This window comes from Pongo abelii, chromosome 19, assembly GCF_028885655.2.
Source record: "Pongo abelii isolate AG06213 chromosome 19, NHGRI_mPonAbe1-v2.0_pri, whole genome shotgun sequence".
Lineage (NCBI taxonomy): Eukaryota > Metazoa > Chordata > Mammalia > Primates > Hominidae > Pongo > Pongo abelii.
The window spans coordinates 62,463,795-62,752,152 of record NC_072004.2 but is presented as its reverse complement, the minus strand read 5'-3'; the positions used below and the strand labels follow the sequence as shown (position 1 = coordinate 62,752,152).

The 288,358-nt window shown below is 35.5% G+C and overlaps 1 pseudogene; it reads left to right on the top strand.

Moving 5' to 3' along the window:
- Positions 1-248,728: 248,728 nt before the first annotated feature.
- Positions 248,729-250,567, top strand: LOC100448736 (phosphatidylinositol 4-kinase type 2-alpha-like; annotated as a pseudogene).
- The last annotated feature ends 37,791 nt before the right edge of the window (positions 250,568-288,358 follow it).

Genomic DNA, 288,358 nt, shown 5'->3' with positions numbered 1-288,358 from the left:
ATTCATAGTTTTAATATAACGTCTGTGCACTAGTACACTGTCTTAATTTTATGCCATTTTTCTTTAATTTATCATAATATCACTAAAGACCACAGGATTATAAAATAATACATTGTCCAATTACCTATGTTACTGCAATTCTGGTTTTCTTTTTGGCTGTATCCATTCTAAAAGCTCTTCTCTTTGTAAATAATTTCTGATACCTTGGCTATCAGTAGAATAATCTTAGAGAACAGCCCTCTGGTACACTATTATATCACCACTTCTACCTCCCTAAGTGGTTTGTCCATGCTCTCTTATTTTCTGCCACAAATGGAAAGCCACTATAGTATAAGTAGGTGGTTAATTAGTTAAGAAGGTGGGTTCTAGAGTAGTACAACATGAATGAAAATTGCAATGCCTGAAATCTAGCATTTGTGTGGCCTTAGGCAAGTTACTCAACCTCATAATACCTTAGTCTCTTTGTCTGAAGAATGAAGAGAGTCATTGCAATCACCTTACAGAACTGTTGTAAGCATGGAATATGTTAATGTGTGCAACACATCTGGCACGTTTTAAGCATTCCAATCTCTAGCTATGATTACATTTCACCTGCTAAATTAGCACATCATTACACTGGAATCATTCTTGTTTATTTTGGTGACTTAGATTAAACAGAGAAGCTTTGAGGATCATATTTCAATACTTAATTTTATATGGTTAGTAATGGTGACCATAATGATTGACACCACATGACTCATTTACCATTCCAGAAATGGCTCATCTGAACCATTTATCTTCTGCTCTGGGGAGGCATTTTATTCTGTAGTGTTGTACTTCAAGTAAGCCTAGATTCCTAGATCCCATTTGAGAATCATCATATTGGGCACATTTGACTAGGGTCAAGGCTCATTGTAGTAGTATTAGACGTCTCCAAATATCTGTCTTTTTTCTAGCATAGGGCACAGTTAATGAACAAGATATAAGCAAGTGCCATCTTGGGGAAGCAAAATTGTGGAAAAGGCAACTGACCATAAACCATTTCACATCAGATTTATTACCAAGTAGTCCACCCCTACCAAACAATATCAAATAACTGGTTTGCATGATTTACCAGAAACTGCTTAATTTGAATAATTATTTAGAGAATGTTACCATGTTAGAACTGTATTATTATGTTTTTTCAAGCGATATATAACAGTATAACACAGACCATATTTTCTGGATCTGAACACTAAGATTTCAAGTATCACAATAGCCCATATTGAATTACCTTAAGTTGAAATGTAATACCCATATCAAAAAATATGCCAGCATAAACTTCAGGTTTCTCATTGGCTAAGTCAACTTTATTCCAGTCTGTCGAATCACATTTATTATTTTTCCTGGAATCACAATTAATTAAGGTAATGTTTACTCAGACATATTAAATAAATGAATCTTTTTTCCAAAGCAATCTCCTTCGCTATAGATGTTTTACCATGTAATGATAAATGAAGGTGGTAGAACAGATGCCCAGGAAAAAGACTAAGTTTATCCTTACTGTAGAAACCATTTAAAGCATCTATCTATGGCTTTTTGAAAATAAACTCTAATGAAATAAAGATAAGAACTTTGAGCAGTTGTATATAAAATTAATTTTTAATATGGAATGGTTAATTTGAGTAATTCATACATGCAAATAACAGCCAACCAGAAAGCTCTGGAGTTGGCTTTCATTAATTAACCTAGATAGAAATCAACCATTTAGTCATATCCTCAAATTCTGATTGATGCTTCATTACCTACAAACACAAAATTAGTTTTATACTTATGCCAGGACAAATGATAACAGAGAAAAATAACTAGTTTCATATGTATTAACTTTTATGAATTAATCCATTCCACAAATATAAAAGAAGGGCTAGAAGAAACCAGTTTACAGGGTGGTAATTAACAACTTTTAGACCTGTGCGCTTTACAGAGAGTTCTAAGCCACATGATTTTATTTAATTCCCACAAAAACACTGGGAAGTAAGGGTTATTTTAAAATACTACTTTATTGATACATAATTTTGCCCCCATCTTAAGTATATAGTTTAGAGAATTGTGACAAATGTATACAACTATGAAACCTCCAAACAGCAAATCTAAGAATAAATACTTAATTCTGTGTTATGACTCCACATTCATTGACATTTCCATTATCTCATGCTGCTTCTCATTTTATTCCATTTCGCCTTGACTATTGGGTGAGAAAGTATATATCAAAATGTATACTTTGATAGATTTTTCTCTTTCAAAGTAAAATTTAATAGCTTTTAGCATTATTTCAGCTGAGCTGTTTGTAGAAATGAAGTTTATAATATTAAGCCTGAAAAAAACACTACAATTTTCTATTTGCATAATTGTGATCTGATGTATTTCCAAAAGTCTGTTTGTTGCTGTCATTGGTGCTGGTGGTGAGATCCCAGTAATAAACAGTACTGGATATATCATCTACAAATTAATTATGTGTGTTGCATTTGAAAGATAAACTTTAAAATTCTTCTTGTACACATTTTGCAGACATTTTTAAGTACGAAGAGAAGAATCTGCTACTCTGTCCCAGCCCCTTATCTTCAGAAGCAGGTTTTTATTCAAGAGCTCTGTGATGTCTACTGTAAGTGAAAAGGGATGAAATCAGCAAACAAAACACTTGCCTTCCTGGCTCAGTTCTGCTTGGGGCTCTGTTATTTAGCTTTCTTTTTTCTTTCCTGGCAAGTGCTATGCCAAACACAATACATGTTGTCCTAGATTGGGTTCCCTAGAAGCAAAATCTCCAGAATTCCTTTGTATGTTTTAATTGTGTGCTCTCAGGATAAACAGATAAACAAGTAAAGGAATTGGGGTAGGGAAATTGGAAGGAATCATGCACGTATCTAGACATAAATTGAACCTGAGTCTGTCCCTCCTTGAGGCAAGAGAGCAGGGCCTTTATAGTTTACTCACTGCCCAAGACATTTTTGACCACAGACACCTTGGAGTAAGATAGGTGGCCAACCTCCCAGGTACCTTTCAGAGAGGTGACTTCAACGACCCAAGAGCAGTTCCTGCAGATAAAGACATTTTCCAAAGCATCAGCAGTGGCTGGGTAATGGGCATAAGAAAAGAACTAGAAAAGGGGACTATAGAGGAGTGGTTGGGTGGGGTAGAGGCGGGGGGTCGGGCATTCAACACTGCTATCACACCTGTACTACATTTTTCTGTTGTCAACATATTTTTAATACCTCATCCACTTTACAGGAAACAAAGTAAGGCCTTAAGAGGCTCAACAAGTTGCCTGGTGGTCACATGGTCAGCCATAGTAGTGCCAGAGTTTGTATCTTCTATTTATGTAGCTCCAAATGATCAACAGAAAAGAAAAATAATCTTCTAAAAATCTAAAACAGGCAATAGATTATACAGATGGTAGATGTGCCCACCATTCATATTGCTGCTATTATTTGAAAAATGCATTATTCTGACTCTACTTAACTTGCTATTGCAGGGACCCTGTTTCCATCCACTGAAGCCTCCTGAATACTTTCTTTAAGCCTCACTTTGATGTATCAAGGGAGCTCTGGCAAGAGAGGCAGGATGGTGGACTAGACCCAGTCAAGAGGAATATCTGACACCAAGTGACTGAGGGACAGGGACATTAGGAAGACTAGCACACTCCAAATAAATCTTTGGAGGGAAGGTATTGAGTGGACAGAGGGAGGAAACAGACACTAGGCTGAAGGGAGAGGAAGCTGGGAACTCTGCATGGGGCTACTGTGCAGCAAGATTCCTTCCTGTCCCCCAGCGATTCCTGGGGAAGGAGTAAGTTGAACAAGCGAGGAATGATCTGCTCTTGCAGGGACCTCTGGAATCCTGGCAGCAGGAGACCCCATGGCCCCTGTGAACACTTAAGCTGGCAGAGAGAACTGCTTAGAAGTGTTAGGGGTGGGAACAGCAGTGGAGCATGGCCAGATATGCCCATCCTTTAAGGCCCACTTTGCTTCCCTAGGAGACTTGAGCGTTAGGGCTAGCATATAGGAATGCAATTGAGTTACATAAACATTGCATTCTTATTCTCTTCTATACTCACTTATTAGTTCCAGGATTTTTCTTGGTCATTTATTTGAATTTTATGCATAGAAAATAAAGTCATCTGCAAATTTTTTCTTCCCGTCTTGGCCTGTCTTCTCATGCTCCTGACAGTAACTTTCACAGAGTAATTTTTAATTTTAATGAAGTTCAGTTGATCAATTATTTGTTTCATGGACTGTATCTTTGTGTTGTGTCTAAAAGTCATTGCCAGACCCAGGGTCACTGAAATTTTCATGTTATCTTCTAGGAGGTTTTCACTTTATATTTAGAATATATAACATGTATATTCCGTTTTGAGTGAATCAGATTTTACTATTTATTTTATTCTGTTTTTCATAGACTTAAATTTCTCTTCATTTGCTTTTTTCCTGAGGTAGAAGTGTAAGCTTTTTATTTTAGTTATATATTTTCTAATATGTAAATTTAATGCTATGAATTTATCTCTGAGCACTTTTGCTGTATCCCATGCTATTTTTAAGTTGTCTTTCTGTTTTCATTCAGCTCAAAATTTAATTAGTTTTTAAAATTAACTTGAAAATTCTTTGACTTATGTGCTATTTAGCAGTATTTGTTTAATTTCCATGTACTTGGATTTTTTTTTTTCAACTGTTTTTATGGGTTAAAGATACACATGCAGGTTTGTTAGATGGGTAACAGGATTAAAGATACACGTGCAGGTTTGTTAGATGCTTAGGGTCCCAAAGACCCCATCACCCAGGCTGTAAGTGTAGTACCCAACAGGTGGTTTTTTAGTCGACGTCCCCCTGCCCCCACATTTGGTGGTCCCCACTGTCTGTTGTTCCCATCTTTATGTTCATGTGTATTAAATGTTTAGCTGCTACTCATAAGTGAGGACATGCAGTATTTTGTTTTTTGTTCTGTGTTAGGTTGCTTAGGATAATGGCCTCCAGCTCCATCCATGTTTCTGCAAAGGACATAATTACATTATTTTTTATGGCTGCATAGTATTAAATGGTGTATATGTAACACATTTTCTTTATCTAATCCATGTTCATGGGCACCTAGGTTGATTCCATGTATATGCTATTGTGAAGAGTACTGCAATGAACATATGGGTGCATGTGTCTTTTTGATAGAGTGAATTATTTTCCTTTGGGTATATAACCAGTCAGTGGCATTGCTGAGTTGAATAATAGTTCAATTTAAGTATTTGAGAAATCTCCAAACTGCTGAAACCAACAAGAACAAAACAAAATAATCTAATTTAAAAATGGACAAAGGACATGAACAGACACTTCTCTAAATAAGACATACAATGGCCAAAAACATAAAAAAATGCTCAACATCACCAATCATCAGAGATGAGAAACTAACTCCCATTAATGAGATACTATCTCACACCAATCAGAATAACAATTAGAAAAGGTCAAAAAACAACAAATGTTGGAGATGCTGTGGAGTAAAGGCAATGCTTATACACTATCGCTGGGATATATTTCTTCTCTATTTCTTTTATTGATTTCTAGTTTAATTGCAATGTGATCTGAGAACATATGTGCATGACTTTCTTTTTTAAAACATTTGTTAAGTTGCATTTTATTGCTCATTTAATCCATGTTGGTGAATGTTTCATGTGAGTTTTGGAAGCACGTGCATTCTGTTGTTGGATGCAGGTATCAGTGTCAATTAGATGAAGCCAGTTAGTAGTGCTTTTGAAGTCCACTGTATCCTTACTGATTTTCTGCCTGCTTGATGTATCAATAACTAAAAAGAAGGTGTTGAAGTCATGGACTATGGTAGCAGATTTGTCAATTCCTCTTTGCAATTCTATCAGTTTTTCCTCACGTACTTTGAAACTCTCCAGTTTGGCACATTCATGTTTAAGCTTGGATGTCTTCACAGAAAATGACTCAGAGATCATTATATAATGCCCCTCTTCTCTTTGTTCTTAGGTATGCTTTGTCTGAAATTAATTTAGTGACTCCAGCATTGTTCATATTAATGTAAGCGTGGTATTTCTTTCCTCACTGCTTTACTTTTAAACTTTCTAAGGTGTGTATTCAAAACAGTTTAAATATTCACTCTAAATATCTTTTTATTTTAACTGGTGTATTTAGACTATTTAAAGTGAGTATTGTGAGTATTGATATAGTTGGTTAATACCTTCGATTTTTGTAACTCCTCTTTATTCATTGCGTGTATTCTTTGGTTCATTTTTCTCCTTCCTTTTTATGCCTTTTTGATTTAAATTTAGCATTTTATATTATTATATTTTATCTATTCTCTTAACATATCACTTATGCTTCTTTTTAATTTTTGATTTTTCATTTTTAGATAGCATCTCTCTCTGTTGCCCCAGGCTGGAGTGCAGTGGCATGATCATGGTTCACTGCAGCCTCAACTCGCTTCTCTGCCCTGGGATCAATGGATCCTCCCACCTCAGCCTCCTGAGTAGCTGGGAGTACAGGCACATGCCACCAGGCCCAGCTAATTTTTATATATTTTTTTTTTGTAGAGATAGGAGTGGTGTTTTGCCATGTTCCCCAGGTTGGTCTTAAACTCCTGAGCTCAAGTAATCTGGCCACCTCTGCCTCCCAAAGTACTGGGATTACAGGCGTGAGTCACTGTGCCTGTCCTCTTTTTAGTTTTTTTATTGTTTGACTTAAAGTTTCCAATACGAATTTTTAGGTAGCTTAAGTCCACCTACATATAACGTTATGCCACTTCACATATAAGGCAGGTACATGATGAAAGAGTATTCGTAATTCTTCTTAGCTATCCCTGAGACTTTGATCCCTATGACATTGCTTACAATTCATTCCACTTATCCATATTTTGTAATCACCAAGTACATTGTTACTATTACTACTTCATACAAATAATTAACTTATAAATAAATTAAGAATAAGAAAAAAAAACCTTAATCTATCATCATTTATTCTTTCCCCTGAATCCTTCCTTTCTTCATGTATAATAGGTCAGAGTTTCTGATGGATAGCATTTTCCTTTTGTCTAATGAAATTCTTTTAATGTTTATTGAAAGGAAGGTCTCGTAACTATAAAGTCCCTGTTTTGTTTGTCAGATAAAGTTATGATATCTCCTTTACTTTTAAAGTATAATTTTGTTGGACATAGATTTCTAAATTGCTGGGGATTCTTTCTTTCAATACTTTATTTCACTCTACTTCTTGCTTGCTTGCATATTTCCTGATGATAAGTCTGCTGTAATTTTTATCCTTGTTCCTTTATAGGCAAGATGTTCCCCTCCTCACCAGCTGCTTTCAATATTTTCTCTGGCTTCAATTTTTTGCTAACTATGTTATGTGTAAGAGTAATTCTGCGGGATTTATACTATTTGCTTTTCTCAGAGCTTCCTAGATCTATGGTTTGATATCTGTCATTATTTTTGGAAAGGTTTTGTCTATTATTATATCAAATATTTCTCCTGCTCCATTCTAATTTTTTCTTTTGCTGCTATTCCAGTGTTATTTATATTAGGTTGGTGTAAAAGCAATAGTGTTTTTTGCCAAGACTTTAAAAAATGGCAAAACAGCAATTACTTTTGCACCAACCTAATATATTAGTTACGTATTTGGAAATGATGCTGTAGATCTTGGATCTGTTTTTAACTTTTTAATTTTTATTTTCGACTTTGAAGTTCAGTTTAAAAACTTTATTTTTTGTTTTTACTTTTTCTCCCTTTATTTTATTTTTAACTGATGTATGATAATTGTATATATTTATGAAGTACATAGCGATGTTTTGATACATATAATGTATGGATATCAGATCAGGTAATCAGTATATCCATCAACTCAAACAGTTATAATTTTTTGTGTTGGGGACATTAATATCCCCCTTCTAGCTATTTAAAACTCTATAATAATTATCCTATTGTTATCCTACAATGCTATAGAAGGCTGGAATTCCTCCTACTGAGCTGTAACTTTATATCCTTTAGGAAATCTTTCCCTATGCTTTTTTCCCCTCACCCTCTGCAGTCTCTAGTGTCCTGTGTTCCACCTTTTCCTTCTATGAGATCAACTGTCTTTTAGCTTCCACATATGAGTGAGTACGTGCAGTGTTTAACTTTCTATTCCTGGCTTGTTTCATTTAATGTGTTGTCCTTCGGTTTCATTCATGTTGCCACAAATGACAGGATTTTATTCTTCTGTATGGTAGAATAGTATTCCATTGTGTATGTGTGTGTATATATATACGTGTATATATATATATACACGTATATACGTATATATATAATATATACATATATAGAATATATATGTGTGTATATATATACACATATATTATATATATACATATATGTGTATATATATACACATATATTATATATATACACATATATTATATATATACAATATATGTGTGTATATATACACATATATATTATATATATACATATATGTGTGTATATATACACACATATATATATATCACGTTTTCTTTATCCATTTACCTATCGTTGAGCACTTAAGTTGATTCCATATCTTGGCTATTGTGACTAGTGCTACAATAAACGTGGGCATGCAGATGTCTCTTTGATATACTGATTTCCTTTCTTTGGATTAAATACACAGTAGTGGGATTGCTGGATCATATGGCAGTTATATTTGTGGTTTTTTGAGAAATCTTCACACTGTTATTCATTGTGTCTGTGCTAGTTTGCATTCCCACCAACAGTGTATAAACATTTCCTTTTCTCTGCGTCCTTGCCAGTAGTTGTTATTTTTTGTCTTTTTAATAACAGCCATGCTAAATAGAGTGAGGTAATAACTCATTGTAGTTGCCTCCAGAAATTCATCAAATACACCGCTTAAGTGTTCTCCTCATTTAATGTTCTAGTGGCATCTGTTCCAGGTAAGTAGTTCTTGGCTATGACTCTCTGGATTTGCCTGCCTTTCCAGATTTCAGGGTAGCAGATTTCCCTGACACCTCAGTTCTCTGAAGGTTCCAAGAAAAGCTGTTGATTTTCATTGATTTAGTCTTTTTTCTTGTTGTGAGGATAGCAATCTTCTAAGCTCTTTACATATTGGAGCTGACACTAAAAGTCCTGTTATATTATATCATAAATCAGTCTATGAATTTATATTATTTGCAACTAAAAATTCTAGGTGATATTGAGTATAGATTTGGAAAGATATATTGAGGGAAATATGAGATATTTGGAATTGACTGGCTGGAATGCACAGTAAGTGATTTATCTGCCAACATTGGAGATGGAATCTGTAAATCCATAATATGTAGAGGGAAAATGGTGAATTCTTATCAGCTATGTTTGCCTGGACCCTATTGACCATTTACATCAACACTCTGGAAATCTGTGTAATGGCTACCACTAAACTATATAAAATAGATAAAAATTCCGAGAGGAAAGATGTTTATACCTGGAGGAATGAAAGAACAGGTTCAAATGTCTAAGGTTTTACTTCAAGGAACTAATGGTAACTCAGGAATATTATATGATTTTTGTTAAAAATGCTTCCTTTTACTTAGGATTCCTGTACTGACATCAGTAAAAAATAAACTAAATGGGTCAGTTCTCCTGTTTTTAATTACAGAAATTTTCTAGTATTACATACTGATACAATTTCCAGAATTTCATCTCTACTTAAGCATCTCTCTCTCTCTCTCTCAATAATTAATGGAAAATGCAGATAAGGAGTGCTATTGTACTCACAGGGAAAGTCTTCTTGCATAAAACATAGCAAGCTCTAGTCAAAAATTAAAAGATTGACAAATATGACTAAGTTAAATCCAGCAACAAGAAGAATGAATCTCCATTTTTTTATGTGAAACCTTACAGCTAATGAAGGAGTAACTACTCTAAATACTCCAGATAATAGACAAGTAGTGAAAAATAATATTCTTATATTCCAACTAGATGTGGAGTTAAAAGGCATATGTAAAAGAAAGGATGCAGAAATTTTGAATTAAAAGAAAGCTAGAAAAAAGAAAATGAAGCAAACATTGCCCAAAAGAAATATGTGTAACTATATTAAGTTGCAAAGAACAATACTAATTTTTGGAGACAGAAATTAGATCAGTAATTGCCCAAAGTGATGAAGGTGGGATGGTGGTAGGGAAGAGTTTGACCACAAAGGGAAATGGATGAACATTCTGGGATGAAGGAAGTGATTAATGTCTTGATTTTGGTGGTATTGCACAGGTGCATAATATCTTAAAATTTCTTTGAGAATTACACACTAGATGTGTTCGTATCATTGGGTTTAAATTGTATCTTAATAAAGTTGATTTAAAGAGAGGAGAGAGAGATGACTTCTATTGTTTTAAGTAATTAAGAAAGAAAAGGCAAGTCAGTGAGTGGGTGAAAAATGTTACATTACATATAATCAACAAGGAACTCATGTACAGGGCATATAAAGACATTATATTATCATTAAGAAAGGAACAACGAGCCCAAAAAAATAAGCAAGAGATTTCAAAATGTGCCTCACAAAAGGAGTGACCCAAATTGCAAGTAAGCTATAAAAAGTTGTTTAACCTCTGAGAATATTGCAATTTCAAACCACAGTGAGAAGCCATTACTCATTCTTCAGAATTGCTAAAATTAAAACCAGACTGTAAAGTGATAGAAATTTTATATGCTGCTGGTGGGAATGTAAATTTGTTTAAATATGTAAATTGATAATTTGGAAAACTGGCATTATCTGACGAAGTTGAGGCACTGCGTACCTTGTTGCTAAGTAATTTCATAACAGCAGAGATGCGTGCATGTATAGAACATTGAATATAAATAGGAATGTTTACCAGCAATATTTTTAAAACTAGAATTGAAAAAGTGACTAACAAAGTATGGAATTGTTATAGCCTCGATATCTGTGTTTCTTTAAAATTCATACATTGAAATCTTAACTCCCCGTGGGTTGGTATTTGGAGTTGGAGTCTCTGTGATGTAATTAGATTAGATGAGGTAGTGAGAATGGAGCCCTTATGATGAGATTAATGGCCATGTAAGAAGAGGAAAAAAGAGCATTGAGAAAAGGTCACCTGAGAACATAAGGAGAAGGCCACTCCACTGTGAAACAAAGGAAGAGAGCCCTCATTAGGAACCACATCAGCCAGCACCTTGATCTTGGACTTCCCAACCTTCAAAACTGTGAGAAATAAATTTCTGTTGTTTAAACAGCCTGGACTATGATATTTTATTATAGCCCCATATCAGTCCATTCTTGTGTTGCTATTACAAAAATACATGAGACTGAGAAATTTAGCAGTTCTGCAGGCTGTACAAACGTGGGACCAGCATCTGCTTGGCTTCTGGTGAGGCCTCCAGAAGCTTTTACTCATTATGGAAGGTGAAGTGGGAGAAGACACATCACATGGTGGAAAGCAGGAGCAAGACAGAGGTAGGTGAGGAGGGACTATACCTTTTTAAATAACTGGATCTCAGGAGATCTCATTCACAATTGCGAGGACAGCACTAAGGGAATAGTACTAACACATTTATGAGAAATTCTCCCCCATGATCCAATCACCTCTTACCAGGCCCCACTTCCACTACTGGGGATTACAATTCAGCATGAGATTTTGGTGGGGACAAATATACAAACTAGATCAGTCCCTCAAGCTGACAAAGATGGGAATATTGCTACAAGTGTACTATACAACTCTGAAAATAAAAGAACAACATGGCTATATCTCACAAACAAAATGTTGTGTAAAAGAAGCCAAACAAAGAATATATAATATTATTTCATTTTAATTTATAGCAAAAGAGTAGTAAAAGTAAATTATAATATTTAGGGAAGAAAATCTAGATATTAAAATAGTGAAAAAGTGAAGAATGGTTTCATGTAAAAGTTAGATAAAGGTTACTTTTGTGTGGGAAGGAGGAGATAATGATTGGAAAAGAGCATCAAAAGGTTTCCAGGGTATTGTCAATATTCTTTTTCTTGAGTTAGGGTTGTGGTTGCATGGTCTCAACTTTGTGATGAGTCCCCAAGTTTTATATGTCAGGCATATTTTCTGTGTATGCCATAAGAAAAAGGTGAAAAGAATAAAACAAAATGTGATAGTTAATATTGAGTGTCAACTTGATTGGCTTGAAGGATGCAAAGTGATGCTTCTGGGTGTGCCTGTGAGGATGTTGCCAAAGGAGATTAACATTTGAGTCAGTGGACTGGGAAAGGCAGACCCACCCTCAATCTTGGTGGGCGCAATCCAATCAGCTGCCAGCGCAGCCAGAATAAAAGCAGGCAGAGGCTGGGTGCCGTGGCTCACACCTGTAATCCCAGCACTTTGGGAGGCCGAGGCGGGAAGATCACGAGGTAAAGAGATCCAGACCATCCTGGCCAACGTGGTGGAACCCCGTCTCTGCTAAAAACACAAAAATTAGCTGTGCATGGTGGTGCGTGCCTGTAGTCCCAGCTACTCAGGAGGCTGAGGCAGGAGAATTGCCTGAACCTGAGAGGCAGAGGTTGCAGTGAGTGGAGATTGTGCCACTGCACTACAGCCTAGCAACAGAGTGAGACTCCATCTCACGTCTTTCTCACCTGCTGGATGCTTCGTGTCCTCAAACATCGGACCCCAAGTTCTTCAGCTTTGGGACTGGAACTGGCTTCCTTGCTCCTCAATTTGCAGATGGCCTAATGTGGGACCTCGTCTTGTGATTCTGTGAGTCAGTACTCCTTAATAATGAGGGAATGACAAGCACAAAATTCAGAATATTTTCTGTATGTGTCATAAGAAGAAGGTAAAAATAATAAAACAAGAGAATGATAAAGACAAGATTCAGAATAGTAGTTCATTAGGAAGGCAGACAGGGAAGATGCATATATGCAGACTTTTCAAAATCTACACAAATGCTGCATAAATTATTTTGTAGATATTAAATATTATGCAAATATAAAATCTATTTCAAAAAATTAAATTTTGTTCTATTAGAAGATTTGACCAAATAATTCCTAGGTTCTATAACATAAGATCATCTGTTTCAACTCCCACATTTAGTTTAGTAACATTATTTTAAATTTTCATTTTATCAACAAGGCAATGACATCTGAGAGAAGATGTATAACTTTTAAACAGCAAGGCACATGAGGATGATGATAATCACAATGATGATAGTGATAGTAGCTATTATTATTGAGAATTACTTTATTTTGTTCAGATGCATCAATGACTTATTGTAATAACTTGGTTAGGTTTATATTATTATTACCCCTAGCTTATAGAAGTGAACCCTAAGGCATACAAATAACAGTTCCTTGAGACACAGCTAATAAGTGATAAAGCCAGTATTTGAAGCCAATGAGTGCAACTCCACTGCCCATGCTGTGTTTTTTGTTTGTTTGTTTGTTTTTGTTTTTCAATGTCAGTTTTTACTTTAGATACAGGGGGTACATGTGCAAGTTTGTTACATGAGAATATTGCTTGATGCTGAGGTTTGGGTTATGGAAGGTCCTGTCACCCAGGCAGAGAGCATACTACCAAGTGGGTAGTTTTTCAACCATTCCCTACCGCCCTCTATTTCTCTGCAGCATCTATTGTTCCCATATTTATGTCCATGCATGCCCAATGTTCCGGTCCCACTTACCTGTGAGAACATGTGTTATTTGGTTTTCTGTTCCTGCATTAATTTGCTGGAGATTATGGCCTCCAGCTCCATCCATGTTGCTTCAAAGGACATGATTTTATTCTTTTTTATCTCTGCGAAGTATTCCATGGTGTATGTGTACCACATTTTCTTTATCCAACGTACCATGGATGCACTGCCTATGCTCTTAACCACTATGTTACATTACATTTTCATGCAAAAGAGTGTATGTGTGTGTGTGTGTGTGTGTGTGTGTGTGTCACATGACTATTACTTCTTTCTAAATGAACACCTGCTGAAATGTAGAAAAATTGATTTGCTACCTTAGCTTTTCCCTTTGTAGCTGAGTATTCCTTTTAAAGTCACTTACATTTTCTGGGATTCCATTTCCCCCCACCAAAGAAAAAAAGTGGAAATTATTTCACATTACAATGACCACTTCACAGGATTATTTTAAAGAGCAAAGTAGATTATGTATGTATCAGCATTTCTAAACTGTAAAAGTGTAAAAATATAAACTAACACCATAATAATAATCCTCTGATACAAAATTATATTTGATTTATGCACATACAGTACACATATGCATCTGAAAGAAACACACTCTTGAACTTTATCAACTGTACTGGACAGTCTTCTGATGGCTTCAGATATGATCATTATACAAATGTGGTATATAAACAACATAGTTATTGAGAAAGAAAAATATAAATAATTATACCTCTTGATTTTCTTCACTATGTATTTCACTTTCAAGACAGTTTATCACTTTATAAATTCCACTGCAATGATTTTTAGTCCAGTAGCTTGTGCCTTCTAAATTAATGTCAGAAGAAGATTTTTCTTTCTGATAATATTCAGGTTGAATTCTAAGAGAAATTACATTAGTCTATGGCAAATTATTCTCAGGCTATATGAAGTGTGTCATTCTTTTTCCCAAGCAGAGTTGATTTTATTCAATATAGCATATCTCAATGCTTTCAAAATCCAAGGGGAAATTATATTTTAAATTACTTAAGGGAAAAAAGCAGCATTGCTTGACATCAAGGATTAACTGCTCCTACATAAGTTAATTTATTTTAAAAATGTGAAATATCTCTATGCTGATGTTGGTGTTTGACTTACAACTCAAATGTTACAGGTATATTTTGTGAACATTATGCAAATGCTGACCCAGAATTAATCAGCTAATAACATTTATGAACCATTGTAAAAACATTAATTGACTAATTAATTCGACAATAGAGAAAGTTTTACATGTCAAATACGACATTCTCGGACTGTCAAACTGTTTCCTGGAGTAGTGCTAAAAAATAAAAGGCATTAATTTAAACAGCAATTGAAAAAGTGCATATGAATCTCTTTCTCTGTGTAAGAATCTGTGGTGAACTCAGTAAGCAAAAAAAGATATATAAAACAGACTTCTCCCCCAGTGGTTCACAGTGCAGTCTTGAGAATAAACATAATTGATAATGTCCAGAATTGCACCACTATATACTTATGTAGTACTTTAAGTGTTTTACAATTTCTAATGTTATATAAAATAACCCCACAGAGTCCAGGGATTAGGGAAGGTACATCTTTGGGAGAATCATTTTTCTGCCGACCAAAGTGGGGTTGCAAGTAGATGACATAACTTTCTTAAATTATCACTCTCCCTTGTTAAGGAGATATATTGCCTAAGTGCCTCAGGCAGTCTTTCTATTATAAGCCATTTGCCAGATCTCTAGGTCTGGTACCCCCAAAATGCAAGGGAGATGGAGAGAGCCATTTTCTAGCTTTTCCATCTTCTATAGCAGGAGGCATACAACACAGGTGTAAGTCTACCCCCAGGATCTATTATCCAGTGGTTTTTCACGGTTTTTCTTCCCAGAAGAAAATAACAGAAACATGTTGTAAATATTTAAGTAGCCAAACTCTTTTTTATGTCTGGCCTTTCAACAGATTCCGTCACATATGTAATGTCTCAGGAAATAAAATATTTACAAATTTTCCCTGAAACAGCATCCTGAAGGTGCACTCCAGCCTACTGAAAAATAAAGAGGGATGGCTAACAGTAAATTAGGTTGAGAATTTACTATGTGTGGAAACTGTTCCAAGTGATTAATCTGTTTAATTATCACCATACTTTTATAAGGCAGATATTATACTTACTTTCATTTGCAGGTAAAAAGAAGAACAGAAAGATTAAATCATTTATTAGCTCCTATTTAGAACTGATATAAGAATTCACCAAAGATTCCGTATACAAAATAAATGTATACAAAGCAGCAGTTCTTCTATACACCAACATAGACCAAGCTGAGAATCAAATCAAGAACTTGACCCCTTTTACAATAGCTGCAAAAAAAAAAAAAGCAAACAAACAAAAAGTAACTTAGGAATACACCTAACCAAGGAGATGAAAGACTTCTACAAGGAAAACTACAAAACACTACTGAAAGAAATAGATGACACAAACAAATGGAAACACATCCCATGCTCATGGATAGATAGAATCAATATTATGAAAATGACCATACTGCCAAAAGCAATCTACAAATGCTATGCAATTCCCATCAAAGTACCACCATCATTCTTCTTAGAATTAGCAAAAGCAATTCTAAAATTCATATGGAACCAAAAAAGAGCCCTCATAGCCAAAGCAAGACTAAGCAAAAAGAACAAATCTGGAGAAATCACATTACCTGATTTCAGACTATACTATGAGGCCATAGTAACCAAAGCACTGGGACTTAATTACACTAAAGAGCTTTTACATGGCAAAAGGAACAGTCAGCAGAGTAAACAGACAACCCACAGAGTGGGAGAAAATCTTCACAATCTATACATCTGGCAAAGGACTTATATCCAGGATCTACGAGAAACTCAAACAAACCAGCAAGAAAAAAACAAACAATCCTGTCAAAAGTGGGCTAAATACACGAATAGACAATACTCAAAAGAAGATATACAAATGGCCAACAAACATATAAAACATGCTCAACTTCTGTAATAATCAGGGACATGGAAATCAAAACCACAATGCAATACTGCCTTACTCCTGGAAAAATGGCTATAATCAAAAAATCAAAAAATTGCAGATGTTGGCATGGATGCAGTGAACAGGGAACACTTCCACACTGCTGGTGGGAATATAAACTAGTACAACCACTATGGAAAACAGTGTGGAGATTCCTTAAAGATCTAAAAGTAGAACTACCATTTGACCCAGCAGTTGCACTACTGGGTATCCACCCAGAGGAAAAGAAGTCATTATATGAAAAAAAAAATACTTGCACACACATGTGTATAGCAGCACAGTTCGCAATTGCAAAAACATGGAACCAACCCAAATGCCCATCAACCAATGAGAGGATAAAGAAACTGTGGTATAGGCCAGGTGCAGGTGCAGTGTCTCACACCTGTAATCCCGGCACTTTGGGAGGCTGAAGCTGGCAGATCACCTGAGGAGTTCAAGACCAGCCTGACCAACATGGAAAAACCCTGTCTCTACTAAAAATACAAAAAAATTAGCCAGGCATGGTAGCACATGCCTGTAATCCCAGTTAATTGGGGTGCTGAGGCAGGAGAATCACTTGAACCTAGGACGCGGAGGATGGGGTGAGCCGAGATTGCGCCATTGCACTGAACCTGGTCAACAACAGCAAAACTCCAACTCAAAAAACCAAAAACAACAACAAAAAACTGGTGTGTATATATATTTGTGTATATATATATATATATTTGTATATATATATTTGTGTATATATATATTTGTGTATATATATATTTGTGTATATATATATATAATCGTGTATATATATAATTATATATATATATTCCATCATATATATATGATGGAATGCTACTCAGCCATAAAAAGGAATGAATTAATGGCATTCACAATGACCTGGATGAGATGAAGACAATTATTCTAAGTGAAGTAACTCAGGAATGGAAAACCAAACATTGTATGTTCTCACTCAGAAGTGGGAGCTAAGCTGTAAGAATGCAAAGGTGTGAGAAAGACACAGTGGACTTTAGGGACTCAGGGGGAAAGGGCGGGAAGAGGGTGAGGCATGAAATACTACAAATAGGATTCCGTGTATATCACTCAGGTGATGTGTACATGAAAATCTCACAAATCACCACTAAAGAACTTTCTCATGCAACCAAACACCTCTGGTTCCTCAATAACCTATGGAAATTTTAAAAAAAAGATTAAAAAAGGAAAGGTTAAATCATTTCTTTTTTTTTTTTATACTTTAAGTTCTGGGGTACATGTGGAGAATGTGCAGGTTTGTTACATAGGTATACATGTGCCATGGTGGTTTGCTGCACCCATCAACCCATCATCTACATTAGGTATTTCTCCTAATGTTATCCCTCCCCTAAGTCCCCACCCTCTGATGTGTGATGTTCCCTGCCCTGTGTCCGTGTGTTCTCATTGTTCAACTCCCTCTTATGAGTGAGAACATGTGGTGTTTGGTTTTCTGTTCTTGTGTTAGTTTGCTGAGAATGATGGTTTCCAGCTTCATCCATATCCCTGCAAAGGACATGAACTCATCCTTTTTTTATGGCTGCATAGTATTCCATGGTGTATATGTGCCACATTTTCTTAATCCAGTCTATCATTGATGGGCATTTGGGTTAGTCCCACGTCTTTGCTATTGTGAATAGTGCTACAATAAACATTCATATGCATTTGTCTTTATAGCAGAGTGATTTATGATCCTTTGGGTATATACCCAGTAATGGAATTGCTGGGTCAAATAGTATTTCTGGTTCTAGATCCTTGAGGAATTGCCACACTGTCTTCCACAATGGTTGAACTAATTTACACTCCCACAAACAGTGTAAACGCGTTCCTATTTCTCCACATCCTCTCCAGCATCTGTTTCCTGACTTTTTAATGATCGCCCATTCTAACTGGGGTGATATGGTATCTCATTGTGGTTTTGATTTGCATTTCTCTAATAACCAGTGATGATGAGCTTTTATTCGTATGTTCGTTGGCTGCGTAAATGTCTTCTTTTGAGAAGTGTCTGTTCCTATCCTTTGCCCCCTTTTTGATGGGGTTGTTAGTTTTTTTTTCTTGTAAATTTGTTTAAGTTTCTTGTAGATTCTGGATATTAGCTTGTTGTCAGATGGATAGATTGCAAAAATTTTCTCCCATTCTCTAGGTTTCCTCTTCACTCTGATGATAGTTTCTTTTGCTGTGCAAAAACTCTTTGGTTTAATTAGATCCCATTTGTCAATTTTGGCTTTTGTTGCCATTGTTTTTGGTGTTTTAATCATGAAGTCTTTGCCCATGCCTATGTCCTGAATGGTATTGCCTAGGGTTTCTTCTAGGGTTTTTATGGTTTTAAGTCTTATGTTTAAGTCTTTAATCCATCTTGAGTTAATTTTTGTATAAGGTGTAAGGAAGGGGTCCAGTTTCAGTTTTCTGCATATGGCTATCTTGTTTTCCCAACAACATTTATTAAATGAGGAATCCTTTCCCCATTGCTTGTTTTTGTCAGGTGCTGATACCAAAACAGATATATAGAACAATGGAACAGAACAGAGGCCTCAGAAATAACACCACCACACATCTACAATCATTTGATCTTAGAGGTTAAATCATTTCTTTAAGGTCACACAGTTATAAGTAATAAAGATTCAAATCTAGCAATTCTAGGTTCAAAACTCGTAGGCTTAATCATAAAAGTATAATGCTTGGTAAAATTTTTTGGTGCCTGTAAAATTATCAGATAAAAACTAGAAGGTATTTGGTGCTATGGTCTGAATGTTTTTGTTCCTCCAAAATTAATGTTGAAATCTAATCCTCATTGTGGCAGTATTAAGAGGTGGGCCTTCAGCAGGTGATTAGGTCACATGGGGACCACCCCTATAAATGGGATTGGTGTCCATACATAAGAGGCTTGAGAAAGCTCACTGTTCCTTCCATCATGTGAGGACATAGCCTTTTGCCCTCTTGTCATGTGAGGACACCGTGAGAAGGTACCATCTTTGAAGGATAGAGTGAGGCCTCACCAGGCACTGAATCTGCTGCCACCTTGAACGGTAAATTAAAGTTACTGCTGTAAATTTATAAATTACTTCGACTAAGATATTTTGTTATAATAGCCTGAGAAGACTGGCAATTGGATATATTCAGTATGTATTTAAGAGGTGAGGTCTGGGCTGGAGATAGAGAGTTTAAAATATGGAAGCCTTTGCAGATAAGTGTATAAGGGAGGCTGATGGCAAGAGTATGGAAGGAACATAACAAGCTAGAAATTGGGAAGCAGAGTGCAGTACTGGAGATCATTTAAAAAAATGAGAAAATGGCATAGCAAGTATCAACTCAGGACTTGGGTAGGCTCAGAAGTAACAAGAGTACAAAAAATTATATCCAATGGCTTTGGAAGGCCAGAGGCCAAAAATAAACCTTTGGTAACCCCGAAAACACATCAGAAAAATGATAAAAGAAGGAGATATAGGAACAAGAATTAATGCCAGCAATCAGCAATTGCACCACCTACACTCGCGTAGTACTTTAAGTATTTTACAATTTCTAATTATCTTCCATTTTTTTCCTCAACTAAGTGAGTATAAAATGTGAAAGGAAAACAAGTATCTTCCTTGTTCATTCCAGGAGCTTGTATCTGCTTCTTATTAAGGTAGTAGCCTGGTGTTCACAGGGGGAGAGAATTGAAAACGCCTATCTCTACAGCCAAAATAGTCACTAAACATGAACAGTTTTGGAAATATGCCTTTCACCATAGGAGAAATATAACATTTGAAAGCACAGTGATCTATATAACTTGCCATTGAGGAAAACCCTGGAGGTTCTTCAAGTTGTTATTGCTGCTTCTGTTTTAACTGAAATCTTGCTTTGTATTAATACAACGGTCAGAAATGACCTTCTAGTTCACTTAACACTATAACATGGTCATCTTTCCATGTCGATCCATATAATTCAGTATCTTCTTAATAAAATCAGCACTTTTAATTCCTCCTAAAAGTCCTGTAGGAAAGCCTGCTTCATATTCTGGTTCATGCATTAAGAACAGTTAGAAGCATTCATTTCTCAATGGACTTGCATTTGGAACATTTCAGATACTCTTTGGACTTTTCTGCCATGTTTTATTAACGTTGACTCCCAGTATTATGTTAGAATAGATTTCATTTTCTCTTTATGTCAATTACGTTGACTGACAGCTGCAGTGAGTTTCTTAGTAACACCTAGGGGATGCTTAGGTTTCCTGCTTTACTATTCTTCCAAATATTGAGAACCTGTCACTAAAAAGTCACTTATCTTTCTTTTCTGCTGATGAAGACCATTTTACTGTTTACCTCATATTTAATTTGCCAAATACAATAAGACTTCAGATTTTGCAACCACTGATACCATGGATTTTTAAAGTTTTTTTTTTAGTAATAATCCTGAGTTCGCAATGAGAGATAGTTAAGATAGTTAAGATTTATTCATAAGTTCTATGATGGCTATTTTCTCTGTCTATATGAAGTCAAACAACTTTTGTAAGTATTGTTAATAAATGACTAATTATGGAAATGTACCAAAAATTGCAGGCCATAGGCTTAGATTTGGGATTTCCGGAAACAGAATTAATCATAAATAACTGACCTATACACATCTATAAAGATTTACCTTTATACTTGGATTGTATGCCAAGTATTTATGTTGAAAATAATTTGAGAAGTTAAACTACAAATTTGTTTCCTTGAGGCCTAAGTGTTCCAAGAAGGTATTATTCAACCTTATTCTCAAGCTCTCAGAATCTACTTATCCACCCCGATATCCCTTTGAAGAGCTTATATTTATTTTTCTTTGCTGCTGAATGAGAATATCTCTAATGTTACATTCTTCTGTCCCACATGCTGGACCTTGCTGTTTAATTAGTATGCCTATCATTGTGGATGAGGAATCTCATGGCTGAGCATCAAAGGAGGAAGGGATTTTCAGGAAAGGAAAAAAGAAGTTATGGAAAGAGAAAATGCAGCAGGGGGTATTATAAAAGTAATGTTCTATCAGACATATATAGTGGTCCAGATATTGCTAAGACAAGTTATTGTTCAATTAATGTTATATTTCTTTCCTCTTTTCTGTTTTCCTAGTGGTACATAGCACAACTCTGAGAATTTTGAACTAACCAGTTACGTGAACTTTGACAATTTACTGTAACTGATCTGCGACTCACTTACTTTATCTGAAAGAAAGAATGGGAAAATAAGTGTAACTACCCTGTTCTTTTTTGAGGAATAATATATAACTAGATTATTATATGCAAAGTACTTAGGACAGTGCTTACATATAGCAAGCACATAATCCTCATTGCATGCAACTGACATAAAAAATTAATCAACACAGGCTATTCCAGGATAGTTTTCTTTTTTAAAAAACAAATTTTAAGTTCAGGGATACATGGCGTGGGTTTGTTACATAGGTGAACTTGTGTCATGAATGTTTGTTGTACAGATTATTTCATAACCCAGGTATTAAGCTTAATACCCATTAGTTATTATTCCTGATCCTCTCCCTCCTCCGCTCTCCTGTGGTGTGTTGTTCCATTTATGTGTCCATGTGTTTCATTTAGTTCTCACTTATAAGTGAAAACATGCAGTACTTGGTTTTCACTTCTTTCATTAGTTTGCTAAGGATAATGGCCTCCAACTCCAACCACGTTCTTGCAAAGGACATGATCTTGTTAATTTTTATGGCTGCATGTTTTTCTATTATAAAGACACATGCACACGTATGTTCATCGCAGCACTATTCACAATAGCAAAGGCACGGGATCAACCTAAATCCTCATCAATGATAGACTGGAAAATGAAAATGTAGTGCTTATACACCAGAATAAGTTTCATTTTTCAATTCAAATTATTTTAAACTCAATTTGGCGTTTTTTGACATAGGATATATAGTCCTCCAATTATAATCTGATAAGTATAAAATATACAGGAGCAAACATAGTAATTATGCTAGTTCTTCATTTCTCATCTCTGCTCCTCAGATTCATTCCCCACCCTTGTAGGCTCTGCTTTGTGCAAAGAGGTATAGAACACTGTGGCATACATCACCTGAATTCCCTGGAAACCTGGCTCCCATTGTGCCTGGAAAATGAAAGTCACCAGCAGCAGATCACAAAAGGGAGGAGAGAGAGGTTGGGACAATCCCCTCCTTGACCCTACCGCTTCTTCTCTTCCTTAGCATTGTCTCTGGCAAGCAGAGGCAATCAAGACTACAGTCTAGCTGAGAATCACCTCTTCCATAATTCCAGTTTGTCTCCTCTGACACTGTTTTCTTTCTGGTATCTTCTGCTGTTTAGGTGAAACCAGCTTCATAGAGCTTCCATACTTACCCGTATGAAGTATTCACTTTAAATTCTCTTCCTTTAAGTCACCTGGAACACATTACATCTTTACTCTTCTATTTTAATATGGTATGACTATGTAACTGCTTTCATATTGTAGTGCCAAGACTTATAGACAAGTGATTTTTAAATCTGTGATCAAACATGTTTTCCAGTTGCCAATTACTGTTTGAAAACACACACTTGGCCTTCTTCTGTTCCAATCACTGTAACTGAATAAAATGTGTTTGCAAACAAACATCCTTCAAGTAAAAGTGCTGAATTAATTATACTTATTATGATTTATAATTATGCATACAGGTCAGCCTGGCAAGGGTATAAGCCCAAGAGTGACAACTAGTCAATGTAGAGAGGGGTGTAATAAGAACAAAAATCTGGTTATAGAAATAGAAAAAAAGGATAGTCAGTAGATAGTATCTAGCAGGCATGGTATACCATGGGTATAAATCCTGAGAGAAAGGGGTATCGAGGAAACTATACATAATAATAGATGACAGGTGGGCAGAGCCTTAAAAAGGTAATAATACTGAAGATGAACAGTATTTTGCTATGTAAGGTGGTAGAAAATAGCCGAAGAGAAATTTGTCAGTAGGTCTTCAAGTTCACCCATTAGAAAGTCGAGAACTGAGATCTGGCCTCTGGACCTTGGAAGGAGGTTGTCAAATGGAAGGCAAACACCTTGGCATTTATGAAGTGTCCATATTCCAAAGAATGGGAGAAAGAAAGTGTGAGAACAATCCAGGGGCTCACTTTCCAGAACAGGAATTTAAGATTACAGTGTGGCAAAAACTATGTAAAAATTGATATTTGTGTAACATACATTTAAAAAAAAATTATTTCATATTGATGTGTAAGACAAAAAAAAGAGACATACATCATAATTATACAGTGAAACAAATGATCAAAAAGTGAATGTTTCCAATTAACCTCCACCAAAGTAAAAAATCAGAGCATTTCCAGCACCATAAAAAACTCCAGCTCCTCCCTAATCACTATTCTCCCCTCCAATACTCCCACATCTAACAATATAAATTAAGATGGCCTGTTTTGAACTTTATACAAATGCATTCCTGAAATATATGTTATTTTGCATGTAGCTTATTTTATCAAATATTACATTGTGATAAGAATCCATGGCATAGCATGCAGGTGCAATCCACTCCTATATAGTGCTATGTAATATTCCATTATATGACTATATAATATTCCATTATATTCCATTATATCCCATTATATCATTATATGATACAATTTGTTTATGCATTTTTAACTGTTCCACTACCAATGAACAGTTTCTACACGTTGGAGCAATTAAGAATATAATGTTTTTAACAGCATGGTACTGGTACCAAAACAGAGATATAGATCAATGGAACAGAACAGAGCCCTCAGAAATAATGCCGCATATCTACAACCATCTGATCTTTGACAAACCTGACAAAAACAAGCAATGGGGAAAGGATTCCCTATTTAATAAATGGTGCTGGGGAAACTGGCTAGCCATATGTAGAAAGCTGAAACTGGATCCCTTCCTTACACCTTATACAAAAATTAATTCAAGATGGATTAAAGACTTAAATGTTAGACCTAAAACCATAAAAACCCTAGAAGAAAACCTAGGTAATACCATTGAGGACATAGGCATGGGCAAGGACTTCATGTCTAAAACACCAAAAGCAATGGCAACAAAGGCCAAAATTGACAAATGAGATCTAATTAAACTCAAGAGCTTCTGCACTGCAAAAGAAACTACCATCAGAGTGAACAGGCAACTTACAAAATGGGAGAAAATTTTCACAACCTACTCATCTGACAAAGGACTAATATCCAGAATCTACAATGAACTCAAACAAATTTACAAGAAAAAAACAAACCACCCCATCAAAAAGTGGGCAAAGGATATGAACAGACACTTCTCAAAAGAAGACATTTATGCAGCCAAAAAACACATGAAAAAATGCTCATCATCACGGCCATCAGAGAAATGCAAATCAAAATCACAATGAGATACCATCTCACACCAGTTAGAATGGCAATCATTAAAAAGTCAGGAAACAACAGGTGCTGGAGAGGATGTGGAGAAATAGGAACACTTTTACACTGTTGGTGGGACTGTAAGCTAGTTCAACCATTGTGGAAGTCAGTGTGGCAATTCCTCAGGGATCTAGAACTAGAAATACCATTTGACCCAGCCATCCCATTACTGGGTATATACCCAAGGGATTATAAATCATGCTGTTATAAAGACACATGCACACGTATGTTTATTGCGGCACTATTCACAATAGCAAAGACTTGGAACCAACCCAAATGTCCAACAATGATAGACTGGATTAAGAAAATGTGGCACATATACACCATGGAATACTATGCAGCCATAAAAAAGGATGAGTTCATGTCCTTTGTACGGACATGGATGAAGCTGGAAACCATCATTCTCAGCAAACTATTGCAAGGACATAAAACCAAACACCACATGTTCTCACACATAGGTGGGAATTGAACAATGAGAACACATGGACACAGGAAGGGGAACATCACACTCTGGGGACTGTTGTGGGGTGGGGGGATGGGGGAGGTATAGCATTAGGAGATATACCTAATGTTAAATGACGAGTAATGGGTGCTGCACACCAACATGGCACATGTATACATATGTAACTAACCTGCACATTGTGCACATGTACCCTAAAACTTAAAGTGTAATAATAATAAAATTAAAAAAAATAAAAAATAAAAAAAGAATATAATGTTTTTATAAAATCATTTTATATAAATTTTGGTTTACTTATATCTATTGCATGCACATGAATAGAATGATTGGGTCATAACATATGCACATGTTGAACCACAATAGATAAACAAACAGTTCTCTCGATGGACATACTAATATCTCCTCCCAGTGACAGTACATGAATGCTGTCAGTTTGCTTCCTTGCTGGGATTTTTGTTGCTCTTTTTTTTTTTGTTGTTGAAATATTCTGATAAGTTTGTAGTCATATCTCATAATTTGTCATTATAATTTGTAATTTTAACTAGTCTGTGTCAAATAATAAATGAAATTGAACAACTTTCACAGTGTGATTGGACACTCGAGCCTCCTGTTTTTTGAAGTGCCTGCTCAAGTCACTTACCCATTTTTCTATTGTATTGCCTTTCTTTTCTTTACTAATTAGTGTAAGTCCTATATATGTGTTGCATATGTAAGCCTTGTCATTTATTTATGTTAAAATATACATTTTACCATTCTATAGCTTGCCTTTGAGCCCTCTTAATAGTGTAGTCTAATAAACAGGTATTTTTAATTTAAATTTAATTCAATATTTCAACTGTTTCATTTTGTGATGAGAATATGAAATTCTCTTCTCTAAGTTCAAGAAAGAAGGCAGAAAACAGACTGCTGTTTGACCCTAGATTCAAGCACTAAACAATCCAACGCAGAGCTTGGTTAGCCCCAATCAGTCACTAAAAACTTCAAAGTGACTTCTCAGTCATTTAACCCTCTAAGTATGTATCTAGGTATAGTAAGAGTTCCTTCAAAGAAGAAAAAGAATCTGACCACTTTGACCAGGCTTGTGAAGTAATATAAATCTCTTACAGGCCAGTAAGAGAAATACTGATCATATTAAGAGACACAAAGAGCTTTTTGCCTGAATGAAAAAAGAGTGTTTTAACTTCTTTAAATGATTCAATTCAAAGTACTATGTTTACTCCATGTTTGCTCTTAGGCCTTGACTCATCTGAGCACACTTTCATATCCTTTTCTCAGGATTTGTGGGGCTTACTTGAGTTTTCATAGAGGAGTTTGATACTAGCTTTTATTATACTTATTTTTGTATATTATACAATTTCCATGTTTAATGTCTTCATTGGCCCAAAGTGATGTAACAGACATTGAATTTTAATCAAATTCCAGGGCTTATTTGTAGTGGAGCTCAGATTCATAAATGGGAATAAATCATACCCTTTAATTTATGGAACTCTGCAATCATTGGTTCTTGTACAAACTAAATTACTTCTTAGATATTTTTACTTTATTATTCTTTCTCTTTGCTCCCACAAGCACAGGTATCTATGTATGGAAAGTCTCTGATTTAGGATGGTTTGACTTAAAGATTTTTTTCTTAATGTTATTTTTTGATTTGCTAATAGGTTTATCAGGATGTGACCCCATGGTAAGTCCAGCAGCACCTGTGTTTAAATAGTGTTCTTCATAATATGAGTATTTTGTTTTCACATTATTGAGTTTTGAGAATGCTTTATGTATTCTGAATATGAGTTCTTTATCAGATTTGCAATTATTTTCATTTTTGTCTTTATCACTATCAGCTTATTTAAAAGTTTATCTTCTCCCTCTTTTCATCTCTTTGAATCATTTTTATAATTTCTTCCTAAAATATTATTTACTTTAATGTTGTTATTTTGTTGGAAACATAGAGTGTGCTTATTCCATTTTCTTTATTTTTATTTTTAAATTTATTATTTATTTATTTATTTATGTATTTATTTATTGTACTTTAAATTCTGGGATACAAGTGCAGAACGTGCAGGTTTGTTACATAGGTATACATGTGCCATGGTGGTTTGCTGCACCTATCGACCCGTCATCTAGGTTTTAAGCCCTGCGTGAATTAGGTATTTGTCCTAATGCTTTCCCTCCCCTTGTCCCCCGGTCCCTGACAGGCCCCAGTGTGTGATGTTCCCCTCCCTATGTCCATGTCTTCTCATTTTCAACTCCCACGTATGAGGGAGAACATGCAGTGTTTGGTTTTCGTAAAACTACATCTAGAGTATATCCTCTAGGTCAATTTTTACTATTTGTTTTGTTTTTCAGATTTTTAATGGTATCTGTACATAAATTCAATTTATCTTATTTAGTTTATATGGATTTTTTTTAATTGGAGCTTACCTGTCTAGTTCTGCCATTTGCTTAAAAATAAAGTGGGGATGGACATCTGTGAGAGTTGAGTTAGCTAAGGGATTCATTTTTGTATACAGTCTCAGGGAATGTGAAAATTATGCTGTGACATGTGGTGTAGATATACACATCAATGGAACCGAATGGAGAGTTCATAAAGAGACCCACAGTTACATGACTGATCAATTCAAAGATGCCAAGGTGATTCATTGGAAAATTTTTTTTTTCATCATGAATTGCTGGAGAAATTATACAACCAATTTTTGTTTTGTTTTGTTTTGTTAAAGTAAAATTAGGAAAACAAATAAAAAGAACCTCAGCTTATACTGCTTAGCTCATCATATAAAAACATTACCTAGTATTGAATTATAGACCAAGTAACTAAAAACATCTGAAAGTAAATATAAAACAAAATATTGGTAACTATATTTATATTGGTAATATTGGTAAATATATTTCTTTTAATTTTACAAAAAAAGCATAAAACTTAAAAAAGTGGTAAGTTGGGTTTCATCGCAATTTTAAATGTTGCTTTTTGAAAGACATCATTAAGAAAATGAAAAGATAAGTCACTAATAAGAGAAAATATTTCCAAAACTTATACTGGAAAAAAAAGACTTATGTCCAGAATATATAAAGAATTCTTAAAAATCAATGTTAAATAGAGAAACAACCAATAATAATTGCCAAAAAATGTTGAGCAAACACTTCACCAAGGAGAGACAGATTCAGGAAGAGATGGTGGAAAAAATGTTCAGCACGGTAGTTCTTTGAAAAATGCAAATTAAAATACCAAAATAATATTTCACTACACATTTACTAAAGAAGCTGATTTTTTTTAAAGAAAGAAACAGGCAATACGAAGTGTATGCAAGGCTGTGACACCATTGGAACTCTAATGCTCTGTTGGAAGAATGCAAAATGTATTCAGCAACAACAAGGAACCAACTACTGGTATATGCCACAACAGGAATGAAGTTTAAAAACATTATGCTAAGGAATGAAACCAAACTAAAAATGTACATGCTAAATGTTTTCATTTATATAATATTCTAGAATATGCAAAGTATAGGGACAAAGATCAGATCATCACTTGCCAAGGACTGAGAGTAGAATTTGAGAGACTGACTACAAAAAGGAATAAGGTAATTTTGCAAAGTGCTTGAAATATTTCATATCTTGATTATGTTTTTTGTTATACATCCTATATTACATTTCTGAAGCCTAGTGGAAGTGTACATCTGTGTTATTGCTATAAAGAACTACCTGAGACTGGGTAATTTATAAAGAAAATAAGTTTAATTGGCTCCATAGTTCTGCAGGCTGTACTGAAGGTACAGTACAGCCCTTATAATGGCTTCAGCTTTTGTGGTGTCATCAGGAAGCTTCCAATAATGGCAGAAGGCAAAGGAGGAGCAAGCATCTTACATGATGGGAGCAGGAGCAAGAGAGAGAGCAACCAGATCTTGTGATAACTCACTCACTATTGTAAGAACAGCACCAAGAGGATGTTGTCAAACCATTCATGAAAAATTCACCCCCATGATCCAATCACTTCCCATAAGGCTCCAACTCCAACATTGAGGATTACAATTCCACATGATATTTTGGTGAGGGTCACAGGTCTAAACCATATGAAAATCTAAAAACAGATGAGTATTGATTCTTCTGCAAGTGGATATTCAGTTTTCCCAAAAACTATTTTGTGAAGAGGCTTTCCTTTTAAAATTATTTCTTGCACCTTGGAAGAAAATCAATAGACCATTAATGCATGGGTTTATTTCTTGGGTTTCTATTTTGTTCCAATGGTTGATGTGCCTGTTTTAATGCCAATACTGTGCTGTTTTGATTATTGTAGCTTTCTGATATATTTTATTTACCTATTGATAGATAAACTTATAAATATTTACCATGTACAGCATAATGATTTGAAGTACCTATACATTGTGGAATGACTAAATCTAGCTATATTAGCATATATATTACTTCACATAGTTATCATTTTTATGGTAAGAACACTTAATATGCACTCTCAGCACTTTTCTAGAATACAACGTATTTTTAATGATAGTAACTATATTGTACAGTAGACCTCTTGCACTTGTTCTTCCTATCTAATTGAAATCTTATATCCTTTGACTGAAAATTCTCCAATGCTCCTCCCAAATACGCCAGCCCCGGTAGCTGCCATTCTATTCCCTACTTCTATGAGATTATATTTTTTAGATTCCACACATAAGTGGGATAAGTGAGTGATATGTGTACTTGGCACTTTGTTTATTTCACTGAACATAATGTTCTCCATTATGTTCTATCCTTGTTGTCATAAATGACAGAATTTTCTTTTTTAAAAAGGGCTTAATAGAATTTAATTTTTTATATATTTCACATTTTCTTTATCCATTCATCCATTGATGAACATTTAGTTTGATTCATATATTGGTCATTGCCAACAATACTGCAATAAACATGAAAGTACAGGCATTTCTTTGACATACTACTTTTATTTCCTTTGGATTTACACCCATTAGAGGGATTACTAGATAATATTATAGTTCTATTTTAATTTTTTTGAGGAAACTTTATACTGTTTTTCATAATTGTAATATATTTTAAAATTAGGCGGTGCGATGCTTCCAGCTTTGTCTCTGTTTGAATTTTCTTTTTGTATGGCTCAAAAGTGCTTTGATTAGTCAAGGTCTTTTGTGTTCCCATAAAAAATTTTAGAATTTTTTTAATTCTTTGAAAATTTACATTGGAATTTTGATATAGATTGCTTTGAATCTGTAGATCAGCTTCGTAAGTATGAACATTGAACGATATTAATTCTTCTAATTTATGAACATGACATATCTTTCCACTTATTTGCATCTTCTTCAGTTTCTTTTACCAGTGTACAGATCTTTCAACTCTTCGGTTAAATTTATTCTAAATATTTTAATTTTTGTAGCTATCGAGAGTGGGATTTTAAAACTTTTTTTTCAGAGAGTTCACTGTTAGTGTATACAAATGCCATTAATTTTTGTATGTTGATTTTCTACCCTGCAACTATACTAAATTTGTTTACTAGTTCTAACAGTTTTTTGGTAGAGTATTTGGGGTTTCAATGTATAAAATCATGTAATCAGCAAAAAAAGACATTTTTACTTTTTTCTTATTTGGAGGCATTTTATTTCTTCTTCTTGCCTAGTTTATCTGACTAGGATGTTGTGCATCATGTTAAATAGAAGTTGTGAGAGTAGGCATCCTTGTTTTATCCATGATCTTACAGGAAAAGTTTTCAATTTTTCACTATTGAACGTGAAAAATAAAACTGGACCCTTATCTCCCACCATATACATAAAAGAGCTAAAATAAATTTTAAAAACTTAAACATAAGGTCTGAAACTGTTAAACTGCTAGAAGTAAACATAGCAAGAAAGCTTCACAATATTTGTCTAGACAATAATTTTTTTGCATTTGACCCTAAAAGCACCGTAAGCAAAAGACACACACACACCCACCCACCCACACACACACACACAAAGTAAAGTAGAATTTCATCTAACTAAAAACTTTCTACAGAGCAGAAACAATTAACAGCCAGGTGTGGAGGTCTGAAACTGTGGTCCCAGCTACCCAGGAGGCTGAGGTGGGAGGGTGGTGTGTTAGTCTGTTTTTATGCTGCTTTAAAGAACTGACCAAGCTTGGGTAATTTATAAAAGAAAGAGCTTTAATTGACTCACAGTTCAGCATGGCTAGGGAGGCCTCAGGAGACTTACAATCATGGTGGAAGGTGAAGGGGCAGCAAAGCACTATCCTGGCAAGGTGGCAGGAAGGAGAAGTGCCCAGTGAAAGGGGAAGAGCCCCTGATAAAACCATCAGATCTTGTGAGAACTCACTCACTATCACAAGAACAGCATGGAGGAAATCACTCCAAAGATTCAATTACCTCCACTGGGTCTTTCCATTGACATATGGGGATTATGGGGATTATGGAGATTATGAAGATTACAATTCAAGATGAGATTTGGGTGGGGACACAAAGCCTAACCATATCAGAAGGCTTGAGCCTAGGAGGCAGAGGTGGCAGTGAGCTGAGATCTTGCCACAGCACTCCAACCTGGGTGTCAGCATGAGAGGCTGTCTCACAAAAAAAAAAAAGAAAAGGAAAAAAAAGGAAACAATTACAAAGTGAAGAGAACCTAGGGATGTGGGAAAAAAGTATTTGTAATATATACATCTGAAAAAGGTTAATCTTCACTATATATGTGTGTGTGTATATATATATGTGTGTGTGTGTGTGTATATATATATACATATATATATACACAAAAAAAATAGCCAAAAAGAAAGAACCCAGTTTACCTGATACAAAAACCAGTTAAGGATACAATAACAACAAAAAGAATATTACAGGCCAATATCCCTGATAAACTTAGGAGCAGAAATTCTCAAAAAGATATTAGCAAATCAATTTCTCAACAACACATCAAAAAGAAAGTGTGCCATGACCAAGTGGGGTTTATTCCAGGGACACAAGAATTGTTCAACATATGCAAATCAACAAATGCAATACATCACTTCAACAAAATGAAGGACAAACACCATATGATCATCTCAATAGACCCAGAAAAAAAAGCATTTGATAAAATCCAACATCTCTTCATGATAAAGCCTCTCAACAAATTAGGCATAGAAGGAACATACATCAACATAATAAAGCCCATATGTGACAAACCTACAGCTAATATCAAACTGAATGAGGAAAATGTGAAAGTCTTCCCTCTAAGAACTGGAATAAGACAAAGATGAACACTTTTACCGCTCTTATTCAACAGTGTACTTGAAGTCCTAGCCAGAGCAATCAGACAAGATAAAAAAAACAAAGCATCAAAATTGAAAAAGAGGAATTCAAATTGCTCCTTTTTTCAAGTGACATGATCTCATATATAGACAAATCTAAAGATTAAGCCAAAAAACACTTAGAGCTGATAAATGTATTTAGTAAAGTTGCAGAATACAAAATCAACCTACAAACAAATATCAGTAGTGTTTCTATACACCAATAACCACCTAGCTAAAAAAGAGATCAAAAATGCAATCTCATTTTAAATAGCTACAAAAATACTTTGGAATAAATTTAACCAAGGAGATAAAAAACCTCCTCAACAAATACTACAAAACACTAATAAAAGCAATGCAAGATAACACACACAAAATGGAAAGATATCTATGTTCATGGATCAGAATTAGTATTGTTAGAATAGCTATACTACCCAAAATAATCTACAGATTGAACACAGTTCCTATCAAAATACCAGTGACATTCACAGAAATAAAAAAAATCATAAAACTCATATGGAATGACAAAAGACCCCAAATAGCCAAAGTAATATTGAGCAAAAAGAACAAAACTGGAGGCATCACACTCCCCCACTTCAAAATATACTACAAAGCTGTAGTATTCGAAAGCATGGTATTGATATAAAAACAGACACATAGACAAGCGGAACAGAATAGAGAATCAAGAAATAAATGCATGTATTTATAGCCAAATGATTTTCGACAAAAGCATCGAGAATATACACTGGGGAAAGGATACTCTCTTCAAAAAACGGTACTGGGAAAATTGGATATCAACTTGCAGAGAAACCTAGTTAAATCCCTATCTCTCACCATTTACAAAAATAAAATCAAAATGGATTAAAAACTTTACTGAAAGACCTGAGGCTGTGAAACTACTAGAAGAAAACATAGGTGTAATGCTTCAGGGCAATGACCTAAACAATAATTTCATGAATAAGACTTCAAAAGCATAGGCAACAAAAGCAAAAATAGACAAATAAGATTACATCAATCTGAAAAGCTTCTGCACAGCAAAGGAAGCAGTAAACAGAATGAAGAGACAACCTGTAGAATAAGAGAAAATATTTGCAAACCATTCATCTGACAAGAGACTAATGTGAAGAAAATACAGGAAACTCAAACAACTCTATAGCAAAATTATAATAGTAAGAATAATAATATTTGTCATTAAAAAAGTGGGCAAAAGATCTGAATAGACACTTCTCGAGTGAAACATATGAGGGGCGAGTATCTGAAAAAGTGTTCAGCATTCCTTATCATCAGGGATATGCAAACTAAACTACAGTGAGATAGCACCTCATACCTCTTAGAATGACTATAAGAGAATCCTTGTACACTGTTGATGAGTGTAAATTAATACCTCTTAGAATGACTATTGTCAAAAATTTTGATGATAAATAGTTGGATAAGTTGTGGGAAAAAAAGAATCCTTGTACACTGTTGATGAGCACAAATTAATGAGGCCTGTATAGAAAACCATACAGCAATTCCTCAAAAAGCTGAAAATAGAATTAACATATGATCCAGGCCGGGAGCGGTGGCTCATGCCTATAATCCCAGCACTTTGGAAGGCTGAGGCGGGCAGATCGCAAGGTCAGGAGATCGAGATCACCCTGGCCAACATGGTGAAACCCACTCTCTGCAAAAAATACAAAAATTAGCCAGGCGTGGTAGTGGGCGCCTGTAGTCCTAGCTACTTGGGAGGCTGAGGCACGAGAATCGCTTGAACCCAGTAGGTGGAGGTTGCAGTGAGCTGAGATTGCGCCACTGCACTCCAGCCTCCAGCCTGGCAACAGAGTGAGACTCCGTCTCAAAAAAACAAACAAAAAACAAAAAACAAAAACAAAAAAAGACAAAACAAAACAAAAACATATGATCCAGCAATCCCATTTCTGGGTATATATTCAAGATAATTTAAATCATTTTGTCAAAGAGATACATGCCCTCTCATGTTCATGGCAGCAGTACTCACAATAACCAGATACAGAATCAACCTAAGTGCCTATCAATACATTAATAGATAAAGAAAATTTGGTATGTATACACAATGGAATACTATTTAGCATTTTTGAAAAAGGAAATCCTAGCATTAATAACAACATTAATAAACCCAGAAGACATTATGTTAAGTAGAATAAGCCAGTCACAGAAAGACAAACATTGCATGATCTCACTTATATGTGGAAGCTAAAATAGATGATCTCATAGAGGGAGAGAGTAGCACGATGGTTATTAGAGGCTGGTAAGAGGAAGGGTCATGGTGGAGAGGAATGGGGAGATGTTGGTCAAAGGGTGCAAAGTTTCAGTTAGATAAGGAAAAATAAGTTTTTGAGATCTATTGCACAGCAGGATGAGTATAGTTAATAATTTTATGTTGTATATTTTGTAATTTCTTAGAATGTAAATTTCAAATGTTTTCATTGAAAACAGGTAATATTCTAACCAAAAAATACGATGTGATGTGATGAGTAAGTTAATTAGCTTGACTTCATCATTCTGCAACATATACATGTATCAAAAATTACAGCATAGCTCATAAATATATTCAATTATTATTTCCCTATTTAAAAAGAAGATGAGTTTTACTGATATAAATTACACCTCAATAAGCCTGAATTAATAAAAAATATGTTGGGATAACTGTTGTAGGGACACTTCCCTCCTCACTTATTGATGTATCTTACTTTATATGTTCAAATTATATTTTTGTTAACCTCTTTATTGATCAATATTCCTACTAAAAGTCAAGTTCCTCACACACATTCCTTGTCCATTATGAAGTTTCTGGTGTGTAGATGAATGGTTGATACTTAGAAAGTGCTCTTGTGTCAAGTTTTATCCTGAGGAATAGTTTAGAGTTAAATTTTCTATATTTAATTGATTATTATCAACAACTACAAAAATGGTAGCATTTTTTTGCTTTCAATTTTGCTTTCACTTCAGGACTAAAAGAAAAAAATAAATGAAAAAATAATTAATAAAATGAATGAGTTTTCCAGGTGGTGCCTCTTTCAGCTTCCTCTCTTCTGTCATACTGTGTTGTAAAACTGAGCCTCTAATAGAACATACCTTTCTCCTTCCATGACCAAATATATTCTAAATATATATTGTTGCAATAAAAGATGACTTCAGGGCCCTTATGTGGACTCTCTCTTTTAAATAAATCTGCAGTCTTTTAGAGATTTGTGTCATCAAGAATCATTTCTATCCATTGAACAATATGGTTAATATATCTACTCTTCAGGCTTGCAGTAAGATTAAATGAGATGGATATATAATATACCAGGTCCAGTGATTAGCAGGAAGTATTATTCAATAAGTGTATTACTTCAATAAATATTCAATATATATTCTCTTCTTCCAAACTCTCTCTTTGGACATAACAAAATAATACCCTTAAATATTAGAAAAGAAAATTTAGTCCTTTCTGTCTCAATTTCTTAAAAATTAGAAAAAGATTTTTATTTTCTTTCTGATGACTTCACTGAACACAAAGATCAATGTTATCTCTACAGCCAATGAAATCCAGGAATAATTTTCTGCAATGATTAATTGGTATTTTCAATTCTTTCATTCTTATTAATGTTTTGTGTACATATATTCTACCTCAAGACAGCACCCACCATTCATCCTCTAAACTCCTCAAGGACAAAAGCCCTGTGTTATGTGTGTTTGGATGTCAGCCTTGATGCTGTATATGTTTTAGGTTTTCCACAAACATGTTGAATTGTTGACTCAACTGTTGGAAAGCATTCAGTTATACACTCAGAAATTGATTATCAAAGTAGAAGAAGTATTTTAAAAGAAATTTGCTTCAAATTTTGGCAGTATTAATTCATATTTAAGACCATTGAGTAAGGATATTCAAGAAGTTTTTCCTTTAATCGTCATAAGGTGTAAGTCTCCTTGACATTATAAACAATTATTCATGCAATGAAGACAGGTCGACCTGTTTTGGAAAGGGCTCGTTTTTCTTTCTTGCGTAGTCTAGTTCTATTTTGGACTCAGGAAATGAGGAATTACTTTACAAAGAATGGGACATTCTCTAAATTCCTCTGAGCTCTATATTGAACATCCAAACCAAAGATAAAAGAAAAAAATATATAATTAAATAAATAGAAATAAATTTATTATCTTTCTTTAACTCTTCTCAAATCTACCTCCAAAATAAAAAAAGAAGTTATCCCATCGCTAATTATTTTAGAAGGCAGTGCCTGAACACTATAATTAAACTTTATTTTCCAAATTTTATATATATATTTAAAATTTTAACTGTACATTTCTGATCATAAATTTGTTTCCTGTACATCACTTTAATAAGTTTCCTTGTGCTGTGAATAGTCTGTTTTGCCCATGTATATAGTGCTTGCAGACTTTAGTTAAGGATTAAAAGAGATAGGCAGATAATGTAACTTAGCCAAGGGCTTGACGAGAGCATTATTCAGTAAATATCTGTCCTTACTCTTCAAATCTGTTCTCCTGCTCTGCTCTCCTGGATGTCCTACCACAAATTCATATACAATCAGTGCTCATATGATTTTATATTCTATGTTTATATATACCCACTTGAAGGACCGGATACAGTAAAGGGAGTAGATGAAACACACATGACAATAAAACCCTGACCCACAATCTCTGCACTGACCAATCCAGAAAGCCAAACTACATCCGCAGCAGTCAAGAATAGTAAGGACTTGTCAGCTTCCCTGTTTGCAATTAAGACTAAATAGAGACAGCCAAATATACTCTTCAAACCAATCACACAGAATGTCCCACTTTTCGTTAGCCTGACTTCAGCTTCCCCATGCTAACAACTTCTAATCGGAGCATACCTGAAGCCTTCTTTCTCTTTTCCACTATAAAGCTTTCGCACTTTGCTGTCTTTGAGTATCTGCCTAACAGTGCTGATAGTCGACTTCTTTACCATAGCAAGCTGTGAATAAATAATCTGTTTATTTTAATTTTGATGATCTTCATTTATTTTCATACCCTCTTTGGCTAAACTTATCATATTTTAACTTTGAATATTTTGGTAATCATCTTAATATTTTCATCTCCCCTTTTTTATTGTTAATAACATTCTTTACTTGAGGCAAACTTCCACATTATCAAATTGATATTTCTAGTATTTAATCAAATTATGTCAGTTTCTACTAAAATGTTTTCAAATACTTCTTATTTCCTGAAAGGAAAATCCAAAATGTTTCATGTGACCATAGGGATCTATGATTTGGTGTTTTAGCCCCCCTTTTTTTTCCGTTTCTTTTTAGTCCTTGAAATTCAACAACACAGAAATACTCATAATTCCATGTTTATGCCAAGACAAGCCAGGGCCTGCATTTACTTTTCACTTGCTCAACCATTTGCTTTAAATGATTTATCTTGATTTCACACTAACTACACTAATCCATTCTTTCACTCTTAGTTCAATTGTTATTACTTGTGATAAACTTGCTTATTTTCCCCCATGGAAATCTAGACCCTATGTAGAGTTTAGAGATCTTCACAATAACAAATGACATATAGTATTGGAGAGGTGGATTAAATACTTGCATCTTCCCTAAATTTCAAAATAATTAAAGTTCACTTTAAAACATATTTGTATATTCCCAGGGTGTGCCTCTTGAGAAGTGCTTTACAAATATCAGTGGAAATAATGCAAGCATAAAGGAATGCTCAAAAACTTGTCTAATAGTCCCAACTGCTCTTTCTTTTGATTCATTCCAAATAAGTTTAGGTTTCTTTCTTACGTGGTGAATGGTACTAGAAATTGTTCCTTTTTAAGCATACAAAAATTAAAAACAAAAACCCACATAATCTAAGTTGCTATACAATTTGATCATAATCACATTTTCTAAATCCTCATAGGTTGTCTTTAAATATAATAAAATGAGCCAGAGAAGGCGAATCACATTTCCATACATTTTAACATATAACTTCCCAAAAGAACATAAGGAATATTTTTCTACAATTAACCTGACCAATCTTTTGGGAAATTTCTAAAATGGTTATACATATTTCAAAATAATTTTCAAAGGAAATGCCTTGTACTTCATTACAATGTGTTTAAAAGTGGTTAGCATGTTATAACAAAATACTCCAAAACTGTTTGAACACAAGTGTCATTAAAATTTGTAAACGGATTGTTGAGCCTTTGGAGATGTAGATGAACCATCTCTTCAAATTTTGAGAAGGTTTTGATCCATTAATAAAAAGGCGAAATGTGCAAATAATCAAAAAAACTATGTACATATGTTTGCATTTCAAAACACATATTGGCTTTTCACTCAAACAAAATAACATAGAAAAGAAGTTGGGCCAGATATAAGGCTGACATGTTGAATTATAAATACCTGTAAAATATCCAGGACAATCCGTCTGGAAGGCAGAGGAAAACTTCAGTTTGAAACTTGAGAAAAATGTTTTAAATAAAAATATGGAGGCTTTGTTCAGTTATAGAGGGGTCGTTGAAACTTTGGATGTAGTCACCTAAGGTAGCGTATAGAGGAGAAGAGTCAAGGGCCAGCTTCTGCAGCACCAGCATTTGAGGTTAGACATAGCCAGATAAAGTCTGTAAAAGAAAAAACAAAGGTAGAAAATAAGGGCTCATATTGCATCTACTAAGGGTCACTGCACAAAGCCTACATAAGATATCCTTAATACATCACCATAATGTACACTAAATATATAGTGTATACAATTTAGTGTTACTCAAAATAACTTTGAATATCAAATGTTTGAATATCAAAACTTTGAATAAGAATGAATATCAAAGAATACCTTCATTCAACAATGGATTTTTGTTTCTTCATTTTCCTATTTGTTCACTCAAAGAAACATTTACTGAGTGGTGAACAAGTCAGAAAATATCTTTGCCTTGTGAAACTTAAAGTGGATTATGGACATTACACATGGATAAAAGGGCATGAGTGAATTTTATATAATTATAGATGCTATGGGGGCAAAATAACTTTAAAACTAAATAGAGAGTAGAATGCTAGTGGTTGTGGGAGAGGGAGTAGCGAGAGTTTGATTCCTTGCTTTAGGTAAAGAGGTCAGAGCATCCTTTCTGGGAAACTGACATTATGACAAAGATCTGTGTGACACAGAATCAACTTTGTGCATATTTAGAGTAAACATTCCAAGCAAAAGGATTAATTAGTGTAAAAGTCTGTTGAAGGATGAACTTGACAATCTCAAGACTAGAAAGAGATGATGTGGCTGAAGCCTAAGAAAGGAGAAGAGTAATAATTTAATCTGAGGTCAGAGAGGTAGCAAAAGTCAAATTGTACAGGACATTATGAACCATGGAACATACTTGAATTTTATTTTAATTTAAGTAGGACACTTCTGGGAAGAGTTTAAGCACAGAAGGAGAAATGTTTGAAAGACTTTTCTTTTTAATTATTTTTTAATAATAAAACTGGCTGCAGCTATACTGAGAGTGGACAACAGAGGAAGATAAGCACCTCTCTGAAACTCTTCTTTCAGGAGATGTGTTGTCCAGGGTGGGGATGATAACAGTAGAAATTGTAGTGGACAGTTATATTTCTAATATATGTTACATATTTGACTAAGTGTTGGAGAAACAAAAATGAGATGGATAGCCGTATACTTGAAATGTGTGTAGGCCATCTAAAAAGAAAAATAAATAATGTGATGACTGCTATAATTAAAAAAAGATAATGAAATATTCTAAAAAACTCACGTTTGGAAGCTAGATGGATAAGAGTTCAAATACGAGTTCTGCAACTTATTAGATGTGATGAAATATGTTTTGTTTATTTGAGATTGTCTTTTATTTATAAAAACATACAAGATTAAATATGTCTTAAGATTTCACCTCTTCTCAACTCAGCATACAGATAACATAATCCCAATTAAAATCACAACAATCTATTTCATAGATATTAACAAACTGATTCTAAAGTGTATATAGAAAAGAAGACCTTGAACACACAATACAATGCTGCAGAAGAAGAACAAAGTTAGAATGTTTATACTACCTAATTTGTATAACTCTGTAGTAAAATCTATGGAAATTCAGACAGTGTGGTACTGGTAAAGAATAGATACGTAGATTAATGGAGCAAAATAGCGAACCCAGAAATAGACACACAAATTTGTCAAGTTACAAAGGAACAAAGGGAAGTCAATAGAGAATGTATAGTCATTTTAACAAATGGTTCTGAAATGATTGAACTTTCATATACAAAATAGAACAGAAAGATATGCACACATGCACGCGCACACACACACACACCCCTACACAGACCTTATACCTTTCACCTAAATTAACTCAAAAGAGCATAAACCTAAATGTAGACCATGCAACTATAAAACTTCTAGAAGAAAACATGGAAGAAATGATGTGACTTTGGAAATGATGATGAGTTTTAATATGTAAAACTAAAACCATTAACCAAAAAAAAAAAGATAAGTTGCAATTTTTTAAATTTAAAACTTCTCATCTGTAAAATATACTATTACAAAAATGAATAGTCAAGAAACATAATGGAGGAATATATTTTAAAGGCAAATATTTAATAAATGTATCTGTCCAAAATATGCAAAGAACAATGAAATTGAACAAGAAGAAAAGCAATAGGCAAAATAATATGAACAGACATTTTATCAATAAAGATGAGCTAATGACAATAATCATATGAAAAGAGGATCAAAATTATCTGTGACCAGGGAATCTCAAATTGAAACAATAAGATAACAGTACACACTTATAAGAAATGCTAACAAGGACTTTTATGCATTGCTAAAGGAAATGCAAAATGCTACTTCCACTTTGGAAGAGAGACCATCAGTTTCTAATAAAATTAAATGTAGTCTTGCCATGTGATCCTGCAATTACCCTACTAGATTTTTATCCAGCTTATTAAAATACATATGTCCAGACAAAAAATTTATATGAATGGTATTTATTCATAATTGATGAAAACAGGAAGTAACCAAGATGAGACATTCTTCAATATGTGAATAGATGAACAAACTGGGGAGCATCCATACAATAGTTGTTTAGCAATAAGAAATAAAAAAAATTAAGCCATGAAAATATGTGGAAGAATTTTAAATGCATACTGCTAAGTGAAATAAGCCAGTCTGTGAATGCTATATACTGTACGAGTCCAACTACATGCCATTCTGAAAAAGCAAAACAATAGTGACAGTATATTAGTTTTCTGTTGCTGCTCTAACAAATTACCACAAATTTGGCAGCTTAAAACAACAGAAATAATTTTTTTCATAGTTACAAAGGCCAGTAGTCTGAAATCAAGGTGTCAGGAGGGCTACACTCCCTCCAGAGGCACTGGGAGTCAATCCATTCTTTACATCTCCCAATATCTGGTAGATCCAAACATTCTTTGGCTGGTGACCACACCACTTCCATGTCTGCCTCAAGAATAATATTGCTTCCTTTTCTTCTCTGAGTGTCTTCTATCTGTTTCTCATAAGAACATTTGTCATTGGATTTAGTGCTCACCTGTGTCATTTAGGGTAGTCTCCTAATGTTGAGACCGTTTAATTATATCTGCAAAGATCCATTTTACAAATATGGTAGTATTCACAGGTGTTATAGGGTTAGGACAAGGACATAAATTTTAGGGACCATGATTGAGCCACCACAAATGATAAATAGTGATTGTCAGCAGATCGGGGAGAAATGAAAGGTTGAAAAGCTAAAGCACCAGTGGTTTTTCTTTAGGGTTGTAAAACTTTAATACTGGAATGGTGTACATAAAACACAATGTATATATCAAAAATTTATAAAACTTTATGGCACAGATATTGAACTTTAATATACAAAAATTTTAAAAACCATGTTGGAGGATAGAGAAACCTAAGATGGAGTGAAGAGTGTGACAAATCAATTAAATTGCATACAAAATCAGTGAACAACCTCATTGAAAGAGGTGAGAAAACGAATTCTGACCTAAGGAACTTTTGAAATCGGGAAAGTCTGCAAAACTAAAGTGACTTGAAGCTTTACATAAGTGCTGTACTTTAGTTGATAAAGTTGTTTCACACAGATTACAGGTTAACAGTTCTGACCACTATACAATGTATACTGGAGTTAAACAATTTTGTAAGTGGATTGCTAATTGTGAGAGCCAGGCTTCTCACTGTTGGAGTAGGATGTTACAAATGAGCAAGGGGAGGAAGCTAAATTGATCCATATATAATATATTAGAGTTGGAGATTTTAATTTGAACTTATGTCTGCTTCATATAGGTACAGATGGTTACACATGGAAATATGTATAGATACCTTTCTGTACACTAGTTAGTAGACACACATATATTTCCTTGCTGCATCAGCTGAGAGGACACAGAAATCATGACACTCTGGTAGGAATGAGAACACTACGACTCAGATTTAGGTTTCTAAATCTATTCTATAAAAAATAAACCAGAGCTCATTGGAGAAATGGCCTATTCAATGACTGGGGCAGGAAATACATAAGATAAACCTGGAAAATCTTGTACTGCCAGAAAGCAAGAACGTCCTAAAAACAGACAAACAACAACAAAACCAACCACAAAACCCTGTAAGTATGGGAAGGCATCAAGGTAGCTAGCACAGAAGTCAACTAAAATAGCTCCTAATAACCAAATCTGAGAAAATGTAAACAATACAATTTTGTATTGTATTATAACACAAAATATAAAATAAGCATCCTAGCATTAATATTGACATAAATAAATATTTAACATATAAGTATATATGGGAGAATAGACAAGTATCCCATAAAAAACAAATTTCAAGTTTATGTAGATACACCACCAGCGAGAAGGTGGAACGTAAGTATCCACCGTTAGCGTGGGTAACAGATAGTGACTTCCTTACAAACAGTACAGTATGAGGAAAAGAGTGACTTTATGGTGGCGAAATCTGACAAATTGTCACCTAGGTGATCAAGGTTAACATTGACAGGAATAAGTCATGTTGATAGCATGTATTCTTGATATGATGTGACTCAAATGGCACTTTCTGTGCTCTTACTCCCAGCAACACATACTCCCAGTCTAGTCATGACAGAAACTTCAGATAAATGTTAACTGAGAAACATTTTGCAAAATACCTGCAAAGTACTCTTCTAAAAGTGTCAAGGTTATCAAAGTCAAAGAAATGCTGAGAAATTGTCACAACCAAAAGAAGCCTAGGGAGACATGATACTTATGTTCAATGTGATGTCCTGGATGGATTATGGCTGAAAAAGTACATTAAGAAAATGTGTAGAAAATCTAAATTTAATGTGGATCTTATTTAATGATAATGTATCAATATATCCTCATGCTGAATAAGTGAATCATCCTCAAGAATTAAATAGTATTTAATATTTCACAGAGTCAAGTTTCCCACTATTGCCAATATTGTCCTTTTTGATTGTAACCATTGTCTTTTGAAATCCAACATATTTCTAACAAAAGCTTTTGTGAAGGCTTTCACATTCTCCTCCTCCAAAAATTTCGTCTTTTCTTTCTCTGCATTTTTAGGACACTCTGCTTTTAAGAACACATCATACTTGAGATGTGCAATTTTTCCGTCTGTGAGAGTGTGAACTTTTGAACACTGAGCTTCTTAGAGTTAGAACAACACAGAAGTTAGAATATGAACATTCAATCAAATGGACGTAGGATGCCATCATAGTTATTCCATTTTCCATGGATATTATTTAAACCCTTTGTGCTTCAGATTCCTCACTCTAAAAATAGTACCTAATTATAAGAATATTTTGATAAACAAATGCACTAATATGTAAAATGTAGGAAAAGTCCTGTTATATGGAGTAAACTATATAGGGATTTGTCATTATTATTGTTGCTATTATTTAGAGTATATTATTATTGTCATTGTTCCATTATTTACAGTAATACATATTATATATTATAGTAAGCAAGAGTTTATTGGGCATCTATTATTTTTCTTCTCAAGTTTAATAAACACTGTGGAATTAAATGCAGCCAGTTTATTGATATTCATGAATCTGTGATGTGAATTTACAAAATAAGTTTAAAGAATTGTAAACTCCAAATCTCATCCGTATAGTAGGTTTTTCCACCCACCCCACTAAAGCTGAAGGAATCCAATAAATATTTTCTCTCAGAGCGTGAGTAATAGGAGAATGAAAAAGACTGTTAAATAAACTGGAAAGGTTTCTATTATTTTAAGAAACAATATTGTTGGGAGTTTGACAAGATGCCTTTCACACAAAGAAAAAACAGTTGCCCCTTTAGTAAGACAAAATGTTAATTAGCCCAGAGATCCCCTTGACTTGAGTGTGTGAGATATGGGTATGGTATTTTATACTTCAGATGCATGATAAGTTATTTCAGAATATATAAAACAAGAGGCTAGGGCAGTGGCTCATGCCTGTGATCCCAACACTTTGGGAGGCCAAGTGAGGCAGATTGCTTGAGCCCAGGAATTCAACACCAGCCTGGGAAACATAACAATAACTCATTTCCACCAAAACAAACAAACAAAAATTAGCCAAGTGTGATGGTGTGTGCCTGTGGTCCCAGATACTCTGGGACACTGAGTGGGAGGATTCTTTGAGCCTGGGAGATTGAAGCTACGTTGAGCAAGGATCATGGCGCTGCACTCCAGCCTTGGGGACAGAGTGAGATCCTGTCTGAGAAATGAATAAATAAAAGAAGGAATGAATAAATAAAGAAATATGTTCATACATGCACACATAAAGTTTTAAAAAATAAAACATTTAATATCTGTTCTCTGGGTGTAAGAAATTCATAAACACAAGAATTATTAGAAGTATGTAGAGGTTTCTGTTTTTATACAAATATAGCAGGGAAATTATCACAACTTAAACATAATAAAATCTGTTTGCATTTCCTAAAATTCCTACATCAGCCTTGACTTCAAACACTCTTATTTCCAGGGCAATATTAAAATGCCATCTTACTGAAGGTTCACAATTTATTTAAGAATTTCTTAACCTTCAAATTCACTAGCATTTTTGATATATATATGAATAGATAGATATAGGTATATCCCAAAATATATTTTCCAACATATCACTTTTACCTCTTATCAAGGTATGAAAGAATGTTGCAGACCAACAAGCAATCATATATCCCCAAACATGTTTTGCTCTTTTTGACTGCTATCATTTCCTAGGCACTGAAAAAAATCACACATAGCAGTTAACTTTAAGATCTTCAGAAACACAAGCATCAGGTTCCTCCCAAGCCGCCTGTCTATTTGAAAACACAGTGTATTCAACCAAGAGCAATTTTTTTTGTGTGCGGCTGACTTTAACTGCTGTTCCTTTTTTCCATCAGAATTTTCTACTCTTGAAGATATATGTTGTAGTCTGAAAACTATCACCACGTTGGTTTCTGTCATGTGTAGCATGGAACTCAGGAGAAACCACTTAAAGATTTACAAAGCATTTTAGAACATTTTACTCTCTTATTAGATTTGCATGTATTCACATTGTGATTATCCCAAATGTAATTAGCCTTTTCTGTTTGCCAATTATCTGGGAAGATTTGCCAAATGCATCCTGACAGTATTCTGACAGAAACTTGCAGCAGTTACAAATTATCAACAATAAGTTCATTTACACCATAGTGTAATTCTATGCTACATGAAGAATGAATGCTATTTATTCATGTGATGGCAGAAACCCTCTAAGGAATTTCTGTCAAAGAGAATTGGGTCATTATTTGTTGGAATGAAAAAGCCATTAGGCAGCACAATATATAAATCTCAACTAAGAAAAAATGCTTTTTTAGTCTCATCTCCATAACTTTCTACAGCTTAATGCAAAGCGAAGGAGATAATCAGCTCTTGAGAATCCATATCAATAGTAAAAAACCAGTCATCCTGATATTTTGCAAAAAGGTATATATTTTTCTTTAAAAAGTGATGTGCATGCAGATATACAATTTTTAAATGAAGTAATTAAGTCACATAGTAAACTCATGGCAATTTTCTTTCCTTCCTATTAGAAACTGAAAAGGCTCGCCAGGCATGGTGGCTCACACCTGTAATCCCAGCACTTTAAGAAGCCAAGGAGGGAGGATCACTTGAGCCGGGAGGATCACTTGAGCCAGGAGTTCGAGACCAGCCTGGGCAACAGGACGAAACCTTGTCTCTACTAAAAATATAAAAATTAGCCAGGCGTGGTGGTGCATGCCTGTGGTCCCAGTTACACAGGAGGCTGAGGCAGGAGAATGACTTGAGTCCAAAAGGCAAAGGTTGCCCTGAGATGAAATCATAGCACTGCACTCCAGTCAGGGAAGTAAAACCCTGTATCAAAAAAAGAAAAAAGAAAAAAAGAAAAGCTGATAAAAACTCAGCTTACAGATGAGCAAATCTTTCTAAGTCTGCTGGTTATCTTTTAAAAATTTATTTGAGTGGAAAAAGAATTGTCTATTTTTAAACTGTATTGTGTTTGTGTGGTTTTCTTAAGATAATTGAAAGTAAGACACTGTATTTTATGTTAAAAAGCCATAGGTTTAAACAGATTGGATGACAGGAAAATTTGGCACCAATAAAAATAGACATGGTAAAAGAATGAACTGTGAATGACCAGTAAACTTATAAAAATGTTCATACTCACCAGTAATCAAGAAAATGCAAATTAATTTAACAATAAAATGACCTTTTTACCTCTGAGAAAAAAACAAGATGAAAATAAATGACTGTACAGTAGATTAATATTACCTACCTATAGATTTATCTGTCTAACTATCTGTCTTAGCACAGGATTTGAGTCAACTTAGAGGAAATAAAACTACCTAACAATAACACACATATGCGCGCACACACACACACACACACAAACCAGCTAAAATATAAAAATGGAATAAATATCATCACCCAAATGGAAAGCTAGTTTTTAAATAAAATTTTTCCATATGTATGCAAATACAATTTGCCTTTAGCGTCACTTTTTATTCTAAAAAGAATTGCTGCTTGAGTGATAATTTACATGATTTTTTTAAAGGAGGCATTAGCTGAGTGAAAGAGATACTGAAATTCTAAGAAAATGAGAAGTATTAAAAGTTTCCAAGAGCATAATTATATAGGCAGTCTATTAATTTGAGTGCACCAAGTCAAAGGATTGATCCTTTGGTAAGGCCTCTATGCTTTATGTGGAATTGTCAAAATCAATAACCCAGGAGCATAACCAAACTTGAAAGAGAACAGCCTTCATGAATACTATAGTACGTATTCAAATCAATTATTTGATTAAGGTAATCAGGATTGCTAGCGCCTCTACTCATCTACGAGAAGTTAACAGAAATATTTAATGGGGTAATTCCAAAACTTTTATAATTTTAACATTTTTTCCTATTAACACATAACAGTAAAAAATTTAAGCATATAATGAGACATTATTTGTAATGAAAATCCAAAAATAGTGAGATTAAAAGGAACGCACATTGAACCCACATGCAAAATTATCAGTTAGAGACTTCAAATAATTCAGATTAATACTCTCAATTTTTTTAAAAAAAGTATTTTATTAGAGAATAGAAAGCTCTATAAGCAAATAGAAATTCTAGAACTGAAAAATATAATACTTAAAATTAAGTTGTTAAAGGATAGACTTACCAACAAACGAGCTACAGTTTAAAAGAATTAGGAAAGCAGAAAACGTATGAAATAAAATTATGTAAAAACATATGAAATAAAAAATGTAATTAAGCATTACATATTAGTTGGCTACGACTGTTATAATAATAAAGTATCACAGATTGGGTGGCTTAAACAACAGATATTTTCTTTTCATTTTTTTTTTTGAGACGGAGTTTTGCTCTTGTTGCCCAGGCTAGAGTGCAATAGTGTGATCTTGGCTCAATGCAACCTCCGCCTGCAGGGTTTGAGCGATTCTCCTGCCTCAGCCTCCCAAGTAGCTGGGATTACAGGCGCCCACCACCATGCCCAGCTAATTTTTTGTGTTTTTAGTAGAGATGGGGTTTCACCATGTTGGCCAGGCTGGTCTTGAACTCTTGACCTCAGGTGATCCACCTGCCTTAGCCTCCACAAGTGCTGGAATTACTGGCGTGAGCCACCACGCCTGGCCCTACAACAGATATTTTCTTATGGTCCTGGAGGCTAGAAGTCCAGTCCAAGGTATTAACAGCATTAATTTCTTCTGAGACTTTTTTCCTTGCCTTTTTTGCATGAACGTCTTCAAATGGCTTTTCCTCTATGCTCACCTGTGTCCAAATTTCCTCTTCTTTTAAGGATATGGTTCATATTCGGTTAGGGCCTACCCTAATGAACACCAATTTAAACACAAACACCTTTGTAACGACCAGATTTCCAAATATAGTCACATTCTGAAGTATTGGAGGTTGGGGCTTAAACATATAAATCTGTGGGAGACACAATTCATCCCGTAACATTTGTAAAAATAAGAGAATGGAAGATAAAAACAGAATATAGACATGAAAAAGATATAGTCCTTATAATACCAGAAGGAGAGGTGAGATATAAGAGACTACGAAATATTTGAAGATGAAAATAAGAGAATTTTCTCAAAGTGGTTTAAAAGAAATCAAGCCACAAAATCAAGAACACTGTAATATTCATGTGAAAAATATTTTTAAAAGACATAAGTAAAATTGTCATGATAAAAATCTTAAAATCAGACTTACAATGTCACATTATCTTTAAAGGAGTAAGTATGAGACTAAAAGGTGTGAGACACCAAAATCAATTGGATTATATCTTCAAGTTGTTCTTGGGATGGGGGGTGGCAGAAGAAAGGTCAGGTTGAAATTCCATACCAAGTAAAAAATGTTATTAAATGGTTGAGGTTAAACATTATCAGGCAAATAAAACTTACTCAGACACAAAAGACCTGCATTAAAAGATACACTAATAAGTTTTCCTAACAGAGAAATAAATCATCCCATGTGGAAGTTTGGAGGTAGAAGATAAAGACCAACAAAAGTACATATAAACGTGATAAATTTAAAAGAATATTGATTGCAAAAAACAATGTAACAATTATACTGGAATTTGTGTAACAGAAGGTAATAGCATGAGTTGGTAGAGAGTGAAAAATATTATTATAATGTTCTAGAGTCATTCTTTTGTTGGGAAGAGGTAAACATTTGGACTTGCATACACTCTGATGGATCAAAGATTAATGGCGCAATCCCCAGGAAAGATGCTAAAATAAAAAGTAAAATAATGTATAATTATCAAGATAATAAAGAGACATTATGAGATAAACAGAGAGCAAGTAGTTGAATAGTATATTTAAATTTAAATGTATAACTATCCACATTACATGTAAATAGCCAATTTTTTCCAATTGAAAGACAAAATTTTAGATTTTTTAAAAAAAATACTGCGTTCTGCTTAAAAGAGTCAACTCTACATTAAATAAATACAAAGAAGATTAATGCATAAAGAAAAAATATATTCTAAGCAAAATTAAACAACAAAATCATGGTGCTACTGCAATACAGAAAAATTAGAACTAAAAAAAACTGCATGAGAAAAGGCCATTATATGCTAAAAAGTAAATACCAGAGAGATATAAAATGTAAGATTTTTGTACATTAAAAAACCTACCCTAAAATATGTAAAACATATAGTGTGAGAAATGGCCGGGCACAGTGGCTCACGCCTGTAATTCTAGCACTCAGGTGGCTCTGACCTGAGGTCAGGAGTTGGAGACCAACCTGGCCAACATGGTGAAATCCAACATGGTAAAAATACAAAACTTAGCCGGGCGTGGTGGCATGTGCCTGTAATCCCAACTACTCTGGAGGCTAAGGCAGGAGAATTGCTTGAACCTGGGAGGCAAAGGTTGTAGTGAGCTGAGATGGCACCACTACACTTCAGCCTGGACTATAGAGAGAAACTCTGTCTCAAAAAAAAAAAAAAAAAAAGGAAAGAAAGAAAGGAGAAATACATATATCTACAATTATTTTGGATGTATGTTTATGCATCTATCTCAGGCTGTGGTACACAATATAGACAATATTGTATTACATATTACTAACAAAATATTTTATCAACCAAATTAACAATTTCCTGGTTGATTTTTATGAAAGATTGAAGTATGTGTGTAGTTTATAAGTTCTCAGGAACATTTCCATATTGATAGTGTCTGCATTATACACTTTTGAGAATGTGGTTTTTGACCACTGTGGAATTGGCAAGGAATGAATGACAGAAAGCTAGAAAGTATCCATGTGTTCGAAAATTAACACACATATTTATAGCTCAAGTCAAGAAAGACAACATACTAAAATTACAAATCATTTAAAGTATATATTAATTAAAATGTGAAATTAACAAAAATACAGGGTAAAGTCAAAGGATTTGAAAAATATGCTTTTTTAAAGGCCAATATGAAGAAAATATATTCGAAATGTATGTGACAAGCATTCACCTTAAGAAAATATTATCAAAATAGAAGAAAATTAAAAATATAAGGAAATAAATAATATTTATGTATAAGAAACTAATGAAATAGAAAACAAATAAAAAACTTACACAGCATAAATTGAACCAAGAGTTGTTTCTTTCAATTCAGGATAGTAATTAACTTTGGGGAAGAAAGAAGAAGTTGTAAGGGGCAGAGGTAAAAAAAAGCATATTCTGATGTGCTAATAACATTCTATTTCTTTTTTTTTTTTTTGGTTTTTGAGACGGAGTCTCACTCTGTCGCCCAGGCTGGAGTGCAGTGGGTGATCCCGGCTCACCGCAAGCTCCGCCTCCCAGATTCACGCCATTCTCCTGCCTCAGCCTCCCGAGTAGCTGGGACTACAGGCGCCCACCACCACGCCCGGCTAATTTTTTGTATTTTGTTTAGTAGAGACGGGGTTTCACCGTGTTAGCCGGGATGGTCTCGATCTCCTGACCTCGTGATCCACCCGCCTCGGCCTCCCAAGGTGCTGGGATTACAGGCATGAGCCACCGGGCCCGGCCAACATTCTATTTCTTGACTAGCAGGCCTGTTATGAATATTTCCTTGGTAAAAATTAACTTGCTATAAAATTACAATCTGGGTACCTTTGGGTATGTGTGTTGTACTTCAATACAGCTTTGAAAATTACAAAGAAATAAATGTAGTAAGTATGAGTATGAAGTTTTCATTTCTATATTGTTGCCATGGCAAATTATTTGAAGTGAGTTATGCTGGTCTTCTTCGACCAAGCCATTCTTGACTATAAGTTAATGAGCAAATGGTAGTTGGCTACGTATGATATTTGAAGAATCATTGCAAGAGAAAAAAACAGAGTGATAGTGAAAAAGTAGTCTTTGTCCTTAAATATCTCAATAGACAATACTATTACTACAAGGCATATTGAAATAATTATTTTAAAATAATCAAAATGCTCTGATAATAAAAAATAAGGAACAATAAATTACAAATTAAAGTTTTTATGAATGTGTGTTGGAATTTAAACTACATACTGATGTATGATCAATATCTGCCAAAGTAAAGAAGAAATGGTAGAAAAGCACTTCAGGTTAAGGCATAAGGGTAACACTGTAGTGGAAAAGTCAGAGAATGGTAAATAAACTGATACAGCTAAAAACATGTATATATACATATGTATATATCCAAGTTCCCTGATGACATGAGCAATGAGATTATGGAAGATGGTAGTAAATGATAGTTTGCTTCATGTCATCAGGTAACTTGGACAAGAGAGGAGATAGAATATTATTGGCAATTCGAAGCAAATAATACTTATCAGGAGGAGGGAGTAACGTGTGTGTGCATGTGTGGATGTGTTTTTCAAAATTAACTATGAATGAATTATATTGGATATCCAGCAGAAGTCTATAAACAGAGCTTGGCCAGTACTCTTCTCCCTAGATTCTATATAATGGTTACACTTCCAGTCAAGATTAAAAAAGAAATAGAAATACCCTCTCATTAACTTGGAGGCAAAGAAATTCAATGAAAGTGTGTCAAGGAGCCATGCTTTCCAGGAACCAAGCACAAGATCCACAGCAGTGGCCATCTACTGAGAACACTGCCATTTGGCTTCTTCCACTACATTCCCTGCAGTATTTCTGAATGTCATAGCCCTGGACACATGCTACTATTTTGAGGGGTTCTTCAATTTGTAGGATTCTTGCATTATTTAAGTTTCTGAGAGGAAGCATCAAGTCGGTTATGCTCTGGTTATTTGCGAAAGCTATAGATTCCAGAGGTGTGTAAAAGAAATAAATATGGGAAACAGAATATTAACTTTAGCTTGAGTTGCCTCCTGGCATAAGAATAAACAAATATCCTTTCTGTTGTTTGACATCTATACAAATTATTTTTATACATTGCATCCCCACCTCCCTCCCCCTGCACACAAATATTCCCATTTTATATAATGCAGCTACTCCTGTTACAACTAAAAATGAATTTACGCTCTTCCCAAGTAGACAACATTTTTACAAGTAACTGTACACAGTCCAGGTTCAGAATTTCTATATAATGTAAATTCCTCTTCAAATTCTATCACTGTTATTTTCTGAAAATTATAGAACAACTGTGTGGTGAATTATAAAACTAACTGCTAAAACATATAAAATACTGAAGGTGAGGGAGTGAATACAAGGAATTTATTAAAATATACAAACAGATACATGACACTTTATATCAACTTCATTATTTAGAGGCTTTTCTGAATTGGGTATCCTCAGAGACACACACACAGGCAAGTCATTAGTGGGACCTAAAGTCATGGCAGAATCTTACTCAGCCCTTCTTTCCATCCTGTCAAGGAGTAACACTGAAATATACAGTTAAGAGCTCCCCAGTGTTCTTCAGGACTACCTGTAGAGGGGTTGCAATACTACCCCTGCATAAATCAGCTGTTGCCATCATAGCATATGGAGTCATATAAACCAAACTAGAATTAAATTTTTATTCCTCAGTTAAAATGCCCTAAAGAAATCCACATGAGGCTATCAGTATGGGTTAAGGGAGGGCAAGAGTACAGCAGAAATTGGCACACTAGGAATGTGAATAACCTGGTAATGTGACTTTTTTGTACTTTAAAGAAATACCTGGGTTCAGTCTTTTATATAGCCCATATCCCTCTGATGATGAAGTGCTACTCTGAGATCTGGATCTAATAGCTGAGTGGATTCGTTTACATCCAGTACAGGGTGAACTACTAGAAGCAACAACAACAACAACAACAACAACAACAAACCAAGCAGTCACTTGATGCCCCATAGACATATGCCGAACCTCCAGAATGGTCCCTAGTGAGCCAAGAACTGTTGTCAAAGGATAATCACAGTTACTTCTGGAAGAGTGCACTAAATAGCTTCAGATCCTTGGGGACCTCACTTGGGCTCTCTCTGATATTAGCTTATCAGTGAGATAATAGATCAGTGATCTATTATCTCAGTGATATAGTGATATATCAGTGAGCATCAGTGAGCATAGATACATTGAGCCACATTGACTCTAAGATTGTAAGTGCAAAGTAGAAGAGGCTCAGCCTGGAAAATCTGCCTTTCTGGCATGGAACACCATGGAAAGCTGGTTACTTTGGGGATGTCTCAGGTAATATGTTGGAGCACTCTGCTGAAAGGTGATATATGTTCCCTCCAAACCTATCAGCAAGCTCTTTTCTTAGCAGTTTGGAATACAATGTTACAGCGTCTTGCCTTGTCCTCTCAGATGGAAAAGACTGGCAAGTTCCAGATTCTTGGCCCATCAGAAAAGTTCATTGATGTAGCAGACTCCTATATATTTGTGTGATTTATTCTCAGTCTCTGAATACAGTTATACACTCCATGATGATATTTCAGTCAACACAGACTCTATGTACCATGGTGGTCCCAAGAGATTTTAAAGGAACTGAAAAATTCTTATCATCTACTGAAGTCATAGCCTTCATAACATTGTAGTGGAATGCATTACTCGTGTGTCCGTGGTAATGCTGGTGTAAACAAGCCTACTGTGCTTCCAGTCCTATAAAAGTATAGCACATACAATTATGAACCGTGAATAATACTTGATAATTGTAATAAATAACTTAATTATTCATGCATTTACTGTATTATACATTTTTATTTTGTAATTTTAGAGTGCACTTCTATGTATCTATGCATGTGTCTATCTATAAAATTAACTGTAAAACAGCCTCAGGCAGGTCTTTCAGGAGATATTTTAGAAGAAGGCATTTTTATAATGGAACATGACAGCTCCACAGATGTTACTGCCCCTGAAGAGCTTTCAATGCGATGTGGAGGTGGTAGATAGTGATACAGATTATCCTAACCCTGTGTAGGCCTAGGTTAATGTATGTGTTTGTACATTAGTTTTTCCAAAAAAAAAACATGAAAAGTTTAAAAAAACAGAAAAAATCTTACAGAATAAGTATTAAAAATTATTTATGTACAGCATACAATGTGTTTGTGTTTTAAGCTGTGCTATTACAAAAGAGTTAAAAAGTCAAAAGAGTTAAAATATTTAAATTTATAAGGAAAAAATATAGTAGGTTAAGGTTAATTTATTATTGAAGATGTTTTTGTAAATTTAGTGTACCCTAAGTGTACAGTGTTTATAAACTCTATAGTAGTGTACACCAATGTTCTAGACCTTCTCATTCACCGTCACTTACTCACTCACCCAGAACAACTCCCAGTCTTGCAAGCTCCATTCATGTAAGCACTCAGTATAGGTATAACATTTTTAACATTTTATACCATGACTTTACTGTACCTTTTCTATGTTTAGATACATTCATATTTACCATTGTGTTCCAATTAATATTCAGTAGATGATTTACAGTTTGTAGCCTAGAAGCAATAGGGTATATCATATAACCCAGAAGTGTAGTAAGATATGCCATCAGGTTTGTGTAAGTACACTCTATGATGTTTGTACAACAGCAAAATCACCTAATACATTTCACAAAATGTATCCATTAGACTTCACATCCAGTGTTGGGAATCAAATTTAAACATGAGGTTTGGAGGACAAACATCTAAACTATAGCAATTGCTTAAAGGCTAGTGGTAGCCCTGTGAAGAGGGTGAATAACCCTGAAACAAATGATAACATTTTATTTCTAGGCTTGTAGGGTAAAAGCAATCCTCTTGTGCTATTTTATCTTACTGAAATGGAGAAAAAGTATTTGTCAGGTCAATAGCTGCTTGCCAACTGAATTGATTTGTTCCTACAATAGACCATATCTGGAAGAACAGCTGCAATGGAATGATGATATGATTAAACTTACAATATTCCATTGTGTTTCCCCAAGACACATATAACTTTTGTATCAGGCAATATAGAGTCTGATATAAAAATGGAATAAGGATCACCCTTCCTAATTCTTTAATGTTTTTATGTTGACGCTAATAGCTGTGATTTACCCAGGACGTTACTTTAAAAATTATTGCCCTTTTCTCCTATAGTAGACTTACTTGGTGCATCAGTGAGTTATTATATCAATTCTGCCAGGTATTTTTAAATTTTAATTTCACTTATTTTTTATTATTTTTTAAAGAGATGAGGTCTTGCTCTGTGGCCCAGGCTGCAGTGCAGTCATATGATCATAGCTCATTGCAGCCTCAAACTCCTGAGCTCAAGTGGTCCTCCCACCTCAGCTTCCCAAGTAGCTGGGACTACAGTAGTGCTCCACCATACCCAGGTACATTTTTTTTTTTAATTTTTAGTAGAGAAGAGGTCTCACTTTTTTGCTCAGGCTGATCTCCAGCTCATGGCCTCAAGCCATCCTCCTGCTTTGGTCTCCCAAAGTGTTGGGATTATAGGCATGAGCGATCTTACGTGGCCCACTGCCAGGTGTTTAGGATACATGTTCAAATGACACATTCAGTCTTACTTATCCTATCATGAGGAAAATTATGTTAGACATCTTTAAACATTTGTCCCCTTGACCTTGACTGTTGGACCTGTGATGTTCTGGCTTCCTTAGAATTGGTATTTGCTAAGGGGTGCCATTCACTACTATTTACCTTCTATTGGCAAAGTTACCCAGTTGAGTTGTTCTAGGTCCCTTAGGGAAGGTTAGGAGGAATTCACAGTATATAATCATGTTATTGCAGTATAATTTTTCAAAGAGTTACAGATTTTTCTTCATTTGAAAGGTGTTGTTTGTTATCTGAATCCTGTCCTGAAATAAGGAAAGTTACCATCAGTCTATTTTTTTGCCTCTTGCTTTTCTCTATAACAAGTATGGACCCTTTCATTAATAAATCGACCTTAGTAGGACACCTATTTATTTCAGTCCTGGGAATTTCATGATTTAATAATCATAACTAAATATACCTGTGGGGCAGGCCACTTTGATTACCATATTGGCATTGCCATATGTGACAACAACATTTAATTTTATGTAGCCTCTGATATTCTGGACTCCTTTTCTTCCTTTCAAAAAGATTGTCAGATATTTATTTAATATTAATTCCTTTGTGAAATGTGGCTTACATAAACACAAAGCATTTCGGAGGGGCAATATGCCAATGGAAAGAGATTTGTTTATTTAAACCAATTATGACAATCGTATTCTCCTCTTACCCAATCTCCTTTGCAGATAGAAGTGGTTATGTTACTTTGATCTAGCAAATTCGTTATTTAAGGAAGTCTTTGTGTGTGGGGGGTATTTAAGGAGATATTTTTGCTGCCTAGATAAAAAGGCTAAAATAACTGATCTAATCACTTTGTTTATTTCTGCCTTGAAAGCAGATGTAAAGGTAAACTAGAAAAGCCATGTTATAACCACGATAAAATAAATCAGAAGAGTCACAGAAATGCTGGCCCTGTCACTCTTCATCCTTAGAAGCATTACCCACAAATTTTTATCTTTGAACTTCTTTCTAACTGAATAACAAGACTCTATCCCTATAGCCAGGTTGTCTCTTGCAGATAAAAACATTACTTATATGAATACCTTCTAAAATTTCTAGCAGTATTCCAGTCAACAGACAGCAGTAACAACTAAAGTACTTTCCACATTTAACATATAGTAAATACCTGTCAACGTCCCTAGCTACTGAATTATTTAGATTTCTACCTCTTCATTATAGCAAGAAATTTCTGTCATATCAAGTGCATTTAGTCTGGGCTAAGGATAAGTACAGGTTTTAATCAAGTAACTGAGCACATACATTTTCAAGCTAGTATGTTAAATCTAGAATCTATGGCATGTTTACCCAATGCCATAAATTCAGACTACTCACTAATATACTTTTCTTCTTGGGCTAGCACCAACAGAATCCATAAAGACAAATATTTCTCAGGGTTTTTCAGTATACACTAGCAAAGTTTTGTTTTTAGCCTGAGAAAAGGCCAATGGATGATGATAATCAAATGAAAGAAGGAATAAATAAATACAGATAGAATGAAAACCACAGCCTTTCTGATAGAGCTATTTTCTTGAAAATAAAGGCAGAGTTCAAGAAAGGAGAGGGTCGGAGAGGATGAGCCACATATTTTATGAATAAACTCTGCTCAAATTTCTGACTAACCTCTGAACCACACTTGCATGGGATAAAATTAACCATACAAATTTAAAAATTACACTGAGACCAGAGATGTTATTAAAAAACCAGCTTTTATAATTTAGGTTGAAACAAGTTTAATTACCTGCTAAAACAAAATAATTCAGAATTATTCATAGAAATATATGTAATCCAAAATATAATATTTACAATGTTAAGGATAAAATGCAAGTTTTTCAACATACAAAGACTCATTCTCAAAAAAAGAAACTCAACAAATACAGATATATAACCTGATATGACAAATGTGTTGCCGTAAGTAGACAAAGATTATAATACATATTTTTCTGCTCAAAAAGAGAAAAGGAAATATAGATCCAGTGAATAAATGAATAGAAAATCCCAATGGAAATATAGAAATGATGAATAATAATAGTAGAAATTATGGAACTGAAAAATTAATGAAACAAAAAATATTGAAAAGAATATATATGACTTTAACAACAAAATGAAGGTCACAAAGGAAAGAAATTAAAGACATGTCAAGAAAATTTTGTATTTTGATGAAGAGGCTAAAATGATTTGGAAAGAGAGTCTTAGAGATCTATGGAATAATATCAAAAGATATAACCTACTGTTAATCAGAATCAGAAAAGAAGGGAGAGAGAATAAAGCAAAACAATAAGATACAAAAACAATGGACACTGTAACCTTTAGTTGTTAAAACATATACTTTTTTTATTGTTAGGTAACAATTATACAGAGTACATATAATATTTTGATAGATGAGTACAACATATAATGATCAAATTTAGGTCAGTGGGATATCCATCACCTCAAATATTTATTATTCCTTTGTATTAGGAATATTCCAGAACTTCTCTTCTAGTTATTTTGAAATATAAATATTTTTAGCTATTATCACCCTACTGTGTTGTTGAACATTAGAACTTATTCCTTCTATCTAGCTGTATTTTTGCACCAATTAACCAACCTCTCTTCATCCCCCTCATCATCATTCTCAACCTATGGTAGCCACCATTCTATTCTCTACCTCCATGAGATCAACTTTTCTAGCTCCCACATGTAAGTGAGAACATGCAATTTTCATCTTTCTGTACTTAGCTTATTTTACTTAACAAAATGTTTCGCAGCCTCATCTATGTTGTTACAAATGACAGCATGTTATCATTTTATAGTTGAATAATATTCTAGTTTGTATATATATACCACAGTCTCTTTAAGATAAACATAAATTTCAAAATTAGTTAAAGAAACTTCAAGAAGGATAAACATGAAGGTAACCATTTGTAGGTATACCATTGTTGAGAGGTCAGGATAGGCTTGCTTATGATGTAACTTATAAAATATCTTAGACTCCTAACACAGAAAAGTGTTTGTTGTTATTGTTGTTGTTGTTGTTGTTGTTGTTGTTGCCTTGTGATAGACTGTTATGAGCATTCTCTTCTTAGCATCTCATCTCTACCGTGACCCAGAAATCCTGGGGGCATTCATCCTGCCATGCTGACATTTTGGAGTCCTTTCCCTCTGTCAACACAAACAAGAGGGAGTGCATAGAGAATTCATACACTCATTTTTAACTTTGTCAGGCAGTCAAGAAAGAACACACCTCACTTCCACTCAAATTTATTGGCCATAATAAGTCATGTGCTCCAATATAACTGCAAGGGTGAGCTGGAAAAGCAGAAGAGTCCACAGGACGTTTGGTAAGCCCAAAGTGTCTATCCAGAAAGGAAATTTAACAATAAGGAAACAGTGTCAAATGCTGTAGTGAACTAATGATGAATGATAATTTCAAATTAGGTCTTAGATTATATCAGAAGCCTGCAAATTATAGATCATAGATCAAATCCAGTCTGCTTCCTTTATCTATCTATCTATCTATCTATCTATATATATATATAACCTTATTTGAATACAGCTATGGTTATTTATAAATATTTTGTCTATTGAAGCTTTCTTGCTACAACAGCAGAGTTTGGTTGTGGCAGAACCTGTATGATCAGCAAAGACTAACATCTTTTTTTTTATTATTATACTTTAAGTTTTAGGGTACATGTGCACAACGTGCAGGTTTGTTACATATGTATACATGTATTGTCTGGACATTTCCGAATTAGTTTCCCAACCCTTAGGTTACATGATTACAAAATTACTCACGATCTTTAAGCTTTCAGTGGATAGTATAGAACCAATGAGGGAAGAAATGATAGGAAGATTGAGAAAGCAGATTAATAAAGTAGATACAACTTATTTTAGAATTTTGCTGGAGAAGAAAATATAAAAACATGTTTTCAAAATTTGTTATTTATGTACTTATTTACTTGTTGCTTATTTTATTTCATTTGGACATTTACTTATTTTATGAAACCTAAGAATATTGTAAGCCACAGTGCAACTCTGAAGATGCAGGTATATGATAAAATAATTGAGGAAGTGTGGCTCTGGAATAGTGAGAAGAGTATGAGATTCCAAACTCTAGTGAAAGACAAAGAACAGACTTGTTAATGATGACAGCATTAAAGTTACCCTGAGACAAGTTTGAAAAAGAGAAAAAAAGCCACTATACAATATTTTTATAAATACTTTTTTTTTTGCTAACTACAAGTTTAAGTTGATATATATTAAAAATGTAACACCATAGAAATTTAGAAAAGGAGAAAATGAATTTATCCCATAATGGGATCATTCTCTCATGGGTAACTGTTGATCAAAAATTGCCAACAGTTCCTCTGTATTTTTCTAGGCATGAATTAGCATACATAATTTATTATTATTTAATACAAATAGGATGAAATATGTACTTTTTTATCTACTATCTTTACCATCACTTGTCAATTACATATAGATCTCTCCTTTTTCAGAGTGCCAGACAGAATACCCTTTATGTAGCTATTCCAAGTTTCATCATCTCAATTCATGTGATGTGCATTAAGTTATTTGTAAGTTTTGTTATTATCATTGTTGAAAATAGTATACATGTCTATAAGTGCATGTTTTATTAATATTTCTATAGAAATGCTAGAAGTAGAATTTGAAGTAATTTAAAACAGAAAAGGAAAAAGTTGAAGGACTGCATATCAAATAGCACTCATATTATCCAGTAAGAGGCAAACAATTCATCAGCTACATATAAGAGAGAACGGCTATATTCAGGGCTTGAAGAGAATGAATGGAGAAGGCCTGGAACATCTAATGCCATGTGACACTAATCTTGCAACATTTTTTTAAACATTATAATATTACCTTATCTTTTACCTCTAAATACTTACACAGCTTCTGGATGTCCAATAGCTAACCATAAAGTACATTGTGATGAAAATGTGATGACTGACAGTGGAGCTAATCTTTCTCCAGTTCCACAGGCCATCCTTTGTTATTTTATCTGGATGCCATGTTAAGTTACTAAAAAGAGCTCTTTTAAAAAAAGAATAGCATTCTATGGATATGAAAGTGTCTGATTGCTTCACATTGACTTGAATGAAAAAAATATGCACTGTTCAAAAAGTGTGTAGTTGGAACACCGGTAAGATGGACCAAAGTTGAAAATGAAAGTCTGGGTATTTTTTGCAGTGTTCTCAAGTCAGCCTGTGTTAATTTATTTAGCCATTATCATATAATTTACTGATTGACCTTGCCAATCTTTATAAAATAGTCTTCCAACACAGAAATTGTTCTCATAGTAAAAGAAATTACAGAATCTCACAAGGCAAGATGGCTGACTAGACACAGCTAGCAGGAGCATTTGCCACTGAGAGACAGGACACCAGGAAGATTGGCATACTCTGAGCAGATCTTTGGAATGAAGACATTGAGAGTGAATAGAGGGAGGACAAAGACACTAGGCTGAAGGGTGAAGAAGTAGGGAATGCTCTCAGCAATACCATGCACCAGGACTCATTCCTGGATCCCAACAACTCCTGGGGAAGGGGTGAGTTGGGCACATGCTGAGCAACTCCCTCTTGCCATAGAACCCTGGAATCCTGGCAACAGGAGACCCCACAGCCCCCACAGGCACTTGAGCTGGCAGGGACTGCTACTTAGAGAGGTGGTAGGAGCAGGCCTATAGCCTGTGCAGAGCCCAGAGTGTTTGGTGCAGAAACAGCTGCAGGGGATCATGGCAAGGGGCAGCCATCCCCAAAGGCTTGCCATACTCCTCTAGAAGACTCTAGCCTTAGGGGGACTGTTAGACCTGAACAGTGTAGGGCAGTCTACCTGTGAGATGGGACTAGTCTGACCTGAGCGCTCTTATGTTTGCTGGCCTGTCCCAGGGCCCCAGCCTGGCTGTGCCTATTTGCAGTGCAGACTTGGATGTCCAACCTGGATGCCTCCCAAGGGCCCAAATCATAGTTCCTATACTGCCAGACTCTACATGACCATCAGACAGCTTCAACAGAGTGGCCTCTGACAACATGCACCAACCCACCCAAATCCTCCCCACAGCACAGCCTCCCCTGTGCCACCTTGCCAGCATGGACTTGCCCACAGCCACCCCCATTGCTTTGCCAGCATGCATTTACATGGGCAACATTTCCTCCCCTTCCCTGCTGGCACATGAGTGTCCATACACCACACTGTACCACTGCTGTCCACTAGAGCATACCTGCTCTCCCATACCATTGCAGTACCATGATGCCATGCTGCCATTACCAGCCCAAACATGAAGGTGGTCACCAGTGGCCCCAATCCTCACTCTTTGTTGCCACTGCCACAGGAATGGACACACAGAGGAAAACTGGTAGCCCTGTGCCCTGCCTTATGCCACTGCCACCACCAATGGCATGAATGTGCACATGGAGGTCACCAGACCTGTGCCACTTGTGCCCCACCCCTGCATCAATACTGTCATGGGTGCGAATGTGTGCACAGACTCCAGCAGCTTCACGCCTCCCAAAATGCTGGTGCCAACACCTGAGAGGAGGCTGGCAGCCCAGGGACTGCTAGCACCCTGTCCCAGCTGATGGGCATGCACCCAACCATGAGGCTGTTTCTACTGTCACATAAACTGAATACAAATCCCTCTGCCACTGCCTGAAAAATTGTCTCACTGGCTGGCATCGCTCTTTGGAAGGTTGTGGTCAGTGGTCTGGGAAAACCTCAAACCCTCTAGTGAAGCAGGTTACCAACATTGAAGGGGGAGAGAACAAAGCCAGAGGCCCAGTACCAGCCCCCCAGAATTAGTGCACACAACCCAGGAATGCTGAGCTGGGCCTTGCCCTCACAAAAAAAAATTCACCGGAAACAAATCCAATTGACTAAACTCACCTTATACCATAATCAAACCCCCAAGGACATCAAATAACATAAAAGCAAAACAAAAACAAACCCATCAAAAGGACATCAGTGTCAAAAATTGAAGGAATGTCAGGCCACACAGATGAGAAAGAACCAGCACAAGACAAGAACTCTGGAAACTCAAAAAGCCAAAATGTCTTCTTACCTCTAAACGAGTGCACTAGTTCCCCAGAAATGGTTATTAACCAAGATGAAATGCCTGAAATTACAGAAGTGGAATTCAGACTATAGATAGGAAAGGAGATCAGTAGCATTAAGGAGATAGAAGAATTTCAGAGCTCAAATAACTGCTCTCTGACATAACCTGGTCAGACAAAATAAAGAAAAAAAAAAAGTAAAGAATAATGAACAAAACCTCTGAAAATACAGATTTATGTAAAGAGACCAAATCTTTGACTCACTGGCATTTCTGAGAGGCAGGAAAAGAAAGCAAGCTAGTTGGGAAAATATATTTTAGTATATCGTTCACGAAAATTTTTCCAACCTCACTAGAGAGGCCAACGTTCAAATTCAGAAAGTGGAAAGAACCGCTGTGAAATACTACACAAGTAGAAGATCCCCAAGACACATAGTCATTAGATTCTCCAAAGTCAAAATGAAAAAAAAAATATTAAAAGCAACTGGAGTTAACGGGAAAATTACCTGTAATGTCTTCAGGCTAACAGAAGACCTTTAATCATAAAATTTAAGAGCCAGAAAAGAATGAGGGCCTGTATTGAGCATTTTTAAAGAAAAGAATTTCCAAATGTGAATTTTATATCCAGCCAAACTCAGCTTCAAAAGTTAAGAAATAAGATCCTTTTTGGACAAGCAAAAGCTAAGATAATTTATCAGCAGACTTATCTTACAAGGGGGTGCTAAACTTGGAAAAGAAAGATCAATATTTGCCACTAGAAAGATACACTTAAATACATAGACCACTGGCACTATAAAGCAACCACACAAATAAGTCTGAACAATAACCAGTTAACAATATGATAACATGAATTAATCCACACATGTCAACACTAATCTTGAATGTAAATGATATAATTGCCCAATTAAAAGGCACAGAGTAGTAAGTTGGGTAAAGAAGTAAGACACAACGTTATGCTGTCTTTGAGAGATCCATCTCACATTCAATGACACCCACAGGCTCAAAGTAAAGAGATATGGGAAAAAAAATCTATCAAGCAAAAGGAAAACAGAAAAATCTGGGGTGACTATTCTAATTTCAGACAAAACAGACTTTAATTCAGTGAAGATCAAAAAAAGACAAAGGGCACTACATAATAGTAAAGGGTTCAATTCAACAAGAAAAAATAACTATCCTACATATATGTGCACCGAATACAGAAGCACCCAGATTCATAAAGCAAGCTCATGGAAACCTATAAAGAGACTTAGATTACCACACCATAATATTGAGAGGGTTCAAATCCCACTGACAGATAGACAGATCATTGAGGTAAAACATTAACAAATATATTCAGGACCTGAACATGGCACTTTACCAAATGGACCTAATAAACATCTACAGAACAGTATTCCCCATTAAAAAAAAAGAGAATATACATTCTTCTAATCTGCACCTGGCACATAGTCTAAAATCAACCACACAATGGGCCATAAAACAATCCTTAGCAAATTAAAAAAAAAAAAATCATATCAACCATGCTGTCACACTACAGCCCAATAAAAATAGAAATCAATACTAAGAAAATCACTGAAAACCATATAACTACATGGGAATTAACCTGCTCCTGAACGACATTGGGGTAAATAATGAAATTAAGGCAGAAATCAAGAAATTATTTGAAATTAATGAGAACAAAGATACAATACACCAGAATCTCTGGGAGCCAGCCAAGGCCGTGTTGAATGGGAAATTTATAGTACTGAACACTCACATCAAAAAGTTAGAAAGATTTCAAATTAAGAACACAACATCACAACTGGATGACATAGAGAAACAAGAGTAAACCAACCACAAAGCTCGCAGAAGAAAATAAATAACCAAATCAAAGCTGAACTGAAGGAAATTGAGATGCATAAAACAATGCAAAAGAGCAAAGAATCAAGAGTTGATTTTTTGAAAAAAGTAATAAAGAAAAAAAAGAGCAGATCTAAATAAAGACAGTCAAAAATGACAAAGGAGACATTACCATTTACCCCCACAGAAACACAAAAACCCCTCAGAGACTAGTAGGAGAAATTCTATCCACACACACTAGAAAATCTAAAAGTAACATACAAATTCCTGAACTTATATAACATCACAAGACTAAACCAAGTAGAAATTAAATCCCTGAGAAGACCTATAATGAGTTCCAAAATTGAATCAGTAATAGAAAGCCTGCCCCCCACCCCGCCATCACCCACCCCCAAAAAACCCAGGGCCAACAGATTCACAGCCGAATTCTATCAGACATATAAAGAAGAGCTAGTACCATTCCTACAGAAACTATTCAAAAAAATTGAGGAGGAGGGGCTCCTTCCTAACTCATTCTATCAGGTCAGCATCACCCTAACACCAAAACCTGGCAGAGACACAGCAACAACAACAAAAACTGAGGCCAACATCCTTGAAAAAAGTAGATGCAAACATGCTCAACACACTACTAACAAACTGAATCCAGCAGTGCATCAAAAAGCTAATCCACCATACAAATAGGCTTTATTCCTAGGATGCAAGTTTTGTTCAATAGACACAAATCAATAAATGTGACTCACCATGTAACCAGAATTAAAATTTTAAAAACATGATTATCTTAATAGATGCAGAAATGGCTTTTGATTAAATTCAACATCTCTTCACTTCAAAAACCGTCAACAAACAAGGCATTGAATAAACATACTTCAAAATAATAAGAGCCATCTATGTCAAACCCATAGCCAACGTCATACCGAATGAGCAAAATTTGGAAGGACTTCCCTTGAAAACTGGAACAAGACAAGCATGCCCTCTCTCACTACTCATATTCAGCATGGTAAAGGAAGTTGTGGCTAGAAGGCAGGAGAAAGAAATAAAAGGCATTCAAATAGGAAGAGACGAAGTCAAACTATTCCTGTTTGGAGATGATACAATTGTATACCTAGAAAACCCAGTAGTATCTTCCCAAAACTTCTTTCATCTGATAGACATCAGCAAAGTTTTGGCATACAAAATTAATGTACAGAAATCAGTAGCATTCCTAGACACCAACAACATCCAAGCTGAGAGCCAAATCAAGAACATAGTCCCTTTCACAAAAGCCATAAAAAGAACAAAGTACCTGGGGATACAGCTAACCAGGGAAGTGGAAGGTCTCTACAAGGAGCAAAACACTGCTGAAAGAAATCAAAGATGACACAAGCAAATGCAAAAACATTTTACACTCATGGATAGGAAGAATCAATATCATTAAAATGGCCATACTGCCCAAAGAAATCTACATATTCAATGCTATTTCTATCAAACTGCCAATAACATTCTCTACAGAATTAGACAACTATTTTAAAATCCTTTTTTTTTTTTTTCAGAAACAGGGATGTTCTCTGTTGTCCAGGCTAGAGTGCAGTGACATGATGACGGCTCATGACAGTGTTGACCTCCCAGGCTCAAGTGACACTCCTATCTTAGCATCCCAGTTAGCTGGGACTACAGGCATGGGCCACAACCCTCGACTAATTTTTGTAATTTTTAGAAGAGACAGGGTTTCATCATGTTTCCCAGGTTAGTCTCAAACTCCTGGGCTCAAGCCATCTGCTCGTCTCAGACTACCAAAGTTTTGGAATTACAGGCATGAGCCACTGTGCATGGCTTAAAATTCTTACAAAATGAAAAACAAGAACAGATAGCCAAAATAATTGTAAGCAAAAAGACCAGAACTGGAAGCATCACATTATCCCACTTCAAACTATACAAGGCTACAGTAACCAGAATAACAACAGACACGTAGACTAATGGAACAGAAGAGAGAGCCCAGAAGTAAGTCAGCACACCTATAACCATCTGATCTTTGACAAAGTCTACAAAAACAAGCAATGGGGAAAGAACTCCCTATTCAATAAATGCAGATGGGGTAACTGGATAGTCATATGCAGAAAATTGAATCTGGACCCCCTCCTTACACAATATACAAAAATTAGCTCAAGAAGGATTAAAGACTTAAATGTAAAACCTAAAACTTTATAAACTCTTGAAGATCAGCTAAGAAATACCATTCTGGACATAGGACTAGGCAAAGATTTTATAATGAAGATACCAAAAGCAATTGCAACAAAAACAAAAATTGACAAATGTGACTTAATTAAACTAAACAGCTTTTGCATAGCAAAAGAAACTAGCAATAGAGTAAGCAGACAACCTACAGAATGTGAGAAAATATTTGCAAACTGTGTTTCCACAAAGGTCTAATATCCAGAATCTGTAAGGAACTTAAAGAAATTTACAAGCAGAAAACAAAAAACCCCATTAAAAATTCGGCAAAGTACATGAATAGACATTTTTCAAAAGAAGACATACAAGTGGCCAGCAAGCATATGAAAAAAAGTTTGACATCACTAATCATTAGAAAAATGCAGATTAACACCACAATGAGATACCATCTACACCAGTCAGAACAGCTATTATTAAAAAGTCAAAAAATAACAAATGACAAAGAGGTTGCACAAAAAACAGGTGCTTATTCACTGCTGGTGAGAATGTAAATTAGTTCAGCCATTATGGAAAGCATTTTGGTGATTTCTGAAAGAACTTAAAACAATTTCCATTCAACCCAACAATCCCATTATCAGGTATATACTCAAATGAGTATAAATAATTATATTCACATACTCATACAAAAAGACACATACACACCTGTATTCATGCAGCACTATTCAAAATACCAAAGACATGGAATCAACCTAAATGGCCATTGATATATTTTAGCTGTGTCCCCACCCAAATCTCATCTTGAATCATAGCTCCCATAATTCCCACATGTTGTGGGAAAGACCCAGTGGGAGATAATTGATTCATGGGGGCAGTTCCCCCATACTGTTCTCATGGTAGTGAATAAGTCTCATGAGATCCGATGGTTTTATAAGGGGTTTCCCCTTTTTCTTGGCTCTCATTCTGTCAATTGCCTGTCACCATGTAAGATGTACCTTTCACCTTCTGCAGTGATTGTGAGGCCTCCCCAGCCATAGGGAACTGTGAGTCCATTAAACCTCTTTTTCTCTATAAATTTCCCAGTCTCAGGTATGTCTTTATCAGCAGTGTGAAAACAGACTGATACAGCCATGAACGGTGGATAAAGAAAATGTGGTACATGTACAACATGCAATACTATGCAGCCATTAAATAGAACAAGATGATGTCCTTTGCAGCAACACAGATGGAGCTGGAGGCCATTATCCTAAACAAATGAATGCATGAACAGAATACCAAATACCATAGGTCCTCACTTAAAAGTGGGAGCTAAATATCGAGGACATATGGACACAAAGAAGGGAGCAATAGACACCAGGGCCTACTTGAGGGTAAAGGGTGGGAAAAGCATGAAGATCAAAAAACTACTTAGTGGGTACTATGCTTATTACCTAGGTGATGAAATAATCTGTACAACAAAACCCCATGAAATTCAATTTACCTATTCAAGAAACCTGTACATGTATGCTTGGACCTAAAATAAAAATTTTAAAAATGAATATATAAAAAATAAAATAAAATAGTTTAATGTTTTAATTTAGCCTAAGAGCGAGATGGGTTTAACAGTCTTTGTTTTGCACACTTATTCAATAAGGTTACTACTCTACAATTTGTAGAGCCTACTATAATGTATTCCAGGACTAAGCTAATGTGCTTAGAATATGAAGTTAAGCAAGACATAGCCCCTGTTTTAATTAAACTTTCAGCCTAGTGAGAAAAAAAAAGACAAGCAGTTAAAATATGTTATTATCATAGGGGAAGTCAGGGTACCACTGGGGTTTGCAGAAAGTTAAAATAAGTCATATAAAATCAGAAATTTGAACAGTTTTTTTTTTAAGGAAAGCGGAGACCACTGGTAGAATTGAAAGTAGTTCAGAAGAACTGAATAGCAGGATTTGGAGGGAATATTGAAAAAGGGAGATGAGCAATATATAACAAAGTAAGACCACAAGAGATGACTTAATTCCGCTTTATCATCTCTTAAAGATAATGCACATTTATCTAATTTTATATTTGCAGAAATTAAAGGATTTAAACAAATTTTAAACAAAATATTTGAATTTTAAATTTTAAATATATCAGTATATTTCAGAGACGATAAAAGCCATCTTGTTAAATTACATTTGGCATCGATTTGCAAAGGCATCAATATAATTAAGTTTTCTTTCAAAGTTCTATGCTGTTAAAACAGAGATAATTGCAAAATGAATTAAAAATCACTTGTTTGTTTTTTTAAATGTTGTACAGAGAAAAACTTCCTGGCTATTTTCAAAGAGCACTTAACACAAAATCCAAAACTAATTAGGCTCAATTCACTGCCATTACCAAACCAATAGTAAAGTTACCTATAAAGTTAATTAGCCTAAAGACTGTTGATTCATCTTGCTAACCCTGAGAAGCATGTGTCCTGTTTTGTATGTATTTGATCAAGTAGAAAATGAAATCTGATGCAACAAAAGACTTTGCAGCTGTATATTTTAAGTATGCAGACTGCTAAGGCTTGACTGTTGTATAAAGAGAAGCAATGTATATAAAGATTGCTAGCACATTATGTAATAATGATAATCTGCTTTACTACCACATTTCCACGACAGTGCAATTACATTTAGACCTCTATTTAATCACATTTATCTATCTACTGTTAAACTGGGCATGACATTGTCATCCCTGCAGAATCTTATAGCTGAATCGCAGCTTGCTTGTGGAGTTGGGGAATTGCAAAATAGGTTGAAAGCGCTATTTTCTATGAATTAATGAGATACTCACATCATCTGCACTCCTCATCTCCATTGAACAGGTGCAAAAATGGCAAAGGGATAATTGTTCTAAATTTTGTTGTGCATTGTGCTAAAATTATTTTCTACAAGCAGCAACATGAAAGGCTGAAAGAGATTTTAAGAAGACTAATATACAGCAACATTAAAAATTTAACTCTTGTACTTGTGCGTATGAGCTACTAAGATTGTTTCCACTAGATTTTCATGCAAAACAATCTGGTTTTGATTGTTAGAAGAAATCAAATGTATTCAACGGATGCATGTGGTTCACCAAAAATTTACTGAGTGCCTACTGTAAGGGTATCACTTTATTAGGCACTGGGAATACAAAATAAATTCTTGCGGAGATTAAGTTTTGGTCTCTGCAGACTGTACTCATTGTTTTTCACATTTTTAAAACAAGCTTATGTATGTATTTATTTGTTTGCTAGTTCGTATTATTCTCTCATTTAGGCTCTATTTTGTTGACCATGGTGTACCTAACACTTGAAGGAAGGAAGAAAGAAAAGAGGGATGGAGGGATGAGAGGAAGAAAAAAAGGAAGGAAAGGAGTTTGGGAGAAATGGAAGAAGGAAGGAAGGAGAAAGGAAAGAATGATCCCTTCAATAAAATGTTGTTAGTACTGGAATATCAATATTTCCCCAAATCCAGCAGATGCATAGGAACAACATATAGATGTCTTGGAAAGGTGAAGAATATTTTCTTGGGGAGAAAAACTGCTGAGACTTTACACATGTGAAATATATTTATTTAGCCCCTCATATACTGCACAGTTAGGCTAGGTATAACATTCTGAATTGGAAATAGATTTTCCTTATATTTAAAAAAGTTTCATTTTTCCTACTTTTCCATATTGTTGTTAAGAGGTTTAAAGTCATTATTGATTACTTTATATTTGTATATGAAATACATTTTCTTCTTGAAACCTTTAGATTTTGTCTGCCGGGAAATTGTAGAATTAAAAACTTCAGGGATGGTCTACTTTCTGCTATTGTTCCTGACTCTTAATTAATATTTTCAAGCCACAATCATAGCTTCAATTCTAGAAAATATTCTTAAATTATTTATTTGATAATATCCTCCATTACGTTATAGTGTAGCAGATAATAGCACAGCATCTGGAGTCACAATGCCTATTTGCAGATACAAATTCTGCCCTTAGTAGCAGTGTGTTTAGGACAACTTGTCTTAACTTCTCTGTACTTAGAATTTTTCATCTGCCAAATGTAGATCATAATAATATTGTCTGCTAGCAAAACTGGCTTTGCTTTGAATGAATTGTTTTGGTAAACCACTTAAAATAGTGTCTGCCTTAAAAGGCATGCTTCATTATAGTCTTTCAGAATAATTCCTGCCGTTTCACTTACTTTTGCTTGTTTTCCATGTCTGTTTTTATTTTATTTTTGCTGTACTTTCCAAGAGATTTCCTCAACTATATCTTCTAGCCATTTTATTGAGCTTTTCATTTATGCTATCTATTTTCAACCTTGACTGCTTTCTGTTTTCTACACCATTCTCCTAGTAGCATTCTCTACTTATTACACAAATGCAGCATCTCATCTCTCTGGAGAATTTAATGGAAGTTAATTTTTTTATACTTGCACAAAGTTTAAAATATTACAAGCTTATCAGGAAAAAGAACTGGACTTCTAATTACTACTAACTTCATATTGCTTGGCTGTACGCTACTCATCTGGCAAAACCTCACTACTTCTTTTTATATTGATCTTTAGTTGAAGCAGACTGACAATTCCTATGTCCTTTGAAAATTGTGACTTACATCCTTGTCTCTACCTCCATGTTCATACAGTGTAATTGCGTCAGCTTCTTTTTGTGCCTGATTCCATCAGCACCATGTTTTCCGCTAACTCCTTTTTTTTTTTTTTTTTTTTTGAGATGGAGTCTCGCTCTGTCGCCCAGGCTGGAGTGCAGTGGTGCGATCTTGGCTCACTGCAAGATCTGCCTCCTGGGTTCACTCCATTCTCCTGCCTCAGCCTCCCGAGTAGCTGGGACTACAGGGGCTCGCCACCTCACCCGGCTAATTTTTTTTTTTTTTTGTATGGTTAGTAGAGACAGAGTTTCACCGTGTTACCCAGGATGGTCTTGATCACCTGACCTCGTGATCCGCCTGCCTTGGCCTCCCAAAGTGCTGGGATTACAGGTGTGAGCCACCGCACCCGGCTTTTTTGGGCTAACTCCTTTTTAATATCCAGATATCAAAGTTGCTATGAGGAGTACCTCTTGCCTGAATTAGGAGATGATCTTGAATACACAAGCAGTAAATGCAAAAGAACAGGAGGAAAATCTACCGTTTATTTTGATATTATACTTGCATGTCACCTTTAGTACTTCATGGTGGTCGTTGAACAAAGGAGCAACTTATATTTGTCTTAGTAATGAATATTAGAAACTCACATTTTATTCTAAGTACTGCTAGTTTGTTTGCACCCTGTGCTGCTCTTTGGATTTATCTCATCCAATATAGGATAACCATCATAGAATTTTGGAACTCAGAGAGATCTTACAATTATGGAGTTCTGTACATGTGTGTTCCATATGAAGAGATGGAAATCTCAATGGTTAATGGAAGTTTTCACATTTAATTTAGTTAGTTGATAGCAATAAAAGGGCTGAAATCTAGATCTCTTTATTCATTGTTTTATACCTTTGCTCTATATTTTGTCTATGAGGTAAATGTTGAAGTTTGAAAAAGAATACAGGCATGGAAATAGAAGACTAAGGGTTACCTTCCAGAGATCTTCACAGTATAATTCTATGATGTTAAATTTATCAAGGACAAAGTCTGATTCTCCAAATTGTAGATTCAAAGACTTAACTTTCTCAACACTTTGCCAAAGTTTATATTCTATGATGGCGGACACATGACAAAAATTGTTAGGAGACAGAATGGCATGCTAATTTTTAATATATAATGATAACATTATATTTTCAGTGATGACAATAAGGTGCTACTTATCCAGGGTTTCAAAGCATTTCTGAATAAAAAAATTACAAGTTATTTAAAAAATAATAAACCTAGCAAGTGTTGACCAGAAAAGCAGTTGCTGTTTGCGTTTTTTATAAAGGGTTTTACCATTTAAGATATATCGAATGTCTTCCATCTGAAAATATCCTTTATCAGTCATTTAACCCTATAAGCAGAAATAATAATTTCTGGATTATTGATTATTGTTTCCTGTTGCCTTAATACAGTATACAGAAAGATATATATGTGTATGTATACATATGAGTATGTATATATATACATATGAGTATGTATATATATACATATGTATATATATATATGCAGGCTTTGAGAATACTGTTATAGAAAATGTTTTTTGTTGGACTGAAAAAAAGAAGTCATTAATCTATTAGTAGGTTGTCTTTAATTTTCAAAACCCCTCTTGGAAGGATAGCATAATAATAATATAGTATATAGTGATAATAATTATTACTCATTATTTCAAGCAAAAGGCAGTTTGAATGTATAAATGTTGTCTTACCATGTATCAGTTCTAGTGATGATAAATATTACAGTCAGTGCAAACTATTGATGTAGGGATGCTAACTTATTACATGTATATTTACATTTACTTAACCAATTATAATGAAGAATAAAGGTCTTAGCAGTACATATACAGGCAAAATTTTGTTAAAACCAAGTTCAGATTTAGAGATAGGGCACAGTTGTATTATGTCATTGCCTCAATATTTATCTTAACCTCTGTGATTAGAAGTAAATACGAACAAGACTGCTTTCTTTTCTTGTTAATGAAGAATTCTGCAGAGCTTTACAAAATGGATAGTTTGCTTGGCTAATCGATATTTAGTTGACTCTCCCTCCTATGCCCATAATGGGTGATAGTACCAAATGCTGAAGGTTGTTTTCTGTCTAGGTACAGCATTCCAACAGAAGTGCCAAGCCATTATTAAGAATGGAAATATACCAATCAGTGTGACATAATTTCCAGTTTTCCCCCAGAGCCAATAAGAGTACCAGTGCTGTTTGAGGAACAACACTGTCTTTCTGATAGTCAAACCCCACCTAAGATCCTGGATATAACTAAACATTGCATGTGTAGAACAAACTCTATATAAGACAAATATTTCGTGGATAGAAACCAAGGCAATTATTTAACAAATGGCCTAAATATTATTGTTAAAGGCAGCTCCTCTTATATTTGTGGTTTCCTAGTAGAGACCCTGACATTTTCACATATTCTAGTTCACGTAAGAGTGTGTGTTCCTTCTTATGTGTTTTGTCTAAAACTATGATACCCTGACAATAAATGAACGATAATTTAATGATGATGGCCCTGGCTCACCTTCCACCCACACTTTCGCATTCTTTGACTAAATCCAATTTGTTATCCACAGGGCTGCCACCATGTTGTTTCTTTGTTAAATGCATATTTGACCAAATCAGTTAACTGTTTGAAATTCTTTAGTGACCCTCCCCCTTTCATCTTTCCATTATGAATAGAAGATTTCTGATAGTTTAGCATTGTGTACAGATATGATAAGCTGTTTCTTACTTATCAATCATAAAATTGAATATGCATCTGAAGAGTGGTAATACCAATTATTTGCAGTTTGTCTGGAAATACTGAGCTAACACCTGAATGTCTTTGCAAAACCTTTCCCTCTCACCTCAGGTAGTTTCCATACTTGATTATATAAATGCTAGATGCCATGCTGTTTTACTAATGGGTCCTTCATGTCTGTTTGTCTATATATTGATCTATCCATCTGTCCATCCATTCATCCATCCATCCATCCAGCTATCTAACTATTGCTTCGAAAAAGATAAGGTTCTTAAATTAAACTATAAAAAGGTTATATTATAGTTCTTGATTCAAAGAAAAATATAACATGGTTTAAGGAAAAACATTTTTTAAAAATTATGTGCTTTTGATCAAACTGCTAGATACAGTATACATAAGAGATGAGAATTAAGACTTTGTACACAATATTTGAAAATATTTGTTACACACGAAATACAAAAGTCAACATTCTATCATATTTTCTTGACTAGTTTACATAATAATTCCTTAAAGAGATTAATTAAAAAATAATTCAACATTTTTGATCCAATGGTTTTATTTCTGGTAATCTTTAATAAAGACATAATTGCAAGTGTAGATGAAGGTTTTATGCACAATACTATTTAATGTACCAAAACTAGAAATAATCTAAATTTCAACAGATGATTAAGTTATTGTGTAATAATATAATGAAATATTATTTTCTCACTGAAAAACTTAGAAGAAGTTACAACATTAAAATATAAATAGGATAATATTAAGTTAAGGAGTTAAAATTACGTATAAAGTGTAGTCTCAACTTTGCTAACAATTATATAAAAATCAATTCTAAGAAATTTTATGAAACTACTAATAATGATTACATTGGATGGTGACATACATTTTTTTCCTTTTTTCTTTGTTTTTACCATTACCTATTTTGCAAATTCTCCTTTGAGTGTGCATAATGTTTACAGTTTAAAAATAAACTTTACTTAAAACAGAGAATTAAGCAGAACCAAGAGAATGTGGCAATTCTATAGCAGTGCTTATAGGGTCCGAACATAATCTGTTGTAGTCTTCTAAAGATTATTCTTCCTTAAATCTTATTTAAACAGTTTTGTTAACAAACATATCACGTAAGCTATATGGTCTAGTTATAGACTTTACATAGTTTCATTAGGTTAGAAAAAAATTAGCTGGTAAATACCATTTGACCCAGCAATCCCATTACTGGGTATATACCTATATACCCAACAGAATATAAATCATTCTTTTACAAAGATACATGCACACATATGTTTATTGTAGCACTATTCACAATAGCAAAGATATAGAACCAACCCAAATGCCCATCAATGATAGACTGGATAAAGAAAATGTGGTACATATACATCATGGGATACTATGCAACCATAAATAGGAATGAGATCATGTCCTTTGCAGGGACATGGATGAAGCTGGAGGCCATCATCCTCAGCAAACTAGCATAGAAACAGGAAACCAAACACTGCATGTTCTCACTCATAAGTGGGAGCTGAACAAGGAGAACACATGGAAATGGGGAGGGGAGCAACACACACCAGGGCATGTTGGTAGGGGACGAGGGGAGGGAAAGCATCAGGACAAATAGCTAATGCATGTGGGGCTTAATACCTAGGTGACAGGTTGATAGGTGCAGCAAACCACCATGGCACGTGTTTACCTATGTAACAAACCTGCACGTTCTGCACATGTATCCTGGAACTTAAAGTAAAAATAAACAGATGGCATCATCTGCAAATAGTGATAGTTTTACTTTACACAGTGGGAAACTTTTATTTCTTTTTCTTGCCTATTGTCCCAGGTAGACCTTCTAACACAATGTTAAATAACAGTAATGAGAGCAGACGTCTGCGTCATGTTCCTGATATTAGCGTAAAAGCTTTCAGGTTTTCACAATTGAGTATGATGTTGACTGTGGGCTTTTCATGGCTTCCCTTTATCAGGTTGAGAAAGTTCCCTAGTTTGTTGAGTATTTTTTTATTATTATTATGAAAGCACGATGGATTTTGCCAAACGCTTTTTTCTGTTTCTATTGAGTTGAGATGATCATAGGGGGCTTTTTCTTAATTCTATTAAAATGATGTATTATATTGACAAAAAAAATTAGTCATTGATTTGGTTTGGAGATATGCAACAGCTTTCTCATTGGCAGCTCATTAAAGTGAGTTAGTAAAATACCTCTCAACAAATTAAAGCATACTTTCTTCTCCTCATCTATTAGAATTTCAAACATGTGAAAAGACTTTAGCTTATCCAGCTATACGTATCAAAGGAATACTTAAATTAACTTTTATTTTTTACTTGAGGCTACTTTTCATTTGAACTTTTCAAATTTTCAAAGTAATTGAGAATTTATTGAGCATTTTCTTGTTAAATATTGAAGAGATTATGTAATTTTGATATTTCTCTGCAGAAAGTATCGCTTCAACATAAGCCAACTGTTATAAAATGTTTCATTGAAAACTTAAAGGAACTTTGGCAATTTAATGTGTCATAAGAAACTCTGAGTGCTTTTATTTCATCAGCTACTCATCTCTGATTATGTAACTCAGCTGAAGTTACAGTTAACAAAGGAAACAAACAATAAACAATTGACCCTAAATGATCCCTCCAAAAAAGCAAATTTGCACAAGAGAAAAAATATGTATTGGGATCAAATAGTGAAGCCCAAAGCCTTTGCTTTACTATAAAAAAAATAGAAACATCTCCATTGAAATTATGGAATTATATAAGCCTATGTCTTTATTTAAAAGTACCTTTGACCTGTGCTTCACCTTATATTAAATCAAAAGACATGTAATAATAATAGTAACAATGACCACTTATTGAGCAATCAGTATGTGTACATAGTAAGATTTTTAAAATATTAAATAAATTATTTTATTTAATTTAAATAAACATTACTGAAACACAACATGCATATAGAAAAATGCATCTTTTTTTTTTTTTTTTTTTTTTGAGACAGTCTTGCTTTGTCACCCAGACTGGAGTGAAGTGGTGCAATCTCGGCTCACTGCAACCTCTGCCTCCCGGGTTCAAGTGATTCTCCAGCCTCAGCCTCCTGAGTAGGTGGGACTATAGACACGCACCACCATGCCTGGCTAAATTTTTTTTTGTATTTTTGGTAGAGATGTGGTTTCATCATGCTTCCCAGGCTGGTCTTGAACTCCTGAGCTCAGGTGATCCCCTAGCTTCAGCCTCCCAAAGTGCTAGGATTACAGGTGCGAGCCACAGCGCCTGGCCTAGAAAAATACATAAATCATAAATGAAGAACTTTTGTGATTTTTCAAAAGACAAGTCCATCCTGTGGCAATCACCAACATTAAGAAGTAGAACATATAGGAAGGTAACATAACCATGGTCACAAAGCCAATGAACAGCAGATCTGGATCTGAAATCCAGTTCTGCCTGATTCTAAAAGCATTGCTTTTCATAATGTATCTTTGGTCGTCATAATTTAGTGTCTCCAGTTACTCTATATTTATATGAGAATTTTTATTGGTTCATTCTAAATACTTCACAATTTGAAAGGAAGAATCAAAATTACAATTAAAAACCTGCATCTTCAAAGTGACTCAGAAAAACAGGTGACAGACTTTCTCGCCTAAAATGGGCTTCTAGTACATCAGGGTTTCTCATCTTGGCCCGACTGACCCTGGGGTGGATAATTTTTGTCAACAGGAGACTGTTCCACTGGAAGATATTTAACACCATCCCAAGACTCTACCCACTGCATGCCAGCAGTACACACCAGCTGTGACAACCAAAAATGGTTCCAGATAATGCCAAACATCCTCCAGGAGGGAAAATTACCTTTGGTTGAGAACTGTTGACCAACAGTGAAAGGTGATTGTGTCTAGGATGTGCCATTTGTCTCAGTTTTGTAATATGTTTCCTCTTTATTGGCTGGAACTGAAATTTATAACTAAATTTGTTTTTCAAACTTCCTCTAAATCTGGAGGACAAAAAAACTTAAATTCAATAGGAAATATGCAGTGGAATCTGCACCTTCAGAAATAAGACAAAATAGATGGGAAATGGTGGCAAGTGCTTTACTGGTTTTATTCTTCTCTGAATAAAAAAATCTATAAAACAATAAATAAGCTGCCAAGTTCAGCATAGCTTAGCCTTGTCTTTCATAATTCCCCATGGTGTACTTGGAGGAAAAGACTTTAATTCCTATTGAACTTTTATCCAAATTTGGTAAAAAGCAATATAAATCTCTGGTCCTCTGCCATTCTCCTGCTTGTCACATCATCACTCCTTCTTTCCAGTGTGAGGAATTTAGCTATTTTCAAGAGGGTTGGAAACTGTAAGCCATGCTGCAATTCTGGAAAATGTGCTATGAATGGATTTCAACAAAGTAGTAATACCTGATATTCTGACATGGGTTTAAAACATTTTAACTTGGAATCAGATCAACTGCTAAATAAATCCATGTAGTTACTTGAGGGTAGAAACTTGTACTTGCCCACTGTTTTAATTCAAACCCTTGAAACAGTGTTTAGCACATAGTGAAACTAATAATAGCTAATATTCACTAAGTACTTTTATAACTAAAATGAATAAATATTCAAAGAATATATTTTCCATATTGATTTCCAGAAAAAATATGAATTCTCTCTCACACACACACACTCTCTCTCTCTTTCTCTCTCTTAAAGAATTATGCTGTGCCTCCAACATCCGTATTTAAATGAAGAACTTGCTACCCCAAACATATCTCATTGCATTACAGAAGCAATCAGTCAACTATGTGTTTTTTATCATATAATATCAACATTGTGCTAGAACGTTTGTAATTTTTGAAATGTATTGCAAATTAAGGGCAGAAAACTGCCCATGAAATCTAAACATGTTGGGGTATATTATAGGAAAAAATAAAGCTTAAAATAACTATAATGTACTTTATTTGAAAGATAAAGGGAAAAATTTGTAACATTTAAAGTCACAATCACTGCACAATGAACATAAAAGTTAAACAATTATCACAATAAAAATAGCTAACAAATGTATCACTTACGGTGTACATCTGCATTACTGATCACTAATAAATATTTGCTTTCAAACCATGAGGAAAGCAGAAGGGTACGGACAAATGCGTTCACCTTGGCTATAAAATTTGTGTTTTTTTCATTTTTTTGATGTGCTTTTTGCTGCCAATGTAATCAGTAAGTAGATTGTGTCATACCACAAGGTGAAGAAAAGTAATATATAAATTTTACTATATACAACATACTATTCCTAAATATCACAAACTCATGGATGTTATTTGGGTTTGTGTACAGCTTTATTCTACCATTTGCATTTCATTATATTTGATTTTTTGTGCCTTTACCTGTACTGTTTCCTTTGCTGGAAACATGTTATACCTTCTTAAAAGGTATTATTTTCATTTAATCCATTATTGAATGTAGGCTTGGTTGGTAAATTTCCTGAGGCTATCACCTTGAATCAGATTTCTTTTCTATAAACTTCCACTGCATCCTCTATAAAAACTTAACATGGCACCCACTACACTGAATTATAATTGGTAGTTTACTTATCTGCCCTTCTATATTTCCTGTGAATACCAGTAGGGAAGGATTCATCTTGACTCTACTACATGTTAAGGGTTTAATAAATGAATAGATAAAGAAGGAAAGAAAAGATGAATTAAATGTTAAATGCTCAGTATAAGCACACAGGCAGAGAGCAATGTGCTCCACCAAAAACCAGTGCAACATAGCTTATGTAAACAAAGACAGATTTCCTAAATAAAAGTTTGACCTTAAAAGAAAAAAATTAATTTCAAGGAAAAAAGTAAAAGCCTTATTGCAGGAAGTTTTTTCTCTTCTAACCTTTTCATACATTTTTTCTTTATATTTAATACGCATCTTTAGAGGGAGAAAATAATTGTAATTTATAAATATATGCAATGCTGTATAAACAAAAATATGCCAGCATGCAATGTCATCTAAAGTCTCAACCTGGCATAATCTCAGATGGACTTCCAAACAGAAATTTAGGCCTCTAGCTTTAAAACTGAAGATTATACTTAAAATACATCATTTATACATCATTACCAATATCAGAACTCACCCATTAAATCCTACAGTGAAGGGGTGTCTGCACTCAGATATATACAAAGGTAATTTGACAGTTGTGCAGTAAATATTTAGCTGCAGGGACCTAAATTTGCCAGAGTTTATAGGCTTGGGCATTTAATGTCACTTCTGGCTTGCTTTTCAGGGCTAACATTTTGCAGTGTAAGCTGAATTGTTAACTCCTATTTTTTTTCCCTAAGTTGAAGATAGTTTTTGGGCTACACTAAATCTAACAATCTTAGCCAGACAAACTGAGAATGTTGCTGTGTTGAGCTTCTAATATTAACCCAATATATTTCCCAGTGTTTAATAAGATTAATGCCCCTGTAACCTAATTCACAACTGATGACAGCTTTAAGACCCCTTTTCTCCTGCTAGGGGCAGGCTTCCAAATGCTATGGAGGCAACCCTCAGCAAAGTAAATGGTACTAGGCAACAATTTCCAAATAATTACTGTCTCCTAGGGTAAGATATTCACATTCGTTTTTCTGCCCTAATTGTAGAATTTATCTCCTTATCTTTAATCAATTTAGGTGAAGTTTAAAAGCAATTCAAACTTTTTTTTCAGATGTATTTCAAAATCAAAGAAAATTTTCTCTGTCACTTCAGAGATGGTAGAAGAAAAGAGGAAAGAGGACTAATTCTTATCTATCTGAAATTGGCCTTTCTGAGAATCAAGCATCTCTATAACTGGCTGTAATAATTTACTTTCGTGTGGATGTGCACATAAATGACAGTCATTTTTATTGTAGGCCTTGAGAAAGCAGAATTCGTGTTTATTAGACATATTTAATTTAGTGTCTCACACGGTGCTCATTCACAAGCATCCATAATACATTACCACATAGAAGGAAAACCACAGGGCACCTGAATTCAGAAAATACATGCAACAGAGCATTCTGCATGAATCGCTATGCATTATCTGGTGAAACCCTTCAGGAGGTGCTCTTTCTATTAGAGATATGAATTTAACTAGCTTAGTTCCCTCAACTCACCAAGAGGTTTGTGATGTTTTATTTTTTATTATCTCCTTTATAATTAAATAACCATTGGGTAAGATGTATTCAAACTAAACTAAAATCACTCATTTGGCAAGAGCCCAAGTCTTAATATTAACACATGTTTAAAGACTTTTAGTACCATGATGCACTAAATGCTCATAGAAAAATTGGCATTTTCCTGGACAGATGAACATTGAATCTATTATTTATTATTGCATTAAATAGATGCCATATGCACACTCAGGAAAATAACATTACGCATCAATTCCAAGATACAGTGGTGCCCATATTACACGGTGCCTTGTTTCCAGAACATAAACTTGACTTCAAGTTTCATGTTTCAGAAACTACAAAACTTCTATTAACTATTCATCTTAAGAAATGCCTGTTGCTTTATGTGGCTCGAAGTAACATAATAACAAAGGAAAGAAGTAACAAAGGAAAAGGCAGACATCTCTGATAGTCACTGCTAGTTCTTCTCACCAAGCAGGTGGTGATAACCTTCTTTTTAATAGCCAAAGGAAATATAATCTAAAATAATGTTTTCCAACCAAGGTGTGAAGCAGGAAAAATCAACTAAACCAATATTGAATTGGGGTAGCAATTCAATAATAGGCCCGTGATTTTTTAAAATAAATTTTTCCTATTTTGTTTTCTGATTCCTACTGTTCAAATCTGTAAAACAGGGCCAATAATGTACTAACATCATAGAGTTGTCATAAGGATTAAAAGAAATAACATTTGCAAAGTACTTAGCGCTATGCAAAGTAATTAGCATTTGGAAGAGAATAAATAATAAATGTTTAATATAATTGTTATTACAAGTATCATTTAATTAAAAGTATTAAAATATAGACCTCACCCTTTGAGAAAAATTTTACTATTCACTTGAAATTTTACCTTCAAATATGTATTTTTATTTCATTCATTAGAAGACTTATGGAGCCCTTGTTTCTTCTGGCATTTTGCCAGACAAAGGATATGATCGTGATCAAAACAGACATAATTCTTTCCCTGTGGATCTTGCAAAATAGCTGTGAGAAAGACACAATAATTATATGACTATAAATTGTAATACTTTTTAGAAAGGAAAGAAGGTGGTAAAATAACTTTCAAGAAGATGTAATGTAAGATACTATTACCAGTTAAAATACAGACAAGTCGTGCAATATTTAAGAAATTCTTGTGCTAAAAATATGTGTTGTTTGTTTGAAATTCTTAGTTGATCAGTCAGCCTGTTTTGTTTATGAAATCTGGTGACCCTAATCTGAGTAAAGACTTCCTCTAGAGGAATTAGCTAGAGTTGAGAATTTAAAAATGAATAGACGTTGGCAAGATGAGGAGGATGCAGAATTATGGAGCTTTACTAAGTCAAGAGAGGACAGCATTTACAAATGTCCTAAGTTGGGAAGCAACATTAGTGCCTTTTAAAAACTAAAAGTACAGTATAGCTGGAGCTCAAAGTGTGAGAGAAAGCATGTTTCATATAACTGGAAGGGTAGGTAGGTCTAGATAAGCAAGGATCTTGATCCATATTTTGATTGACTAGAAGTCACTGACAGGCTTTAGGCAGAAGAGTAGCATCAGATTTGCATTTTAACCACAGGTGCCTTTCCAACCTCAGTTTAAGTGCATGACTCTCTTGGCAAAGCCGCTCCAGTATGTACTCATTGATGAGTCAAATCCCCAAGGAAAGTCAAAGAAAAAATACTAAATATATGAACACAAACAGTCACATGGAAAAGGCAAGCGTGTTGATGTGCTGTAATGGGTGTGTAAATGCTGAGTTCCACAGGTGAAAGAAGTGTCAGAGATGAGTACTATGGACAAGCCCGAGATGGCAGTGGCTAAATATTTATGGTTATATTCAACTGTTATTGTTACCAGGATAATTACCATGTCAAAAGAAATGTGTGTTGGAAAGATGCTTGATACATATCATCAAATCTCTAGAAGGTGATCCTTGATATCAAATATTGTGAACATTATGTAGGTATATTTTGCCCTATTATAATTTATGAATGACATTTTGTTTTACTATTGAGTACCCAGTAACAATTAACATGAAGTATTAGAAAGAGGTTAGGTTTTTCAAAAGACACTGTCCTGAGTTTAAATTTTGGCTTTGCCAGTTTTTACTCCTATGATCTAAGGAATTACTTAGCCTAGCTGAGCTGAATCTCCTCAGTTATGACATAAGAATTATTCCTGCCTTTTCTCCTTTCCTCCCCTTGCCCAGCTAACTGGATTTTGGAAAGCAGTCAGTGAATCATACTGTTCTTGGGATTCTACTGTATAATAAAGACGCTGTGATAGCTACTCATATCATTCAATGGATACTCATTTCTGTTTTAAAAAGTGTAGTTAGAATAAGAAGGTGGAAAGTTGTTGAGATAAAACTCTCAAATAATATAAACATCTGGGAGTTAGAGAAAAGAACAATGTTGAGCATAGCTTTAGATAGTTCACTTTATTTGAAAGACAAATAAAAAAATTATAGTCATTCCATGATGATTACATGAAGCTGTTAAACTTAAACACCAAGGAAAATAATGAACGTATATATCACAATGCTATACTACATTTTTATGCATCGCTAATAAAGATTTGCTTCCGAATCTATGTAGAAGACTGTGTAGCAGCATTAATAAACACTCTCCATCTCCCCATTTGATATTTAAAATGAATTTTCAGTTTTACAATATGATGTGTCATTAAACATGTGTCTTTATTTTTCTCTTCTCAGTATATAGGCAATAACATGCTCTGTAAATATTTAAGTTAATGAATGAGTGGATGAATTTTAGACATTTGTGATTAAAAGCATAACAACCACATAATACAATGTTTAAATACCTAAAGCCCACAAAACATGTAACAGTTTTAATGTTTCCTAACTGAATCCTTTGTTCAAGCCAGTAAGATTCATTCACAGTATCTGACAATCCTACACTTGTTCACATTACTACTTAGCTCATGCTAGAACTTAAAGTATAATAATAAAAAAAATACTGTCTTCCTTTTCTAAGCCTTATCCAACCTTCAACTCTGTTAAAGTAACTTTCTTTTTATTAATCATTCACTATTAATTCAAGCCCAGTAAGTGTCCTACCCTTAGGAACCATACAACCAAATGCCTCTCCCATCCATTTGGCAGGAACATTGTGGCAACATGTTGAGCCTCATCTTGAATTGGTCTTCACACCTTTGTGACAGGAAGGATGCAGCACATGCATGTTAGCTTGTGTGCCCACTTAGGTAATTTGGGCAAATTTCAAGTGTTGGTATTTGCAGAAAAGACCAATGTCCTGTGAAAAATAATGAAATGAAAAAATAAAATGAAATGCACACGTTAGAACCAAAATCCTTGATTATAAGGTTTTTAAATCGAACGTGAGATGACGGAGAATAAATACCCTTTTGCAGACAATGCTTTCATTTTGATGAGAATGAGATACTTTGACTCAGTTCAAATACACTAGCCACTGCACAAATTACCACACGATTCAGTTGTCACACAGCATAAGTGACAGCAGCAGGAATAGACATCTGAGAAAATTAAAGAGAAAGTCACACAAAGGAAACAAATATGCAAATATGACATCGCTGGTAATTAAGAAAAAAAATTCCTTTCTTAGATACGTATCGGGGAGTTAAAAAATCTGTGATATTGACTTCCTTCTGAGTCAGCAACAGAGACGCTGGGACTAATCAGAATAGAGTACCATTATAATTGCCGTATCAAGGGTGATGATTATTTTGAGGCTATTATTAAACCATCAGCATGATGACACAGATGGCTCATGGTCAGTCCACAGTTTTGGGGGTAACATCACAAAAACCATACAGAGGTCCAAAGATGGTGGACTAGACCATTAACAGCTGCAGATAATGTTAACGGCCATCAAGACCACATGTGCACCACTAAGGGATGCTCCAGAAAAGGATGGCATTTGAGGGATAAGAGTTTCTTCAGTATTACACTTACTCTGACTCAGAGGTAGATTCTAATATAATTCTAATCCTCTTTATTTAACCTCCTCTTGATTTAACCATTGAGTAGAAATTAGATATGGTTTTATATTTTATTCTCTGAGATTATAATATTTTTGTTGGAGGATGGGGGAATATAAGAATTATATTTTATCTTAATGCAAACCTTTAAACTTTTTATGGAAATTTGTATTCAAAATAACCTATCCATTTTCTCTGCTTTTTCCTTTTAATAAGATAATATACTTAATTTGTCTTACACAAAGGAAATACCAAATAAATATTTGTTAATTTCCCTGGAAATATTTCACATTTTATATATTCTTAATATTAATTTTGATGAAAAATCTTAATTGCATTTACTTTTATATATGACACAGTAAATATATGTGTGTTGAAGATATCTTAGATAGAACTAATAATGGCTAATCAAACTTATGGAAGCAAGAATTAGTCTGTTATTAATAGCACACAGAGCAGAGATATCCTACTGGGATTAAATGAAGCCAACAAGGCTTTCTTGTGAAGTTATTCAACCTATCATGTATAGCTGTACTTATTATTTTCAGTTTTGTACAGCAGAGAAATAGATGTAATCAGTGATTTCAATTTAATGTGGTAAGTCACACATCATATTCTGAAAAGTGTCTATTTGTGATTGTGCAATGCCATAATATAGAATCTCACCTCTGGACATATTTTGGGTGAAAAGGGATAACTAAATTAGTATGTTCCAAGATATATACATAGTTAAAATATAAATTTTTTCTTACATGCTACTAACAGAAGTGAGTTATAAAACACAAACTTTATCATAAAATTTTCTTGGAGAAACATTGATTGCCCCTAACTTCATACAAGATAAAGTCTAAACTTTGTCATTGGAGTTATAAGCCAGTAGCTGTCTGGCCTTGATCTATCCAATTAGCCTTAACACTTTCAGTCCTTCTCTTTATCAAAATATCAGCACTTCTTAAAATTTCTTTGATTTCTGAACCCTTATACAAATCTGAGGAAACATATGGATCTGTTCCACAGGGGGTACTTACTTATTCAGACTTAGTTATAATACCATATTTACAATGAAACTTTATGAGTCCCACAGGCGTAATTCACTCTCATGGCTTAATACGTACATGTATTGCATTACACAAGAAAATCGCCAGAATTACAGTGGTTCACATGACTTTAAGTACTCAGAGTCAGGAATATTGTCTTATTTATGTTTAAATTCTTAATTTGCACAGAATTCAGGACGTAGTAGTCCCTAAACACTGTTAGCTAAAGCAAAGAATAATCCCTGTTGGCTTTACTTGAGTTATTTAAAAAACCGTAGGTTCTAAAAAGAAATGCAAGTGAATGAAGATAATAGGTAATCCCTCGTGGTGCATAGATCCATGTCATTAATAAAAAAACAGTTATTTTAAACAATAATAATACAAATACATTATACACACAAATATATATACATATATATTCATATCTGTATTTATCATCTATCAATCTATAGTGAATTTTCCAAACGTAACATGTAAACAGAGAAGATTAATATTTTCATTTCAGCCTCCTTTGTGGGGATATTTAGCTGCATGACAAAAGCATGACCGCTGGTGTCAACAGGCACACATTTTAAGGCTCAATCTCTGTGTGATCCCAAGTCAGTTTTTGAGTTGATTAGCATTTTAGTCCATTTAGATGTAAGTTGGGAATGATGATGATGATGATAATGACAATAATAATCTTTCCTATATATAAGAGTGAATTAATTTTGATGATAAAATATGCCATGCAAGATAACTTTAAGTTATTTTCAAATGCTAGCTATCATTAAGTTGCAGTGGTTATGAAACAATGTACCCACTCTTCTAAAGAAAGGTTACTAAGCAGAAAAAAAATAACTTGTAGGACCCAACTATGTTAGAGAAAAAATGTTTACATGTGGCTAAGAGAAAAAGAGATAGGTTATGTCAAACTTTAAGTTGCTTAAGTTTTGAAAAAAAAAATGAAGGAAAGAAAAATCCAAATCTTCAATGTTCTATATGGAAATAGATGTATCTAATATTTTAAAGTCTTATTCTGTAGCTAAAATTTGGTGAGAGTCTGGTTTTTCTAGTACATTAATTTCAGTTCAGCATATTTGTGTTTTTTAAGAATGAGGGTGGAGGCACAAAGGAGAGATTAAATAATTATTGCTTTTATAAAAGTAAACTTGCTAGTTTATTCTATAGTGTTGCTTTAGTCATTCACTGCCAAGGGGCTAATTTTAAATATAATAAAACACAGTTTAGTGGTTTTTATTATTTTTAAAATTACTTATGTAAGAGAACCTGCCACAAATATGTTAAGCTAAAAAGTGAGTAATAGGTAAGATCATTTTGAAAATATTCAGGGGTGAGTTTCTATGTGTTCAGTATAGGTTAACATAGTTTGCATTAGCTACTACTGCGTACGAGTTAGTTTTCATGAGGTCAACAGAATTATACAACTCTAGGATATATATTACTCCTATTTTGTAGATAAGAATATGGAGGCTCAGCTAATTTGAGTAACTTATCAATAGAAACACAACTCTTGAGCAGAAGCATTGGGATTTCAGCTTAGATCCGACTGACACTGGCAAGAGTACTCATTCTGTTCTGTCCATTCCATCTCAAAAATCTCAGCCTGCTGTAATATAAACCGCTGTTCCTTAACCCACTTACTTTCTTCCCTGTAGAGAAATTAGCTCACTCCTATGAACAGAGACTAGCAAGAGGAGTGGACAGAAAAGGCAAAGCAGCACTTTTCAGAGTGTTCAGATAGCGAGAAACTCAAAAGGGTTTGAGGTTTCAAAACCCAGCCACTGCCTGCAGCAGGGATTAGGTAAGGTTTGCTGCTGATTAACAAGAAGGTCGAAAGTCCATCTGGAAACCCTGGAGGTATGAACACCAAGGGAAATGCTTCAATGACCTGCAGGGGATGTGTTATATTTGTCTTGTTGACTCAGGAACTCACCAATTATGTGAAAATGTCAACTGGTCTTCTTACCTGATTTGAATAATATCTCTCAAGAAGACAAAAATGTCCAGAGACGGTATGCATAAACCATGCAAGACAAAAAGATAGAAATAATTTATTTTCCTGAGGAGGCAGAGGCAAATTCAAATACTTCATGAGCAGGCAATTTTTAAAAAGTGAAAAGAACCAAAATAAAAGAAGAAATAATCTATTCCTATAGAATAATATAGAAATTTGAGATTGAAGATATTTTCTCAGTTGATACATTCTTAATTTACAGAGTCAAGATGAAAGCAGCATATAGTATGCTCATATAAACCATGAATACACAGATGCTTTTGTATTATGAATATAGAGGCACACATGGACATAAATATCTAGAAGGAGAGTTATTAACCTGTACTCATGGTTGTTTGAGTGCAGTGGGATCACGTGTACTTTTTTCTCTCTCTTTGCAATATTGCATCTTCACTGTTTTCTACAATTAAAATGGAATACTTGTAAGACAAGTATGTACCTTTTCCCGGAAAAGATTCCACAGCTTTCTGCAACATACAGAAAATCCACAAGAATTATGAGGTTTAAGGAAATGTGTTACATATAGGAAATGTATTACACATGCAAAGATGTGTAGGAACCCCCTTAGAAGAAAGACATATTTAGTATTGGTTACAGTGATACAGAGCCTAATGAGGGCATGTGCTTTTGTTCTGGAATGCTCTGTTCTTAGTTGTCCCAATTTTTAATCTTTCTCTTCTCTATCATGTACTTTACTTGGAACATGTGTGTAATGAACGTTTTCTTTTTGTCCCCCACCCCCACTGTCTTGAGTTACCCAGTGCTGAATTGCTCTCCAGGTTTTAATAATCCTTTCACAATAAGCCTTTCTGAGTAGAAGAGTATGCATTTAACAGAGCATCCTGCCACTAGGACATAGACATAAAACCCAGGTTTGAACAATCAGATGTGTTCATCCTAGTAGTCCTAGCATGGGTTTTGCTGGCAGGTGGCCAAAGCAACACACTGAGCTTCCATGGGTAGCAGTGCCAGAGCATGACAACAGAATCAAGTCCATGGAAGTGGTACAAACACTGTGGTCCACTGCTCTGTGGGGATGACTGTGGTACCTTGCCTCAAACTGCTTTGTGGTGGTGAAGCTTTCTTCTTAATTTTGTAACATACCAACTATCATTTTAATAAATCCATTTGATTCTTTGAGAATCAGCCAAAGTCGGTTTCTGTTGTGTCCGTTTAAAAAGTCTTGACTGATACAAAGTGTAAAGAAATTATGACAGGAGAAAATAAAATAAAATAACTTCCTGGAATGTGTACTTTATTATTTTGAAGTTTGGGATAGAAATTTAAAGATCTTGGGACACAGGTGGTGTTTTATGACTTTTTCCAGTGAAATGTTGTGACTTTGGAAAAGAAAGGAGGAAATTGAATGTAAATTGAATGTAAACACCTAGAGCACACAGATGGTGTTGAAAAACTGAATTTGGTTTACTGGACCATAGTTTATGATATTATTACAGCAGTTTTTGGCAAAAGGATGGTATACACCTCACCAGAGCTGGTAGAAATGTTTTCATGGCATTGCTAAAATATATGGAGGCTTTAAGTTTTATAATGAAAAAGAAAATGCCCTAATCAAATGATATATTATTTATTATGGATAACATTTATTATGAATAGATGTTCATTCATAAAATATGCATTTAGTACTTTCTTTGTGTCAGGTATTATGTTGCTGAAAAGAGAAAACAGAACAATCTCTTCTTTCAAGAAATGTCTCTTTTATACTCTCCAAGCTGCTCTTTATCCCTCTATAATAATATTTTGTTCATTTGTTTGCATCCTATCATTTGTGAATTCCTTGGAGAAATGAAACTTATCTTCTATTTCTTTATGTTTCTACCACATAACACAATCTCTCATACATAATTGGCTTTCAAGAACTGAATACTGAATGAATCAATGAATGTATGAATAAATGAATAGAAGAAATGACATTACCAATGAGCAGACTAAGCAATTACCCTCAGTGAGTGTTTGATTTGCATTCCAGTAAACTTGCTTATCACTGACATGAGGGAACACGGGAGGCATGTGTATCAAATTCACAGATGCTGCGTAGGTATAGGGAATACTTAAAACATATGGTGCCAGTCAGAGATCTCAGCATTTATCATCTAGTGCTAATTTAAGCAACTATTTCAAAGAACTTAGAATAAAGTGCTTCATTGTGTTTTTCTTTTCATTTTTTTTTTGAAATTTCAAGTTTTATTTTAGATACAGGGGTACATGTGCAGGTTTGTTACATGGGACTATTATGTGATACTGAGGTTTGGAGTATGAATCCTATCACCTAGGTAGTGAGCATAGTGCCTAATAGGTAGGTTTTCCATCCATGGCCTCCCTGCCTTTCTCCCTCTCTAGTAATCCACAGTGTCTATTGTTCCCATGTTTATGTTCATGTGTGCTCAATATTTAGCTCCCACTTACAAGTGAGAACATGTAGCATTTGATTTTCTGTTTCTGCATTAATTTACTTAGGTTGATGGCTTCCAGCTGCATCCAGATGGAGCATGAATTTTCTATTCTTTATGGCTACATAGTATTCCATAGTGTATATGTACCCCATTTTTTAAAATACATTGATAAGCACCTCCTAGGTTGTTCATCAATGCACTATTCACATTGTGGTTCTTAAAAAAGATTCAACTGGGGTCGGGCACGGTGGCTCACGCCTGTAAAACCCAGCACTTTGGGAGGCCGAGGCAGGTGGATCACCTGAGGTCAAGGGTTTGAGACCAGCATGGCCAACATGGTGAAACCCTATCTCTACTAAAAATACAGAAAATTAGCCAGGCATGGTAATGGGTACCTGTAATCTCAGCTACTTGGGTGGCTGAGGCGGGAGAATCGCTTGAGCCTGGGAGGCAGAGGAGGTTGTAGTAAGCCAAGATTGCACCACTGCACTCTAGCCCGGGTGACAGAGTGAGACTCTGCCAAAAAAAAAAAAAAAAAAAGATTCAGTTGATTGGGAAGGGCATGAAATAGATCTGGCTTAAAAGTGGGCAATAGGACAAAATAAACCAATACAATGTAAGGATAAAACTGACAGCACACTCAATGTGTGACAACAGTGTAACAGGACCTCTAATAATATCAATTTTGTTGGTGAGGGAGGAAGAAGCCATCCACACTTACTGAGGTGGCCAGGGTGTGAAGAAAGAACTCTTCTCAGCAGGTCTGAATTTGAAGGTCCCTGAAAAAGTAGGGCACATTCAGGAAAGAGTGATCTTCGTGACTTAGTGCCTGATAAGCATAATATTTATTTTAACAACCTGAGGAAAGGTAGTTTAGAAACACTTAGCATGAGCATCTTGTAATTAGCTCAAGATTGCCATGTAGACATTAGTTATCAGTTGAAATTCTAAAGTGTCCAGCACATTTCCAGATTAGGCTCCAGGCAGATATCAGGAGTTGAGGCACCAAATCAGGAGTTCAAAGAGTAAAGGAAAAGAGATGAAGGACTAAAGGGTAAGAAAAATAAACAACCTGAGACTGGGGCTATTGCCAGAAGCTGGCTTTTACCTGTTTGTTTGTTTGGTGCTTGAAAGACTAGTCAGTACCACGTTTACAACGTAAGGGCAGATGCATACACAGAGCTAAGACAGATAGGCTAAAGTACTCTTTATAAATATGTCTTAAAATCACTTCTTTTTCCAGTAAACTTTTTTTTTTAATAAAAGTATTCATTTCCAGAAATGATTGGAATACAAATATGACACTGAACACAGGTAGACAGTTCCTCTTACACTGAAACTCTTTGAGTCATAGCTGGATTATATCACAGAGATCATAGAAGCAAACATTAGTTTGAGTGAAAGTTTATTGTAAGAGGAATTTGCAAAATATTTCCAACTCAAGAACTCTCGGTGTTTACTCAATTTATAAAAGTGAAAAATGTTTTCATTAGCATAAATCACAAATGCACTGTGAAATATTTTGGAAGATTGCATACACAAATGTTAAAGTAAAACAATGTTGTATTTAATGTTTATCATTTATACATAGAGGAAAGTGAGTTTCTTTTTAAAATTTTAAATAGTATTTCTCCTATTTAGAAGTAATATAACACAGACTCTGAGACTGCCTGAATTAAATCTGAGTTTCAATATTTTCCAGCTCTGTGATCTTTAACAAGTTTTTTGCCTCAATTTCCTTATCTACTCAAGCAAGATAATAACCTTATCAGTGCTACTATAAGAGTTCAAAATATGTACACATGTTCCTAAATATTTTCTTTACATTTATGACAGCACAATGGGGTTCTATTGGCAATAATAACTTAATTATACATTTTAAAATAGAATTTAAACTACTGCAATGTTGTTTCCTCATTCAAGAATGTGATCTGCTTTAACATTTACTTCCATCTTACTGTAGACCTTGCAATAAAGGTTTTTAATTTTCTCCATGACAGTGTCTTTTTTGTTTTAGTTATAGGCCTGATAACCTTACAATTTGTGATGATATTGTGAATGTTATCTTTTTTTAACATTAGATTATCATTTATTACAGTACTGCTTTTTTAAGAATACTATTAATTTCTGTATATTGTGCTGTCTCTAAAAACTACTGAATGTTCTTCTGTTAGTGTCAACAGATTACCTGTAGTTTCTTTAATTTTCCCTGTAGACATTCATGTCATCTCCAAAGAAAAAAAGTGTGTTTTTCTCATTTCCAGCCCTTATTATTATGGTCCAGTGTCTTGTCTTATTGCTCTGATAAGGGCCCTAAGTACAATATTCAGTAAAAACAGTGATAGTAGACATCCACATCTTGTCAACAACGAGTTCTAACATGTCATTCTAAGGAAATTTCCTTATTTTCTACTTTATTAAAGGTTTTTTCTTTTATGTTGTATGACTGTTGAATTGTAATACATGTTTTTCTACATATTTTGAAATAATTATGTAATATTTTTCGTTAATCTGTTCATGTGGTACATAACATTAATAGATGTATTACATCAAATCATTAATGTTAGATCATTTTTTCATTCCTTGATTTGGAGTGCTATTATTTTATTCATGATTTTCTCCTATGTTGATAAATGAAAATTACATACAATTTTCTTTGTTAGTAATGCCCTTGACCAATCTTTATAACAAGATTATACCAGCCTCATACCAGGAATTAGATACTTGGCCTTCTATTTTATTTTTGTAATACATTATACAAGCCAAGAATTATTAGTTCCTTTATTTTGATGGAATAACTAATTAAATAGTTTGACCTAGTGATTTTTAGAAAAAGTTTTTACCATGCATTTAATTTTTCAAAATCATAGTATTATTTATATTTTCTATGTCTCCTTGAGTAGGTTTTGGGGGTTATAATTTTCTAGGAAATTGTCTATTTTCCCTAAACTATCAAACTTATTGGCTTAGATTACCTTATGGTTTTTATAGTGTATATAGTTACCATAGATAAAAGTTTCTTTATTATTTCTAATGTCATTTTTGGTGCCTTAAAGCTTTGTCTACTTTATTAAGATTTTTTCTTTTCCTTTAAAGAAATAGAGTTGTTATACTCTATGGTTTATTTTCTATTTCTTTAATTTCTGCTCTTATTGTTATGATTTTTTAAAATTTATTCATTATTATTATACTTTAGGTTTTAGGGTACATGTGCGCAATGTGCAGGTTAGTTACATATGTATACATGTGCCATGCTGGTGCGCTGCACCCACTAACTCGTCATCTAGCATTAGGTATATCTCCCAATGCTATCCCTCCCCCCTCCGCCCACCCCACAACGGTCCCCAGAGTGTGATGTTCTCCTTCCTGTGTTCATGTGTTCTCATTGTTCAGTTCCCACCTATGAGTGAGAATATGCAGTGTTTGGTTTTTTGTTCTTGCGATAGTTTACTGAGAATGATGATTTCCAATTTCATCCATGTCCGTACAAAGGACATGACCTCATCGTTTTTTATGGCTGCATAGTATTCCATGGTGTATATGTGCCACATTTTCTTAATCCAGTCTATCATTGTTGGACATTTGAGTTGGTTCCAAGTCTTTGCTATTGTGAATAATGCCACAATAAACATACGTGTGCATGTGTCTTTCTAGCAGCATGATTTATAGTCCTTTGGGTATATACCCAGTAATGGGATGGCAGGGTCAAATGGAATTTCTAGTTCTAGATCCCTGAGGAATCGCCACACTGACTTCCACAATGGTTGAACTAGTTTACAGCCCCACCAACAGTGTAAAAGTGTTCCTATTTCTCCACATCCTCTCCAGCACCTGTTGTTTCCTGACTTTTTAATGATTGCCATTCTAACTGGTGTGAGATCGTATCTCATTGTGGTTTTGACTTGCATTTCTCTGATGGCCAGTGATGGTGAGCATTTTTTCATGTGTTTTTTGGCTGCATAAATGTCTTCTTTTGAGAAGTGTCTGTTCATGTCCTTCGCCCACTTTTTTGATTTTTTTATTTGGATTTACTGTAAGCTGAAATTTAGAGAGTATAAAAAGATATTTAGTTAATTGTGTATTAACCTTACCATTTTAATTACACAAGTTACCTTTTTTTTTTTTTTGAGACAGAGTCTCACTCTGTCGCACAGGCTGGAGTGCAGTGGCGTGATCTCACTTCACTGCAACCACTGCCTCCCGGGTTCAAGTGATTCTTCTGCTTCAGCCTCCTGAGTAGCTGGGACTACAGGTGTGCGCCACCACACCCAGCTAATTTTTGTATTTTTAGTAGAGATGGGGTTTCACCATGTTGGCCAGGATGGTCTCGACCTCTTGACCTTGTTATCTGCCTGCCTTGGCCTCCCAACATGCTGGGATTACAGGCGTGAGCCACCGCACCTGATCAAGTTTCCTTTTTTAATTTTCTCCCATGAAGTATTTTTTTTTTCAAATTGCGACAGAAATCAGAGTAATGCTTGTTATACAAAGGAGATAATACAATGGAAACATGTAAAAAGGCAAAAAAACAACAAAATTTCACCTGCCAGATCACTAAACCTCGGTCCGCCTCATTCTGAAACTTCATTCAATGTTTAAAGCCTTGATAGACACAACCCTTCTGTCTTCATGCATTGCACGTTAACTAGAAACCTACAATACATGTAATTTCTGACTATATATATGTGTGTGTGTGTTTTAATAAGTTTTAAGTTTATTTTTGTTTGTATCTATATAAAAATTTGTCTGTTATACACATCATCATTTAGTTGGCTATTTTTATATTGCATGTAAAAACGTGTGCTAATATTATGTTGTATTTTACATATATAAGTCAATAAATAGCATTTATATATAAAATATAAAAATTAATACTCTCATAACATTGGTAATACCTTTGGAGACCTTAGGTGCTTTTCTTTGATTGTACTCCCCACCTCTTAATCCTACTCAAAATTATACCTCTCGAGAGAGAGTTAATATCTTGAATTTTGAGCAACTTGTTTTAATTATCTCCATAATATATCATATACCCCCTAAGTCATTACATATTGGTTAATATGTTTTTATAATATTTATAAACATATATACACTGGTATGTGCATTATCACCTATATAGTATTGACATTATAGTACACATTCTTTTTATTTTATGGCTATAGTTTTTTTCTTTACTTACCTCTCACTTTCCTCTTTTCCTCTCCACTACCCACTTCCACTTTCCACTAGAAGTCACTGGTACCCCTTTTAAAAACCTGGTGCTCATCTTTGTTTTCTTCCATACATTGTTCCCAGTTTAATCGTATATAAGTATGGTTTAAAATGATAACATTTTGCAAATATTTAAAATGATTAACATTTTGCAAATATTCATGGTTATGTACAAAGTCAAAATGTCTGTAAATATGCATATTTATTGTAGAAATTATTTTTATAAACGGTTGTGTTTTATATTGCTTATTCGATGACCATGAAAAGTGTTGTTTCAACTGATATAATTCTGTTTTTAAATGGTTACATAATATTTCATTTTGTGGGTGCACATAGTTTGCTTAGCCATTCTCCTATTGATAATCGTCTGCTTTACCTAAGGATACACTATAAACATTGCCTTAATAAATGTGCCTATGTTTAAAATATTTGACTAAGACTTCTATCTCTTTGGCATAGATTCCCAAGAGTGACATTACTGAAGTTAAAGGTATTTTTTATTTTAGTTAATGTTGCTAAAACTGAGATTAACATTTATATATCCAGAAGAAATTAATGAAAGTGTACTTTATTTTCATATCTGTGTCAGCAACCGTTCTTATCACTCTTCTTTAAAATTTTGCCATTCTGTTGGGTAAAAGTACTATCTCATTATGACCTTAATTTGTAAGCCCCTGATCAATACTGAATTCAACCATATTATTTTTTGTGCTGACCATTTAGTTTTTATTTTCTGTCAATTGCCTATTTCCATTCTTTGCTCATTTTTCTTTTACATCTTTCATCTATTAACAGTTTGTAAGAACCTTTTTGTAGTATAGATATTATCTCTTTATCTGTCATTTATTTTATAATTTTCCACTCAATAATATTACTTTTCTATTAATGTTGTTTTTTATAAAGAATGTACAACAATACCAAATGAATAATAAGAGTATTTACTAAACTATTATAGGCATGGTTTCATCAACAACCTCAACCAGCTATCTCACACGTGAGAAAATAAAATAATTTCCAGGAGCATTCAGAATATTTTGTGATTTTGAATTTCTCTACTGGGGAATTGTCTTTTGTGATTGAGGTAAAATATTTAAAGACTAAACTTTCTAGACAAGTAACAAAGGAGATTTATCTGTGTGCCTCTGCTGCACAGTTTCAAAAGAGAAACTTTCTCTCCTGTAAGCAAGAAAATGTGCCCTTGAGCAACAGAATACATAATCATCGCAGCTGGAATTAGAACAAATAGTTTAGCATGCTGATGAAACCATAATTATTGCATAAATTGACCACTTGGATATTTTAGCTTTTAGAAAGTCAAACTTTATGATTGCTTAACTCCTATGAATAGCATCAAAATGAATTCCCAAAAATAACTAAATATAGATATTTACTACTTCCAATTAATCTTATTTGTTTTTCACCCAAATATTGTCTTTGGTTATGTTGGGGAACTGAGTAGCATCTAGCTAAAGGAAAAACAATTAACATCTAACACTAGGTGAGTAGTATTTAATTATGCTTCATTAGAAGTCATCAAAACAATATTATAATAACAAATTTAGTCTTTAACAGAACTAGAAGAGTGAAGACAAAGTTTGAATTTTTTTTAAAAAAATACAACATACTACAATATGTATAGATGGGGAAACATCACTAAAGCAAAAAGGCAGGGTAGGAAAATAAGCCTGATTTAACATGACAAACCTTATTTAGCAATACTTTTTAGAAACTAAGCCCCAACTCTCTCTGGACGAAGTGTTTACTTTGTGATAAACATACGACACTTAATTTTACAAGATGCTTGAAGTGTAGCCAACACCACTTGTTTAAAAAAAAAATACTTTATTTTGTCAAAACATAATCAACAACCAGGAGAGAAAAAGTTAGAAATAAACTGAGCATTTATCAGAACGAGGCACTTTACATTGTATGTATGTGACATAGGCCACAAAATAAACTTGAAAAGGAATTTATTTTACAGAAGAAATAATGCAGCAATGTGAAGTTGTGTAATTTGCCCAGAGTCCCATAGCTAGTAAATGTTAATAGCCATGATTCTAGACCAAGGCTCCAAGACTCAGGATGGTATGATCAATTAAATAACCACTCATCTAAACATACACACAAAAACCGGCATGTGTCCAGTTTCTAGTTAAGCTGTACCTACAAAACCATTAGAAATTTTAAATGATCAAGACTTGTGTGAATTTAGAGAAGTAAGAAAAAAAAAGAAAACTCAAGGCAACAGAAAGATTTGGACAGAGCATTGAAAAGAGAGTTGAAATTGGATAAACAGAGTAAGAAAAGGGCACTTCTACATGGTAAAAAACTATTCCATAGAAGTTAAATAATTATGAAAATGTTTGTCATCTCCATCCTAAGAGATGTGGGATTCTGTTTTTCTAAATTAAAAATCAACAAAAATTTAATTTAAAGTAAATATAGTGTAATTAGAGATCTTAAGCCCTAGCAAAGTGAGCAAAGCTGGCTTGCCCCCTGCCCCATAAAGTATTCCTAGATAATGCATAATGGTTGTTAAACTAGGAAATGGGTAGTCAATTCAATAGCTAAGAAATAACAATTGTAAAGAATAGCATGTTTAGTTGTACAAATTCAGGAAAGACATCTAAAGTAACCCCAATCCTTCATGTTAACTAGAAACCTGAAATATATGTAGCTTCTCTCACTCTAAACTTCAAGGGAAAACAGATTCAAAAAGATGTTTATAGGAAATCTCATATATCAAGTCTTCCAATGGGATGGTCCACTGCTGGCCTTTGGCATAATCTACACGCTTGTGTGTATGTGCTGGTTCTCACTGCTTTGTTTTCAAACCATGGTGACGCCTGAATCTACAGCACCCAGTCAGTTGTGGCAGGCAGGCGTTGGAGCAGATGCCTTAACCCCACATGCCTCTCATGGCTAAATCCGGGTCTGACACTCCACGCACATTGTTAGCTCTGCATCCACCGTCTAGCAGTCCTCCTTATCTCCTTCAAGGGATTTTTAAACCATCGCACTGCAACAAAAGGGGCTGTTCTGTTACCTTCACTGGTGTTTCATCAATGTGGTGATATTGTTCTCTCCTGAGCTGGCCTTATTTTCTGCTGAGTAGAGAGACAGACATCCCTTGCATGAATGGGATCACTTTTCTCGCTCTGTCCTCAAGTCACTTTTCTATCTCCACGCAAGTGCAGGAGGTAGAGGTGCTGTCAACATTAACAGAAATCACTCTAGGAATCCAATAGTCATGGTCTAAAGAGTTCAAGAAAAGTTATGTTTTACATTTGTGCTATATAATTCCCAGTGATAAATTTAACATGACCAGAAAATTGATTATTGTTCACATTTTCCTACATACTTTGGGTAAACTTGCATTGGTGGTCACATCAAAGCACAAGAACAACCTTGAGAAATCCACCGGCAGCCAGTGGTCACTGGTAGGAAAATGAATAATACAGCATCATGACAGTGTAACCAACATTAAATAAATGATACTAGGAACTGCAGAGGCAAGGAGATCTATACTGTTTCAATAGGAATTCCAAAGAGCCATGCCATTGTAAGCAATAATATTGCATAAGAAATAATGTTGCTACCTTTCTGGTGATAGGAGATTAGAAATAAGGCAGAAACTGTGCAGCTAAACATAAAGAAAATAAAGAGATGGTTCCTGGACCAAAACATGAAAAAGGGTTGCTTGGAAAATACCAAGATTCTTCACAGGTACTGACTAATAAGATAGTAAACAAATGAATACATGCCAATATATTCTTTATCTATTTTGCTGCCTCTTTGCCAATAAATCCCTATACTTTACATGATCCATGAATGTTATAATACATTGTTTAATAAAAGTGTTCACATAGTCAAGGGGTCCTACAAATTATACTTAGTGGGGCCCAACAAATTCTAGGGGCCACCCTTTCTTTTCCTTTTTCTCCCCACTTCTGCATACAAATTCCAAAACCATCTATGTTTAAGGCAGTATTTTACTACATTTAGTATATTATGGCTTTGTCTATAGCTCAATGGTTGCTACTAATCTCCAGAATAACAGAAAGAAGACAAAGAAAGAAAGACTGTTTGCTGTGTTTAGGTCTCACCATTTGATCCCCAACAGAGCTGATGGGAGAGTGACTGTATTTTCCAATAAAGAATACCCCAGGGTTTGTGGAGATTTAACACCTTGTATTCACTGAAGGAGAAAAAAAACCACTACTCTTATTAGAGAGATCTCTCCTAATTTGTGATGCAGGGGAATTATGGGAATATAAGAATATGATCTCATGTGGAGTTTTATCGACTTGTCCTTTGACCAAATCCTAGTGCAACGGTATTTATTATATAATACTGTTGTCCAGGTAAAATACTGAACCCTTAAATATGTAACTAGCTCAAGCAACTCAGTTATAATAACAGGAATACTGTGGCAGATAAAGTAGGCAGAAGTATATGTAGTAATGAAAGAAGGTAAAATATATTTTAACACCATTACCAGCCAACACAATAGAACAAATGTATTTTGCCTATTGCTTCGGCAAAGCTTAGTCTTTTTAGTATTCAGCATTGAGAAGCATGTGGAGAAATGGCTTCTGATTCACTTTAGACAGGAATATAAATAACTGCAAGTTTCTCGAAGGGTAATTTGGGTATAGCTATCAAAATTTTTAAAATGTACATATATTTTATTCCAGCAATTGTACTTCTAGGTAGATGTGCTCAATATTTTAAAGAAAAAGTTTCTTGCAGCATGACTATAATTAAATCAAATCAGAAAAGAAACAATCTAAATGCCAGAATAAGATATTATTTGTAAGTTATATGCTCCTACTATGAACTTTGCAGACATTAAAAATAATATAAACTTATCTAAAATGCAGAGAATATAATACATTGTTAAATAAAAATAGTTACACAAGTATGACATATATTATTAAAATATATGGGAGATATATATGAATATATGTGCATAGGTGCAAAAAGTTTATTTAACAAAATATTAACTATTTTTAGACGATAACATTATGAGTTATTATTATGAGTTATTTTTGTTGTGGGCTTTAAAATTTTCATTTTGCAAATTTTATACAATTAAAATAGAAAACTTTATAATCAAAGCACACTACATGTTATAATTTTTAAAACTGCTACTTCTCACTCACAAACATAGGCAAATACATTATATTCTAACTGCACTGGTTTATTTTTCTACAATCCACTAATATATCAGTTTCATTAAGATAATCATATCAATGTTTAGGAAGACCCTGAAGTCAGAGCAATGAAGAAATAATACACTGCTTTCAAAAAGCACACATTTTACATACTTACTTTACATATTTAATTTTACATATTTACCTTACTCTTAACCATATTTATCCCACTTGTGCAATAGAACACTAGAGCTTATTCCTCTCATTACGTTGTAATTTGTACCCATTGACCAACTTCTCTCTATCCTCCGCCCTCCACTTATGTAATATCAACCTTTTATTTTTAGATTCCACATGTGAGTGCTATCATATGGTATTTCTCTTTTTGTGTATAGCTTACTTTTACTTAATATGATGTCCTCCAGGTTCATTTATGTTACAACAAATGACATGGAATGTATAACTGATGAAACAGCTGAGATAACAGGCCACTAAAACCCACAGGGAAACACGTAGTAAGATGCATAAATCATAAGTACACTATATAATTAGCTTTCACATATACAAATGACTTAAGTCAAGGTGTAAAGTATTTCCAAAATGCTTAGATCAAGGCATAGAACAGAACTATCATCTCAGTAAGTTTCTTACAACAAATTTTCAGTCAAGAGCCACCCCCCAACCACCCTTCAATTCATGGTCTTAATATTTTCTGTAGCAATAGTAATATCTCTCATTATTCACTTCTTGTCCTATGATTATGTCTGTGCTAGGTATTCTAAATAAATATTTTATTTAATAATACTAATATTCAAATAAAAGAATGACTATCAATATTAATCAGCTTACTCCAAGTTACAAAAATTGTTAATAGCAAATAGAAAAAATCCAACTACATTCTCTAAGTTATTTTAAATATATAAGGAAGTTATTATTGACTACGGTCACCCTGTTGTGCTACCAAATAGTAGGTCTTATTCATTCTTTCTATTTTTTTTTGTACCCGTTAACCATCCCCACCACCCTCTCCAACCCCCCACAACCCTTCTCAGCCTCTGGAAACCATCCTCCTACTCTCTATGTTCATGAGTTAAATTGTTTTGATTTTTAGATTCTACAAATAAGTGAGAAAGTGATGTTTGTCTTTCTGTGCCTGGCTTATTTCACTTAATGTAACGATCTCCATAAGAGTGTTTCATTTACCTTCAAACTTAAAGACATTGTGTTATGTGGACTTTTGTCAAGTTAAACAATGGAGTTTGGTAATAACTGCATTTCTAAAATTTGCTTGATAAGTGACATCAGCAAGATGGAAGGCTAAAAAGTCCTTGCTCATTTCCTGTCTAAAACCAAACAATTTTAACAATTAGTCAGAAATTACAATAGCCTGGAGGAGCTCCATAGTACAAATAAAATGCTGCAGCAACTCAGTGGAGCAACAAAACAAGAATGGTGGCATAGAAAATGGCAGGAAGCATTTTACTTGCATTGCCTTATACCCTCATGCATCCTTTAGATGCAATTTCTCTACATGGAGAAAAAGAAGGGTAGAAAAATTTCAATAGCCTTCAATGCTGAGTACTAAAAAGCCCTTGTTATCTCATGGACACCCACACATGCCACAACAGAGGACCCCTGCAGTCTTTGTGAATGCTGAACCCAGCTGACAGCTGTCCAGAGCCCATGATGATATGTCCCCCAACCAGCCAGACCTTTCATTGTACCACCTACCAGAGCCAGAGCCACCACTATAATCTGTATCCTCAGATGGAGCCCTGGCACTTCTTGCCAACATGTATATCTAAACCCTGGAACAGATGTTGCTATACACCTCTCTTAGCCAGCACCCTTGCATCTACCTATAGGCAAGATGTTTTCTCACCAAAGCCAGTCCATGAAGTCAGGAAGAAGTGACTCCTCTTTCAAGTGCACAGACAAGTGCACAAGGGTATAAGAAATATAAAAGCATAACAACACCAAAAGAAAAAAAAAGTCTCTAGGAAAGAAGTTCCAAAGGAATAGAGATCTTTGAAATGCCTGACAAAGAATTCAAAATATTTTTTGATTGGCACATTATAATTGTACATATTTATGGTGTACAATATAATATTTCAATAAATATGTATGTTGCATAATGATAAAATGAAGGTAACTATCATATCCATCTCCTCATGCTTTTAAATTTTTTTGTGGTGAGAATATTCAAACACCTCTCCTTTGGCTATTTTATAATATGTAATACCTTACTCTTAACCATATTTATCCCACCGTGCAATAGAACACCAGAACTTATTCCTCCCATTATGACGTACTCTGTCCGCATTGGCCAACCTTTCTCTATCCTCTACACGCTACTTATAATATCAACCTATTTTGTTTTTAGATTCGAAACTGTGAGTGTTATCATGTGGTATTTCTCTTTATGTTTCTGGCTTATTTTACTTAATATGATATCCTCCAAGTTCATTTATGTTACAACAAATGACATGGAACCTAGGATTGATGAAAGAACTGAGACACCACTGCATCAAAATCCAAAGAGAAACACCACAGAAAATCGGTGTAACTGGACAGTGGGGAAGCTGCTGAACTCGCAGACAAACCACCACACCCATGTGCACACACATCAAGCATGACAACCAACACAGTGGCAGTCCCACCTACTGAAAAATCCACCACACAGCTAACCAGTCTACTGTGCCTATGTATTCTTGCACTTGGCCTGACAGCCAGTCTGGCATTGTCCCTTCCCACCAGAGAGACTGCCCTGTCACATGGGTCGTGGGCCTGACAACCAGTACTGTGATGGCTGCACCTCCCTGAGGGCATTGCCATTCAGCCTGCCTGTCTGGCCCATAAACCAGATAAATGCCCCTCCCCTAACCAAAACCATGCCACTTTCATCACAGACTCCTTCAGCCCAGACCACTGAAGTAGTTGCAAACATAACAGGCAAACATTACAACTGAAGAAACTTCACAGAATCCATGCTCCTAAGTCCAACGAGAACCAAAGCCAATGCACTGTTCCCAACTGACTCTGTCAGAACTATCTGCAGGAAAAATGTCTCTTGCTACAAAAGCTACTCCATAAAATTAGAAAAAGCAACTGTTTCACCAGAGGCACAGACATCAATGTAGGGATGCAAGAAACAAACAAAAAACCAAAAAGGAAACATGATCCTCTCAAAGAACACGATAAGCTTCCAGTAACAGATTCCCAAAAAGAGTATTTATGAAATGCCTAAAAAGAAATTTTAAAAAGATACCCAAAAAGCAATGAGATAGAACAGAATATGAAAAAGTAATTCAATGATATCAGAAAAATAATTCATAATCTGAATGAAAAAATCTACAAAGAGATATCATTAAAAAAAGAAATATTGGACTAAAGAGTGCAATGAATGAAATGAGAACTTAAACACCAAGCAGAAGAAAAAATTTCTGAACTTAAAGACAAGTTTTATGAAATATTACAGTTAGAGGGAAAAAAATAATAATAAGAAACAATGAAGAAAGCCTGTGGGACTTACAGGTTACCATAAAGCAAACAAATATTCACAATTTAGGGATGTCAGAGGAAAAAAGATTTCAAACAATGTCCTGAAAACCTAGTTAATAAAATAATAACTGAAACATTTCCAGATCTTGGGAAAGATATAAACATCTAGATTTAGGAAGCTCATAGATGCCAGTTAGATTCAACCCAATAGGATTCTCCTGAGATACAACATAATCAAACAGGAAAAATTTTGAAGACAGGTAATTCTAGAAGCTGTAATAAAAAAGCATTAAGTCACACATGAGGAAACCTCCATTAGAATATCCACAGATTTCTCAGCAGCAGAAACATTGCAGGCCAGAAGAGAATGGGAACATAATTATTTAAAATGAAGAAAAGAAAAAGTGTCAGCCAAGAACACTATAGTTAACAAAGCTACCCTTTCAAATTAAAAAAAAATAATAAAGACTTTTCCAGATGAGCAAAAGCTGAGGGAATTCATCACTGCTGGACTGGCCTTGCAAGAAATGCTTAAGGAAATGTTTTAACCAGAAATGAAAGGAAAATAAAACAAATGAAACTATAAAACAAAGTGGTAGAGGCAAATTCATAGTCAAATTCATATATCATTACTGTAATATTGGTGTGGAAATCATTCAAATCCTTGCTATGAAGGGTAAAAGCTAAAATGATCAAAAATAGCTATAGATACAATAAGTTTGTAAGAAATATACAAGATCAGAATGTATAAATTGTGGGGGAGGGTAAAAGTCTAGAGCATTTGTATATGAGCAAAATTTAAGTTATTATCAGTTAAAAGTTGTCTATCCTAATTCTAAGATATTTTATGTAAGCCCTGTGATAACCAGAAAGTAAAAACTACAGCAGATACACAAAACAGAAAGAGAAGCAAATTAATGCTTGACACTGCAGAAAAACACCAAATTACAAAGATAGACAACAAGAATAGAAGAAAGGAAAAAATGATCTATAAATCAGCCAGAAAACAATTAGCAAAATGTCAAGTGGAATTTCTTACCTATCAATGATAATCTTGAATATAAGTGAATTAAATGCTCCAATCAAAAGACAAAGGGTGACTGAGTAGATTTTTAAAATAATCAACTATTTTCTGCCAGCAAGAGACCCATTTAAGCTTTAAGGACATATATAGGCTGTATCTGAAAGAATGAAGAAAATATTTCATGTAATAAGTAACCAAAAGAGAGCAGGGGTGGCTATATTTAGATAAGATAAAATAGACTTCAAGACAAAAACTGTTACAAGCAACAAAAAGGTCATTATTTAATGATTAAGGGCTCAGTTCATCAGAAGAACATAACGATTTTATGCACCCAACATTGGAGCAACTAAACATGTAAAGCAAATATTAATGGACATGAAGGAAGAATCAGGGAGAAATACGCTAATAGTAGTAGAATTGTATATTCCACTTTCAACAACAAATAGATCAACCACACAAAAAATTAATATGTTAATACTGGTCTTCAACTGCGCTTTAGACCAAATGGATCTAACAGACATATATAGAACTTTCTATCCCAAAACAACAGGCAAACTAAAAGAAACCTAAAAGACTCAAGACTCAAATAATTAAAATCAGAAATGAAAATGGAAACATTATAGCAGATGCCTCAGAAATAAAAAGAATGTAAAAGAAATATTATAAATAATTATATGCTAACAAATTATATGCTAACAAACAGAGGAAATGAATACATTCCTAAAACAATATAATCTACTAAAATTAAATCAAGAATAAATAGGAGGCTTGAACAGCACAATAACAAATAAAGACATTAAAGAAGTTATTAAAAAACTTCCAACAAAAAAAGTTTTAAAAAAAGTATTGGTAATAATTCTTTGAACGTTTGGTAGAATTTAGAAATTCTATCAATTCTTCCAAATTTCTATCAAAGAAAGAAATTCTACCAAACATTCACAAAATTATTTCCAATACTTCTAAATCTCCTACAAAAAAAAAAAAGCTATGGAAAATACTTCCAAACACATTTTATGAGGTCAGTATCACTCTCATATCTAAGCCAAAGATATCACAAGAAAATAAAACTACAAGCCAAATACCTCTAATGAACATTGATGCAAAAAGCCTTAGTAAAATATTAGCAAATAAAATCCAACAATACAACAAAAAGATTATACATCATGATCAAGTGGGATTTATTCCTGGCATGCAAGTTTGGTTTAACATATGCAAGTTGATCAATGTGATACATCACATTAACAGACTGAAAGATAAAAACGCATTATTGTCTCAGTTAACACAGAAAAACCATTTGACAATGTTCAGCATCCTTAATTGATAAAAACTTTAAGCAGCTTCGGTATAGAAGAAAAGTTCCTTAGCGTAATATAATAAGGGCCATTTATGAAATATTCACCGCTAACATCATTATTGATGGGGAACAATTGAAAATGTTTCAAGATCTGGTACAAGACAAAGATGCTTACTCTCACTATTTCTACTCAACATAGTAATGGGAGTATGAGCAAGAACAAACAGGTAAGAAAAAGATGTAAGAAGCTTCCAAATTAAAAAAAAAGAGGTAAAATTATCTCTATTTGCAACTGAGATAATCTTATACATAGAAAACCACAAATATTCCACAAAAATCTATTAGAAGTAATAAACTTTAAGTAAAATTGCAGGAGTACAAAATCAACATACAAAAATCAATATCATTTCTATATACAAATAGCAACCTAGCTGAAAAAGAAATCAACAAAACTATCCTGTTTACAATATCATTAAAAAGTGTGTAATTGACCCTTGAACAACTTGGGTTTAAACTGCATGGGTAAGTTTCTCTGTGAATTTTAAAAAATATAGTCAGCCCTTTGTACTCACAGGTTATGTGTCTGCACCAAACGTGGATTGAAAATGTAGTATTCACAGGATGCAAAACTTGTGTATATATGAAAGACTGAATTTTGTCTACACAACTTCTGCAGGGCCAACTGGAGATTTGAATATATGTGAATTTTTGTAACTGCAGGGGTCCTGAAATTAATCCGCCCTTGATACAAACTGTACTTAGGAATAAATATAACCAATGAGGTGAAAGATTTGTACAGTACAATTATAAAGCATTGACGAAAAAATAATGAAGACAAAAATAAATAAAAAGATATTCCATGTACATGGGTAGGAAGAATTAATGTTATTAACACATCCATACTACCTGAAGCAATAAAGAGATTTAATATAATCCCTATCAAAATTTCAATATTATTCTTTGCAGAAATACAAAAAATAATCCTAAAGTAATTATGGAATTACAAAAGAATCCTGAATATCCAAAGCAATACTGAAAAAGAAAAATGAATTTGAAAGCATGATGCTTTCTGATGTAAAATTATATTACAAAGCTATATTAATCAAATTAATGTTGGCTGTCCTAAAACCAGAAACAAAGACCAACGAAACAGAAGCAAGAGCACAGAATAAATTCAAACGTATATGGGTCAACAAATTTTTGACATGGGTACCAAGAGGATATGGTGGGGAAAAGACAGTCTTCAATAAGTGGTTCTGGGAAAACTGTATTTCTACATGCAAAAGAATTAAATTTGACTCTTATCTTACACCATACACAAAAAGAAACTCAAAATGAATAAAAGACCCAAATGTGAGAACTGAAATCATAAAACTCCTAAAAGAGAATATAAGGAAAATGTTCCTTGATATTGGCCTTGGCAATGGTTTTTTTGGATATCACACCCAAAGTCCTGCTACAAAATCAAAAGTAAATAAATGGAACTACGTCAAGCTAAAAAGATTCTGCACATCAAAGGAAACAATCAACAAAATAAAACGGCAGCCTACAGAATGGGAAAAATATTTGCAAACCTAATATCTGATAACTGGGTAATAACAAAAATTTATTTTAAAAACTTACAACTCAATTGCAAGAAAATAATAACCTGAATAAAAAATGGACAAAGTACCTGAAAATTATTTTTCCAAAGAAGACATTAAAATGGCCAACAGGTATAGGAAAATGTGCTCAACATCAGTAATCATTAGAGAAATGCAAATTAAATATAAATTATCTCATTATGACATATCACCTCATACCCTTTAGGATGGCTATTATCAAAATGACAAGAGAGCACAAAGGTTGGCCAGGGTGTTGAGAAACAAGAAACCTAGTAAACTGTTAGTGGGAATGTACATTGGTACGGTCATTATAGAAAAAATTATGGATGTTTCTAAAGAAATTAAAAATAGAAATACTATATGACCCAGCAATACTTCTACTGGGTGAAAACTTCCCAAGAAGATGAAATCACTACCTGATAAAGACATCTGCACTTCCATATTCATTACAGCATTATTCACAATAATCAACATATGAAAACGATCTAAGTGTACATCAATGGATAAAGGGCCAAAGAAAATGTGGCATACGTATAAAAGGAATATTATTAAACTTAAAAAGAAATCTTGCTATTTATTACAACATGGATAGACCTGGGAGTCATTATGCTAAGCGAAATAGGTGAGACATTGAAAGAAAAATATGTCATGATCTTACAAGTATGTAAAATCTTTAAAAAAAATTTTAAATATGCAAAGCTAGAAAACAAAACAGTGATTAACCAAGGGTAGCAGTGAAGGATGGCAGTGGGGAGAAAAAGGTCAAAAGATACAAAGTAGTACGTATGTAGGATAAAGAAGTCTAGGAATGTAATATACAACATGAGGACTATAGATAATAAAATGTATGGTATTTTAATTAAATAAGTAGAGTTTAGCTGTTCTTGTCATCTGTAATAATGTAACTACGTGACATGACAGATATGTTCAATTGCTTCACTATAGTAATCACTTTACTCTCTGTATGTATCCTATAATATCATGGTGTAAACCTAAAATATATACAATACAATTTACCATAAACATTGTTAATGGATATGAAACAAAAAAGAAGTAAGCTCTGACTATAAGAACAAAACCTGAATCAAGAAGAAACAGAAAGATTGAGCAGATCAATAACAATTAAGGGAGAAGGGCTGACTAAACATAGCCAGGAAGACCTTCTCGCACCAAAAGACCAGACCATTAAGAAGACTGGTACACACTAAGCAGATCTTCAGAAGGAAGGCATTGAGAGCAAATGGAGGAAGGATGCAGACCCTAAGCTGAAAGGGTAGAAAGCTGCAAACCCTGCATGAGATTGCCCAGCACCAGGACTTGTCCCTGGCCCAGGGCACTCCTACGGAAGGGGTGAGTTAAACAGGCATGGAGTAGACCACTCTTACCACAGACCTCCAGAAGTCTATCTGCAGAAAATCCCACAACACATGCAGACATTTGAACTGGCTTGGAGAGCTGCTTGGAGAGTTGGCTGGGACAGAATTACAGCCTGTGCAGAGCCCAGATGGTTTAGCATAGGAATGGCTGCAGTGGAGCATGGCTAAGGACAGCAAATCCTCCCAGGTTTGCCCTACTCCAAAAGGTTGGTTTGGCCTGTGTAGACTGTCAGACCTAGACAGAAAAGAGCTATCTAGCCCATGGATTGGGGCTAGCCTGATTTGAGCACCCCATCTGCTGGCCTTTCCCAGAGTCCCTATCTGGCTGCACCTGCTTGCAGCACAGCCTCAGATGCAAAACAAGTGTTCTTCCTAGTGGCCAGCACCAGAATTCCTTCCACAGTAAACCCTGTCTAACCAACAGAGAGCTTCTGTAAACCGACCCCACCAACACAGACCATCCACAGCCTACCCAATACTATGCCAGCATGTGCTCACACACAGACTTCCCTATCCACCTTGCCTGTGCACATGCCCATAGGGACATTGCCATCAGGCCACCACCAGCACACATAGGTGCAGACCTCACTGCCACCAACACACCATCAGTGCTGGTATTTTAAACAAACAACAATCAAAAAGACAAAAAAAAAAAAAAAGAACAAAGTGGAAAAATTGACTAAGAAGGGCATTATATAATGATAAAGGGATTAATTCAACAAGATAATTAAACTATCCTACATATGTGTGCACCAAACACTGGAGTACCCACATTTACAAAGCAATTTCTTAGAAACCTATGAAGAATTGTACTGGTCCAAAAACCAAAACCCAGATAAATGCAACAGGTTAGAGAGCCCAGAAATGAAGCCACACACTTATAACCATCAGATCTTTGACAAAATCAACAAAAACCAGCACTAAAGAAAGGATTCCAGATTCAATAAATGGTGCTGGGATAACTGGTTAGTCATATGCAGAAGATGACCTGGTCCCCTTCCTTACACCACATACAATAATCAACTCAAGATGGATTACATATTTAAATGTAAAACCTAAAACTGAAAAAACTCTAGGAAAAAAAAAACAAGGAAATATCATTTCGAACATAAGTCCCGGCAAATATTTTATGAGGAAGATGCCAGATGCAATTGCAACAAAAACAAAAATTCACAAGTGGGACTTAATTAAATTGAAGAGCTTCTGCACAGCAAAAGAAATATCAACAGAATAAACAGACATCCTACAGACTGGAGGAAAATATTTGCAAACTATGCATCTGACAAAGGCCTAATATCTGGAGTCTATATGGAACTTAAGGAAATTAACAAGCAAAAAACAAGCAACCCTATTTAAAAATGGGCACTCTGTACATGAACAGACACTTCCTAAAAGAAGACATATACATGGCCAAGAAGCATATGAAGAAATGTTCAACATCACTAACATATTACTCTGTTCTCAAGCTGCTAATAAAGACATACCTGAGACTGGGTAATTTATTAAGGACAAAGGTTTAATGGATTCACAGTTACATGTGGCTGGGAGGCTTCACAATCATAATGAAAGGCAAAAGGCATGTCTTACATGGTGGTAGACAAGAGCAAATGAGAGACAAGGGAAGGCGGAAACCCTTTGTCAAGTCTTCAGATCTCGTGAGATTTATTCACTACCACAAGAACAGTATGCGGGAAATTGACCCCATGATTCAATTATATTTCACTGGGTCCCTCCCACAACACAAAAGAATTATGGGAGCTACAATTCAAGGTGAGATTTGGTGTGGACACAGCCAAACCATATCATTCTGCCCCTGGACCCTCCCACAACTCATGTTCTCATATTTCAAAACCAATCATGCCTTTACCACAGACCCCCAAAGTCTTAACTCATTTCAGCATTAACTCAAAAGTCCAAAGTCTCATCTGAGACAAGGCAATTCCCTTCCACCTATGAGGCTATAAAATTAAAATTAAAAGCGTTAAATGAGGGTAAAATGAGGGTACAGGAATTGAGTAAAAACAGTCATACCAAATGAGAGAAACTGGCCAAATCAAAGGGGCTGCAGGACCTAGGCAAGTTCGAAGTCCAGCAGGACAGTCAAATCTGAAAACTCCAGAATGATCTCCTTTGACTCCATGTCTCACATCCAGGTCATGCTGATGCAAGAGGTGGGTTCCCATGGTCTTGGGCAGCTCTGCCTCTGTGGCTATGCAGAGTACAGCCTCCGTCCTGGCTGCTTTCAGGGGCTGGTGCTGAGTGTCTGCGGTTTTTCCAGGTGCATGGTAGAAGCTTTCATTAGACCTATCATTCTGAGGTCTTGAGGATGCTGGCCCTCTTCTCATAGATCCACTAGGCAATGCCCCAGTGGGGACTCTGTGTGGGAGATTCAACCCCACATTTATCTTCCACACTGCCCTAGCAGAGGTTTTCCATGAGGGCCCTGCCCCTGCAGCAAAATTCTGCCTGGACATCCAGGCATTTCCATACATCGTCCAAAATCTAGGTGTAGGTTCCTAAACCTCAGTTACTGACTTCTGTACACTGACAGGCTCAACACCACGTGGAAGTTGCCAAGGTTTGGGACTTGCGCTCTCTGAAGCAATGGCCTGAGCTATACCTTGGCCCCTTTTAGCCATGGGTAGAGTGGCTGGGATGCAGGACACCAAGTTCCTAGGCTGCACAGAGCAGGGAGGCCCTGGGTCCTGCCCACAAAACCACTTATTTTATTCTAGACCTCTAGGCCTGTGATAGGAGGGCTTGCCACAAAGGTCTCTGACATGCCCTGGAGACATTTTCCCCATTGTCTTGGCAATTAACATTTGGTTCCTCATTATTCATGCAAATTTCTGCAGCCAGCTTGAATTTCTCCTCAGAAAATTGTTTTCTTTTCTATTGCATCATCAAGCTGCAAATTTTCCAAACTTTTAATGTCTGCTTCCCTTTTAAATGTAAGTTCCAGTTGCAAACCATATCTTTGTGAATACATAAAACTGAATATTTTAGCAGCACCCAAAGCACCTCTTGAATGCCTTGCTGCTTAGAAATTTCTTGCACCAGATACCCTACATCATCTCCCTCAAGTTCAAAGTTCCACAAATCTCTAGGGCAGGGGCAAAATGTTGCTAATCTCTTTGCGAAAAGATAGCAAGAATCACCTTTACTCCAGTTCCCAAAAAGTTCCTAATCTCCATCTGAGACCACCTCAGCCTACATTTCTTTGTCCATATCATTATTAGCATAGACATTCAAGTAGTCTCTAGGAAGTTCCAAACTTTTCCCAATTTTCGGTCTTTTTCTTAGCCCTCCAAACTCTTCCAACCTCTGCTTGTTACCCACTTCCAACGTCACGTCAATATTTTGGGTTATCTTTACAGCAGCACCCCACTGCTGGTACCAATTTACTGTATTAGTCTGTTCTCATGCTGCTGATAAAGACATATCTGAGACTGGTTAATTTATAAGGAAAAAGAAGTTTAATGGACTCACTTTTCCACATGGCTCGAGAGGCCTCACAATCATGGTGAAAGGCGAAAGGCACAACTTACATGGCAACAGACAAGAGTGAATGAGAGCCAAGGGAAAGGGTAAATCCCCTATCAAATCATCAGATCTTGTGAGACTTATTCACCACCATGAGAACAGTATGGAGGAAACTGACACCATGATTCAGTTATCTCCCACCAGGTCCCTCCGTCAACACATGGGAATTATGGGAGCTGTAATTCAAGATGAGATTTAGGTAGGGACACATCCAAAACATATCAACTAATCATTAGAGAATGCAAATTGAAACCACACTTGTCACAGTGGCTATTATTAAAAATTCAAATGATAATAGATGCAGGTGAGATTGTGGCAAAAAATGAACACTTACACACTGCTGGTGATAATGTAAATTAGTTCAGGCATTGTGGAAAGTGGTTTGGAAATTTCTCAAATATCTTGAAACAGAACCATCATTTCACCCAACAATCCCATTACTGGGTATATACCCAAAGGAATATAAATCATTCTATCATAGAGACACATCAACATGTATGTGCTTTGCAACACTATTCACAATAGCAAAGAATTGGAATCAACCTATATGTCCATGAGTTGTGGCATGGAAAAAGAAAACGTGGTACATATACACCATGGAATGCTATACAGTCATAAAAATAAAGTGAACATGCCCTTTGCAGCAACATGGATTGAGCTCAAGGCCATTATCCAGAGTGAATTAATGCAAGAACAGAAAACCAAATACCACATGTTCCCTCTTAAAAGTGAGGAGTTACACGTTGAACACATGAACACAAAGAAGGGAACAATAGACCCCAGGCCTTCTCTGAATGTGGAGGCTGGGAGGCATGTGAAGATCAAAAAGTACTTCCTCATTCCTGGGATGATAAAATAATTTGTACACCAAACAGCTGCGACACACAATTTAACTATGTAACAAACCTGAACATGTACTTCCTGACCTAAAATAAAATGTAGAAAATAAAAAAGAAACCCAAGAAATCAGGAAATTGAATCAGTCATCAAAAGCCTCCATAAATGAAAAGCCTAGGACTCAGATGGTTTAATAGGTGAATTATAGAATAATTAATATCAATTATACTCTTTAAAATAATAGAAGAGGTAATACTTTAAACTCATCTTATGAGGCTGTCATTACCCTGATAACAAAGCCAGACAAATAAGCCACAAAAACCTACAGGCCAATATTCCTGAGAAATATAAATACAAAGATTCTCAATACCATAAAGTCAAACTGAATTTAATAGCATATTGAAAGGGTAACAACCCATGACCAACATGATTTATCCCCAGGGTGCAGGGGTGTTTTGACATACAAAAATTAATCAATGTGGTACACACATGAATAGAATAAAAAAAGGAAAACACATCGAAATATAAAATGCATTTGATAACATTCAATGTTAATTCATGACAAAAAATCTTTCTCTATATATAATAATATATATATTATATATATATGTGTGTGTTCCTATATGTGTTGAGGAAAGCCCACAGCTCATATCATAGTCAATGAATAAAAACTGAAAACTTTACTGCTAAGATCAGTAACAAGGCAAAGATGCTCAGTATCATCATTTCTATTAAACATAGTACTATAAGTCCTAGCGAGAGTAATTAGGCCAGAAGACTAAACAAAATGCATCTAAATCAGAAAAAAAGAGTAAAATTACAGCTCTTTGCAGATAACATGTTCAGGTATGTAGACAATCATTATGCTACAACAAAACGACTTTTAGAACTAAGAAAAAACTTCAGGAAATTTGCAAGTTTCAAAGTCAAGATACAAAAATCAATCGTGAGTCTACATACAAACAAAATATCAGAAAATGAAATTAAGCAAACAATTTTATTCACAATGGTAACAACAATGAATGAATATGCTTAAAATACTTTAACCACACTAGGGCAATATTTGTACCCTAGAAATTATAACAAATTGAGGAAAGGCATTAAAAATAATAAAGATAAATGGAAAAATATTTCATACTCATAGATTAGAATATTTAATAGGTAAAATATTTCTATCCAAAGCCATCTACAGATTCAATACAATCCCTATTATAATTCCAAAGGCAATGATAACAAAAAGAGAAAACAAATTTGAAAATTCATATGGAACCACAAAAGACAACAAATTGCAAAAGAAATGTTGAAAAAAATAAAAGCCAGAAGTATCATGATCAGACTTTTTGCTTTTAAAATATATGACAAAGCTACAGTAATCAAAACAGTATAATACTGGCATACAAACAGACATAAATAAACAGAACAGAGCACATAGAAATAAATCCATGCTTTCACAGTCAACTGATCTTTGACAAGGATGACAAAAACAAAGTGAGGAAAGCATAGGATTTTCGATAAAAGATGTTGGGAAAACCAGCTATCCATAAGCAGAAGAATTAAATTAGACCATTTTCTCACTCCAGATACAAAAATCAACTCAAAATGAATTACAGACTTAAACATAAGACCCATAACCGTAAAACTACTGGAAGAAAACATAGGGATATAGAAGAAACACTATTGATATTGATCTAGGCTACAATTTTATTTTGTTTTGACCCTAAAAGCAAAAGCAAGAAAAGAATAAAAAAAGGTGAGTAGAAATGCATCAAACTAAAAAGTCTTCTGCACAACAAAGGAAGCAATCAACAGAGTGAAAAAGCAATATATAGAATGAGAGAAAACATTTGCAAAGCCTATATCTGATAGGTGGTTTATATTCAAACTTTGTCAGGAATTCAAACCCAAAATGATAAAAACCCTAGAAGAAAATCTAGCCAGTATCATTCAGGACATAAGCATGCTCAAAGACTTCATGACTAAAACACCAAAAGCAATTGCAACAAAAGCCAAAATTGACAAATGGGATCTAATTAAACTAAAGAGCTTCTGCACAACAAAAGAAACTACTATCAGAGTGAACAGGCAACCTACAGAATGGCAGACAATTTTTGCAATCTACCCATCTGACAAAGGGCTAACATCCAAAATCTACAAGGAAATTAAACAAATTTACAAGAAAAAAACAAACAACCCCATCAAAATTGGCCAAAGGATATGAACAGACACTTCTCAAAAGAAGACATTTATGCAGTCAACAGACACAGGAAAAATGCTCATCATTACTGGTCATCAGAAAAATGGAAATAAAAAACACAATGAGATACCATCTCATGCCAGTTAGAATGGTGATCATTAAAAAGTCAGGAAACAACAGATGCTGGAGAGGATGTGGAGAAATAGGAACACTTTTACACTGTTGGTGGGAGTGCAAATTAGTTCAACCATTGTGGAAGACAGTGTGGTGATTCTCAAGAATCTAGAACTAGAAATACCATTTGACCCAGCGATCCTATTATTGGGTATATACACAAAGGGGAAGATTATAAATCATTCTACTATAAAGACACATTCACATGTATGTTTATTGTGGCACTGTTCACAATAGCAAAGACTTGGAACCAACCCAAATGTCCATCAATGATAGACTGGATTAAGAAAATGTGGCACATATATACCATGGAATACTATGCAGCTATAAAAAAGGATGAGTTCATGTCCTTTGCTGGGACATAGGTGAAGCTGGAAACCATCATTCTCAGCAAACTATCACAAGGACAGAAAACCAAACACTGCATGTTCTCACTCATAGGTGGAAATTGAACAATGAGAACACTTGGACATAGGGCGGGTAACACCACACACCAGGGGGGCCTGTTGTGGGGTCGGGGGCTGGGGCAGGGATAACATTAGGAGAAATACCTAATGTAAATGATGAGTTGATGGGTGCAGCAAACCAACATGGCACATGTATACCTATGTAACAAACCTGCACATTGTGCACATGTACCCTAGAACTTAAAATATAATAATTAAAAACAAACCTGGCAGAGACAAAACAAAAACAGAAAACTTCTGACTGATACACTCAGTGAACATAGATGCAAAAATTCTTACAAAACAGTAGCTAACAGAATCCAGCAGCACATTCAAAAGCTAATCTACCACAATCAAGTAAACTTTATCCCTGGGATGCAAGGTTTGTTCAACATACACATATTTCACGTTCATAAATTAGAAGAATTAATATTGTTAAATGTTCATACTTACCAAGCTGATCTACAGATTCTAAGCAATCTATTTCAAAATTCCAATGTAATTTTTCACAGAATTAAAAAAATTCTAAAATTTTTATGGGAATAAAAAGACCTTGACTAATTGAAGCACTATGAGCCAAACAAACAAACAAAAAAACAAATACAGAGACAAAGCTGGAAGCATCACACTGCCTAACTTTAAAATATATTACCGTTAGAAAAAACAGTATGGAGTTCCTCAAAAAATTAAAATAGAACTATAATATTATCTAGCAATTCCTGTATATGGGTGAAATCCAAAGGAAATAAAATCAGTATGTCAAAGAAATTTGTGGAAGACAGTGTGGCAATTCCTCAAGGATCTAGAACCAGAAATACCATTAGACCCAGCAATCCCATTACTGGATATATACCCAAAGGATTATAAATCATTCCACTATAAAGACACATGCACACATATGTTTATTGCAGTACTATTTATTTACAATAGCAAACGCTTGGAACCAACCCAAATACCCATCAATGATAGACTGGATAAAGAAAATGTGGCACATATACACCACGGAATACTATGCAGCCATGAAAAAGCATGAGTTCATGTCCTTTGCAAGGACATGGATGAAGCTGGAAACCATCATTCTCAGCAAACTAACACAGGAACAGACAACTAAACACCGCATGTTCTCACTCATAAGTGGGAGTTGAACAAGAAGAACACATAGACACAGGGCAGGGAACATCACACACCAGGGCCTGTCGGAGGGTTGGGGGGCAAGGGGAGGGAGAGCATTAGGACAAGTACCTGATGCATGCAGTGCTTAAAACCTAGATGACAGGTTGATAGGTGCAGCAAACCACTATGACATATGTATAGCTATGTAATAAACCTGCACATTCTGCACATGTATCTCAGAACTTAAAGTAAAATTTAAAAATAAATAAATAAAAGATGGAAAAAAGCAAAAACCAAAAAAAAAAAAAATACCTATACGACCTTGAAAATAAAGCCTTGTCTAAAAACTTGTGAACTTAAAAAGGAAAACAGTTTGAATAGACATTTCTCAAAAGATATGCAAATGATCAACAGGTACATTTTAAAATGTTCATTAATCATCAGTGAAATTCAAATTAAAACCACAATGAGACACTAGCTCATACCTGTTAGAATTGCTATTATCAAAAATACAAAAGACAAATGTTGTCAAGGATGTGGAGAGAACCCTTTTACACTGCTGGTGAGAATGTAAATTAGCACAATCATTAGGGAAGCTAGTATGGAAGTTTCTAAAGAAATTAAAAATGTAACTACCATATGACCCAGCATTCTTATTTCTGAGTATATATCCAAAGGATATGAAATCAGTATGTTCAAGATATATTTGCACCCAAATGTTCATTGCAGCATTATTCACAATAGCCAAGACATAGAAACATTCTTAATGCCAATCAACAGATGAATTGATAAAGAAAACACAGTCAAGTGATCTTTGACAAGGATGACAAAAACACAATGAGGAAAGCATAGGATCTTTGATAAAAGATGCTCGGAAAACCAGCTATCCATAAGCAGAAGAATTAAATTAGACCCTTTTCTCACTCCATATACAAAAATCAACTCAAAATGAATTACAGACTTAACACACTTAAACATAAGACCCATAACCATAAGACCCATAAAAATAGTATATATGTAATATAAGATGAAATATTTTCAGACACAAAAACAGAAAAATCCTACTGTTTGCAACAGAGCAACATAGATGAACCTGGAGAAGATCGTGCTAAGTGAAATAAGCCAGGCACAGAAAGACAAATACTTCATTATCTCATTTATATGGGGAACTTGAGAAAGTCAAACTCCAAAAGGAAGAAAATAGAATGGTGTTTGCGAGGACCTTGGGGAAGAGGGAAATGAGAAGTTGGTCAAAACAAACCAAGTTTTAGTGATGCAAAATGAGTAGGTTCTGGAAATCTAATATACATCAGTTTGATTATAATTAAAAATGTTTTTTAGGTACATCTGAAGTGCCCTTACTACAAAAAAATGGCAATCATGTGATATAATCAATATCTTAATTAACTTCATTATAATGATTATGTTACAATGTATACACATATGAAAACAATTTTAATTCGTCAATTATATACATGATTTTAATTTGTCAATTATATCTCAAAACTGAAAACAATGTCAAAAATAAACTTGAACCTAAGATACTATGGGAAAAAAAGCCTGTAAAGTAATTGAAGTGTCAAATAATGCAAAGCTGACATTGACAAAGACTGGAGACCTCTAAATACCTGGGGATATATAATCCTGAAGTGCCCTGCACGCTCAGGGACTAGTTCAGAGAGGTTTAGGATTACAGTCACTATAGTACCTCATACCTCATATTGTTCAGGACAGCCCCATCATCAAAAAGAATATTAGATGTCCTTTAGGATTTCAGGACAATGCTCCAGCTTTTAGAAATATTTGTTTAAAAAATAAAAATAAAATTACAGATACACCAAAAGAAGGAAAAAATCCAGGAAAACATTCATAGTGTCTTAACCCAATTGTAAAACAAAATAATTCATTTAAAATCTTACAGAAAACTGAATTGAAAGAAGAAAACATTAAGGGATATTATGAATCAGAAACTAAGTTAAAATTCATTTTAACAACTGTGTATGTACATTCATTTTAACAACTGTGTATGTACAAGTCCTCAGTTCACAACTCTTCAGACAGTTTCATTACTCTAAAGAGCTGGATGGAAATTTGTGTTTCTCCAGGCAATGCATCTCTAAGTGACTGGCCAGGATTGAGGCCGCTCCCAGGCTCACAACATCAACGGACCACACAACAATTAGCAGCAGAAGGAAGTAGTCTTTACAATATATATACATTAAGTATACTGCGAGCAGGGTTTTCACTTTAGCTAAAGCCTTTCTATGGGGAAAATGGACTCTGGAGGCCTTCTCTCTTCCCTTTCCAACAGCAAAAAATAAAAGAAGAAGTTCACCCCTGATTCTGCCTCAGATATAAATTAAAATGGCTAATTCCATCAGGTGGGAAAAGACAGGATGACTTCCCACATCAGGGAACCACCATTGAGAATTTGGAGCTCTATCCTCTCATTATATTACTCATATTTATTTCCTGTGGGTTTAGAGAAACAAGAATTAGAAATAAACGGCATTCTTGCCTGCTCACAAGGGATTTGCCTCAATCTAAGCTGCTGCTTCAACTTTACACAGTTCCTAAGTCTCCAATGCTGAATTTGTGACTCTTCTGTCAGAAATCTTCAAAGTTGTGGCAGATCCAGAAGCAAAGAGATAGGGAAATCATAACACATTGCAACGACAAAGATAGCAAGATTAAACACATAGGGAAAGAGTAATTTCAGAAGGGAAACATTAGGAAAAGACAGTGTCCTATAAAGACGATTTTACCCTCTTTGAACCACTGACAGCTCTCTGATAAAATAAAAAGGACTCAGTCCAGAATCAGAGTCAGCCAGCTCTAAACAGAGTATTACCACTCTGAGTAACATGCTCTACATTAGAAAAGTAAAAAAAACTCATCGGTATTTCAGTTTTGTCATACCAACAGAGTGAGCATTCCAAAGCTTTGACTTCTGTTATTATTAAGGGACTGAGCATGCAAATTAGCACTGGTACACAGGCCGTTAGTTGAATCATACTCATACCAAGTGCCATGGTAAGGTGTACTGCAAAATATCAGGAGTATGTTTAAATAAACCTAGTTTTGCTCAAGCCTTGTTATGGATAGCTTCATGCAGAAATTTTGCATATAATATCTATGCGCTGGAAAAATTTCAGATTCTAAAGAAATTCACCCAAACTCTCCATTGTCCCTCCTACTAGGCTCCAAACCCTAAGCATGATTAACCCACATTCTCTTGAACATCTCCTTTTCTATTCTTGATGTCATTGGATATTTTTTATTTAGCAAGTCTTAGAGAATGTTTTCAAAGAATTTTGGATTACAGATGTTTTGTATACTTTCCAAGGTGCTCTTAACTTACTCACTTACCTCACCCTTTCTCTATTACTAGACCAGTGAATCTCAATCCTTACTGCACATGAAAACCACCTGGAAATCTTAGCAAGAAAAAATAATGCTTTGGACATATTCAACACCAACTGAATCTGTAAGGATAAGGCTTTGACATCATAAAACCTTCCAGGGTGACATTGATATTCATCTGTGCTAAGAACACTGTACTAAAAGTTTAAAGTCAGAGGAAAAGCAACATAGAACAGCTGACATTTCAAAGTTTAAAAGGATGGTTTTCTGTTATCCAGTGTTATCATCACAGATGACACTGCCAACATTTTGAACAGAGTTTCATATGGCAAACTAAGCAGTATATAAGCAAGGCACTCAACACCAGGGCTCTAATCCCTGAATCACTCTGTGAGATTACAAACCATACTTTTATCTTCTTGCAGATCCCCACCCCAAAAAGCAATTTGGAGGATGAAGCTTCAAAACAGAAATAATCAAAATACTGTGGCAGGAAATCTGATCGGAGACATTCAGCACAAGAAGAAAAATATCAGACGGCATTCATTAAACTCCCCAAAGCCCCGAGAAACACTGATTTAAGAACTAAAAATATATCATCAGTTATAATAGCAGTATGACTTCTAACCTGAAAGAACGTATTGTAGTCAATATGATGTTTGCAGGCAGGCAGAGTGTCTGGTGCTTATTGTAAGAATATATATTTTATCTATAAAGATATCAAAGTGCTTGTGAGCAGGAATTTATCTTATGAAACTTTACTTCTAACTCTCAAGCATTATATCCGATGACTTACTAATGAATAGCATTCCTGTCATTGGATGGAATAATTAAAATACAAACCAGCTCCTTCACATTACAGATTTAAAAAAAAAGTTTGTTTGATTGTATTGTTAAAACAAAGACTTAGTTTGATTTTAGATTGACTTTCCCAAGGCCTCTATTGAGAGAAAGTTAGGGATAAAGCAAGCACAGACAAACAATCGTCAACCTCAATGGGGCCGGGGCATTTCAGTTCAATCTTGTTTTCTGTTTTTGAAAATTTGGGGAGTCACCCTCCACAATAACTATATCAAAACTTAGGCCCTTTACCCACATAAATAATACCCAAGTCTGCACCTCTTACTTCATAGCTTCTGATTATTCATAGATGTTTCAGGTGAGAGTAAAACTGCATTGATTTGTTTGCATTCAGGGCTGACCTATTCAAATCATTCACTCTTTTAGGGCCCAAGTGAATTCTAATATGCAGCAGGAATGAGTTTCATTGTAGCAAAAGCTTAATGATCAGCTGGCATGGTAAAGTACCAATTATGCTGGGTTCTCTTTTTCTGACTTCATCATTACAGATAACATTCTGGAAATGTTGAATGGAGTCTCATATAACAACTTAATCAGGTGAACTTGCTGAATAATTACTGTTTCATGGAAATACGTTGTATTTATTCAACAGGTAGAAAAAGTTCAATGTAATTGTATAAGGGCATGTCTTGGGGCTCCGACCCCATGGCAGTATCTAAGGATGAATGTTTACAGCTGAAGCCCCAGTATGCATGTGTTATAGTGTGCTCTTTTTGTTTAGCCGTCAGCAGGCAGCTGTGTTAGCTGAATTAGACCCCATGCCTTATTGCAAGGACAGAGGGCTTTCCATAACCTGAGGTTTCTTGCCTTGGTGTACTGGAAGAATCAGATCACAGGTGGCCTTGGAGAATTAGTGCGAGGTTTTATTGAGTGGAAGTAGCTCTCAGCAGATAGGGGAGCCAGAAGGGAGATGGAGTGGGAAGGTGGTTTTCTCCTGGCATCAGGCAGCTCAGCGACCGGGCTCTCCTCCCACTGCCTCCGGCCAAACTCCATGTGGTTCCACCAGTCAATGGCCTGCCAGTGCCCGTCAGTGTGCTCTTCCGCTGGTGTGTTCCTCTTGAAGTTCAGCCGCTTGTGTCTGTGTCTGCTAGAGGCTCAGGGTTTTCATAGGCACAGGATGGGGGCATAGCAGGCCAGGGTGGTCTTGGAAAATGCAACATTTGGCAGGAAGGTAGGAGTGCCTGTCCTCACCTAGGTCCATGGTCGCAGGCCCAGGGATGCAGCCCTCGCCAGGGACCTGCCCTTGTCCTCCCAGCACTTCCCTGCCCACCTCCCGTATCAGTAAGGTTTCTTTTCCTATACATTTTGCTCTTGCTAGATTTTATATATTCTTATTTTATTTTTGTCTGTTTTTATGTAAAGATTAATATTTTTTAAATCTTTAAATAGTATCTTCAAAACACATATTAGCATTATTTTCCAAGTATTCAAACAAAATTTAAATTATTAGTAAATAATTTGGAGAGTACTCCAAATATTCAAATAAATCTGGAAATTTCTCATATCCATGTTTACATATGTACATTTTTGTTCCCCACCCTTCTGGGTATCTAGAGATACCCAGACCCCAGAGTGGCCTATACTTTTGCTCCAATTTAAAGGGCTGTTCTCTAGGTCATGGCTACACAAATGCATACCATAGATTATTTTTATTACCATACACACTTCTCTTGACAGCTTTTCTGTGTGATGCCACCTGTTTCTTAGACCCCGTGTTTGGTTCTTTCTTAGTTTATTCCTTCACTTTTTTATAGTATGTTTTAATTAAGGGTGTATGGGAGGCAAAATTTTTGAGTCCACTAATATTCAAAGTGTCTTTGTTCCCTTTATATAATGTATTGACAACATATTCAGTCAAGAATTATAATTTAGAAATATCTGTCCTTCTGAATTTTGAAGCAATTGTTCCATTGTCTCTTAGGTCCCAGTGTTTCTGTTCAGAAGTGTAATGTCGTTCTGAGCTTTTGCCTTTTTTGTCTTTTTCTGGAATCTGTTAGTACCTTACCCAGGTGTAGTGAAATTTTACTCTTATGTGCATTATTGTGAGTCTTTTACTTTTCTTCACTTATTGTACTGGACCCTCTATGAAACCATAAATATAAAGATTCCTATCCTTCAGTTCCAGAATATACTAATTTTCACAGAGTATTCACTTTTTATATTCTATAGTCCTTGTTAACTGGATTTCTTCATTTTCATGTATTCTATCTCCCAATTTTCATTTTTCTTTTCACATTTGCTGTTCTAATTCATCAGAGATATTCTAAGAGTTTTACTAGAAATGTTAAGCCTCATTTATAAGATCAATGATTTCAGAAAACCTTTCTTTTTCTTGTTTCTCTCTTCAATAATGTTCTTACATTATGAGTGCAATATATTCTCATCTCTCTGTATGATTCTTTCTTTTAATATCTATAATTTATTGAATATTTACTATATGCTAAATACTATACTAGGCAAATTATATACATCATCAAGTTTAATTTTTACAATCATATTTTATGGTAGAAAATATTATTACCATTTGATATACAAAGGTATCAAGAATAGGTTTTTCATTTACAGATTAATTCTCACTGTGTAAATATTGTGTACTGTTTTGCCAAGTAGTATATAATGATTAATATTTTATTTCCTATACAACTTTTTGTTGATGAATATCAATGGCATATCAGCTTGACTGGAAAGTCCAAACTCCAAATAGAGTTATACGAGACTACTGAGAGTGGAAGTGCTACTTCATTACAATATTTATACAATTTTGTTATTTATAATTTTATATTATTATATTTTCACATTGTTATTATTTTTCAGATTTTTTAGAAAGTAATCTTCTTAAGGAAAAGAGTAATTTTTTAAAACTTTCTTCCTAACCCAGCACCCACCTTAGTGCCTGGAAAATTAGTTGTAAAATAGTGCCTATAATTGAAAAATTTTTCAGTGCAAACAATTGCTGCTCATTTATATTTATTTACTTATTCATTTATTTTTCGAGATAGGGTCTCACTCTGTCACTCAGCATGTAGTGTGGCGGCATGATCATAGCTCACTGTAACCTGGAATTCCTAGGTTTAAGCAATCATCCTACCAACCAAATAGCTAGGACTACAGGCATGTGACATGATGTCCAACTAATTTATTTAAACTCATTTTTATATACAGATATCAGCATTCGTACATTAAAGTTTTTAAAGTAGAACTTAACTGTAGGCAAGGTAATATTTCTTTAAGTTTTCATATCCATAAGAAAGAGATAATAATATTATATGCTTCATAGAATTGTTGTAGAATTAACATATATACATTTTATATATAGTGCTTAGCATACTGTTTAAAACCTATATAACCATAAAACACTTCGTAACTATTCACTGCTATTTCTATTATTCTCCCCTTTATCACCTTCATTATGTGAGATATAAGAATAACGTATTCTTGATGATAGGACTAGATTAAGATCAAATCCGGAAAATACAAAGGAAGTTTAATAATGTAATAAAATGCATTAAAATTTCATCATTTTAAGTATTGTTCTGCCTCTTAACAACATAGCACATGTTGACAGATTTAATTTGAAAATCAATCTAGAGCAGTATTTGAGGCTCTGAATAAATATCTCTTCAAACATTATAATATTCAAGTTTTCAGGTATTTCCTATTAGGAAATTCATTTATTACATATAGCATATTAAATTTTATTTCTTGAAGCAAACCTTTGGCTATTATCTCCAATCTAAATTAATTTCTCATTCCCCTATGAGCCTTTAGCATTTTATCAAGTGTTTATTAAAATGCCTATCATAATTTTCTTTTCATTTATTTATTAATATGTATCTTACCTCCTCACTAGATCCAAAGCTTCTTGCAGAAAAGATCAATAACATGTATATCTTTGTATTTCTCCCAGAAACTAAAACAATATCTTGTCATGGTAGAAACTGAAAAAAACTTTGTGGAAGTGAATGTACCTGATAGTTATAAAATTAAAATTAGATTTATGTAGCACAGCTATATGGAAGCAATGTAGTAAAACCTATTTACCTGAAACTCTACAAGATTCCTCAAGCCAGAATTATTTGAGACTGGGTGTTACTCAAACTTAACATATCTGTGACTTTTACATACAGGAAGATGCTAATGCGAAACACATTACGTGCTTTTAACTGGGTCTTAATTGGTTCTTAGAGGCTTGTATTGATCAATCTTAACACATTTTTATGTTGCTCTAATATGCAGCAACATACACCTTTAGCATGCATTCTACTAAGATTATATAATATAATAAAATCAGTTAACACATAATTGGATGAAATTCGAGATTTAATTTGTAAGTAGTGTGATCCACTAGTTATGTACCTAGCTAAAAGCTAGAAGTATTTCAATACTTATTATATCTAATCTCTTCTAGAGTCATATAATGTTTATTTTATTGTTCTTTTAAGTCAAAGTGACATGCAAGAAAAAAATTAACATTAGATATCATGAATAAGATGGTGGTGCTAAGTGAAATCAAGTGAAAAAAGATTTTTTAATTTAAATGTATTTAAAAATTCGAGGCCCAGATATGTTCAGTGGTGTATTCTAGCAAACATTTAAGAAAAAAATACCAATTCTCTACAATCTCTTCCAGAAGACAAATACTTTGTAACTCATTCTGAGTCCAGAATTGTCCTAATATCAACACCAGATGAATACATTACAGGAAAAGAAAAATATAGGCAATAAATCTAATAAATATAGATATAAAAACCCTCAACAAAATTTTAGCAAACCAAATCCAACAATGTACACAAAGAATAATACATTCTGACCAAGTGGGATCTCTTCTGAATATGAATATGCAAAGTTGGTCCTACATTGGAAACTTAATTAATGTATTCTATTGAATAAACAGGTTAAGGAAGATAAATCACGTGACCATATAAATAGATATAGACTGAACATTTGAAGAAAATCCAACATTTATTTGTGATAAAAGCTATCACAATACTAGGAATAGAGGAGTATTTTTATAACTTGATAAAGATATCTACAAAAAACTTACAGCTAACATCATATTTATTGATGAGAAACTGGAGGCTTTCCTTCTAGTATTAGAAATAAGGCAAGAATGTTCACTCTTAGCAACATCTTTTTAATATTGTACTAAAAGTCTTAGCTAGTGCAATAAGACAAGAGAATAAAATAAAAGTTATACAGATTGGGAAGGAAGAAACAAAACTGTCATGTTCGAATTTAGCATGGTTATTGATGTAGAAAATGAAAAATAATTGATAAAAAAGTCTTGAAATTGAAAAGCAATTATAGTAAGGTTTCAGGATGTGTTGTTAATATATAAAAGTCTATTATTTTTCTATATACCATCGATAAACAAATAAAATTTGAAGCTAAAACAAAATATCATTTACAGTAGTATCTAAAAAATAAAATACTTAGGTACAAATCTAACAAAATATCTACAAATCTATATGACAGAAATGATAAAATTCATAAAATGAATCAAAAAGAAGCAAATGAATGAAGAGATATTCTATGTTGATAGATAGGAGGACTCAAATTTGTCAACATGTCAGTTTTTATCAACTTGATCTACAAATTAAATGCTATCCCAATCATAATCTCCACAAGTTATATGAAGAGGCAAAAGACACAGAATAGCCAACCTAATACTGGAGATGAACCAAGTTGGAGTACTGACACTATCTGACTTCAAGAGTTCCTGTAAAGATATAGTAATCAAGACAATTTTGTATTGGTAAAAAAATTAGACAAATGGTTATATGGAACAGATCAGAGAGCACAGAAATAGACCTACATAAATATAATCAATTAATCTTTGATGAAATTTCAAATGCAATATGTGGAATAAAAGATAGTTCTTTCAACAAATGGTGCTGGAACAACTGGACATGTATATGCAAAAAACAATCTGGACATAGACTGTGTACCTTTCACAAAAATTATCTCAAAATGAATAATAGACTTACATGTAAAATGCTAATCTATGAAACTCCATAAGGTAACAGGAGAAAATGGGTTTGGCCTTGGATATGGTGATGACTTTTTACATACAACTCCAAAGCACAATCCATGAAAGAAATAATTGATAATATGGGCTTCATTACAATTAGAAACTTCTGCTCTGCAAAAGACACTGTCAAAAAAATGACAAGTCATAAACTGGAAAAAATTATTTAGAAAAGGCATATCTGATAAAGGATTGTTATATAAAATATACAAAGAATCCTTAAACTGAACAATAAGAAATTTAACAACCTTATTTAAAAATAGACAAAAGATCTGAACAAGAAAAATATAGAGATGGCAAATAAGCATATGAAAATATGTTCAACATCATATGTCTTTAGATAATTGAAAATTAAAGCAACAATGACATACTACTACACATCTAATACGACAGCCCAAATCTAAAACACTGACAACAACAAATACTGGCAAGAATGTGGAGCAACACGAAGCCTCATTCATTACTGGTTGGAATGCAAAATGGTATTGTCACGTTTGAAAAGCATTTGGCAGTTTCTTACAAAGCTAAACTCTTATTATATGATCCAGCATTCAAGCCCTTGGTTATCTATCCAAAAACGCTGAAAACATATGTCCACACAAAAACCTGCATATGAATGTTTGTGGCAGCTTTTTCATAATTGCCAACATTTGGAATCAGCCAAGATGTCTTTCAGTAGGTGAACAAACAAACTGTGGATAAATAAATAAATAGATAAGTACATCCAGACAACAAAATATTATTTAGGGCTAAAAGAAAATGAACTATTAAGCCATGAAAATATATGAAGGAATATCAAATGCATATTACTAAGTAAAATAAGTTAATCCAAAAAGACAGTGTACTGTGTAATTCCAATTATATGACGTTCTGGAAAAGGCAAAACTATGGAGACAGTAAAAATGTCAATAGTTGTCAGGCATTGATGATGGCAGGTATGGATGAATAGGCAGAATTTGAGGATTTTTAGAGCAATAAAATTATTCGGTATGATACTATAATTGTGGATATGTCATTAAATATTTGTCAAAACCCACGAAATGTACAAGAGTTATCCCTAATGTAAACTATGGGTTTTGAGCGATAATGATGTGTCAGTATAGGTCCATTGATTGTAACAAATATTCCACTGTTGTATGGGATGTTGATAGTGAAGGAGGCTATGGATATTGGGGGCAGAGGGCATATGAGCAGTCTCTACAAATTCTGCTCAATTTTGCTATAAACTGAAAAGTACTTAATAATAAAATATATTGCAAAAAGTTTGGGGAACCAAGATAAAATCCAAAAAATTTGATATAAAGTAAAAACAAAACTAAACTAAAGCACACACATACACACACACACACACAGAGAGAGAGAGGAGAGAAAGAGACATATTTAATATTGACCTTTACTCACCCTCAGAAATAGAGCACTTTAAATAGACCTGGGAAAGGAAGCCTGTGCTGCCACAAAAACAGTTTTATGTATCATTTTGTTAACTTTGAAATATGCTCCTGGACCCCTTAGCCCAAGACATAAAATCTATAGGCTTGGGTTAGCCCTTCATTTGAGATTTGTTTATAGTTTTTCCATATGAGCTTCTGTCACTCTAGTAAGGTTCTATCAGCCATAAATTTTCCACTGGGAAATTCCTCTTGATTTTTGAACATGAAACCACTGCACGCTATGGGCAACTTGGGATTTCTTTTGCAATTTCCTCAAGACCGAGGAATATGTGGTACCACTTAGACTATAGCCATGTATTAACAATCTACAGTTTCTGCCTTTGATGGCTGACAGCTCAGTGATGGAAAATAGTATTTTAAAAGCTGTGGGAATTCAATCATCAACTATTCTCTCATGGGCTGTCTTCCAAGGTATTGTACCTGATTAAAGGAAATGTTACTTCTGATTAAAGGAAATGTTACTTTTGGAAGTATGCATTGCTATCAAGTAAAAGACACACACAGAGAGCCACCACTAACAACAGAACAGCAGGTAGTTATGACCGTTCCTTATTTGACCTCAGCCATCCCTCAATTCTCTATTTTTTCAAATTTATTTTCTTTTATTGCCAAATGTGTGTGAGTGTGTGTGTGTGTGTGTGTGAGTGTGTGTGTGTGTGTGAGAGAGAGAGAGAGAGAGAGACAGAGAGAGAGACAGAGAGAATGTTCAGGAGTTTTTGTGCTGGGAATCATCAGGCCAAATATGAAGTTCAGATATAATGATGTCACTCACTATCCTTTTTTATAGTCAGAAGACACCAGAAATAGGTCAAGAGACATTTGCTTGCATAAAAAGATATGAGCCCAAATCTGGGAATGTCTATTGATACAAGAAATAACAGAGTTATTTTAGATATAAGAACACAAGAGGTCCAGAATCCTCAACTTAGATGTTTGGAAGTCAAAAATAATAACACCAACAATTCAAGGCTTATTTCCTCTCATTTGTATCTTGAGGAAATAGGGCAGAAGGTATGGAGGTAAAATGTGTTAAAACTGGGAGACTGCTTGGCCTCAGATCTGTAGGCACATGAAGGCAGTTTTTGTTCTTTTTGTCTTTAAGGATATGAGAATAACTAGTGCTTACACACAGAAGACAAGAGTCAAACTCACATTTTAAAATCAGGAATATGTGAGAGCTCCCCAACTGGTAAAAGATGGCTAAAATACAAGTGCAAATGATATTCATCAGCCGACATTATAGCTTATATTATATAAAGCTGTTTTCTGAGGAGACAACAGGAAGAAGGCTTAGCCGCATAACCTCACCAGCCAGAGCCGAGGCTCAGCTGCATGATGGCTCCATGACTGGATTCACAATGTTTTCATTCTATCTGTCAATGAGGTACCTGAGCTGACTGTATGAGACCAGGTGTTATCATAGCAACCTTGATGGCTCATGTAAAGGTTACTTCATAACCAACTGAAAGAGAAATATGAGTGTAAAGGTAGCATAATACAGAGAGAGAAAAAGAGGAGCAAAATCCCATTTAAGATGATCCTGCAAATCAGAACTTAATAAAAAAGCGAGAAACAATCATATTCAAAAGGCAGCCGACAAAAATAACTTTCTAAAATAATTTTAAAGAAAAGAATATTAAATTTATTGAAGGCATATATGAAGGAATAGCATTGATAAAAATAATAAAGAATACTGATAAATAAGCAAACACAATTTTTAAAAAAATGATTTATAAGCAGAATCTATTAGAAGTCACTGAGACTGAAAAGCAGTACTGAGCAATTCACCCAGAATGCCACCAGAATACTTCAGAAGATAAGTTGTTCAAAGCTATAGAGAATTCAATAGCAGCCTCCAATATTTATTCACTAGGCATTCAGTAAGAAGAGACTAGAGAGAATGGAAGAGAAGTAATATTAGAAGTGAAAATAACTTAGAATTTTCCAGAACATAAGAAAGACAATAGTCAACAGATTAAAACAGGCATGTTTTACTGAGTGCCAAGTAAACAAGTCAAAATAGATTTATAACTGTACGCACTGTAGTAAAATCTACGGAACATTAAGGTTAAAGACAAAATCTGAAAAACTAGCAAGTAAAAAGACAAATTACATATATATTGATGATGACAAATAGCAGACTTCTCATTAACAACAGTATAAGCAAGAAGAGAATAGATTAGTAGCTTCAGAATGTTGATTGAAAATAACCATCATTATAGCATTATATAGTCAACCTATCAGTCAAGACTTAGGAGCAAGTAAGGAAAAAAATCAGTTAGACCTGTAACATCCAATGGGAGTTCATCACCCATAGACTTTCTTGAAATAAATACTAAAGGAGGTGCTTCCACATTAAGAAAAGTCAACAGTACAGAAGTCTGGTGCAAACAAAAAGATAGTGCAATTAAAAAAATGCTGAAATATATTTGTAAGTTAAATTCAATATTGTCTGTAAAATAATAACCAATTTTTCACTTAAAGCATTTAGAAAAGAGCAGGGGGTACAGAAAATTCTACTCAAAAAAAGGAAAAAAAAAGTAGAAAAAATCAATTTATCTAAACATATTAACAGCAATAAATGATAACTGAGAAAGTTTGTGGTGATACAGTCTCTTAGATTGGACTTTTAAAATTCTAGCTACATGCAGCTTGCAGGAGTTACTTCTTAGACACACATTTATAGGATTCTTAAACAAAAATAGGAGGTATAGACAGGATAGCAAAAGTAAACAAAATTAAACCACAAAATATATTACAATATTTAAATCAGACAAATAGAATTTTAAGAAAAAGACAGCAGTTATAAAGGGTAATATTACAATTAAGAATAATTCAACAAATGTGGATTAAAACAGTTGCTGTACTAATGGTGTAGCCTAGGCAACTAGCCAACATTAGACAGACTTCATCTGGAATTATAGCTCAAATACCTTCAAGACTTCATCATCAGAAGACTACTGGTGGTAATCTCTTCCTTATCTTTCTCCTCCTATTTCACATGCCTCAATACCTGAAATCTTATTTTTTTTTTCGGAAAGTATAGGTTCTTCCATGTTGAATATTCCCATTATAAATATTTAAACAGCTCAGCATAATAGGTTAAGTGAACCATGGTGCTAAGATATTAAATGGCTAAAAATGCAATCTTCAACTGTAAGGTTTGGCTCAGAGAAGTGCTTCATGAAAGAACGGCAGAAATACTTTCGGAAAAGAAAAGAGAAAGTGATTCTTTTATATCTCTTTTTATGATTATAATTTTTGATGGAAAAGCCATATTATCAGTAAGGAATTTCTAATGAGAAGAAGGATATTGGCTCTCTCTACATCTTTCTACATTTCTTACTGCTGTTCATAGAATCTTCAAACATAGAATAAAATTTGGATTAAAAAATAATAAACTGCCAAGAACATATCAGACAAGAGCTACTTAATTTCTTTTTGCTAACAATATATTTTTCTGTTTAAAATTCCCAAATGAAGACTAAATATAGCATTATTGCTAAAAACAGCAAAAACGTTTCAGTTTATTTTACCACACTAAAATGTGATTTCGATGTAAATATAACTTATATTTTCAAATATTAACTTCAACTGCACTCACAGACCTTTTGTTCTCAGGGGATACATGCTGCAGAGATACAGTTCAAGAGCACACGGATAGTCAAACCTGGTATACCAGTTGCTAGAAGACCTACAACTCTACATTCCACAACAGAGAAAACACACATCATAATGTGACCCAAGCATATCTGCCTTCAATTATCAGAATTGATGTGGCTTCTAATAAACACAGATGTTCCCCAACAAATTGATCTTTTTTCTTAGACTGTACTGTGTTTCTCCGTTCGAAGCTGATTTTATTCCTTCTGTCAATCTTTGCCCTGTTCTTCGTTTCCACTGGTGCTATATAGGTTTTCATTTTTCTCTGCCTCGCAATTGGTCTTTCTTCTATTCCCTCTCTGCCCCAATGTCTCATTTGCATTATAGACAGAGCAGTATTTCTAATGTGTAAAGGTGACTATATTGCTGCTTTAAAGTATAATTAGATGCATAAAATACAATGTGCAAAAAAAACAAAAAAAACAAAAACAAAAACAGAGTAAAGTCAAAATTCCTTGGCATGGTATGAAAAGTCTCAATGGTGTAACATTTCCATATGCCTGTCAAGTTTCTTCTACCGTCTATACCCTAAATGTATGACATATAATCAGACCTACTTGTTAACTTTTCTCTGAATACATCAGTGACTTTTACTTGTCTGCCTTTGAGCACTCTGTTTCCAAAGCTGAGGATCTTTTAATCATTTTCAACTTACTGTAACTCCTCTAAGGAACCTTCTTATGAATGGTCATGGCCCCTAACAAGAGGAATTAACTGTAACCTACAATGCTATTCCATAACACTATGCTCATTCCTGTTTTGTAACATCCCATTATTAAACAGGTCAGCTGGATGAAAAATGCAGAACTACGTGCCGAGATAAAATGTAATGATCAGAGCTGGGCAACTTGATACAGTGCAAATACAATTAAATGTAGATTTTTCAGTGAATCTATTTTCCCAGGATATGGAGACAAGATTGCTTAAGTTTTTCTTCCTGTTTTAGCTTGGTGCTGGTCATGAAGATTTGGCAGGTTGTAGAATACATTCATGAGTGAGGAAGAGGACTTAGAAGCTCAGAACAAAGGAGGGCTCCATTTAGATCTACACACCAGAGCGTATATTAAATACGACACTAGATAATTGAGCTTTGAATTTAACCTGTCAGTTACAACTCCTGTGACCCCTGAACAATTTACATATTTTCTCTGAGCCTTATTTTTATAACTATAATACAAAGTTAGCAATAGTTCTTATTTCATAGCTTATTGTGAATATTCAATAGATAGCTTTAATTTTATATAATTTTTAATAATTATATAATAATTTTATATAATTCTCTAATATTATATAATAATCATTATTTGTTATTTAATGCTGTCTTGACTGAATTTGAGGCCTTGGCTAGAGGCTGGTTAGTTCTCCTTCTTAAGCAACTGATTAAATTTGGTTGCACTTTCTTTGTTGGGTTCTTGCATTCTGGGGCCACTATACACCAAGCCTAACTACCCTGAGGCCAGGTACCACAGCTTAGACCCTATGACCTGGAGCCTGTAAAATTACTCATTATTCATTTTACGGGAATCTTGGGAAACCTAGCTAAGCTCTCCTCACTTGCCATACATGAATTGCCTCTCGCAATAACAACTTGCTCTTATCCCAACCTTGGGTGCTATCGCCTGTGTGACCCTTGACAATAGCCTTCTCTTGTTTGGAACACAGAGTAACAAAGGTTTCTGCCTCTCAACTATTTGAGTGTCAGAGTGTTGTCTTTCACCACCAAAAGAATTTTTAAATGTTTTAAAATAATAAATACATGCTAAAAACCATGAACAAAGTTGATTTTCGTCTTTACAAGTGGAAGAAATATGGGTGTTACTAGTCCACATGTTTTTCTTCTATGTATTCAATAGCAAGGCCAACTGAGAGGTAACCGAGACTGGTTGTAGTATACTTTAAACCCTCTGACATCGTATTGAAATCTTTGCCACTAGACCAGTAGATCACAGAAATGTCTACTCCATCATCTAGATTTTCTCAAGGGGTACTTTGCTAGTATTGTTGGTGTAGTTTATGAAATAATAGAAATACCAGGCACAGAAATTAGCAACATACATTTTATTTACAGAAACTGAGATGCTGAATGATATTTTATTTCTCATGCTTATGCAATTCCATATTTCATACTAAAACATGCATAAGTTTCATTAGAAAAACAGTAGGAGATCAGAACAAAACCCACTGCCACAACAGTTACTTTAAAATTAGACCATCAACCATCATTTTCACATCGGGAAAATGGTCACTACCTTGGAAACACTTTTGGTAGAATATTTGCTATAAAATGCCTCCCAGAATGTTATTTACATCACACATGGGGATATATCTTTATTACTATTTACTCTGTGATGTTAATTTTCTTTAGAATAAAAAATACAAGAGTAAACCTATATTCATGCTTATTGGCATCACCAGTGACCATTTACATTTACTTAGATCTCTTTTTTGTTCAACACTCTGATGCTAACTTTAACAAGAAGTATAAACTGTTAATTGAACACTTCTACTATCAGACAATATAGGAATTTAGATCTGTGTAATAGAACATAGACTGTTAATTATTATAACATAGTCCCTCAGTATGTTTTATGAAGCATTTTTAATGACATATCCTATATCTGATATTTATCCCCATCTTCATTCTCTTTGAAGTTAAAAGGAAATAGCTCTGAAAAAAACTACCCTTTGCTGTCTACTCTGAAATTCACTCTACCTTGCCTCCAAGCCATTGCATTTATAATGTTCTACACATTTTTTATTACCTTTATCCATACAGGTGCATTATTTATTTTTCCCCCTTTCTTCTCCTGAACAAGTACTTCTCTTAAAGCTAAGTTCTTCAGTTTGTACTTTAATGTCTACTATTTCTTTCTTATGTGACTGACCCTTGTTAAGGCTGAGCCTGTGTAAGTCTTCACCCCCATGCTGATTACCATTTTCTGAATGGACTCTTTTATTTTATGATCCCATTATCACTTCACACTCAGCAATAACTAATGGAATGCTGTTGTTGAATCCTTGCATTTCCCTGAATTCAGTCAGCGATATAGTTCTAAAACACAGATTTTGCCTTATATTCCTTTGATTATACCTTTTCACTGCCTATATGGGTCCAAAATCCATTGTATGCAGAGAATGGAAGTATTTTCATGGTCTGATTAAAGTCAAACATGTTCATTATTTCTCCAAATACTTTCTTAAAACATACGTATGAAATTGTGCACTTTTTGTCTATTTCTTCTTGTCTTTAAAAATCCTCTAAGCATTCTTCATCTGTGAAGACTTCCTTTCCCCAGGACATTATATTAAGAACTTTTATTTTGGTACACAGTTATCTAATACTTGCCTGTATTTTAACATATGTCACATTATGTTTCAATTAATATTGTGCATGTCTTTCCTTCTACAGAGAATTATTATTGAGAGTGGTGTTGATAACCTTTCCAAATATTTAACCATTTCCCCACCACCTAGCAGAACTCTTTGTCCAAAATAGGTACTAGCTAAATTTTTACTGAATGAATGAATATAATTTGAACGTATAATACTATATTGATGACACTGGGGATGAGGAAATTGAACAAGTTGTTCCTGAGAATAGATTACCTGCATTCAATTCCCTTGATCCTGAAACTCTCAATTTTTACTACAGAGCAACTCACTTGATAGGTTCAAGATAGTTATATACTTTCCTGTGTGACAGGTACTAAGTTTTCACAGTGTAAAAATTTTGGTTGAATTCTCCCTTTGACTTGGATCCTGAAATTTTCTGACAAAGCAGTATCAAACTATAGCTAAAATGTAGCCATACAGCTTTTTAAACCATCACTGAATTTTCCATTAAGATTCAACTACAGTACGTGATCTTTTAAAGAGTGACAAAGACTATATTTCTAAGTTACATAACTAGGGCTTATCACACTGAAAAACAATTGAAACCATTCAGATACTTTCCCTATCACTTCTGGGTAGAAGAATTATTTTCACCTCAGCTGTTTTATATTGGCTACATGTGCAGAATCAACACATTGAAGACCAAGTTTAATTTGTTCATTCTCAGGAGAAGCATAAAGGCTATATATTGAGAGATTGGATTCACAAGTACACTCCAATCAAAGATAGCTTGGTTTTATATTTTATGCATAAGTAAAACACCACGCTATATATTCAGCAAAGACATATTACTTTTTCTGTCACATGCAGGGATATAAAACACAAAAAATACTTACTCCAGCAATGGTGTCTTTCAGTTCTCTCTGAAAGGTAGCATATGTATGAATTCATGAACAGATTGCAAGTTAAAAATCTTGCATTCTGTCATTTTCAGTGTCAAATGCATCCAATGCCAAACACATCAAACATGGCCAAATCATTATGAAATTATTGGTAAGGCTCTCTGTTGCTTTTCTATCAGTACAATAACAAATTATCACAATCTTAGTGGCTTAAAACAAGATTCATTTGTTACCTCATATTTCTGTTGGTTAGAAGTCTAAGTACAGTTGGAACCTCTGTGCAAGGTTTTGCAGAACTAAATCAAGGTGTTGGATGGGCTGGCCCCCTTTCTGGAGGTCATAGAGAAGACTCTGTTTTCATGAGCACTCAGGTTATTGAAAAAATCCAATTCCTTGAAATTGTGGGAATGAAGCTCCTTTCATTTTCAAGCAAACAAACATAGGGATAAAATTTGAATCTCTATCCTTCAAATGTCCAATTTCCCTTCTGCTACCAGCCAAGAAAAATCTTTTAAGGACTCATATGTTTATGTTAAGCCCACATGAATAATCCAGGATAATATTTGAATTTTAAAGTCAAGTAATTAGTTAATTATATCTGCAAAGTACCCTTTTCTATGTACAGGAGTAACACCAGGAGGTCAAGATTATGGGTGCCAGAATTCTTCTTACAACAGGCTCTTAACTTGAAATGAGTATAAGAAATTATATTGAGCATAAAATTCTCCTTCCATTATTTAAAAGAGTATTGCCCCAGTAGTCAGTTGATACCAATGATCAAGCTAAATGAAGCTTAAATTTACTGTGGTTTCTCCTTAGCTCATTTCTTCACCCTCTAACCTCCAGCAAAACATCTCTAATCTCATAAAGAATGAAAATGGGGATACTGGGTTGGATATTTTAAAAAATTAACCTTACATATAGTTGTTAAAATATCATCCACAGCCTCTGTTGAATCACTGAATTTTAGAAGTAATTATTCCCACTTGATAATGACTTCATGCAATATTTTTAATAAAAATTAATTTTAAAAGCCTTGACTTTATACTGTGAGAAAAATATAGTAAGAACTCTGAAATTTCTCTCTATCCAAGTATATTTAAACTTATGCAAATAATCCATAAGAACAGTAAGCATGCTTTGCTCAAGTGAAAATAAGATAACCAGAATTTGATTGTGATAAGAAACAGAAAATTATTATTATAACTTAAATTGATACTGTAATTTAGTACGTTAAAGATCCTTTGTCATATACCATATTAAAGGGTGAAATAAGTGAAACATGTAGAAATCATTTTCTTTTTCCTCAAATAGCATTATTTCCTTCATCTTATTTATTTTTCTATTTAAGCCAACATCAATATAACTTAAATATTAAGTTAGGTGAAATTTGTTTCTTCATTCTCTGAAATTCACAAGTGTTAACTCAAATTGTTAAACATATGTTTCAGTGTATGTTGTACACTTTGTAAGGTTGATGAGTGTTTCTGACACACAACAATATTTTCAATGCCTTTTTCTATACTAATTAAAATAATAAAATTTAGACTCAGAGAGGGGTAGACTTTGGATTTTAGTACTGAGGCCTAAATGTGTATCATTGTAAGACTCTACTTTGCATCCAGTTTTGGAGTCTAGGAAGTCTATTGGATTTTGCCATTAGAAGGTAATCAGAGAAGGGTTGAAGGGGTAAAAGAAGAAAAAAAAAGATATAAAAGTATTAGGACTACTGAAGTGTACATTTTTAAATGGTAAGGATGGTAAATTATGTATGTATATTTTATCTCAGTAAAAATTAATGAAAAAATAATAACTAGAGGGTAAAATTACAGAGTAGGTAATCAATAAGGGTGAAAGCCACATTGTAATGGCACATTTTGGGTTTTGCCTAGGTAGAAGTTGGAGAAATGGAAATATCAAGTGACCTCTTACAAGAAATTTAGCAGCCATACAATAAAATGTAAGATGATAGTTGAGGAGGAAAAGAAGGGCACAGAAATGATTCTTGTTTTGTTGTGTTTTACTTTGAAGCATAAATGTCACATGAGAATATTTTGGGCAAGAAAACAATCAATAGAAAGAAAAAGAATTTCTACAGAAGAGCCAATAATGGAGCAAAGGTTTTTTGTTAAAAAAAAAAAAGTATATAGAAGAGAATAAACCAAGGAGCTTAAGTGAAGCAGTTTCCTTTAGCAAAGATAGAGGATGTTGTCTCCACAAAAGAAAATGAGACAATGGGGTTTCTTATTGTGAATCTGAGAAGAATTTATTTGATTGGTAGAACACTGGACAAACTGTACCGTTTAGATGAAGTTAAGATATAAGAGAAGATACGGAAACAAACTGTGTCTTTTGCAGTTTATAGTGGCCAACTAATGGTGACAATTCCCATATGTGAGTAGAAAAAGATTGATGAGTGTATTAGTTACAAGTTCAGGACTACAGTCATACTGGGTATATATTCTAGCTCTACCATTTAAACTCTATTGAGATCAATTTCACATAACATAAAAAACACTTATTTAAAGTGTTTTATGTTTTATAAGTATACTCATTTAGTTGTGCAAATGTCACAAAAATCTGATTTTAGAAAACTATCAACACCCCAAAACAATTATCAGTCATTACTTTTCTCCCCAATCTCTCTTCCTAGGCCCAGGCCAAAGTAATTGCTAATCTGCTTTCAATCTTTACAGGCTTACCTATTCAAAACATTTTGTATAAAAGCAATCATGCAATGTATAGTCTTTTATGATGGCTTCTCTCATGTAGCATAATGGTTTCAAGGTTTTTGTGTTTTTTAATTTGTATACATTTAAGGAGATTTTGTTACATAGATATATTTTTTAGTGGTGAAGTCTGAGCTTTTAGTATAACCATCCCCTAAATAGTGTACATTAGAGCCACAAAGTAATTTCTCATCCATCATCTCCTTCCACCCTTTGGGATCTCCAGTGACTATTGTATCACACTCTATGTCCATATGTTCACATTATTTAGCTTCATCTTATAAGTCAGAGCATGTGGTATTTGACTTTCTGTTTCTGAGATGTTTCACCTAATTTATTAGCCTCCAGATTCATCCATATTATTGCAAAGGACATTATTTCATTTTTTATTGCTGAGTAGTATTCCCATATCTACACACACACACACACACACACACACACACACACACACACACATACCACATTTTCTTTATCCAGTCACCCACTGATGGACACTTAGGTCGATTTCTTAACTTTGCTATTGTGAACAGTGTTGCAATAAACATACAAGTGCAGGTATCTTTTTGATATAATGATTTCTTTCCCTTTGGGTATACATGCAGTAGTGGGATTGTTGGATCAAATGGTAGTTCCGTATTTCAGTTTCTTGGGAAATCTCCATGCTGTTTTCCGTAAAGGTTGTACTAATTTACATTCCCACCATCAGTGTATAAGCATTTCATTTTCTCCACATTCTCACCAACATCTGTTATTTCTTGACTTTTTAATAATAGCCATTCTGACTAGTGTAAAATAATATCTCATTGTGGTTTTAACTTGAATTTCTGTGATAATTAGTGATGTTGAGGACTTTTTCACATGTTTGTTGATCATTTGTATGTCTTATTTAAAAAATATCTATTCATTTCCTTTGTCTACTTTAATGGGGTTATTTTGTTGTTGTTGTTGTTGAGTTGTTCTTGTAAATTCTGGATATCAGTCCCCTGTCATATGCAGAGTTTGAAAATATGTTTTTTCCCTTCTGGTGGTTCTTTGTTCACTCTGTTGATTATTTCTTTAGTGTGCAGAAGCTTTGTAATTTAAGTAACTCCAATTTGCCAATTTTTGATTTTGTTGCTTGTGTTTTTGAGTTCTTAGTCATAAATTATTTGCCTAGGTCAATGTCCAGAATAGTTCTACCTAAGTTTTCTTCTAGTATTTTTATACTTTCAGATCTTACATTTAAGTATTTAATTATTCCTGAACTGATTTTTGTATATGAGAGATAGGGGTCCAGTTTCATTCTTCCGCATATAGCAGTCCAATTTTCCCAGCACCATTTGATGAAAAGTATATCCTTTCCCCCAGTATACGGTTTTTGTTGACTTTACCAAAGATCAGCAGGCTGGAGATATGTGGCTTTATTTTTGGATTCTCTATTTTGTTTCAGTGATCTGTGTGTTCATTTTTATACCAGCACTTTTATACCAGTGTTGTTTACTGTAACCTTGTAGTATACTTTGATGTAAGGTGATGTGATTCTTCTGGCTTTGTTCATTTTGCTCAAGATTGATTTGGCTATTCAGGCTCTTTTGTTGTTTTATATAAATTTTAGGTTTACTTTTTCTAGTTCTATGAAGAGTGTTGTTGCTATTTTGATTAATAGCAATTGATTTCTATGATTTCTTTTATATGTTTTGTAGTGTAGTTCTGAAGAGGAACAGAGTATTGAGATTCAGAAGAACATTGAACCCCAATCCAAACAGTCTAAAAAATCCAATAAAATGATGCAAAAGATAAAAGATAAAATAGCCATTTCAAGAAGAAACATCTTGTAAAGATATTTCACCTTGGTTAAATATATTCCTAGGTTTTTGTTGTAGTTATGATAAAAGGGATTTCTTTCTTGATTTCATTCTCAGCTTGATTGTTATTGGTGTATAGACATGACACTTGATTTTGTATATTGATTTTGTATTCTAAAACTTTACTGAATTTATTTATCAAATCTAAGTTGTTTTGGAAGTGTCTTTAGGGTTCATACCTGTATAAAATGATATCCTTGGCAAAAAAGAGGTAGTTGTACTTCCTCTTTTCTAATTAAGAAGTCCTTTATTTCTTTCTCTTGCCTAACTTCTCTGCCTAGGACTTTCAGTACTGTGATGACTAGAAGTGGTAAAAGTGGGCATTCTTGTTTTGTTTCAGTTCTTAGAGGGGTTACACTCAACTTTTCATCATTTAGTATGATGTTGGATGTGTTTGTCATATATGTCATATGCATTTTATTATTTTGAAATATATTTTATTCTATGCCTAATATGTTGAGAGTTTTTATCATGAAGGGATGTTATATTTTATCGATGTTTTTTCTGCCTCTATTGAGATTATTATGTCATATTTGCATTTAATTCTGTTTATGAGAGGAATCATGTTTATTTATTTGCATATATTGAACCATTCCTGTATCCCTGGAGTAAAACCCACTTTATTGTTGTTATATTATCTTTTTAAGGTGCTGTTGGATTCAGTTTGCTAGGATTTTGTTAAGGATTTTTGCATCCATGTTCATCAGGGATATCAGTCTATAGTTTTCCTTTTTATTGTATCCCTCTCATCTTTGCTATCAGGGTGATACTGACTTCATAGAATGAGTTAGGAAGGCTTCCCTTCTCCCACCAGCAACACATTTGTGCATCCCATTGTCCCACCACCACCAACATAGGCACACATGCATAGACACTACCAGGTAGACCTTGTCAATGCATGAGCACCCTGCCATGCCCTGCTGTCACCCTGCCCCAGTCAGTGATTCACCTCCATTGACATGCATGGACCCTAATGCTCCTGCTGGCACATGCACCTTTGCACAAATCTTGCTGCCACTGCCCTGATGAACCACTGGCCAGCACACCCAATTGGAATGTTGTGGCCAGAAGACTGGGAACACGTTGACTCCCCCAGTGTAGCATGTTTCAAGTGGCAAGAAAACAAATCCAGGGGCCTAGTACCAAATCCCCAGGGGCCTGTGGTATGCAGCCCAAGAGTGATGAGCTGAGCCTTGGCTCCCTGAAGTCTTCCAGAAATGAAGGGAGTTTACTGAACCTACCTCATACCACAATCAAACCCTCAAGGGAATGAAAAAATATAAAAGCAAAAAGTCTAATCCAAAGGACAGCAACTTCAAAGATTCAAGGAAAATCAGCCAACATAGATGAGAAAGAAACAGGGCAAGAACTCTGACAACTCAAAAAGTCAGCATGCCTTCTTACATACAAATGACTGCACTATTACCTCAGAATAGTTTCTTAACGAGGCTGAAATGGCTGAAATGACAGACATAAAATTCTGAATCTGAATGGAACAGAGTATTGAGATTCAGAAGAACATTGAACCCCAATCCAAACAATCTAAAAAATCCAATAAAATGATACAAGAGATAAAAGATAAAATTGCCATTTCAAGAAGAAACCAAACTGAACTGATAGAGCTGAAAAGCTCACTAGAAGAATTTCACAATACAATTGCAAGTATTATCATCAGAATAAATTGAGCTGAGAAAAGAATCTCAGAGCACAAAGACTACTTTTTTTAAGTCAACTCAGTCAGAGAAAAATAAAGAAAAAAAAAACGAACAAAATGATTGAGAAATATGGGATTAAGTAAAGAGACCAAATCTAAGACTTATTTGCATCCTGAGGGAGAAGTAGAAAAAGCAAGCAACTTAGAAAACATATTTGAGGGTATTGTCCATGAAAATTTCTTCATCCTCACTATAGAAACCAACATTCAAACTTAGGAAATGCAGATAACTCCTGTGAGATACTATGCAAGACAACAAACCCCAAGACATAGTCATCAGATTCTCCAAAGTCAACATGAAAGAAAAAATACTAAAGCATCTAGAGAGAAAGGGCAGGTCACCTAAAGAAAGAACTCTGTCAGGCTAAGAGCATACTTTTCAACAAAAAACCTAGAAGCCAGAAGACATTGGGGCTTATTTGTGACAAAAATTTCAGAGGTTTGACCTAGCTCCTGCTGCTTGTTGTGAAAAAGTCAATCACTGACACAACAAGTGTTTCCCGTGAAGAAGGGTTTAATCAGGTGCTGCAGCTGAGATGTGGAAGAACAGTCTCACATACATCTCCCTGACTGACTAAAATAAGGGGTTTATAGAGCAAAGAAGAAATACAACTATGTGTGGGAAAACAGGAACACCAAGAGGGAGTAAGGAAGAGGAGGTGGTCTACAAGAAGCAGACAATCAGTTAGAAAAATAAAGATAAGGAGAGGTAAGGAAGCAATTGTGATGAATGAGAGACCTAGTGTCTCATTGTCTGGCTAAGATGATCTTGTGAGTTTCAGTTCTTTGATAATTATTGAGAGGTCTGTGGATCCTTTCTTGAGTAAGGAACTCAGATTTTAAAAATGTAAGTTTTAAGCATTAAGACAAGAAGAGTCAATTTCTGGTTTTCTCAGAAAACATCTCTATGCAGTTTCATATTCAGCACTCTGAAAAAAGAAATTTCAACCAGGAATTTCATATTGAGACAAACTAAACTTCATAAGTGAAGGAGAAAATGCTTTTCAGACAATCAAATGCTATGGGAATTCATTACCAGCAGACCTGCCTTATAAGAGGCCTGTAAGGGAGTACTAAATATGGAAACAAAAGACAGTTACTGGCCACCACAAAAACACACTTAAATACATAGACCATAGACACTATAAAGCAACTTTGCAATCAAGTCTGCATAATAACCAGCGGGCATCACAAAGACAGGATCAAATCTGCATAAAACAATATGTAAATGGGCTAAATGCCCCACTTAAAAGGCACCGAGTGGCAAGTTGCATTAACAAACAAGACTCTACACTATGCTGCCTTCAAGAGACCCACCTGACCTGCAATGACATCCATAGGCTCAAAGTAAAGGGATGAAAAAATATATACCAAGCAAATGGAAAAAAAGCAGAGATTGCTGTTCTAATTTTAGACAAAACAGACTTTAATCCAACAATGATCAAAAAAGACAAAGAGGGGCATTACATAATGGTAAAGAGAACTATGAAAAAATAAGAGTTTGCTATCCTAAATACATATATACATACATATATACTTGACACTAGAGCATTCAGATTCATAAAACAACTTCTTAGAGACCTACGAAGACACTTAAATAACCACGAAATCATAGTGGGAGAATTACACACCCCAACTTACAATGTTAGACAGCTCATCAAGGCAGAAAACTGACAAAAATTCAGTACTTGAATTTGACACTTGACCAAATGGATCTAACAGATATCTACAGAACTCTCCACTCCAAAACAACAGAAGATACATTCTTCTCATCTGCACATGGCACATACAATAAAATAAACCATCTAAAAACTAATAAAAAATTATCAGCAAATTCATAAAACCAAAATCATACCAACCAAACTCTCAGTCCACAGCACAATAAATATAGAAATCAATATTAAAATATTTCTCAAAATTATGCCCTTATATGGAAATTAAACAACCTGATCCTGAATGACTCTTGGATATATAATAAAATTAAAGGAGAAATCACGAAATTTTTTGAAACTAATGGAAACAAAGAGACAACATATCAGAATCTCTGGAACAGTGTTAAAGGAAAAGTTTATAGTGCTAAATGCATACATTGAAAAGTTAGATATCAAATTAACAACATAACATCAACCTAGAAAATCTAGAAAAACAAGAGTAAATTAATATCAAAGTTAGCAAAACAAAAAAATTAACCAAAATTGGAGCTGAAGTGAATGAAATTGAGAAGCAAAAAAATACAAAAGATCTACAAAATCAAAAATTACTTCTTTGAGAAAAGATAATTTTTATAGACTGCTAGCTAGACTAACAAAGAAAAAAGAGAGATGATTCAAATAAACACACTGATACATAACAAAGGGGACATTACCACTGGCCCCCCAAAGTACAAAAAACCCTCAGAGACTATTATGAACACCTCTATGCACACAAACTAGACAACCTAGAAGAAATTAATAATTTCCTGGAAATACACCACTTCCAAAGGTTGAATTACAAAGAATTTGAAAAAATGAAAAGACGAATAATGTGTTCTGAAATTTAATCAGTAATAAAAAGCCTAACAACCAGAAAAAGCCCTGGAAAAGATGGATTCACAGCCAAACTCTGCCAGATGTATAACGCAGATCTGGTACTATTTCTAGTGAAACTATTCCAAAAAAGTGAGGAGGAGGTATTCCTTTCTATCTCATTCAATGAGCGAACATCATTCTGATGCTAAAAACTGGCAGAGAGAGGGATGTACCATTCCAAGATGGCTGAATAGGAACAGCTCTGGTCTGCAGCTCCCAGCGTGATCGACACAGAAGATGGGTGATTTCTGCATTTCCAACTAAGGTACCTGGTTCACCTCATTTGGACTGGTTGGACAGTGGGTACAACCCATGGAGGGTGGGCCAAAGCTGGGTGGGGCATCACCTCACTCGGGAAGTGCAAGGGGTTGGGGGATTTCCCTTTCCTAACCAAGGGAAGCCATTACAGACTGTACCTGGAAAAATGGGACACTTCTGCCCACATGCCAGGCTTTTTCCATGGTCTTAGCAACCAGAAGACCAGGAAATTCTCTCCTGTGTCTGTCTCGGCAGATCCCATGCCCACAGAGCCTTGCTCACTGCTAGCGTAGCAGTATGAGATTGACCTGCGAGGCTGCAGCCTGGTGGGGGAAGAGGCGTCTGCCACTGCTGGGGCTTTGGTAGGTAAACAAAGCAGCCAGGAAGCTTGAACTGGGCAGAGCCCACCACAGCTCAGCCAGGCCTACTGCCTCTATAGACTCCACCTCTGTGGGCAGGGCATAGCTAAATAAAAGGCAGCAGAAACATCTGCAGACTTAAATATCCCTGTCTGACAGCTCTGAAGAGAAAAGTGGTTCTTACAGCATGACGTTTGAGTGTTGAATGGACAGAGTGCCTTTTCAAGTGGGTCCCTGACCCCCGTGTAACCTAACTGGGAGACATCTCCTAGTAGGGGCCAACAGACACCTCATGCAGGTGGTTGCCTCTCTGGGACGAAGCTTCCAGACAAGGATCAGGCAGCAATATTTGCTGTTCTGCAATATTTGCTGTTCCGCAGCCTCTGCTGGTGATACCTAGGCAAACAGGGTCTGGAGTGGACCTCCAGCAAACTCCAACAGACCTGCAGCTGAAGGACCTGACTATTAGAAGGAAAACTAACAAACAGAAAGGAATAGCATCAACATCAACAAAAAGGATATCCACACCAAAACCCCATCGGTAGGTCACCAACATCAAAGACAAAAGGTAGATAAAGTGACAAAGATGGGGAGAAACCAGAGCAGAAAAGCTGAAAATTATAAAAACCAGAGTGCCTCTTCTCCTCCAAAGGATCACAGCTCTTTGCCAGCAACGGAGCAAGGCTGGACGGAGAATGACTTTGATGAGTTGACAGAGTATGCTTCAGAAGGTCGGTAATAACAAACTTCTCCGAGCTAAAGGAGCATGTTCTAACCCATCGCAAGGAAGCTAAAAACCTCGAAAAAAAGGTTAGATGAATGGCTAACTAAAATAAACAGTGCAGAGAAGACATTAAATGACGTGATGGAGCTGAAAAACATGGCACAAGAACTTCGTGACGCATGCACAAGCTTCAGTAGCCAATTCGAACAAGTGGAAGAAAGGGTATCAGTGATTAAAGATCAAATTAATGAAATAAAGTGAGAAGACAAGTTTAGAGAAAACAGAGTAAAAAGAAACTAACAAAGCATCCAAGAAATATGGAACAATGTGAAAAGACCAAATCTACGTTTGATTGGTGCACCTGAAAGTGACAGGGAGAATGGAACCAAGTTGGAAAACGCTCTGCAGGATATTATCCAGGAGAACTTCCCCAACATAGCAAGGCAGGCCAACATTCAAATTCAGGAAATACAGAGAACACCACAAAGATACTACTCGAGAAGAGCAGCCCCAAGACACGTAATTGTCACTAATCATCAGAGAAATACAAATCAAAACCACATTGCGATACCGTCTCACACCAGTTGGAATGGCTGTTGCCTAAAAAGTCGAAAAATAAGAGATACTGGCAAGGCTGCCGAGAGAAGGCAATGTTTATAAACAGCTGGTGGGAATGGAAATTAATTCATCTATTGTGGAAAGCAGTTTTCTGATTTCTCAAAGAACTTAACAACTGAACATTCAATCCAGCTATCCCATTATTGGGTGTATACCCTAAAGAGTATAAGCCTTTCTCCCATAAAGACACATACAATCATATGTTCATTGCAGCACTATTCACAATAGTGAAGACATGGAATCAACCTAAATGCCCATCAATGGTAGATTGGATAAAGAAAATATGGTACATATGCACCATGGAATACTACACACCCATAAAAAGGAAAGTGATCATATCCTTATCCTTTACAGCAATAATGAGGAATTGGAAGTCATTATTCCAAGTGAAATAATGCAGGGAGAGAAAACCAAATACTGCTGGTTCTCGTTTATAAGTAGGAGCTAAACAGTGAGTTCATATGGACACGAAGAAGAAAATAATAGATACCAGGGCCTACTTGAGGTTGGAGGGTAGGACGAGCATGAGAAACAAAGAACTATGTACTGTACTATGCTTATCACTTGGGTGACAAAATAATCTGTGCACACAACCCCCCTGACAGTCAATTTACCTATATAACAACTTGCACCTGTACCCTTAAACCTAAAATAAAAGCCTAATAAATAAATAAATAATTAATTAATTTTGACAATGGAAGAGGATTGGCCTACACCAGTAAGCAAAAATGGAAAGTTGAAGATGCCAAGTTAGTTAATATCCAGGAGACAGAATAACCTTAACTAATGACTAGTGATGCTAGTTATTTGAACTTTGAAGCTCAATGCTTTACTCATCACTCTTCCCTTTCCCACTACATTCTCCGTAAGTGCACATGTTGGGAGGTGAATTTGTGTGCTAGACATTATGCTGTTCTCAAAATTGCCCTTTCCTTCATGTAAGTACCGTTTTAAGACAGTTTTATAATGATCATGCTTGTCCTGCTTGGCTCTGTTTCCTGCGTAGTCAGATCTTACCCACAAAGCACCTCAATCATTCCTGAGAAGAGGTTCCTGAATTGACATTCCAGTACTTCATCTCACTTTTATTGATATATCTGAAAAGGAGGGGAAGACAGAGCTCAGGAGCAAACTATAACAACCTGCTTTGAAGATATTGACTTTTCACTATTAAGTTCAATCAGAATATTTTCTTTTTTTTTCACTAAAAATAGCTTTCTGTCAAGCACTCTTATTCCTGTTAACAATACCTGTTATTAATCTGTTCCTAAAGCTTCCGGTAAACTTTATGACTTGTTTAATTTTAACCTTTATTATTTTTTAAGAAATACATTTAACCCTTGAGCCAACTACATATAAGTTATTAGTGTCATTTCCTCTAGGTAACTAGAGGCTATTGGGCTATGTTTAAACATTGGGCTATGTTTAAAGAGTCTATGGTGTACCAGATAAAGAAAAGGAACAATCTTTGCCTGCTACCTTTCCTATAATTACTATTTATTCTTTATTGTTTAAAGTCAAGTTGCATGAAATGTTAGAGGCCTCTTGCCAGCATTTATCTACAGCGATTAGTCAGAGAAGAGCTTCAGCTCTAGCATTTTCCAACTCAAAAGTCTGTATTCTAGAGATAAGTGATAGAGTTGAGAAGATGGGGAAAAAGGGTTTGGGAGGGTGATTAAAACTGGAATACCAGGCCGGGTGCGGTTGTTCACGCCTGTAATCCCAGCACTTTGGGAGGGTGAGGTCGGAATATCACCTGAGGTGAGGAGTTTGAGACCATCCTGCCAACATGGTGAAAGCCTGTCTCTTTTAAAAATACAAAAATTAGCCGGGTGTGGTGGCACACACCTGTAATCCCAGCTACTCAGGGAGCTGAGGCAGGAGAATTGCTTGAACCTGGGAGGCAGAGGTTGCCGTGAGCTGAGATCATGCCAGTGCACTCACTCCAGCCTGGGTGTCAAGAGTGAGACTCCGTCTCCAAAAAAAAAAAATAAATAATAATTGCAATACCATTTGATAGGACTGTATTTTAATCAAACATGCCACAGTGGAAGCATGAGAGTATGTCAGTTGACAATATAAAATGAAGAAGTGCTTTGCATCAAGAACGAGATGGATGCAAGCTTTTTCTCTATTACACAAAAATGATGAAGCTTTTTCTCTATTACACAAAAAAAAAATCAGTATAATCTTTTAAATACAAAACTATGCCGTTCTTTAGAGGATTAAAACAAAACTGTGCAGAAAATGAACTGTCCAATACTAAAATGAGAAAACATGAGAATTGAAACAACCTCATAAAATGCTGTAGCTTTCAAGCCCCTGAAAGCAATAATGATACTAAAAAGGGAAATTAGGCAGTTTTTTAGTTTTTTTTTTTGAGGTCTTAATAAAGATCTTCAGCTATATCTTTGAATTGTTGTACCCCAAGCTTCAGTTTGTATGATACAATCTACCATAGAGACATTATAAGGTTCCTGACTTTTAATCTGATTGACATTGAAAGCCAAAACAAGTTTTGAACAGAAGATTCCTTTTAAGGATAACCCTGTTGTTGGTTAAAAATTGTCTTTCTTGGGAGTGGTGGAGGGAGGAGATCAAGTTTATAAGCAAGTTGTAAAGTTAAGAATAAATTTTTAATAACCCAAATAAGAGAAAATGGTGACTTGAACTAGGGTGGTGGGTGTTTATGTGGTGAAAAATATATCTTGGATATATGTTGCGTTTAAACCCAGGGAGATTTTCTGGCAGGTCAGATGTAAGAGAAAAAAGATAGAAGTTAAGGACGACTTCAAGAATTATTGCCTGAACAACCATAACAATAAAGTTTTCATTCATTGACATGAGGAATCAGTCAGTGAGGACTGCTTCTGTGCATCTAGTGATAGCAGTGGATGGATTAGTGAACTTCCAGAGTGATATATCAGATATGCTAAGTTTGAGAAGCCTCTCAGATATCCAAAAGAAGATATTCAGTGGAGAGTTAGATACATGAATCTGCAGTTCATGGAAGATGCCACAATTTTCACTTTGATTTTTACCTCCACATCCACATAACATCGTCTCATCAGAGCAAAAATTGCACTGGACAAAGTGGAACAAGCCAGGGAGATTTTACTCAAGGCTGTTGCTATAAGAAAGAGAGACCAGAACTGAACTCCACAGAAACAAAAGGAAGGGGATGTTTTAAGAGCTGGGATGGGGAGGGACCTTAGGCCATTATTTTGTGTTTGCCCAGGGAAAAGTCAACTTTCTCATATCTTCATGATAGGAGGTAGTTTTATAATTTGGAATGAAGTGGCCACTGAAAAGACATTAAATACCTACCCTCTCACAGAGACTGGGTCCTCAAGGTACTGATATGGTTTGGCTGTGTGTCCACACCCAAATCTCATGTTGAATTGCAATCCCCTGTGTTAGAGGAGGGGCCCTGGTGAGAAGTGATTGAATCATGCAGGCGTACTTCCTCTTTACTGTTCTCATGATAGTGAGTGAGTTCTCATGAGAGATTTGGTTGTTTAAAAGTGTGTGGCCCTTCCCACTTCACTGTCTCTCTCCTGCCCTGCCATGTGCAGATGAGCCTGCTTCCCTTTTGCCTTCTGCCATGATTGTAAGTTTACTGTGGCCACCCCAGCCATGCTTTCTGTACAGCCTGCAGAACTGTAAGTTAATTAAACCACTTTTCTTCATAAATTATCCAGTCTCAGGTAGTTCCTTATAGCAAAGCAATAATAGATTAATACAGGTACTATCTTCTTTGATGATTTTGTTTCATCAGGATGGCTCCTATTTCCTTGAGAAAGACATTCCTGGCTTTTCAAACTGTCAAAAATCCTTCACAAGATGTACATCTCAAAGTGGCAGAGGCAAATTTACAATGACAAGTGTTCTAAGAAAATGGAGGCTATTTATGACAAACCCACAGCAATATCATACTGAATGGGCAAAAACTGGAAGCATTCCCTTTGAAAACTGGCACAAGACAGGGATGCCTTCTCTCACCACTCCTATTCAACATAGTGTTGGAGAAGTTCTGGCCAGGGCAATCAGGCAGGAGAAGGAAATAAAGGGTATTCAATTAGGAAAAGAGGAAGTCAAATTGTCCCTGTTTGCAGATGACATGATTGTATATCTAGAAAACCCCATCGTCTCAGCCCAAAATCTTCTTAAGCTGATAAGCACTTCAGCAAAGTCTCAGGATACAAAATCAATGTGCAAAAATCACAAGCATTCTTATACACCAGTAACAAACAGAGAGCCAAATCATGAGTGAACTCCCATTCACAATTGCTTCAAAGAGAATAAAATACCTAGGAATCCAACTTACATGGGATGTGAAGGACCTCTTCAAGGAGCACTACAAACCACTGCTCAACGAAATAAAAGAGGATACAAACAAATGGAAGAATATTCCATGCTCATGGGTAGAAAGAATCAATATTGTGAAAATGGCCATACTGCCCAAGGTAGTTTATAGATTCAATGCCATCCCCATCAAGCTACCAATGACTTTCTTCACAGAATTGGAAAAAAACTACTTTAAAGTTCATATGGAACCAAAAAAGAGCCCGCATCACCAAGACAATCCTAAGCCAAAAGAACAAAGCTGGAGGCATCACACTAACTGACTTCAAACTATACTACAAGGCTACAGTAACCAAAACAGCATGGTACTGGTACCAAAACAGAGATGTAGATCAATGGAACAGAACAGAGCCCTCAGAAATAATGCCACACATATACAACTATCTGATCTTTGACAAACCTGAGAAAAACAAGAAATGAGGAAAGGATTCCCTATTTAATAAATGGTGCTGGTAAAACTGGCTGGCCCTATGTAGAAAGCTGAAACCGGATTCCTTCCTTACACCTTATACAAAAATTAATTCAAGATGGATTAAAGACTTAAATGTTAGACCTAAAACCATAAAAACCCTAGAAGAAAACCTAGGCATTACCATTCAGGACATAGGCATGGGCAAGGACTTCATGACTAAAACCCAAAAGCGATGGCAACAAAAGGCAAAATTGACAAATGGGATCTAATTAAACTAAAGAGCTTCTGCACAGCAAAAGAAACTACCATCAGAGTGAACAGGAAACCCACAGAATTGGAGAAAATTTCTGCAAGCTACTCATCTGACAAAGGGCTAATATCCAGAATCTACAAAGAACTCAAACAAATTTATGAGAAAAAAACAAACAACCCCATCAACAAGTGGGCGAAGGATATGAACGGACACTTCTCAAAAGAAGACATTTATGCAGCCAAAAGACACATAAAAATGCTCATCATCACTGGCCATCAGAGAAATGGAAGTCAAAACCACAATGAGATACCATCTTACCCCAGTTAGTATGGCGATCATTAAAAAGTAAGGAAACAACAGGTGCTGGAGAGGATGTGGAGAAATAGGAACACTTTTACACTGTTGGTGGGACTGTAAACTAGTTCAACCATTGTGGAAGTCAGTGTGGCAATTCCTCAGGGATCTAGAACTAGAAATACCATTTGACCCAGCCATCCCATTACTGGGTATATACCCAAAGGACTATAAATCATGCTGCTATAAAGACACATGCACACATATGTTTATTGCGGCACTATTCACAATAGCAAAGACTTGGAACCAACCCAAATGTCCAACAATGATAGACTGGATTAAGAAAATGTGGCACATATATACCATGGAATACTATGCAGCCATAAAAAATGATGAGTTCATGTCCTTTGTAGGGACATGGATGAAACTGGAAATCATCATTCTCAGCAAACTATCGCAAGGACAAAAAACCAAACACTGCATGTTCTCACTCATAGGTGGGAATTGAACAATGAGAACATATGGACACAAGAAGGGGGAACATCACACTCTGGGGACTGTTGTGGGGTGGGCGGAGGGGGAAGGGATAGCATTAGGAGATACACCTAATGCTAAATGATGAGTTAATGGGTGCAGCACACCAACATGGCACATGTATACATATGTAACAAACCTCCACATTGTGCACATGTACCCTAAAACTTAAAGTATAATAATAATAAAATAAAATAAAATAAAAAGAAATATCTTAAAAAAAAAAAAAGAAAATGTGACACATACACACCGTGGAATACTATACAGCCATAAAAAGGATGAGTTCATGTCCTTTGTGGGGACATGGATGAAGCTGGAAACCATCATTCTCAGCAGACTATGGCAACAACAAAAAAACAAACACCACATGTTCTCACTCATAGGTGGGAATTGAACAATGAGAACACTTGGACACAGGAAGGGGAACATCACACACTGGGGCCTGTTGTGGGGTGGGGGGAGGGGGGAGGGATAGCATTAGGAGATATATCTAATGTAAATGATGAGTTAATGGGTGCAGCACACCAACATGCCACATGTATACATATGCAACAAACCTGCAGGTTGTGCACATGTACCCTAAAACTTAAAGTATAATAAAAAAAAAAAAAAGAAGAAAACGGAGAGGAAGCTGCTGTAGTTAGGCTAAGGTGCTGTAGTTAAGGGTGGGAGTCAGTGATAAGAGAGAAGTCAGGGACCAAGAGGCAGGGTAAGGCGTGTCTATAACTTAGTCTAGTTCAAGCTGAAGAAAACATTAAGACCATTTTGGTCAGTCTTTTTTAGGGTGACCATATAATTTATTGCTTAAGCCAAAATACTCTAGGGATGGAAAGGATATTATTATTAATTAAACTGGATAACAGGTGTAGATCAGGAGTTTCTCATTAAACCCAGATGGATGGTTATTCCATCTGTCACATCTTCATGCCACTTTCATACAACATGGAGTGCAGCATAAAGGTATCATGCGATGTAATATATCTGTGAAGATAAATAGAACTTACCTTAAAAATAACATCTGAAACAGATTGCCAGGAACAAGTGTATTGACACCAAATATTTCAGAAGGATGTATTATGAAGGTAATTTGGCCTGGTTCATCCTTTAAGATCCAGCCCAGGTTTCATATCCTACATCTGCAGAGTTCTCTATGTATTTCTCAAGCATTTATTTTTTCTGCTCACTTGTCTCTCCTCGCAGCAAAACTTGAGCACATTGAGAACATGAACTTTCTCCTTTATCATTGATACTTAAACTCATAACTTTAACTCAGTAAGTTGATTAAAATAACAGGGAGGGTAAATAGGGAGTCAAAGTTATGAACATGATTTTGAGCTTCAACGACTGCTAGAAGATTTGTAAAATGAATAGAAATGACACTAACAGAAGGTGTTTAGCACTGCTGTTTTATGCCGTATGGGATTTAGATTATACTACACAGGTGATGGGGCAGCGTGGGAAGAGACTAATATATTTACCTAATGGTATCCATAATGCTATTTGTTGCATTCTGCTCTATATTTTCTTCCTGTGGAATGTGCTTGTTTCCCATTAGTGCTTCATGAATTAACCATAACTGCCACCAATGTAATTAAAATATTGATTGCCAAGAGGAAGTGAAGATTCAGCATTAATTCATTGAGCAAAAACTTATTGAGTCCTATTATGTATCATTCCTTGAAATAGGCTCCAGGAATATATATATATAATAGCAAGTAATTATCCTGGCTGCACAAACATTGCAATAGAATTGAATTATAAAATAGTGCAAAATGTCATTTTATGGCTCTAAACCCACAAGATAAATTCTCTTCTTTGACTAACTTTGTTTCCAAGTAGTAAGAACTCCCCCAGTATATCAAAAATGGATCTCATGTGGCAGGTATGTGATTGCTGGTTTAGTATGCTATGGCCATCTCTGAATGGGGTGCCCAGAAGCCCTGAAACTGCCCAAATAATTTATAAACTCATGGGTGTATCAAGTGAATCAATGTTGTGCCTATACCTATTCTGGGAGTCTCTCATTACAGAAACAGTATTCATCTTTCTCTGAACCATCTAACACCTTTCACTTGACCCCATATGTTTTCCCTTCGCAAGACTCTATCTTAGCAGGGTGAATTCATTCCCTGCCTTTTTAATGGTGAACCTGGCTTATAATATTCACCATACGTTAGTCACCACTTATCTCCTGTTTTGCCTTCTGTGGTTTGTTACCCGTGGTCAGCGGTGATCTGAAAATATAAAATGAAAAATTCTGGGAGGTTGAGGAAGGAGAATCACTTGAACTCAGGAGGTGGAGGTTGCAGTGAGCTGAGATTGCACCACTACACTCCAGCCTGGTGACAGAGCGAGACTCCATTAAAACAAAATTCCAGAAATAAACAACTGACTAGTTTTAAATTGTGTGCCATTGAGTAGTTTGATGAAATCTCACACTGTGCTCCACCCTGGATGTAAATCATTCCTTTGTCCAGAATATCTGAGCTGTATAATCTACCTGCCTGTTGGTCACCTGTAGCCATCTGCATTATCAGATCGACTTTCATGGTATTGCAGTGCTTGTGTTCAAGCAACCCTTATTTTACTCAATAGTGATCTGAAAGGACAAGAGTAGTAATGCTGGCAATCCAAACATGCCAAAGAGAAGCTGTAAAATGTTTCCTTTAAGTGAAAACAGTAAAGTTCTTCATTTAATTAATAAGGAAAGGAATAAAATGTATGATGAGGTTGCTATGGTCTGTCATAAGAACGAATCTTCTTTCCATTAAAGTAAAGAAGGAAAAGAAACTGGCATACACTACACATGAAGTTTGGTATTATCCATTGTTTCAGGCATCCACTAGGGAATTTGGAATGTATTCCCTGTGGATAAGGGAAGACTACTGTAGCAAGTATTTATTGAGAATATGTGATGTGACAGGCACTGTGCTAATCTTTGTAATAACCCAACCAGTTTGGCATCATTATTAATTTTAGTTTACACAAAGGAATTTAAGTCTCTTTCCCAATATCAAATAATCTGACTCCAGGGCCTATATTCTTAAATATGTTATGTACCTATAAATTTGCTGTCATCACAGGTGCCCATTGATTATTCTATATTATCAAGCAGTTTACTGATTCTGATAGGAGTATCCAGGTGATCTCACAGCTCTTGCCCTCCATGGATACCCAGAAATAGTCTATTAGGTTGAATATGCAGCATAAAGCCACATGCAGAAAACATCCTTGTAACACAGACAGAAATAACACATGGAGTCCAATGACTAAAGATTATTAAGAAATACAAGAAAGTGCAAAATACTATTTGAGATAAAAAATACTGAGGCCTGGTATTGCAGAGAAACAGTTATCTAATTCAAATTAAATATGAGTGGATTGTTGTAGGTATAGAGAGGTTGGGGGTCAATGTGCTAACTGGGGATAAAACCGAAAATTTAAGACAAGATTGTCCACCATGTTTGTGAATATCATGTTAGCCTTTGGGCTTATCGTGTTGCAATGAAAATGTGTTTAAGTTTTCATGTGATGAGATTTGTGATTTTAAAGAGATTAAGGAAGACTTGTCTAGTGTCAATGGGGAGGACAGAAAAATCAGGTTGCCCAACATGACAGCTACTGAAATTGCCCAAGCAAGAAATGATGAAAGCTGATCTAGTGCAGTGATGGTAGAAAGCTAGAGAAGCAAAGGAATTATTCGGACATTCCTGGAGTAGATCTATAGAATTTATTGATTTATTGAATGTCAGGGATGAAGGACAGAAAACTTGTCAAAGAGGCCTGCAAGTCCCTGTGATGATTCCCTACAGTGGATTTCTTATTAGGACTTCAAGCTCTCATACAATCTGGCCCCTACTCATCTCCCTGATCTCATCTTATATTCCCCTTACCCTCCAACTGCGCTGACCTCATTACTCTTCCTGGAATGTGTCAGACAAGCCCCTGTTTTAGAGCATTTGTACTTACTCTTCCTTTTCTCTGGAGTACTTTTCTCCATGAACTCTCCATGTTTGAAGTTCTCAAGTCTTCCAGGTCTTACTTTCTGAGTAAGGCTAACATTGATCACATAGCCACAATTGTACACACACACACACACACACACACACACACACAAACACATCCCTACCCAACTGGGCACCGCCTATTCACTTGCCTGCATAGTTCTTTTCTTAGCTCTTAACACCACTTGACATGCTATACATTTTAATTAGTTTTTTTCTGCATTATTATTTTTCCCACTCTAATGCAAGCTTGTTAAGATGTGATTTCTGTCTATTTTTCTCACTGCTGCAGTTTTGGTGTCTATGAGAGCAAGTACAAATACTAATTTAGTTTAATAAATTAATTTCTAGATCAGCTGAGTCAGTGAATGGTGGCCTCATTTTAAAAGATGCTGTTTTCTCAAATTTTGGGTGACCTCTGACTTCGTTATTTTTATTTTGGATGACCAAATATCACATCTGGAACTTAAAAATACAATCACTTGCCTACACACATGCATGCCTGCATGCATATGCATGTACATGGACACACACATACATATTCACACACAAAGGCACCCCCTCTTCTTAAGGTCATCTGTTAGGACCAAACATGGATTTTTATCTATAGCATTGAAATATGCACCATTGCCTTTATGATTTTTCTGAAGTTGTATTAAGCACCTGCCTTAATGTTAAACCTAAGTAGATACTTTGCTCCACCATTTTAAAGTTTTAAACTCAGTTGCAAAGATCTACAATTTGTTATTATTTTCAGTGCTAAAGCTAGAGGATTTTTTTTTCAAAGACAATATTCAAGTCTACTTATTTACCTGTCACCAACTATAGAACTGAACTGTTAATCATAAGCACTTTATAAGCAGATCCAGGCAACTACATAACAGAAAATGACACAGTTTAACCAGACTCTGAAAGATAGATGCATATTTTGATTCACACTTGTACCAAAGAGAAGAGTCATGTCCACATGACTTAAGGCTCTCTAGACATAACTGCTATATGTTTTTTATGATAGACCTCTAGAATGTGCCAGTTTTCTGTATCAGAGAGGAATCAAGAGAAATACGTCTTCTAAAGAACTGGGGAGGAGGGGGACTACAGGGACTAGTCTAGGCAGAATAAATGCCTCAGGTTTTGTGGGCATGAAAATTACTTCTTCCAATAAACCAGTTCCTACAGTTTATATAGTGTGGGGTTTAAAACAAAAGAGAGAATTATTTCCTTACTTGAATTCTTCCCAAAGCAATCTGAACATTTCATAATCTATTCCAAAGCAATACGAAGAGATCATCAATTCTCTAAGAATATAATTTCCATACATGTTGGCCTGGATTAAAAAGAAAAGAAGTTAATTTCCTTAAATGGCAGATTTGAGTGCTGTATGACCCACATGGCTAAAAATAAAACAAATACAAAAAAAGATTTTACTGAAAGATCAAGGATAAAAATGAATACTGGCTGGCTAATGAACTCAACATCTGACAATAATTACTGACAATATTAAATATGTACCCAAAATATAACCTCAAAAGAAACAGGTTTGTTTATCCTATAAATAAAGTAGTTCAAAATGTTGAAAGGCATCATTTGGTTAAGACAAAATGTGAATGTGTTCAAAGTTTATTTTTTGGGGGGGTAATTATACAAAAATACTTCAAATAATTTGCCAATAAAGTTTCAGTTTGTAACAATAATCCACATCAGTTTAGATTTGTGTGTAGTTTTATAATTTAAACAATTTGTATAAAAGAGCTATTCAATACTTAATCATGTATAACTTTCAATGAAAACCAAATAAAAATCACATTTGAATTATTTACTTCTACATTATCTGATTATATCCATCAAATGTACTACATATCCAAGTATAAGAAACAGGTATCTTCTCTGAGAAGTACAAGCGTTGTTCTTTCTGGAATACCCTTTAAGAAAAGTGAAGCCAGCAATTTTTGTATATGCATTTGTGCTTATATACATCTACTTAAAAAAACAAAGATCATGTCTTCATCTATTGTTAACCTAATAGTAAGAATGAGGGCCACCAGGCATCGGCGGAGCTCTAGAAGTTCCTGGGGGCACTTGGAAAAGATTATTGGGAATAAGATAGAGTCCTGGTGTAGGATATGCTTCTGCATGGTCAGAATATGGTGAGGGTAATCTGCAGGCTCCTGGCAAAACAGTGTCCTGTGAAACAGGTGGTGCTGGCCCTGGTGCTTGGGGAGGAGGAGGAACAGGATGTGGCCCTGGAGAGGGATATGGCATATTAGGGGTGAGATAATGCCCTCCCATTCCTGGTGGTCAAGATTCACAAGACATGGATCACTATGGACCTAACGAGCAGCTAGAGCTAGATCTGTGGGTTCACCCTGTATTCTAGGTGCCTTTGGAAGGGACATATATGATGTAGAATATGGTTCTGTGGGGCATGGCACAGTTGGGGCTGAATAGGGACCACAGGATCCAGGGCATGCAAATATAGAGGAAGAAAACAGTGTCCTGATTCCTGGAGGCAGTCTGCTGGGAGGCACAGAGGCATACATTGCTCTTGGCAGCTGATGTTGCATTTGGCAGCAGTCCAAATGGCACAGTAGGTAGAACATGTGGGTTATTCCATGGGTTGGAACTTGGCCAACCCTTCTCAAGGCTGGCCAGGTTTTGCATTGCTCACAGCAGAGGTTTTGGCAGGCAGTGTTCAGATAATGCATCTGCCAAAATTTTGTCAGACATTTTCCCCAGTATGATCTGAGCCCACAGCAGGGTTTAGAATTGACCCCAGATCCTAGAGAACTAAGCACTGAAGAACCAGAAGTAGCCTAACTGATGGCAGCAGTGCGAGAACACCAGCATCGGCAGCTTGCAGTTTCCTCCTCTGTTCTGCCAAGTTTTGAAGTAAGCTACAGAAGCAAAGGGATTTAACAAAGGCCATGGTTATTTCCATGTGACGGCGAGCCTTCTGGCAGAGTTAGTACTTGAATCATAATGGGCATGAAGCTAAAAACTGGATTGACTGCAGGGGAAATAAGTAAAGGTGCCCCAAAGGCATTATTTAAATACTCAATTTGTTTTAACTCCTTTAGCAGTCCCACCAGGGAGCATGACATTTTTAGCTTACTGGCACGTCAATGATTTTTCTACCACAAAAAAGAGAAAGGCTATCTGCTCAACTAGAGATAGGGATATGAGGAGTGTCATTTGTTCGTGTTCTACCACTGGCATGATTTGAGATCTTTGTGTAGGAGACATCCGTAAGAATAAACATTATCCCCCAACCATGCATGAAATCAAGCCAATTTGCTGAAGATAAATTTACCAAACCAAATTACTGAAATTCAGTTTGCCACATAGTAATTCTGCCAAAAACCAATCTTCCTGACGAATATTTTGCTAAATGACCAATTTAACGCATTTGTGAAATTTGGTTATGATTTTAACAAATTCACACAATAATTTAAATGCTTTAACAGGAATATTTTAAGAGCTTAGGAATATACAATTTATGTTGCCACTACTGAAATATAACTTTATGAACATTACAACTCAAAGTACTCATATTAAAATTCTAAATATGTGTATATATTTCTTTCAAAATGCAAATGGTATGTTCTGTAACCAAAGCATCATTATTTTATATGGGAAATTTTCAGGTTCATATAATTAAAAAACCAAACTCAACTACACTTTATTTTAGTTTTGTAGTTTTCAGGGCTTTAGGATTCATCTGGAAATTTTGGGTAGCATTTTAAATTTCACTTGTTTCATTTAGAAATTAGTTGCAACAATTTATTATGTGATGTGGTTGCTCCTGTGACTTTCTAGTCCATTTCTATCATGGGGTCCATTATAGTTATCCCTCCAGGGCATCCATCCCTTGTTTTCCTACTTGGACACTTTTATTCTTTGATATTGAATCTTTCTTTTCACAGCTAAGAAGTCAATGTTTCCAAATCCTTCTTGTTAAAAACCTAACTTCCAGCATTTAATAAATAATGTGATTCTTTCAGCTACTTTAGGTATCTTTTAGAGGCTTTTTGATTTTTTTTTAACTTTCCAAGTTTAAAGTATGTCAGGTATAATGTGTTATCTTTGGGAACAAACTATAATATTAATTAGGTTCAGTTTATATTTAAAATTGTCATCAGAAAGTTAATATTTATGAAGAGATATGTATATGTATAGATGTGTCTCTGTGTGCATATATTAAATTATGTGTCAGGAGTGATGAAATGTATACATCCTTGTTAAAGCTGTTAACTGACCCATCAAACCTGTTGGAAACGTTTTTGATAACTAGTATATTTGGTGAATTTTACATATTTAACAATTGGAAATTTTTACATATTAATCAACTGGAAAATTGATTATTTAGGACAGTGGCTTTCAGCACTTAATTTTGTTTGAATTGACAACTCATCGAATTGATCTCCAAACTTCAGTTATTTGAATGGTTATGGTAATAGGCATCCCATATCAAAACATGTCCATGACCCTTAGCAGATAAAATTTGTTTGTGGCTAGATACTCCATTCAAGCTGGACAAATTGGTGTCTTTCTGAGTAAGGACTCTGGATACTTGGACCATATTAAGAAGCTAATGCCCCACTAGGCCCCTTATTGCCCTGGGTCATTCAGATGTGTCCCAGTGTGTTAATCATAAATCTTCCTTTTGGGTAGACTGATTGCTTTTGGGTTTCAGTCACTTTCAAATAAAACAAATGAAAGAGGCAAGCCTCAGACAAGTCATAGCATAGCCCGATAATAGTGGTGCTGGTAATGATAATCATGTATTTTTGGATAATCCAAATGATTTGTAGTACTTTTTCAGAAAATATAACATATCTAGTATTAAACTAAGGAATGCAGATATAAAAGTAACATCTCCAAGATGGGCAAATAAATATCATACATTGTTTAAATGCTATGACAAAGATATGTGGAATTTTAGTCCAAGTCAGATTAGTAACTGATTCTTCTTACTCTTTTGAAGTGACACTTCTAGTAACAAACCAACATTTTATGTATATAATATACATTAATAATTATCTTTTAACAATAAATATCTCATTTTACTAGATTAAAATCTGTTGATAAGTAATATTATTAGATTTCATAGTGGGATTGATATGGTTTGGCTCTGTGTCCCCACATGAATCTCATCTTGAATTGTAATCCTCATAATCCTCACGTGTCAAGGGAGGGGCCAAGGTGGGAAGTGATTGGATCATGGGGGCGGTTTCCCATATGCTGTTTCCATGATACTGACTGAGTGCCCATGAGATCCGATGGTTTTATAAGGCAGTTTTCCATGCTTTTGTTTGCTGTCTCTTTCCTGCCACCATGTAATGCATGCATTGCTTCTCCTTCCTGAGGCCACCCTAGCCATGTGGAACTGTGAGTCAATTAAACCTCTTTCCTTTATAAATTACCCAGTCTGGGGTATTTCTTTAAGCAGTGCGAGAATGGAATAATACCATAAATTGGTAGCTGTAGAGTGGGTTACTGCTGTAAAGATACCCAAAAATGTGGAGGCTACTTTGGAACGGCATAACAGGCAGAGATGGCAACAGTTTGGAGGGCTCAGAAGAAGACAGGAAGATGTGCGAAAATTTGGAGCTTCCTAGGTCCTTGTTGAATGGCTTTGACCAAAATGCTGACAGTGATACGGACAATAAGGTACAGGATGTGGTGGTCTCAGAGGGAGATGAGGAACTTTTTGGGAGTTGGAGCAAAGGTCACTCTTGCTATGCTTTAGCAAAGAGACTGGTGGCATTTTGCCCCTGCCCTAGAGATCTGTGGATCTTTGAACTTGAGAGAGATGATCTGAAATTGGAACTTATATTTAAAAGGGAAGCAGAGCATAAATGTTTGGAAAGTTTGCAGCCTGATGATACGACAGAAAAGAAAAACCCATTTTCTGAAGAGAAAATCAAGCCAGCATGGGGATTTGCATAAGTAACAAGGAGCCAAATGTTAATTACCAAGACAATGGGGAAAATGTCTCCAGGATATGTCAGAGAGCTTGATGGAAACCCCTCCCATCACAGAACCAGAGGGTTAGGTGGGAAAAATGGTTTTCTGGGATGGGCCCCACTGCTGCACTGTGTGCCCTCTGGACTTGGCACACTGTGGCCCAGCCATGGCTAAAAGGTGCCAGTGTATAGCTTGGGCCATGGCTTCAGAAGGTGCAAGCCTCAAGTCTTGGCAGCTTACATGTGGTGTTGGGCTTGCAGGGGCACAGAAGTCAAGACTTGAGGTTAGGGAACCTCCAACTAGATTTCAGAGGATGTATGGAGTCACCTGGATGTCTGGGCAGAAATTTGCTGCAGAGGCAGAGCCCTCATGAAGAACTTCTGCTAGGGCAGTGCAGAAGGGAAATGTGGGATTGGAGCCCCCACAGGGGCACTGCCTAGTGGAGCTGTGAGAAGAGGGCCACCCTTCTCCAGATCCCAGAATGGTAGATCCACCAAGAGCCTGCACTGCACACCTAGAAAAGCCACAAACACTCAACACCAGCGCAGGAAAGCAGCCGGGAGGGGGGCTGTACCTTACAAAGCCATAGGAGCAGAGCTGCCCAAGACCATGGGAGCCCACCTCAGCATGACTTGGATGTAAGACATGGAGTCAAAGGAGATTAATTAGGAGCTTTAAGATTTAATGACTGCCTTGCTGGATTTTGGGCTGGCATGGGGCCTATAAACTCTTTGTTTTAGCCAATTACTCTTTTGAAATAGGAGTGTTTACCCAATGCCTGTACCCCCATTGTATCTAGAAAGTACCTAACTTGCTTTTAATTTTACAGGCTTATATGCAGAAGGGATTTGCCTTGTCTCAGATGTGACTTTGGACTATGGATTTTTGGATTAATGCTGGAATGAGATAAGACTTTAGTGGACTGTTGGAAAGGCATGATTGTGTTTATAAATGTGAGGATGTGAGATTTGGGAGGGGACAGGGATGGAATGATATGGTTTGGCTCCATACCCCCATGCAAATCTTATCTTGAATTGTAATCCGCATAAAACCCAAGTGTGGAGGGAGGGACCAAGGGGGCAGTGATTGGATCATAGGGGTGGTTTCCCCTACGCTGTTTTCATGATAGTGAGTTATCACAAGATCTTATTGCTTTATAAGGCAGTTTTCCCTGCTTTTACTTGCTCTCTCCCTCCTGCCGCCTTGTAAGGCATTCCTGCTTCCCCTTCCACCATGATTTTATGTTTCCTGAGCCTTTCCTAGCCATGAGGAACTGTGAGTCAATTAAACTTCTTTCCTTTATAAATTACTCAGTCTCAGATATTTCTTTATAGCAGTGTGGGAACAAACTAATACATGAGTATAACATAAAACTTTCACATATGAATAGTAATCAAGTTAAATATTCCGCATAAGATAGGGAGGGAGGATCCTTCCTAATAGAATTTGACAATTATGAATAATCCTTGCCATAGCTGGGTACAGTGGTGCACATCTGTAGTCACTGCTACGCTGGAGGCTGAAGTGAGAGGATCACTTGAGACTGGGACTTTGAGGCTGCAATGTGCTATAATGATTTTGCCTATGAATAGTCACTACACTCCAGGAATACAAGAAATATTTAATCAATATACCATGACACCTGAGTTCTAATTCTAGATTAACCATTAGCTATTTATATAATCTTTTGTGAGTAAACTTTCATCTTAGTTTCAAGTTTATCACATGTAAAATAGGTGAATTTTGGTCCATTTAGCTTAGACCTTTAATGGTTTTCTATAAGAGGGACATATGCTGTACATTACTAATACTTTCATATGGCCAGCCGTCTAAGCCTACTCAAAAACTTACAGAGCTTTTTCTTTTCAGAAGACAATGTAATTTCTTCACCATAACAGCCAGTATCTAGCATCAACATTCCACCTTCTTTGCCTTGCCCATCCCCACATTCTCTCTTTGCCATCAACTTTACCTATTGAAATTCCACCTCTTCAACTATTTCTCCTAGAATGACTTCATGCATTCCACCAGCCAAAAAAAGGTCTTTCTTCTCAGTTATAAATTTTACTGGTCACACTCTCCCTTAAGTTACTGCTTTCTGAATATATGTTGGATCTTTCATTGCAGGTTAGGCGTAGTGCAGAGTGGTACAAACCAACCAAACTTACCTTGAGAGTCAGCTTGGGGTTTGAACTATGATTATTTTAATTAATAATTAAAACCATAACTATGTTACTTAAGTGTTCTGTATTTAATATACTATCAATCATATAAAATGTTTTTGCAGATATTTAAGATAATCTTTAATAATCAACGTCTTATTTCAAGCTCAAGTATAATCATCTAGTTGACAATCTCAATTACATGCCCAAAATAATACGTGTGATTTACATGTGCCCAAACTGTGTATTAGTCAGCCATTTCTTGCCCTTTGGTGTAATTCCTCAAATAGTCACCCAGTTACTCAAGCCAAATGACTAGACAGTTTTTATTAGATTCTTGTTGTTCTCTGTGTCTACCCCTCCTACACCTCTTCCTTCTCCCCCCTCCTTTTTTTTTTAGAATCAAGCAACTCTTTATTCCATAAAATAGAATAAGTTATCCCTCTTTCTAATTTATCAGCAAGCACAGTCTCTGTAGCTCCAAAATATAACTCTGTCTCTACCCTTGCCTGGGACAGCAGTGTCTGTCACTGGACAAAATTTCTACTTTTACTCCTAACAGTCTATTCTCTACACAATAGAACACTCTACACAGTTACCTTTAAATATGTACATTATATCACATAATTCTTTTTTTAACACAATGTAATAATGTTTCACTACTCTTTGAAAATAATCCATACTCTTACTTTATCCTACAATATCTTATAGAACCTGTGCTCTGTACCTTTCCCAGCCCATCTACTGTAATTCTTCCAACTGCATTCCATTTCAGTCACCATTGCCATATTCTCATTTCTCCAACCCTCCAAGACTCAAAGCCTTTAAACTCATGTTTGTTTTGCCAGGAACACTCTTTTCCCAGGCTTGCTTAGCTTTTTTGGGGGGGTTATTCATATTAGTTATGCCTTTGCTAATTCAAACAACTTCAGCAAAACTTTACTGTACTATGTGTGTATATATATATAGTATATATAGTATTGTATATATATATAAAATATGCTCTACAATATATATGCCCTATAATATATGGTTTGACTATATAATGTCTGATATATACATCTAACGATCATCAATAGTAAGACCTTGCTTTCATGGAAGAGGTTACAGTAGGCAAAGTATTAATTAAATTTCATAAAGGCAAACATGAAATTACATAATAGTTTCTTTTAAAAAGGGGGGTCCTGTTTGGACCTTCACACCAAAAATGTATCATCACTGCAGTAATTTAAGCAAATGAAGCAGGAGTCCCATCTGTTACATGTAGAAAAAGGGAAAGGTAACAAAAAAGTTTCATTTCATAGGGCATTATCATAAACTATGTCTATTGATCATCATGGGCGTTTTACCATATCACAGCATGTATCAGACACATTACCAAATTTAAACTTTTGTTTATGAGATTTTCAGCACTTGGAATGCTATACTTATCCTTTCGTATTCCAAATTTTTTGAATACTTCTAAATTTCTAATATTTTTCCGGGTTATAATTGATCATTGTGAAATTTACTTGAAAGCTTTAGTAATTTATTATCCAATGTATTATGTAACATGCATTTATTTATAATATCTTTATTTTATTAAGCTTTTATAATTTATTGCCAAACATATTCTACAATGAACTTTTATTTTGCAATGTATTACCAGATGTAATGAAGCTTAAATTTGTTTTATGTGTGGCTGAAATATTTTAAGTGCTTAACTATTTTAGTGAATAAACAACATAAAATAAAAATTCAGCATTACATTTAGAAAAATCACCCCACCATGTCATTTAAATGTCAGAATTGAAAGCATGCACAGGTACATTTCTCATTTTCATTTTAAGGAGTAGATAATTTGTCATTTTCAAATAATTTGTGCTACATTTAAGTGAATCAGCTATTCTTCAAAATCCATTTAAACATTTTGATGTTTCCAATTATCTGAATTTTGGGCACCAGCTACCTATAATCCATGCATAATAAAATGTTTTGAGGCAGAATGTCTGCCTTCTGTATCATCATATATCCTCAACGTGTGTCCATCAGGTGAGACAATCACTAAAGCCTTTTTGAATATACTTTGCCTTTAACAGTGGCTACAGATAAAGGAGAAGAAAAAAAGGGCCATATTGTTCATTTGTTTGTTTACGAGAAAAATCTTATTACATGTTCTCTTACCAAAAATGTTTTCTTTTTGGAAAAGTGAGGAATTCCCAAGAGGCAGTTATTAATTCTTTCCAAAGAATGGATGAATATACAATAAAGTAAATTTATTACTAAAATAAATGTGGGATGGGGGAAAGGGAGGGAATCTGAATTTATGGAAGAGCAAACAGGAATCCGAAGAAGCATCACACAGAAAATAAGGCCAATTTCAAAAATTAAGAAAAAGATCAAGAAAAGAAAAGCTTATGTGGGCTTGACATAAGAACCTATAGAGTACCAATAAATTAGATATTAGCAATTATTGACCTATAATTACCTTGGAAGTGGCATGAAAGAGTTTTACATATAAGTTTTCAAATGTGATGAGCTTTTTTTAAACGTTGGCTTCAGAATCTACTACATGTGTGGATTTGGGCAGAGCTAGTAAGTTTGTCAAGCCTGTTTCCTAACCTTTAAAAATAGAAATGGTGATACTATTTTGCATTGTTTGTATGAGAATTGAATGGTATAATGAGTACATCTTGGCACATATTTATTATATCTATTCAAAATAGTTAAAACTTTTAAATAGTACTTATTATCTACTAGGCAGTATTCTAAGCATTTCATGTGTGTTAATTCCAACCCCATGAGAGAGGTACTATTTTTAGCATCATTTGAAACATAAAGAAACTGACGTACAGAGAAATTAAAGTAACTGGCCCAAGGTCTCAGATTTTTGAAGCAGCTTTGCTAGTGTTTGAGTCACAGTGTTGCTTTTGTGTTCATGAAATTAAACCCTATGGCTTGCTGCTTCTCAAATTATGTTAGTTCCCATTATATTTCTCTTTGAATAATTTATTTACAGAAATAATTGAATGGACTATCACTAATTAATTCTGTATGTTCAATTTAAAAATCTTACTATTTTTTTTCCATAGAGCTCCATTTGAGTTATTTCCAATAGATATTATCTTCCAAAAGTCCCATAATAAGGTGTACTTTTCTCTAACATCCTGAAGCAATGGTAGCATAAGTTTTCTCTGCTGGATTTCTGGGGTGAACATATAGTTCTTGACTGGCCTTATCTCTATCCTACCTATTGTTCATGTGACACTCACAAGCTGGGATGTATGGTATGAAAATTAGATGTCTGTAATCCCAGCACTTTGCGAACCCAAGGCAGAGAGATTATTTGAGTCCAGGAGTTAGAGACTGTAGTGTGCCATGATTGTGTCTATAAATGGCCACTGTACTCAGCAAGACCCCATCTAAAAAATAATAATTATAAATAAATAAATTAAATAAAACAGAAAAAAAGAAAATAATTGAACTATGACATAAGCAACATACGCAGATGATTCTGCTTATTTTTAATTTTATATAACATTATTTTATTATTCATATATTAAACAAATGATTTATCCATAAATACTACAAATGTACAAATCTACAAAATCTACAAATATTAAAGAGGGCTAGTTTCTTTCTTTCTTTCTTTCTTTCTTGTCTTTCTTTCCTTCTTTCTTTTTTTCTTCCTTTCTTTTTCTTCTTTCTTTCTTCCTTTTTCTTCTTTCTTTCTCTTTTCTTTCTTTTCCTTTTCTTTCTTTCTTTCTGATTTTTCTCCATTAAGAAGATATTTCTAAGCTGAATAGAGTTCCAATTTCTGAGGATATGGACAGTAGAGTACTGGTCTTAACTTTACATCTTTATAGAAACTAAGAACAGCTTGTTTATTATTTGTTTGTGTGTATTATAAGCATGGCCAGAGGCTTATCCTTACCAGTTAGTAGGTGCAGTGTATCCAAGCATACACATTGTAGAAAAATAAATAAATAAATAAATAAACAAACACAGTGAAAACTTTTGTGCTGACAGACTTGGAGTACATCCCTACTAGGCTACTATGCTGTTTTCATTTCCCATTGTTATAGTTCAAATCAGCACATATATTTTGAGTCCAAATATCAATGACTGGAAAAATAGGTCTAACTAGCGAAGTGGCAGTTAGCAAGTGTAAGAAGATATCAAGCAACATTAATGTTTCAACAAACACACTGGAACATTACCATGTCCAAGGCGCCAATCTAAGTATGAGTAAAGGTCTTGGTCCCAAGGATCTTCCATTCTAGGAGGAGAGTAAAATTAGAGACCTTTAACAATCAAATAAATTGAATAAATATAGATAGTAATATGTGCTCTCAGGACAACGTAACAGGGCAAAGAAATAGAAAGTGATGATTATGTAGTTAGGCCTGGCATTACACATACGATTTTCAGTGTCGCACATGATCTGCAAGTTATGTTTGGTTGCATTTTCTACTTTTCCTTCCCACCCACCTCTTCTCTTATCTCCATCCACAGGGCTCCTTTCTATCCCTCAAACATGCCAGGCATCTCCTCAATTAGGGTTGTGCACTGACTGTCCCCTTTTCTTGGAAGTCTTCTCACTCATATTTGATATGAGGACAAAGTTCTGAATTTTTATCTTGCCCAAATTTCTACCTAAAGAGTCTAGGGATTCATGTTCTACAAGCCATAAATTATCATCAGATGGGTTTTATTTAACCCTATATATTGTGACTTACTTTTCAGTCTGACTCTGGCATAACATTATGAGACAAGGAAAAAATATTTAACCCCAAAATATATTTCCTTGCCATACCTTGAAATTGCTCTGCAAAGTCTCTTGTGGGAAAAATCCACATTCTGTAGTGAATTCCCTTCCCCTTTTCTTTTCCTTAATTTTGTTTCCAGATCCAAGAGATATTCAATTAAGATCCAGGCACCCTTTTACATCCCATAAGAAAAAAAATTTACAGCCTGCTCCCTCTGAAGTCTGCTATGTGAGAGATTCCTTTGCATAATAAAACTTGGTCTCCAAAATCCTTTATCTTAACCTGAATATTCCTTTCCATTGATCCCAGGTCTTCAGATAAACTCAACCAAATGTCAACCAGAAAATGTTTAAATTTACCTATAGCCTGGAAGCCCCATGCTTTGAGTTGTCTCACCTTTCTGAACCAAACCAATGTATTTCTTAAATGTATTTGATTGACGTCTCATGTCTCCCTGCCACTGACCACCTTGGGTACATGTTCTCAGGACCTCCTGAGGGCTGTTTCACGGGCCATGGTCACTCATATTTGATTCAGAATGAATCTCTTCAAATTATTTTACAGAGTTTGACTGTTTTCATCGACAGATACTCCCTCACATCCACATCTTTGCTTATGTGTCATCTTCCCAACAAGCTCCATTCTAACCACCATTTATATTTCAGTTACTCTTATCTCCCTGTGATTTATTTTTCTATTTGTTTTTAAATCACCTATCACTTTCTAAAATCTCATGTTTTATTTTATTTTATTTTTTTTTGGGTGCTTATTGTTTATTTTTATGTCTGCCTTGTAGAATATAAGCTAGATGAAGGCAAAAATACTTGTCTATTTTATTTATGAGTGTATTTCAAATGGTTATAATGGTACCTGGCCTATGTAGGCTTTCAGTTAGCTATGGGAGGTAAAAATGACCACTTAGTAATCATAAAAAGAAGTGAATTCCAAAAAGAAAAGTGGATAGACCATGATACTGGGATTGAGAAATGAGACAGCTATGGCCAAGGTATAGTTTTGCTTAGAATTAAATGAGAATCTTTTGTAGAATGAAACGGCAAAATGGAGAACATATTTAAAAGTGCTTGGAATGAAGAATAAAGTGAGTTTTGGAAAATGGGTATGGAGATGGAACAGATGCAGAGAAGACCCATTACTGTACTACCAAAGAATAGAATTCTATGTTCCTTTACTTTGCACAGCAAAAACTGTATTTGTCTGCTGAATACAGAACATGCAGAATGGTTTGAAAAAGTATGTAACTAGGTCAAGGAGTAATAAAACGGTAATGGCACGACTAGGCAATTTATTTTGGAAAGTACTGGAGTTTAATCCATCATATTTTATAGTGTAATTGCAATTATATTAAGGAACCTGAACATCCTCCTGCAAAAAACTTAGAGTTAACTGTTTTAAGGAGTAGATTCTTGTGACAAAATTTCCCTGGTAGCAGTCCATCCATTCATCCACACATTCACTCATTAATTCATCTAAAATATACATTTAGGATCTGATGTATTACTTAATACTGTACTAGACTCTGTATACAAAAATAAGTATCACTCAGGCCCTATACTAACAGGGCTCATATTCATTTGTGGGATGTATAAAAAGCAATTTCAATGTAATATACAATCATATAGGAAATTCTTTAAAAGTATAGAGAGTAGAAATATTTTGTTGTTGTTTTAGATGGAATCTTATAATAGGTGGTGATAATTAACCTTGATATTAGAATTTAAAATCTCACCTTAAGTGAAAAATAGATTTATGTAGAAAGAATAGCATGTAAAAGTAAATTAAGGTGTGAGAGTGTATGACATATTTCAGAACAAGTAATCCATCTGTTATTAGTCTGTTCTTATCCTGCCAATAAAGACATAACTGAGACTGGGTTATTTATCAAGGAAAGAGGTTTAATTGACTCACAGTTCCACATAGCTGGGGAGGCCTCACACTCAGAGCAGAAGGCAAAGGAGGAGCCAAGTCATCTCTTACATGGCGACAGGCAAGAGAGCATGTGCAGGGGAACTCCCATTTATAAAACCATCACATCTCGTGAGACTTATTCAGTATCCATGAGAACAGCACGAGAAAGACCTGCCCCCATGATTCAATGACATCCCACTGGGTCCCTCACATGACACGTGGGAATTATGAGAGCTACAATTCGAGATTTGGATGTGGACACAGCCAAACCATATCACCATCATATTAGGACAAAAACACAAGAGGTGTCGCAGGTTGAATTGTGCCCTCCTGAAAAGATATACGAGACTTCTAACCCAATTGCTTCAGAATGTGCTTTTATTTGGAGACAGGTTCTTTCCAGAGATAACCAAGTAAAAATGAGATTATTTGGGTGGAACCTAATCCAATACGACTGGTGTCCTTATTCAAAAGGAATTTTGCACACAGACATACTCACAGGGAGAATGCCATATGGAGATGAAGGCAGATTGTAGCACTGCCTTTTCAAGTCAAAGAACACCAAAGATTGTTGGTAAATCACCAGAAGTTAGGAGAAAGGCATGGAAAAGATTCTCCTCCACAGTACTCAGCAGGGAGGGGAAAAACCCCTGCAGACACCTTGATTTCAGATATCCAGCCTCCAGAACTGTGAAACAACAATAACAACAAATCCTGTTGTTTAAGTTACCCAGTTTGTGGTATTTCTTACAGCAGTCCTAGAGCTAATACAGGAGAATGTGAAAGTTATAAAAGACAAAGATGCAAAGATATGGAGGGACTATCAACATTGTTAAAATATTAAGTGCTTAGATTTTAGTGGTTTGTAAGGACCACTGAAAATGGAAGCCAAATGAGTTGTGCATTTTACAAGGAAATTCTGACAGCCTGGGAAAGATGCATATAAGCTAAAGCTAGTTAAGATGAAAAGTCAGAAAACCGGGCAAATGACTATTATAATTTAGCAAGAGGGAGCCAAGGAGGGACTAAAATAGGGAAGAATAGTTAGAATGAAGATGTAGTGATGTAAGAAATTAAGGATATAAAATGTGTAAGATATAAATATTGATGAGATAGGAAGGGGAAATCAACGGAGAGATTAGATATGACTTTGGCTTAGGGAAATGAGAAAATGGTGGCACCAAGTTTATAGAAAGGCAATTCGTGATCTAAGGTAGAGGATGAAAATGAATTTTACTTAATGTTGCAATCAATGTACGTGGAGAGCGTTTGCCAGCTTACAAATGAGCCTGTGGGTATTTTAGGTGAGTTATGAACTAGATAAAAAAAGAGAAAAATAAAAGTTTATAAATAATATTTCTTGTGTAATATAAAGGATTGAAGAAAGACGATATAGACTAAAGGTTGTATGTACCTGAGAGGTGGCGATATGGGCAAGGGCATGAGGGAGAGTTAATTCTGGGATTCTTATAGTAGTTTAGGCATGAGTTGATAAGCTTCAAGTAACTAAATACAAGCAACAATGACTCTATGCAGTAAAACAAGGTTATTTTTATCTAAAATGCAAGCTATGCTGGAAGCAGTACAGAAGAATAACTGCTTTAATAGTAGATCTCACCTGGCGATGACCTTCTAAGCAAAAAGTTTTATTTATATTTTCAAGCCGTGTTTACTATGTAAATAAATATAAAAATGAGAAGAAGAATTAGCTTCCATATTTTTTTCTAATGTGAAGGTATGAACTCTTTCTGTAAATTTTGTATTGATACACATAAAGATAAAAAAGCTGTCTAAAAGATCTTACATTATACAGAGTAAGATGCAAAGTGAGAAATGCTTGACCCATACCACCGGCTGTTCCAATGTGATACAGCAGACAAAACAATGAACCGGAGTGCTACAAGAGGAGTACTATTAGTATACTGCCCTGCAGAAAAAAATGAAAAAACAAAAAACAGAAACCAAAGCAAAACCAATAAATATTTTTGTAGAATTTATGCGTAATTTATGCTTAGAAATATTACTGATTTATGCTTTTGACTGATATTTAAGTTTCATTATAATCACAAGAATCTTACTAGCTTAAAAAATGGAAACAAAAACACAAATAACACGCATGCCAAATTTTCAAGAGATGAAGAATTGTAAGTAGAAAAGAATATGACAGTTTGAATCAGAAGGACCTGGATTCAAAACTAATTTTTAGCATTGCTACCTGTTTGAAAGGCGATTGCCAAGAGATTAGCCACTACCCCACTGAGTTTACAAAGATAGGTTGTGAAGGTATAGAAACTCCAGTAAACAAGTTTAGTGATGAATTCCAAAAATGGCATTAATTTTAGCCATCTTTCCATATCCTTGCCTTTTGGTAATATGCTCCTATACTGACTGGAAGCTTGTTCTCCATTATTTACCCAGTGGGTTATTAGCAAATTTAACACAAGAAGAAGTTTGAAAATGACCTGCATATTTCTGTTTTCATTCTTGTACTCTTTGCATTTCCATGAACATGTACAGAATAGCCTACAGGAGAAATGTGAGAAAGATACATGGAGAAAAACAAAGCCAACCTAGATCAGCCCACAGCCAGCCAACCATAGGCATATGAGAAAACTCAGCCAATATCAGCAGGGCCACCTTCAAGACTCAACTGACCACAGATGCGTGAAGGAGCCCAGCCAATCCATAGACGTGTAATAAATAATAAATGATGTTTGCTTTCAGCCACTAAATTTCTTGGCAGTTGGTTACACAGCAGTATGGTAGTAATAGATAATTTATACATCAGTGAAGTGATAATATTGAGAATGGAAAGGAGAAATGATGGCTCAAATGAGGCATAACTGAGGAGGAAATCTTTGCCAAATCTGAAATTCACTACATACGGTGAAGTCCTCACAACTTAGGAAACTTAACCCCTGGTTTTGCATGCCTACTCTGGAATAGAAATAACTATCAATTATCTATAAGTCAGTGTAAATGATTCCTTATGTGCAGATTTCATGTCTTAAAACTTTGTTGTCATAGAAACTCACAGACTGCCAGGACCTAAGTAGTCAATCAATAAATACTGTTTAAAAATATGATGGAAAGGAAGCTGTTTCACAGGTTCACACAACCAGTCACACTAATAGAGCAAACTCAAGTCCAGATATCAGAATGTAAATGTGACCTTCATATGTTTTCTTTATAAATATGTTACTTTTATGTTTTTATAATCCTTTCTTAATTATAAGGTTGACATATATTAATCTCAAAAAATCCACCAGAAAGAAATATGTTTTGTGTAACTAGACTTAGGACAGACAAGTTGGACCTAACTAGTCTGTTCTAGAGCCAGAAGAGTAGAATAGCATTTTCAGTGTATTAAAAAAGTGAGGCTAAGATATGAAAATTGGTTTAATTATTACTTAAGACTGAACATCACACTCTGGGGACTGTTGTGGGGTGGGGGGAGGGGGGAGGGATAGCATTGGGAGATATACCTAATGCTAGATGACGAGTTGGTGTGTGCAGCACACCAGCATGGCACATGTATACATATGTAACTTACCTGCACATTGCGCACATGTACCATAAAACCTAAAGTATAATAATAATAATAATAATAATAATAAAAGAAAAAAAAAAAAAAAAAGAGATACCTTCCTAAAGTACAAATAAGGTTTTGTCACTCCTGTTGCTTATACTTTTACGATGGCTTCTCATTGCAATCAAAATAAAAAGCAAAACATGAAAAAAAAAAAAAGAGAGATAAATATATTTTCATATAGAGAATGACTGACAGATTTTAATAGTGATTATTTCTGAAATAACTTCTAAATGATTTTTTTAAGTTACAAATATTCTGAACCCAGATGATTGGAGAGAAGTGTCAAAATAATTATATTTCACAATTAGACTCGTGCAAATAAATTGGCAAATATGTGTGTAATTCAAAATATGTACAAGACATGAATAATACGAAATAGGAGCAACTTATTGATATTAAGTCAAGACATATATAAAATACCAGATAAAAAATCATGTAGAAAGTGGAGCAAGGAAATCAGAATTAGAGCTAAGATCTATTTATCATTTGGTATCATATAGATCAGGGTCACCAAACCCCCAGGTTGTGGACCAGCATCCGTTCGTGACCTGTTCGAAACCGAGTCACACAGCAGGAGGTGAGCGGCAGGCCAGTGGGCACTACTGCCTGAGCTCTGCCTCCTGTCAGATCAGAAGCAGCATTAGATTCTCATAGGAGAGTGAACCCTATTATGAACTGTGCATGCGAGGGGTCTACCTTGTGCGTTCCTTGTGAGAATCTAACTAGTGCCTGATGATCTGTGGTGGAACAGTTTCACCCCGAAACCATCTCCTGCATCTCAGCTGCACTCCTGGGTCTGTGGAAAAACTGTCTTCCACAAAACAGGACCCTCGTGCCAAAAAGATTGGAGACCACTGATAAAGATGACTAATTTTCTGCTTTCTTATCTATATGAATTAAAATTTAAACATAAAAGAATTAGGATGTATAATATCTAAACCAGTAACAAGAATAAAGGGCAATGGGGTATGGTTCAGTAAAAACAAAAACAAAACTACAAGGAAAAGAATAGTAATTGGAAGTCATAATATTAAATGATTCTAAAAACTGAGTATGTCAGTAATCAATAAATATACATGGAGTAAGGCTACACATTGAAAAACAAATGGTCTCAAATGGGATATAAATTAATCAATTCTAAAATATTTGTAAATATAGTGACTCAAAATATATAATGACTCAAAAACTTTAAAAATAATGGATAAGAAAAGATACACTGGGCAAATACTAACGAAGGTTAGCTGCTGTGCTACACAAATATATCTTTAAAGACATAATTAAGGATGAAGTATTCTTATTAGGGACATAATTATAAAATAAACTACTTACCAGAAGAATATCACAATTCAGATCTAATCTTTATCTAACAGCTAAAACTCAAAACTCAAAACAAAGACAAAATTACAAATAGATTTTTATAAATCTATAGTCAGAGACAGGGATTTAAACATCTGTCCCTCAGAAATTAACATAAATCGTAATAATCAATAATAGTTTGATTTTGTAAATATACAGACTCTTATATTCAACAATTAAAGCTTATATTTATATCTATGTTTAAATCTCTATTTTTATACCTACATATACATTCCATTCAATTCAAGGGCACATAGAAGTTTTATTAGAATTAACAGCATACAGACCCACTTAAATAAAATGAGTAATACCTTAGAAACATAACGAACATGCACACCTGACTCAAGAAGAAAAGGAAAACCAAAAAGTCCTGTAATAATTAAAGGAATTAAATAAATAAACTAAAATTTGGTACAACTTGCCCCTTCATACACACACAAGCATCAGGCACAAATTGTTTTACAGATAATTTTACCCAAAGCCTCAAGAATCTGATAACCCTTATCTTACACAATTGTTCCAGAGGATAAAAATAGAAGGAATATTCTCCAACACATTACTTTATCCAATTAGCATAATTTTATATAAAAGGAAGACATAAATAATAAAAGAAAGTAACATTATAGACCAATTTTACTTACAAATGAGATGTCAGTACTCCACACAAAATTTTATCTAGTTAAGTCACAATAATGCAAGTTATTCTAGGATCATAAGAATGTGTTAGTTCTACTATAATGCCTAGAATCCTGTTCCCCATCTACCACATGAAAGAAATATTATAAACAGATATGTTAGTTTTGAACTTACTTTTTACATGATGCTATGAATTGCTTCCTGTGCAGTCACAATTTGGAAGGGTTTGGCTATAGAGACTAGTTTTAATTATTATATAATATTATTCAATAGCTTTTTAAAGCATCCCTCTATACATTTTTAAATTTTCCTCAAAACAATCTGTATAGTAAATAAAATGATGAAACTGAGAATCAGGAAAATTAATTGAAAAGAAAAAAATGGTTTTAATGAGCTACTCTATGTCAATTACCTAAACCTCTTAAGTAGCAGAATGATCCTGAAATGCTTGGTTTAGATTTTAGATCTACATTTTCCCTTTAGCATACTCACCCATTCATATCTTGGGTGGTTTCAGATTATGAGATGTCACTGCCTGTTGCAGTTTCATGAATACACATTAATATATATTTACTAAAGTGCAATTCTAGAGGCAGAGTTTCAATACTAAGAACATTATACCTTCAATGTTATGAATTTGCTAATTTTGCTGTAAAGAAATCAAGCAAGAAAACCTAATTTTATTTTTTAAAATAAATACACCAAACAAATCTGTTGAAACACATAAATACAACTGGATAACTAGTGGAATATTTTGCACAGTAAGGATACCTCCTGAGACTGAGGTTCATATCCTTATAAAATTCATACTGTAAATTCTAGGTACCATACTGCATTAAGTAACTGCAAAAAGAAGATCAGGTTATGAGTTTTAAGCATATGTACATTAATCTCTGCTCTGCATACACCAGTGTTACATTTCTGAATAATAAATAATCTGATATTATGTCACCAAAAATATTGTCTGTTCTGAGTGCTTAATCTTTAAACTTTCCCTGAATGAGAAGAAAAACTCAAGCAATATAATTCAAACTTATTATGCATGAAATAGCATGTTTAAGAAAGGAGATATTTGCAGAAATATATAAAGCCATGAATACATTCACATTTTAGCATACTACACATATAGTGATATAAAACATTAGTTTGTCACCATATATGCTCACTTTACAGTGCATGATCTTGATTCTGGGTCTGTATTGTAGGGATGTTAGCACACTTGCCACAATGGTTATTAAGTCACCAGTTACATACTATGTAACTGAATGTTCCTCTCTGAATGTTATGACTTACTCTTATTTTCTTCACTCTAGTCATATTCAATCACTTAGTGTCTCTTTCTCTTGCTTCTTCTTTTCCTTTTTGTATCCTTCTGTATTAAAGACTGTTAGTGCTCAACATTATTCATGATTTTTTAAAATTTTCCAAGCAGTTTTGCTCTAAGATGTGTCTAGTTCTTGCGATGAGTTGTGGGTAGCAGTGATATGTTGCATTTTCAGATCAGGGGGTGTCTGGTTTGCTTCTCCATGCTTTCTTCCTTCAACTGCTAATTGAATTTCTTTGAGTCCAGAAGATGATGGGTCCACATGATGAAAGCACTCTTATTATTTATTCACCAATTGAAAGAGAGATACTCAGGACAGTTGCCCAGAATAGCTTGACAAGCTGCCTAGAACTACAAAGTGAATGATAAATAAACTTTTTTGATTTAAGACAATGAGATGTTGTTGTTGTTGTTGTTTATTTTTACTATAGAAAATTACCGACTTAATAATATTCCTTTCTCTCATCTTTAAACTAATCTTTATTGAATACCCTATATCATGCATTATGCAATGCATCAGAGACACAGAGATGAGAGATTCAGTCCCTTTCTTCAAGCAACTTGCAAGGTCATATTGAGTAAAGGTGATTAAGCTAACCATTACAATGCATTTTGATTAATGCAATTGTGGAGTTATCCCCATAGTCTCTGTAGGATGAAGGACTCTAGGGAGGCATCCTAGGAAAAGTGATGCTTGACCACAACATAAAGGGTAAGGATGGTTTATACAGAAGGCACAGAAAAACCTAGGCATTCCGAACAAGTGTTCCTCAGGGTTCCAACTGGGAGACCTCAGGGTTTAGTTTTCTTCAGGAAGTTTGCACAAGTGGGTAACCTAGCAATGATTTTTGATTCACAATTTCTTTAACTCTAATACTAATGGTCAATGTATAATCTGGTCCTTTTGTTTTTATCTTCTTTTTCAATTTTTATTTTAGATTCAGGAGGTAAATGTGAAAGTTTGTTACCTTGGTATATTGCGTGATACTGAGGTTTGGGGTACAACTGATCCCATCACCCAGGTACGGAGCACAGAACCCAATACTTTTCAACACTTGCCCCCTTCCTCCTTCCCTCTAGTACTCCCCAATTCCTATTTTTCCTATTCTTATGTCCATGAGTACCCAATTTTTAGCTCCCACTTATAAGTGAGAACATGGAGTATTTGGTTTTCTGTTCCTGCATTAGTTCACTTAGAATGATGGCCTCCAGCTACATTGATGTGACTGCAAAGGACATGAATTTGTTCTTTTTCATGGCTGGATAGTATTCTATGGTGTATATATGTAACATTTTCTTTATTCAGTCACCATTGATAGGCACCTAGGTTGAATCCATGTCTTTGCTATTGCAAATACTTTTACAAAGAACATGCAAATGCGTGTGTCTTGATTGAATAATTTGTTTTCTTTTGGATATATATACCTAGTAATGGAATTGCTGGATCAAATAGCAGTTCTGTATAAAATTCTTTGAGAAATATTCAACTATTTTCCACAGTGGCTGAACTAATTCACATTCCTGCCAACAGTGTATAAATGTTCTCTTTTCTCTGCAGCCTCACCAGCATCTGTTGTTTGTTGACTGTTTAGTAATAGCCATTCTGAATGGTGTGAAATGGTATCTCATTGTGGTTTTGAAATGCATTCCTCTGAGAATTAGTGCTGTGTAACATTTTTTATGTGTTTGTTGGCTACTTACATTGTCTTCTCTTGAGAAGGGTCTGTTCATGATTTTGCCCCTTTTTAATAGGGTTATTTAATTTTTGCTTTTTCAATTTTGTAAATTCTGTATAGATTTTGCATATTAGACCTTTGTCAGATGTGTAATTTGCAAATAGTTCCTCTCATTCTGTAGGTTGTCTGTTTACGCAGTTGATAGTTTATTTTGCTGTGCAGAAACTCTTTAATTAGATCCCACTTGCCAATTTTTGTTTTTGTTGCAATTGCTTTTGGGGACTTAGTCAAAAATTCTTTCTGAAGGCTAATGTCCAGAATAGCGTTTCATGGTTTTTCTTCAGTGATTCTTACAGTTTTAGGTCTTACATTTAAATGCTTAATCCTCCTTGAGTTAATTTTTGTATATGGTGAAAGTTAGGGGTCCAGTTTCACTCTTCCGCACTTGACTATCCAGTTATCCCAGAATGATTTATTGAATAGGGAGTCCTTTCTTCATTGCTTGTTTTTGTTGACTTTGTTGAAGATCACATGGCTGTAATTGTGCAGCTTTATTTCTGGGATTTCTATTCTGTTCCCTTATTTATGTGTCTGTTTTTGTGCCAGTATATTGATGTTTTGGTTACTGTAGCCTTATAATATAGCTTAAAATCAGGTAATGTGCTGTCTCTGGCTTTGTTCTTTTTGCTTAAGATTGCTTTGGCTATTCATGTGCTTTTTTGGTTCCATATGAATTTTATAATAATTTTCTCTAGTCCTGTAAAAAATGACTGTGGTAGTTTGATAGAAATAAGATTGAGTGTTTAAATTGCTTTGGGCAGTAAGGCCATTTTAACAATATTGTTTCTTCCTATCCATGAGCATGGAATATTTTTCCATTTGTTTTTGCTGTTTCTGGTTTCTTTCAGCAAGGTTTTGTAATTCTCATTGTATAAATCTTTCATCTTCCAGGTTAGCCATATTCCTAAGTATTTTATTTTTTTTTGTGTCTACTGTAAATGGTGTAAATGGGATTGTGTTCTTGATTTGACTCTCAGCTTGAATATTATTGGTGCATAGAAATGCTACTGATTTTTGTACATTGATCTTGTATCCTGAAAATTCACTTATGTCATTTATCAGTTCCAGGAGCCTTTTGATGGAGCCTTTAGGGATTTCTAGGTATAGGATCATACTGTCCATGATGAGAGATAATTCGACTACTTCTTTTCCTATCTGGATGACTGTTATTACTTTATCTTGCCTGATTGTTGTGGCTAACATTTCCAGTACTATGCTGAATAAGAGTGGTGAGAATGGGCATTCTTGTCTTGTGCCAATTCTCAGGGAAATGTTTCCAGCTTTTGGCCATTCACTATGATGTTGGCTGTGTGTCTGTCATAGATGGCTGTTATTATTTTGATGTATGATTCTTTGACAGCTAGTTTATTGAGGGTTGTCATCATATAAGGATGTTGGGCTTTGCTGAAAGCTTTTTCTGCATGTACTGAGATGATCATATGTTTTTGTTTTTAATACTGTTTGTGTGATGAATCCGATTTATTGATTTATATATGTTGAACTAACCTTGTATTCCAGGAATGAAGCCTCTTGATCATGGTAATTAACTTTTTGATGTGCTGTTGGATTTAGTTTGCTGGAGTTTTGTTGAGGATTTTTTTAATCTATGTTCATAAGGTATATTGGTCAGTAGTTTTCTTTTTTCATTGTACCTTTGCCAAGTTTTGGTATCAGAGTGCTGCTGGCTTCATAGAATGAGTTAAGCAAAAAAAATCCCTGCTTCATGATTTTTTTGGAATAGTTTCAGTAGAAGTGGATATTGTGTATTTTAAAAAGTTATTTCATTTCTTCTAGATTTTCTAATTTATGTACATACAGGTGTTCATAATAGTCTGAAAATCTTTTCTATTTCTGTGGGATTAGTTGTAATGTCACTTTTGTCATTTTTGATCGTGCTAGTTTGGATCTTCTATTTTTTTCTCTGTGAATCTTGGTGGCAGTCTATCAATCTTGTTTATCCTTTCAAATAATTCATCTTTTGGTTTTGTTGATTCATTTATGGATGGTCACATCTCAATTTCATTTGGTTCCAATCTGATTTTAGTTATTTAATTTTTTTTCTGGTAGCTTTGGTGTTAATTTGTTCTTGTTTTTATGGTTTCTCTATGTGTGATGTTTGATTATTAATTTGAGATCTTTCTAACTTTTTGAGGTAGGCATTGAAAGACATAAACTTTTCTCCTAACACTGCTTTTGCTGCATCTCAGTGATTTGGGTATGTTTTGTCTTGGTTTTCATTTAGTCCAAACTTTTTAAAATTTTTGCCTTAATTTTGCTTTTTACCTAAAATTATTCAGAAACAAGTTGTTTAATTTCCATGTAATTGAGTAGTTTTGAGAGATCTTCTTGGTATTGATTTATATTTTTATTCCATTATGATATGAGTATGTGGTTTACAAGATTTCAATTTTTTTGAATCTATTGAAACTTGCTTTGGGGCCAAGCATGTGGTTAATCTTGGAATACATTTCATGTGCAGATAAGACGAATATTCTGTGGTTTACGTGTGAAGTATTCTGTAGATATCTGTTAGGTCCAACTGGTCATGTGTTGAACTTCAGTCCAGAATTTATTTGTTAGTTTTCTGCCTTGATGATGTGTCTAATGCTGTCCATGGGCTATTGAACTCTCCCACTATTATTGTGTGTCTGTCTAAATCTTTTTGTAGAACTAGAAGTACTGGTTTTATGAATCAGAATGCTCCAATTTTGGGTGCATTTATATTTTATTAAGTCTTCCTTTTGAATGAACCTTTTATGACTATGTAATGCTCTCCTTTGTTCTTTTTTTACTGTTGTTGGGTTAAAGTCTGTTTTATCTGGTAAAAGAATAGCAACCTCTGCTCTTTTTCCATTTTCTGTTTGCATAGCATATCTTTCTAAAACCCTTTACTTTGAGCCTATGGGTGTTATTACATGTGAGATGCATCTCTTAAAGGCGGCAGACGGATGGGTGTTATTTTTTTTAATTCCAACTTTCCGCTCTGTGCTTTTATTTATTTATTTATTTTATTTTTTATTTTTTGAGACAGAATCTCACTCTGTCACCCAGGCTGGAGTGCAGTGGCGTGATCTCGGCTCACTGCAAACTTAGCCTCCCAGGTTCAAGCAATTCTCCTGCCTCAGCCTCCGGAGCAGCTGGGATTACAGGAGCCGGCCACCACACTCAGCTAATTTTTGTATTTTTAGAAGAGACGGGGTTTTGGCATGTTGGCCAGGCCTGACCTCAGGTGATCTGCCTGCCTCATCTTCCCAACGTGCTAGGGTTACAGGTGTGAGCCACCGTGCCCCCACCTTTGTGTCTTTTAAATGGGGGCATTTAGACCATTTGGATTCAAAGTTAATATTGATACGTGAGGTTTTGATCCTATCATGAAATTGTTAGCTAGTTGCTTTGTAGTTTCTATTGTGTGGCTGCTTTATAGTGTCTGTAGGCTGTGTACTTAAGTGTGTTTTGTGGTAGCATGTATCATTCTTTTATTTCCATGTTTAGAACTCCCATAAGGATTTCATATTAGGCTGGTCTAGTTGTAATGATTTTCCTTAGTACTTGCTTGTCTGGAAAATGGTTTATTTCCCTTTTACTTATGCAGTTTAGTTTGGGAAAAATGAAATTCTTGGTTAGAATTTCTTGTATTTAAGAATGCTAAAAATAGGCCCCCAATCTCTTCTGACTTGTAAGGTTTATGCTTATGTGTCCACTGTTAACCTTTTAATGTTATCTGACCTGTTTGTCTAGCTGCCTTTATTTTTTTTTTTCTTTAGCATTGATCTTGCACAGCCTGGTGACTAAATACCTTTCGGATAATTGCCTTATATAGCATCTTGCAGGTGTTCTCTGGATTTCTTGCATCTATCTATCTATCTATCTGTCATCTATCTATCTATCTGTCTATCTATCTATCATCTATCTACCTATCATCTATCATCTATCTATCTCTAGCAAGATTAAATTTTCTTGAATTATTTGTCTAAATCTGTGTTCCAGGTTGTTTATTTTTTCTCCTTCTCTCTCAGGAATGCAAATAATTCATAGGTTTGGTATGTTTACATAACTCTATATTTTTCAAAAAATGTGTTCATTTTATAAAATTATTTTTTCTTTATTTTTATCTGGCTGGATTAGTTCAAAAGACCAGTCTTCAAGCTCTGAAATTCTTTCTTTTCCTTTTTCCAGTCTATTGATAAAGCTTTCAATTGTGTTTTGAAATTCCTTAAGTAAGTTTATTTCCTGAAGCTAATTTTTTTTTTTTAAGATTTTTGTCTCTTCTTTAATTTCCTGGGTTGTGTTAATTTTCAACGTTGTCATGGATCTCTTTGAGTTTCCTTTCAATACAATGTTTTAAATTTTTTTGTCTGTCATTTCTCAGTTTCCATTTTGGTTAGGTACCATTGCTTAAGAGTATGATTCTTTGGTGGTGTCACTACATTCAAATTTTTCATGGTGCCAGCATTTTTGTGTTGGTTCCTTCCCATCTGGAGATGCTAGCACTTTTCCTTTCTATAATTGGTTTTGTGCATGTAGGAGTTTTTGTTTTTCTTTCTTGCCTGTAATATTATTTTTTTCTCTTTCCCTTTCTCTTTCCCTTTATGCCCTCCCTAGGAGGTGTGACTGTAGAGAATGCTGGGTAGGGTCTTTAGTTTTGCTTCTATAGCCTTATGCACTTCTTTCAGCAGGCTTTATATTGGGTTGTTCAATTTGACCTACAAGTGAATAGATACTGCTTATAGGTAAGAGCTGGCTGTGACCAATAGAGTTGGGTATATTCCTGATCCTGTTTATTGTCAGAAGCTCTCCACTGCATCAGGCTGTAGAATGATTTGTGGAATGCACAGTGGTCTCAGCTCCCTGCTCAGTCCTGGGGGCATGGAGGCCATGATGGGTGGGGCCAGTTTGGGTAGGTGTGCCTACAGATCCCCCAGTGGCATTCACAAGCACCAGTACCAAAGAAGAATCGAGTGGGCAGCCACCAAGCACCAAAGTGCCTACAGATGGAACCAAAAAACCTCTTTAACCCCAAGTTTTCTGCATAAGGATGGAGGGAAGCCTAAACTCAATTCAGGAGAGTGGTTGTTCCAGATGCCTGGACATCTTCCTGGGAACGGAGCTGAAAGGAACACCCTGCACCAGGATCTGTGCACAGGGGGAATGGGGTGAGACAGGCTGCTGATCTAGGTCAAATGGTGTTCCAAATGCATGATGCCCCTCTAAAAATCTCCCATACAGCAGTCAGAGCTGCTTCACTAAAACTCAAATATGATTATATCACTTCTATGGTTAAAACTTTTTGATAATTTCCCATTGCCCTGGAAAAAATGTCCAAACTCTTAGCAGGAATTTTTGTGTTATGACTTCAGCTTATATCACTGATATAATCTTACCACTTCCTACCTCACAATGTATAGTCTAGCCATACTGATTATCTGCTTAATCCTAAAATACTATATGTTACACAACAATGCTCTAGAACTTTTCTATACACCTGAAGATAAATGCAAGCTCACATAACTTCAAAGGGGATGATGTATAGAGGTGTCTGGACAATAGGATGTAGGGAGATTAAGGTCCTCATAGGACTTTAGTAGTTGATGTCAGCAGACATGGGATTGTTAGGCATTTTTTAAAAAAATAGTTTATCTCCTTGATCAAGTGAATCTAAATGATTGTCCAAGGGATGCAAAGTTCTGTTGTAGCTGAAAAATAGGCAGCTAAGTAGTTAAATGGAAGTAGATTATCATTGGAGTACAGCAGGAAGCAAAGCCTATGAAATTTAAGGCAATATTTGTTGATAACTACATAAAAGGTCATATTGTTTCTCTGTAGGACTCTATGAGAATTTGAAAAACATATATTTAGGGCTAAGAAAGCACTGTTTCTATAATACCTAAGTGATAATTCACTGAGTTGAAAATGTCTCCCAATACAGTATAATTATCTGAATTATAGTTAATAAGTGAATAATCTAATTGATTTTTATAATGTCCTGAATATTGAAAGATGGTATACTGTATGTCAATAGCTGACTGAGAGAAACAGGATTCTTTTGTATATATAATCATAAAATGCTCTAGAGAAGAACTGAGGTAATAACTAAGGCAATAAAAACTTTAATTTTAATTATGCCTTAAAGGATGGGTTTTAGCACAGGCATAGAAAGAAAATATAAAATAAATGTTGTAAGGATCAGAAGCTAATTGGAAGAATCCTAGAGAGTTCTGAGGAATGTTTTATGCTGGAAGGTAAGTTTCTCTAGTACAGTGTTAATAGAGTCTGCTGTATGGACAAAATTGAAGAGTAGAAATTAAGGAAATGTTTCTTGAGTGTAGGTCATGGCTTTTGCTCTTTAAACAAACATTTGATGAGCTTTATTTTCATACTGCATCTCATTTGAAAGTAATGACAATCCTATACAGAATGCATTTAATTTTGCTATTTTTAAGAGAAGAATTGCGTTCAGGGAAGTTAAGTGACTTTGCCAAAGTTGTACTACAAGGTCCGTTTATAAGACAAAATCAGAACTAAGTTGTCTAAATCCAGTGCACTTTTCATGATAAATTGTGACCATGGAAGATATTAGGGGATTTCATACTCACGTTTCTTAGAGTACAAACTGCAGTTACAGGAGGACCACAGAAGTCTGGGGAATTTATTCTGTGTGAGTTCATATTTCTATACTGAGATGTTTAGTATCTGAACCATGAACAAATGGATTGTGTTTAATTGGCTGCCATTTTTGTAACTTTCATCTTTACAAAAATCCTTCACATAAATGTCAGCCTCTGTGATAAGAGAAACCAAGAAAAAGAGTTTTTGCCTGCACTTAAGCCAGAATTTTAAAAAGCATTATGGACCTAGGGATTGTAAGTAATGCAGAGACTCAGGGAGGACAGTAACATTCCGAAACAAAGTCAGAGACATCTGATCCAATCTCTCCTTTCTACCTGGAGATTCCAGTCTGGAATATTTTTTCACTGGAGCTATAGAGGATGACTCTATTTTAAAAACAAAGCCTCCTTTATACAGGCTTATTATAGGCTTTTGCAATTCCAGCCTTCCATTTCGTCTACACTTCTCTACTCCCACTCATAATTTTCTTATTGAAATTTGGGAACCCTTCTAAAATTATGACAGTTCTTCCAGTCTCATCAAGTCAAAGAAGGCAAAGAAGGATGTATTGGAAATGAGAAAGGAAGACAAGGGCAAAATTCAGGAACTAAACTTTAGCAATTTAGAAATGCAAACAAATTTAGTCTCTACAGCATTCAAATTAAATTATACTTCTAATGTGACTTTTTCATTACTATGAAAAGTAATTTAATGGACTTATTTAAGCATTTTGAGTGGAAGTAGGAGTGATATTAATGAATTAAATATGAACTTTTGCTTAAAATGAATTCATTCTTCAAAATGATTCTTAGTATTTTTAATAAAGTACTACATTTATGTAACTAAAATGAGCATGGGATAGGTCTTAATGTGCTTATAAGCTAATAACATAAGTCTATAAATGACTTGTAAATGGTGAAGAGAGACTACAGGAAACTCATCCATGTAATTATAGTACCAGATAATATCTGAGGAACATCAATTTAATGTTTTCTCATGATTTCACTACCTATTAACTGTCACTTTGAGATCACTACAAGTCTTGCTAAATGGAACTATTATTTAAATCTGTGAATTACAAAACAAAGACACAGTGAACAAGCTTCTTAGATGTTTCAGCTGCTATTCTGCAATAGATTACAAAATGTTATAACACGTGTGATGGGTGATATTTTATTTTGCTTTGATGCAGATTTATTAATCATACCACTACAGGACTAATGTAATAATAATATTGTGGCTTTAAGGACAAATGAAAGCTTTCACAGAACGACAAACAGAAAAAATAAATTTGTATATGGAAAGCACAGAAAAATATGGAGAAAAGGGCTAGATATAAATGTAATTTATACACATATTAATCACTGCAGTTATTATCAAACTAAGAACTAAACCAAGAGAGGTATATTCCCATGAGTTCTAAATATTACTGTAGTATTATTTAGTGTCTATTTTTTATTTAAAAATCTTCACATAAAAGTTAATTAAAATTTAATTTTAGTTTTCAATTTATTTATTTTTGTTTATAATTAATTGCTCTTAGATCTTGGAGTAGTCGAAAAAGACATGAGCTTTGGAATTATGTCTCTAAGAGACTACATGACTTTAGACAAGTATTTCATCCTCTTTGGGTTTTAATGTTTACAGTCTTAAAATTGAGATAGCATTTTAATATTTCCAATCTTGAAATATGGCTTAACATTATAAGCCATAGTTATAAAATTGAAAATTAAAATACAGTGTGGTTAGTTATTTGCCTGACACATTATACATAGTCAATACCACATACTAACGCATTTATTTCATGTTTTATAGGCAAGATCTATATACATATACACATAATTATTTATATATACATATATAAATATATATAATTATACTTTTATAAGGCTTAAGATTACAGTATATACAGATATGTATAAAACTGCTTTTTAGTACTAATATCCACATGCCTGCATGATTGAAACAGTAAAAGAAAATAAAAGGAACTAGCTATAACAAAAAAAAATCTAAAATCATAAAACTCCTGGAAGAAAACACAGGGGAAAGGCTCCCTGACATTGAACTTGGCAATGATTTATTGAAGTTGACACCAAAAGAACAGACAACAAAAGCAAAAATAAGCAAGTGAGACTACCTCAAACTAAAATGTTTCTGCACATCAAAGGAAACAGTCAAAATAAAAAGGCAATCTACATACTGGAAAAATATTTGCAGAGCATATCTGATAAGGGGTTAATATCCAAAATATATAAAGAATGCATATAATTAAATAACAAAAAAACTTGATTACAAAATTAACAAAGAACCTGAACATTTTTCAAAGAAGACATAGAAATAGCCATATATATGAAAAGATGCTCAACATCACTAATCCTCAGGGAAATGCACATCAAAACCACAATGAGATATCACCTCACACCTGTAAAAATGGCTATTGTCAAAAAGACAATAGATAAATTTTGGTGAGGAGGTAAAGAAAAGGCAACCATTTTACACTGTTGGTGGGAAGGTAAATTGTCATAGCCATTATGGAAAAGAGTTTGGAGATTCCTCAGAAATTTAAAAATGTAACTACCAGTGGGATCCTGTAAACCCACTTGTGGATATATATACAAACAAATTGAAAGCAGTATCTTTCTATTGAGAGTTATCCAATTCCCATATTAACTATAGCATGCTTCACAATAGCCAAAGTAAGAGCCCAACCTTAGTTTTCACCAACAGATGATAGATAAAGAAAATGTATTGTATGTGTGTGTATATAATATATATAATATATAATATATATAATATTATATATAATATATAATATATAATATATAAGATATATAAAATATATTATATATAATATAATATATTATATATAAGATATATAATATAATATATAATATATAAGATATATAATATAATATATAATATATAAGATATATAATATAATATATAATATATAATATAATATATATACACACACATAATATATATACACACATCATATATATACATATATAATATTCCATCATATATATATACACACATATATATAATATTCCATCTCATATATATATATACACACATACACACACACACACACACACACACACACAGGATGGAATATTATTCAGCCTTAATAAAGAAGGTAATTCTGCCATTCACAACAACACAGATGAACATGGAGGACATTATGCTAAGTGAAATAAATCAGACACAGAAAGATAAATGCTGCATAACATCTCCTATATTTGGAATCTGAAAAACATCAGACTCATGGTAACAAAGAGTAGAATGGTTAGCAGGACCTGGGGGGTGGAATAAATATTGGTCAAAGAGTACACACCTTTAGTTATAAGATAAATAAGTTCTAATGTACAGTATCATGACCATAGTTGTTAATAATGTATTGTATACTTGAAATTTGCTGAGAGTAGATCTTAAATGTTCTCATTACACACACACACAGAACAAAACTGGTAACTTTAGGGCATAATGGATATGCTACTTAGCTTGATTGTGCTGATCTTCTCACAATGTATACATACATCAAAATATTCATTTGATACCCCTTAAACATATGCAATTTTGATTCGTCAACTATAACTCAATAAAGCTAGGATAAGCAAGAGCATCATTAAAAAACTCCTTTGTCTATACAAGAATGGTGTAATGGCTTCTATTTGCTTAGGTATTATGTTGTAAATCTGTTGTTTTAATCCTGATAGTGTTTATCATAAAATGCAATACAGATTGATATCCCTCATCTGAAATCAAAAATACCCCCAAAACCTGACACTTTTTAAGTGCCAATAGGACATCACAAATTGAAAATTACACACCCGACCTCATGAAATAGGTTATAGTCAAAATTTTGTTTCTTGCCCAAAATTATTAGAAAGATTGCATTACTTTCAGGCTCTACATATAATGGTATATTTGAAACACACATGAATTTTGTGTTTAGCCTTGAGTCCCATCCCCAAGATATCTCATTATATTATGTGCAAACATTCTGAAATCTGAAAAAGTCTGAAACATGAAACGCTTCTGGTTCCAAGCATTTTGAATAGGTGATACTCAATACGTAATATTATTTTGCTGTTCTGAATGTATATGGCTTAGATTAGGCAAGTAGTATGTATAAAGAACCCTATGTAGAGAAATAGACACAAAAGAATTTATAGAATTTAAAAAATATTGTCCACATATTTTCCAATTCTGCTTTGAGTGTCTATAATAATCCATTGTTCCTTTACTACACTAGATGTCTGCAGGTGTATCCCTAGGAAGCATATTTTTATGGTTTCTTCCCCAAATGCAAATGAGTTAGCAAATGTTTTCATGTCTTACTTACTGTCCCAGCACTTTTGCCTGAATACCTTTACTCACTTCAAAGGTTCTACTCCACCATCATCACCAGGAGGTCTTTCTTTAGTGAATGTTCCAATCTAGATTTTGTGCCTCTGTCATCACTGCTTCCTTAGCCTCTGCTTTTTACCTCTACCTTGATTGAAATATTCTTTTTTTTTCTGCCTATATCTCTCACTAGATTGTGATCCTTTTTAACGCTGCCTTTTTATGCATTGTTACAGGTATCAGTCAGCAACTGACAGGGTGGTTGTTCAATAAGTGTCTGTTGAATGAATGGAATGATAATTTAAAGAAAGAAGATAAGGAGTTCATGTTACTCAGACCCTAAGCAGGCAACTATGTGTCTCTCTGAATGATTCACTATGATAAAAGCTAACATCAACAAATTAACTATGATGTTTTGTCATTGTGCCCAGTAATTTATGAGCATTCTTTATTTATTCCTATGGGCTGAGTAAGGCTAATATTTTCAGTGTTACATTAAAGACAAATAAAATTAAGTTCAGCAATATTAAATAAGTTGCCCAAGACTGCACTACTGTTTGGATCTCAAGGTAATTTTTCTCCAAATGTGTGCTGTTGCTGTATTGCCATGGTGGTTTCCTCATTTAATTGAAGCTCTATAAATTCTATGTGTTTAATTTAAGCATCCCACATACTTATAAAACAGGAAAGAAACAATAGTTTTCTTCTGTTTTGATTCATATAATGATTTTGTAAGATGGAGTCCAACTCCAATTCAAACAACAACAAAATTGCAGAATAAACAAGAGAAGGACTTCAACCACATATTTCATTTGCTCTGATTTTTATTTTTAGCAAAATAGCATTTCAAATAGTAAAATAATGCATTTTGTTAAGAAGATATTATGGGTAGTGACCAGCCTAAAAGTCATTGGTAGATTTCTAGTTAGGAAAAATGGAATCACTGTATGCCTAACTCACACTAGATACTAGAAAGAGAATAATTTGTATGTGGTGATTCTAAAGGTTCATCTGAATCTTGTAATACTTTAGGGTATCCACAGTGACAATACTTTTTGTTGCAAAGTCATAGAGGTGAAAGGTAAACTGATTTTTTTTTTTTTTTTTTTGAGATGGAGTCTTGCTCTGTCACCCAGGCTGGAGTGCAGTGGCTCAATCTCGGCTCACTGCAACCTCTGCCTCCCGGATTCAAGTGATTCTTTTGCCTCAGCCTCCCGAGTAGCTGGGATTACAGGCACGGGCCACCATGCTCAGCTAATTTTTGTATTTTTAGTAGGGACAGGGTTTCACCATATTGGCCAGGCTGGTGTTGAACCCCTGACCTTTGGATCAGCCTGCCTCGGCCTCCCAAAGTGCTGGGGTTACAGGCGTGAGCCACTGCGCCCCACCCTGATTTTTTTTGTTTTGTTTTGTTTTATATTTTAAAATTTTAGTAATCTGCTCTTACTAACTTTGCCTTTTAAAAGTGTCCCAAACTCTGGATCCTCTTAATTGTTTAAACACATGCACACACACAGACTTACACATACACACACACGTACACACAGTATATACATCTTTATCACATTTCACAAATATATACTTATTTGGAGAGAAGACATCTTATCTTTGACATATTTTCAATCTTATTGAGCAGTACTCAGAGAGCAAAATCCACAGGCGTTTGTCTTCAATACAATCATTTGTAACCTGTTTGGATAATTGAACTGTCAGCTTTGCCCTAGTCAGGATCCCCTGGACATTAGACATTTGTTTGCTTTGTAGTAGTCAGTGTTTTCATTTCGATATACTTTGTTACTGCAAAGAGCACTGCCTCAAAACTACCATTAAGAAGAAAAAATACCCAGTAGTACACAAGAGAGTAAACTGCCAAAATAATGTATATGTAATTGGAATGATGAGTAATCTGTCACCAAATCTGATGTCAGTTTAATTTCTCTTATAAGAAATCTGCAGCATGACCTTCCTTATGCTTCAGTTGTCTTAGTTCAGCATAAATATTTTAAATATTAATTTTGTAACGTGTAGTATACTGATATTTTATAACCTGATTTGTTCCAGAATAGTGCCAAAACACTCACATTTGGATAAAAATATGTTGCATTTGTGCAATTCTAAGAAGAGTTTCTGCTTCTTTTGATGGCAGGCGTGCCCTTAAAAAACAACTAACCATATTCCATAAAAATTGCATATTGTTTTTTGACACATCACTTACAAATGAGTTCTGGGTTCACTTTGACCATGACTAACACAGGCAGGCCAAGTTGTCAGTAACTTTTGGGAGCACATACAGCCACTATTATTTCAGAAGGACCAAGAATAGAGTCTCAGGTTCAATGCAAAAGGCAACAATACAGTTGAACATTCTACAATTCCATCAATCCGTAGGGCTCAAGAATTAAACTGAAGTTTATTACAAAAAAACCTTGTCTTCCACAGTTTTTAGGAAAAGCTGCTCTTTGTGCGGCCTCTGTCCCTCTTAGACACTTGCTAAACGTTATATATTTAAGTTTTTTTTTGTTGAAAACTGCCGAGGTTCCAAAGACATGGTTTGATTTCAACAGAAAAATAAAGCAAAGCAAATGAAACACAGCCTCCTTCTGTAATTTAGAGCAATTATTTTACTCTTTATGACCCTCAACAGAAAAATTAAAAGAGAGCTTCCTGCTTTTTGATTACATGTATTTGACTGTTCAGTGTATTCTTCAGTGAACAGTTAATAAAATACAGTACTTGAAATAACCTGGTTTGTCTGTCTACTTCTTTAACATTTATAGCTTATTAGAAGACTAATATATATGTTGAACCCTAAATAATATTTTAGGCCTCCTGGAAAGCAACATATATGATATAATTTTAGATTATCAGAAAGCTACTCTTTCCATCCTCACCACTAAATCTACCATAGTTCGCTGGGGTCCTATATCCTCAAATTGTAAGGGTAATACTTTAATAACTTAAAATCCAAACTGATCTCAAGATATACCCTGCTACTGATGATTTTTACATAATAGCAGGGGATAAGGAATCCATGAACAGGTTTGGGAAAGTACAAATTAAAAATGAGAATTTCTAGGAAATTCATTGCAAAATTAAAACACAAAACCTGACTTTCATTATTTTCCTTAAGCAGTGGTAATAGCTTTCACACTGAAGATGTTATCTGAGATGGATGCAGGCCTTCCCCAAAGACTTGGTCCTGGGCTGCCTTGGACAGTAAATCCTTGTTCTGAGTAACCAGGAGTTAAAAATTGGGAAGCATTTAGTCAAGTGAAAGAAAGTACTAACCCAAGAGGGCAGATATATTTCTGCTGGGCTTCTTTGAAGTACTAAATGACTCTTTTATTTATTTCTTAATTTTAACATTTAGTGACAACCTACCATGTACTAGATAGTAGAGATCGAGGTGGGTGCATGGAGACAGAAACCTTCCAGTTTAAACTGAGGACTGAGGAGAGGGCCGATAGGCCCCTAAGAAGAAGTAATTCTAAAGTCTGGGAAAGAAGGAGTTCAAGGATATTCACAAAAAAATGTGTTTGTATAAGCATGACTTGGGATAATGAAGTGGTAATGAAGATGTGCTTTAGTGCATGGGAGACCAGGTAATTACCCCCACATAATTCCAGAGTCAATTGGTACGGTGAATGCAGAGATGTTTTAAAATCTTCAACAAACGTTTTCTATAAAAGGTCAGTAAAATCAAAAACAAGAGCCTTATAGTTAAGTAGGGTCTAAAGCTAAAGTTAGTTGTACAAGTGGCGGTCAGATGTCAACAGTAGGAGCTCATTAGTTTCAACCACAAGACAGACAAGTCAGAAAGAGCGGTACAGTAGGAGTGAGCATGCCCTGAGGTATGTCTGTCTGCATATTTGCTCTAGACACAGACATTGCCATGCGTTTTGGTATATAAGGAATGTATTGTTTCAGTTTATAAAATAATATATGTTCCTTTGCTAAAATTTGCTGAACTCTGAAGACTGTGGACTCTCGACACCCAGAGGTGGTCATTGTTTGTAATTATAAGGCTTCTCTTCCTTCAGGTGCATACTATTTTACAATGGTAGAGCATGCCTTATAGAACAAGTTGGTCACTTTTCTCACTTAACATAACCAGTGGTTTCTTATGTACATAATAGAATTTCAGTCACTATGCAAGAAAGGTTCATTTTTTAGCCTATGAAGGCATTTTTCTCTCTTTCCAGTATCTCTGAAAATCTCATAGTTTGTGATCTTAATCAATCAACCTTCAGCTAACCAATTCACATCAAAGAAAAATATCGGGATCAAAAAACTTTTCACTTTAAAATTAAGTTTTTGGATAAAAGCAAGGGGGAGAAAGCAAAAAAAAGAAACTGTACTCTTGTTTTACCTTTGGTTTGATATCCTTGTTTCTCACTGAACCTGTTTGCAGCAGCTGCAGCTCTGCCTAGAGTAACTCATCAATGGTGTGAATCTTATGGTGTCCTGTGACTTTTCAGATCTTTGCCACTCAAACTCCAAACCCATCCAAATATAAGAAAATAAACAAAATATTTATTTGAAAATTAAAATGTATTAAATATATATGCATTTTATACGTATAATATTCAGGCAGCTGTGTATTAAGTTCCATATGCAATCTTTGTCTACTATTAATTTAAAAACTATATTTTTCAGTTGTGGATGTTAAAACGTAAGTCTCACCAGTAAGCCTTGTTGCTAATGAACTATTATTAACTCCTACTTATGCTTGCTAACGGCATGTGCCAAGCTCTTAGGCACCATTTAAAGAATAATCACCCTAGACTCATAATTTGTTGCCTTCAGCCTAGATGGTTTATACATAAAATCCAGCCAGTGTCAGATACTTTATATTGTATTATTATTAATAATAATTTTGGCACTAATATTAATATAATACATTCGATTGGCCTCTTTGGGAAATGGTATTTGTATTCTTTCAAACAACACAGGTATTAAAAAGATAGTTGGAACAGCAAGAACGTGGAAACTTAGTACAATTTTTGGGCAGACCTATAAGAACTTCAATGAACTCATCTTCTTGACAATTTATGGTTTAACTGCCTAGATCTACCTTTGAGAAAAGTAATATTCCCCTGTGGTATTCAAGAGCATAGATGAGTTTTGGGTTGTCAAAACCTTCATTAAAATTTTATCTCAAAATAATAAGAGCTATCTATGACAAACCCACAGCCAGTATCATACTGAATGGGCAAAAATTGGAAGCATTCCCTTTGAAAACTGGCACAAGACAGGGATGCCCTCTCTCACCACTCCTATTCAACATAGTGTTGGAAGTTCTGGCCAGGGCAATTAGGCAGGAGAAGGAAATAAAGGGTATTCAGTTAGGAAAAGAGGAAGTCAAATTGTCCCTGTTTGCAGATGACATGATTGTATATCTAGAAAACCCCATTGTCTCAGCCCAAAATCTCCTTAAGCTGATAAGCAACTTCAGCAAAGTCTCAGGATACAAAATCAATGTACAAAAATCACAAGCATTCTTATACACCAATAACAGACAACAGAGAGCCAAATCATGAGTGAACTCCCATTTGCAATTGCTTCAAAGAGAATAAAATACTTAGGAATCCAACTTACAAGGGATGTGAAGGACCTCTTCAAGGAGAACTACAAACCACTGCTCAATGAAATAAAAGAGGATACAAACAAATGGAAGAACATTCCATGCTCATGGGTAGGAAGAATCAATATCATGAAAATGGCCATACTGCCCAAGGTAATTTATAGATTCAATGCCATCCCCATCAAGCTACCAATGACTTTCTTCACAGAATTGGAAAAAACTACTTTAAAGTTCATATGGAACCAAAAAAGAGCCCGCATCACCAAGTCAATCCTAAGCCAAAAGAACAAAGCTGGAGGCATCACGCTACCTGACTTCAAACTATACTACAAGGCTACAGTAACCAAAACAGCATGGTACTGGTACCAAAACAGAGATGCAGATCAATGGAACAGAACAGAGCCCTCAGAAATAATGCCGCATATCTACAACCATCTGATCTTTGACAAACCTGAGAAAAACAAGCAATGGGGAAAGGATTCCCTATTTAATAAATGGTGCTGGGAAAACTGGCTAGCCATATGTAGAAAGCTGAAACTGGATCCCTTCCTTACACCTTATACAAAAATTAATTCTAGATGGATTAAAGACTTAAACGTTAGACCTAAAACCATAAAAACCCTAGAAGAAAACCTAGGTAGGCATTACCATTCAGGACATAGGCATGGGCAAGGACTTCATGTCTAAAACACCAAAAGCAATGGCAACAAAAGCCAAAATTGACAAATGGGATCTAATTAAACTCAAGAGCTTCTGCACTGCAAAAGAAACTACCATCAGAGTGAACAGGCAACCTACAAAATGGGAGAAAACTTTCGCAACCTACTCATCTGACAAAGGGCTAATATCCAGAATCTACAATGAACTCAAACAAATTTACAAGAAAAAAACGAACAACCCCATCAGAAACTGGGCAAAGGATATGAACAGACACTTCTCAAAAGAAGACATTTATGCAGCCAAAAGACACATGAAAAAATGCTCATCATCACTGGCCATCAAAGAAATGCAAATCAAAACCACAATGAGATACCATCTCACACCAGTTAGAATGGCAATCATTAAAAAGTCAGGAAACAACAGAGGCTGGAGAGGATGTGGAGAAATAGGAACACTTTTACACTATTGGAGGGACTGTAAACTAGTTCAACCCTTGTGGAAGTCAGTGTGGCGATTCCTCAGGGATCTAGAACTAGAAATACCATTTGACCCAGCCATCCCATTACTGGGTATATACCCAAAGGACTATAAATCATGCTGCTAGAAAGACACATGCACACGTATGTTTATTGCAGCACTATTCACAATAGCAGAGACTTGGAATCATCCCAGATGTCCAACAGTGATAGACTGGATTAAGAAAATGTGGCATATATACACCATGGAATACTATGCAGCCATAAAAAATGATGAGTTCATGTCCTTTGTAGGGACATGGATGAAATTGGAAATCATCATTCTCAGTAAACTATCGCAAGGACAAAAAACCAAACACCGCATGTTCTCACTCATAGATGGGAATTGAACAGTGAGAACACATGGAAACAGGAAGGGGATCATCACACTCTGGGGACTGTTGTGGGGTGGGGGGAGGGAGGAGGGATAGCATTAGGAGATATACCTAATGCTAAATGACGAGTTAATGGGTGCAGCACAACAGCATGGCACATGTATACATATGTAACTAACCTGCACATTGTGCACATGTACCCTAAAACTTAAAGTATAATAATAATTAAAAAAAATTTTATGTAACCATTCTCTAGAGCTTGGAACCTGCATAATACCTTACCCAATGAATTATGCATGTCAGTTTCTATACTCACCCTATTTTTATGTTTAGCCTTTAAGCATATTTATAGCAGGATTCTCATAAACTCATTACACTGTAAATATATTAAAAGAAGTAGATTGTGTCCTTGATTGAAAATAACAAAAAAGTCCTGAGAAGGGTCAAATTCACATGCATTAGTATGTAACCAAAATCTCCCAGTGGTGACTCACCAACAAAATTCAATGACATAATCAAAAGATTTACTGAAATCTCCAGTATATATAGCCCCCAAACACTGTAAATTAGTTTGGGATCTACGGACTAAATTCATAAAGTTTAAATGTTGCACGTATGAAATAGGAAAGCAGTCTTTGATCTTCAGAACCAGAATCAAGAAATTCAAGGTAAGAGTTTACTGAAAACAAAGTCCCTTTTATGTTTGTACATTCTTTTCTCACTAAGTTTATGTAATGCTGTTTTGGGAAGCTCACGACCACTGCTAGGTTCAGCCATTGGCTAGAAAAACTCACAAGAATCAGCATGAGATTTATTACAGCAGAAAGTAAAAAATACAAAGTAAATTCAGCAAAGAGTAAAGGTACAAGGAGAGAAGTCCAGAGAAACTAGGCACAAGCTTCCAAGGGTCCTTTTCCAGTGGAGTCACACGTAAAAGTACAGCACTTAATTTATCCAGCATTAAATAGTGATAACACAAGTGAAGTGTTATCTACCAGGAAAGCTTATTTGAGACTCAGCGCCAAGGTTTTTATTGGAGGCAATTCATGCACATAACTTCTGCCTAGCATGTACCAAAATTCCAAATTCCCAGAGGGAAAGCTGGTGTTCAGCATAAACCACATTGTACAGTTCAGGCATAGTGAGCCACTAGTCCCAATTTCTAGAAATGGTGAGAAGTTTCCTGGAATCCAAGTTCCTAGATACTAGCCAAGGGCCAATCTTATAAGCAGGACTTTTGATGTCGCTCTTTTCTGCTGCTACCTTAGGTATAACTTGTTCAAAATTATTTGTATATCTGTCATATCACTTAAAATGATTTTCATCTTGATAATGCAAGTTATGTGTCCAAAGGCAGAATTAGGAAGAGATACACTAATATAGATTTAATAAATGTAAGTAACCTTAAGAGTAGACTGGTAAAAGGTAGTAAAATAGTTAGAAGTGATATGTTTTGAGTAGGTATTACCTTTGTTCTTATTTTTATTGATTTTTTAATATGGCTTTTTTGACAACTGGCTTGCAAAATCTCTGAAAACTTATCCTTCAGTGTTAGCTGGCTTTGGCACAGCCCAAGAATGCAAGTATGTATCAATCCTCTGTTCTCATCCTGTCTAATAATATTCTATTGACTTCTCTCCAAGTCAAAGATGGGGAAGTATACTTCTATGGAGGTGAGGGAGCAGGATGGAAGGTTTGCTCAAAATACTTCTAAACTACGACACCATCTCCTATTCTGCTTATCATTTTAGAGTTTTTCACCTGCTTTGTCTTATTTCATTCTAATTTAACTTTATGCATAAAGAAATTACGTTCTTGGTTTTATCTTTTAACCAGTATCATTCATGCAGGGGTAAAATGTAAACAAGAGGCAGGGAGGGAGATAGTTTTTAGGGTTTTTGTTGTTGTTGTTGTTCTCTGCTTTTTTTAGATCCCCCAATTTTAAACTCAATACAATGTTTCTCAGCAGAGAATACAATGGACATTGCCAAGAGGCCTGTAGTCTCTCACTGGATTTTTAGTTTACAGATTCTTGGTAGCTTCTTTCCAAGATTTTTATTTGAGGCCTCTTCAATGCATAATGAGGCTCGAAACAATAGAATTTCCAAGTCTCTACTTCATGAAGTTTGCTGCCAACTTACAAATGCCTTGCAGCCTCTAAAAACTCAGCTGCGTAAAAGTATTTACAAAGCTGGCCCATTTAAAGCAACCATATTTGATGATCATTACTTTATTTTCTTGGAGAAATGTAGCCCACCCCTCAGGCCAATGAATATATGCCCTACTGCACTTGAGAAGCCCTTAACAAATAACATTAAGTCCACACCGGTAATGAAGTAAAAGCAGAGGGTGACATGTCGACAGAGTAATCCTTGTGTGATTTACATTCAGTTCCTTACCATGAACATAATCTTTAACCTATCTTAAAAAATAGACTAATTGCCACACAGTGTATCTCCATAAGATTGTAGAGGATAAAGAAATAAGGGGCCACTGTCCTTTACTGCTGGAAAATGTCTCCAGGAGACATTTCATTAGAAAACACTTTGGGGCTTACAGAGAACCAATGCCACCATCAACACCACTTCTACCTCTGATCTAGTCTTCTTGTCTTCAGATAATTTTCATATATGCTTTATCTTCCAGACTGGATTATAAGGCCCTTCAGGACAGTAATTTTATCTTCTCTGCCCATTATATCATTTTAGATGCTTTTAAAGCTTTTGTACCTGTTATGGGGAAGAATAGGGACAGAAAAACAGAAATAATAGTCACAGTGTACACTTCATTGGTTACATTAATTAAATTGTGTTTCTCAGTCAGGGATACATGTCCTCATGAAGCGTTTATTAAATCCAAAATTATTGCATGTCAACAAATGCTCCATGGGTTTTAGTATAGAGTAGCTTTTAGAATCTTGCCCTAGACACCACTGCCACCACCACTGCTTATTTAGCCCCTTTAGCCTCACCACACCTTCTGTTTATTTTTTCACAGTTTATTCTTCCTATGTGCTGGATACTCTGTATAGGGTTGCCATCTTCAGCCTGCTGATACTTCAAATCTCAGTTTCATGATGACTTCACTTAGAAAATAATTATTGATCCCACAGCCTGGGTTAGAGACATCTTTTTCTACCATATGCTATGGCTATGACTTTGTCTACCTTAACATTTACCAGTCAGTGATTACTGATCAATTTGCATGCTTCTGCTAAATTGTAACCCCTTAAGGACAGGAGCCCTACTGTACCTGGCTTTTTGTATCCAACACTTGGTGTGGGGTCTAGAACAAAATAGGCCCCCAATCCACACTTATTCTGTAAATTAGTGGACATGTAAAAAGATGCAAAGAGATATTTCTTCACTTGAGATTGTCACTGTCAGTAATATATTGGCATTCTAGGCATGCTGGCAATCATCTGGACTCTGAATCCCAGTTGAAATCTGAAGAAAATAAGCAATAACTAACATAAAGCTTCATGTTTTTTGAAATGTTGTCCTTCAGTACAGCTAACTCTGACTAAAATTTTCAAAGGATAATTCCATAAATTCATAAATCTCGAAGGGAATCTCCAAAAATACTCTGTCTGAAATAGATAGCCATTAATATTAAAATCTTAAATTAAAATAAATTATTCTATTCATAGCTTTTTTGATTGTAAACATTTACCACCTCTCTCTGTCTCCCTCTTAATAAATGATAGTTTTTTACTGTTGTTGTCATCACTATATCTTTCTCAAATGTTCCACATTGACTAAGGACATTCTTCTAGGTTTCTTTTTCATCTCTCTATCTTTGACAAAATAGTTATTTTAATTGAGGTCAAGTAAGATACAGATCATGTAAACTTGCATTTTGAATTCTATGTCTTCTGCATCTACTTTTGAATATTCCACAGGAATATGATTGCTTAATGTTCCACATCTTAAGTTTATTACCTTAAGTAGAGTTTCAAAGAGATTCCATTACCAAGTAATTACAAGGTACCAGATATTGTGCTAGGCTTTTTTCTAGTAAAAGAAGCATATAATGAAAGAATATTTGGAAATACAGCTAGAGTAATTTATTCAAGTAGGTCCTTGATTAGTTGAATGAATGATAAGTGTATGAATAAATGGACTTAGAAATTGCAGATTAATGACTTTTTGGAGTAACTGCATTAAAAAAAAAACCTGATGTGAAATTATTCAAATTGTCCATATCGAATAATAGCATTCCATGAATTGATTGATGCCTAAATGTTGAGCTCCAAAAGTTTTTCAAAATTTTATTTTAATAAAAAATAAATATTGATACTAGTATATATTTGAGTCATTAATCTTTTTTTTTTTCAAGTTGTTTCCACATTCGTTGTTTAAAATCCATTATCCTCCATACATCAGTGGTAGTCTTCTACTAAGTGAACTTATCTAAGCTGGAACTGTTTCCTAGAAATTCCTTCTCTATTTGATTCCAGGTTATGATTGGTTCATGTGAAATTAGCATGAGCCTTTTTATGGCTAAAGTGCAGCAGAACCCCTTATACACTGAAGGTCAGAATGGGGAACCACACACTATTGCAGCTTACAGAGAATAAGCTCTCCACTGGTGGCTTGCTTTCTAGGGATAGTGCAGCAACAGTCCCTGTAGCTCCTCACATTCCAAGATATCCCGTTTAACTTTTAGGAACCTAGGATAGGCTCATGTGTACCCCTACGGCCAAGGGTACTAGCTTCTGTTCATCACCACCAGTATCTGCAGGGGAGACCATGAAGACAAATGAGGCTTTGAGTTTATCCTCACACCAATCAGTTTGTCCTCACACTTCCGTGGCTCATGTACACCGTTTCTTCCTGTGACTGATTTTCTTAACCTTTCGAAACGTCAGACCCTCCATTAGACAGAGATGCAACAGCTTTCCCTAAATTTCTTCACCAGTTTGCACAATTGCATAGAGGCTAATCTCCACAATAAATCTCTTATTTCATATTGATGATAATAGTTCTGATTATTTGAATGAATCCTAATCATTACATCCCACATCAGACCTTATGTAGGTCTTACATATGAGCTTGGCAGCTCAGGTAGATTACCACTGCTGTGATGCAATTACACTGATTTCAAAGACCCTATAATATTTTATATTCTGTAGTGCTGAAATTGAGAATTACCAAATCTAGCATGAGCAGTGAAATTAGAGGCATTTTATTACTGCAGTGTTTATTTATGGCCACCTATTTATATGGTAGCTAAAAGAACTCCTAGAAAAAAGTAGACTCTACAATTATTTCTGAGAATTTTAATACTTAGCAATTGATAGAACAAATAGAAAACCAGTAAATTTATAGAAAACATGAGTAACACTATTAACCAAATTATTTTACCAACCTAAAAGACAATTATGGAACAGTCCATCCAACAGTAAAATACATATTCTTTTTAAGGCCACACAGAACATTCACAAAGATCTACTAGATTTTAAAGTATAAAACAAATCTCAAACATTTATAAATAGTTGTAATACTTGTAGCAGTGGTGGTTTTACACAAGTAGCGTGAATGGCTGAAGCCAAAATTTTTGTGTGACTTTAAATTCATTTTTCTTTCACTAAAAAATAAAAATAAAAATTGTGTGTGTAAGTGTGTGCATATGTGTCATGAGGAGGAAGTGGTGAGAAACAGTGGCTTAGTTTCTGGTAGGAGTTATTTCTGTTCAAATAACAAATTCAGTTACAAAAATAGCTATGGCTTCTAAGTCCATATCTTGTAAGAGCTCATACTTTGTCAGAGATACAGACTCAATAAATATACATATCAGTATATACACATACACACACATATATGCTGATATACATGTGTATATATATGCAGACACATACGTGTGTGTTATATATGTATGTATATATGTGTATGTGTATAATACATAAGACAAATATAGATTACCATGGGAGAATATACAAGGAAGTATTCAATTACTAGTGTCAGTGGTGGAAATTAATAACAAAAGCCTTCACAGAAGTACAACTTTAAGATACGAACAGGAGCTCATCAAAAAGATAAGAAGAAAGAAATTTTAAACATGAAGTTCATCATATCTAATAGGAAAGAGCTCAAAGACATGTTTGAGAACAGCTAAAAATTTCGGGTGATTAGAAGCTGTGGAAGAGGAACACTTAAATGTATAGCTGGATAGATATTTGGAGGCTAACTTGTGAGGGGCCTTAGATTATATGTAGAGAAGTTAAATTTTTTTTCATCATGAAGGATATCGAGCCAACAGAATTGTTTTTATATGTTTGATATTTACTAACAAACGCATTTTTTAATATAACAATTGGTAATAATGTAGGAAATGGTTTGGGACAGGGAAAGAATTACAGCTAGAGGTTAGTTGAGACACCACAGGAGGATGTTGTGATCTACAGACAAGCAACATCAGTACCACCTGGGAGCTCCTGAGAAAGGCAGAACGTCAGGCTCCACCAAAACGTTAAGGTACACATGAACCACCTGGAAATTTTGCTCAATTCAGATACCAATTTAGCAGTGTTGATGTGGGAACCAAGATTCATCATCCTTACACAACTTCTGTGTGAGGTCTAAGTGGTGATCTATAGTGTTCACTTTCAGTAATAAGGGCAAGGTAGTAGGAGTCGAAGATGGTCAGCAGGCATTGTGAGACAATTAAAATAATATTTAGAAAACAGAAGTGCCAGGAATTACAGTCATCAACCATTCAAGGTGACTGGATAGAAATGATTGATAAAATTTGTATTCATAATTTGAACAAGATGAGAGTATTATGTGAATGTAAAATATGTTAATAAAGAACATTTCCATTACAAAAGTAATACATAATTGCTATTGAAAGTCTGCACAACACAGTAATGTGGAAAGGAATAAAACCAAGTATACATGTTTTCAAACCTCCAAAAGCTCCACTATTCACAATTTGCTCATTCTAGTCATTTTTTACCCCCTATTGTAGAATCACATAAACTACAAAAAGGAGCTTAAACTTGAACTGAATGGTAATCAAATATAACTTAGATTTATGGAACTGGAGCAATAAAGCAAAGTTTATATTGTATTATACATTCCAGATATCAAAAATGTTTTGTTTTGCTTTCCTGAAATGTCTCCTTTGTCCCTGAAGGAGTTGGTTATCCTGTGCTACAGGTCACATAAATAATATGATGCTGGCCTGCATGGTGTCTCACGCCTGTAATCCCAGCACTTTGGGAGGCTGAGGCGAGTGTATCACCTGAGGTCAGGAGTTCGAGACCAGCCTGGCCATCATGGTGAAACCCTGTCTCTACTAAAAATACAAAAATTAGCCAGGTGTGGGCACACACCTGTAATCCCAGCTACTTGGGAGGCTGAGGCAGGAGAATAGCTTGAACCCGGGAGGTGGAGGTTGCAGGGAGCCGAGATTGCACCACTGCATTCCAGCCTGGGTGACAGAGAGACTGTCTCAAAAAAAAATTAATAATAATAATAATAATAATGTGATGTTTCAGTCAGTCTGGAGCCATTCAGGAAGCAAGAATAGTCTATCATCCCCACTGGACTTCCACAAAAAACATCATGGTACAGTTAACAAGAGCACTGATGATCTGTTTAGGGCCAGAGGTTGAAGAGCGTGGTTTGTTGTTATTTCCGAGATTGACATGCTTGTGGATGGAGCCCAGCTTGACAGAACAGATGATTAATTTTTCAATCACCTGTTGTAAAAGAAATTAGCAAACAAACAAAACAACTTACTTGCCTGCATGCTTACCTCATAGTCTTTATGATTTAGAAAATAAACTAGTTTTTTACTCCTGAAAAGCGTTTTTTGCTTTATTTTCTTTCTTTTTTTTAAATTGGCACCAGTTTTTGAGGTTAGTAAGCATGAGAGAGAACACAGAGAGGGAACTGGATAAACTCCTGACAATATCCACATTCTTACATAATGAAAATTGAGCTTCAAAATTTTCCCACTTTAATCATAATTCAACTTCTCAATGATCTCCAGTGAGTAAAAACCAAAAATGAAAGATAATGGAGAAATTCCACATACATAATATTCAACTTCTCTCCCAACCGTTTCCTGCCCAGCAGCTTTTAAACTGAAGGAGAACAGCAGAGAGGAGATAGCTACACTTCCACCAAGTAGATGCAGATCTGTTCCCTAAACTCCTTCTTGTCTGCTCAGGAAGGGTATCTCTAGTCACACTATTAAGTTACAACTATCTCCACTCCTCGTAATCTAGCCCTCTTGTCTACTTTATTCTATCCTCTTCTATTTTACTTTTACATATGTCATTTGCCTTTCATCCTTCCTTCCCCCACCCCCAAAGAATGTATCTTCCAAGAGAGCAAGAATTTTTATCATCTGTTTTTCAAAAGACACAATGTTTAGAAGAGCATCTAATGCATTGTAGGTGCTTAGTAAATCTTTTTGAATTAATAAGTCTTATTTTTATTTTTTTATTTTTTATTTTTTATTTTTTTGGATTTTAAAAACCATCAGAGTATATTGTGTGAAATGGGTATTATGGCGTTCCTGCGAATGTGAAGCTCTCTTGTCCATTCATATAGCAAGCACCTATAATCCCACACTTTTCCAATTCCTGAAGCACTTTCTTCTTTGCATCTTCCATAGGACACTTATAAATTCTGTAGTCCTTCCAGTAGAATAGAAAATCCTTGGGAAAAAGAAAGAATTAATAAGTCTTATTTTTAATCAATTAAAATATGAGTGATGTATTAAATTTGCCATGATATAATGATATAAATGTTTACAGATCTATACATTTATTTAACGTTTGCATATAGATGATTATGCAATCTGCAAATAAAATTAGAAACTGAAACTAAAAACTCATTCACTTCCTCCTTTCCAATATATGTTTTTATTTATGTTCTTGCCTTATTGCACTGACTAGATCTTTTAGTACAATACTGAATAAATGGTAGAAAGAGATTCCCAGACTTCCTCTAACTCTTAGGGGCAAAGCATCCAGTCTATCACCAGTAAGTAAGATGACAGCTGTAAGTTTTTCATAGATAAACTTCAATCAGATTGAAGAAGTCTCCTCTATACCTAGTTTCCGGAAAGATATCATGAGAAATGGATGGTGGATTTTGACAATGTGTTTTGTAGGTGCTTATTTAAATGATAATTTTTAACTTCTTACTAAGGTGAATTACATTATTGATTTATGTATGCTAAACTAACTTTGCACTTTTGAGATAAACATAATTTTGTCATGATATAATACTCATTTTGCATCTTGTTGGTTTTGATTAACTAAAATTTTGTTTAGATATTTTTCTCCCGTATTTATAAGACATATCAGTTTTCCATTTCTTTTCTTAATAGGTTTCTGTCTGGTGAGATGGCCTCTTTAAATGGGTTGGAAAAATATTTCCCGCTTTTCAACATTCTGGTAAAATCTTATTGCTATGTAACCTTTATTTCCTATTGTCCTTATGTTCCTTTTGTACTTTTTCTAATTGTATTTTTGTGGAGAGCCAAGATTTTCTGCATATACATTACTATACCATGTTTTTTTCTTCTTTTCTCTTTTCTTTTTTCTTTCTTCTTTTTTTTTTTTTTTAGTAAGGATCTCCCTCTGTCACCCAGGCTAGAGTGCAGTAGTGAGACCATGGCTCACTGCAGTCTCGACATTCCCTTGACTCAAGTGATTCTCACATCTCAGCCTCCAGAGTAGCTGGGACTACAGTCAGGTCCATCACACCTAGCTTATTTCTCTTTTATTTTTTATAGAAAAAGGGTTTCATCATGTTGCCCTGGCAGGTCTCAAATTCCTAGGATCAAGCTATGCTCCCTCCTGGGCCTCCCAAAGTTCAGGATTTACAGACATGAATCACTACCCCTGGCCTATTTTTAAATAAGATTAATTTTTCCCAAATAAGTGTATTTGTGAATATATTGTATTAAGGAAGAGCCAAGACGATATCCCCCCAGTGAAAAGTCTTTCTGGCTCACAAACAAACTCTTTTTTGATTCAGGGGTTCCTGCATAAGTATTAGACAGGTTACTCAATATTTCCTTTGACAAAGGTGAGTAGCTATACGTAGGGTTGCCAGATTTATCAAATAAAAATACACAAAACCCAGTTATATTTGAATTTTGGATAAACAACAAACAGCATTTTTGTGTGCATATGTCTCATGCAATATTTTGAATGTACTTATATTGAAACAAGTGTAAATCTAAATTTGAAATTCAAATGTAACTGGAAATTCTGTATTTTTTCTGACAACCCTATCTGCAGCGCCACTTTCCACTCACAAAGTTTCTATGTGATGTGTGTGACACATTTGCCCAGATAACATATGTAAAGCTCTTCCTCCGAGGCCATTTATCCTTCAGCATGACCTCCCTTGGCTGATTGTGGGGTCAAACAGGGAACAGGAGCCTCCATAGCTGGGTAACTCGCACTGGGCCTGCATAAGCACCGAGGGACCCTGCTTTTCTTTATGTACTACCCACTTTGGAGATCTCTGTTCCCTTGAATAAATGCCGTCTTTGTGGCTCCCTTCATCACTTTAAATGTTTCATTGTACCGCTTTCTTTGTTTTCCCCAATCTTTTACCACAGTTTGCTACACTTTATGCTTCGTGTAGATTTTGTTTTCAAGTGTTTTCTATTACCATTGAAGATGAGATTTCAATCTATTTTTGCTTTTTTCTTTCTTTTTGCTTTCAGAACTGAGAAGGGGAATGTTCACTCTGCAAACTTACACCTGCAGGTCTGTATAATCCATTGAATAGCTTCATCAGTATCTATTTATTTTACGCTTCTTTCGTATTTCCATTTTAGTATCTTTGTATTTCCCCCTTTTTATATTATAGTTGTTAAAAACATATCTGTTGTTTTGCAGTGTTCCAGGTTTTAGAAGTATTTGTATGTTTTCCTGTACACTGTTGAACCCTCACTCCTCACCACTTTACATTTTAATGCCTTCTGATATTTTATCTTCATTATTTTCTCCATAAATTCAGTTCTGTTAGGTCGGGTTTTTTTTTTTTTTATCTTTTAAATTTCAGTGCTTACTTTATTTTTAATTCATTTTCTTAAACAGCTAAATATTTAACACTAACAAGTGCCCATGAGAAATGATCTATATTCTATTCATTTGGAGGTACTGTCTTATTATCATTCCCTTTTCAAAGTATCTTATTACAGTTTGAATTTGTGTTTAACAAAATAATGATATAGTAGCATTTTCCACATTATAGTCTATGCAACTAAATATTTTTAACTGAAATATTAGTATAATATAGCTTGCTTATTTAGCTTTTGCATTGTGCTCAAAGAATATGAGCTATTAAATAATTTTGAAATTGTTAGCTTTACTTTTTGGTAAGAAAACAGTGAGAGGGTAGTTCTAATATAATATTGTTGAAAAAAATGAGCATACATTTTTCCCTCGATTATCTGCCCTTCTGTGGAACATAATTTTCCTACAGTTTAAAAGGCAGCCATGTAGTGTTTACTACCTGATGTGCCGCACACAGCATATCTTACATTTCAGAAGATGGACATGTCAATCAACATGAACTAATTAATGGATAAGAGAAAATCAGTAAGATTTGTATCCTTAGTAATTTAAAATTGGGATATGAAGTAACTATGCCAGTGAGCTATGGCTTCTGAAAATGAAAGGTAAAATATAATAAGGAAGAATTTGAGGCAATCTCTATGAGGATTGTGAATAATCAACCATCCAAGAACTTAATATCCTCAAACAATATCTATGTTTTAGTGCTTGATTCTTTAGGGTCAGCAGATTAGGTGCTTCTTGGTTTGCTTTGACTCCCTCATGAAACTTTAATGAGTTGTGAGTCAGATAGGCAGTTCGCTTTCTGGAATGGCTGGCTATCCACTGGATCATCTTGGTTCTCATTCCTTCATCTTATTTCTGAGTGTCACTTAGATCCTTCCAGCAGCCTACCTTGGCATGTTCTCATGGCCAGGCTTCAGTGTAAATGCAAGGCAGTCTAAAGATACAAGAAGACATGCTAAGCAGGCAAATGCTTTTGACCCTTAGGCTCAGAACTCATACACAGTCATTTCTGCTATGTTCCATTAGCCAAAACAGGTTGAAAGACCATCTGAGTCAGGGTATGGATGGGGGATACAAAGTTTCACATCAAATGATGTAGATATTGGGAAACCATTAATTTACAACATAACAGCAAGTTACTACAGCCTTCTCTCCAGAACAAATTATTGATATCCTTTTTATATGAAGAAAATGACTTGGGAATTTATCCTTAGTGTCAATTCCAGTAACTTGGAAAGTTTATGGCCATTATCTGTTGGAATGTGTGTGTGCTCCATTTTCATTGTACTTTCCTTCTGAGGATTCAATTACATACATGCAAGACTATTTGATCTCCCACAGACCTTAGACTTTCTGTTCTACTTTTTCATATTTTTTCTTTTAGTTGTTATTTGATAGTTTGTATTGCTCTGTATTCAAATTCTGTAATTATTTTATATGCCTAGTGATATGGTTTGGCTATGTCCCCACCCAAATCTCATCTTGAATTGTAATCCCCATCATCCCCACATATCATCATGGGAACGACCCCATGGGAGGTAATTGAATCATGGGGGTGGTTTCCCCAATCCTATTCTCATGATAGTGTTTGAGTTTTCATGATATCTGATGGTTTTATAAGTGTTTGGCATTTTTCCTGCTTGCACTCACTCCATCCTGCTGCCCTGTGAAGAAGGTACCTGCTTTTCCTTTGCCTTCCACCATGATTGTAAGTTTCCTGAGGCCCTCCTAGCAATGCTGAATTGTGAGTAAATTAAACTTCTTTTCTTTATAAATTACTGAAGTTTCCATGTCTCTGCTAAAATGTTTCATACATTTATATATGTTGTACACATTTTGAACTAGTTACTTTGGCATTTTTATCAGTTATTTTAAATAGTATTATAGTTTTATAATTATAATAATAATCATAATATTTGAGGCATCTCTGTATCTACTTCTATCAACTGTGTTCTCTGTTGACTTAATGCTCACCTTGTTCTCTCTCTCTCACACACACGCTTTCTCTCTTTTTCCGTTTTATGTGTTTTATCAATTTATTATATGCTGATCATTTGTGTAATAGTATAGGCAAAAATAAATTATATTTACACTTAGAATAAAGAATATGACATTTTGTAATAGGCTGCTATAACTGGGAGCCCATTAAATCTGATCTGTATTGATGTAGGCCTGGGATTTGTAGCATGCATTGTTAGAGTGGCTTTAATTTCTCTCAGTTCATTACTGGTTTTATATATTTAGAGATTGAGCTCAGGTATCTCTGTTCTGTGAAGCTTCACCTCTGAGAACTTGTGAGGTTCTAGAGACACCTTTGTGCTTTATAGCTGAGCTATCAACTTTCCAAATTGTGGAATACCTCTTTCTGCCTTCTACCAAGACAAATGGGTTTTTCAGTTTCTGGGAAATTTTCTTTGGTCTCAAAGCTTCCTTCAAACTTTCCAAACTAGGAAAAAGTAGTTTTAGCTCTAGCCCTTGCCAGGTTGATTTCAGTGTGCCTATTTCATTGTGGTTGGATTTATTATCTCAGGAATCCAGCTCTGTCCACATCTTCAGAAAGGCAGTTTCTTTGTAGTTGTGGGAGGCCGTGAAAACCTGGAGATACCTTTCTTAGCTTTCCTGTTCTGCATCCCAGCCTGTGTAATATTACCCCAATGCAATCGGTGAAGACTTATGGAATAATCAGCAAATGAGTCTAGAATTGTTTTATGTATGAAGTTCCATGGAATTCTAATTTTTCATATAAGCCAAGATGAGGTTCTTAAAAGTATTTTATCATTTCAGCTTGTTTCTTTCTACTCCCATTAATAGCAAATTATTCATGCTCTGATCATTCTATCAAAGGTACATCCAAATTCTCACTTCAAAAAAGACTCAACTTTCTAGAATTTAGATCATCATTTATTTACATGAAGCACTTTCTGATAGTCCCAGAAAAACAATGGTTGTGTAGTATATTTTGCTTTCTGTAGTTTTTATGGAAAAAGAAACATTCTCTTGTGATGTTGCATATCCTAGTAAGAAGTTATGTCTTGCACTTTGTTTATTTTCAAATATTATTCCAAATTAGCATATATTGCTTTATTTATAATAATAGAGTCAGTAAATAGGGTAAAAATAATCAGGTGTTCCCCCTTCCCCAAAGGAATATAACATTAAATGTTAGGCCTTAAAAGAAATGGCACTTTCTTTATATTAAGAGATAGTTTACTTGTTGAACACAAATGTATTCTGTTATTTTGCCTCTTTTTACTTTGATAAGTGCCAAATTCATAATAAAATTCTGGGTTTATCCTCCTTGATGATGTTTGAAACTCTAAAGAAACAACAGTGTGTAAAACACAACAGCCGAAAGAGGATCTTTTCACCTCCGTATACATAATTAACTTGGAGAATCAACTGAGAGTTGCAGGTATTTAGTAATGTGTGATGTGTTGTAATTCAACAAATAAATTTTCTAGCATTTTAAAGACTAGATAAATCAGTGCAAATTTAAAAAAAAAGCAAACCAACCAACAAAAATAACAATATATTATACATTAAATTTGTAATTTATAGATAACTTAGATTTACTAGTGTTACATTTATATCTACATAAGCACACATCTCTATCTCATATTTCTGGAAGAAATAATAGGCTCATACAACTTAGAAAAGTTGCTATGATGTAGAGGGAATTGAATGCTTAATGCAGAATCAATACCACTACCAAAGAGTGTACTTGATTTATCTTACAATCAACATGGAAAGATCATTTTAACATTATGACTCAGCACCTGTCAAGATGTAAACCTCTCACAAAATGATTTCAAGGCAGGAGTTACTTGCTTACTCTGCAAAAACAGGTAAGAGACAAAACGTTGGTAGACGTTTGCCCAAGGATGTGCTTCAAATGTATCAAGTTTGCTTTGTCATTCTCTTTCTCCAATGATTTTCTTCAGCCGTTGTTGCAGAGCACAAACAATGCAGTCAGCAACAAATTGGACAGAATATAGTGACCCAGAGAAATCAGGTAAAGTGTGAAATGGCTAAGTGAAATCATTTTACCACAATTTGCCTGGAATGGCTCTAAGCTGCCAAGTTAGGTAGGAGAGTATTACAGCTACTTGAAATTTAAAACTACATAGTTGTCTATATTAAAGAGAATCCCTCAAGGCTTTGACTATCAAAGTACCCCCCACCAGAAATAGCCTTTATCCACCACAAAAATCTTAATCCCATAAACAATGAGAACTTACTGAAGTTTGTCACAGATTAGTTTAGATAAAGCTGAGAACATTCTAATGTAACTAACCTAAAATCTCCAAGCAGAGGCAAATTGCCCAGTGTTCTGGAAAACTAACTGTGGCCTCCAGTAAACATTTTTTTCAGAAACACGATCCCATAAAATTTGACCCTGTTGCAATAAACATCTCTTGCATCTTGTTTGACATAAGCGTTTAAATCTTCCCCATATGAATTCACATACACACTCTCTCTTTTCACCATAATCTCCACATGGACAGTCCCTTTTCATCCTTCAGGTTGAGTGTAAATGCCACCTTTTCTGAGAAGCCTTTCTCCATTACCTTACCAAGAAAGTTTTGCCCTGCTTATTCTCCATCCCAGCTTCTTGTTTGTTTCCTTCAAGGCTCATGTCTGAATATGTTACTTAAAAAAATGTGTCTTTAGGACTTTTTCCTGCCACAACGATAAGTAGATGTAGGCAAATCCTACCTCTTGCATGTTCCATATTTAGCAAGTAAAACATTGCCAGGCACAGAGGAGATGCTCAATTAATATTTGTCACATAAATAAGTACATTAAAATATATATATTTCATGGAGTATCCTTTGACCCTTTATTGTAGAATTACTCTTTCTTTCTTTCTTTTTTATTTTTCCTTTTTTGAGACAGGGTCTTGCTCTGTTGCCCAGGCTGGAGTGCAGTGGCACGATCTCGGCTCACTGCAAGCTCTGCCTCCTGGGTTCACGCCATTCTCCTGCCTCAGCCTCCCAAGTAGCTGGGACTACAGGCACCCACCACCACACCCAGCTAATTTTTTGTACTTTTTAGTAGACGGGGTTTCACCATGTTAGCCAGGATGGTCTCGATCTCCTGACCTCGTGATCTGCCACCTCGGCCTCCCAAAGTGCTGGGATTACAGGCGTGAGCCAACTAAGTCTCTTCTCTAAGTAATAATAAAATTGCTGGGCCCTGATTGCAAGGAAAAGAAACCCAACACAAATTAAAACTAGAAGAGATATTAACACATGCAATAAACACCCACGGACTGACCTTCAGAAATGGCAGAAACCAGTATTTAAAATAGCATCAGAATACCAGAATTACTGCTTTTCTCTTCAACTTTCAGTTCTGCTTCCCATTGAGTTATCTTATTTTCAGGAAAATTTTTTATAGGTAGAAAATATGGTTTCTAGCAGGTCTAGCCTTACATTCAGTCAGCTTAGCAACAATAGGAAGAAACCATGTTCCCTGCTACCAGAGTAAATGACCCACTAGGGGCTCTAATTAGTCTGACTTAAATTAGTCTGTGAGGCTAAGTGGATGAAGACATTGATTGATATAATCTGATTCATTGTCTAACCCTAACATCTAACACCACTCCCTGAAAACATCTTAGGATAAATTTTTTGCACTTGAAAGTACTAGCAAGAGAAAAAGTATAGCTAATCTGATCCACCACACATTTTTCTTGTTGCATACCATTTATTAAAGTGTCAGATGTGCATGCCCATCACCACAGACTGCTAGCTCTTTGCTTAGCATGCCTGAAGGTTTTTTGTTGTTGTCGTTGAAGAGTCCCTTGTTTACCACCTTCTCACATAAATGTCTTATGAATGAATTCATAAATCAGTATTTTTTCTGACTTATTTGGCAGAAAAATTGGCTGAATATTCTTATTAGATTTAGAGTTTAATGTTGTCTTATGAGAATCATTCTTTTGCTGGGTGGAAGGTGGGCTGAGTGACGGTACAGAGAGACACTTTTATGGTCTTTGACTTTAATTTCAGACTAAGACATTCTCAAACAGAATTTGATCACATAATTACATCCTTAAAAATAGGATCAGTATAAGGAAAACACAGTGAAATACTTTTGAAAATATAAAAATAAGCTGCTACCATCTGGAATATTATTTACAAGTTTTTGGCCCTATACTTCCTATTTTTAAATAAAAGAAAAACAAAACAAAACAATTATGCTCTGAGCGCTAAGTAGATACTGATAGGCTTTCATGTATGAGGCAAACTTTAAGGGCATTACTATTATCTATAGATTTCTTTATATCTGCAGTACCTGTTAAGGCAATAAATCATCAATTTGTATAAAACACACACACGAATATTATTCAGAAGGCCAATAAATAGTCAAATCATATGCAATTTTGAGTGTATCTGAAATTCTGTTATCATTTTTACTACTAGTTATAATTTTCTAAGGCTTCAGAATGAAACAAGCATCAAAAACCTCATAGGATCTTTGTTATTCAAAAAACTACTAAATCAGCAATTCTCAATTACTTATAATTTTTGCTTTCTTTATTAAATACTACAAAGGGTGCAATATTCAAAACTAGTTAATTGTATGCTTCAGAAATGACTATTTGCTTCCCAAATGTTTCTTGTGAGAAATGCTTAATGTAGTTATGTGCAGGAATCTAGAACTGAGATATTTCAGCAAAGCTATGACTGTGATGTCCAGGTCTTATCACTTAATTACTATAATTACTACGTCAATTTTCCAACCATTTAAAAATAATTTTTCATAACAAGTTGAAACAAAATTCACAAGAAAGTATAAAGACTTTTAAAATTAAAATGTTATACAACAGCAAAGGGAGCCCTCATGCTCTACCAGCTATCAAAATATACTTTAAAGATAAATATTATGTTTTGGTCACTCCTTTGGATCATTTAATTTTTCTATTCTTTTGCCATTTTATCATTTCCTGTATCCCAAAGTGAGGCATCCATATTATTGGACTGATTAAAATGGCCCGAAGTCAACCAGTAATCTGTTGTAGTATTGGTATTAGTATATTCTGGTATTTAGTTTTGTGACAGAAAGCCTGGGGGTGTAGAGCTCTCAGGCTGCTGAAAGGGAAGTGAGTCTATAATGAAGTTAACACAAAGAACAGGGTAGCATTAAGGTGAGAAATTGGGCCAGTCAAATTTCTCCATCAAAACAATAAATCTCTTATTCTTTAAGCCATTTTGAATTGGATTTTCTATAACTTAAAGCACGTTGATATATCTGATGAACAGGGCTTATAAAAATTTAAGCAATATGGTCTATGTAAAATCATCTTTTAAAAAATAGGTGAGAAGAGTAGAACAGACCCCAGAAATCAGCCCAAGAAACCTTAAAGGAACTTTGAAAAGGAAAGAGAAGTCCTTGCCCATGCCTATGTCCTGAATGGCATTTCCTAGGTTTTCTTCTAGGGTTTTTATGGTTTTAGGTCTAACATTTAAGTCTTTAACCCATCTTGAATTAATTTTTGTGTAAGGTGAAAGGAAGGGATCCAGTTTTAGCTTTCTACATATGGCTAGCCAGTTTTCCCAGCACCATTTATTAAATAGGGAATCTTTTCCCCAGTTCTTGTTTTTGTCAGGTTTGTCAAAGATCAGATGGTGGTAGATGTGTGATGTTACTCCTGAGGCCTCTGTTCTGTTCCATTGGTCTATATCTCTGTTTTGGTACCAGTACCATGCTGTTTTGGTTACTGTAGCCTTGTAGTATAGTTTGAAGTCAGGTAGCATGATGTCTCCAGCTTTGTTCTTTTTGCTTAGGATTGTCTTGGCAATGCGGGCTCTTTTTTGGTTCCATATGAACTTTAAAGTAGTTTTTCCAGTTCTGTGAAGAAAGTCATTGGTAGCTTGATGGGGATGACATTGAATATATAAATCATCTTGGACAGTATGGCCATTTTCACAATATTGATTCTTCCTACCCATGAGCATGGAATGTTCTTCCATTTGTTTGTATCCTCTTTTATTTCATTGAGCAGTGGTTTGTAGTTCTCCTTGAAGAGGTCCTTCATGTCCCTTGTGAGTTGGATTCCTAGGTATTTTATTCTCTGTGTAGCAATTGTGAATGGGAGTTCACTCATGATTTGGCTCCCTGTTTGTCTGTTATTGGTGTATAGGAATGCTTGTGATTTTTGTACATTGATTTTGTATCCTGAGACTTTGCTGAAGTTGCTTATCAGCTTAAGGAGATTTTGGTCTGAGACGATGGAGTTTTCTAAATAATACAATCATGTCATCTGCAAACAGGGACAATTTGACTTCATCTTTTCCTAATTGAATACCCTTTATTTCTTTCTCTTGCCTGATTGCCCTGGCCAGAACATCCAACATTATATTGTATAGGTGTGGTGAGATAGGGCATCCCTGTCTTGTGCCAGTTTTCAAATGGAATGCTTCCAGTTTTTGCCCATTCAGTATGATATTGGCTGTGGGTTTGTCATAAATAGCTCTTATTATTTTGAGATAAGTTCCATCAATACCTAGTTTATTGAGAGTTTTTAGCATGAAGCGCTGTTGAATTTTGTCAAAGGCCTTTTCTGCATCTATTGAGATAATCATGTGGTTTTTGTCGTTGGTTCTGTTTATGTGATGGATTATGTTTATTGATTCACATATGTTGAACCAGCCTTGCATCCCAGGGATGAAGCTGACTTGATTGTGGTGGGTAAGCTTTTTGATGTGCTGCTGGATTTGGTTTGCCAGTATTTTATTGAGGATTTTCGCATCGATGTTCATCAGGGATATTCATGTAAAATTCTCGTTTTTTGTTGTGTCTCTGTCAGTCTTTGATATTAGGATGAGGCTGGCCTCATAATATAAGTTAGGGAGGATTCAATGGCAACAAAAGCCAAAATAGACAAATGGGATCTAGTTAAACTAAAGAGCTTCTGCACAGCAAAGGAAACTACCATCAGTGAACAGGCAACCTACAGAATGGGAGAAAATTATTGCAATCTACCCATCTGACAAAGGGCTAATATCCAGAATCTGCAAAGAACTCAAACATATTTACAAGAAAAATGCAAACAACCCCATCAACAAGTGGGCAAAGGATATAAACAGACACTTCTCAAAAGAAGACATTTATGCAGCCAAAAGACACATAAAAAAATGCTCATCATCACTGGCCATCAGAGAAATGCAAATCAAAACCACAATGAGATACCATCTCACACCAGTTAGAATGGCGATCATCAAAAAGTCAGAAAACAACAGATGCTGGAGAGGATGTGGAGAAATAGGAACACTTTTACACTGTTGGTGGAGTGTAAACTAGTTCAACCATTGTGGAAGACAGTGTGGCAATTTCTCAAGGATCTAGAACTAGAAATAGGATTTGACCCAGAGATCCCGTTACTGGGTATATACTCAAAGGATTATAAATCATGCTACTATAAAGATGCATGCACACATATGTTTATTGCGGCGCTATTCACAATAGCAAAGACTTGGAATCAACCCAAATGTCCATCAATGATAGACTGGATTAAGAAAATGTGGCACATATACAGTATGGAATATTATGCAGCCATAAAAAAGGATGAGTTCGTGTCCTTTGCAGGGACATGGATGAAGCTGGAAACCATCATTCCAACCAAACTATTGCAAGGACAGAAAACCAAACACCACGTGTTCTCACTCATAGGTGGGAATTGAACAATGAGAACACTTGGACACAGGGTGGGGAACATCACACACTGGGGCCTGTCATGGGCTGGGGGGCGGGGGAGGGATAGCATTAGGAGAAATGCCTAATGTAAATGACGAGTTAATTGGTGCAGCAAACCAACATGGTACATGTATACCTAGGTAACAAACCTGCATGTTGTACACATGTACCCTAGAACTTAAAGGATAACAACAATAAAGAAAGAAAGAAATAAAGTGGAGACAAAAGTGAATAGAAATTCACTTAAGAAGAATGGGATATAAAATATTCGAGGGCTAATATTTTCTATTGTATAAAATATTTCATAGCATCAATAAAGGTAGAACATTTAAAATATATTCTGCAATGGTAGTATAATGCTAATTTCAAAATAAGAAAATTATGACCTGGAAAATGTATGAAGGTTATGCAGTTTAATTATACATTGCAAATTTGAAGAATAACACAGACAAAAAATTCAGATATATATGTGTGTGTGTATATATATATATATATATACACACACACATATATAAAAATGTGCCATTATTAGTTAAGCTAGAATTTATTTTAGAAAATGGAGGATAGTTTGGAATTTGAAAATCTATTACTTTGATTTACTGTGTTAGTACATGTAAAAGAAAAATATAAGATCTTAATTCAGAAATTACTACTGAATGAATTTGCTAGAAATTAAAGAAATATAAAACAAAAAAGAATATTTTATTTAACCAAGAAACATAATAGTGTTTAGTAATATTCACCAATGAGAATTAAGAAATAAAAATTATAAATATTGAAAAGGGAAATACTATTTATTATTAAAATAGCATAAAAGCATATAATGATATCCCAGGAGAACAAATATTTTTACAACTAGTAAAACAATTTGAAAAATGTCCAGTTACAAGAAAAGTATTTCAAAGTAATTCTTTTTCATGTGCAAATGCTAAACTAAACAAAATATTCCTATATTGTGTAGCAGTATAAAAATGAAGAAAAATAATTTTGGCTAAACATGAACAGAAATAGGGAAACTCTCTTTCATATTATTGAATGGAAAGAGTCAGTATTCTCCCAAATTTATTTATGAATTAAATTCTCTTGTAGTAAAAAAAAGCAGCATTTAAAAAAATAATTTATATTTGTTAAGCTGATGTCATTTAGAATAGTAACGGTGTAAGTTTACTGAACTATGTTGGGAAAAGAAAAGGCAAATTTTGTAGTGAGATTTTTAGCAGATACAATGGTATGAAATATATATATATATATATATTTTAATACAGGAAAAGGCTGGGCATGGTGGCTCATGCTTGTAATTCCAGCACTTTGGAATGCCAAGGCAGGCAGATCACTTGAGGTCAGGAGTTCGAGACCAGCTTGGCCAACATGGGGGAAACTCATCTCTACTAAAAATACAAAAATTAGTCTGGCTTGGTGGCGGGTGCCTGTAATCCCAGCTACTGGGTAGGCTGAGGCAGGAGAATTGCTTTAACCCCAAAGGCAAAGGTTGTAGTGAGCCGAGATTGTGCCACTGCATTCCAACCTGGGTGACAGAGAAAGGTTCTGTCTCAAAAATAAATAAAAATAAATAAATACAGAAAAAGGTACATATATACCTATATCAGTCAAATAAACTTACCATACATATGTGTGTATGTGTGTATATACACACATATATAAAAAGTATATTGTAAAATAATAATTTCAATATTTTAATAAATAGAGCCTTCAATAAATGGAACAGGGTCAGTTGGGTATTTATTTAGAGAGGTTTGATGTACAAAAATACAAATGTATTCAACATCAAAATATAAATATATAAAATTATTAATGTATGAAGATAAATAGAAAAGTTGGTCTTTATTATCTAGAACTGTGGAAGGTTTTGTTTATTATGACAAGAATAAAAATCATTTAAAAATTACCAAGTGTGAACAGAAAAAATATATATATATAAAAATTCAATATAATTTGTACACACAAATTAAAGTAAGTAACAAAAGACTAAAGGTCCAATAGGGTAAAATTATAAAAACAAACAAAGGTCAATATTTCCCATATTAAAATATCCCATATAAATAAGAAAAATGCAAATAAACAAAGAGAAAAGTAGATTAAAGTTATTGAAAGGAAGTTCTTGAGAAAAGAATACAAATGACTCTGAAAAATGGATATAAGTTCATAAAGTCCATAGTGAATAGAAAAGTTCAAACTAAAACAATGGGATAGCATTTGTAGCTTATAAGACCGTAAAATACAAAATGATTTACATTTAGCATTAATAAATATGTGGGGAACATGATATTCTCCAACAATACTAATAGATATAAATCAGCCAAAGATTTTCAAGATCTCTGTCATGTACCTGTTAATTAATTAATTATTTATTTATTTTTGATTGAGCAAATCCATTTCTTTGGCAAAGATTACAAAGTAAAACATGTTCAAGGATGTCTATTATAGCATTACAAACTACCTAAATAGCTATCAATGCAAGAATAGTTAAATTGATTTTAACACAACCATTTCCTGAAACACTATGAACTATGAAAAAGAATAATCTGTGTTCATATGCACTGAAAAGGAAAAATATCTATGATTGTTTTCATTTAAAATAAGAGATATGGTATACTATACTTCACTCTTTGTAAAAATAATTATATATATAAAATATTTCAGTGTGCATATTTGATGCTTTGGCATAATAAATATTAAATTGTTAACATTTTGTTTTAGTTATGTGGTGAGAAGAAAAAGGAACATAAGTTTTTAGCTATTAATTTTTGTATTTTAACACTTTAAGCACTCATACTATTTTTGTATTTTTAACATTTACTTTTTAAATCTTGTTTTGATATTCTAATTTTTAATTTTTTCAGATTGTGTAATTACTATATTATGTAGAAGTATAAACATAAATAATTAAGGAAACTAAATAAATTTTACTTCAATAATATTATTTGTACAATATGTTTATGTTTGTAGTAATAAATCAAGTTTCAAATCTTTGCATTTGAGAAATGTTGCCTATCAATTTCTGTACTGTTTAACTAATTCACTTGTTTATTGCAGTCTTCAACAACTGAAATTTTGATCTAATATGAATTATATCACTTAATTTTTTAAGTAATGATGCATTATATGTTAACTTATTCTATTTTGCCCTCTTACTCAAGTACCTCACCTCAAATGAATGTAAACTTAAAAACACTATAGACTAAAGTAAAATTTAGGGTTTTTCTCATACTATGCATCTCTTAGCCCAATTATATATTAAGAAAATCTGCTGTATACATTAGCTGTGTAACTTTGGGTGAATTACATGACCTCTTTAAGCCTCAGCTTTCTCACCTGGAAAATTGAACTAATTTTCCCTTGCATATAGGTTCCATATAGGTCCCTTGCATATAGGTTCCATTCAAAATTAAATGAGATTATTCTTGCAAATATTTAGATGTTATTCTGGTGTGTCATAAATGGTCAATACACAAATTTTCTAATTTCGTGTTCTTATCTTGTTAAAAATCTGATGAGTCAAGAGCTTAGCAAAGTTTTATTAACAAAGAAAGAAAGAGAGAGAGGTAAGAAGAGAGCAAAAGAGAGGGAAAGAGAGAGGCAAATAGAGAACATTGAGTGCAGTGGTCAATTTTTTCTGGGTTTAATATATACTAGAACCATCATAATTATATTTTAATCAATAAGTGGTAATTTTTATCATCCCACAAAAATTTGTGAAGATATTTTCCCTGAGGTATAATTGTAACAACAGAAACACAAGTAGTATTTGAAGTCTAGCAATAGTAAATCCATTTTGAATTTTTTAAAAAAGTTAATGCTTGCTACAAACTTGCCAAGACCAGCTCGGTTGTGGAGACCCTAACACAACGGCGCTAGAGGAATTAAAGACACACACACAGAAATATAGAGTGTGGAGTGGGATATCAGGGGGCTGACAGCCTTCAGAGCTGAGAGCCCCCAACAGAGTTTGACCCAAATATTTATTGACAGCAAGCCAGTGATAAGCATTATTTCTATAGATTATAGATTAACTAAAAGTATTCCTTACAGGAAACAAAGGGATGGGCCGAAATAAAGGGATGGAGTCGGCTAGTTATCTGCAGCAGGAACATGTCCTTAAGGTACAGATCGCTCATGCTATTGTTTGTGGTTCAGAAACACCTTTAAGCAGTTTTCCACCCTGGGTGGTCCAGGTGTTCCTTGCCCGCCTTCCGATAAACCAACAACCTTCAGCGTGGGCGTCATGGTCATCACGAGCATGTCACAGTGCTGCAGAGATTTTCTTTATTGCCAGTTTAGGGGCCAGTTTATGGCCAGATTTGGGGGTCTGTTCCCAACACAAACCTGAGATGAACTTGGTAGTCAAAATAGTCATTCCTCATTTTACATTTGGGAAATAAAATGAGATTCTGGGATATGATAATTTATTCAAGATATGCTGTACACATAAAGTTTCTCATGTAGTCTCTTGACTACATATCTAATCCCCTCATGATGCTCCCTTCCTTTTTCTGTTAGTCTGTGCCACTGTATTCAATGAGAGTGTTTCTCTTAAGAGTCTGACAGCACAAAATTTAGCTATTGGTATAAACTCAAAACAGCTTTTTCCATTACTATTGCTTATACATAACTCTTAGGTTCTTTCAAAGTGTATTTAAACAAGTCTTATTATCCCCAGCCCAGATTGGGGGAGAATCAAACTGACATCTCATATGAGCATTTTCCTCTTTTCAAATGCTGTGAAATCAGTTATAGCCATAGAATGTGAATTTACAACAGCAATAAAAAGGGTGAAGAGAGAAGATTTAAAGATTAGGCACCCTACAGCTGTAAAGTCCTTATTCTCTCAAATCTATGTCCACATGGCATAATGGACATTTCAGGGTCAAAATAACAATAAAAATCACACTTGTAGAAGTTAGACTTAAGCCCAACACTGCCTATTGTTCTATAGTAATTAGAGTAAAAAACATTTATAGAGCTCACAGTTTGGTAATACAGAAACACAGCAGGCATGTTTTCTGTTCTCTGTGTAAGCCTTTCACATAGATTTGTGGACCATGATAACAAAAGAAAATCCTTTGAGATGTAGTTATATTTTTATTGACATAGTGAACTATCCAGCATCCAAGATGTTCTGGCAGAGAATTGATTCCCCCTTAATGCTTTTTATAGAGCCTTGTTTCTTTTCATCACTGTGACTTACAGTAGTACATCTTAAAAAGTAAATAACTACTAAGACACCTCTCTAATAAAAAAAGGCTTAAAAATTATGAAAGCTATTTTCTTTCTTATACATTTTACTTAGTACATGCACGATTACTGAATTCAACATGAACTTGCATGCAACTACTTGATAAAATTCTTAAATGATAATATTAAGTATTTAAAATAAAAACAGGTAGGGTCTACCTAAGTGTGTAAAACTGTCCCACTAGTGCAGGTATAAACAGACAATTCTCCTAATACATATCTCTATTACTAATTTTTAAATTTTCTATATATCAATGGTTTTAAAAAATGATCAGCCAACATTAAGCATATCTTCCTTTACTTTTTCTTTTCTTATAAGCCACTATATATTTGACACATTTGACACTCTTTAACAATAAAAATAAAAATACTTTTTTTTTTTTTTTTTTTGGAGATAGAGTCTCTCTCTGTTGCCCAGGCTGGAGTACAGTGGCACAATCTTGGCTCACTGCAACCTCTGCCTCCTGACTTCAAGTGATTCTCCTGTCTTAGCCTCCCGAGTAGCTGGGACTACAGGCTCATGCCACTACACCTGGCTAATTTTTGTATTTTGAGTAGAGATGGGGTTTCACCATGTTGGCCAGGCTGGTCTTGAACTCCTGACCTCGTGATCCGCCTGCCTCAGCCTACCAAAGTGCTGGGATTACAGGCATCAGCCACTGCGCCCAGCAAAAAATAGTTTTTAAAAATTTATTAGAAGAGGGGTCCCCAATCTAATAGAGGCCTGTGGCCTGTTAGAAACCAGGCTGCACAGCAGGAGGTGAGCACAGGGAAAGTGAGCAAAGCTTCATCCATATTTACAGCTGCTGTCCATTGCGTGAATTACCGCCTGAGGTCTGCCTTCTGACAAATCAGTGGTGCCATTAGATTTTCACAGGAGTGTGAATCCTACCATGAACTGCACATGTGAAGAATCTAAGTTAGGCACTCCTTATGAGAATCTAATGCCTGATGATCTGAGGTGGAGCTGAGGCGGTGAGTTGGGGAGCAGCTGTAAATACAGATTAACATTAGCAGAGAGGTTTGACTGCACACAGACCATAATAAATCAATTGCTTGCAGACTCATATCAAAACCCTACAATGAGTGGCAAGTGACAAGCTGCATCTGGTCATAGGATTTATGGTGGCGAGTGAGTTGATGTACTTCAATTGTACAGCTGCATCTGGTAGCAGGGTTTAAGTCAGAATCTGACACATATTTTAGTCCATGTGTGTCCCGCCCATTATTTTATTTACCACTGCCACTTGTGCCTCTTTCCCATGCTGTGCATTTGTCTCAGTCACAGTTTTGGTTTAGCTCACAAGCTAACCCTAGCCAAAATGAGAAAAAAACAAACATCCTTGGATAGCTTCTTTGAAAAGGGGGAAAGATGCAATGATGAGATAGCAGAAAACTCTGAGATGGCCAACATAATAAAAATTGCATTTAAAAGAAAATATCAAAAGTTCTGTTAAAATTATGGGTTCGTTGCAGCAAGGGATGCACATTCTCCAGGTCTGCCTTGTATAATACGTGGCAACTGGCTATCCAAAAAAGCCATGAAACCTTCAAAACAGCTTTGCCACATGGGGACCAAGTATCCTGTATTAAAAAACAAACCTTTGGAGTTTTTCAAAAGAAAATAAATGTGACCACGAACAACAAAAGCGATTATTGAAGGTCACCGCTGCATCAAATATGTCTGCACTGAGAGCGTCATTGTTAGTGGCTAACCGCATTGCTAAAGCTGTCGCCCATTACTACTGGTGAAGAGTTAATCCTGCCTGCTGCTAAGGATATTTGTCATGAACTTTTAGGAGAGGCTGCAATTCAAAAGATGGTACATCTTTTGGCTAGCACCATAACTAACCTAATTGGTGAAATAGCAGAGGATATTGAGCCACGATTGTTGGAGAGGATTAATGAGTCACTGTGGTACGCAATCCAGGTCAATGAGTCTACCAATCTTTACAACAAGGCAACAATGTGTGTTGTTGTACAATATGTTTTTCAAGAGAATGTCCATGAGTATATGTTAAGTCCACTTTTGTTGCCAGCCAACACCACAGCTGCAGAACTGTTCAAGTCTTTGAATTATTACATGTAACGAAAACTGAATTGGTCACTTTTTGTTGGTGTATGCGTGATGGAGCAGCTGCCATGACTGGATGGCTTTTTGGTTTCACTACGCAAGTCAAAATGTCACTTCTGAATGTGAGTCTACCCACTGTGTCATCCACAGAGAAATGCTGGCTAGCTGAAAAATGTCATCTGAGCTTAATAACATTTTGCAGGATGTGACTAAAATTATCAAATACATTAAAGTGCATGCCCTTAATTTATGTCCATTCATGCAGCTCTGTGAGTAGATGGACACAGAACATACACATCTTCTCTTATACACAGAAGTAAGATGGCTTTCTGAAGGTGGATCACTGGCTGGAGTTTTGAGTTACAGGAACCACCTCAGAGATTTCTTTTAGAAAAACAGTCACCACTGGCCACACATTTCAGTGACACAAAATGGATCGCAAAACTTGCTTACCTGTGTGACATATTCAACCTGCTCAACAAACTCAATCTGTCACTTCAGGGAAGAATGACAGCTGTGTTCAAGTTGGCACATAAAGTGACTGCATTCAAAGCCAAACTGGAATTATGGGGGGTGACGAGTGAACACTGGGATTTCTGACATGTTTCAAACATTAGCAGAGATTTTGAAAGAGACTGAGCCAGGGCCTTCTTTATTCCAGCTGGTGCATGATCACCCATCTCAGCTTTCAAATTACTTCCCAACAACAAAAGACCCCCAAACTGGAAAGGAATGGATCCAGGACCCATTTGTGAATAAGGCAGGTGAGTCAACTTTGTCTATGCTAGAAGAGGATAACCTGCACGAGATCACAAATGATGGTGGCTTTAAAAGTATATTTGAGACAACTTCAAATATCCACGCATTCTAGACTAAAGAAAAGGTGCGATATCCTGAGATTGCCACAAAATCACTGAAAAGCCTGCTTCCATTTCCAACAACCTCTATCTTTGTAAATTAGGGTTCTCTGCAGTGACGGCAACCAAAACGACATTATGGAGTAGACTAGTCATAAGCACATGCTTCAGCCATCACTGTTTCCCATCACTCCAGATAGGACCATCTAGTTCAGAAAAACAAACTCAGGGTTCCCACTGATTCTACATCATGGTGAGTTGTATAATCATTTCATTATATATTACAATATAAGAATAATAGAAATGAAGTGTACAATAAATGTAATGCACTTGAATCATTTCAAAACCTTCCCACCCTCCCCCAGTCTGTGGAAAAAATTGTCTTCCGCAAAACTGGTCAGCCCCCAGTGCCAAAAAGGTTGGTGACTGCTATATTAGAGCATGCTGACTACCAACCCAACTTCTTAAAAGCATAAACTTGAAAGTTTAAAAACATACAGTGTATGCAAACATACTTGCATATCAATCATGTGCTGAGCCTGGTTCATGTATACATTAAATTTTGACAAATTGCCCACCTCAAATGAAAAAAAAAATGTAGGGTCATTTTAAAACTTGGCCTGGTGCCTCTGACTTTGGGTAAGAGCAATAAGGAACTACAGCCAGCTATTTGAAAAGCTGTTCTGCTGTATTTCTCCATCCTTTCTCATATCAATTTTATTTCCAAACCCAAATGCCTGACAAATGCCTTTCAAAATGGTACAACATTTTCATTCATTTTGATTTGCACAATTGCACACAGTGTTTCACCCTCTCTATTAGTAGTCGGCCTTATTCAAAAATTTTTTTGTCTTAATTTCATGTGTTTTTGATTAATTTTCTTCACCAAAGGTCAGAAATGGTATCTGAAGTGTCACTTTCCACACTGCAACCATAGAGTACCTAATACATAACCATAGATTCAAGTTAATACTGAGATTACCCCAATAAATATGCCCAAGGTCAAATGCTACCCACCCTTGATGCACAAAGCTAGCTTAATTTTAGCCAAAGTCTGGTCTGTGATTGGTATCTTCCATCAGAAACCTTGGGGAACAATGAGAGCTATTAAATACACATAGATTTAAAATTAGCAGAGACCAACCGTAAGGGTCATTTACTTTTAGAATATCAAGTAGTGTGAGTAATAGATTTGCAGATCCTCCTTCAAAAAGCTTTGCATAATTCAGAATTCTCTTCTGAATGTTGGCACTATACACTAGGAGTAATGTATATTTTTAAATTTAAATGAGTTTTATGTGTTTCTGATCCTATTTTGAGTGTGTTTTCTCTGTGTCCTGTTAATGGTAGATGATGAGCACACAAAGATGAAGATTATTATGATGATAATGATAATGATGATGACAATATTACCTTTTCTTTATAATATTAACTTATCAATCAGTTAATTACATACATTTATGCAAACTATGCCTCAAGGTAGACACTAATTTACCCACTTTACAGAGGAGTGACCTTATTCAGAGTTAGACTAACTCAAATTTCCAGGCTAACAAAATTCAAGATCCAGGGTTTTTATACCATCTCAATTCCTTTTGTATCTTTGGGAAGTCTCACATTGCAAAGCCAAGGCTCATGAAAACAATCTATATTCAAAATGTTAAACAAAAATTTATCAAGTGCCCATTTGTGACTAATACTGTACTAAGCAAGAAGAAGAGTATTGATGAAATGTTAGATATAGCCATATTTTTGGGAGTTAAATGCAGAATATTTTGTTTGGGGAACTAATGAAAACATCCTATAAGCAACATATTATGAAAATATCATTCATATTAAGAGGGCTCAGTTATTAAACTTTAAGCTCCTTGAGGACAGGGATTAAGATCAAAACATCCTTTTTGATCACACGGAATATAGCAAGTGCTCTATAAAGCTCTGTTGAAAGAACATATGAATGAATGACAGCTACTGTTAAATCCTCACTGCAACCATTCCTTTAGTACACCAATCCTGATGACGGTGTCTTCTCAATCTCTCTTGAATGTGTTCATTTTTCATTTTTTCTGTTAGTGATAGGCTCACACAAAGTAAAACAAAGGCAAAAATACATCAACGAACAAGTCAAGTGGATCCTACCAATAAACAAAATTAACTCAAAAATTTATTTTTCAAGAATTCACTCAACAAAAATGGGCCCATTCTATGTTTTCTGTTTCTGTCTACACCAGAAGTTATGTGCTGACAAGTGAATGAGTCAGGTCTATGAATCTCTGCAGTTTTAATCTAACTGATTTTAAATGTTTAAATCAGTTTCCTATTTTTAACATTTTCAGATTTCGAAGTACATCTGAACCTCTGGCTTTCTTTTGGAAAATTAGAAGACATCGCTTTTTGAAATAAAATTGAATTGCTTCAGCCCTATCTACGTGGTACATGCACTGTACAACTCACTGTACTCAGCACTACTGCTCACTACTATCCACCACTCACTTCATCTCTGATCATTACGGCCAAAAGTCACATTCATGCTCTTAAGTGCATTATCATCTAGTTGAAGCTAAAATAAGATGTCTGGTCCATTCATTTGAAACTCTAACCACTGCTCTTCAGGAGATCCTCTTCAACCTCAAATGGATCCTGATATTTGCTAATTCTGTGCTCTGGTTTGCCATCCATTCTATCATCTTGTATCTGTGGGTTTAGGTAAATTAACATTGTTGAGCTTCAGTTTCTTGAACTATAAAATGAGCCAATGAGCCTGTCTGTATTTTAATGTTCTTAGGAAGCTTTAGTGTGATGTTTTTCAATAAATACTGAGAACATCGATGGACATTTAGTAAATGCTTAATACATATTAACTTACTTTGATCATGCTGCTGATGATATTATGATCTTTATATCTTTCATAGCCACCTGTAAAAATCAATCAGCATGAAAATGCCTTGCCATTTCTATTGTAGGGTGGAGTGGGAATAATCTGGGGTAAGAACTGAAGCATAAGGGAGGAGCAAGTCTCACTGAAATAGATTCTGTATTCCCAAATATAAGATCCTAGCCCCAGATACAAAAGGCAGTTTCTAGGTAAGGGAAGAGGGAAATTATGTCTTGATTTATACCGACAGAGGGAAAAAAATGAAAAGGGGCAGAAATAGGTCCAAGAATTTTGTGGTGGGGGGGAGATGAGGCTTGAATACTTAAATATTGATAAGAAGCCAGAGGTGACAGGGAACATCTCCACCAGCACTTCACAGAGCACTTCACAGAATCAGACCTTCAGTAACTGTAGCCAGTTTTTTGGTTTTTGGTGGAGTTTTTGTTTTTTGTGGAGGAAACAAACCACAAAAGATTTAGCTTCCTAGTAGAGTGTACTCTCATCGGCAATGAGGAAAAACTTTTCTAACTTCCTCACATATCTTTCAACTTCTTACATTTATATGAAATCCCTTTAATGAAAAAATAGCTTACATTTATTTAGCACTATGGACTCATTCTTAGCCCATTATGTACATTAATTATTTAGTTCTCACAACCCTAAGAGGCTTAACAAAGAAATAAAATAAATTGTCATGTAGTAGAAAAAAAAAACATAATTCTTGGAGTTTAAAGGCTGGAACAAAGGCAAATGCAGTGATGGTTGAGTGTCAACGATGATCAAAACATATTTATTAGCCACATTTGGAAGGTTCTGACATATTATTTGATATCGGGAAAGAGGTGTTGAAGAATACGAAACTGAAGATGATTCTATGATTTTTAGTTGAGATGTGTTAATGCGTGTACATGTCATTAACCAATTTCTATGGAATAGAGTAAACTCAGTAGGAAAAATAGGGTTATGAAAATATTATATTAATTCAGACATGAATACATTGAATTTAAAGTGCTTATAGGGACAATGAAATGCAAATACCCAATATTGCTTTTAGTGGTTGACTTCTGATGTAAAAATAGTTTCTTAGTATAAATATTGGTTTAAGGTTTTTACCTGCTGACTCTAAGAACCACCAGACTTTCTGTTCTCATGGTAATTGAGTGATCTTGGGAAAGTTACCTAATTGAATAATAGTCATTATAATGCATCCTAATTACGTTATTTTAAGAATAAGGTAGCATGGTGATGGCCTAGATAATTGTTATTTCGATGTGTGATTATTTTAAGAATCATGAAGGATACATTGTAAAAATAGTCTCCAAACAGGTACTAGAAAACAGTACTGAAATTATAAGACACATGTAAGAGAAAACTAGGTATTTTGCATGTAACCTTAAAACACAAATATTCAATATTATTTCTTACATTATATTCTTTGACCCCTATTGCTCTCAACTCTTGTTTTACATTAAAATCACAGAAAAGATTTTTTTTGTAAGTCATATCCACTCCCCATCCCAGATTTATTAAGCTAAAATTTCTGGGAGTGATTGAAAGGTGCTGTCAGTGGCACAGCCCATGTTATTAACCAGTTTCAGATCCCACAAACAAAAAGCAATTCATGAAGTTGCCTGTATGCCTATACTGTTTCCTTTTTATTAGTAATAGGCTTTATATAATTTGTATACCAAAATTTGTACCTGGTGACTTTCTGTTATTTTTTTATTTTTATTTTTTTCTTTTTATTATTATTATTATTGTTATTATTATTATTATACTTTAGGCTCTATGGTACATGTACGCAACGTGCAGGTAAGTTACATATGTATAAATGTGCCATGCTGGTGCGCTGCACCCACCAACTCGTCATCTAGCATTAGGTATATCTCCCAATGCTATCCCTCCCCCCTCCCCCCACCCCACAACAGTCCCTGAAGTGTGATGTTCCCCTTCCTGTGTCCATGTGTTCTCATTGTTCAATTCCCACCTATGAGTGAGAATATGCGGTGTTTGGTTTTTTGTTCTTGCGATAGTTTACTGAGAATGATGATTTCCAATTTCATCCATGTCCCTACAAAGGACGTGAACTCATCATTTTTTATGGCTGCATAGTATTCCATGGTGTATATGTGCCACATTTTCTTAATCCAGTCTATCATTGTTGGACATTTGGGTTGGTTCCAAGTCTTTGCTATTGTGAATAATACCGCAATAAACATACGTGTGCATGTGTCTTTATAGCAGCATGATTTATAGTCCTTTGGGTATATACCCAGTAATGGGATGGCTGGGTCAAATGGAATTTCTAGATCTAGATCCCTGAGGAATCGCCACACTGACTTCCACAAGGGCTGAACTAGTTTACAGTCCCACCAACAGTGTAAAAGTGTTCCTATTTCTCCACATCCTCTCCAGCACCTGTTGTTTCCTGACTTTTTAATGGTTGCCATTCTAACTGGTGTGAGATGGTATCTCATTGTGGTTTTGATTTGCATTTCTCTGATGGCCAGTGATGGTGAGCATTTTTTCATGTGTTTTTTGGCTGCATAAATGTCTTCTTTTGAGAGTCTGTTCATGTCCTTCGCCCACTTTTTGATGGCGTTGTTTGTTTTTTTCTTGTAAATTTGTTGGAGTTCATTGTAGATTCTGGATATTAGCCCTTTGTCAGATGAGTAGGTTGCGAAAATTTTCTCCCATTTTGTAGGTTGCCTGTTCACTCTGATGGTAGTTTCCTTTGCTGTGCAGAAGCTCTTGAGTTTAATTAGATCCCATTTGTCAATTTTGGCTTTTGTTGCCATTGCTTTTGGTGTTTTAGACATGAAGTCCTTGCCCATGCCTATGTCCTGAATGGTATTGCCTAGGTTTTCTTCTAGGGTTTTTATGGTTTTAGGTCTAACATTTAAGTCTTTAATCCATCTTGAATTGATTTTTGTATAAGGTGTAAGGAAGGGATCCAGTTTCAGCTTTCTACATATGGCTAGCCAGTTTTCCCAGCACCATTTATTAAATAGGGAATCCTTTCCCCATTTCTTGTTTTTGTCAGGTTTGTCAAAGATCAGATAGTTGTAGATATGTGGTATTATTTCTGAGGGCTCTGTTCTGTTCCATTGATCTATATCTCTGTTTTGGTACCAGTACCATGCTGTTTTGGTTACTGTAGCCTTGTAGTATAGTTTGAAGTCAGGTAGCGTGATGCCTCCAGCTTTGTTCTTTTGGCTTAGGATTGACTTGGCGATGCGGGCTCTTTTTTGGTTCCATATGAACCTTAAAGTAGTTTTTTCCAATTCTGTGAAGAAAGTCATTGGTAACTTGATGGGGATGGCATTGAATCTGTAAATTACCTTGGAAAGGATGGCCATTTTCATGATATTGATTCTTCCTACCCATGAGCATGGAATGTTCTTCCATTTGTTTGTATCCTCTTTTATTTCCTTGAGCAGTGGTTTGTAGTTCTCCTTGAAGAGGTCCTTCACATCCCTTGTAAGTTGGATTCCTAGGTATTTTATTCTCTTTGAAGCAATTGTGAATGGGAGTTCACTCATGATTTGGCTCTCTGTTTGTCTGTTATTGATGTATAAGAATGCTTGTGATTTTTGTACATTGATTTTGTATCCTGAGACTTTGCTGAAGTTGCTTATCAGCTTAAGGAGATTTTGGGCTGAGACAATGGGGTTTTCTAGATATACTATCACGTCATCTGCAAACAGGGACAATTTGACTTCCTCTTTTCCTAATTGAATACCCTTGATTTCCTTCTCTTGCCTAATTGCCCTGGCCAGAACTTCCAACACTATGTTGAATAGAAGTGGTGAGAGAGGGCATCCCTGTCTTGTGCCAGTTTTCAAAGGGAATGCTTCCAGTTTTTGCCCATTCAGTATGATATTGGCTGTGGGTTTGTCATAAATAGCTCTTATTATTTTGAGATACGACCCATCAATACCTAATTTATTGAGAGTTTTTAGCATGAAGGGTTGTTGAATTTTGTCAAAGGCCTTTTCTGCATCTATTGAGATAATCATGTGGTTTTTGACTTTGGTTCTGTTCATATGCTGGATTATGTTTATTGATTTGCGTATATTGAACCAGCCTTGCATCCCAGGGATGAAGCCCACTTGATCATGGTGGATAAGCTTTTTGATGTGCTGCTGGATTCTGTTTGCCAGTATTTTATTGAGGATTTTTGCATCAATGTTCATCAAGGATATTGGTCTAAAATTCTCTTTTTTGGTTGTGTCTCTGCCAGGCTTTGGTATGAGGATGATGCTGGCCTCATAAAATGAGTTAGGGAGGATTCCCTCTTTTTCTATTGATTGGAACAGTTTCAGAAGGAATGGTACCATCTCCTCCTTGTACCTCTGGTAGAATTCGGCTGTGAACCCATCTGGTCCTGGACTTTTTTTGGTTGGTAAGCTATTGATTATTGCCACAATTTCAGCTCCTGTTATTGGTCTATTCAGAGATTCAACTTCTTCCTGGTTTAGTCTTGGGAGGGTGTATGTGTTGAGGAATTTATCCATTTCTTCTAGATTTTCTAGTTTATTTGCGTAGAGGTGTTTGTAATATTCTCTGATGGTAGTTTGTATTTCTGTGGGATCGGTGGTGATATCCCCTTTATCATTTTTTATTGCATCTATTTGATTCTTCTCTCTTTTTTTCTTTATTAATCTTGCTAGCGGTCTATCAATTTTGTTGATCCTTTCAAAAAACCAGCTCCTGGATTCATTGATTTTTTGAAGGGTTTTTTGTGTCTCTATTTCCTTCAGTTCTGCTCTGATTTTAGTTATTTCTTGCCTTCTGCTAGCTTTTGAATGTGTTTGCTCTTGCTTTTCTAGTTCTTTTAATTGTGATGTTAGGGTGTCAATTTTGCATCTTTCCTGCTTTCTCTTGTGGGCATTTAGTGCTATAAATTTCCCTCTACACACTGCTTTGAATGCATCCCAGAGATTCTGGTATGTTGTGTCTTGGTTCTCGTTGGTTTCAAAGAACATCTTTATTTCTGCCTTCATTTCATTATGTACCCAGTAGTCATTCAGGAGCAGGTTGTTCAGTTTCCATGTAGTTGAGCAGTTTTGAGTGAGATTCTTAATCCTGAGTTCTAGCTTGATTGCACTGTGATCTGAGAGATAGTTTGTTATAATTTCTGTTCTTTTACATTTATTGAGGAGAGCTTTACTTCCAAGTATATGGTCAATTTTGGAATAGGTGTGGTGTGGTGCTGAAAAAAATGTATATTCTGTTGATTTGGGGTGGAGAGTTCTGTAGGTGTCTATTAGGTCCGCTTGGTGCAGAGCTGAGTTCAATTCCTGGGTATCCTTGTTGACTTTCTGTCTCATTGATCTGTCGAATGTTGACAGTGGGGTGTTAAAGTCTCCTATTATTAATGTGTGGGAGTCTAAGTCTCTTTGTAGGTCACTCAGGACTTGCTTTATGAATCTGGGTGCTCCTGTATTGGATGCATATATATTTAGGATAGTTAGCTCTTCTTGTTGAATTAATCCCTTTACCATTATGTAATGGCCTTCTTTGTCTCTTTTGATCTTTGTTGGTTTAAAGTCTGTTTTATCAGAGACTAGGATTGCAACCCCTGCCTTTTTTTGTTTTCCATTTGCTTGGTAGATCTTCCTCCATCCTTTTATTCTGAGCCTATGTGTGTCTCTGCACGTGAGATGGGTTTCCTGAATACAGCACACTGATGAGTCTTGAGTCTTTATCCAATTTGCCAGTCTGTGTCTTTTAATTGGAGCATTTAGTCCATTTACATTTAAAGTTAATATTGTTATGTGTGAATCTGATCCTGTCATTATGATGTTAGCTGGTTGTTTTGCTCGTTAGTTGATGCAGTCTCTTCCTCGTCTCGATGGTCTTTACATTTCGGTATGATTTTGCAGTGGCTGGTACCGGTTGTGCCTTTCCATGTTTAGCGCTTCCTTCAGGACCTCTTTTAGGGCAGGCCTGGTGGTGACAAAATCTCTCAGCATTTGCTTGTCTGTAAAGTATTTTATTTCTCCTTCACTTATGAAGCTTAGTTTGGCAGGATATGAAATTCTGGGTTGAAAATTCTTTTCTTTAAGAATGTTGAATATTGGCCCCCACTCTCTTCTGGTTTGTAGGGTTTCTGCCGAGAGATCCGCTGTTAGCCTGATGGGCTTCCCTTTGATGGTAACCCGACCTTTCTCTCTGGCTGCCCTTAACATTTTTTCCTTCATTTCAACTTTGGTGAATCTGACAATTGTGTGTCTTGGAGTTGCTCTTCTCGAGGAGTATCTTTGTGGCGTTCTCTGTATTTCCTGAATCTGAATGTTGGCCTGCCTTGCTAGATTGGGGAAGTTCTCCTGGATAATATCCTGCAGAGTGTTTTCCAACTTGTTTCCATTCTCCCCGTCACTTTCAGGTACACCAATCAGACGTAGATTTGGTCTTTTCACATAGTCCCACATTTCTTGGAGGCTTTGCTCGTTTCTTTTTATTCTTTTTTCTCTAAACTTCCCTTCTCACTTCATTTCATTCATTTCATCTTCCAGGGCTGATACCCTTTCTTCCATTTGATCGCATCGGCTCCTGAGGCTTCTGCATTCTTCACGTAGTTCTCGAACCTTGGTTTTCAGCTCCATCAGCTCCTTTAAGCACTTCTCTGTATTGGTTATTCTAGTTATACATTCTTCTAATTTTTTTTCAAAGTTTTCAACTTCTTTGCCTTTGGTTTGAATATCCTCCCGTAGCTCGGAGTAATTTGATCGTCTGAAGCCTTCTTCTCTCAGCTCGTCAGTCATTCTCCGTCCAGCTTTGTTCCGTTGCTGGTGAGGAACTGCGTTCCTTTGGAGGAGGAGAGGTACTCAGCTTTTTAGAGTTTCCAGTTTTTCTGCTCTGTTTTTTCCCCATCTTTGTGGTTTTATCTACTTTTGGTCTTTGATGATGGTGATATACAGATGGGTTTTTGGTGTGGATGTCCTTTCTGTTAGTTTTCCTTCTAACAGACAGGACCCTCAGCTGCAGGTCTGTTGGAGTACCTGGCCGGCCGTGTGAGGTGTCAGTCTGTCCCTGCTGGAGGGTGCCTCCCAGTTAGGCTGCTCGGGGGTCAGGGGTCAGGGACCCACTTGAGGAGGCAGTCAGCCCGTTCTCAGATCTCCAGTTGCATGCTGGGAGAACCACTGCTCTCCTCAAAGCTGTCAGACAGGGACATTTAAGTCTGCAGAGGTTACTGCTGTCTTTTTGTTTGTCTGTGCCCTGCCCCCAGAGGTGGAGCCTACAGAGGCAGGCAGGCCTCCTTGAGCTGTGGTGGGCTCCACCCAGTTCAAGCTTCCTGGCTGCTTTGTTTACCTAAGCGAGCCTGGGCAATGGCGGGCGCCCCTCCCCCAGCCTCGCTGCCGACTTGCTGTTTGATCTCAGACTGCTGTGTTAGCAATCAGCGAGACTCCGTGGGCGTAGGACCCTCTGAGCCAGGTGCGGGGTATACTCTCCTGGGGCACCGTTTCCTAAGCCCGTCGGAAAAGCACAGTATTCGGGTGGGAGTGGCCCGATTTTCCAGGTGCCGTCTGTCACTCCTGGAAAGGGAACTCCCTGACCCCTTGCACTTCCCAAGTGAGGCAATGCCTCGCCCCTGCTCCGGCTGGCGCACGGTGCGCTCACCCACTGACCTGCGCCCACTGTCTGGCACTCCCTAGTGAGATGAACATGGTACCTCAGATGGAAATGCAGAAATCACCCGTCTTCTGCGTTGCTCACGCTGGGAGCTGTAGACCGGAGCTGTTCCTATTCGGCCATCTTGGCTCCTCCCGACTTTCTGTTATTTTATGCCTCGTATTAGAGAACAAGATTATTCTTAAAAAGTAAGGCTTAGTCTTTTGATATTTGAATCTGATTTGTATTTCCAAGCCTACTTTCCCAATTTTAAGGAAACATAGAACTTTATCTCTGCCTAATATGAAACATCCTTAAAATGTGCCTCTTTTCCATCTTTGCTCAATCAATCACTTTTAATAAAACGCAGATGCGGGCAAAGACCTTCCCAGACATACACTGAATAGAAGGATCATCCAGGAAATGCTTTCTTTGATAAAGCAGATTCAAGACTTCTTTTTGGCTAGGAGAATAAAGAGAGAAGAATGTTCCTGGCCTTTAATTGGTTCACAACCACTTTGTAGCATCTAATCCCAAAGCTCTGACCTTGCTCTAGTTTGTAGATATAAAAAATAATTTATTATAATTTTTATACTTCCTTAAAGATTTTTAAAATTTGCATGTGGCCCTTTTTAATTAGACACCTCTGTATGATATCCATTTTGTGCTCTGTAACTTATTAATGTAACATAAAACAAAACTGAATCTACATATTAGACATATATTTCACAATTATATTTCAATTTAAATACCACCGAAATCCTTAATTCTATCATGAATCACACTTTTAATGTCTCATGCTGTTATAGATTTTACAAAGATCAGACATTTTAATTTTTTTCCTAAGATTTCCTGTGCATCTCAGGTGATAAATATAAGAGTAAGCAGATGAGAATGGAAGCAGTAATCAAGCGGTGATTCTCCATCATAGCTGTGCATTCCAGATCCTCCTCACCCCCACCTCCACCCCTCCCACATGGGAAAGCTTTTGAATTTACCATTGCTTAATCTTGCCTCATCTCAGATTAAATATGTCCTGGATGAGTCCCAGGCAAGTTTGTTTCACAAGTTCATTTCAGGTGATTCTAACATGCATCAGTTTAGGAATCCCTGAAATAGACCAGGATTTCTAATAGTAATATAGGAGGAGAAAGGGGAAATCCACAGAAAAATAGCTGGCGTAGGGTTAGGTGCATAAGAACTGAAACACCTGGTGAGGAGGAACACAGACTAGAGTACCAAAAGCATAATTATGGTATTTTAAAAAAGCGTCATTGTGGTTTTGATAGGGAAGTTCTACAGGAGACCATCAGATATGGATAGCAAATGGTCAAGAGGATTAAGGAATGAGTTTCCTAGATTTAAAGGATAGACAACCCCAGGAAGTAAACAGTCCTTTAAAAGATTAAGGAGCATAGTCATATTTCACAGGACATTTGGAAAGACTTTCAAATAGCTTGGGTTAAAAAGCCAGTCAGATGGCTATTTATAGTGAAATAGTGAGAGAGACTACATGAGTCAGAGATTAGAAATCAATTATTTAGGTTTGATACACAGCCCTATTTAGAATAAAAGTGCAATTGATTTGGTAGAACTTTAAATAATTTGCTACAGTAAGTACTAAAGAACTGAAAGTAAACTGTTCAAGCCATCTAGATAAAGCTCATAGGGCCTTGAAATCCTTAATTCTAACACAGTTGATTTGAAAGTGTGAGATGTTAGTTCTACAATATATTTCTTATAAATATAAAGCATAGCACCTCCAAAATCTTCTCCTCCCTCACTGTGTATTTGGTTCTTCATTTAAAACTGGAAAAGCCACTGGGGATAAACAAAATAAAATAAATGACAGAAACCTCTAGAAATATGAGAAAAAGTTTCCTGCAAGGGGGCATTTAATCTGGTGACCTGAATTCTCTGTACTAGGGGTTAAAACACCTGATTGTGCTTCTTTTTCTCTTAAACAACACGAAACACCAATACTGGTTTATTACTATACTAGCTGTAATTGTTGTTAAAAGAAAAGCCTTAGACAAATGTAATTTAACAGAGTTTAGCTGAGCAAAGAACATTTGGTAAATCAGGTAGCCTGAACCAGAAGAGGTTCAGAGAGGCTACCCTGAAGCTGCATAGTAGAAGATTATTTATGGACAGAAAAACGAAAGTGATGAACAAAAAAGGGAAGTGGTTACAGAAATGGCTGGATTGGTCACTTTTGCTATGCTTTAGGATAGAGCTTGGTTAGACTGTGCCCCTGCCTGTCAGGTCTGTGGAACATTGAACTTGAGAATGATGATTTAGGGTACGTGGTAGAGAAAATATCTAAGCAGCGAAACATTCAAGATTTGGCCCCGCTGCTTCTAACAGCAAATGCTCATGTGTGTGAACAAAGAAATGACTTTAAACGGGAATTTACATTAAAAAAAATTGCAGACTGGCTCTGTGATAGTAAAGAAAAGCCTGTTTTCTTGGAAGGAATTCAAGCAAGCTGCAGAAATTTGCATAGCTAAAAGGAAGATAAGCACTGATAGCCAAGACAATGGGAAAAAAGGCCAAGATGGCATTTTAGAGAAGTTCCTTGTACCCTCTCCCATCATAGGCCTAAAGGCCTAGGAGGAAAGTATGGTTTCATGGGCCAGGCCTAGGGCCTGCTGCTCTGCACACCTCAGGACACTGCTCCCCATATCCCAGCTGCTCCAGATCCAGTTGTGGCTTAAAGGGAACCAGATATAGCTCAGGCTACTGCTTCAGAGAGTGTAAGCCATAAGCCTTGGCAGCTTTCATGTGGTATAAGGCCTGCAGGTACACAGAGTGCAAGAGTTGAGGCTTGGGATCCTCTGCCTAGATTTCAGAGAATGTTTGGAAAAGCCTGGCTGTCCAGGAAGAAGCTTGCTAAAGGAGGGAGCCCTCATGGAGAACCTATACTAGGGCAGAGCAAAGGGGGAATGTGAGGTTGCAGCCCCCAAACGGAGTCCCCACTGGGGCACTTCCTAGTGGAGCTACAAGAAGAAGGCCACCATATTCCAGACCCTGGAATGGTAGATACAGCAGCAGCTTGCACCTTGCACCTGGAAAAGCTGCTTGAACTCAACCCCAGCCACTGAGAGCAATTGTAGGGGCTGAAAACTGGAGAGCCACAGAGGCAGAGCTGCCCTTGGCTTTGGGAGCCCACCCCTTGCACTAGTGTGCCCTGTATGTGAGACAAAGAGTCAAGGGAGATTATTTTGGAGCTTTAAGATTGAATAACTTCCCTGCTGGGTTTTAGACTTGCACGGGGCTGTAGCCCCTTTCCTTTGGGCTATTTATCCCTTTCAGAATGGGAGTATTTACCCAATGCCTGTACCCCCAGCGTATCTTGGGAATAACTAGCTTGCTTTTGATTTTACAGGCTCATAGGTGGAAGGGACTTGCCTTGTCTCAGATGAGAATTTGGACTTTGGACTTTGGACTTTTGAGTTAATATTGATATGAGTTAAGACTTTGCGGGACTATTGGGAAAGCATGATTGTGTTTTGAAATGTGAGGAGGACATAAAATTTGGAAGGTCCCAGGGGTGGAATAATATGGTTTGGAAATGTGTCCCCACCCAAATCTCAGGTTTAATTGTAATCCTCAAAGTTGGAGGTGGGGCCTGGTGGGAGGTGATTGGATCATGTAGGTGGAATTCTCAGGAATGAGTTAGCACCATGCCCTCAGTTTTGTTCTCATGATAGTGAGTGAGTTATTCTGAGATCTGGTTGTTTAAAAGTGTGTAACACTTCTCCCCTCACTCTCTCTTGCTCCTGCTCTAGCCATGTAAGACATGGTTGCTTCTCCTTCACCTTCTACCATGACCGTAAGTTTCCCAAGGCTTCCCCAGAAGCAGCAGCCACTATGCTTCCTGAACAGCCTGCAGAACCATGAGCCAATTAAACCTCTTTTCTTATAATTTACCCAGTCTCAGGCATTCCTTTACAGCAATGTGAGAACAGACTAACACTAGCTGAGGCTTTGATGTAAACCCAATATTGTCTCCCAATGAGCTAGATAAGGCAAAACATGCATCGCAAAAACTTATGTGAACCTATCTGAAGATTTACCCAAAGTACACTTGATTCTTTTTCTTTATGACCCATACTTCGAGTTTGTTGTTTTGGGCAGGGAAGAGGGACAAAAGCAAAGAAAGTTAAAACTAAAGGAAGCATATTAAGAGAAAAATGAAGGAAAGTAAAATGGTTTCTTCATAAGGCTGATAAAATATCTAGCTTTATCCACTCGACTTTGACTTTTTGAATAAATAGAGAATGATATCCCAAAGAAGGAAGCTATCATGAGAGAATTCAGAGAACAAACAGGATGTTGAAAGCTAATTAATTCCTCCTCCTACTCTGGCATTAATACTTTTTTTAGTATCATGGTCCCAAAATGCCCTTGGAGTTGATTCTTACACTAATGCTCTCACTACTCTGATTGAAATGGGAGTTACGATCAGGATCTCTTCAGTGGTAAGATTGCAGAATTTATATATTTTTTTCTTACTTTTGATGATTCCTTTCAGATAGATTGTCAACTTCAATTTTTGCCTTTGCTGGTCAGGTGCCATGGTTCTTATTTATCTTACCTTCATTTATGTACCAGTATTTAATCTCACAGATGTATTTGCACATCTATATCAAACCATGATTTTTAGTTCTTTGTGCCCATTTTCTCTATGCTTCTTGACTTTATGCCTGTTACACAATCATCCTGTACTTTTTCATGTCCCTAATAAGATTGAATGCCACTCATAGAATTCTAATCTTATCTTTTAGAAAATCTTACATCAATGTTTCTCAGGTATTTCTTAACACATTTCTCCCAACATCAAAGTACACTGACAGGGTAGAGGGATCAAACAGAAAGAATGAAGTTGTCATTACATTCTTCTTACTATTTTAAATTATATTAATCTGATATTATTTAACATTTGCCTTAATATAAAAATTAGAGTGATGCTTGTGTGTCTTTTTTTTACAACGAATAGCTTGAATTTGATACTGCAGTGGGTTTATCATAGCATGCTATAACTACTTTAACTTTAGCTCTTAGTTGCACTTGTATATTTGTGTTAGAGTGATGGATTGTTTGTTAGCATGTCTCCTGTATATTGTCTTTTCCATCAGATAATTTAGTTTGTTGCAGGTGGTCAGTATTACCAATTTAGAAGGAGGACTAAAGGGATAATGAGGAGTATAAATAAATAAAGGAGAAAGAGGTGGAAAAACAGGAAAAGGAAAACAGACATTTCCATAATGTATAGTCTTTGCCACTCTGATTGCAGAACATCTGTGTAATTGTTCAACCTGTGCATAGCAACTCTATAAAAACCTCTGCTGATATGCATCAAAACAAAAATACTCTGTAATAATTTCATATCATGAACAAACAATTCATTTACATCTAATAAGACAGCTTGTATGTTAATTCAGAGAAATCAGGTGCTACAATCTTAGAAGATAAACCGAGCTGATTTGTAATTAACGCAGGTTTATATCAATAAGAATATATTACATTAAAACTGAAAAAAAAGAAAGAACAATAGCAGTTATCTCGTCTGCATTAAGCGTGTTTCATTTTTCCTGGTATACACCCTGTGGATTTTACAGTACTTGTGAGATAGTGTAATTGTCAGGTCTCTTAACTTATGGCTTGTTTTCACCACAGACGATGGTTTTCTCCACTGCCACACAGACCCTTACAGATAAGACGGCTAAGTTTCAAAGGTGTGGAACCCTGGTTTCCTTTGCTGAAGGTGTTTTCTAATGATTTGTGAGTTTCAAGGCTATAAACAGAAGTTTTGAAGTACCTGAACACATGTTCCATCCAGGGTATACATGGCAGTCAAGGTCCATTAGCTTTAAGCAAGATCTAGAGGATCTTTAAAGAGAACTCAAACATCGGAGAAAATGCAAACACATGAAGATGAAATAAATAGAAAACAAGCTAACTTAATGATGAAAGAGAATTTTAGTTTATGAGTTTCTGAAACTGATGAAGAACTATAAACGGAATGCTCACAATTTACAAATGGATCAAGCAATGCCTGTGACCTGCCTGAGAAGACCAAACACTAATGCTGTGGCCTTGAGAGTTTCATTGGGATTCCTTACATCTCAATGTAAAAAATCTAAATCTAAGTGGAGAATGCTTCCATGAAAGACATCTCTGAGCCACTGGAAAATGTTGTGTTTCATCAGAAAGTGAAAGTCATCTCCTGATAATAGTAATGGTAGAGCCAATTCCCATCATGGATAAAGAACAGACCTTTTTCCTCCCAAGTTTTTTAAACCAGGTAATTCTAGGTTTCTTATGTGAACTTAGGGAGAGGGAAGGTTTCCACAGAGATTGACACTGTTGATTACACTGGTGATTAGGTGTTCTGAGTCCGTTTTAATTTACCCTAAAAAGGGTAGGTGACATTTTATTTTCTTGCCAGGTTCTGACAAAGCTTCATATTCACTATCCTTATTTTGCATCTTACATGACACATGAAGCCAAGAAGAGGACTGAAGATTCATTTTTTTTAGAAAAAAAAAAAGCATTTCTCAAAGAAATTTTGAAAAGCTTGGCAATCCCTATTATACCAATTAAGATATTCAAGCGTCACAGTAGATTCCTAATCTCACCATGGTGAAAAACAGTTGTCAGTTATCGAAGCAAGAGTCTAGAACTGCAATAGCCACACACACACAGCTTGATTCTTTTCAATTCATTCAAAAATAATTTGTATTCATCAGCAAAAAGTGTATGCTAATTCATGGAATATTTTGTTATATTAAAGTTGTCGGTCTTTCTATTGTTTTTATTGCCAAACCATCACTATGTCTCCTTTCCTATATCTTTATTTTCTTTCTGTTATTACAGTACAGAAAGTGTTTACAGTGTACAGAAAGTGTTTACAGTGTACAAAAAGTGTTTACAGAAAGTGTTTTACTTTCTGTAAAAACAGTACCTAAAGATATGTAGAAAAAGAAAGCATTTTATTTCTGAATTGCACTTTTGATATGAGCAAACCCTGTTATACTCCTCATCAAATGCATTAGACCTACCATCCTGGCTTAGCAGAGGTGCTCTTGTTATCTATGTACAGGCTCCTCCTTAGAGTGAAATCTTCTCCACTAGAAACTACATAAAGAGATAGAAAATAATGTATTGTTTTCATTATTATGTACCTGATTTAAGTTTTATGTACAAAAAGTGTTTAGTATAATGGTCTAGTAATAAACAAAATGTCAGTGTGTCTTTGTCTTTTAATAGGGAAGAGGTAGATGGAGAGATGGAGATGTGGTACTACACTGCTTCACAATCTTCATGAATTTCTGTAGAGCTGAAGGAAACCATCTAGGCTACAGTATTTAACAATAAAGATCAATAGCACAGAGTCTCTATGATATACTGCATAGCTTCATACAGAAAGCGTTTTAACCTAAAGCTTTTTAACCAATTTTATAAAATTCTATGTGCATGTGTACTAAATTTTCTCCACTGTCTTGGTGTTTTAAAAGACTCTGGTAAATAGCATCACTGTCCAAAGAAAATAAAAATACTGGAGAAAACAAAAAATACCTAGTGGTTATACTTACTGAAATAAAAATGCTTATACTCTGAACATATGGGTCTTTAATGAACGTTTAAAAAACGCATTCTTTTGAAGTTTCAATACAGCACATTTTGAAAACTATTAGTTTTATGTACATATTTGGGTTTGCTTACATATCAAAATTTCCCCCACATTAATTAAAATTGGGCATCTTTTGGATTATTATTGCATATTCTTCTAGGATTTATTTAAAATGCCAAAATAATTTTATGTACAGAGTAATGACATTATTTAAAACAATGGGGAAAATACAACTTTGAATTTGTGAAGTTGGTTTTATCATTTCATTATATTGCAAGAGAAACAATAACTGATTATGCTAACAGTACCATCATGAGAGTTTTTAAATTTGTTTTAATCAATGAATAAGAATATTTTGTACTTGGTTATTATTAATACAGAAATGACTGTTTGTAATTTTGTTTGTTTCTTAGTAGGATATGTTTTTCATCTTCTCCCTAACAATCTTTTTAGTCTTCTTACTTAGTAATTGTTTTTCACCCTAAAATGCAATTGTTAAAGATAAAAATTAGTATTCTCTAATCTAAAAAACTTAAAAAATTACTGGAGGGGAATTAATTCCATCCAATTGAAAAAAATTATGTCTTTATTACAGATAACCACTGGAGAAGAAAATAGGGACACAGCATTAATAACAGGGAACTTAAAATAGCTTAAAAGCTTTCAGAGAATTTTTGAATTTATGAACAACAATACGATAAATGTTATATTAATGTTATAAAGGATGTGTTATACAGGTGTACATGTGGTCTCATTTTGTTTTAACGTGGTACTGTAGTACAAAATGGATTGTCGCAAGAAAAAATAATGTCATCAGAGGCCAAAAACATGAGCAATATTTCTGCAGGAAGAATGTTTCCACATCCAAACTGTGGTGGCGCAGGTCCAGGGTTTGCTGTGGCAGCACACAATGCTCAGGCCCACCAGGAGCTGAATGAATTCCTGGAGGACCTTGAGTTCGAGGCTGCGGTGCGGCAGGCAGAACTGGCCATTAAGCACATCATCTTTCCCAAGCCCCATCTACCAGGGCTCCAGCAGAAGCTACTTGTCAAGGACCCTCACGGGGTTCTGGAGGGTTACAATGGACTCATCCATCATTCTCTGAGTTGTGAGCCCATTGCTATTGCTTCTTTGTTGTTCATAGGCTGGGGTTCCAGGAGAGCAGAGACAGAGAAGACTGATAACTGAGGCCTCTTGCTAGCTGCTTTGGATAAGAAAATAATTCTGAAGACTTAACAATATGAATATATGCATTTTGCTTTTTTTGCCAATAAATAAAAGATCACTGTTGTCTTCAAATCCAAGAATGAAGAGCCCCTATGGGCAACTTAATCCTAAGTGGATCAAGTGGTTGCAGAAGCTGTGCCATCCCTGCTGTTTTGGCCATGGTTCATACCTTGTCCTCAACCAGGGTTACCTCTCAGAGGCAGAGGGTGACCTGGTGGACCGAAAACTAGAATGCAACATTGTACTCCTCACAAAGGTAGTATACCTGGCCAATAAGACATTCAACTATAGTGCCATTGACAGAGTGATGTCCAGGGGCAAGCAGCTTGTGCTAGAGAAAGTGTCAAAAGTTGGGCAGTGGTTTAACCCCATCGGGCAACCCACCAAAGGTTGGCTCATTCCAGCTTTTTGTTGAAGGCTATAAAGATGCAGACTATTGGGTGTGGCATTTTGAAGCAGAACCTCTTCCTGAGAACATTAACCAGCAACTACTCCTGCAGTTCCAGCCGCTGGTGGTGCTGGATCACATCATCTGCGACACTGACGGAGACAATGACAACTGGTAAATGTGACTGTCCAAAGGATAGATCTAGCTTTCAGCACACAGACTGGGTGATGGTGAAGGAGCCTGTTATCAAGGTGCCTGCCATAGACAGTGGGTGGCCTTCCCACAAAAGCAGCCTGACTCCTAGAGGGAATATCCTTTGCACTGGGCCTGGTTGCCCCGGACAAAAGTCCCATTCTCTTAGGAGTTCAAAGATCTGATCCTTCCAAAGATATCCAACCCAACTTCAAGGACTTGCAAGAGGACCTACGTGAACTCTTCAGGAAAGCTCCTGGGTTGAGTCTGGTGGCTCATGCCTGTAATCCCAGCACTTTGAGAGACAGATCACTTGAGCTCAGGAGTTGGAGACTAGCCTGGGCAAATGGGGAAACCCTGTCTCTACAAAAAAAAAAAAAAAAAGTAAAAATTATCCCGGTATCATGGTGCATGCCTGTAATCCCAGCTACTTGGGAGGCTGAGGAGGAAGGATTGCTTGAGCCCAGGAAGCGGAGGTTGCAGTGAGCCAAGATCAGGCAACTGCACTCTAGCCTGGGCAACAGAGCGAGACCTTGTCTCAAAAAAAAAAAAAAAAAATCTGGTTTTGACAAGGACCAGTTTGATAAGCAGGTTACTGTCATGCTGGGTCAGATCCTAAATCTGACTCAGGCCTTGAAAGACAAGAGTCCCCTGTACCTTGTTCAGATGCCACCTGTGGTTGTTGAGATGAGATGGCCCACTCCCATCAGTGGTTTTCTAGCGAATCCTACACACAGAGATTTCAGAGCTTCAAAAGTCAGAGGCAGGCAAAGGAAGCACTGTCTGACACTTGTGGGAGGAAGCCTGCAGAGTGGGGTTCAGGAAAATCCAGAGAAGCCAGTGGAGAGCAGCACCTTTAAAATCCCTCCCATTCTGCTTGCCACCACCCTCGGGTCTTTCCTACCCACAAGGAGAAGCACAGTCAGGAAGAGTGAGTGCTCCTTGGCCCTTCTTAGTGCCAGGGATGCCTGGGAAGAAGCATCTCCCTTCCAGCATCTGCTGGTGGCAGGATGGGACAGTCCCTTCCTTCCCTGACACCTTGCTCTACTGTAATTCTCTATTCTGCATCAGCAAAAGCAGACAAACAAGAAAACCAATGCTTGTAGCAGAGCCCCAGTTCCCCTCATGTCGGAAACCTTTAATCCAGGCCTAAATTAGCATAGATCCAGACACTCAGCTGCCTTGCTGTTGCTTACTCCCACGAGCCAAGACTGTGTCAGAGGGCAACTGGATGGCTCACAGTGCTGGAACAGACAGAAGCCACACCTTTCCTTTGGGTTTTTGCCAAGCCTTCTTCCCCTTCTCCCACTAGTGCTGTAGGGTGGCTGCAAACCTCTAAACAGTTCTCCCAGAAGGGAGGTTCTTGCTCTACACCTCCCAGTAGTTTTGCACACAATCATGGGGAGCTCTTTGCTCACTGCCATGCTGCAGCTTGTCTGGCTGTCAAGCAGAGGCAGAAAGAGCTAGTCTTAGCAATATATTTTAATAAGAAGTTGACTCCCAGCATGTAAAAGTGATCCACATGGCTTAAATGTATGCTGGGAGCTGTAAGTGCTCTATGGGTGAACTTATCCCGCCTTGCTTCCTGAGTCCCTGTTCCCAACCATCTAATTTGTTCCTTTTGTTTTAATTTTTTCCCCCAACTCTTTTGACCTAAGAGTTCAGTTTGTCTTCTGAGTGGGTGTCTGTGAGGGTTCTGGGGTGAGTCTTGGTTTACAAGAGGACAGGATATTAGTTATTGGATTTCTTTCTATGCTACCACTGCTGATTGGTGGAAGTAACAAGACTTGTATTCTGCCTCCTGCCTCCTAATTGGCAGATTCCCTTTACTCTCTGACTTGTCTCAGGCCAGTTTCTTCATGGCTTCTTGAGAAAGACAGGGCCCAAAAGAGAGAGGTCTACAAACTGTCCCCCAGTTCCTGCCCAGCCCAGTGCACATCTTCTTGCTTCCTTGTAACTTTTTCCCCTGCTACCCAACCCCACTTGCCAGGTGTTTGAGCCCTTTCTACACCAAACCAAAGAACGGCCTGAGGAGGAAGTAAAAAGGGTGCCATCTGTGGATGAGGGGCAGCTGTATTCATATGCCCTGTACTACTGAACACTTCACAGTTCTGGCACCTTGAGATTGGTTAATCAACTCAAAAAGAAACTGTCTTGAAGGTTTGAAGAACAACCAAAGAAAGGGAGCAAGGACTAGGGCTGTGTATCTTCTGCTTACCCAGCTTTGGAGCAGAGATGTGTCAGCTGGTCCAGGCTGGTCTCCTTCCAGTCCAGCCACCAGGAGTCTGCTTGTCACCTGGGATTACTGAGGTGGCTGGCAGAGAGAAGGCCATTCCATGAGTGCCACCCAGCTGACAAGAAGAGTTTCTGTGCACGCCCTATGGAAAAAGGCACAGCTCACCTGCCTTCCTCAGCCTTGACAATCCCATGCAGCTAACTTGGACCCTGGCCTTGGGAACAATGTTTGAGAGAATACCCGTGCCCTGACTGTAGGAGCCAGTAGGGGATCCAGGTGTGCATGGCTGTCTGTAGACATCTTTACACAAACCTGTTGGTAATGCTGCCCACTTGGTGCTCAAGAGAACCTTGGGGGTCTAACAGGGAATGTGGCTGCCTTACCCGGCCACATCCTCCATGCCAGATCTGCACATTGTCTTAATCCAGAGCAGCTCTGTGATCAGAAGGAAATTGGGCCCTATGTAAGGGGGAGCTGGCCCTGGGCCTAGCAGGCAAAAGAATGTGGGTGTCTTTTCCTGGCCTGTTTCCATTCTCCCTAGAAGCCTGTGCTTACGTTGCATTGAATGTGGACTCTGGAAGAGCCAGTGGTCCAGAGTGCCACAGAAGGCTTCTGGGTGGCACTTCATAGAACGGCATGGTCCCTCTGCCAGCCATAGGTCCTACCCCCAACATCAGGGAGTGGAGGTTGGGCTGTGAGAGTGCTACTTCCCCCTGTGTTGTTTTTCTGATGCACTGTAGAAATTATACATAATATATTTAAATCAATGAAAACGTATGAATAACAAATCCAATTCTGAAACAAAAAAAGAAATTTTTAATGATGAGTATCCTGGAATGGAAGGAAGACAAGAAAGAAAATGGAAACCTGACAGCATGTATATATTAGTCCATTTTCACACTGCTGTAAAGATACTACCTGAGACCAGGTTATTTATAAACAGAAAAGAGGTTTAATTAACTCACAGTTCTGCATGGCTGGGGAAACCTCAGGAAACTTACAGTCATGGTGGAAGGCGAAGGTGAAGCAAGGGCCTTCTTCACATATTAGCAGGAGAGAGAAAGACCGCAGGGGAAACTCCACTTTTAAAACCATGAGATCTAGTGAGAACCCTCTCACTATCAGGAGAACCACACGGGGAAAATCATCCACATGATCCAGTCGCCTCCAACCAAGCCGCCTTCCTCTACACCTTGGGATTACAATTCGTGATGAGATTTGGGTGGGAACACAGAGTTAGGCTCAGTCCAGGGACACCAGCTACAATGCAGTACCTTACTTATTAGCAAGATTTATGAAGAGAGCTATGAACACATCATAAACACCTTCAGAGTGGTTTCATCAAGCGAAGTATTCAGTACTATGATCAGGGTTTCCAAGGCCACCCTCTTTATTTACCTATAGAACTCAGATGAGACCTATTATACAGCCTGCCCACAAGGTTCTGTGTGACCTCTGCCTCTTTTTTTTTTTTTTTTTTTTTTTTAGGAGACGGAGTCTCGCTCTGTTACCCAGGCTGGAGTGCAGTGGCGTGATTTCAGCTCACTGCAAGCTGTGCCTCCCGGGTTCACGCCATTCTCCTGCCTCAGCCTTCTGAGTAGCTGGGACTACAGGTGCCCACCACCACCCCCAGCTAATTTTTTTTTTTTTTTTGCATTTTTAGTAGAGACAGGGTTTCACTGTGTTAGCCAGGATGGTCTCAATCTCCTGACCTCGTGATCCACCCGCCTCGGCCTCCCAAAGTGCTGGGATTACAGGTGTGAGCCACCACGCCCAGCCAACCTCTGCCTCTTAAACCCAAAACTGACCACACCAATGTGCAGGGATGCCATCCACTTTATATCAGCCGCAATGAGTGATATTACTCTATCCCTTCACTTTCTTGCTAAGCTATTAGTAAACATGGCTTTCTTTATTTGACTCCACAAGATGGTTGCAAATGAATTACAGTTCCCTTTCTTTTTGCTAGTGCATGACCTGCTGCACTCACCAACAGATATAACAGGAATTCCAGGTCTTTATCTGCCTGAGCTTGCCCAGGTCTTTGGTGCAGCAGACAAGGTAGCAGCGTGTGACCCACATACCCACTGCTCCCTAACTCCTGCAGCTGGTTTCCACCCACAGATGAACACAAAGGGAGTAAATGAGCAGATCTTGAGTATACAAATAAAGAATAGTAGCCACTTAGAACTGATCCTCTACATAATCAAGATATCAGTCCCTAGCGTACTTCACCACCAACAATATTGGTACCCAAGAGTTATTTAAGCACTCTGAGTAGTGCACTACCAAGTTTCATGAGTTTCAACCTTCTTCCACTGATACACATAGCAGAGGTTGAAAAAAATGATATTCATGGAAGGTTAAAGCAATACTAAAGAAAAATCAAAACTCTTCTTAAACCCAGTGATTCTAGAATGCTGCTTATAAGAGAAGGAATTTGATGAGGAGTTCAAAGAGACATCAGGAAAAGCTGCACATGTCATCTTCAATTGCTCCTTTACCACTCTCAAAATTTACATCCTTTCTTTTTTTTTTTGAGACAAAGTCTCACTCTGCTGTCCAGACTAAAGTGCAATGGCACAATTATATCTCACTGCAGACAAAAAACCTGGTATCAAGTGATCCTTCCACTTCAGCTTCTCAAGTAGCTAAGACTGTAGATGTACCACCATAACTGGGTAATCTTTTAATTTTATGTATTTATTCTTTTTTTAGAGATAGGGCCTTGCAATTTTGCACAGGCTGATCTCAAACTTTCAATCTCAAACAATCCTCCTACCTCAGTGTCTCAAAGTGCTGGGATTACAGGCATGAGCCACCACGCCAAGACTAGATTTGGCATCTCTTCTATCATTTTATTTCCAATCTAACATGGTTTCTGATACATGATAAGGACTTAATTAATAATAAATTGTTGTTTTGGAAGGAAATACAGTATATTCCCGCACCATACCAAAACACAAACACTCTCTCCCCCACCCCACACACATACACCCCATCCCCTGTCCCCTCACACACACCCATCCCCCCTCACCATACACAGACACACACACACACAAACACACACACACACAATTGTTGTGGGTAGAGTCAACTTATTATGACAAGAACTCAGAATATTTAAATATTTGGAAAACCAAAGAGGAAGATGCAGTGGAGTCACTGGCAATCAAATGCTGCTGGCCATTTATTGTGATTATCTTCTACCCTGGGTTGAAGATATTTCATTAATAGACCTTAATTATGCTAACAGCCATGTCTTTGTCTTCATTGTTTACTGTTCTCTTTGCTTTATGCTCCATCCGCTGAGAGGATTTTCTGTGACCGTTGACCTTATTGACCATATCGAAAGTTGGCATAGTGAGTATGCAGACCTTGGGAGAGGGCTACATGTTTATAAGAACAAGCCTGAGGACAGAACTAATAGGAGATATATATAATGAAGGGGTGTTTATTAAGTATCAACTTACATGATCACAAGATCCCATAATAGGCTATCTGCAAGCTGAGGAGAAAGGACAGACTGTCCGAATCCCAAAACTAAAGAACCTGGAGTCTGATGTTTGACGGCAGGAAGCACCCAGCATGGGAGAAAGATGTAGGCTGGGAGGTGAGGCCCATCTCTCCTTTTCACATTTTTCTGCCTGCATTATATTTGCTGGCAGTTGATTAGATTGTGTCCCCCAGATTAAGGGTGGATCTGCCTTCCCCAGCTCACTGACTCATGTGAATCTCTTTTGGCAACACCCTCACAGACACACCCAGGATCAATACTTTGTATCCTTCAATCCAATCAAGTTGACACTCAGTATTAACCATCACACAGAACATGGAAGTTTTTTGTTTGTTTCTTTTGTTCATTCATTCATTTATTAAATCATTCATTTTGAAGAGAGGCTTTTGGTTCACATTGACAGAATATTATTATTATGGAATGTTGGTTCAATGTATGCAAATCAATAACTGTGACTCATCACATAAACAGAACTGACTGAAAAAACAAACAAAAATAATGATCAAATCAATAGATGCAGAAAAGGGCTTTGATAAAATTCAACATCGCTTTGTGTTAAAAACCCTCAACAAACTAGGCACTGAAGGAATATACCTAAAATTAATGAGAGCCATCTATGACAAACCCACAGCCAATCGTATGAACAGGCTAAAGTGGGAAGCATTCCCCTTGAGAACCTAAACAAAGCAGGGATGTCCACTCTTACCTCTCCTATTTAACATAGTACTGGAAGTCCTAGCCAGAGCAATCAGGAAAGACAAAAAAATAAAAGGTATCCAAATAGAAACATAGGAAGTCAAATTATGCCTGTTTGCAGGTAACATGATTTTTTTTTTTTTTTTTTTTTTGAGACAGAGTCTCCCAGGCTGGAGTGCAGTGGCATGATCTCTGCTCACAGCAAGCTCCGCCTCCTGGGTTCATGCCATTCTCCTGCCTCAGCCTCCCAAGTAGTGGGGACTACAGGTGCCCGCCACCATGCCTGGCTAATTTTTGTATTTTTAGTAGAGACAGGGTTTCATCGTGTTAGCCAGGATGGTCTCGATCTCCAGACCTCGTGATCTGCCAGCCTTGACCTCTCAAAGTGCTGGGATTACAGGTGTGAGCCAACATGATTTTATACCTAGAAAACTCCATAGTCCCTGCCCAAAAGCTCCTAGATCTGATAAACAACTTCAGCAAGGTTTCAGGATACAAAATAAATGTACAAAAATCAGTAGCATTTCTATATACCAACAGCATCCAAGCTGAGTACCAAATCAAGAACGCAATCCCATTCACAATAGCCACAAAAAGAATAAAATACCTAGGAAACCTAGGAATACAGTTAACTGGGGAGGTGAAAGAGCTCTACAATGAGAATTACAAAACATTGCTGAAAGAAATCAGAGATGACATAGACAAATGGAAAAACATTCTATGCTCATGGATAGGAAGAATCAATATTGCCAAAATGGCTATACTGTTCAAAGCAATTTCAATGCTATTTCTAACAAACTACCAATGACATTCTTCACAGAATTAGAAAAAAAAATTCTAAAATTTATATATGGAATCAAAAAAGAGCCTAAATAGCCAAAGCAATTCTCAGCTAAAAAAAACAAAAAAACAAACGAAAAAAAAAAAAAAAAAAAAAAACTTGGAGGCAACATGTGACTTGACTTCAAACCATACTACAAGGCTATAATAACCAAAACAACAAGGATGGTACTGGTACAAAAACTGACATGTAGACAAGTGCAACAGGTTAGAGAAACCAAACAAACAAACAAAAAAGACTGCATATACACAACCATCTTACCTTCAACAAAGTCAACAAAAACATGCAATGGGGAAACAACTCCCTATTCAGTAGATGGTGCTGGCATAACTGGCTAGTCATATGTAGAAGATTGAAACTGTGCCCCTTCCTTACATAATATACAAAAATCAACTCAAGCTGAATTAAAGAGTTAAATTTAAAATCTAAGAGGATAAAAACCCTTGAAGAAAACCTAGGAAATACCATTCTGGACACAAGTCTTGACAAATATTTCATGACAAAGATGCCAGATTCAATTGCAACAAAAACAAGTGGGACCTAATTAAACTAAAGAGTTTCTCCACAGCAAAATCAACTATCAACAGAATAAAGAGACAGCCTACAGAATGGGAGAAAATGTTTGCAAACTGTCCATCTAACAAAGCCCTAATATTTGGAATCTATAAGAAATTTAAACAAATTAACAACAAAAAAAATCCTATTGTATAGTGGGCAAAAGACAAGAACAGACATGTCTCAAAAGACATACAGACTAGTCTGTTTTCTTCCAATCAGTCCCAACTGATTGTCTGCACACCCGGTTATTTTCTATACATAGTATCAATCATTTTTTACTTCTTTATTTTTTCATACACCAACAACTTATGAAAAACTGCTCAACACCACTAATTTTTAGAGAAATGGAAATCAAAACCACAGTGAGATACCATCTCACACCATTCAGACTGAATGTTATTAAAATGTCAAAAGTAACATATGCTGGAGGATTGCTGAGAAAAATAATGTTTATATACTGCTGGTGGAAATGGAAATTAGTTCAGTCACTGTAAAAAGCAGTTTGGTGATTTCTCAAAGAACTTAAAACAGAACTACAATTCAACCCAGGAATCTCATAATTGGGTATATACACAGAAGCATGTATACTGCTTTGCTATGATCACATGCACATGTATTTTAATCACAGCACTATTCACAATAGCAAAGACATGGAATCAACCTAAATGCCCATCAATGGTTGAGTAGATAAAGAAAATAATGTGCATATAAGACCATGGAATACTATACAGCCATAACAAAGGAAGTGATCGTGACCTTTACAGTAACATGGATGGAGCCACAAGCCATTATCCTAAGTGAACTAACACAAGAGCAGAAAACCAAATACAGCAGAAGCCAACCATAGACACTGGGACCTACTTGAGGGTGAAGGATGGAAGGAGAGTGAAGATTGAAAAATTATCTATTGGTTACTATGCTAATTACCTGGGTGATGAAATAATCTGTACACCAAACCTCCATGACAGGCAATTTACCTATATAACAAACCTGCACATGTACTTCTGAAACTAACATAAAGGTTAAAAAATGTTAGAAATTACACTCTGCTCATTTCCAGGCTCAGACCTTAAGAAACTTGAGAATCTTTAAGAATTGTGCACATACAGGCTTATTTTCCCTCATGTTCTTATGTTAAATTTCAATTACAGAGCTACATGGATATGTTCACTTTATGAAAATTTTATCTGTACACTTTAGCTTTGCTCAATTTCCTGTATATGCATGATAATCGGAAAAATTTCAATTAGAATTAAACAGTTGAATAAAGTTTGACAATTATGTGAAAAATTCAGAAAAGTAAAAATCTAGCTCATATATGTTATATATATAACATAGCATAGTATATTATCTATATACCATAGTTATCAATAGTATCAATAATTTTTCCCCAATTATGTAAAAAATTCAGAAAAATAAAGTAATATAGCGCGCACACACACACACACACACACACACACACACACACACACACAGACACATATATAATGTCCACAGATTTGCAGTTTGTCTGGAGCATCTCTGCTTCAGGCTTATCAGGTAGTTGGGTTGAGCTGCAGGCTGAGTTAGATTCAGGTTTTTTCAATGCATCTTCATTTTCCTTGGACTAGCAGTTACCCAAATCATGTTATTCTCCTCACAGGTGGCAGATATCTAAGAAGTCAGGACAAACTATGCAAACACATGTGTAGACTCTGTTCATATAATATCTGCTACTGTTTATTATATTGTCTAACTCAAGCTCAAAGTTCATGGGGATAGGGACACAGACTTAACCCACTTTATTAAAAGGCACTGGAAGATCACTTAGAGAAGGCAAGAAGAATCAGAATGTTAATCAATGTAACCACAAGGCTACATAGGATATTATAGTAATAGGAGATGGGTTTAAATGAGTCATGATTGTCAATGATGTAGCAATGTGTGGAGAATTGGAAAGTATAGATTTTTGTTAATACTTACTCCTGTGGGCTGGGTGTGGTGGCTTATGCCCATAATTCCAGCACTTTGGGAGGCTGAGATGAGAGCATCACTTGAGTCCAGGAGTTCCAGACCAGCTTGGTCAACATAGTGGGACCCTGTCTCTAAAAAATAAATAAGAAAAGGAAAAGAAAAAAAAAAACATACTCCTGTGAACTATATTTAAAACATTGCATCTCCTATTCCTGAGACATGAAGTGCCTTTCAAGGCTTATATAATATTACCTGTGATACTCTGGTCTGTTTTCACTTATTACACCAGTAAACCCATAAGGGTCATGTTTGCTAAGTGGTGACTCAGTACCATACCCCGTCCTTAAACATATCTTATATCAAAGCAACAAATTTGCTCAACATGGTGTAGCAATTAGTTGTAATAGGAATAGATGAGACAAAAGAGTGTTTTGTATGCTTCAATTTTGTTTTGCTGGGGTGGGAAGAATAAAAATAAAATATTTGGTTTTGGACATATTGAGTTTGCAAGTGCTATATGACAAAATGAAAGAAGACATTATATTTAATATTAGAAAAAAAGATCAAATAATCAGGAGAGGTATGAAAAAAAAATAAATGAGTTGAAGGATAGATAGAAATATTTATCTCTCCAAAGACTGTTTTCTTAATTTCAAAGTAAAAATCAACATATTGTTTTTACTCCAACCAAATAGACACTACACAAAGGATAAAAACTCACCAGAGAAAATTGAAATGAAAGCATTGGTAATACCCTTTCCTTTCCCGCCTTGTCTAGTGATAGTGAGGATGAGTAGGAATAATCTAATGGAGATTAAGGGTGTCTGGTTCTATCATTCCAGAAAGAGTACAGGACACACTTACGGCAAAGAAAGTAAGTATGGAATCCCGTCAGCCTACAGGTCGTTGAGAAAATTATTTGCATTGATTAGTTCAGGGATATAGAGAAATTCTGCCATATTTCTATGCAATAATTTCTAGTCTACAAAAGAGCAAAATAGAGAACTTAAGTATCGGGCTCATTTTATTAGATAGTTGTAAAGGAGGGCAAATGGACCTTCCTTTTTATGAAGTTAAATGAATGTTGTTATGACATTGTTGAAAGTGGGATAGCATCCCTCTACACCTTATTTGATACACTAATTCTTCCAAATTATGTTAGCAAATGCCAATAAAAATCTTATAATTCAAATATATGATTTCTGCACATATTAAAATTATTACACTATAACAAAGTTACACCAACTATTTTATAACTTAAGACATTCTGATTTAATATATTAGATAATTTGTTGATTAAAGAAAAAGTCTCCTTAAATTTGGAGAAATTAGAAAACCCTCTCTCACCATGAGAACTTTTTCCACCTAAACAGGAAATGATAAGAAAATGGGTGATTTTTAGAGTCCAGAAAATAAGATAATATTTTTCAAGGATAAAATATACTCAAAATTTTGTAAACATTCTTATTTACAGCAAAGAAAAATAAGCAAAATTGTTAACAATGGATAAACTAGGATTTACACACACACACACACACACAGGCACACACACATACACACAGGGGTAATCAATAATGCCAAATGAAGTTAAGAGGTCAAGTGGATTTAGGATTAAAAATAATTCATGAAATCTGGTAATTACTAAATAATAAGTGATCATTGAAAGAAAATGTTTATTAGAACAGTGTTTCTAGAAATTAGATTATGACAGTTTGATGAGACGATGGGAGGTGAATAAATGAAGGCTATGATGTCAATTTTCAATAATATTGGTTCTTTCTGTCTAGAATATGCTTCTCCTATTGTTCTTCCTAGGAAAGTTTTACTCATAAATCAAAACTCAGAGGAAAATGGAGTGAAGAATGTATGTGTCCCTGATATATGTATACGTGTGTATGTGTGTGTTTGTATATATGTTTATGTGTGTATATATACACATGTATATATGTATATGTATTTGTATACACACATATGTATATTTCACTTGTATGTAATCGTATATATCTAGATTAAGCTAGACATAAGCTCATACTGATGTCTCAGTCTGCAATACATTACCTCATAGTTCATTCTACTCTTCTCCTCTCTCTTATCTGTAACCTTCCGCTCAAATAGTGAGAGACATATCTCCTGCAATCTATAATCAATTTACTCAATTGTTCATATTCTATATATATGTCTAGCTGTAACAGACTTACAACATGTAAATCTTTGGTAAGCTACTTTATCAAGTATATTACAGTACCTATGTACAGTTTCTTTTGTTTCTGGCCTTTTAGACTCCTCTCATTTATAAAGTTACTTAAGTCAGCACCTTTTCCCTCTACCTCCTTCAGTGAGGATGTTTCATAAATTTGTAATATAGTTAGATCATTTTGTCAGTCAACATTCCATCCTGGGATTACACTAAGCTCCTGCATGTATTTTTAAATTCCATACTTTAAGTTTCACTGCTTGTAATGAAAGTCCTATAGGTTCTAAAAAGTCCATCTTTGCTGACCAGTATTGTCTCAATAAAATAGATTATATTGTGTGCCGTGAGAGAGGATTACCTGGGTTGAAGATATGGTTGAAGATTTGAAGTTAGTTTTGAAAGTTTAGAATAGCTGCTACGTGAATAAGGAAAGGGGGCTGAGAAAGAAAGGTCAAACAAAGAAAAATTGCTGAGTTGCTTCAGTGCTTAAGCAAAGCTGCTATCGTAAATGTATAATAGATATAATTAAAGAGAACATGAGATTTTTCCAGCAGCACTTCTCAGCCCAGGGAAAAGTGAGATGATTAGATTGGTCAACATTTTGGCATTGCCAAGGAGAGGTCATCGGCAGAAGGTGAAGGGGACTGAATAGACGCAAAGTAGTAGGGAGAAAGTCACTGAGATGATTAACCATGAGATTGGTCCAGGATGGCCTGGGAGGGAAATGAAGTCAGATGGGTTCTATATTCTAATAGATTAAGAAGAGCTCAGTGATTAGAGGTCAGGGATGACTGTAACAGCAGGTTTGACTAAGTGGAAGAGCTGAGATTACAGGAAACGTGCTGGTTAGGGGGTAATTTCCGACTTCAGGAATACGATTTATCAATATAGAGTTTCAACCCACTGATTTTAACGAGAAGGAAAAAGCATATGTTTGCATAATAAGGAGACAAACAGAACATCTCAGTCTTCATAACAATTGAATTTGGGAAACATAAACTTGATTTATCACTCATTTAGTTTTGATTATAACTACACTGTTAAGCCTAAAAGCTGTAAATCAACTTCTTGAATAGATTTGTTAGTGACTGCAATTAATTAAAGCTAATTCAAATATACTTTATAAAATAATCAGAGGTTAAAACTTATATTTAAATTTAGTAATTAATTGATGCATGGCTAGTGTTCCTATATAAATCTTTCTGGGTTTTAACTTTAGACAGATACATAAATATGTCAGTTATTTGCACACTGACTGTTCCAAATCTCAAGTCCTGAAAAGTATTAACCTTTGATTCATCTTGATTTCTGCTAAAGAATGTAAAGAACTTTAGATGAATTATTACCTATTAAAGATAGGAATCATGATTAAAAAATTAATGAATGCTTTTTGCAATCCAAAACTGAAAAATTAAGTTATTTAAAAGAAACCTCTTCTAAAAAAATTTTTTTTTCAATTAAATAGCTCAGTGAGCTTCTCAAAAAATCTGTATCATCTCTATCTGTGATTTTGGTTGCATTTATGCCTTTGTATGCATGAAATTCTATTTACTTACATTAAGTTAAGCTTCTTGAATTTGTGTCTTTACTACCATTTTTGGCTGAAAATAATACACAGATTTCATTTATTCTTGGATGATTATAATAATGATAAGCAGATAGCAATTAAAAATGAAAGAAAACGTTCTCAATTATTATTACTAATGCACTGAATTTACATTACATTACGAATAACATTTTTACAAGATTTACTTGACCTTTAAGGTTTTGTGCATTCTAGTTATTACCTTTAAAATAACCAAGAATATCTGAAATTTTGGCAATGCTGTATGGTAGAACATGAAACTGTTGGCAAAACTGCCTACATATAGTTCCGTAGAGTCGGAGCTTTTCCATATGGAAGATGGCTTCATAAAACCTCCCCACACTGAATATGCACTTTGTCTTGTATTTTCAGATTCTAGATTAATTTGCACAATTAGTAATCATACTGACTGAAAGGATTATAATTTACCATAAAGAGTTTACCAACTGAAATACATTAATTCTTCTATATGTAAGCATATCACAATGTTAACAACATCAGTGATTAAATAATTGATGGTGCTAGCATTAGTAGGAATGATTTTATTTATACTATTTTCACATTTTAAACAAGTCTAGATGCTCCTTCATTACAGTGTGTATCTGTTAGCTCAAGACATTTGGTTTAAGACCAATGTTTTCACAGACAAAAAATGTTAAAATAGAACATGAAATGACTACAATGAGTAGCACAAAGAGACAAATCAGAAGGTTGTACAATGATGTCATATCTAGAGTGAAATTATTTCTTGGTGTTTTGCTTAAACTGTAGAAGTGACGTTATTATTTAAGAATTCTGCAAGACCTTTTCCCTCATTTTAAAAGCAGAGTATTACCTTATAAGAAATATGTAGCTTAAAAGACTGCTAACTAAAGCACATTTGAATAGCCAATACCATGAAAGATTTGTGAGAATTGTGTTTCCATTTTTAAGGAACCACTCCTGAAAATAGGTTTCAAGTTCGCAGCCATCAAGAAGAAATGTGTTTGGGCATATAGAAAGCGCTCTTTACAGATCTGTTATACTCGGGAACTTTGAAGGTTATTTGAATGGCTGAAGAAAGCTGTCAAACAGATTATTTAAACTTTACAAGTTATAAATTCAGGAGAAATCAGTGGATATAGGGTACAACTCTAGGGGACCATTGATACTTTTTGAGTTTGCTGATTCAATTTGGTGGTTTAATATTGTGTGTTTAAGAAGTGTTGGTCCAGAAAATCAGGCCAATGATAAAGTAATTTAACACTTAATGATTGCCTTTCAATGTGTATTTAGAAGGTATACAACTCTAAAATAGAAAAATGGCATTGTTTCCATCAGGAATTAAAACTCATTTCCTAGTAACATCCACAACAGTAAATTCTCAATTTGCTGGAACCAAAATTTCCGGAAACCAAATTTAATTTCTTGGCACTCAGCATTAGGATAGTCATGCACATCAAAAGAAAATGGGATTAGTCCAAAAACTGTTTAGTGTTTAACTGCCTTCAAAAACATTTAGCCTTCTCATCAGGTCTGTATGTACATGGTTATATAATGAAAACAACCGCTCAGTTCACTCCCTTTTCCTCCCCAATAAACTAAGAAAATTGATATTAGGCACGTATCATAATAAAATGGACATGAGAAACAAAAATAGAAAACCTCAAAGTTATACACCTACTGTGTACAATGGAGTGTGCTAAGTATTTTTAGGCATTTTAGATTTCACAGAATATAGATTTTTTCTCAAGCAACCTAAGAGATTAGATGGACAAGAAAAAATCCATATATTAATAATATAACTTAAGGTTGAAAATTATAAATGCTGTAAAAGGTAAAGGTAAACTAGTATCTAATTTCTGAGATGAAAAAAGTTATTTTTGTAGAGGGCTGCAGGAGGTTTTCTACACCAAGTCTCATTTACTATGGCCTTCAAATAAGTATTATGTTGATACATGGTGAGCAGAAGAAAATATACTACAGAGAGTGAATAGTAAGAGCAAAGATTTTTAAAATCAGGGCGCTCTATGGAAATACATCACTCGTGGTTAAATAAATACCTGTTGAGTCGGTTGGATCAAGATTCAATATCCTTTTTCAATTTACAAGCTGTATAATGCTGGATCAATTATTTACTCTGCTCATCTGCAGAAATTGATACAATAATAATAACACTTTTGTTATGGTTTGTTTTCAGGACAATGAGAAAATACATATAAAATTCCTGGTATATCTATTATTATCATTTTCAATATATATTTTGCATTGTGAAGTTTTTCAAAAAGTTACAGTTTAATCTATGTTTCAGCATTTATGTTGCTGTCCCATGAAATGGCTAATATGGATTTGTTAATCTCAATTGGTATACTCTTATCTAATAAGTAAGTTAGAAAAACAACTTTGATGGTGTTGCCAAGTATTTAATATTTAGATTTCAACATGTGTAAGTAATGATGTCTAACACATATGGTGCCCTGTGTGCCAGACAATGTATTTTACATGTGTTGACTGAATGAATCTTTACAATAACCCTATCAGGGAGGTACCAATATATCCCCATTTTATAAATGAGAATAAGAAAGTGAGTTCATGCTTCTAGATCCACTAATGTGTATGATAAACAACCCTAAGAACAAGGAATATAGAATTTACCTTGCCTTATTACACAACTAGGAAATCCCTAGGAAGATACAGAATTAGTCGGTGTAATGTGGATTAGTTATTTGTACGATTTAAAAGAGCATGATGCAAGCAACTTCATTTAATGAATTCTGCAGATATTTACTGGATACTTCTATGGACATAATACTACACTAGGCACTCTGAAAGGTGCAACAATAATTAAGTTTGTCTCAGTCTGTTTAGGAAGCCCTCTATTTACATGCCTTTCTTTACCAAATTGCCATAATAGAGACATAGGTGTGGTGCTACCTGAGCAAATGTAAGAAAAATATAAATTCTGCTCTGTTTTAATCATACAGAACAATATAAGGAAAAAAATGTATTTGAACTAGACCTTGAAGGATAACTGAGAACTTGTAAAGAACAGCCTAATCAGAGGGAATAGAATTAGCAGAAGTATGGAATATGAATAAAATGGTTACTACAGAAAGATGTAGGGTTAGATGTGGCTGTAAGTTAATGAGGAAGATTGTAGAGGCTTTTGGAAACCTTGCAAATCTGATACTTTCCTGCAGGTAATCAAGATCTAAGAAAAGCCACTCAATACCCCTTATATAACTACATATAAATTATCTTTATATTACAGAGCAGTAACTCTGGTGGCTTTATAAATGACAGGAGAAAAAGGAATTGTGAGAAATATTTCAGCCATCATTTCACAAATCAAGAAAAGAGATGATGAGGATCTGCTCTCGGAAAATGGCTTGAGAAACAAGTTGATGTTACAGTGATATTTAGGGTGTGATAGGGCATTGGAATCTGCAATGATACCAAATATTTCAAAACCATGTAACCGGGAGGAAAGGGTCAAACAAGGAATATGGAAAGGGTATCTGTTGGATGAAGTTGGGTGAGTATAATAATAGCAGGATAATATTTATTATAGTAAATAAATATATATGTGTCTATAAAGTATACTCAAGCATCTTGATCAGTAAAATTTGGGAAAGATGAATACAAGGAATTGTAAATAAGCCAGATGGCCTTGAATAAAATAAGAATATGCTAAGATCGAGAAAGATTGAATAGCATAGTTGTCATATAAAAGCCAGGTAAAAAGAGTGTCCAACAACATTTTGATCAGTAATGAATCGGCCAGTAATGAATCCCCTCAGAGGTCTCAACTGGCCCCTATTTTTAGGAAGATGAAACTTCTGTCTGCTCCATAAATTATGAGATGACAAGGCCTAGTAAATCGTAAAGTGGTGTGAGACATTTAGTAACAAGGACTTGATAGAAACAGAGGGCAAAAAAAGGGCACTAGCTAAGGAGTTACAGGCCATAGACTTTGTTTTATATATACTAGGCTCCCAAGAGTATTTTTTGGCTCCTTTTCTGAGCAAAAAAAGGGCACTAGCTGAGGAGTTACAGGCCAGAGACTTTGTTTTATATATACTAGGCTCCCAGGAGTATTTTTGATTGTAGGTAAGGCTATTTCTGGTGATCAACTCCCTGGGAAAATAAGGACACTCAAAGTGTAATAAAATAAAAGCATTCTCTGCTTATTATTTCCAATTGTTTCTAAGAAGATGGCTGACTACATATGAGGAACCTAGAAAATAATCAATCCAGAATTAATTAATCACGAATACTGTTAGTGGCATACTAAAGGCAGGTGTCTGGCATTGTTCTTTGTGTATTAGAGGTATCATCTCTTGTATTCATTACATAAACCTTAGAAATAAGTATGGATTCATTTTCTACAGTGGGATTCTGGTCTACTAATTAAGCAGTCATGTACTCATACTCATCACACACACAGCAAGTATTTTATTTTTCTTCTATCAATTGTGCATAACTTTTTAAAATTTTTATTTCCATAGGTTTTTGGGGAACAGGAGGTATTTAGTTACATGAATAATTTCTTTTGTGGTGATTTGTGAGATTTCGGTGCACCCATCACCCAAGTAGTATACACTGAACCCAATTTGTAGCCTTTTATCTCTCACCCCCTTCCCACCTCTTTCTCCCAGAGTCCCCAAAGTCCATTCTTATGCCTTTGCATCCGATAGCTTAGCTTCCACTTATGAGTGAGAACATACGATGTTTGGTTTTCCATTCCTGAGTTACTTCACATAAAATAATAGTCTCCAATCCCATCCAAGTTGCTGTGAATACCATTATTTCATTCCTTTTTATTGCTGAGTAGTATTCCATATATATACATATACACACATATATCTATATATATCTATAGATATATATAGATATATGTGCGCCACAGTTTCTTTATCCACTTGTTGATTGATGGGCTTTTGGGCTGGTTGCATATTTTTACAATTGTGAATTGTGCTGTTATAAACATGCATGTGTAAGTATCATTTTCATATAATGACTTCTTTTCCTCTGCATAGATACCCAGTAGTGGGACTGCTGGATCAAATGGTAGTTCTACTTTTAGTTCTTTAAGGAATCTCCACACTGTTTTTCATACAGGCTGTACTAGTTTACATTCCCAATAGCAGTGTAGAAGTGTTCAAAAATGACCATACTACCAAAAGCAATCTACAAATTCAAGGCAATTCTCACCAAAATACCAGCATCATTCTTCACAGACCTAGAAAACAAAATCCTAAAATTCATATGAAACCAAAAAAGAGCCAGCATAGCCAAAGCAAGACTAAGAAAAAAGAACAAATCTGGAGGCACCACAGCACACACCAGTGGAACAGAATAGAGAACCCAGAAATAAACTCAAACACTTACAACCAATTTATCTTTGACAAAGCAAACAAAAACATAAAGTAGGGAAAGGATACCCTATTCAACAAATGGTGCTGGGATAATTAGCAAGCCATATGTAGGAGAATGAAACTGTATCCTCATCTCTCACTTTATAAAAAATCAGCTCAAGATGGATCATGGACTTAAATCTAAGACCTGAAACTATAAAAATTTTAGAAGGTAACATCAGAAAAGTCTTTCTAGACATTGGCTTAGGCAAAGATTTCATGACCAAGAGCCAAGAGCAAATGCAACAAAAACAATAATAAGTAGGTGGGACTTAACTAAAAGAAAGAGCTTTTGCACAGCAAAAGAATAGTCAGCAGAGTAAACAGACAACCCACAGAGGGGGAGAAAATCTTCACAATCTATACATTCGACAAAGGAATCTACAAGGAAGTCAAAACAAATTAGCAAGAAAAAGACAAACAACCTGATCAAATAGTGGGCTAAGGATGTGAATAGACAATTTTCAAAAGAAGATATGCAAATGGCCAACAAACATATGAAAAAATGCTCAACATTACTAATGATCAGGGAAATGCAAATCAAAACTGCAATGTGATACCACCTTACTCCTGCAAGAATGGCCATGATCAAAAAATCAAAAGATAATAGATGTTGGTGTGGATGCAGTGAAAATGTAACACAACAAGTATTTTAATTTATTTTATTCTAATTCAATTTTTATTTTTAATTTTTGTGGATATGTAATAGGTACAAATATTTGTGAGATATTTTTGTATAGGCACGTAATGTGTAATAATCACATCATGGAAAATTGGATATCCATTCCATCAAGCATTTATCATTTGTGTTACAAATCATCTAATTATACTCTTTTGGTTATTTTTAAATGTACAATTAAATAATTATTGACTAGAATCACCCTGTTGAGCTATCAACTACCAAGTATTACTTATTATTTCTTTTTCCTTTGTACCCATTAACCATTTACACCTCCCCTCTACTTCCCCACTACTCTTCCCAGTCTCTGATGACTATCTTTCTACTCTCTATCTCTGTGAGTACAATTGTTTTAATTTTTAGCTCTGACAAATAAGTGAAAACGTATTTGTCTTTCAGTGCCTGACTTACTGCATTTAACATAATGACCTCCAGTTCCATCTATATTATTGTAAATGATAGGATCTCATTATTTTTTTTTTGGCTAAATAGTACTTCATTGTGTATAAGTAGCACAGTTTCATTTTAAACATTTTTTATTTATTTCTCACTCTGCCTTCTGGCGCTGAAGGTACCACATTTTCTTTAACCAGTCATCTGTTGATGGACACTTAGATTGCTTCCAAATCTTGGCTATTGTGAATAGTGCTGCAATAAACATAGCAGTGCAGATCTCTTCAATATAATGACTTCCTTTCTTTGGGGCATATACCCTGCAGTAGGATTCTGAATCATACGGAGCCTCAATTTTTAGTGTTTTTAGAAACCTTCAACTTGTTCTTCATAGTGGTTGTACTCATTTGCATTCCCATCAAAGGTTCCCTTTCTACATTTGCTATTGCCTGTCTTTTGAATAAAAGCCATTTTAACTGGAGTAAGATAATATCTCACTGTGGTCTTGATTTGCATTTCTGTGACAATCAATTATGTTGAGCACCTTTTCATATGCCTGTTTGCCACTTGTATTTTTTTCTTTTGAGAAAGGTCTACTCAAATATTTCATCTACTTTTTTTTTTTTCTTGTGATAGAATCTCACTCTCACTCTATAACCCAGGCTGGAGTGCAGTAGCATGATCTCGGCTCGCTGCAACCTCCGCCTCCTGGGTTCAAGAGATTCTTGTGCCTCAGCCTCCTGAGTAGCTGAGATTACAGATATGCACCACCATGTCCAGCTAACTTTTGTATCTTTGGTAGAGACAGGGTTTCACCATGTTGGCCAGGCTGGCCTCAAACTTTTGACCTCAAGTGATGTGCCTGTTTCAGCCTCCCAAAATGCTGAGAATATAGGCATAAACCATGAAGCCTGGCACTTTTGCCTGCCTTTTAATCAGACCTTTAAAAATTTTCCTGTAGAGTTTGAGCTCCTTACATATTCTGGTTCTTAATTCCTTGTCAGATAGTAGTAGTTTGAAAATACTTTTCCCATTCTGTGGGTTGTCTCTTCATTTTGTTAATTGTTTCCTTTGCTGTGCAGAAGTTTTTTAGCTTGATATTATCCTATTTGTCCATTTTTCTGGCTCTGTGTCCCTACTCAAATCTCTTCTTGAATTGTAATCTGAATTGTAATCCCTACATGTTGGGGGAGGGACCCTGTGGGAGGTGATTGAATCATGGGGGCAGTTCACCTGTGCTATTCTTGTGACACTGAGTGAATTCTCATGAGATCTGATGGTTTTGTGAGGGGTTTTTCCCCACCTTGCTCTGCACTTCTTTCATTCTTCTCCTTCTTACTGCCATGTGAAGAAGGACGTGTTTGCTTCCCCTTCCATGATGATTGTAAGTTTTCTGAGGCCTCCCTGTTCTACAGAACTGTGAGTCAATTAAACCTCTTTCCTTTGTTAATTACCTAGTCTTGGATATTTATTCATAGCAGTATAAGAATGGGCTAATACAGTAAATTGGTACTGGTAGAGTGGGGTGCTGATATAAGGATACCCCAAAATGTGGAAGCAACTTTGGAACAGTTTAGAGGACTTAGAAAAAGACAAGAAAATATGGGAAATTTTGGAACTTCCTAGAGACTTGGAGGGCTCAGAAGACAGGAAAATGTGGGAAAGTCTGGAACTTCCTAGAGACTTATTGAATGGCTTTGACCAAAATCCTCATAGTGATATGGACAACGAAATCTAGGCCAACCTGGCCTCAGATGGAGATGAGGGATTTTTTGAGACCTGGAGCAAAGGTGACTCGCTTTAGCAAAGAGACTGGTGGCTTTTTGCCCCTGCCTTAGAGATCTGTGGAACTTTGAACTTGAGGGAGATGCTTTGGGGTATCTGGTAGAAGAAATTTCTAAGCAGCAAAGTGTTTCAAGGATGCAAAGCATAAAATCTTAGAAAATGTGAAGCCTGATAATGCCACAGAAAAGAAAAACTCATTTTCTGGGGAGAAATTCAAGCCAGCTGCAGAAATTCGCATACTTAACAAGGAGCCAAATGTTAATCACCAAGAAAATGGGAAAATGTCTCCAGGGCATATCAGAGACCTCCACAGCATTCTCTCCCATCACAGGCCCAGAGACCTAGGAGAGAAAAGTAGTTTCCTGGGCAGTGTCCAGGGACCCCCTGCTGTGTGCAGCCTTGGGACTGGTCTCAGCTGCTCTAGCCATTGCTAAAAGGGGCCAAGGTGTAGCTCAGGATGTTGTTTCAGAAGCTGCAAGCCCCTAGCCTTGAGAGCGTCCATGTGGCATTGGTCTTACACGTGCACAGAAGATAAGAATTGAGGTTTGGGAACCTCCGTCTAGATTTTAGAGGATGTATGGAAATGCCTGGATGTCCAGGCAGAAGTCAGCTGCAGGGGCAGAGCCCTCATGGAGAACCTCTGCTAGGGCAGTGCAGAAGGAAAATGTGGGTTCAGAGCCCCCACACAGGGTCCCTATTGGGGCACTGCCTAGTGGAGCTGTGAAAAGAGGACCACAGTCCTCCAGACCCCAGAGCAGTAGATCCCCTAACAGTTTGCACAGTTTCCAGGTGGAAAAGCCACAGACACTCAAAGCCATACATAAGAGCAGGGCTGGAGCTGCCCAAGACCATCAGGGTCCACCTCTTGCATTAGTGTGACCTGGATGTGAGATCATTTTGCAACTTTCAGGTTTAATGACTATCCTATTGGATTTTGGACTTACACAGGGCCTATTACCCCTTTGTTTTGGCCAGTTTCTCCAATCTGGATTGGGTGTATTTACCTAATGCCTGTATCCCTATTGTATCTAGGAAGTAACTGACTTGCTTTTTATTTTACAGCTCATAGGCAGAAGAGACTTGCTTTGCCTCACGTGAGACTTTGAACTTGGATTTTTGGGTTAATGCTGGAATGAGTTAAGACTTTGGGGAACTGTTAAAAGGACATGATTGTGTTTCAAAATGTGAGGGCATGAGATCTGGTAGGGGCCAGGGGTGAAATAATATAGTCTGGCTCTTTTTCCTCACTAAAATCTCATCTTGAATTGTAATCCAAATTGCAATCCCCACATGTTGGGGGAGAGACCTTGTGGGAGGTGATTGAATCATGAGGGCAGTTCCTTGTGCTGTTTTCATAATAGTGAGTGAGTTCTCATGATATCTGATGGTTTTGTGAGGAGCTTTTTACCCCCTTTTCTCTGCACTTCTCTAATTTTTCTCTGTACTGCCGCCACATAAAGAAGGATGTGTTTGCTTCACCTTCTACCATGATTGTAAGTTTTCTGAGGCCTCCCCAGCCCTGCAAAACTGTGAATCAATTAAACCTCTTTCCTTTGTAAATTACTCAGTCTTAGGTATTTCTTCATAACAATGTGAAAATGAACTAATACAGATGGGTAGTTTGAAAATATTTTCTCCCATTCTGTAAGTCATCTCTTCATTTTGTTGATGGTTTTCTTTGTTGTACAGAAGTTTTTAACTTGATGTGATCACATTTGTAAATTTTTGCTTTGGTTGCCTGTGAGGTATTGCGTAAGAAATTTTTGCCCAGATCAATGTGCTGGAAAGTTTCCCCAACATTTTCTTGTAGTAGATTTATAGTCTGAGGTCTTAGAGTTAAGTCTTTAATCCATTTTGGTTTGTTTTGTGTGTGTGTGTGTATGGCAAGAGATAGGGGTCTAGCTTCATTCTGTTGTGTATAGATATCCAGTTTTCTTGGCACCATTTATTGAAGAGACTGTGTTTTTCCCAAAGTATGTTCTTGGTATCTTGGTCAAAAACAAAGTCACTGTAGGTATATGGATTTGTTTTTAGGTTCTCTATTCCATTCCATTGGGCTATGTGTCTGTTGTTATGCCAGGACCATGCTGTTTTGGTTACTATAGCTCCATAGTATAATTTGAAGTCAGGTAATGTGATTCTTTCAGTTTTGTTATTTTGACTCAGGATAGCTTTGGGTATTCTGAGTCTTTTGCAGTTCCACATAAATTTTAAGGGATTTTTTCTCTATTTTTGTGAAGAATATTACTGGTATTTTGATAGGCACGCACTGGACTTGTAGATTGCATTGGGTAGTATGGACATCTTAACAATATTGATTCTTCCAATTCATTAACATGGAATATTATTCCAGTTTTTGTGTCCTCTTTAATTTCTTTCAGTAATGTTTTGTAGTTTTCATTGTAGAGAGCTTTCACTTCCTCAGTTAAGTTAATCCTTGGGTATCTAATTTTACTTGTAGTTACTGTAAATAGGATTACTATTTTTTATTTCTTTTTCAGATTGTTCAGTGTTGGCATGTAGGAATGCCACTGGTTTTTGCATGTTGATTCTGTATACTGTGACTTTCCTGAATGTGTTTATCATTTATAATAATTTCATGGTGGAGTTTTTAGGTTTTTCCAAATATAAGATTATATTATCTGCAAACAAGGATAATTTGACTTCTTCCTTTCCAATTTGGATGTCCTTTATTGCTTTCTCTTGTATGATTGCATTAACTGGGACTTCTAGTACTATGTTGAATAACTGGTGAAAGTGGACATCCTTGTCTTGTTCCAGATATTAGAAGAAAGTCAACTAGTATTTTAAAATGAGCACCTGAAGCTGGGCACGGTATCTCACACCTGTAGCCTCAGCCCTTTAGGAGGCTGAGGAAAGAGGATTGTTTGAGCCTAGGAGTTGAAGACCAGCCTGGGCAACACAGTGAGACTAAGTAACCACAAACAAGAAAATATTAGCTAGGCATGGTGGCATGCACTTTTAGTCTTAGTTGCTTGGAAGGCTGACATGGGAGGATCACCTGAGCCCAGGAGGTGGAGGCTGTGGTGAGCCATGATCATGCCACTGCATTCCAGCCTGGGTGATAGAGTGAGACCCTGTCTCAGAAATAAATACATACATACATACATAAGTAAATAGATAAAAATAAAAATACCTAAAACTAGCCCATGAAATATAGAAAATTTAAAGTTAAGAAAAAACTTCTAGTTGAACCCATGATGTTAATTGAGGAGATATTATAGAGTGAGAAGAAAACAGGTCTGCGGGCAGAGTCATGAGGAATCTTCAATTCTTCTGAAGCTTTAGAATATACTGTAGAAGACAATTAGATTTTTACCATGAAATGTAAATATATTTTGGTGAACAGTTCAGAGTAGTTTATTCACTACCGTTAAAAACTTTGCTTATCTAAATATTGACTTATCCATCTGAAATTCTTGAGTAGATTTTATGACCATGCAATTTTCTTGACAATGCTCCATCTGCCATAAAAATTGGTTAAACAGTGTTGGTTATAGAAAGGGAAAGCAAAGGGAATAAGAAGCTTCCTGACAGATAAGAGGAAGCATGGAAGGGACAAACTTCCTAGAACTTGAGTGAAGAGTGCTTAAAGAAGAAGAAAGTCATCATCAATTTCAAAAGTTGCAAAGAAGCGTAGCAGGCTGAGGATAGAAAAGAAACTTTTGCACCTTTTAAAAGAAAGCTTCAGTGAAGTGGTGGAGGATGAAGCCAAGTAAAAGTGGTTTGGAGAGGGAATGATTTTAAGTATTGTCAAATACTACGGGCACTGTGTTATTCTTTATTTATTTATTTATTTTAATTCTTAAGAGGAATGATTTGTATTCAACCATTTATAGGAATTGAAAAAAATGTTGCTTATAGATATAGAGTTTCTTAGGTCAAGACACATACGCACACATACACAAACACACACACACACATGCAAACAGAGAGAGAGCACTCTCGTCAATAACTAATGGCAGCTCTAAAACATCTGGATTGATATAAAAATGTGGCAGCGTTTTCTTTTGGCCAGAAGGAAAAGCCAAAATAATGGTTCGGAGGAGTAATCTTTCCCTTTGCATCCCTTAAAACATCTTCCATGACTATCATTTACCTTTCTTAGAGAGAATGCCTGTCTATATATACTTTACACTTATATTTTGTTCATGGATGAAGGCAAAGGAAGGGCAAGTTCAAAACAATACAAATAGGCCTGGCACAGTGGCTCACACCTTTAATCACAGCACTTTGGCAGGATGAGGTGAGAGGTTCAGTTGAGGCCAGGAGTTTGAGACCAGCTTAGGCAATATAGTGAGACCCCGTCTCTATGAAAAATAAAAGAAATTTATCCAGGCATGGTGGTGCATGCCTGTAGTTCCAGATACTTGGGAAGCTGAGATGGCAGGATAACTTGAGCCTAGGAGGTTGAGGCTGCTGTGAGCTGAGATCATGCCACTGCATTACAGCCTGGGCAACAGAGCAAGACCCTGTCTTCAAAACAAAATGGGAACAAAACACAACAACATGAAATAAAATATAAATACAAAACAGTAACATTTCAGAAAATTAAGAAAAGAGTACTCATCAAAAGCAAGAAGAGTTTTCTAAGTTAAGGGAAGGTTTAAAAATTATAACGTTGTACCAAAGCTGGGTATGCATCAATATACCCACTGTTATCATACAATTAAATACATGATGATTAGAGGACAGAATTCGGAGGTGAGCAGGCATATATTCTACCTGATTGACTTTCCAGCTGAGCAAATGTTTCTCTTGGCCTGAACACAGACCTTCATTTATTTTCATTGTGAGTAGTTTTCCTAGAAGTCACTGTTGCATAAATGGTGCTTCCCTGACTCCTGATCAACTCAGACAGCCAAAATCAGTAAGTGTACAAATGAGCTCAACAGGAACATTTTTTCCCAAGATATTTCCTGTCAATTTTCTCTTCCTGGAATGTGAAATGATCTTTTCCTAAAGATCCCCAGATAGTAGTCATGGAATTCATCTTTATTATCTGTCAGTATTGTATTTATTACTCATATAACCCTGTATTCCAGATCTCCCTCGAATGTGGTGGGAAGATCTCATTCACCCTATGATCTGACAGCTTGTGTTTTTCCTTCTACTCTTTTCACCCAAAGGCAGAACCTGAAAGGATGCCAAGAACTTCTAGAGAAATGCAGAAAAAAAATTAAAAACCACTACACAAACTTTAGGGCCAGACAGAGATATTAGTACAGCCATAAAAAAAAAGTATTTTGTTATTTTACTATAAACATTTCTTATTACATTTTATTTCTTATAAAATTACAGAACAGGGGGTGAGGGCAAAAGACTGAATTGTTGACTAACCAATTCTGGAATGTACTATTATTGGTAACTGCTAGTTTCCCTTTTCGTAGGCATTGGTAGTAACTAAAGTTTTCAGAATAACCAATAATTTGACTGTGTTTTGTTAATTAAAAAAAACTTTACATAGGAAGTTAAAAACATCAGCAGATTGGTGAAATTGTGCGAACTACTGATTCATTTGAATCATACAATGCCAGATTTAGAAGCAGCTTCAGAGATCATGTCTCAATCTTATTTTACAAATGAAGAAAATGGGTCCCAAGGGACCAAAGGGAATGGCTTGTCCACTGTCAAATACTCATATTATTTTAGGCAAACATGTATCTCTTGCCCTATAATTAATCACAAACTTAGGAATATCTCTATTCTCACAGAGTTCAAGTCTCAGTTACACAGTAAGAACTGGAAACTCTACTGGTCTGAATGATTTTGAATCAACTAAATATCACCTAATATTTGCCAGAGTGCCTGACACAGAATCAATGCCCAGTGCTTAAGGTGTAGTTGAGTGTTGAATGAATGCATTATAATAAAAGCTATTCAAAAGAACTGCTATGAATCATTGTCACATGATGTATTTGTTGAAGGCAGAGCTCCTTAACTGGTGGGGAGGATCATCAGTTTGGAAACTGAGGGCATGCGCTTTCTTTTAGATGCTGCCTAAGATGAATGATGTTACTTCAAAATGGTAAAAAAAAGAAAAGGAAATAAAGAAAAAAGTACATCATAAATAAAAGAGATTGCTAACAAATTAGTAATTATGTCAAACAAATACAGCTGCCCAGTGTTATGCTTTAGCCTCATTTGACCCTTTTCAAAAAATTAAAAAGAAAAAAAGAGGAGGCAGAATGAGGAAATATATTAACCCACAGAGGCATTTCTAGCTCTGAATCTCCATCTAATTCACTTTTTACAAACTATCCAGCATAAATTGTCTGTTTCAGCATATTGAAGGATGAAAACACATGCTAATACTAATAAATTGGATCTGAGTTTGGAAAATTTATGTGTGCATACAAAAACTATTTGCATACATCCCCAGATGGAGAAGTCAACAGAGCATGAACCTTAGTTGTGAGGATAAAAATGTATACATTACATTGGGAGATGCAATTTGTGTGTAAAACAGTTCAACTGCTGATTATGAAAGTGACACATTCTAGGATGATGTGCCTTTAAATTCAGCAGTAAAAATGAGCATGGCACTCTTGCTGTTTGCCAGCACAAATTTCCACATCTGGTTCATTTCCACATATAGCATCTTAAGGAATCAAAGGTATATTTTATTTAGTAGTTGTTAATCAACTTTAAAAATAAATATCATACAAGGTATTTACAGCATATAGTTTTAAGCACCCTATAGACTGTGTTACATGAATGATAATGATGAAAGCAAAATGCAAAATGTGTTAAGAACCAAGAAGATAGGTCAGTATTGTAACTATGTGAGCTTGGACATTTATCTAACTTTTTTTTTTTTTTTTTGTGATGGAGTTTCACTCTGTCGCCCAGGCTGGAGTACAGTGGTGCGGTCTCGGCTCACTGCAACCTCCGCCTCCCGGGTTCAAGTGATTCTCCTGCCTCAGCCTCCCAAGTAGCTGGAACTACAGGCACTTGCCACCATGCCTGACTAATTTTTTGTATTTTTAATAGAGATGGGTTTTCACTGTGTTAGCCAGGATGGTCTCGATCTCCTGACCTCGTGATCCACCCACCTCAGCCTCCCAAAGTGCTGGGATTACAGGCGTGAGTGCCCGGCCTATCTATCCTTTTTTCATGTAAGTTGTATCAGTGTTTCATGGAAGTTACATCAGTTTCCTAAGTTGTGCATTGGACATAACAACGCCACATATATATATATATATATACACGTATATATATATATATACACACATATATATACACGTATATATATATATACATATATACGTGTATATATCTATACATATATATACGTGTATATATCTATACATATATATACGTGTATATATCTATACATATATATACGTGTATATATCTATACATATATATACGTGTATATATCTATACATATATATACGTGTATATATCTATACATATATATACGTGTATATATCTATACATATATATACGTGTATATATCTATACATATATATACGTGTATATATCTATACATATATATACGTGTATATATCTATACATATATATACGTGTATATATCTATACATATATATACGTGTATATATCTATACATATATATACGTGTATATATCTATACATATATATACGTGTATATATCTATACATATATATACGTGTATATATATATACATATATACGTGTATATATATACATATATACGTGTATATATATATATTCATGAGGATCTAATCAGATAATGTACATATATAACTCATTATAGCATCTAGCAAGCAGTTATCTCTCAATAATCATTATCATTTTCAGTCGTGTTTTAGAAGCTGTTATGTTAAAATTGAGTGCTGTCTTCATTGGGACATGCAGTTTCAAAATATGGTATTAGGCATTTGCTCAATATTGAAATCCACAGGCACGTTACACAGGAGAGATAGTGCTGATAGTTTGAGGTGAAGCTGATTGTCCAGAAGGCTGAATGTTACTAATTACATAATAGTGAATACAAACTGAACACAGGCACAGCGTAAGAAGAGTACATTGAAAAGAGAGCCTGAGACTCTTTCCCAAGAGAAGACACTGGGAAAACAATTTCGAGCCAATTTTCAAACCACAAGGTCAGAGAATGCTTTTTTTGTTGCTGCCTTTTTATTTGTTTTCATCCCTGAATATATCCTAAGTGTTTCATTTAACTTTGTCCTTGCCCCAGGTCCCACCCATTCAATCACATTTACGCCCTCAGGTGAATGAAGACTAGAGGTAAAAAAGGAAGTAGCTAGGTTATGAAAGATTCTGTAAGATTCTTGGGCACAAACAGCACTTCTTCTGTACTTTCTTTACTGAACCGATTACAAAAGAGAGAGAGACATAGTTTTGTCTGTTTCCCGTTGACCCCACGTATCCCTGGAATCTGAAAGGCACCCATGTATTAGTGGTCTAGCTGCTCCCCAAGAAGATGGCAGAGGGGCTGTGGTGCTTGGTAGGGAGAGGTAGGCAGGAATAGGAGTGGCAGTGACAATGCCCAGTTGGAGAGCTAAGAGTGTCAGACACATAGTAAGCCCTCAAGAAATACTTGTTTAAGACTTCCTGGTTCCTGCATTGGGTTGAATTTTGTCCGTAAAAAAGATTACTTATAACTCTAAGCATCAGTAATTGGAATGTAATATTTTTTAAGTACGGTGTTGCAGATATAGTCAAGTTAATTCAATGACTGATGTCTTTAAAAGAAGGAGATTTGGCTTGCAGTAAGCTGAGATCGTGCCACTGCACTCCAGCCTGGGCGACAGAGTGAGACTCCGTCAAAAAAAAAAAAAAAGAAAAAGAAAAGAAAAAAAAGAAGGAGATTTGGATACAGACGCATAAATAGAGGAAGGAAGGTGAAGTGGCATATACAGTGGCAATAAACAGTGGCAATGAAGGTGAAGATTGCAGTAATGTGTCCTTCTACAAGCAAGGGATGCCTAAGATTGCCAGTAACGGTGAAAAGCTGGGAAGACATGTGGAATGACTCCTCCTGGCCTGCTCAGAGAGAGCACAATCCTGGCAACACTCGCACTTCAGATTTCTAGTCTCCAGGACTATAAGAGAACATGTTTCTGTTTTATTAGGGCCCCTGGTACATAGGGCTTTATTGTGGCAGCCCTGGGAAACTAATACAATCCCCAAAGAAAAAGTATTCTGTGAATACCTAGCAAAGTCAAGGGTGCTCAGTGGGGAGTTAAAACACCTACTAGTAGGGTCCATGCTGCCTGGTAAAATGGCCATAGCTAATAGCAAGGCAGAGCTTAGCGGACTCTATAGATAGCAGAATGTATAAGATCTTCCTGCTGTTGCCATGGGAAGATTGTTCAGAGGAGTTAAAAATGCACTTGCCAAGATGACCCTCAAGGGGCTGTGTGTAGGGATTTGAATAAAAAGGGGATGATGAGAAGCCTTATAGGGAACTGGTGTTTATAGATAGGTGAAGGCAAAATTTGTCTCTCAGTGGCCACATTTTTCAGCCCTACATTGAGAAGGCATGAGGACATCCAGGCTACAATAATATAGAACAGTTTCTCCTTGATTATATTAAAAAACTGCATTAGATTGTCTCTTCCTGCATGACAGTCTCCTCAGCTTGTAAATGTTTTAGGGTCACTTATTACCCAGAAATGTGTCTTTTACTAAAATGATTATGCCAACTGTTCTATTTAAAAGGCTCTTGATCACTGAACACAGTGAAAAGTAATTCATAAATGCTGACTCAATAAAAATGTTTTGATAACAAAAGTTGCCAAGGCAAGCCGGAATGAAAGCATTCCTTAGCCTTAAATTGAAAATAGTTAAAAGACCCACAGTGAAAAACACTAATAACAAATCTTCAGAAGCTGACGATAAACATACATTAGAAGTTATGATTAAATACATTTTGACTAAACAAGATACATGAAGCTCTTATTACAAGGCCTGGCTCTATGATACGCAATAAAAATAGTTCATAGCAATAAGAGTAAGAAAAATATTAATGATGAGTTGTGTGAATGTGTATTTTTTATATCGTGTTTCTATGATTGAGTGATTTGCAGTAAATACTGTCAGCTAATACCAAAAGCATTACAAAATGTGAAGACAGCCTTCGCAGTTGGTTAGAAAGGTGACATGTGAAGAACATGACACCTAAAAACAACTGCTACACTCACAGAATCAATTAGAGTAATTTCTAGGTAAACCCAGGTACATTGGTAGAAAGTAAAGCTATGGGTACAACCATAACCATAGGGTGTACCAAAAATAACATTACTATTTTAATGCTTTGATTAACCAGGGCCAATGTGTTCTTTATGTGTATTGACTTAACCAAATTTGTGTTACCATAAAACCCAGCAGCACACAGAAGTTAGTAATGTGGGGTGGATGTTAGAGCCACACATTTTAGCTCTAGAGACCTGCCTTTCATCAGTACACATGCTGCTGTTCAGGGTGGAAACAGGCCAGATGTTAATGCCAGTATTTAGCTGGTGTCATGAAAGTCCTCCAGAAGTTATTCTGAAAACTTTACAGCTTTTATGACAACAATAAGCATGCAGCTTACCCTTCAAAAGGCAGCTTGGGCCAGGCGTGGTAGCTCACACCTGTAATCCCAGCACTTTGGGAAGCCGAGGCAGGCGGATCACAAGGTCAGGAGTTTGAGGCCAGCCAGGCCAATACAGTGAAACCCCGTCTCTACTAAAAATACAAAAATTAGCCAGGCATGGTGGCGTGCACCTGTAGTCTGTCCCAGCTATTTGAGAGGCTGAGGCAGAATAGCTTGAACCCGGCAGGTTGAGGTGGCAGTGAGCCGAGACCACACCATTGCACTCCAGACTGGGTGACAGAGTGAGACTCCATCTCAAAAAAATAAAAATTAAAAAAAAAAATTAAAAAAAAAAGGCCGCTTGGTTGGTAGTCATGAGATAGAAAATTAAATTAAACAACATCTTTTAAATGTTGGGTTTTATAAAAAATAAATTTCTGCAAAGCAGAAAGTAAAGATGTAAATTAGCAATTCTGGCCGGTGCACACAGCATGTGATGGGAAGATTGTAGGCAAACGTTATGCAGAAAGACAGTCAGGCAGGTATTTAGTTTCAAAAAGATTTGGGAAAAGGTATTTTTTATTTATTAAATAGGCAAAAAGGTGCTTTAGCCCTTCGGGAAGAAAAATAAGGCTAAACAAGAAAGATCTCAATTTAATGAGCCTTTAGATGTTCTTAGAAAGGATTTGGCATGGGTATGTGGGGTGGTCGGGATAGAGGCAGAGATTATATAAATGAGATATAAAATAAGGACCTGAATTTAGAAACAAAAAACAAGGGTAGGTATATGAATGATTGAACAAAGTGAGTGAGATTCATATCATTAGAATTTAATGCAAGTTAATGAGGTAGGGTTTCTTAAATTAATTCACTTAGTAAATATTTTTGATAATTTATAGTGTGATAATATTCTAATACTAAAGGCAGATTATTTATCAGAGTTACTCAGGTAAGTTCTGCTTTAATGCTGATCCCTCCTAGAGGAGTTAGAATAACACTTCCTGCCTTAGATGACCATGTGCTAAACACTAAAATCTATGACATGTTACCTTGCATTGCAATCAGGACTTTGCAGATGTGATTTAGTTGAAGATCTTGAGAGGGGAGGGTTATCTTGGATTTTCCAGACAGGTTCAATGTAAGTACACAAGGGTTATTTTAAGACAGAGGCAGGAGGGTCAGATTCAGACATGTGATGATGGAAGCAGAATTTGGGATGATGTGGCCAGGAGCCAAGGAGTGCAGGCAGCCTGTAGGGGCTGGAGAGACAAGATAAAAGATTCAGACCCATTTTGGACTTCTGACCTTCTAAATTGTAAGATAATTATTATTTTTTGTTTTGAACCACTAAATTATGGTGGTGATTTGTTACAGCAGCAATAGAAAATGAATACACCTGCACATTTTGATTGTTTGGGGAAAAGGGAAGCTGTATAGGCACTGTACTGAGTACAGGAGTTAGAGAAATAAATAATAGTTACAGCCATCAATAACCTCATAACACAATGTGAGATTAAAGTTGGATTGTGGTGTGGTGGGGAAGTGTAAGGCTGGTTTTCATAGTCTAGGTGATTTAACTATGTGGAGTGGTGGAATTTATGAATACAATTCCAGTCAGATCTATAAATTCAGTTATAGTTTAAGGATAAGATGAGTAAATTTTTTTAAAATTAAAAAAAACTGAAAAAATCAAAAAATTAGTTTAATTGATCTTAGTAAGCTGGACTAGATATTTCTACTCATGTCCATCTCATCTACCATACCATAGTCCAACCTATCATGATGTCTAGCCCAGACTATCAAAAAATGTCCTTATGGGGGTCCTCACTTAAATCTCCACTGACCTAGTCCAAACAGGCTTTGCAGTTACGGTGAAAATGACCATTTTAAAATTCAAATCTGATTTTTTTTAACTTTCTTGATAAGTATTTATAATCCCTTGCTACTGCCATTTGGACAATATTCCAAACACTTACCTTACCTAAAAAGGTCCTCCCTGAGCTAACCCTACTTACTATCCATATAGGTATCTGGTCTTACCGTGACCTGTCTTTCAGGTCTTCAAAAGCTCCAAGCCCTCTCTTTTCTCAGAGCCCTCCTGCACACTGTTTTTCCCAATCCTTAAAAGAGGATCCATTCCACTTTACACATATTTAAAAATAACAAATACTTATAGTGACATTGTTATGATTACTTGATGTGTATTACCTCTATTAATCCTCTCAATAGCTCCATTTAGTAGATATCATTACTTTTATTTTATGGAAAAAGATACAGTGGTACAGAAAAGCTAAGTAACTAGTCCAAAGTCACAAAGCTAATAATATATCTCAGAGTAGGCAGTCAATCTATGCTGTATGGTTTTAGAGTCCTTTAATTGCTAAACCAGTATGCCATACTGCCACATTCATTGATTGTCAACTTAGATATCATTCTACAAGAAAGCCTTCCCATAACCCTAACCTTGAGAGTGCCCTGCCTTCCCCTTATGTTATGCTGACCACACACAATCACACAAGGAGAAAAGGGTGTCTGAGACCTACAAGTACTCTGTACTGAATCTCTCTAAGATAGTCTTAAAATTATAGTAAAGAAAACTAGGTTAGCAATTCATTTATAACACCTGAAAAAAATCAAAAGCTTCATCTCTTACAGAGTTTTCACCTTGTCTGACTGGACTATTTCTCATGCTGGTGGTTATACTGATCTATTTATATATGTGATGAACTTTCAAGGTCATGGGTATCAGTAGGTGTTTGAGTTGAGACTTAAACACTTCACATCCCTGCCTTATCATTGATTGCTTCATACACATACAAAAACATTTTTTCTTGGAAAACAAATCTGAAATTTATATCAGCCTTTATTTAGATGCAATTCATATTGAGCATTGTTAACACAAATGTGATTTTTCTATCCCTGACCCTCTTACTAGCCCTGTGTTGTCCAGGGATCCATGAACTTTCTACAAATCATGGTAGTGAATCACCTCTATCCATTTGAAGAAAACAGAGTTCTAACTGTGTATTCTGACTCACAACTTGAGGTTAAGTGGAAATAGCTTTTGAGTGCTTAATTCTCATCCCTTCTGATTCTGCAGCATTGGAGGAAGGTCATTCTTAACTCTCAGCTTTTCCTTTGTTTGGTTTCTTTTGCTACAAAGTGCTAGACACAGACTACATGAGATACTGAGAATCAAGTAAGCTTAAATAGGGTTGAGAAAAAATGGCTCCCAGCTTTGGATTATGTCTTCTCTCAACTATCTTTGTCTTGTGGACTACCAGCAATTTTATTTTGTTGTTTTTACAATGCAAATATCTTTATTGCCTTTTCTAAGTTAAAAAAGTATATGCATTGCAATAACAAAAAAAATACTATGAAAAGAACCAAGTAAAATTCATTTTGAGTCTCACTTTACTAGATGACCATAGTTAACATTTTGATAAATTTAAGAGAGACAGGCAGATGTCTCTTTCTCTTGTATGTGAATGTGTGTGCACATGTGTGTCCATGTGTATGTGTACATATGCTACTATGGACATCTTCTCTGTGTATCTTCCTCTAAATCCTTACTCTGCCCCAAAAGTCTGATCTCAATAGGTGTCCTTGGCCTCTAGCTTCTAGTTAGATTGGAACAATTGAAAACTCTGAAAGGAAGGTAGAGGGATGAGAGGGCTAAAGATTTATTTCTCTAGTCCCATCCTTCTTGGCTTACCTGAAGCAGGTTGTGTTTGTCTGTGAATACTCTCTCAAAACAAATCTCTCCTTTATTCTCTTCATGTCTGGGTTCTGGTAATTGCTGTCTGCTGCCTTACATCAGGCCTAGAAATTAAAAGGGCTCCACAGAAACTAGCTCCAGGGTATGCACTGTTCTTTGTGTCCCAATACTGTGCTCACTCCTTTAAAAAGTCCTTTTATCAAATAATCTTCAAATTATCCTATTTTGAATGTGCCATCTGTTTCCTGAGGGAACTCTTATGGACAATTTCCCCTACAAAACATGCAAACACATGCACGCACGCACGTGCGCACACACACACACACACTCACCCCACATATTTACTGGAATGGGTTGATGCCTGCAACTACATTTTTTATGATGTATCATAATTTGTTTTTCTAGTTTCATCTTGGTAGATATTTAGACTATTGCATTTTTTATCATACCATAAGCAATGACATCATTAATATCCTTGTGTATATGTTGTGCCAACTTTTTGCAAGATTATTTTATAGTACATTCCTAACAGTGGAGTTTCTATGTCAAAGGACATGTGCATTTTAAAATTTGATACTACTTTTTTTCCTTTCAAATGGCTCCACCAATGTTTATTCCTACAATCTTAGTCAGTTTGAGCTGCTATAACAGGCATATAGAGTGGTTGGCTTAAAGAAGATTTATTTCTCGCAGTTCTGGATGCTGGAGAGTCCAGTCTCAAGGCAGATGTGGTGTGTTCACAGATGGCCATCTTCTTGCTGTGTCTTCACATAGTGGCGAGAGCTCTCTGGGGTTTCTTTAATAAGGTCACCCATCCCATTCATGAAGGCTCCACCTTCATGACCTAATGACCTCCCAAAGGCCCCATCTTCTACCACCATCACATTGAGAGTTAGGATTTCAACAGATAAATTTTGGAGAAACATAAACATTCAATGGTCCACTGGACCTATCAACACGGTGAAAATTTATGTCTCTCACTAGAACTTCCCGTACTTTATTTTATCGAACATTTTAATTTTTGCTAATGTAAAATGTGAGAAATGTCATTACCATTTTAATTGTTTCTTTTAATATGAGAAATATTGGACATGGTTTATATGTTTATTTAGCCATCTGTTTCTTTTCCTGAGAAGTTCCTATTCACGCTCTTTACTCAGATGAGTTACAATATTTATTTTCAAGACAAAGAGTAGGACCAATAGGGGAAAGAAATAAGTAACCTTAAAGCTCTCTTTACTTTAACAGATATCTTAAAGTCATATTAATTCATTGAACTTTACCTTCAGGCTTCTAAGTTGTGTATTTCTAACTTTAACGTAGTTGACATTCCAGGACTGGGAGTCACAGTTGATAGTCCCTCTCGTTGGTGGAGGCTGCCTTCTTCTTCTTAGATTGCGTGACGATCTCAACTTTACATACTAGTCAAAACTTTGTGTTGTTTTTCTCATGTTAGGCTTCAGGTTATTGTCTTGCATTTCTTGATCAGTACTTTATATTTCTAAAATGAGCTTTAATCGACATAGATTGTGACCATCTTTCCTGGCCCAAACCAGTTAATTTTACATGTGTATCAGCATAATACAAGCAAGGAGCAACTAAATATGTGAACAGTGGAGTCTATATTCAGAAATATCTAAAAATGTATAGAAAATGTGGGCAATCCTGATAAGTTTTAATCAATCTGATATGTTTGAATTTTATTCAAGTTTTCATGTGAACTAAGTAATGGTTTGGAGCAAAAGGGATAACATTATATCTTTACTAATGCTCATAGCTTGAGTGGAAGGAAAAATAAAGTTCATGGAAATACGTTAGGAAGGATTTCAGAAGACCTGGTTGGTGATGCATTCATTTGACTCTGATAAAAAGATGATTTAAAGCTGAGCATGGTGGCTCACACCTGTAATCTCAGCACTTTGGGAGGCTGAGGCAGGTGAATCACTTGAGTTCAGGAGTTCGAGACCAGCCTGGCCAACGTAGTGAAATGCCGTCTTTACTAAGAATACAAAAATTATTCTGGCGTGTTCCGTGCACCTGTAATTCTAGCTACTCGGGAAGCTGAGGAGCTTGAACAAGAATCTCTTGAACCTGGGAGGTGGAGGTTGCAGTGAGCTGAGATTGTGCCACTATACTCCAGACTGGGTGACAGAGTAAGACTCTGTCTCAAAAAATAAAATAAAATAAAAATAAAAGATGGTATAAATGTTAGATTCTTTATTTACATATAGACAGATATGTAGTATGTTGTGGTTCCTCTATTATTGCCAGATAACTTTAATCTAGAGTTACTGACTGTTGCACCTACTGATTCCATTATAAATCACGTTGTTTTTCCAGAAAAACTAGATTTAGCCATCCTGGGTAGGATAGTGTTGTCCTCCTCAGTGGCAAAGGAAGTATGGGAAATAAAATTAGTTGGATACCAAAGAATTACTGGTGAATAGCTGTGTTATTTACAGTCAAAGTATTCCATATGAGGTTCTCAATGATCCTCTGGGATAAATATTACCATCTTCATTTTTAAAGTTAAGAAACTCTTTCAGGATCACATG